At 37.2% G+C, this 265,703-nt stretch overlaps 4 protein-coding genes and 2 long non-coding RNA genes across 7 annotated transcripts; 3 read left to right on the top strand and 3 right to left on the bottom strand.

Annotated features, from left to right (window-relative positions):
* Positions 1 to 27,035: 27,035 nt before the first annotated feature.
* LOC102808777 (threonylcarbamoyl-AMP synthase-like) lies at positions 27,036 to 92,717 on the top strand. Of its 2 annotated transcripts, none has more exons than XM_085505539.1 (5): positions 27,036 to 27,246; positions 31,291 to 31,486; positions 45,738 to 45,972; positions 46,733 to 46,869; positions 92,561 to 92,717. In XM_085505539.1, the coding sequence occupies exons 1-5, from the start codon at positions 27,177 to 27,179 to the stop codon at positions 92,616 to 92,618; spliced, it is 696 nt and encodes a 231-aa protein (XP_085361665.1). In that variant the 5' UTR covers positions 27,036 to 27,176; the 3' UTR covers positions 92,619 to 92,717. The 2 variants fall into 2 exon arrangements, with proteins under 2 accessions (XP_085361665.1, XP_085361666.1); XM_085505540.1 differs by lacking the exon at positions 27,036 to 27,246 and adding an exon at positions 27,990 to 28,067.
* A 1,278-nt stretch (positions 92,718 to 93,995) lies between these two features.
* On the bottom strand, positions 93,996 to 158,167 carry LOC102801767 (uncharacterized). The gene is made up of 7 exons (XM_085505359.1): positions 157,931 to 158,167; positions 149,646 to 149,947; positions 149,329 to 149,384; positions 149,065 to 149,233; positions 146,696 to 146,823; positions 95,751 to 96,166; positions 93,996 to 94,976 (listed from the first exon to the last, which is right to left on the bottom strand). The coding sequence occupies exons 1-7, from the start codon at positions 158,165 to 158,167 to the stop codon at positions 93,996 to 93,998; spliced, it is 2,289 nt and encodes a 762-aa protein (XP_085361485.1).
* Positions 158,168 to 169,539: 11,372 nt separating this feature from the next.
* Positions 169,540 to 205,758, top strand: LOC102802957 (dual specificity protein kinase TTK-like). Its single transcript, XM_085505155.1, has 17 exons — positions 169,540 to 169,668; positions 169,948 to 170,113; positions 176,026 to 176,251; positions 177,286 to 177,392; positions 177,629 to 177,772; positions 180,993 to 181,152; positions 181,512 to 181,608; positions 182,439 to 182,554; positions 182,673 to 183,188; positions 183,676 to 183,799; positions 189,098 to 189,196; positions 189,601 to 189,758; positions 195,163 to 195,323; positions 195,411 to 195,631; positions 195,991 to 196,167; positions 203,594 to 203,857; positions 204,362 to 205,758. The coding sequence occupies exons 2-17, from the start codon at positions 169,987 to 169,989 to the stop codon at positions 204,662 to 204,664; spliced, it is 3,000 nt and encodes a 999-aa protein (XP_085361281.1). The 5' UTR covers positions 169,540 to 169,668; positions 169,948 to 169,986; the 3' UTR covers positions 204,665 to 205,758.
* A 22,668-nt stretch (positions 205,759 to 228,426) lies between these two features.
* LOC146737180 (uncharacterized) lies at positions 228,427 to 238,873 on the bottom strand. Its single transcript, XR_014930983.1, has 4 exons — positions 238,727 to 238,873; positions 238,520 to 238,643; positions 237,455 to 237,569; positions 228,427 to 228,950 (listed from the first exon to the last, which is right to left on the bottom strand). It is a non-coding gene; the product is annotated as an uncharacterized LOC146737180 (long non-coding RNA).
* Positions 238,874 to 240,574: 1,701 nt separating this feature from the next.
* Positions 240,575 to 249,629, top strand: LOC146737179 (uncharacterized). The gene is made up of 11 exons (XM_085505358.1): positions 240,575 to 240,770; positions 241,253 to 241,530; positions 244,443 to 244,762; positions 245,136 to 245,280; positions 245,390 to 245,509; positions 246,032 to 246,315; positions 246,557 to 246,749; positions 247,562 to 247,813; positions 248,260 to 248,656; positions 248,757 to 248,758; positions 249,423 to 249,629. Exons 1-11 carry the CDS (start codon positions 240,575 to 240,577, stop codon positions 249,627 to 249,629), a joined length of 2,394 nt encoding a protein of 797 aa, XP_085361484.1.
* A 1,178-nt stretch (positions 249,630 to 250,807) lies between these two features.
* On the bottom strand, positions 250,808 to 252,611 carry LOC146737178 (uncharacterized). Its single transcript, XR_014930982.1, has 2 exons — positions 252,553 to 252,611; positions 250,808 to 251,569 (listed from the first exon to the last, which is right to left on the bottom strand). It is a non-coding gene; the product is annotated as an uncharacterized LOC146737178 (long non-coding RNA).
* Positions 252,612 to 265,703: the final 13,092 nt, after the last annotated feature.

Genomic DNA, 265,703 nt, shown 5'->3' with positions numbered 1-265,703 from the left:
GTAATCATGGTCCTTCGCTCATATTTATAATATAATTGTGGTCCTTCGCTTGTATTTATCATGTAATCGTGTCCTTCGCTCATATTTATAATATAAACGTGGTCCTTCGCTCATATGTATAATATAAACGTGGTCCTTCGCTTATATTTATAATATAAACGTGGTCCTTCGCTCATATTTATAATATAAACGTGGTCCTTCGCTCATATTTGTCACGTAATCATGGTCCTTCGCTCATATTTGTCACGTAATCACGGTCCTTCGCTCTTATTTATAATATAATCGTGGTCCTTCGCTCATTTTTATAATATAAACGTCGCCCTTCGCTCATTTTTATCACGTAATCATGGTCCTTCGCTCATATTTATAATATAATCGTGGTCCTTCGCTCATATTAATCACGTAATCGTGGTCCTTCGCTCATATTTATAATATAAACGTGGTCCTTCGCTCATATTTATAATATAATCGTGGTCCTTCGCTCATTTTTATAATATAAACGTCGTCCTTCGCTCATATTTATAATATAATCGTGGTCCTTCGCTCATATTCATAATATAAATGTAGTCCTTCGCTCATATTTATAATATAAACGTGGTCCTTCGCTCATATTTATAATATAAACGTGGTCCTTCGCTCATATTTATAATACAAACGTGGTCCTTCGCTCATATGTATAATATAAACGTGGTCCTTCGCTTATATTTATAATATAAACGTGGTCCTTCGCTCATATTTATAATATAAACGTGGTCCTTCGCTCATATTTATAATACAAACGTGGTCCTTCGCTCATATGTATGATATAAACGTGGTCCTTCGCTTATATTTATAATATAAACGTGGTCCTTCGCTCATATTTATAATATAAACGTGGTCCTTCGCTCATATTTGTCACGTAATCATGGTCCTTCGCTCATATTTGTCACGTAATCACGGTCCTTCGCTCTTATTTATAATATAATCGTGGTCCTTCGCTCATTTTTATAATATAAACGTCGCCCTTCGCTCATTTTTATCACGTAATCATGGTCCTTCGCTCATATTTATAATATAATCGTGGTCCTTCGCTCATATTAATCACGTAATCGTGGTCCTTCGCTCATATTTATAATATAAACGTGGTCCTTCGCTCATATTTATAATATAATCGTGGTCCTTCGCTCATTTTTATAATATAAACGTCGTCCTTCGCTCATTTTTATCACGTAATCATGGTCATTCGCTCATATTTATAATATAATCGTGGTCCTTCGCTCATTTTTATAATATAAACGTCGACGTTCGCTCATTTTTATCACGTAATCATGGCCATTCGCTCATATTTACAATAAAAACGTGGTCCTTCGCTCATATTTATAATATAATCGTGGTCCTTCGCTCATTTTTATAATATAAACGTCGTCCTTCGCTCATTTTTATCACGTAATCATGGTCCTTCGCTCATATTTATAATATAATCGTGGTCCTTCGCTCATATTTATCACGTAATCGTGGTCCTTCGCTCTTGTTTATAATATAAACGTGGTCCATCGCTCATATTCATAATATAAACGTGGTCCTTCGCTCATATTTATAATATAACGTGGTCCTTCGCTCATATGTATAATATAAACTTGGTCCTTCGCTCATATTTGTCACGTAATCATGGTCCTTCGCTCATATTTGTCACGTAATCACGGTCCTTCGCTCTTATTTATAATATAATCGTGGTCCTTCGCTCATTTTTATAATATAATCGTGGTCCTTCGCTCATATTTATAATATAATCGTGGTCTTTCGCTCATTTTTATAATATAAACGTCGTCCTTCGCTCATTTTTATCACGTAATCATGGCCATTCGCTCATATTTACAATAGAAACGAGGTCCCTCGCTCATATTTATAATATAATTGTGGTCCTTCGCTTTTTTATTATTTTTGTAAATTTTATCGCTACTGCATAATTTGTGAACAAATGCAACGTATAACAACGTAATTCGTATCAACGTTTTATAGTCATTACACCCGTTTAAGGTAGCGGGACTATTATTTGCATATATGTTTTCATCTTCTAATTGTGACTAAATGACTACAAATAGACCCGGGAAAGTATATATTTTTAGAATCGCCATATTTCAAGCTTTTCACAAGTGTATTTTGCATGCCGGTATCTGCATTCTACGACGCGTTACTCAATCAAAGGTGAAAAATTACTTTTTCTGTAAAAAAAATAATTACGCATTTATGCTGGCGATAAGAAGTATTTTTTTCACTTTTCCTAGTTGTTCAATAGTCTGGTAAATTGAATGTGTCTGGTCAGTTTTATTCAAGCAACGCGTTTTAAAAAATAGTGTGCTGAATTTCAATTACTGTTTTAGTCGCATTGCCCCCAACTCAAACCACAACTCGTTGGTAAATAATCGATGAAATAGTTTGTCTGGACACATTCAAGTTCCTCTCACTGTCACCTTAAAGCTGTGAAAATTTGGTGTTAATCCGACTACAATAAGTATACGTTATATTTTGTTAAAGACCTTGTATTTTGAAAAACATAAACTCCTAGAAAACGTCCATGAAGTAACAGCAAAGATTTTCAAGCTTGTTTATCGGCACAATCAATTTGTTTTCCCATCAAGGTCTGTTTTAACATGTGTAAGGACATCCAAATGTGTAAGGCTATTGGAAACCAAAAAAATAAAGGAATGGGATAGCGATAATTGGATAAATTCGGCAGATGAAAACACCAAAATCAATGATTTTTTTTCAGTGGCTGTATGACCTTGTGTCTGACATATTCATATGCAAATGACTAATCTGTGAAACAAACAGGGGCGGAGACAAACCACTCAAATGTTTGGAAACACTCATTGTGTGTCAGATAGCTACTGATAACACATCCTAACATTGCTTTGTCTTGAGTTTATCTTTGAAACTTATAGGCACACAGATTAAACCTGTGTTGTTGATTTTGGAAAACACTACTGAGGCTGCCTTGCTTCCCTTCAGAAAATCTACATTTTAACCAACTTACATGACATTCTATGTTATATTGACTTTATCACATGACGTTTATGTCACGGCATGGAAACAGCCAAAACATGTTGCTTGTTTTTTGAGCGGAGCAAATCGCCAACCAGCCTACCGGCTTGTACTATTTGGTACTCGGTTCCCCACTCAAACACCGTCATGGATTCTGCTATAAAAAATGAGGTGGATGCACAAACCACAATACACGGAATGCGCACAATATTTTGATCAAATTGCGGCAATTTAGTTTTGCTTTAGCAAGCGTAATCCATGACGATGTTGAGCAGGCAGCCAACGTCGGGGGGGGGGGGGCTACTTGCATAGAAGTGCAATACGGGTATGTGCCGCCAAACTGGGGTGTCATTTCACGTTGGATGTTTTTATTGTTGCTGAAAACACTTGTGTTTAGAAGTGGGTATATAAATAGAAAAAATGGATTAGAAGTGAGTATGGTTTACGAGAGGTGGGCTGCACACCCTTGCCCACTTAATGTGGAAGCACCCCCACCCCGAGCCAACGACCGCTTATAAATAACGCCCATTCAAACAACGCTGTGTACCCAAAGCTATTACATATGTATAACAAGTACCGTTAGGGGCAGTATAACAGTAACGGCAAGTATAATGCACGCAGTGAGCGGCACAATACTAATGGTCCTATTCCATAGTATGAAAGCTTCGTGAAATTCTTTGTTATTTTAATGTCGATTGTTGGCTCGCCAATGTCAATCCATATCATCACTTCTAACAATGTATTCCTCATTATAGCGATTGTGTGTTGCGATAAAATATTCTGTTTTTATCGACTTTTATTTGCGATACCTGCTGGTGTCACAAGTTTACGAGAGAAAGCATAGCTCTTCTTCTGTGTCGATAAAAATCCTATATCAAAAAATAACAAATTTAATGACACCAAATGTATCAAAAATGACTAAAATATCACCACGAAGACTAAAGACTGGCATAAGAAGAGATATGAACCCACAGCTATACCATTCCAACTGTTAGGTTGGAAGTGACATTTCGGTTATACATTGAATATTACTATAGAATCCCCATTCATGAAAGTGCACTAGGGGTAATTTTGAACATTTCAAATAATTTTCGGTCAGAGCTGATTGGTTGAAATAATTGCATTTACCTATGCGTTAGTCAAAATGATTTATCTTTCTTTTTATTCATACTAATTACGATCTTTATTACACTGAAATAATCACTTTTATTTGTATTATGTATTTTAAAATTGTCATGAAAAAGTTTCTAATATCCATGGAAACCAATCACGCCTCTATGCATACGACTATTGCATCATTATCTGACGTATATTATGCAATATGACAACTTATGGGAGAGAAGTGCTGTATATTGGACTTTGAATACTATAAGTTATAAAATAGCTTCTTCGTAAATATATACACAAATGAACAGTCAGTTAATAACAACATTATGCTAGCTGTATACGAAGAGTGAAATCAGTAGTTACGTACACGTTGTTAATCATATGCTAGCTGTATACGAAGAGTGAAATCAGTAGTTACGGACATGTTGTTAATCATATGCTAGCTGTATACGAAGAGTGAAATCAGTAGTTACGTACATGTTGTTAATCATATGCAAGCTGTATACGAAGAGTGAAATCAGTAGTTACGTACATGTTGTTAATCATATGCTAGCTGTATACGAAGAGTGAAATCAGTAGTTACGTACATGTTGTTAATCGTATGCTAGCTGTATACGAAGAGTGAAATCAGTAGTTATGTACATGTTGTTAATCGTATGCTAGCTGTATACGAAGAGTGAAATCAGTAGTTACGCACATGTTGTTAATCATATGCTAGCTGTATACGAAGAGTGAAATCAGTAGTTACGTACATGTTGTTAATCGTATGCTAGCTGTATACGAAGAGTGAAATCAGAAGTTACGTATATGTTGTTAATCGTATGCTACCTGTATACGAAGAGTGAAATCAGTAGTTACGTACATGTTGTTAATCGTATGCTAGCTGTATACGAAGAGTGAAATCAGTAGTTACGTACATGTTGTTAATCGTATGCTAGCTGCATACGAAGTGTGAAATCAGTAGTTACGTACTTGTTGTTAATCATATGCTAGCTGCATACGAAGAGTGAAATCAGTAGTTACGTACATGTTGTTAATCGTATGCTAGCTGTATACGAAGAGTGAAATCAGTAGTTACGTACAAGTTGTTAATCATATGCTAGCTGTATACAAAGAGTGAAATCAGTAGTTACGTACACGTTGTTAATCGTATGCTAGCTGTATACGAAGAGTGAAATCAGTAGTTACGTACACGTTGTTAATCGTATGCTAGCTGTATACGAAGAGTGAAATCAGTAGTTACGTACATGTTGTTAATCATATGCTAGCTGTATACGAAGAGTGAAATCAGTAGTTACGTACATGTTGTTAATCATATGCTAGCTGTATACGAAGAGTGAAATCAGTAGTTACGTACACGTTGTTAATCATATGCTAGCTGTATACGAAGAGTGAAATCAGTAGTTACGTACATGATGTTAATCGTATGCTAGCTGCATACGAAGAGTAAAATCAGTAGTTACGTACATGTTGTTAATCGTACGCTAGCTGTATACGAAGAGTGAAATCAGTAGTTACGTACATGTTGTTAATCGTATGCTAGCTGTATACGAAGAGTGAAATCAGTAGTTACGTACACGTTGTTAATCGTATGCTAGCTGTATACGAAGAGTGAAATCAGTAGTTACGTACACGTTGTTAATCGTATGCTAGCTGTATACGAAGAGTGAAATCAGTAGTTGCGTACATGTTGTTAATCATATGCTAGCTGTATACGAAGAGTGAAATCAGTAGTTACGTACACGTTGTTAATCATATGCTAGCTGTATACGAAGAGTGAAATCAGTAGTTACGTACACGTTGTTAATCGTATGCTAGCTGTATACGAAGAGTGAAATCAGTAGTTACGTACACGTTGTTAATCATATGCTAGCTGTATACGAAGAGTGAAATCAGTAGTTACGTACACGTTGTTAATCATATGCTAGCTGTATACGAAGAGTGAAATCAGTAGTTACGTACATGTTGTTAATCGTATGCTAGCTGCATACGAAGAGTAAAATCAGTAGTTACGTACATGTTGTTAATCGTACGCTAGCTGTATACGAAGAGTGAAATCAGTAGTTACGTACATGTTGTTAATCATATGCTAGCTGTATACGAAGAGTGAAATCAGTAGTTACGTACACGTTGTTAATCATATGCTAGCTGTATACGAAGAGTGAAATCAGTAGTTACGTACATGTTGTTAATCGTACGCTAGCTGTATACGAAGAGTGAAATCAGTAGTTACGTACATGTTGTTAATCATATGCTAGCTGTATACGAAGAGTGAAATCAGTAGTTACGTACACGTTGTTAATCATATGCTAGCTGTATACGAAGAGTGAAATCAGTAGTTACGTACACGTTGTTAATCATATGCTAGCTGTATACGAAGAGTGAAATCAGTAGTTACGTACATGTTGTTAATCATATGCTAGCTGTATACGAAGAGTGAAATCAGTAGTTACGTACATGTTGTTAATCATATGCTAGCTGTATACGAAGAGTGAAATCAGTAGTTACGTACATGTTGTTAATCGTATGCTAGCTGTATACGAAGAGTGAAATCAGTAGTTACGTACATGTTGTTAATCGTATGCTAGCTGTATACGAAGAGTGAAATCAGTAGTTACGTACATGTTGTTAATCATATGCTAGCTGTATACGAAGAGTGAAATCAGTAGTTACGTACACGTTGTTAATCATATGCTAGCTGTATACGAAGAGTGAAATCAGTAGTTACGTACACGTTGTTAATCATATGCTAGCTGTATACGAAGAGTGAAATCAGTAGTTACGTACATGTTGTTAATCATATGCTAGCTGTATACGAAGAGTGAAATCAGTAGTTACGTACATGTTGTTAATCGTACGCTAGCTGCATACGAAGAGTGAAATCAGTAGTTACGTACATGTAGTTAATCATATGCTAGCTGTATACGAAGAGTGAAATCAGTAGTTACGTACACGTTGTTAATCATATGCTAGCTGTATACGAAGAGTGAAATCAGTAGTTACGTACACGTTGTTAATCATATGCTAGCTGTATACGAAGAGTGAAATCAGTAGTTACGTACATGTTGTTAATCATATGCTAGCTGTATACGAAGAGTGAAATCAGTAGTTACGTACATGTTGTTAATCGTATGCTAGCTGTATACGAAGAGTGAAATCAGTAGTTACGTACACGTTTTTAATCATATGCTAGCTGTATACGAAGAGTTAAATCAGTAGTTACGTACACGTTGTTAATCGTATGCTAGCTGTATACGAAGAGTGAAATCAGTAGTTACGTACATGTTGTTAATCGTATGCTAGCTGCATACGAAGAGTAAAATCAGTAGTTACGTACATGTTGTTAATCGTACGCTAGCTGCATACGAAGAGTGAAATCAGTAGTTACGTACATGTAGTTAATCATATGCTAGCTGTATACGAAGAGTGAAATCAGTAGTTACGTACACGTTGTTAATCATATGCTAGCTGTATACGAAGAGTGAAATCAGTAGTTACGTACATGTTGTTAATCATATGCTAGCTGTATACGAAGAGTGAAATCAGTAGTTACGTGCACGTTGTTAATCATATGCTAGCTGTATACGAAGAGTGAAATCAGTAGTTACGTACACGTTGTTAATCATATGCTAGCTGTATACGAAGAGTGAAATCAGTAGTTACGTACATGTTGTTAATCATATGCTAGCTGTATACGAAGAGTGAAATCAGTAGTTACGTACATGTTGTTAATCGTATGCTAGCTGTATACGAAGAGTGAAATCAGTAGTTACGTACACGTTGTTAATCATATGCTAGCTGTATACGAAGAGTGAAATCAGTAGTTACGTACTTGTTGTTAATCATATGCTAGCTGTATACGAAGAGTGAAATCAGTAGTTACATACACGTTGTTAATCATATGCTAGCTGTATACGAAGAGTAAATTAGTAGTTACGTACTTGTTGTTAATCATATGCTAGCTGCATACGAAGAGTGAAATCAGTAGTTACGTACACGTTGTTAATCATATGCTAGCTGTATACGAAGAGTGAAATCAGTAGTTACGTACATGTTGTTAATCGTATGCTAGCTGCATACGAAGAGTGAAATCAGTAGTTACGTACGTGTTGTTAATCGTATGCTAGCTGTATATGAAGAGTGAAATCAGTAGTTACGTACAAGTTGTTAATCATATGCTAGCTGTATACGAAGAGTGAAATCAGTAGTTACGTACACGTTGTTAATCGTATGCTAGCTGTATACGAAGAGTGAAATCAGTAGTTACGTAAACGTTGTTAATCGTATGCTAGCTGTATACGAAGAGTGAAATCAGTAGTTACGTACACGTTGTTAATCGTATGCTAGCTGTATACGAAGAGTGAAATCAGTAGTTACGTACATGTTGTTAATCATATGCTAGCTGTATACGAAGAGTGAAATCAGTAGTTACGTACATGTTGTTAATCATATGCTAGCTGTATACGAAGAGTGAAATCAGTAGTTACGTACATGTTGTTAATCATATGCTAGCTGTATACGAAGAGTGAAATCAGTAGTTACGTACACGTTGTTAATCGTATGCTAGCTGTATACGAAGAGTGAAATCAGTAGTTACGTACATGTTGTTAATCATATGCTAGCTGTATACGAAGAGTGAAATCAGTAGTTACGTACATGTTGTTAATCATATGCTAGCTGTATACGAAGAGTGAAATCAGTAGTTACGTACATGTTGTTAATCGTATGCTAGCTGTATACGAAGAGTGAAATCAGTAGTTACGTACATGTTGTTAATCGTATGCTAGCTGTATACGAAGAGTGAAATCAGTAGTTACGTACATGTTGTTAATTATATGCTTGCTGTATACGAAGAGTGAAATCAGTAGTTACGTACATGTTGTTAATCATATGCTAGCTGTATACGAAGAGTGAAATCAGTAGTTACGTACATGTTGTTAATCATATGCTAGCTGTATACGAAGAGTGAAATCAGTAGTTACGTACATGTTGTTAATCGTATGCTAGCTGTATACGAAGAGTGAAATCAGTAGTTACGTACATGTTGTTAATCGTATGCTAGCTGTATACGAAGAGTGAAATCAGTAGTTACGTACATGTTGTTAATCATATGCTCGTTGTATACGAAGAGTGAAATCAGTAGTTACGTACATGTTGTTAATCATATGCTAGCTCTATACGAAGAGTGAAATCAGTAGTTACGTACATGTTGTTAATCATATGCTAGCTGTATACGAAGAGTGAAATCAGTAGTTACGTACATGTTGTTAATCATATGCTAGCTCTATACGAAGAGTGAAATCAATAGTTACGTACATGTTGTTAATCGTATGCTAGCTGTATACGAAGAGTGAAATCAGTAGTTACGTACACGTTGTTAATCATATGCTAGCTGTATACGAAGAGTGAAATCAGTAGTTACGTACAAGTTGTTAATCATATGCTAGCTGTATACGAAGAGTGAAATCAGTAGTTACGTACATGTTGTTAATCGTATGCTAGCTGTATACGAAGAGTGAAATCAGTAGTTACGTACACGTTGTTAATCGTATGCTAGCTGTATACGAAGAGTGAAATCAGTAGTTACGTACACGTTGTTAATCGTATGCTAGCTGTATACGAAGAGTGAAATCAGTAGTTACGTACACGTTGTTAATCGTATGCTAGCTGTATACGAAGAGTGAAATCAGTAGTTACGTACACATTGTTAATCGTATGCTAGCTGTATACGAAGAGTGAAATCAGTAGTTACGTACATGTTGTTAATCGTATGCTAGCTGTATACGAAGAGTGAAATCAGTAGTTACGTACATGTTGTTAATCTTATGCTAGCTGTATACGAAGAGTGAAATCAGTAGTTACGTACACGTTGTTAATCATATGCTAGCTGTATACGAAGAGTGAAATCAGTAGTTACGTACACGTTGTTAATCATATGCTAGCTGTATACGAAGAGTGAAATCAGTAGTTACGTACATGTTGTTAATCGTACGCTAGCTGCATACGAAGAGTGAAATCAGTAGTTACGTACATGTAGTTAATCATATGCTAGCTGTATACGAAGAGTGAAATCAGTAGTTACGTACACGTTGTTAATCATATGCTAGCTGTATACGAAGAGTGAAATCAGTAGTTACGTACACGTTGTTAATCATATGCTAGCTGTATACGAAGAGTGAAATCAGTAGTTACGTACACGTTGTTAATCATATGCTAGCTGTATACGAAGAGTGAAATCAGTAGTTACGTACATGTTGTTAATCATATGCTAGCTGTATACGAAGAGTGAATTCAGTAGTTACGTACATGTTGTTAATCATATGCTAGCTGTATACGAAGAGTGAAATCAGTAGTTACGTACACGTTGTTAATCATATGCTAGCTGTATACGAAGAGTGAAATCAGTAGTTACGTACATGTTGTTAATCGTATGCTAGCTGTATACGAAGAGTAAAATCAGTAGTTACGTACATGTTGTTAATCGTACGCTAGCTGCATACGAAGAGTGAAATCAGTAGATACGTACATGTAGTTAATCATATGCTAGCTGTATACGAAGAGTGAAATCAGTAGTTACGTACACGTTGTTAATCATATGCTAGCTGTATACGAAGAGTGAAATCAGTAGTTACGTACACGTTGTTAATCATATGCTAGCTGTATACGAAGAGTGAAATCAGTAGTTACGTACACGTTGTTAATCATATGCTAGCTGTATACGAAGAGTGAAATCAGTAGTTACGTACATGTTGTTAATCATATGCTAGCTGTATACGAAGAGTGAATTCAGTAGTTACGTACATGATGTTAATCATATGCTAGCTGTATACGAAGAGTGAAATCAGTAGTTACGTACACGTTGTTAATCATATGCTAGCTGTATACGAAGAGTGAAATCAGTAGTTACGTACATGTTGTTAATCATATGCTAGCTGTATACGAAGAGTGAAATCAGTAGTTACGTACATGTTGTTAATCGTATGCTAGCTGTATACGAAGAGTGAAATCAGTAGTTACGTACATGTTGTTAATCATATGCTAGCTGTATACGAAGAGTGAAATCAGTAGTTACGTACATGTTGTTAATCGTATGCTAGCTGTATACGAAGAGTGAAATCAGTAGTTACGTACACGTTTTTAATCATATGCTAGCTGTATACGAAGAGTTAAATCAGTAGTTACGTACACGTTGTTAATCGTATGCTAGCTGTATACGAAGAGTGAAATCAGTAGTTACGTACATGTTGTTAATCGTATGCTAGCTGCATACGAAGAGTAAAATCAGTAGTTACGTACATGTTGTTAATCGTACGCTAGCTGCATACGAAGAGTGAAATCAGTAGTTACGTACATGTAGTTAATCATATGCTAGCTGTATACGAAGAGTGAAATCAGTAGTTACGTACACGTTGTTAATCATATGCTAGCTGTATACGAAGAGTGAAATCAGTAGTTACGTACATGTTGTTAATCATACGCTAGCTGTATACGAAGAGTGAAATCAGTAGTTACGTGCACGTTGTTAATCATATGCTAGCTGTATACGAAGAGTGAAATCAGTAGTTACGTACACGTTGTTAATCGTATGCTAGCTGTATACGAAGAGTGAAATCAGTAGTTACGTACACGTTGTTAATCGTATGCTAGCTGTATACGAAGAGTGAAATCAGTAGTTACGTACACGTTGTTAATCGTATGCTAGCTGTATACGAAGAGTGAAATCAGTAGTTACGTACACATTGTTAATCGTATGCTAGCTGTATACGAAGAGTGAAATCAGTAGTTACGTACATGTTGTTAATCGTATGCTAGCTGTATACGAAGAGTGAAATCAGTAGTTACGTACATGTTGTTAATCTTATGCTAGCTGTATACGAAGAGTGAAATCAGTAGTTACGTACACGTTGTTAATCATATGCTAGCTGTATACGAAGAGTGAAATCAGTAGTTACGTACACGTTGTTAATCATATGCTAGCTGTATACGAAGAGTGAAATCAGTAGTTACGTACATGTTGTTAATCATATGCTAGCTGTATACGAAGAGTGAAATCAGTAGTTACGTACATGTTGTTAATCGTACGCTAGCTGCATACGAAGAGTGAAATCAGTAGTTACGTACATGTAGTTAATCATATGCTAGCTGTATACGAAGAGTGAAATCAGTAGTTACGTACACGTTGTTAATCATATGCTAGCTGTATACGAAGAGTGAAATCAGTAGTTACGTACACGTTGTTAATCATATGCTAGCTGTATACGAAGAGTGAAATCAGTAGTTACGTACACGTTGTTAATCATATGCTAGCTGTATACGAAGAGTGAAATCAGTAGTTACGTACATGTTGTTAATCATATGCTAGCTGTATACGAAGAGTGAATTCAGTAGTTACGTACATGTTGTTAATCATATGCTAGCTGTATACGAAGAGTGAAATCAGTAGTTACGTACACGTTGTTAATCATATGCTAGCTGTATACGAAGAGTGAAATCAGTAGTTACGTACATGTTGTTAATCGTATGCTAGCTGTATACGAAGAGTAAAATCAGTAGTTACGTACATGTTGTTAATCGTACGCTAGCTGCATACGAAGAGTGAAATCAGTAGATACGTACATGTAGTTAATCATATGCTAGCTGTATACGAAGAGTGAAATCAGTAGTTACGTACACGTTGTTAATCATATGCTAGCTGTATACGAAGAGTGAAATCAGTAGTTACGTACACGTTGTTAATCATATGCTAGCTGTATACGAAGAGTGAAATCAGTAGTTACGTACACGTTGTTAATCATATGCTAGCTGTATACGAAGAGTGAAATCAGTAGTTACGTACATGTTGTTAATCATATGCTAGCTGTATACGAAGAGTGAATTCAGTAGTTACGTACATGATGTTAATCATATGCTAGCTGTATACGAAGAGTGAAATCAGTAGTTACGTACACGTTGTTAATCATATGCTAGCTGTATACGAAGAGTGAAATCAGTAGTTACGTACATGTTGTTAATCATATGCTAGCTGTATACGAAGAGTGAAATCAGTAGTTACGTACATGTTGTTAATCGTATGCTAGCTGTATACGAAGAGTGAAATCAGTAGTTACGTACATGTTGTTAATCATATGCTAGCTGTATACGAAGAGTGAAATCAGTAGTTACGTACATGTTGTTAATCGTATGCTAGCTGTATACGAAGAGTGAAATCAGTAGTTACGTACATGTAGTTAATCATATGCTAGCTGTATACGAAGAGTGAAATCAGTAGTTACGTACACGTTGTTAATCATATGCTAGCTGTATACGAAGAGTGAAATCAGTAGTTACGTACATGTTGTTAATCATACGCTAGCTGTATACGAAGAGTGAAATCAGTAGTTACGTGCACGTTGTTAATCATATGCTAGCTGTATACGAAGAGTGAAATCAGTAGTTACGTACACGTTGTTAATCATATGCTAGCTGTATACGAAGAGTGAAATCAGTAGTTACGAACATGTAGTTAATCATATGCTAGCTGTATACGAAGAGTGAAATCAGTAGTTACGTACACGTTGTTAATCATATGCTAGCTGTATACGAAGAGTGAAATCAGTAGTTACGTACACATTGTTAATCATATGCTAGCTGTATACGAAGAGTGAAATCAGTAGTTACGTACATGTTGTTAATCGTATGCTAGCTGTATATGAAGAGTGAAATCAGTAGTTACGTACATGTTGTTAATCGTATGCTAGCTGTATACGAAGAGTGAAATCAGTAGTTACGTACACGTTGTTAATCATACGCTAGCTGTATACGAAGAGTGAAATCAGTAGTTACGTACACGTTGTCAATCATATGCTAGCTGTATACGAAGAGTGAAATCAGTAGTTACGTACACGTTGTTAATCATATGCTAGCTGTATACGAAGAGTGAAATCAGTAGTTACGTACACGTTGTTAATCATATGCTAGCTGTATACGAAGAGTAAAATCAGTAGTTACGTACATGTTGTTAATCGTACGCTAGCTGTATACGAAGAGTGAAATCAGTAGTTACGTACATGTTGTTAATCCTATGCTAGCTGTATATGAAGAGTGAAATCAGTAGTTACGTACACGTTGTTAATCATATGCTAGCTGTATACGAAGAGTGAAATCAGTAGTTACGTACACGTTGTTAATCATATGCTAGCTGTATACGAAGAGTGAAATCAGTAGTTACGTACATGTTGTTAATCATATGCTAGCTGTATACGAAGAGTGAAATCAGTAGTTACGTACATGTTGTTAATCATATGCTAGCTGTATACGAAGAGTGAAATCAGTAGTTACGTACATGTTGTTAATCGTATGCTAGCTGTATACGAAGAGTGAAATCAGTAGTTACGTACAAGTTGTTAATCATATGCTAGCTGTATACGAAGAGTGAAATCAGTAGTTACGTACACGTTGTTAATCGTATGCTAGCTGTATACGAAGAGTGAAATCAGTAGTTACGTACATGTTGTTAATCGTATGCTAGCTGTATACGAAGAGTGAAATCAGTAGTTACGTACATGTTGTTAATCGTATGCTAGCTGTATACGAAGAGTGAAATCAGTAGTTACGTACATGTTGTTAATCATATGCTAGCTGTATACGAAGAGTTAAATCAGTAGTTACGTACACGTTGTTAATCGTATGCTAGCTGTATACGAAGAGTGAAATCAGTAGTTACGTACATGTTGTTAATCGTATGCTAGCTGTATACGAAGAGTAAAATCAGTAGTTACGTACATGTTGTTAATCGTACGCTAGCTGCATACGAAGAGTGAAATCAGTAGTTACGTACATGTAGTTAATCATATGCTAGCTGTATACGAAGAGTGAAATCAGTAGTTACGTACACGTTGTTAATCATATGCTAGCTGTATACGAAGAGTGAAATCAGTAGTTACGTACACATTGTTAATCATATGCTAGCTGTATACGAAGAGTGAAATCAGTAGTTACGTACATGTTGTTAATCGTATGCTAGCTGTATACGAAGAGTGAAATCAGTAGTTACGTACATGTTGTTAATCGTATGCTAGCTGTATACGAAGAGTGAAATCAGTAGTTACGTACACGTTGTTAATCATATGCTAGCTGTATACGAATAGTGAAATCAGTAGTTACGTACACGTTGTTAATCATATGCTAGCTGTATACGAAGAGTGAAATCAGTAGTTACGTACACGTTGTTAATCATATGCTAGCTGTATACGAAGAGTGAAATCAGTAGTTACGTACACGTTGTTAATCGTACGCTAGCTGTATACGAAGAGTGAAATCAGTAGTTACGTACATGTTGTTAATCATATGCTAGCTGTATACGAAGAGTGAAATCAGTAGTTACGTACACGTTGTTAATCATATGCTAGCTGTATACGAAGAGTGAAATCAGTAGTTACGTACACGTTGTTAATCATATGCTAGCTGTATACGAAGAGTGAAATCAGTAGTTACGTACATGTTGTTAATCATATGCTAGCTGTATACGAAGAGTGAAATCAGTAGTTACGTACATGTTGTTAATCATATGCTAGCTGTATACGAAGAGTGAAATCAGTAGTTACGTACATGTTGTTAATCGTATGCTAGCTGTATACGAAGAGTGAAATCAGTAGTTACGTACACGTTGTTAATCATATGCTAGCTGTATACGAAGAGTGAAATCAGTAGTTACGTACATGTTGTTAATCGTATGCTAGCTGTATACGAAGAGTGAAATCAGTAGTTACGTACACGTTGTTAATCGTATGCTAGCTGTATACGAAGAGTGAAATCAGTAGTTACGTACACATTGTTAATCGTATGCTAGCTGTATACGAAGAGTGAAATCAGTAGTTACGTACACGTTGTTAATCGTATGCTAGCTGTATACGAAGAGTGAAATCAGTAGTTACGTACACATTGTTAATCGTATGCTAGCTGTATACGAAGAGTGAAATCAGTAGTTACGTACATGTTGTTAATCGTATGCTAGCTGTATACGAAGAGTGAAATCAGTAGTTACGTACATGTTGTTAATCTTATGCTAGCTGTATACGAAGAGTGAAATCAGTAGTTACGTACACGTTGTTAATCATATGCTAGCTGTATACGAAGAGTGAAATCAGTAGTTACGTACACGTTGTTAATCATATGCTAGCTGTATACGAAGAGTGAAATCAGTAGTTACGTACATGTTGTTAATCATATGCTAGCTGTATACGAAGAGTGAAATCAGTAGTTACGTACATGTTGTTAATCGTACGCTAGCTGCATACGAAGAGTGAAATCAGTAGTTACGTACATGTAGTTAATCATATGCTAGCTGTATACGAAGAGTGAAATCAGTAGTTACGTACACGTTGTTAATCATATGCTAGCTGTATACGAAGAGTGAAATCAGTAGTTACGTACACGTTGTTAATCATATGCTAGCTGTATACGAAGAGTGAAATCAGTAGTTACGTACACGTTGTTAATCATATGCTAGCTGTATACGAAGAGTGAAATCAGTAGTTACGTACATGTTGTTAATCATATGCTAGCTGTATACGAAGAGTGAATTCAGTAGTTACGTACATGTTGTTAATCATATGCTAGCTGTATACGAAGAGTGAAATCAGTAGTTACGTACACGTTGTTAATCATATGCTAGCTGTATACGAAGAGTGAAATCAGTAGTTACGTACATGTTGTTAATCGTACGCTAGCTGTATACGAAGAGTAAAATCAGTAGTTACGTACATGTTGTTAATCGTACGCTAGCTGCATACGAAGAGTGAAATCAGTAGATACGTACATGTAGTTAATCATATGCTAGCTGTATACGAAGAGTGAAATCAGTAGTTACGTACACGTTGTTAATCATATGCTAGCTGTATACGAAGAGTGAAATCAGTAGTTACGTACACGTTGTTAATCATATGCTAGCTGTATACGAAGAGTGAAATCAGTAGTTACGTACACGTTGTTAATCATATGCTAGCTGTATACGAAGAGTGAAATCAGTAGTTACGTACATGTTGTTCATCATATGCTAGCTGTATACGAAGAGTGAATTCAGTAGTTACGTACATGATGTTAATCATATGCTAGCTGTATACGAAGAGTGAAATCAGTAGTTACGTACACGTTGTTAATCATATGCTAGCTGTATACGAAGAGTGAAATCAGTAGTTACGTACATGTTGTTAATCATATGCTAGCTGTATACGAAGAGTGAAATCAGTAGTTACGTACATGTTGTTAATCGTATGCTAGCTGTATACGAAGAGTGAAATCAGTAGTTACGTACATGTTGTTAATCATATGCTAGCTGTATACGAAGAGTGAAATCAGTAGTTACGTACATGTTGTTAATCGTATGCTAGCTGTATACGAAGAGTGAAATCAGTAGTTACGTACACGTTTTTAATCATATGCTAGCTGTATACGAAGAGTTAAATCAGTAGTTACGTACACGTTGTTAATCGTATGCTAGCTGTATACGAAGAGTGAAATCAGTAGTTACGTACATGTTGTTAATCGTATGCTAGCTGCATACGAAGAGTAAAATCAGTAGTTACGTACATGTTGTTAATCGTACGCTAGCTGCATACGAAGAGTGAAATCAGTAGTTACGTACATGTAGTTAATCATATGCTAGCTGTATACGAAGAGTGAAATCAGTAGTTACGTACACGTTGTTAATCATATGCTAGCTGTATACGAAGAGTGAAATCAGTAGTTACGTACATGTTGTTAATCATACGCTAGCTGTATACGAAGAGTGAAATCAGTAGTTACGTGCACGTTGTTAATCATATGCTAGCTGTATACGAAGAGTGAAATCAGTAGTTACGTACACGTTGTTAATCATATGCTAGCTGTATACGAAGAGTGAAATCAGTAGTTACGAACATGTAGTTAATCATATGCTAGCTGTATACGAAGAGTGAAATCAGTAGTTACGTACACGTTGTTAATCATATGCTAGCTGTATACGAAGAGTGAAATCAGTAGTTACGTACACATTGTTAATCATATGCTAGCTGTATACGAAGAGTGAAATCAGTAGTTACGTACATGTTGTTAATCGTATGCTAGCTGTATATGAAGAGTGAAATCAGTAGTTACGTACATGTTGTTAATCGTATGCTAGCTGTATACGAAGAGTGAAATCAGTAGTTACGTACACGTTGTTAATCATACGCTAGCTGTATACGAAGAGTGAAATCAGTAGTTACGTACACGTTGTCAATCATATGCTAGCTGTATACGAAGAGTGAAATCAGTAGTTACGTACATGTTGTTAATCGTATGCTAGCTGCATACGAAGAGTAAAATCAGTAGTTACGTACACGTTGTTAATCATATGCTAGCTGTATACGAAGAGTGAAATCAGTAGTTACGTACATGTTGTTAATCATATGCTAGCTGTATACGAAGAGTGAATTCAGTAGTTACGTACATGTTGTTAATCATATGCTAGCTGTATACGAAGAGTGAAATCAGTAGTTACGTACACGTTGTTAATCATATGCTAGCTGTATACGAAGAGTGAAATCAGTAGTTACGTACATGTTGTTAATCGTACGCTAGCTGTATACGAAGAGTAAAATCAGTAGTTACGTACATGTTGTTAATCGTACGCTAGCTGCATACGAAGAGTGAAATCAGTAGATACGTACATGTAGTTAATCATATGCTAGCTGTATACGAAGAGTGAAATCAGTAGTTACGTACACGTTGTTAATCATATGCTAGCTGTATACGAAGAGTGAAATCAGTAGTTACGTACACGTTGTTAATCATATGCTAGCTGTATACGAAGAGTGAAATCAGTAGTTACGTACACGTTGTTAATCATATGCTAGCTGTATACGAAGAGTGAAATCAGTAGTTACGTACATGTTGTTCATCATATGCTAGCTGTATACGAAGAGTGAATTCAGTAGTTACGTACATGATGTTAATCATATGCTAGCTGTATACGAAGAGTGAAATCAGTAGTTACGTACACGTTGTTAATCATATGCTAGCTGTATACGAAGAGTGAAATCAGTAGTTACGTACATGTTGTTAATCATATGCTAGCTGTATACGAAGAGTGAAATCAGTAGTTACGTACATGTTGTTAATCGTATGCTAGCTGTATACGAAGAGTGAAATCAGTAGTTACGTACATGTTGTTAATCATATGCTAGCTGTATACGAAGAGTGAAATCAGTAGTTACGTACATGTTGTTAATCGTATGCTAGCTGTATACGAAGAGTGAAATCAGTAGTTACGTACACGTTTTTAATCATATGCTAGCTGTATACGAAGAGTTAAATCAGTAGTTACGTACACGTTGTTAATCGTATGCTAGCTGTATACGAAGAGTGAAATCAGTAGTTACGTACATGTTGTTAATCGTATGCTAGCTGCATACGAAGAGTAAAATCAGTAGTTACGTACATGTTGTTAATCGTACGCTAGCTGCATACGAAGAGTGAAATCAGTAGTTACGTACATGTAGTTAATCATATGCTAGCTGTATACGAAGAGTGAAATCAGTAGTTACGTACACGTTGTTAATCATATGCTAGCTGTATACGAAGAGTGAAATCAGTAGTTACGTACATGTTGTTAATCATACGCTAGCTGTATACGAAGAGTGAAATCAGTAGTTACGTGCACGTTGTTAATCATATGCTAGCTGTATACGAAGAGTGAAATCAGTAGTTACGTACACGTTGTTAATCATATGCTAGCTGTATACGAAGAGTGAAATCAGTAGTTACGAACATGTAGTTAATCATATGCTAGCTGTATACGAAGAGTGAAATCAGTAGTTACGTACACGTTGTTAATCATATGCTAGCTGTATACGAAGAGTGAAATCAGTAGTTACGTACACATTGTTAATCATATGCTAGCTGTATACGAAGAGTGAAATCAGTAGTTACGTACATGTTGTTAATCGTATGCTAGCTGTATATGAAGAGTGAAATCAGTAGTTACGTACATGTTGTTAATCGTATGCTAGCTGTATACGAAGAGTGAAATCAGTAGTTACGTACACGTTGTTAATCATACGCTAGCTGTATACGAAGAGTGAAATCAGTAGTTACGTACACGTTGTCAATCATATGCTAGCTGTATACGAAGAGTGAAATCAGTAGTTACGTACACGTTGTTAATCATATGCTAGCTGTATACGAAGAGTGAAATCAGTAGTTACGTACACGTTGTTAATCATATGCTAGCTGTATACGAAGAGTAAAATCAGTAGTTACGTACATGTTGTTAATCGTACGCTAGCTGTATACGAAGAGTGAAATCAGTAGTTACGTACATGTTGTTAATCCTATGCTAGCTGTATATGAAGAGTGAAATCAGTAGTTACGTACACGTTGTTAATCATATGCTAGCTGTATACGAAGAGTGAAATCAGTAGTTACGTACACGTTGTTAATCATATGCTAGCTGTATACGAAGAGTGAAATCAGTAGTTACGTACATGTTGTTAATCATATGCTAGCTGTATACGAAGAGTGAAATCAGTAGTTACGTACATGTTGTTAATCATATGCTAGCTGTATACGAAGAGTGAAATCAGTAGTTACGTACATGTTGTTAATCGTATGCTAGCTGTATACGAAGAGTGAAATCAGTAGTTACGTACAAGTTGTTAATCATATGCTAGCTGTATACGAAGAGTGAAATCAGTAGTTACGTACACGTTGTTAATCATATGCTAGCTGTATACGAAGAGTGAAATCAGTAGTTACGTACACATTGTTAATCATATGCTAGCTGTATACGAAGAGTGAAATCAGTAGTTACGTACATGTTGTTAATCGTATGCTAGCTGTATACGAAGAGTGAAATCAGTAGTTACGTACATGTTGTTAATCGTATGCTAGCTGTATACGAAGAGTGAAATCAGTAGTTACGTACACGTTGTTAATCATATGCTAGCTGTATACGAAGAGTGAAATCAGTAGTTACGTACACGTTGTTAATCATATGCTAGCTGTATACGAAAAGTGAAATCAGTAGTTACGTACACGTTGTTAATCATATGCTAGCTGTATACGAAGAGTGAAATCAGTAGTTACGTACACGTTGTTAATCGTACGCTAGCTGTATACGAAGAGTGAAATCAGTAGTTACGTACATGTTGTTAATCATATGCTAGCTGTATACGAAGAGTGAAATCAGTAGTTACGTACACGTTGTTAATCATATGCTAGCTGTATACGAAGAGTGAAATCAGTAGTTACGTACACGTTGTTAATCATATGCTAGCTGTATACGAAGAGTGAAATCAGTAGTTACGTACATGTTGTTAATCATATGCTAGCTGTATACGAAGAGTGAAATCAGTAGTTACGTACATGTTGTTAATCATATGCTAGCTGTATACGAAGAGTGAAATTAGTAGTTACGTACATGTTGTTAATCATATGCTAGCTGTATACGAAGAGTGAAATCAGTAGTTACGTACATGTTGTTAATCGTATGCTAGCTGTATACGAAGAGTGAAATCAGTAGTTACGTACACGTTGTTAATCATATGCTAGCTGTATACGAAGAGTTAAATCAGTAGTTACGTACACGTTGTTAATCGTATGCTAGCTGTATACGAAGAGTGAAATCAGTAGTTACGTACATGTTGTTAATCGTATGCTAGCTGTATACGAAGAGTAAAATCAGTAGTTACGTACATGTTGTTAATCGTACGCTAGCTGCATACGAAGAGTGAAATCAGTAGTTACGTACATGTAGTTAATCATATGCTAGCTGTATACGAAGAGTGAAATCAGTAGTTACGTACACGTTGTTAATCATATGCTAGCTGTATACGAAGAGTGAAATCAGTAGTTACGTACACGTTGTTAATCATATGCTAGCTGTATACGAAGAGTGAAATCAGTAGTTACGTACACGTTGTTAATCATATGCTAGCTGTATACGAAGAGTGAAATCAGTAGTTACGTACATGTTGTTAATCATATGCTAGCTGTATACGAAGAGTGAATTCAGTAGTTACGTACATGTTGTTAATCATATGCTAGCTGTATACGAAGAGTGAAATCAGTAGTTACGTACACGTTGTTAATCATATGCTAGCTGTATACGAAGAGTGAAATCAGTAGTTACGTACATGTTGTTAATCATATGCTAGCTGTATACGAAGAGTGAAATCAGTAGTTACGTACATGTTGTTAATCGTATGCTAGCTGTATACGAAGAGTGAAATCAGTAGTTACGTACATGTTGTTAATCATATGCTAGCTGTATACGAAGAGTGAAATCAGTAGTTACGTACATGTTGTTAATCGTATGCTAGCTGTATACGAAGAGTGAAATCAGTAGTTACGTACACGTTTTTAATCATATGCTAGCTGTATACGAAGAGTTAAATCAGTAGTTACGTACACGTTGTTAATCGTATGCTAGCTGTATACGAAGAGTGAAATCAGTAGTTACGTACATGTTGTTAATCGTATGCTAGCTGCATACGAAGAGTAAAATCAGTAGTTACGTACATGTTGTTAATCGTACGCTAGCTGCATACGAAGAGTGAAATCAGTAGTTACGTACATGTAGTTAATCATATGCTAGCTGTATACGAAGAGTGAAATCAGTAGTTACGTACACGTTGTTAATCATATGCTAGCTGTATACGAAGAGTGAAATCAGTAGTTACGTACATGTTGTTAATCATATGCTAGCTGTATACGAAGAGTGAAATCAGTAGTTACGTGCACGTTGTTAATCATATGCTAGCTGTATACGAAGAGTGAAATCAGTAGTTACGTACACGTTGTTAATCATATGCTAGCTGTATACGAAGAGTGAAATCAGTAGTTACGTACATGTTGTTAATCATATGCTAGCTGTATACGAAGAGTGAAATCAGTAGTTACGTACATGTTGTTAATCGTATGCTAGCTGTATACGAAGAGTGAAATCAGTAGTTACGTACACGTTGTTAATCATATGCTAGCTGTATACGAAGAGTGAAATCAGTAGTTACGTACTTGTTGTTAATCATATGCTAGCTGTATACGAAGAGTGAAATCAGTAGTTACATACACGTTGTTAATCATATGCTAGCTGTATACGAAGAGTAAATTAGTAGTTACGTACTTGTTGTTAATCATATGCTAGCTGCATACGAAGAGTGAAATCAGTAGTTACGTACACGTTGTTAATCATATGCTAGCTGTATACGAAGAGTGAAATCAGTAGTTACGTACATGTTGTTAATCGTATGCTAGCTGCATACGAAGAGTGAAATCAGTAGTTACGTACGTGTTGTTAATCGTATGCTAGCTGTATATGAAGAGTGAAATCAGTAGTTACGTACAAGTTGTTAATCATATGCTAGCTGTATACGAAGAGTGAAATCAGTAGTTACGTACACGTTGTTAATCGTATGCTAGCTGTATACGAAGAGTGAAATCAGTAGTTACGTAAACGTTGTTAATCGTATGCTAGCTGTATACGAAGAGTGAAATCAGTAGTTACGTACACGTTGTTAATCGTATGCTAGCTGTATACGAAGAGTGAAATCAGTAGTTACGTACATGTTGTTAATCATATGCTAGCTGTATACGAAGAGTGAAATCAGTAGTTACGTACATGTTGTTAATCATATGCTAGCTGTATACGAAGAGTGAAATCAGTAGTTACGTACATGTTGTTAATTATATGCTAGCTGTATACGAAGAGTGAAATCAGTAGTTACGTACACGTTCAATCATCGTATGCTAGCTGTATACGAAGAGTGAAATCAGTAGTTACGTACATGTTGTTAATCATATGCTAGCTGTATACGAAGAGTGAAATCAGTAGTTACGTACATGTTGTTAATCATATGCTAGCTGTATACGAAGAGTGAAATCAGTAGTTACGTACATGTTGTTAATCGTATGCTAGCTGTATACGAAGAGTGAAATCAGTAGTTACGTACATGTTGTTAATCGTATGCTAGCTGTATACGAAGAGTGAAATCAGTAGTTACGTACATGTTGTTAATTATATGCTTGCTGTATACGAAGAGTGAAATCAGTAGTTACGTACATGTTGTTAATCATATGCTAGCTGTATACGAAGAGTGAAATCAGTAGTTACGTACATGTTGTTAATCATATGCTAGCTGTATACGAAGAGTGAAATCAGTAGTTACGTACATGTTGTTAATCGTATGCTAGCTGTATACGAAGAGTGAAATCAGTAGTTACGTACATGTTGTTAATCGTATGCTAGCTGTATACGAAGAGTGAAATCAGTAGTTACGTACATGTTGTTAATCATATGCTCGTTGTATACGAAGAGTGAAATCAGTAGTTACGTACATGTTGTTAATCATATTCTAGCTCTATACAAAGAGTGAAATCAGTAGTTACGTACATGTTGTTAATCATATGCTAGCTGTATACGAAGAGTGAAATCAGTAGTTACGTACATGTTGTTAATCATATGCTAGCTCTATACGAAGAGTGAAATCAATAGTTACGTACATGTTGTTAATCGTATGCTAGCTGTATACGAAGAGTGAAATCAGTAGTTACGTACACGTTGTTAATCATATGCTAGCTGTATACGAAGAGTGAAATCAGTAGTTACGTACAAGTTGTTAATCATATGCTAGCTGTATACGAAGAGTGAAATCAGTAGTTACGTACATGTTGTTAATCGTATGCTAGCTGTATACGAAGAGTGAAATCAGTAGTTACGTACACGTTGTTAATCGTATGCTAGCTGTATACGAAGAGTGAAATCAGTAGTTACGTACACGTTGTTAATCGTATGCTAGCTGTATACGAAGAGTGAAATCAGTAGTTACGTACACGTTGTTAATCGTATGCTAGCTGTATACGAAGAGTGAAATCAGTAGTTACGTACACATTGTTAATCGTATGCTAGCTGTATACGAAGAGTGAAATCAGTAGTTACGTACATGTTGTTAATTATATGCTAGCTGTATACGAAGAGTGAAATTAGTAGTTACGTACATATTGTTAATCATATGCTAGCTGTATACGAAGAGTGAAATCAGTAGTTACGTACATGTTGTTAATCATATGCTAGCTGTATACGAAGAGTGAAATCAGTAGTTACGTACATGTTGTTAATCGTATGCTAGCTGTATACGAAGAGTGAAATCAGTAGTTACGTACATGTTGTTAATCGTATGCTAGCTGTATACGAAGAGTGAAATCAGTAGTTACGTACACGTTGTTAATCCTATGCTAGCTGTATACGAAGAGTGAAATCAGTAGTTATATGATAGGTATTTTTGATGGTTAAAAACCTTTCACTTAGGTAACCGGGATTCGGTCGTTTCCACGCTAGGCTGACAAAAACGCACACGAGCTCCATTCATGTTCCCCAAACGATTCTCTGCCAAGTCCCTGGTTTTCACCCGAGACAGCATTAAATCACTCTTTATGTCTTGTCACTCCTTAACCAATTACAATCAGTATAAGAGACTCCAAGGCCTTGCCTTCCAACAAACAACCAATCACATGAAAGTTTTACACATCATAATCAATTAATTACTCGTCAAGCTGTCTAGAAAAACACTACTATATATTGTCAACACTAACTAATATTGATGGGGTAATAGTCTCGCACTAACATTCCACAAAGATACCACCTTTGTTAAAATCGCAAACAAAATTGGTTTAGGATTACAGCTACTGTATTGTATCTTAAAAACTGCAGAGTCATAAGATGTTTTTGGTTGATTTCGACCAGCTCGCCATCTGGTCTTGTCATTAACCTTTATCAGTATATGTCATGGCAACCACTGTCAAACTGACTGAAATATAAAACATGATAGTTACGTACATGTTGTTAATCATATGCTAGCTCTATACGAAGAGTGAAATCAGTAGTTACGTACATGTTGTTAATCGTATGCTAGCTGTATACGAAGAGTGAAATCAGTAGTTACGTAACATGTTGTTAATCATATGCTAGCTGTATACGAAGAGTGAAATCAGTAGTTACGTACATGTTGTTAATCGTATGCTAGCTGTATACGAAGAGTGAAATCAGTAGTTACGTACATGTTGTTAATCATATGCTAGCTGTATACGAAGAGTGAAATCAGTAGTTACGTACATGTTGTTAATCATATGCTAGCTGTATACGAAGAGTGAAATCAGTAGTTACGTACATGTTGTTAATCATATGCTAGCTGTATACGAAGAGTGAAATCAGTAGTTACGTACACGTTGTTAATCATATGCTAGCTGTATACGAAGAGTGAAATCAGTAGTTACGTACACGTTGTTAATCATATACTAGCTGTATACGAAGAGTGAAATCAGTAGTTACGTACATGTTGTTAATCGTATGCTAGCTGTATACGAAGAGTGAAATCAGTAGTTACGTACATGTTGTTAATCTTATGCTAGCTGTATACGAAGAGTGAAATCAGTAGTTACGTACATGTTGTTAATCATATGCTAGCTGTATACGAAGAGTGAAATCAGTAGTTACGTACATGTTGTTAATTATATTAATCATACATTTCTGCTGACAATTATATCATGACATTTCAAGATGAATGTAAACACGTTACCTGTATTAAATCTTTTGACGAAATGGTCTTTCGACGAAACAATAAAAGAGTGAAAATCGAAAACAAATGAGCTAGTTTTCTTTTTTTTCTAGGCCTAGCTCACCCATACTAAACAATAATTACAATTTATTATGCATGTAAAAAACAAAACAACTTAACAAATCCTACATGTTGTATCTTTGTACCAATGCATTAATGCAACATTTACAGATTTCCTGTTTGTCTGAGTGAGTTGTGTATTGTTAGATGCAGTATTTGGACAATGCTCAGACCACCAATAAATTACATTTTTGTATTAGTTGTCTGAGGGCAAAGGTAACATTTTCCCTTTTTGTTAACTAGCGCGCCCTCTTGGGGTGACATGTGTATGTTCAAGATGGCGTTCTCGAGGCTGATGTAACGTGCTGGCAATCACATTTCTGTAGCTCGACTTTATTCAAAATATAAATGAAATAATTAAGAATTGTTAGATGACGTGTGATGCTGACTAAATTTGTCCGACAGATAGTACGCAACAACATGGCACGTATCGTCGATCTGAATACGACAGGTGAGTTCGTCAAGCTACTTGTGTACTCGGTGGGTTTCTTGGATAATAAAAATAACCTAAAGTAGGGTGAGTATACTTAGTCAGACGTATGATACCGAGCCTAATTTATGTTCTATTTATCATCCAAGAAACCTACCGAGTGCCTGTGGTGTTTATCGCTGTCTAGTGCGTGAGTCTATTACGCGTTGTTTGAACTCTGCTGGTATTCTTTACGCATGTGTACGGGCAGACAGAAGAAGCATGGAACATATACGGACCCAAAACGCCACGAAACCACAAGACACTTCGCGATGGGTCTTAAGCGTCAGTGATATTCACGAAAATATTTTCAATTAATACAATATTAGAGACATTTTATAACAAAATCCAAGTAAAAATGTACTATGGAGAGAAATGTTGATACTGCGCAACAATTATTTTAATAATACATATACACTCAAAAGATAAGAGAATTTATTATATAACCTAGGCAGAAGAAATTATTACTTTTCCCTGCCATATATAATTATACATTTCCCATCCCTGTAACTTCATGCAGAAATCCTAATAAATATGATTTAAAGTGGGAGGGTCGTCACCTACGCACGCATGGGAATTGAGTCCCAAGCAACGATAACAACACATGCTAAAACGCAAAGGCTTATGGGTAGATGCTTGTTTGTAAACAATGACATGCTATGGCTAACTGACGCATGCACAGGTGACGACTCCCCCACTTTAAAGTTCTCAACTGACTGATTTTCAATATTATAGGTCGCCCATGGGGAAAGCATGATTTTTGTGCAAATAATGTTCTTGTTACCAGTGCTTGATTGGGACAGGTGTGTCACATTAAATTGTATTGTGTCTTTGTTAAATGAATTTCATATGTGGATGTGTGAATTGACTTTTACATCTTTAACAATAACAAACCATTAACTATTAATTACAGTAGATCACTTAATTTTAATTAATACAATAAATGTATGAATGACATCAATGTATACTGCTATACACTGTAGATATTAAAAGTTGATCAACATTCAAGATCACCACAACTTTACAACAAAACAAACTTTTGACGCAATTAAAATGAAGGTCACCTGCACATGCGTGTGAATTGAGTCCCAAGCGATGATAACAACACATGCGTGTGAATTGAGTCCCAAGCGATGATAACAACACATGCATATGAATTGAGTCCCAAGCGATGATAACAACACATGCATGTGAATTGAGTTCCAAGCAATGATAACACATGCATGTGAATTGAGTCCCAAGCGATGATAACAACACGTGCATGTGAATTGAGTCCCAAGCGATGATAACAACACATGCATGTGAATTAAGTCCCAAGCAATGATAACAACACACGCATGTGAATTGAGTCCCAAGCGATGATAACAACACACGCATGTGAATTGGGTCCCAATCGATGATAACAACACACGCATGTGAATTGAGTCACAAGCGATGATAACAACACACGCATGTGAATTGAGTCCCAAGCGATGATAACAACACATGCATGTGAATTGAGTCCCAAGCGATGATAACAACACATGCATGTGAATTGAGTCCCAAGCCATGATAACAACACATGCATGTGAATATGAGTCCCAAGCGATAACAACACATTCATGTGAATTGAGTCCCAAGCGATGATAACAACACATGCATGTGAATTGAGTCCCAAGTGATGATAACAACACATGCATGTGAATTGAGTCCCAAGCGATGATAACAACACATGCATGTGAATTGAGTCCCAAGCGATGATAACAACACATGCTTGTGAATTGAGTCCCAAGCGATGATAACAACACATGCATGTGAATTGAGTCCCAAGCGATGATAACAACACATGCATGTGAATTGAGTCCCAAGTGATGATAACAACACATGCATGTGAATTGAGTCCCAAGCGATGATAACAACACATGCTTGTGAATTGAGTCCCAAGCGATGATAACAACACATGCATGTGAATTGAGTCCCAAGTGATGATAACAACACATGAATGTGAATTGAGTTCCAAGCGATGATAACAACACATGCATGTGAATTGAGTCCCAAACGATGATAACAACACATGCATGTGAATTGAGTCCCAAGCGATAATAACAACACATGCATGTGAATTGAGTCCCAAGCGATGATAACAAGCGATGATAACAACACATGCATGTGAATTGAGTCCCAAGCGATGATAGCAACACATGCATGTGAAATGAGTTCCAAGCGATGATAACAACACATGCATGTGAATTGAGTTCCAAGCGATGATAACAACACATGCATGTAAATTGAGTCCCAAGCGATGATAACAACACATGCATGTGAATTGAGTCTCAAGCGATGATAACAACACATGCATGTGAATTGAGTCCCAAGCGATGATAACAACACATGCATGTGAATTGAGTCCCAAGCGATGATAACAACACATGCATGTGAATTGAGTCCCAAGCGATGATAACAACACATGCATGTGAATTGAGTCCCAAGCGATAACAACACATGCATGTGAATTGAGTCCCAAGCGATGATAACATCACATGCATGTGAATTGAGTCCCAAGCGATGATAACAACACATGCGTGTGAATTGAGTCCCAAGCGATGATAACAACACATGCATGTGAATTGAGTCCCAAGCGATGATAACAACACATGTGTGTGAATTGAGTCCCAAGCGATAACAGCACATGCGTGTGAATTGAGTCCCAAGCGATGATTACAACACATGCATGTGAATTGAGTCCCAAGCGATGATAACAACACATGTGTGTGAATTGAGTCCCAAGCGATGATAACAACACATGCATGTGAATTGAGTCCCAAGCGATGATAACAACACATGTGTGTGAATTGAGTCCCAAGCGATGATAACAACACATGCATGTGAATTGAGTCCCAAGCGATGATAACAACACATGTGTGTGAATTGAGTCCCAAGCGATAACAGCACATGCGTGTGAATTGAGTCCCAAGCGATGATAACAACACATGCATGTGAATTGAGTCCCAAGCGATGATAACAACGCATGTGTGTGAATTGAGTCCCAAGCGATGATAACAACACATGTGTGTGAATTGAGTCCCAAGTGATGATAACAACACATGCATGTGAATTGAGTCCCAAGCGATGATAACAACACATGTGTGTGAATCGAGTCCCAAGCGATAACAGCACATGCGTGTGAATTGAGTCCCAAGCGATGATTACAACACATGCATGTGAATTGAGTCCCAAGTGATGATAACAACACATGTGTGTGAATTGAGTCCCAAGCGATGATAACAACACATGCATGTGAATTGAGTCCCAAGCGATGATAACAACACATGTGTGTGAATTGAGTCCCAAGCGATGATAACAACACATGTGTGTGAATTGAGTCCCAAGCGATGATAACAACACATGCATGTGAATTGAGTCCCAAGCGATGATAACAACACACGCTAAAAACACAAAAGCCTAATGAGTATACGCTTGTTTGTAAACAATGATAAGTAATGGCCATCTGACACATGCGTACATTAGGTGATAACAACCTGTTAAAAAACTGACTTTGTTGAGATACAAACCAAAGGTGCGTTTGTTGGACAAGTTGAATTGTTTAATTAGAATGTTTGCTATGTTGGTGTACATATGATAATAATAATTTGGTTGAAAATATGCAAATCTTGGTTGTGCAGTCTCAACACTTTTTCCCAATTAAGACAACCATAGCTGTAAGACCTTTATGTGTTTTATGGCAACTTCATGTGATTTTTCGGTACCTTTTACTGCAATTTATAGGAAATGATGCCTTAAATATGTCTTGATTCCAAATTTCCACCTTGTCTTCTGGAAATGCTGCCAACAAAACATAGCTTCCTACATCAAGGTCAGTTTTATAGCTTCACAAAACTGATGGGTGGGGAATTTGACACTTTCTTTTTTCTAAAGTTTATATCGACAGTCTCTATGAAACTAAAACAGTCTTAAGGGAACTGTGACACACATTAAAGTCATTAAATAAAATTACCATTATTTTCTTTCTACTCCAATGTTTTTCAGGTTTTCAAGATGCTATTACCATGGCAATAGAAAGTTTAAAGTTGGGGAATGTCATTGCCTTGCCAACAGACACAGTGTATGGAGTTGCTGCATTGGCTCAGTCAACAGAAGCTGTAAACAAGTTATACAATATAAAAGAAAGAAATGCACATAAACCTATTGCTATCTGTGTCGGTGAACTACAGGATGTAGCAAGGTATGGTACATTGCATTGCATTCCATTCCATCCCATCTCATCTCATCTCATCTCATCTCATCTCATCGCATCGCATCGCATCGCATCGCACCCCATTGCATCGCATCCCACCCCATTGCACCCCATTGCATCGCATCCCACCCCATTGCATCCCATCGCATCGCATCCCACCCCATCGCATTGCATCGCATCGCATCGCATCCCACCCCATCGCATTGCATCGCATCGCATCCCACCCCATCGCATTGCATCGCATCTCATCACATCGTATCGCATCGCAACGCATCGCATCGCATCGCATCGCATCCCACCCCATTGCATCGCATCCCACCCCATTGTATCCCATCGCATCGCATCCCACCCCATCGCATCGCATCGCATCCCACCCCATTGCATTGCATCGCATCACATCCCACCCCATTGCATTGCATTGCATTGCATTGCATCCCATCCCATTGCATTGCATTGCATTGCATCGCATCCCATCTCATTGCATTGCATTGCATCGCATCCCACCCCATTGCATTGCATTGCATTGCATCGCATCCCACCCCATTGCATTGCATCCCATCCCATCCCATCTCATTGCATTGCATTGCATTGCATCCCATCCCATCCCATCTCATTGCATTGCATTGCATTGCATCACATCCCACCCCATTGCATTGCATTACATTGCATTGCATCTCATCCCATCCAATTCACCACGTTCAATTACCCACCATAGACTCCGATCAGTCAAAATGACTATTTTAAACTGTAGGCATTAATCAGCGATTCTGCTGGTGACGGAGAAATAGAATCCAGGTCAGGGGAAGCCCCATGACCTCAAGATTCTTTTACTCCTTACGTCATGAACCCACGTGACCGAGGCCACCTGGCAGCGCCACAGGTAGTTGTCCATCACTCTTATTTTCTCTCCGCCTTAACTGGAGATGAAATTTAGCGAGCTCTGCTGGATCGCCTGCCTTTTTTTCCCTGTCCGGATTTATAGCTTGGGTTGTTGCCGCTGCACGGCAAATGTAATTCGTTTCCCTCATGCATGTCGTCTTTTATTTTCAATGTATTTAGCAATATATAGATGTAATGACAGCACCAGGGCTCGCTGCCGTTTTCTTTCCGGTCTCCTCCTGTTTCGAGTCGACTGTCCAGTGGTTATATTCAGAATTTACCAGCATAGAACCCGCATCCGAGATACTTTGTCGTAGCTACGTGTGGGTTTCGGGGTTTTTGCGTGAAAGCATGTTTTTTTCACTGGAGTTCTGAGGCCTGAGATTTTCTTACAGAGCCATCAAAATCGCTGAGACTGACCGCGTCACAGCAAGGTCGCGTGTCCAGTAAACAAATCGGTTAAAGTGAGTTGCGTGTTTTGCATGAGTGGAAAGTCCTCACGCTCGGCTACCGGTACTTCATGTACCGGGACGGCGGAGGTACCGATATTTTTCTCGGTCTCCCCCGCTGATCGGAGGGCATCCTCACAGTCTGTTTTTCATGCGATGTTTTACCCGATTTTACCGGCTGCAGTGAGGCTGTGCCCCTGGAGGCTTTCCTCCTATGGGGCCCGTTGCGGGTCTCTTTGTGGACCCTTCCTCGCACGGCGCCGGGTTTGCCTCCGAGTTGAGGGCTTTGATCGAAGGACTGTCGGGGCAATTGCGTCCCTGGCAGGCCGGGTAGATCAGACGCAGTCGGAGCGAGCTGTCTCCACTGGGTCCCCTCGGTGGGCAAGCAGGAAAAGACACGAAAGCATGTTTGCATTCAAACACGTCTCTTCCGGGGAACCCCTGTTCCCAGGCACGGCTCTCCCACTATTTTGGGTGGTGGCCGAGGCTCAGGCTAATTGCACCGGTCCTTCTCTGGATCCTCGGGCACTGAATGCCAACGGGGTGCTGGCAGCCAAGTCTCCGATCTCGGGGCAGGGCTTTCAGGGCAGGGCACACGTTGACCCCTCCTACTTTCAGCCAGCTAGGGTTCGTCACGCGGTAACGGTAACGAATTTTTCTTTGTGTCCGGTCCCCGCTGTGGGTTTTGACTCCTTTCTTACCGACCCACGGGTGTCCCCAGAGGGAACCGACCCTGTCATGAGACGCACAGTCGAACACGCTCCCTCTCACATGTTTAAAGTGAAAGGAGATGCAGTTCGCTTGCGTCGGATACAGCCGGTACTCCGGGCGGTCCCTAAGAGTCTTCCATCTGTATGACTCTGTGAGCCAGACTTTTGGGGCAGCTGGCAGCTGGCGATTCAACCACTTTCACTGGCCAAAATCGTTGGTATACGACGAGTACATTAGCGTATTCGCACGCGTATATTCCCGATAATCGTAGATATACGTTGGTCCGCGCACACGTACATTCAACGTATGTACGGGGAATACGCAACGTATATTCACACATTCGGAACATACTGATACGTAAATATACACAGCAGTATATTTACGCAGACCGGAAGTATACAGTGCGCACATTAACGTACACCTAATGCAGAACAATGCTGTCTAACGTATTCCTATGTATACGTAGTTTATACAGACACGTGATAAACCACTGCACAGAATTAATACTGACGCAGATCGACGTATACGTAGCGTATACGGTCACGCAATAAACCAGTGCACACAATTAACATCGGCGTAGATCTACGTATATTTTGCGTATACTCGGCATATTTAAAGCGCTTGCTATTGGCTGATTTTTCAGGAACATTTGCATACAGGTCACATATTTTAGGTCATGCTTCATTTCCAGTTAATCATTCACGTAGTAATTTGGTTCTTGGGCGCCGCACGTGCCTGTAATTTTTCTAGGTACTAGTATTTGATTTAGTATTTATTTGTAATAACAATACACACACTTACAAGTACACAAATCTTCCTCGACATACATAAATAAATCATATGGGGTTTTAATTCCAATTTAATTGAAGGTGAAAAATAAGTTCATTTCAAGTGGTTTAAATTTAGTGGACTTCTTTAACAGAAATAACGAAATTCAACAATTAATGCATTTAAAGTCAAGTAATTTATAAATTCAATGAAACAAAAGAAATAAAATTCCAGTTATAAGCTAAAAATATTGAAAAGGTTTAGGTTTGGGGAGGAATCAGAAAAAAAAATCATGCTGGTCATCAAAGCTTAGGGCAATCACGTGAAGTTTGACAGGTACATGGTGGTCCTACTTATTTCGGTTGCCTCCTTGCCCCTCGGTTGTCTTAATCCAAAATCAAGTCGTTCAGTGCCATGACCTGAATGTCGAAGACCTCACAATGAACATTCATTTCCGATCTTCTTCGCCGTCTTCCTCATCTGACATCATAAGGTCCACAACTTTCGTCACCATCTCCCACATCTCTTGTTCTTCCTCTTTAACCTCTTTTCCCGACATTCCGTCAGCTGCAATGATAGAAATGTTATTTATAACTAACACTATATTTATTATTACTGCTATTTTAACAAGCTTGAATAAAACGAATTCAAATTATAAAAACTATAAATTAACACTTACTCATCTTCTCCTTGGTTCTTTATTTGTTTTTTCCAAGCTGTATAAAAACACTCTCGTCTTTCTCTGTCATTTTCTGGTAACAGTACCTAAAATAGAATATGTAACAGTTTAATTGAGATTTGTCAAGCAAATTTGAATAGTAAAAGGTGTTGTATTATAATGTTTGGTGACCTGGACAGTTTTTACTCAATATATTACTGACTCAACAGTGGGCAATGAGATTCAAACCTACCTCCCGCTCGAAATCAAAACGTGCTAATCATTGTAGTAATAACTTATGTATTTTATATTTAAAATTATAGGGGTGAAACATTTGTTAAGAAAACGCAAGCCAATCACCAAGAATAAAAAATGCATGCGATCTGTAGCTGGAACAAACGTTGACACAAAAAAAATATAAATAAGACAGCGTGAAAAAAATTAATTGCAATGGTCATATCAAATGTTTGTCTCAAATATTATGCCACATAAAACTGTTGTTAAAATGCAAGTTGGTATGAAGTATTAGTGCTATATGACTACATCCACCCACACTTGCTTACAGGAAGTCAGTAGAAGACAAAGATTTTTTCGTTAGTGTGGGGAAACGTTGGTCAGCGTGGGGGGAAAACAGAGGTGTTAATCCGAAAATTCATTGTCTGTTCTTGTTTGTGATTGGTTCAGGCAACGTTTCGAGGATCGCGTCGTAGCTCCTTCGTTGGTAGTGGGAGCGTGTAAATGGCGAGAGCCAGGTTACCACAAAAGTTGAGTTACCGCTATCGCCATTTATACACTACCATATTTTATTTAATAAAAAAATAAAACAAGAGACTGTATGCAAGTCTAACACCCACTTTACACTAGCCTGTATCGGTTAATTGCTGAACAGCCTGAGCCCTTTGTCAATTTGAGTAGAGCTCTTTGAAAACAATGAAGGATCAGACAAAAGCATGGAACAACGGACATCATATGGTATAACCAGGCAAACATGAATTACTAGTAATTTGGGTGAAGAGGTCAATTAATTAGATCGGACATCAATTTTCGACTTTCGCATACTTACGTTTTTTCTGACACATAAAATAAAATTGCGTATATAGCGATTTACAGGCTGTAATCAAAATCGATCCACTGAATACAAGTTATAATAGTTACAATGAAATGGTATGAACTACATGTGAAAAATTGAACAGTGACTTTTCTATGCGTGTTTGAAATGACACAGCTAGACACGCTACATCGACTGAAAGTTAAACACAACTTACACGAATACTGCAGGGTCAATCCGTACACGCTGATTTTCAGAACTTCTAAAAGTGTCGGTTTTTAAAACAGCACGCTTTTTTCTGTCTGTTTTGATGTAGCCATGACTTCCTTGCGCAAACGATTGACTGTTGTAACTAAAGATCGCATAATGTTGGTGATCCAAGATGCTTGAAGACTGTGGGCGAGATCTATCAAAACTTCCGAATAAACTTTGACTTGGTGAAGATGAGATGGGGATTGAGATTAGCCTGAACGCTGAACGTCAGACAGTCGACAACTACGATGGAAATGGAACATCTTGTTCCTGGATTAATGCAACAATTACATAACTGATTTCAAAAAGGCTCATCACTTCAGTCACGTTAGCGTATAGCATTTTGTTAGTAGGTGTGTGCGATTGCGAAATTCGACATTTCACAGTTTCATCATGTTCGATTATTATTTTATTTCCACCAGTAATATAGATATTTGTTATTTTACTATTCTGTACGTACTAAAAACGTAGTGTTTGATTTGTTAGTGACGACGGTTCCAACTCAGCCCATAATGATAACGTCCAACCAGTGTATTGCGCCCTCATTATTTTGGACAGTGTTCTATGGACGCCTGTTCGCGCAAAGAGTTGTGGGACACTCTACCACAAAGATGAAATGAATATATATATATACCCGAACGAGAGACTACACCATTGGAGTATCTCTCACGTATACCATTGACTATGGAAAACAGAAAATTTCTAGTAAAATGTATTCAGGAATTGAAATGATAGTAAGAGACAAACATTTATTTAAATTTATAAATGAAACCTGATAACAAAATACAAGTTTACAGACAGATTCGGAAAAGGATCGTCGTGATCCAAGTATAAATAGGCTTCTAAACAATATGAATTATTTCTTTGCAATTCTCGTTGCAGTAAACAGTAGATGTATGTGGCTATGAATATCACTGCAGTTATTCAATGTTGTGTTTATGACAATAATTAAAGTTAAAATTAAGATTTTGTTGAATAAAAGTACAAAAAAACATGAACCGGTAAACCATTGCGCTGCTAAGCATGAATAATTAAGTGATGTCACGTGATGTGAATGCACTAAAACATGAATCGTCAGTCTAGTTTTCACAAACATTTACTCAGTTCCTAATGCGTTGCCAAGTACCACACAGCAGGTTCAACCATAGACTGTCTATGGTTCAATGAAGACAATGAGAATTGTGTTCGCAAATCTAAAACGTCACTGCAAAGAGTACTAGCCAGAAATATCCATAGTTGTTTGAAATGAAAACGCGATGTTTAGCGTTGTTCACTGTATGTGTTCCGAGTGTATGTGGTGATATTACAGTCACTCTACTAGTAGAGTGACTGTGGTGATATAGATCATATTCTGAAAATAACGCAGCGTACGATGGTAAATGGAATAGAAATGAAACTCCGTAATCAAACGATCCCTAGAAATGGTGATGACAGCAAATTCGACCAATTTTGTTACATGTGTCTCAGTGAGAATTATTTCACTTTCTTGGTATGGACTTTGTGGCTATTCTTACCAAAATGCCGACCGGCCAACATTCACGTGTATGAGACCACAAGCATGCCCCGAGAAACACACACACGACCCGAATGGAAAGTATTTTAACACTCGCCAAAATATTCACACCTGTATTGTTCGCATTCATTCAGGCTTGCGATTGATATTGCAATTAATCAACGTATACTCTATTGTGCAATTTCCTGTCTTGTGTTCGAATTCACCAGTGTATAGTGGGACAAATGAAGACGTCACGTTAATATCAAAGCGATGGTACACTTCAGTCAGGAAATGTTTTTTTTTTTTTTTTTTAGAAATTAGTAACAACCGTTTCTAAATTGTACCTGTACACAGCCATTTCTCAATTACATGTACTCGGCAAAACAGGAGACGTTTTTAGATCGATTCAAGACGCCATGCGAGTCGACAGTTCCGGTAATTATTTATTATAAGTACTGGCGGCCGCGATCCCAAATAAAACCGGACAATTCCACGCGCACAGTATTCTCCACGTACGCGTAAATATACAGACTTCGTTAAACAGCATTAATTGTACTACGAGAATGCATGTAAAATATGTACGTATACGCTGCGTGCCACCCAAGGCGGGCATGTGTGAAAGAAACCATAAAAATACGTAGCGCATATATACGTATATTCCACGATTTGTATACGTAATCATATCTGCGTATACTAAACGTATACCGTGAATATACACATGTATATCTTACGATTTACGTTTGCCTCCTGGTTTGCCCCCTAGTTTGCCCCTGCAGTCCTTCAAACAGCTTTCTTCTGTAATCGCATGTTCATTGACAGAGGAGACAGTCTCCGACTTGCGTTTGTTCTTATTCTTTTTACGCCTTTTCTTGAGTGGACTATTATCACTGGTGTCCGTGGTACGTTCGGATGGTAACTCACCGACATCAAATGTTTCCTTTGCTTTGGATTTCTTTCTTTTTCCACGCTTTGCTGGTGAAAAATCTGTCGTGTCAATATCAAAATTATCACTCCCCGTGCCACTGCACGATTGACGCGTTTTCTTCAGTTTCCTTCTTGCCTTTATAAAATACTTCCTATCTGTATAGGACGGCATATTAACGTACGTGTCGGAAAGGAGGCACACAGCGATAAATCTCACTTTCTTCGGCCATATTTATACTGAACGACCAGATGTCCACAAGACTGCATCTCCCCACAATTTGAATATTTATTGTTATGTAAATAAATATGTTATTTTTTCGAACACGGATCGGTTACAATTTGCATACACATAAAATTGCATATGCTAGCTCAGACGGTGAAATCACGTGGACTTGAATATTTCCCACCAGCTGTAACGGTAATTTTACTTTAGTGATTGTCGACATTCCAAGCTCAGTCTTTGGAATCCGTCATGCTATTCATTCTAAGTGCCGGGACTATTTGCCAAGCTGCAGTTTACAATGTGATCAAGGCGTTTTTTTTACGTCGTCGCAAACGTCGCATTGTGACGGTAAAATGAGCAGATAAGTATATAGAATTACATTCTTTATTACTTGGTTAATTTATTTGACTTGACGGAATCGAAAACAAATTCTCTCCCTCCATAATTTCGCAAGTGTAAAATATCAGGTTCCGTACAACGTATTATAAACGCTTGACCATCTGAGCAACCTAAATAGCAGGCCGTTTTTCAACGACTTAACCAGTTAGCTAGCTGGAGTGGTAAATTCTAGCATACCCATATTGACGGCGGCTTTTCACCAACTTGACCGGAAAAGGGTTAAAGACAACCCATCGAGCCCTGAAGGCAGAGTTGCTTGAGCAGAACTACCAGCCTCCTAGACCAGGCGACATTTTTGCAGTTAGTGTGTCTGTATGTGTGTATGTGTGTATGTGTGTGTGTGTGTATGTGTGTCCGACTGTTCCACTGCTATCTCAAGAACCATACATCGGTTTTTGATGAAACTTGGTGCATAGATGCTCTGGGCCAATGCGCAGATTTGATTAGGTTTTGGTAAAAATCCATGCTCGTTAATTACCTAATTTGCATGATAATTAGCTAATTTTTAGCTGTTCTATGACTGTTCCACTGATATCTAAAGAACCACTCATTGGATTTTGATGAAACTTGGTACATAGATGCTCTGAACATATGCGCAGATTTGATTAATTTTTGGTAAAAATCCTGCATATTAATTACCTAATTTACATGATAATTAGCTATTTTTTAGTGTTCCATGACTGTTCCACTGATATCTAAACAACCACTCATTGGATTTTGATGAAACTTGGTACATAGATGCTCTGAACTAATGCTAGGTTTTGATTAGTTTTTGGTAATAATCCGTGGATACTAATTACCTAATTTGCATAATGATTAGTCAATTTTCGGTTTTTCCACTGATATCTCAAGTACTAATCATCACATTTCAAATGAAACTTGGTACATAGATGTCATACGACACTGCACAGACCTGATAGTTTTTATGGTAATATCAGTACATATTAATTACCTAATTTGCATAATTAATTAATTTTCAGCATTTGATATAAGTAGTTAGCATTACATTTCAATGAAACTTGGTACTTACATACTCAAGGACTATGCAGAGATTGATTGTTTTCGATAAATATTTGTGCATATTAATCACCTAATTTGCATAATTAGTTAATTTTCAGCTTTTCCATGGGTATCTCAAGTACTAATCATCGCATTTCAATGAAACTTGGTACATAGATCCTTTAGGACTATGCAGAGACCTGATTAGTTTTAGAGTAAATAATTGTGCATATTAATTACCTAATTTGCATAATTAATTTTCAGCTTTTCTACTGATATCTAAAGTACTAATCATTTACATTTCAATGAATCTAGAATTATGCAGACCCAATTAGTTTCCGGTAAATATTTGTGCATATTAATCACCTAATTTGCATAATTAACCAACTTTCACACTGATATCTCAGGTACTATACATCACATATCAATGAATGTACATGGATGCTGTAGGACAATAGACAGACCTGAATAATTGTGGGTTACAATCTGTACATATTAATTACCTAATTTGCATAATTAACCAATTTTAAGCTTTCACACTGATATCTAAAGTACCGTAAAAACTCCAAAATTTCGACCGGTTTTAAATAATTGGCGTTAGAAATGTGACATGTTTTTAGAGTCATGGCCGAGTTGTAACTCAAAATCTAAACAAAGTCATCAATCAGTGAGTATTATGACAAGCAAAACAAAACATCAAGACGCGCAGAAGAGGTCAGCACAAAACTAATAGGTCAAAAGACAAAGCTGTCTCGCACTACCTAGGAAAACTTGCGAATGTTCGAAGTACAGGTACCCATTGGACAAAAGATACATGGAAGTTTAGCAAACTATCTCCCCGACCCAGTGCAATGTATCCGGTTAGAATCAAAGCTCACGTGTCCCTTGTTTGAGGGACCAAATTCTGCCGTAAATTCGCCCTTGGATTAAAAAATAAAATGGGATTTAAGAAAATAAAATGGGACTTTTAAGGTGTATTTTGGCGTCATTTTTCGGACATTTCAATCAATCCTGCCGGCTAAAATAGAGTCTAAGTTTTACCGTAGTCATTGACGTCTGTCTATTCAAGAGTACACGTGTATGATTTTTATCGTGACTAGCGTGAGCGGGTAAGCTTCCTTTCGAGAATGAGCTGTTATCACTGTGAACAATGTTAAATTATTCTTCAGATGACCAGTTTATTTTTTAAAAACAACTAATTTTTTTATTTAAAAAAAAATCATGCCGTTTTCGCATCAAAATCCAAGCCAAAATATCGTACTACAACATCAATCTCTTCGCATTGCGTTCAATAACATTAACATATTTAAATAAGCTATGGTAATTTGAACATGTTGGCATCATCCAGCTTTTTGATTGGTTAATTAGCGATTTGACCTATTTGACCTAAGAGAACATGGCGGATATCCTACAGCATCAAACGTTTATACGAGACCGGAATCATTCGCTTACGATGAAACTTAGTTGACTTTTATTTGTATTTCATAACCATTCAACAAATTTATTTTGTGTACATTATTATAATCACTACTGAGTACAGTAATAATCAACAATTCAGAAACGCAGCATGCCGAGATTTTTGTGTTCGTTTTTATTTGAAACTTCGTTTATTTAGAATATATTTTCGTTACCAATAAAATAAAAATCTCTCAGTCAATCAGAAACCCGGATTCATGCCTTCGAGGAAGGTCCCGTTTGAACGCTCACATCGGGTTTTTTTTTCGTTTGGGGGAAAACTAAAACTGGTCGCAATTTTCGAATAAGAATGAGTCGGCAATTTTTAGTGGAGTCGAAAATTTGGAGGTAAATAAAACACCGAAACCCGGCAAATAAATAGCCAATCGAATTTTTAGAGGGGTCGAAATTTTGGAGTTTTCACGGTACTAATTATTCCATTTCAATGAAACTTAGTACAAAGATGCTCTAGGACAATGTACAAACCTAATTAGTTTGGGGTAAAAATCTGTTCATATTAATTCCCTAATAAGCATAATAATTCATAATTTTTTGGTTCTAATCACATTTCAATTAAACTTGGAGACATAGATTTTCTGTTACATTGCGCAGACCTCATTAGTTTTACACTCAAATCTGGTCATATTAATTTTCTAATTTGCATAATTAGTTTTCAGCTAAGTAATTTCGAATTATATTTAATGTGTCTCCAATACTCTCGGCACATGGGAGTTCTTTCTAAGCTTTCTTTGATTACTGGTGGGCCACCGCACATCTACATGCGACACCCCCTAGTGTCGCTTGGCTCTCTTTGCCAGGGCCACTACCGTGCTACGAGACGCGGCATTAGACGCACATGTTTTCGCCGACAAGCTGAGCCGGGGTACGTTCCCACCTCAGTGACGCAGACTGGACATCCTCCACCATCTTTGTTCAGGGAATGGTGGGTACAGTCTTGGAGTTTCGGAGTGCAATGAACCAGAGGGTTCAGATCGAATCCGCTAGCCAGTTGGTCCTGCCATGAGCAAACGGAGGGCACCCCATGCACAGAAAACACAACGTCGTCCGCTAGCCAGAGTCAGCCAGGAGGCAAGCGCTTATACCCTTCCATGGGAGGGGGAGGGTAGTGGCGCACCCCCAGGGAAGTAAGAGCCAGGTGGTGGCTCCTCACCCTCCCTGGGCGGACGTCTACCCGGCAGCAGGGGAGGCATGTTTGACGCTCACCTCTGCAACCGGGGAGGGGGGGGGGGGGGTCAGGCACATGTTCGGTGAATTTCCAGGTCACAACTTAGTGACTACTTCAGGTCTTGGGGAACTCACCTCATGGGGGAAGGGAGCACCCCTCCTCGCAATTGCTGAACACATGGCCACGTATCCCTGTCGTACACAAATTGCGCCAGTGTAGTCCGGTTTGGAGACGGCGGGTGACCAATCCCTGGACCTTTCCAGGTGGTGACATCCGTTTACGGGATACCGCTGAAATCTCCATTTCCCCCCGTCAGTGTCTCCCCTGTTGGGCACTGCCAAGGAACTCCAAGGAAGCAATCAGACAGGAAGTAGCAGTTTGCTGGGGAAAGACGCCATACACAGGGTACATCAGGCGGAACTAAGGCCAGGCTTCTTCCCAAATGTGTTCGTAGTACCAAATCTACAAGTGGCAGGCGTCCAGTTTTGGACCTAGGGAGACTGAATCAGTACGTGCTCCTCGATCGGTTCCACATGGAGACACCATTCAGGGTTCTTTTCTCCATCCACCGTTTTGACTGGCTAGCCCCGCTAGACTTAAGCGGGGCCTACCTGCACGTACCGATGCACCCAGCGAGTTGCAATCTCCCTCGAATCCCCCAGCTGGGCCAAGTATTCAAATTTCGGGTGCCCCCCCATTCGGGTTAGGCACAGCGCCCTACGTGTTCACCAGAGTGATGTAACAGGTAGTGCTGCTGCTTCACCAGATGTCGGTACACCTCAATCCGTACCCAGACTTCCGGTTACCAACAACCCGGGCAAGGGGTAATAGCCAAACGCGTCAGGCTAACACGGGATTTACTTCACCAGTTGGGCTCGTTAGTAAATCGACAAGTCCCACCTCGACCCAACGCGCAGTTGGTGTCCCTGGGCATGGAGTTTTGACACAGAGGTAAGCTTGGCTTAGCTATTTCAAGCGTATTGCTTAGCGCTAAGCAGCCTAGCTGAATGCCTAGTCAGCGTTCCCTCGGTGTCCCTCCGTGAACTAATGTGGATCATCGAAGGGTCGTTCCCGAGGCCACACTACGCAGCCGCCCGGTATAACGCTTGTTATAACGCCGAGCTCTCCTATGGGAACTAGATAGGCGGGTTTCGATCTCGGACCAAGTGAAGGAAGCCCTGCCCTGGTGGTTGTCACTGGCCAACCTCGGACAGGGGAGCCCCTTGGGCCCGCTCGCCGCAGGTATGACTCTGGTAACAGATACCTCCCCCCAGGGTTGGGGAGCGCATCTATTGGGCCAACAAGCCCAAGGATATGGCCCCCGCATTAGTTTCAGGACTACCATATCAACCGGCTCGAACTGAGAGCAGTGTACTTAGCACTACCACACTTTCTACCCGTAGTTCGAGACCACAGAGTCCTGCTCCACACAGGCAACGCAGCGGTGGTCTCCTTCAAGAAGGGGGGGACGCATTCCCCATCCCCATCGTTGTCAGTCCTAGCGGAGCAAAATCCTCCTTTGGTGCCTGGAATACAATGTGGAGCTAACTGCACACCACCTTCCAGGGATGAGGAACAGTCTGGCGACGCCCTTTCAGGGCGGCTCCGTCTCCAGAACACGGAGTGGCTGATACCCCAGTGGGTAGCCTCCAGGCTGTTTCGGCCGTGGGACGGTCCAAGGTTGGACCGTTTTGCCACACCCTGGAACGCCAAGCTCCTGACGTACGTAACATTCTTGCTGACTCCAGGAGCCTGGGCCAGGGTCGCTTTGCTAGCCCCGTGGATCCATTTAGTTGTGTATGCCTTTCCTCCCTTCCCGCTAGTTCACCGGGCACCAGAGAAAACTTCGACAGATGCGCACCCGCATATTATCATGGGTTGCACTCAATTGGCCAAGCAAGACCTAGTTTCCACTTCTGTTGGAAATGCTAGTCGAAGCGCCAGCAGTGCTTCCGGACTTACTGGACCTGCCGTCCCAACCAGACAGCGCACTACCAACGAGCCCAGCAGGTATCACTTACACGCATAGAGGCTCTCAGTAGACCCGCACATACGAAAGCCTTATCTGAGCGGGCTGTCAACGTCCTGGCCAGGGCGAACAGGGATTTCCACCTACGCAGCCTACATTTCTAGGCTGCAAGCATACACTGATTGGTGTAGCGGAAGGGAGATTGATCCATACCATCCCTCTATTGGCCAGGTAGCAGGCTCCTTCATCCACCTGTTTGACGAAGTGGGTTTGTCCTACGCAGCGAGCATTGGCTACAGGTCGGTCTTGTCCCCCACCACTCAGAACATACGGGAACAAGACTAACCGATTGTCCTATTATTAGGAGACTATTTACTGCTTTCCAGACGCCAAGACCCCATACAAGGGAGCCGCCAAACTGTGACTCGTTGGCTGGGCGGTCTGCTCTAAGCAGACCGCCCTTTGAGTCTCTCCAATCAGCACCACTCAAATTTTTGACGTGGAAAATATTCTTCCTACTGGCCCTCGCCTCAGGTAGGCGCCGGTCAGAGCTAGGCGTACTGTCCATTGCATTGCATCGCATCCCACCCCATTGCATTGCATTGCATCGCATCCCACCCCATTGCATTGCATTGCATCGCATCCCATCCCATCCCATCCCATCCCATCCCACCCCATTCCATCCCACCCCATTCCATCCCACCCCATTCCATCCCATCCCATTTCATTCCATCCCATTTCATCCCATTCCATTCCACCCCATTCCATTGCATTTCATTCCATATACTATTTTTTTCTATGATCTGACATTGTTTCATCTGTAGATGGGGTATTAATACAGTGAGCAATGAACTACTTCATAATCTCATACCTGGACCAGTTACAGTGGTATTACAAAGAACAAAGTTACTGAACTCTCAACTCAATCCCAATACAGATCTTGTTGGAATTCGCATACCAGATCATGATTTTATACGTCAAGTGGTTTCCAAACTTGGAGAACCACTGGCATTGACAAGTGCTAATATAAGCATATCTCAAAGTACACTTTGTATTCAGGTAATTATAATAGTTGAAACTAGAACATCAAAAAAACAAGTATGGGCTAAGAAACAGCTAGTATGAGTTAAATCTGACTGCTGGGACAACAAAATACATGTACCATCAAATTTATTGTTCATTCAAGATAACCTATTATCATATATTCATTTTGATATGTCATTTTTTTAAGTGACAAGCAGCGTCCTGGGACATTGTTCTCAATAAAAATGTACTAAAGTTCTTTCCCATTCGTGAACACAACTCAGTCTAGCTGATATGCAAACATATGAGATTAGCTTTAATCTTAACTCATAGTAGAGTGCAACTGAACACAACTAATAACATAACATAACATGACAGTATAGTTTATTATGTACTAAAGAATCCTTTGATATGAGATTCAAAGCAACACATATAAGGTAATTATAATACTGTCTCCACCACCCTTGTTTTCCATTACATAGCGTCCTATTTTGATTAATTGATGAACCTGCAAAATGTCAACACCGTCAAATATCTTAGGAAAAAAAATCGATTGAACTATTATTTGAACATAAACATTTTTTGAGGACTAATAAACCTTCTAAAAAATATGATTATAGAGATCTTGGATTTAACACCATATAACAATCTAACATGTTGTCTTAATGACTAGGCTTGGTATTTCAGCTACTTAACTCACATGGTGCAAACATTTATTCATGTCTACTCAACACACTTTATCTCAACAGTGACCCAAAATAACATTATTAAATAATAATATTTTTGTTTTTAATAGGAATTTCAAGTATTGTGGCCAAAATTAGATTTAATATTTGATGGTGGTGTATTAAGCAACTGTGAAGAATCCAGACTTGGATCAACTGTAGTAGACTTGTCAAAATCTGAATTTTATAAAATAATACGTACTGGAAGGTGAGTGCACAGTGTTGGACAATTCTTCATATTCCAAGCTTTGAAGGACAGGGGTCCCGACTTGTGGATAATACATACACTTACTAGGACAGGGAACCAGACTTACAGATAATACATACACTTACTAGAACAGGGAACCAGACTTACAGATAATACATACACTTACTAGAACAGGGAACCAGACTTATTGATAATACATACACTTACTAGGACAGGGAACCAGACATATTGATAATACATTCACTTACTAGGACAGGGAACCAGACTTATTGATAATACATACACTTACTAGGACAGGGAACCAGACATATTGATAATATATACACTTACTAGAACAGGGAACCAGACATATTGATAATACATACACTTACTAGAACAGGGAACCAGACATATTGATAATACATACACTTACTAGAACAGGGAACCAGACATATTGATAATACATACACTTACTAGGACAGGGAACCAGACTTATTGATAATACATACACTTACTAGGACAGGGAACCAGACATATTGATAATACATACACTTACTAGAACAGGGAACCAGACATATTGATAATACATACACTTACTAGGACAGTGAACCAGACTTAGTGATAATACATTCACTTACTAGGACAGGGAACCAGACATATTGATAATACATACACGTAGTAGAACAGGGAACCAGACTTATTGATAATACATACACTTACTAGAACAGGGAACCAGACTTATTGATAATACATACACTTACTAGGACAGAGAACCAGACTTATTGATAATACATACACTTACTAGGACAGGGAACCAGACATATTGATAATACATACACTTACTAGGACAGAGAACCAGACTTATTGATAATACATACACTTACTAGGACAGGGAACCAGACATATTGATAATACATACACTTACTAGGACAGAGAACCAGACTTATTGATAATACATACACTTACTAGAACAGGGAACCAGACATATTGATAATACATACACTTACTAGAACAGGGAACCAGACTTATTGATAATACATACACTTACTAGGACAGGGAACCAGACATATTGATAATACATACACTTACTAGAACAGGGAACCAGACATATTGATAATACATACACTTACTAGAACAGGGAACCAGACTTATTGATAATACATACACTTACTAGAACAGGGAACCAGACTTATTGATAATACATACACTTACTAGGACAGAGAACCAGACATATTGATAATACATATACTTATTAGAACAGGGAACCAGACTTACAGATAATACATACACTTACTAGGACAGGGAACCAGACTTACAGATAATACATACACTTACTAGAACAGGGAACCAGACTTACAGATAATACATACACTTACTAGAACAGGGAACCAGACTTATTGATAATACATACACTTACTAGGACAGGGAACCAGACATATTGATAATACATTCACTTACTAGGACAGGGAACCAGACATATTGATAATACATTCACTTACTAGGACAGGGAACCAGACTTATTGATAATACATACACTTACTAGGACAGGGAACCAGACATATTGATAATATATACACTTACTAGAACAGGGAACCAGACATATTGATAATACATACACTTACTAGAACAGGGAACCAGAAATATTGATAATACATACACTTACTAGAACAGGGAACCAGACATATTGATAATACATACACTTACTAGGACAGGGAACCAGACTTATTGATAATACATACACTTACTAGGACAGGGAACCAGACATATTGATAATACATACACTTACTAGAACAGGGAACCAGACATATTGATAATACATACACTTACTAGGACAGGGAACCAGACTTAGTGATAATACATTCACTTACTAGGACAGGGAACCAGACATATTGATAATACATACACGTAGTAGAACAGGGAACCAGACTTATTGATAATACATACACTTACTAGAACAGGGAACCAGACTTATTGATAATACATACACTTACTAGGACAGAGAACCAGACTTATTGATAATACATACACTTACTAGGACAGGGAACCAGACATATTGATAATACATACACTTACTAGGACAGAGAACCAGACTTATTGATAATACATACACTTACTAGGACAGGGAACCAGACATATTGATAATACATACACTTACTAGGACAGAGAACCAGACTTATTGATAATACATACACTTACTAGAACAGGGAACCAGACATATTGATAATACATACACTTACTAGAACAGGGAACCAGACTTATTGATAATACATACACTTACTAGGACAGGGAACCAGACATATTGATAATACATACACTTACTAGAACAGGGAACCAGACATATTGATAATACATACACTTACTATAACAGGGAACCAGACTTATTGATAATACATACACTTACTAGAACAGGGAACCAGACTTATTGATAATACATACACTTACTAGGACAGAGAACCAGACATATTGATAATACATATACTTACTAGGACAGGGAACCAGACTTATTGATAATACATTCACTTACTAGGACAGAGAACCAGACATATTGATAATACATACACTTACTAGGACAAGGAACCAGACTTATTGATAATACATACACTTACTAGGACAGGAAACCAGACTTATTGATAATACATACACTTACTAGGACAGGGAACCAGACATATTGATAATACATATACTTACTAGGACAGGGAACCAGACTTATTGATAATACATTCACTTACTAGGACAGGGAACCAGACATATTGATAATACATACACTTACTAGAACAGGGAACAAGACATATTGATAATACATACACTTACTAGAACAGGGAACCAGACATATTGATAATACATACACTTACTAGAACAGGGAACCAGACTTATTGATAATACATACACTTACTAGGACAGGAAACCAGACTTATTGATAATACATACACTTACTAGGACAGGGAACCAGACATATTGATAATACATACACTTACTAGGACAGGGAACCAGACATATTGATAATACATACACGTAGTAGAACAGGGAACCAGACTTATTGATAATACATTCACTTATTAGGACAGGAAACCAGACTTATTGATAATACATACACTTACTAGGACAGGGAACCAGACATATTGATAATACATACACTTACTAGGACAGGGAACCAGACTTATTGATAATACATTCACTTACTAGGACAGAGAACCAGACATATTGATAATACATACACTTACTAGGACAAGGAACCAGACATATTGATAATACATTCACTTACTAGGACAGGGAACCAGACATATTGATAATACATACACTTACTAGAACAGGGAACCATACATATTGATAATACATACACTTATTAGGACAGGAAACCAGACATATTGATAATACATACTTACTAGAACAGGGAACCAGACTTATTGATAATACATACACTTATTAGAACAGTGAACCAGACTTACATATAATACATACACTTACTAGGACAGGGAACCATACATATTGATAATACATACACTTATTAGGACAGGAAACCAGACATATTGATAATACATACACTTACTAGAACAGGGAACCAGACTTATTGATAATACATACACTTATTAGAACAGTGAACCAGACTTACATATAATACATTCACTTACTAGGACAGGAAACCAGACATTTTGATAATACATACACTTACTAGAACAGGGAACAAGACATATTGATAATACATACACTTACTAGAACAGGGAACCAGACATATTGATAATACATACACTTACTAGAACAGGGAACCAGACTTATTGATAATACATACACTTACTAGGACAGGAAACCAGACTTATTGATAATACATACACTTACTAGGACAGGGAACCAGACATATTGATAATACATGCACTTACTAGGACAGGGAACCAGACATATTGATAATACATACACGTAGTAGAACAGGGAACCAGACTTATTGATAATACATTCACTTATTAGGACAGGAAACCAGACTTATTGATAATACATACACTTACTAGGACAGGGAACCAGACATATTGATAATACATACACTTACTAGGACAGGGAACCAGACTTATTGATAATACATTCACTTACTAGGACAGAGAACCAGACATATTGATAATACATACACTTACTAGGACAAGGAACCAGACATATTGATAATACATTCACTTACTAGGACAGGGAACCAGACTTATTGATAATACATTCATTTACTAGGACAAGGAACCAGACATATTGATAATACATTCACTTACTAGGACAGGGAACCAGACTTATTGATAATACATTCACTTACTAGGACAGAGAACCAGACATATTGATAATACATACACTTACTACGACAAGGAACCAGACATATTGATAATACATATACTTACTAGGACAGGGAACCAGACTTATTGATAATACATTCACTTACTAGGACAGAGAACCAGACATATTGATAATACATACACTTACTAGGACAAGGAACCAGACATATTGATAATACATTCACTTACTAGGACAGGGAACCAGACTTATTGATAATACATACACGTAGTAGAACAGGGAACCAGACTTATTGATAATACATTCACTTATTAGGACAGGGAACCAGACATATTGATAATACATACACTGACTAGGACAGGGAACCAGACATATTGATAATACATACACTTACTAGAACAGGGAACCAGACTTATTGATAATACATACACTTATTAGGACAGGAAACCAGACATATTGATAATACATATACTTACTAGGACAAGGAACCAGACATATTGATAATACATTCACTTACTAGGACAGGGAACCAGACTTATTGATAATACATACACGTAGTAGAACAGGGAACCAGACTTATTGATAATACATTCACTTATTAGGACAGGGAACCAGACATATTGATAATACATACACTGACTAGGACAGGAAACCAGACATATTGATAATACATACACTTACTAGAACAGGGAACCAGACTTATTGATAATACATACACTTATTAGGACAGGAAACCAGACATATTGATAATACATTCACTTACTAGGACAGGGAACCAGACATATTGATAATACATTCACTTACTAGAACAGGGAACCAGACATATTGATAATACATTCACTTACTAGAACAGGGAACCAGACATATTGATAATACATTCACTTACTAGGACAGGGAACCAGACATATTGATAATACATACACTTACTAGAACAGGGAACCAGACTTATTGATAATACATTCACTTACTAGGACAGGAAACCAGACTTATTGATAATATATTCACTTACTAGGACAGGAAACCAGACTTATTGATAATACATTCACTTACTAGGACAGGGAACCAGACATATTGATAATACATTCACTTACTAGAACAGGGAACCAGACTTACAGATAATACATACACTTACTAGGACAGGGAACCAGACATATTGATAATACATTCACTTACTAGAACAGGGAACCAGACATTTTGATAATACATTCACTTACTAGGACAGGGAACCAGACATATTGATAATACATACACTTATTAGAACAGGGAACCAGACTTACAGATAATACATACACGTACTAGGACAGGGAACCAGACTTATTGATAATACATACACTTACTAGGACAGGGAACCAGACTTATTGATAATACATTCACTTACTAGGACAGGGAACCAGACATATTGATAATACATTCACTTACTAGAACAGGGAACCAGACATATTGATAATACATTCACTTACTAGGACAGGGAACCAGACTTATTGATAATACATTCACTTACTAGGACAGGGAACCAGACATATTGATAATACATTCACTTAGTAGAACAGGGAACCAGACATATTGATAATACATTCACTTACTAGGACAGGGAACCAGACATATTGTTAATACATACACTTATTAGAACAGGGAACCAGACTTACAGATAATACATACACTTACTAGGACAGGGAACCAGACATATTGATAATACATACACTTACTAGAACAGGGAACCAGACTTATTGATAATACATACACTTACTAGGACAGGGAACCAGACATATTGATAATACATACACTTACTAGAACAGGGAACCAGACATATTGATAATACATACACTTACTAGAACAGGGAACCAGACTTATTGATAATACATTCACTTACTAGGACAGGGAACCAGACATATTGATAATACATACACTTACTAGAACAGGGAACCAGACTTATTGATAATACATACACTTACTAGAACAGGGAACCAGACTTATTGATAATACATTCACTTACTAGGACAGGAAACCAGACATATTGATAATACATACACTTACTAGAACAGGGAACCATACATATTGATAATACATACACTTATTAGGACAGGAAACCAGACATATTGATAATACATACACTTACTAGAACAGGGAACCAGACTTATTGATAATACATACACTTATTAGAACAGGGAACCAGACTTACATATAATACATACACTTACTAGGACAGGGAACCAGACATATTGATAATACATACACTTACTAGGACAGGGAACCAGACTTATTGATAATACATACACTTATTAGAACAGGGAAGCAGACTTACAGATAATACATACACTTACTAGGACAGGGAACCAGACTTATTGATAATACATACACTTACTAGGACAGGGAACCAGACATATTGATAATACATACACTTACTAGGACAGGGAACCAGACATATTGATAATACATACACTTACTAGAACAGGGAACCAGACTTATTGATAATACATACACTTACTAGGACAGGGAACCAGACATATTGATAATACATACACTTACTAGGACAGGGAACCAGACATATTGATAATACATACACTTATTAGAACAGGGAACCAGACTTACAGATAATACATACACTTACTAGGTCAGGGAACCAGACTTATTGATAATACATACACGTAGTAGAACAGGGAACCAGACTTATTGATAATACATACACTTACTAGGACAGGGAACCAGACATATTGATAATACATTCACTTACTAGGACAGAGAACCAGACATATTGATAATACATACACTTACTAGGACAAGGAACCAGACTTATTGATAATACATATACTTACTAGGACAGGGAACCAGACATATTGATAATACATTCACTTACTAGGACAGGGAACCAGACTTATTGATAATACATTCATTTACTAGGACAAGGAACCAGACATATTGATAATACATTCACTTACTAGGACAGGGAACCAGACTTATTGATAATACATTCACTTACTAGGACAGAGAACCAGACATATTGATAATACATACACTTACTACGACAAGGAACCAGACATATTGATAATACATATACTTACTAGGACAGGGAACCAGACTTATTGATAATACATTCACTTACTAGGACAGAGAACCAGACATATTGATAATACATACACTTACTAGGACAAGGAACCAGACATATTGATAATACATTCACTTACTAGGACAGGGAACCAGACTTATTGATAATACATACACGTAGTAGAACAGGGAACCAGACTTATTGATAATACATTCACTTATTAGGACAGGGAACCAGACATATTGATAATACATACACTGACTAGGACAGGGAACCAGACATATTGATAATACATACACTTACTAGAACAGGGAACCAGACTTATTGATAATACATACACTTATTAGGACAGGAAACCAGACATATTGATAATACATTCACTTACTAGGACAGGGAACCAGACATATTGATAATACATTCACTTACTAGAACAGGGAACCAGACATATTGATAATACATTCACTTACTAGGACAGGGAACCAGACATATTGATAATACATACACTTACTAGAACAGGGAACCAGACTTATTGATAATACATTCACTTACTAGGACAGGAAACCAGACTTATTGATAATATATTCACTTACTAGGACAGGAAACCAGACTTATTGATAATACATTCACTTACTAGGACAGGGAACCAGACATATTGATAATACATTCACTTACTAGAACAGGGAACCAGACTTACAGATAATACATACACTTACTAGGACAGGGAACCAGACATATTGATAATACATTCACTTACTAGAACAGGGAACCAGACATTTTGATAATACATTCACTTACTAGGACAGGGAACCAGACATATTGATAATACATACACTTATTAGAACAGGGAACCAAACTTACAGATAATACATACACGTACTAGGACAGGGAACCAGACTTATTGATAATACATACACTTACTAGGACAGGGAACCAGACTTATTGATAATACATTCACTTACTAGGACAGGGAACCAGACATATTGATAATACATTCACTTACTAGAACAGGGAACCAGACATATTGATAATACATTCACTTACTAGGACAGGGAACCAGACTTATTGATAATACATTCACTTACTAGGACAGGGAACCAGACATATTGATAATACATTCACTTAGTAGAACAGGGAACCGGACATATTGATAATACATTCACTTACTAGGACAGGGAACCAGACATATTGTTAATACATACACTTATTAGAACAGGGAACCAGACTTACAGATAATACATACACTTACTAGGACAGGGAACCAGACATATTGATAATACATACACTTACTAGAACAGGGAACCAGACTTATTGATAATACATACACTTACTAGGACAGGGAACCAGACATATTGATAATACATACACTTACTAGAACAGGGAACCAGACATATTGATAATACATACACTTACTAGAACAGGGAACCAGACTTATTGATAATACATTCACTTACTAGGACAGGGAACCAGACATATTGATAATACATACACTTACTAGAACAGGGAACCAGACTTATTGATAATACATACACTTACTAGAACAGGGAACCAGACTTATTGATAATACATTCACTTACTAGGACAGGAAACCAGACATATTGATAATACATACACTTACTAGAACAGGGAACCATACATATTGATAATACATACACTTATTAGGACAGGAAACCAGACATATTGATAATACATACACTTACTAGAACAGGGAACCAGACTTATTGATAATACATACACTTATTAGAACAGTGAACCAGACTTACATATAATACATACACTTACTAGGACAGGGAACCAGACATATTGATAATACATACACTTACTAGGACAGGGAACCAGACTTATTGATAATACGTACACTTATTAGAACAGGGAAGCAGACTTACAGATAATACATACACTTACTAGGACAGGGAACCAGACTTATTGATAATACATACACTTACTAGGACAGGGAACCAGACATATTGATAATACATACACTTACTAGGACAGGGAACCAGACATATTGATAATACATACACTTACTAGAACAGGGAACCAGACTTATTGATAATACATACACTTACTAGGACAGGGAACCAGACATATTGATAATACATACACTTACTAGGACAGGGAACCAGACATATTGATAATACATACACTTATTAGAACAGGGAACCAGACTTACAGATAATACATACACTTACTAGGTCAGGGAACCAGACTTATTGATAATACATACACATAGTAGAACAGGGAACCAGACTTATTGATAATACATACACTTACTAGGACAGGGAACCAGACATATTGATAATACATTCACTTACTAGGACAGAGAACCAGACATATTGATAATACATACACTTACTAGGACAAGGAACCAGACTTATTGATAATACATATACTTACTAGGACAGGGAACCAGACATATTGATAATACATTCACTTACTAGGACAGGGAACCAGACTTATTGATAATACATTCATTTACTAGGACAGGAAACCAGACTTATTGATAATACATACACTTACTAGGACAGGGAACCAGACATATTGATAATACATACACTTACTAGAACAGGGAACAAGACATATTGATAATACATACACTTACTAGGACAGGGAACCAGACTTTTTGATAATACATACACTTACCAGGACAGGGAACCAGACATATTGATAATACATATACTTACTAGAACAGGGAACCAGACATATTGATAATACATTCACTTACTAGGACAGGGAACCAGACTTATTGATAATACATTCATTTACTAGGACAGGAAACCAGACTTATTGATAATACATACACTTACTAGGACAGGGAACCAGACATATTGATAATACATACACTTACTAGAACAGGGAACAAGACATATTGATAATACATACACTTACTAGGACAGGGAACCAGACTTATTGATAATACATACACTTACTAGGACAGGGAACCAGACATATTGATAATACATACACTTACTAGGACAGGGAACCAGACATATTGATAATACATACACTTATTAGAACAGGGAACCAGACTTACAGATAATACATACACTTACTAGAACAGGGAACCAGACTTATTGATAATACATTCACTTACTAGGACAGGGAACCAGACATATTGATAATACATACACTTACTAGAACAGGGAACCAGACTTATTGATAATACATACACTTACTAGAACAGGGAACCAGACTTATTGATAATACATTCACTTACTAGGACAGGAAACCAGACATATTGATAATACATACACTTACTAGAACAGGGAACCAGACATATTGATAATACATACACTTATTAGGACAGGAAACCAGACATATTGATAATACATACACTTACTAGAACAGGGAACCAGACTTATTGATAATACATACACTTATTAGAACAGGGAACCAGACTTACAGATAATACATACACTTACTAGGACAGGGAACCAGACATATTGATAATACATACACTTACTAGGACAGGGAACCAGACTTATTGATAATACATACACTTATTAGAACAGGGAACCAGACTTACAGATAATACATACACTTACTAGGACAGGGAACCAGACTTATTGATAATACATACACTTACTAGGACAGGGAACCAGACATATTGATAATACATACACTTACTAGGACAGGGAACCAGACATATTGATAATACATACACTTATTAGAACAGGGAACCAGACTTACAGATAATACATACACTTACTAGAACAGGGAACCAGACTTATTGATAATACATACACTTACTAGGACAGGGAACCAGACATATTGATAATACATACACTTACTAGGACAGGGAACCAGACATATTGATAATACATACACTTATTAGAACAGGGAACCAGACTTACAGATAATACATACACTTACTAGGTCAGGGAACCAGACTTATTGATAATACATACACGTAGTAGAACAAGGAACCAGACTTATTGATAATACATACACTTACTAGGACAGGGAACCAGACATATTGATAATACATATACTTACTAGGACAGGGAACCAGACTTATTGATAATACATTCACTTACTAGGACAGAGAACCAGACATATTGATAATACATACACTTACTAGGACAAGGAACCAGACATATTGATAATACATTCACTTACTAGGACAGGGAACCAGACTTATTGATAATACATTCATTTACTAGGACAGGAAACCAGACTTATTGATAATACATACACTTACTAGGACAGGGAACCAGACATATTGATAATACATACACTTATTAGAACAGGGAACCAGACTTACAGATAATACATACACTTACTAGGACAGGGAACCAAACTTATTGATAATACATACACTTACTAGGACAGGGAACCAGACATATTGATAATACATACACTTACTAGAACAGGGAACCAGACTTATTGATAATACATACACTTACTAGAACAGGGAACCATACATATTGATAATACATTCACTTACTAGGACAGGGAACCAGACATATTGATAATACATACACTTACTAGGACAGGGAACCAGACATATTGATAATACATACACTTACTAGGACAGGGAACCAGACATATTGATAATACATACACTTACTAGAACAGGGAACCAGACATATTGATAATACATTCACTTACTAGGACAGGGAACCAGACATATTGATAATACATACACTTACTAGGACAGGGAACCAGACATATTGATAATACATACACTTACTAGAACAGGGAACCAGACTTATTGATAATACATACACTTACTAGAACAGGGAACCAGACATATTGATAATACATTCACTTACTAGGACAGGGAACCAGACATATTGATAATACATACACTTACTAGGACAGGGAACCAGACATATTGATAATACATACACTTACTAGGACAGGGAACCAGACTTATTGATAATACATACACTTACTAGGACAGGGAACCAGACATATTGATAATACATACACTTACTAGGACAGGGAACCAGACATATTGATAATACATACACGTAGTAGAACAGGGAACCAGACTTACAGATAATACATACACTTACTAGGACAGGGAACCAGACTTATTGATAATACATACACTTACTAGGACAGGGAACCAGACATATTGATAATACATACACTTACTAGGACAGGGAACCAGACTTATTGATAATACATACACTTACTAGGACAGGGAACCAGACATATTGATAATACATACACTTACTAGGACAGGGAACCAGACATATTGATAATACATACACGTAGTAGAACAGGGAACCAGACTTACAGATAATACATACACTTACTAGGACAGGGAACCAGACATATTGATAATACATACACTTACTAGGACAGGGAACCAGACTTATTGATAATACATACACGTAGTAGAACTGGGAACCAGACTTATTGATAATACATTCACTTACTAGAACAGGGAACCAGACTTATTGATAATACATTCACTTACTAGAACAGGGAACCAGACATATTGATAATACATACACTTACTAGGACAGGGAACCAGACATATTGATAATACATACACTTATTAGAACAGGGAACCAGACTTACAGATAATACATACACTTACTAGGTCAGGGAACCAGACTTATTGATAATACATACACATAGTAGAACAGGGAACCAGACTTATTGATAATACATACACTTACTAGGACAGGGAACCAGACATATTGATAATACATTCACTTACTAGGACAGAGAACCAGACATATTGATAATACATACACTTACTAGGACAAGGAACCAGACTTATTGATAATACATATACTTACTAGGACAGGGAACCAGACATATTGATAATACATTCACTTACTAGGACAGGGAACCAGACTTATTGATAATACATTCATTTACTAGGACAGGAAACCAGACTTATTGATAATACATACACTTACTAGGACAGGGAACCAGACATATTGATAATACATACACTTACTAGAACAGGGAACAAGACATATTGATAATACATACACTTACTAGGACAGGGAACCAGACTTTTTGATAATACATACACTTACCAGGACAGGGAACCAGACATATTGATAATACATATACTTACTAGAACAGGGAACCAGACATATTGATAATACATTCACTTACTAGGACAGGGAACCAGACTTATTGATAATACATTCATTTACTAGGACAGGAAACCAGACTTATTGATAATACATACACTTACTAGGACAGGGAACCAGACATATTGATAATACATACACTTACTAGAACAGGGAACAAGACATATTGATAATACATACACTTACTAGGACAGGGAACCAGACTTATTGATAATACATACACTTACTAGGACAGGGAACCAGACATATTGATAATACATACACTTACTAGGACAGGGAACCAGACATATTGATAATACATACACTTATTAGAACAGGGAACCAGACTTACAGATAATACATACACTTACTAGAACAGGGAACCAGACTTATTGATAATACATTCACTTACTAGGACAGGGAACCAGACATATTGATAATACATACACTTACTAGAACAGGGAACCAGACTTATTGATAATACATACACTTACTAGAACAGGGAACCAGACTTATTGATAATACATTCACTTACTAGGACAGGAAACCAGACATATTGATAATACATACACTTACTAGAACAGGGAACCAGACATATTGATAATACATACACTTATTAGGACAGGAAACCAGACATATTGATAATACATACACTTACTAGAACAGGGAACCAGACTTATTGATAATACATACACTTATTAGAACAGGGAACCAGACTTACAGATAATACATACACTTACTAGGACAGGGAACCAGACATATTGATAATACATACACTTACTAGGACAGGGAACCAGACTTATTGATAATACATACACTTATTAGAACAGGGAACCAGACTTACAGATAATACATACACTTACTAGGACAGGGAACCAGACTTATTGATAATACATACACTTACTAGGACAGGGAACCAGACATATTGATAATACATACACTTACTAGGACAGGGAACCAGACATATTGATAATACATACACTTATTAGAACAGGGAACCAGACTTACAGATAATACATACACTTACTAGAACAGGGAACCAGACTTATTGATAATACATACACTTACTAGGACAGGGAACCAGACATATTGATAATACATACACTTACTAGGACAGGGAACCAGACATATTGATAATACATACACTTATTAGAACAGGGAACCAGACTTACAGATAATACATACACTTACTAGGTCAGGGAACCAGACTTATTGATAATACATACACGTAGTAGAACAAGGAACCAGACTTATTGATAATACATACACTTACTAGGACAGGGAACCAGACATATTGATAATACATATACTTACTAGGACAGGGAACCAGACTTATTGATAATACATTCACTTACTAGGACAGAGAACCAGACATATTGATAATACATACACTTACTAGGACAAGGAACCAGACATATTGATAATACATTCACTTACTAGGACAGGGAACCAGACTTATTGATAATACATTCATTTACTAGGACAGGAAACCAGACTTATTGATAATACATACACTTACTAGGACAGGGAACCAGACATATTGATAATACATACACTTATTAGAACAGGGAACCAGACTTACAGATAATACATACACTTACTAGGACAGGGAACCAAACTTATTGATAATACATACACTTACTAGGACAGGGAACCAGACATATTGATAATACATACACTTACTAGAACAGGGAACCAGACTTATTGATAATACATACACTTACTAGAACAGGGAACCATACATATTGATAATACATTCACTTACTAGGACAGGGAACCAGACATATTGATAATACATACACTTACTAGGACAGGGAACCAGACATATTGATAATACATACACTTACTAGGACAGGGAACCAGACATATTGATAATACATACACTTACTAGAACAGGGAACCAGACATATTGATAATACATTCACTTACTAGGACAGGGAACCAGACATATTGATAATACATACACTTACTAGGACAGGGAACCAGACATATTGATAATACATACACTTACTAGAACAGGGAACCAGACTTATTGATAATACATACACTTACTAGAACAGGGAACCAGACATATTGATAATACATTCACTTACTAGGACAGGGAACCAGACATATTGATAATACATACACTTACTAGGACAGGGAACCAGACATATTGATAATACATACACTTACTAGGACAGGGAACCAGACTTATTGATAATACATACACTTACTAGGACAGGGAACCAGACATATTGATAATACATACACTTACTAGGACAGGGAACCAGACATATTGATAATACATACACGTAGTAGAACAGGGAACCAGACTTACAGATAATACATACACTTACTAGGACAGGGAACCAGACTTATTGATAATACATACACTTACTAGGACAGGGAACCAGACATATTGATAATACATACACTTACTAGGACAGGGAACCAGACTTATTGATAATACATACACTTACTAGGACAGGGAACCAGACATATTGATAATACATACACTTACTAGGACAGGGAACCAGACATATTGATAATACATACACGTAGTAGAACAGGGAACCAGACTTACAGATAATACATACACTTACTAGGACAGGGAACCAGACATATTGATAATACATACACTTACTAGGACAGGGAACCAGACTTATTGATAATACATACACGTAGTAGAACTGGGAACCAGACTTATTGATAATACATTCACTTACTAGAACAGGGAACCAGACTTATTGATAATACATTCACTTACTAGAACAGGGAACCAGACATATTGATAATACATACACTTACTAGGACAGGGAACCAGACTTATTGATAATACATACACGTAGTAGAACAGGGAACCAGACTTATTGATAATACATTCACTTACTAGAACAGGGAACCAGACTTATTGATAATACATTCACTTACTAGAACAGGGAACCAGACATATTGATAATACATTCACTTACTAGGACAGGGACCCAGACTTATTGATAATACATACACTTACTAGAACAGAGAACCAGACTTATTGATAATACATACACTTACTAGGACAGGGAACCAGACTTTTTGATAATACATACACTTACCAGGACAGGGAACCAGACATATTGATAATACATATACTTACTAGGACAGGGAACCAGACATATTGATAATACATTCACTTACTAGGACAGGGAACCAGACTTATTGATAATACATTCATTTACTAGGACAGGAAACCAGACTTATTGATAATACATACACTTACTAGGACAGGGAACCAGACATATTGATAATACATACACTTACTAGAACAGGGAACAAGACATATTGATAATACATACACTTACTAGGACAGGGAACCAGACTTATTGATAATACATACACTTACTAGGACAGGGAACCAGACATATTGATAATACATACACTTACTAGGACAGGGAACCAGACATATTGATAATACATACACTTATTAGAACAGGGAACCAGACTTACAGATAATACATACACTTACTAGAACAGGGAACCAGACTTATTGATAATACATTCACTTACTAGGACAGGGAACCAGACATATTGATAATACATACACTTACTAGAACAGGGAACCAGACTTATTGATAATACATACACTTACTAGAACAGGGAACCAGACTTATTGATAATACATTCACTTACTAGGACAGGAAACCAGACATATTGATAATACATACACTTACTAGAACAGGGAACCAGACATATTGATAATACATACACTTATTAGGACAGGAAACCAGACATATTGATAATACATACACTTACTAGAACAGGGAACCAGACTTATTGATAATACATACACTTATTAGAACAGGGAACCAGACTTACAGATAATACATACACTTACTAGGACAGGGAACCAGACATATTGATAATACATACACTTACTAGGACAGGGAACCAGACTTATTGATAATACATACACTTATTAGAACAGGGAACCAGACTTACAGATAATACATACACTTACTAGGACAGGGAACCAGACTTATTGATAATACATACACTTACTAGGACAGGGAACCAGACATATTGATAATACATACACTTACTAGGACAGGGAACCAGACATATTGATAATACATACACTTATTAGAACAGGGAACCAGACTTACAGATAATACATACACTTACTAGAACAGGGAACCAGACTTATTGATAATACATACACTTACTAGGACAGGGAACCAGACATATTGATAATACATACACTTACTAGGACAGGGAACCAGACATATTGATAATACATACACTTATTAGAACAGGGAACCAGACTTACAGATAATACATACACTTACTAGGTCAGGGAACCAGACTTATTGATAATACATACACGTAGTAGAACAGGGAACCAGACTTATTGATAATACATACACTTACTAGGACAGGGAACCAGACATATTGATAATACATATACTTACTAGGACAGGGAACCAGACTTATTGATAATACATTCACTTACTAGGACAGAGAACCAGACATATTGATAATACATACACTTACTAGGACAAGGAACCAGACATATTGATAATACATTCACTTACTAGAACAGGGAACCAGACTTATTGATAATACATACACTTACTAGAACAGGGAACCATACATATTGATAATACATTCACTTACTAGGACAGGGAACCAGACATATTGATAATACATACACTTACTAGGACAGGGAACCAGACATATTGATAATACATACACTTACTAGGACAGGGAACCAGACATATTGATAATACATACACTTACTAGAACAGGGAACCAGACATATTGATAATACATTCACTTACTAGGACAGGGAACCAGACATATTGATAATACATACACTTACTAGGACAGGGAACCAGACATATTGATAATACATACACTTACTAGAACAGGGAACCAGACTTATTGATAATACATACACTTACTAGAACAGGGAACCAGACATATTGATAATACATTCACTTACTAGGACAGGGAACCAGACATATTGATAATACATACACTTACTAGGACAGGGAACCAGACATATTGATAATACATACACTTACTAGGACAGGGAACCAGACTTATTGATAATACATACACTTACTAGGACAGGGAACCAGACATATTGATAATACATACACTTACTAGGACAGGGAACCAGACATATTGATAATACATACACGTAGTAGAACAGGGAACCAGACTTACAGATAATACATACACTTACTAGGACAGGGAACCAGACTTATTGATAATACATACACTTACTAGGACAGGGAACCAGACATATTGATAATACATACACTTACTAGGACAGGGAACCAGACTTATTGATAATACATACACTTACTAGGACAGGGAACCAGACATATTGATAATACATACACTTACTAGGACAGGGAACCAGACATATTGATAATACATACACGTAGTAGAACAGGGAACCAGACATATTGATAATACATTCACTTACTAGGACAGGGACCCAGACTTATTGATAATACATACACTTACTAGAACAGAGAACCAGACTTATTGATAATACATACACTTACTAGGACAGGGAACCAGACTTTTTGATAATACATACACTTACCAGGACAGGGAACCAGACATATTGATAATACATATACTTACTAGAACAGGGAACCAGACATATTGATAATACATTCACTTACTAGGACAGGGAACCAGACTTATTGATAATACATTCATTTACTAGGACAGGAAACCAGACTTATTGATAATACATACACTTACTAGGACAGGGAACCAGACATATTGATAATACATACACTTACTAGAACAGGGAACAAGACATATTGATAATACATACACTTACTAGGACAGGGATCCAGACTTATTGATAATACATACACTTACTAGGACAGGGAACCAGACATATTGATAATACATACACTTACTAGGACAGGGAACCAGACATATTGATAATACATACACTTATTAGAACAGGGAACCAGACTTACAGATAATACATACACTTACTAGAACAGGGAACCAGACTTATTGATAATACATTCACTTACTAGGACAGGGAACCAGACATATTGATAATACATACACTTACTAGAACAGGGAACCAGACTTATTGATAATACATACACTTACTAGAACAGGGAACAAGACTTATTGATAATACATTCACTTACTAGGACAGGAAACCAGACATATTGATAATACATACACTTACTAGAACAGGGAACCAGACATATTGATAATACATACACTTATTAGGACAGGAAACCAGACATATTGATAATACATACACTTACTAGAACAGGGAACCAGACTTATTGATAATACATACACTTATTAGAACAGGGAACCAGACTTACAGATAATACATACACTTACTAGGACAGGGAACCAGACATATTGATAATACATACACTTACTAGGACAGGGAACCAGACTTATTGATAATACATACACTTATTAGAACAGGGAACCAGACTTACAGATAATACATACACTTACTAGGACAGGGAACCAGACTTATTGATAATACATACACTTACTAGGACAGGGAACCAGACATATTGATAATACATACACTTACTAGGACAGGGAACCAGACATATTGATAATACATACACTTATTAGAACAGGGAACCAGACTTACAGATAATACATACACTTACTAGAACAGGGAACCAGACTTATTGATAATACATACACTTACTAGGACAGGGAACCAGACATATTGATAATACATACACTTACTAGGACAGGGAACCAGACATATTGATAATACATACACTTATTAGAACAGGGAACCAGACTTACAGATAATACATACACTTACTAGGTCAGGGAACCAGACTTATTGATAATACATACACGTAGTAGAACAGGGAACCAGACTTATTGATAATACATACACTTACTAGGACAGGGAACCAGACATATTGATAATACATATACTTACTAGGACAGGGAACCAGACTTATTGATAATACATTCACTTACTAGGACAGAGAACCAGACATATTGATAATACATACACTTACTAGGACAAGGAACCAGACATATTGATAATACATTCACTTACTAGGACAGGGAACCAGACTTATTGATAATACATTCATTTACTAGGACAGAAAACCAGACTTATTGATAATACATACACTTACTAGGACAGGGAACCAGACATATTGATAATACATACACTTATTAGAACAGGGAACCAGACTTACAGATAATACATACACTTACTAGGACAGGGAACCAAACTTATTGATAATACATACACTTACTAGGACAGGGAACCAGACATATTGATAATACATACACTTACTAGAACAGGGAACCAGACTTATTGATAATACATACACTTACTAGAACAGGGAACCATACATATTGATAATACATTCACTTACTAGGACAGGGAACCAGACATATTGATAATACATACACTTACTAGGACAGGGAACCAGACATATTGATAATACATACACTTACTAGGACAGGGAACCAGACATATTGATAATACATACACTTACTAGAACAGGGAACCAGACATATTGATAATACATTCACTTACTAGGACAGGGAACCAGACATATTGATAATACATACACTTACTAGGACAGGGAACCAGACATATTGATAATACATACACTTACTAGAACAGGGAACCAGACTTATTGATAATACATACACTTACTAGGACAGGGAACCAGACATATTGATAATACATTCACTTACTAGGACAGGGAACCAGACATATTGATAATACATACACTTACTAGGACAGGGAACCAGACATATTGATAATACATACACTTACTAGGACAGGGAACCAGACTTATTGATAATACATACACTTACTAGGACAGGGAACCAGACATATTGATAATACATACACTTACTAGGACAGGGAACCAGACATATTGATAATACATACACGTAGTAGAACAGGGAACCAGACATATTGATAATACATTCACTTACTAGGACAGGGACCCAGACTTATTGATAATACATACACTTACTAGAACAGAGAACCAGACTTATTGATAATACATACACTTACTAGGACAGGGAACCAGACTTTTTGATAATACATACACTTACCAGGACAGGGAACCAGACATATTGATAATACATATACTTACTAGAACAGGGAACCAGACATATTGATAATACATTCACTTACTAGGACAGGGAACCAGACTTATTGATAATACATTCATTTACTAGGACAGGAAACCAGACTTATTGATAATACATACACTTACTAGGACAGGGAACCAGACATATTGATAATACATACACTTACTAGAACAGGGAACAAGACATATTGATAATACATACACTTACTAGGACAGGGATCCAGACTTATTGATAATACATACACTTACTAGGACAGGGAACCAGACATATTGATAATACATACACTTACTAGGACAGGGAACCAGACATATTGATAATACATACACTTATTAGAACAGGGAACCAGACTTACAGATAATACATACACTTACTAGAACAGGGAACCAGACTTATTGATAATACATTCACTTACTAGGACAGGGAACCAGACATATTGATAATACATACACTTACTAGAACAGGGAACCAGACTTATTGATAATACATACACTTACTAGAACAGGGAACCAGACTTATTGATAATACATTCACTTACTAGGACAGGAAACCAGACATATTGATAATACATACACTTACTAGAACAGGGAACCAGACATATTGATAATACATACACTTATTAGGACAGGAAACCAGACATATTGATAATACATACACTTACTAGAACAGGGAACCAGACTTATTGATAATACATACACTTATTAGAACAGGGAACCAGACTTACAGATAATACATACACTTACTAGGACAGGGAACCAGACATATTGATAATACATACACTTACTAGGACAGGGAACCAGACTTATTGATAATACATACACTTATTAGAACAGGGAACCAGACTTACAGATAATACATACACTTACTAGGACAGGGAACCAGACTTATTGATAATACATACACTTACTAGGACAGGGAACCAGACATATTGATAATACATACACTTACTAGGACAGGGAACCAGACATATTGATAATACATACACTTATTAGAACAGGGAACCAGACTTACAGATAATACATACACTTACTAGAACAGGGAACCAGACTTATTGATAATACATACACTTACTAGGACAGGGAACCAGACATATTGATAATACATACACTTACTAGGACAGGGAACCAGACATATTGATAATACATACACTTATTAGAACAGGGAACCAGACTTACAGATAATACATACACTTACTAGGTCAGGGAACCAGACTTATTGATAATACATACGCGTAGTAGAACAGGGAACCAGACTTATTGATAATACATACACTTACTAGGACAGGGAACCAGACATATTGATAATACATATACTTACTAGGACAGGGAACCAGACTTATTGATAATACATTCACTTACTAGGACAGAGAACCAGACATATTGATAATACATACACTTACTAGGACAAGGAACCAGACATATTGATAATACATTCACTTACTAGGACAGGGAACCAGACTTATTGATAATACATTCATTTACTAGGACAGGAAACCAGACTTATTGATAATACATACACTTACTAGGACAGGGAACCAGACATATTGATAATACATACACTTATTAGAACAGGGAACCAGACTTACAGATAATACATACACTTACTAGGACAGGGAACCAAACTTATTGATAATACATACACTTACTAGGACAGGGAACCAGACATATTGATAATACATACACTTACTAGAACAGGGAACCAGACTTATTGATAATACATACACTTACTAGAACAGGAACCATACATATTGATAATACATTCACTTACTAGGACAGGGAACCAGACATATTGATAATACATACACTTACTAGGACAGGGAACCAGACATATTGATAATACATACACTTACTAGGACAGGGAACCAGACATATTGATAATACATACACTTACTAGAACAGGGAACCAGACATATTGATAATACATTCACTTACTAGGACAGGGAACCAGACATATTGATAATACATACACTTACTAGGACAGGGAACCAGACATATTGATAATACATACACTTACTAGAACAGGGAACCAGACTTATTGATAATACATACACTTACTAGAACAGGGAACCAGACATATTGATAATACATTCACTTACTAGGACAGGGAACCAGACATATTGATAATACATACACTTACTAGGACAGGGACCCAGACTTATTGATAATACATACACTTACTAGAACAGAGAACCAGACTTATTGATAATACATACACTTACTAGGACAGGGAACCAGACTTTTTGATAATACATACACTTACCAGGACAGGGAACCAGACATATTGATAATACATATACTTACTAGAACAGGGAACCAGACATATTGATAATACATTCACTTACTAGGACAGGGAACCAGACTTATTGATAATACATTCATTTACTAGGACAGGAAACCAGACTTATTGATAATACATACACTTACTAGGACAGGGAACCAGACATATTGATAATACATACACTTACTAGAACAGGGAACAAGACATATTGATAATACATACACTTACTAGGACAGGGATCCAGACTTATTGATAATACATACACTTACTAGGACAGGGAACCAGACATATTGATAATACATACACTTACTAGGACAGGGAACCAGACATATTGATAATACATACACTTATTAGAACAGGGAACCAGACTTACAGATAATACATACACTTACTAGAACAGGGAACCAGACTTATTGATAATACATTCACTTACTAGGACAGGGAACCAGACATATTGATAATACATACACTTACTAGAACAGGGAACCAGACTTATTGATAATACATACACTTACTAGAACAGGGAACCAGACTTATTGATAATACATTCACTTACTAGGACAGGAAACCAGACATATTGATAATACATACACTTACTAGAACAGGGAACCAGACATATTGATAATACATACACTTATTAGGACAGGAAACCAGACATATTGATAATACATACACTTACTAGAACAGGGAACCAGACTTATTGATAATACATACACTTATTAGAACAGGGAACCAGACTTACAGATAATACATACACTTACTAGGACAGGGAACCAGACATATTGATAATACATACACTTACTAGGACAGGGAACCAGACTTATTGATAATACATACACTTATTAGAACAGGGAACCAGACTTACAGATAATACATACACTTACTAGGACAGGGAACCAGACTTATTGATAATACATACACTTACTAGGACAGGGAACCAGACATATTGATAATACATACACTTACTAGGACAGGGAACCAGACATATTGATAATACATACACTTATTAGAACAGGGAACCAGACTTACAGATAATACATACACTTACTAGAACAGGGAACCAGACTTATTGATAATACATACACTTACTAGGACAGGGAACCAGACATATTGATAATACATACACTTACTAGGACAGGGAACCAGACATATTGATAATACATACACTTATTAGAACAGGGAACCAGACTTACAGATAATACATACACTTACTAGGTCAGGGAACCAGACTTATTGATAATACATACACGTAGTAGAACAGGGAACCAGACTTATTGATAATACATACACTTACTAGGACAGGGAACCAGACATATTGATAATACATATACTTACTAGGACAGGGAACCAGACTTATTGATAATACATTCACTTACTAGGACAGAGAACCAGACATATTGATAATACATACACTTACTAGGACAAGGAACCAGACATATTGATAATACATTCACTTACTAGGACAGGGAACCAGACTTATTGATAATACATTCATTTACTAGGACAGGAAACCAGACTTATTGATAATACATACACTTACTAGGACAGGGAACCAGACATATTGATAATACATACACTTATTAGAACAGGGAACCAGACTTACAGATAATACATACACTTACTAGGACAGGGAACCAAACTTATTGATAATACATACACTTACTAGGACAGGGAACCAGACATATTGATAATACATACACTTACTAGAACAGGAACCATACATATTGATAATACATTCACTTACTAGGACAGGGAACCAGACATATTGATAATACATACACTTACTAGGACAGGGAACCAGACATATTGATAATACATACACTTACTAGGACAGGGAACCAGACATATTGATAATACATACACTTACTAGAACAGGGAACCAGACATATTGATAATACATTCACTTACTAGGACAGGGAACCAGACATATTGATAATACATACACTTACTAGGACAGGGAACCAGACATATTGATAATACATACACTTACTAGAACAGGGAACCAGACTTATTGATAATACATACACTTACTAGAACAGGGAACCAGACATATTGATAATACATTCACTTACTAGGACAGGTAACCAGACATATTGATAATACATACACTTACTAGGACAGGGAACCAGACATATTGATAATACATACACTTACTAGGACAGGGAACCAGACTTATTGATAATACATACACTTACTAGGACAGGGAACCAGACATATTGATAATACATACACTTACTAGGACAGGGAACCAGACATATTGATAATACATACACGTAGTAGAACAGGGAACCAGACTTACAGATAATACATACACTTACTAGGACAGGGAACCAGACTTATTGATAATACATACACTTACTAGGACAGGGAACCAGACATATTGATAATACATACACTTACTAGGACAGGGAACCAGACTTATTGATAATACATACACTTACTAGGACAGGGAACCAGACATATTGATAATACATACACTTACTAGGACAGGGAACCAGACATATTGATAATACATACACGTAGTAGAACAGGGAACCAGACTTACAGATAATACATACACTTACTAGGACAGGGAACCAGACATATTGATAATACATACACTTACTAGGACAGGGAACCAGACTTATTGATAATACATACACGTAGTAGAACAGGGAACCAGACTTATTGATAATACATTCACTTACTAGAACAGGGAACCAGACTTATTGATAATACATTCACTTACTAGAACAGGGAACCAGACATATTGATAATACATACACTTACTAGGACAGGGAACCAGACTTATTGATAATACATACACGTAGTAGAACAGGGAACCAGACTTATTGATAATACATTCACTTACTAGAACAGGGAACCAGACTTATTGATAATACATTCACTTACTAGAACAGGGAACCAGACATATTGATAATACATTCACTTACTAGGACAGGGACCCAGACTTATTGATAATACATACACTTACTAGAACAGAGAACCAGACTTATTGATAATACATTCACTTACTAGGACAGGGAACCAGACTTATTGATAATACATACACTTATTAGAACAGGGAACCAGACTTATTGATAATACATTCACTTACTAGGACAAGGAACCAGACATATTGATAATACATACACTTATTAGAACAGGGAACCAGACATATTGATAATACATTCACTTACTAGAACAGGGAACCAGACTTATTGATAATACATACACTTACTAGAACAGGGAACCAGACATATTGATAATACATTCACTTACTAGGACAGGGAACCAGACATATTGATAATACATACACTTACTAGAACAGGGAACCAGACATATTGATAATACATACACTTACTAGAACAGGGAACCAGACTTATTGATAATACATACACTTACTAGGACAGGGAACCAGACATATTGATAATACATACACTTACTAGGACAGGGAACCAGACATATTGATAATACATACACTTACTAGAACAGGGAACCAGACTTATTGATAATACATACACTTACTAGAACAGGGAACCAGACATATTGATAATACATTCACTTACTAGGACAGGGAACCAGACATATTGATAATACATACACTTACTAGGACAGGGAACCAGACATATTGATAATACATACACTTACTAGGACAGGGAACCAGACATATTGATAATACATACACTTACTAGGACAGGGAACCAGACTTATTGATAATACATACACTTACTAGGACAGGGAACCAGACATATTGATAATACATACACTTACTAGGACAGGGAACCAGACATATTGATAATACATACACTTATTAGAACAGGGAACCAGACTTACAGATAATACATACACTTACTAGGTTAGGGAACCAGACTTATTGATAATACATACACGTAGTAGAACAGGGAACCAGACTTATTGATAATACATACACTTACTAGGACAGGGAACCAGACATATTGATAATACATATACTTACTAGGACAGGGAACCAGACTTATTGATAATACATTCACTTACTAGGACAGAGAACCAGACATATTGATAATACATACACTTACTAGGACAAGGAACCAGACATATTGATAATACATTCACTTACTAGGACAGGGAACCAGACTTATTGATAATACATTCATTTACTAGGACAGGAAACCAGACTTATTGATAATACATACACTTACTAGGATAGGGAACCAGACATATTGATAATACATACACTTACTAGAACAGGGAACAAGAGATATTGATAATACATACACTTACTAGGACAGGGAACCAGACATATTGATAATACATACACTTACTAGGACAGGGAACCAGACATATTGATAATACATAATCTTATTAGAACAGGGAACCAGACTTACAGATAATACATACACTTACTAGGACTGGGAACCAGACTTATTGATAATACATACACTTACTAGGACAGGGAACCAGACATATTGATAATACATACACTTACTAGAACAGGGAACCAGACTTATTGATAATACATACACTTACTAGAACAGGGAACCAGACATATTGATAATACATTCACTTACTAGGACAGGGAACCAGACATATTGATAATACATACACTTACTAGGACAGGGAACCAGACATATTGATAATACATACACTTACTAGGACAGGGAACCAGACATATTGATAATACATACACTTACTAGAACAGGGAACCAGACATATTGATAATACATTCACTTACTAGGACAGGGAACCAGACATATTGATAATACATACACTTACTAGGACAGGGAACCAGACATATTGATAATACATACACTTACTAGAACAGGGAACCAGACTTATTGATAATACATACACTTACTAGAACAGGGAACCAGACATATTGATAATACATTCACTTACTAGGACAGGGAACCAGACATATTGATAATACATACACTTACTAGGATAGGGAACCAGACATATTGATAATACATACACTTACTAGGACAGGGAACCAGACTTATTGATAATACATACACTTACTAGGACAGGGAACCAGACATATTGATAATACATACACTTACTAGGACAGGGAACCAGACATATTGATAATACATACACGTAGTAGAACAGGGAACCAGACTTACAGATAATACATACACTTACTAGGACAGGGAACCAGACTTATTGATAATACATACACTTACTAGGACAGGGAACCAGACATATTGATAATACATACACTTACTAGGACAGGGAACCAGACTTATTGATAATACATACACTTACTAGGACAGGGAACCAGACATATTGATAATACATACACTTACTAGGACAGGGAACCAGACATATTGATAATACATACACGTAGTAGAACAGGGAACCAGACTTACAGATAATACATACACTTACTAGGACAGGGAACCAGACATATTGATAATACATACACTTACTAGGACAGGGAACCAGACTTATTGATAATACATACACGTAGTAGAACAGGGAACCAGACTTATTGATAATACATTCACTTACTAGAACAGGGAACCAGACTTATTGATAATACATTCACTTACTAGAACAGGGAACCAGACATATTGATAATACATACACTTACTAGGACAGGGAACCAGACTTATTGATAATACATACACGTAGTAGAACAGGGAACCAGACTTATTGATAATACATTCACTTACTAGAACAGGGAACCAGACTTATTGATAATACATTCACTTACTAGAACAGGGAACCAGACATATTGATAATACATTCACTTACTAGGACAGGGACCCAGACTTATTGATAATACATACACTTATTAGAACAGGGAACCAGACTTATTGATAATACATTCACTTACTAGGACAAGGAACCAGACATATTGATAATACATACACTTATTAGAACAGGGAACCAGACATATTGATAATACATTCACTTACTAGAACAGGGAACCAGACTTATTGATAATACATACACTTACTAGAACAGGGAACCAGACATATTGATAATACATTCACTTACTAGAACAGGGAACCAGACTTATTGATAATACATACACTTACTAGAACAGGGAACCAGACATATTGATAATACATTCACTTACTAGGACAGGGAACCAGACATATTGATAATACATACACTTACTAGGACAGGGAACCAGACATATTGATAATACATACACTTACTAGGACAGGGAACCAGACATATTGATAATACATACACTTACTAGAACAGGGAACCAGACATATTGATAATACATTCACTTACTAGGACAGGGAACCAGACATATTGATAATACATACACTTACTAGGACAGGGAACCAGACATATTGATAATACATACACTTACTAGAACAGGGAACCAGACTTATTGATAATACATACACTTACTAGAACAGGGAACCAGACATATTGATAATACATTCACTTACTAGGACAGGGAACCAGACATATTGATAATACATACACTTACTAGGATAGGGAACCAGACATATTGATAATACATACACTTACTAGGACAGGGAACCAGACTTATTGATAATACATACACTTACTAGGACAGGGAACCAGACATATTGATAATACATACACTTACTAGGACAGGGAACCAGACATATTGATAATACATACACGTAGTAGAACAGGGAACCAGACTTACAGATAATACATACACTTACTAGGACAGGGAACCAGACTTATTGATAATACATACACTTACTAGGACAGGGAACCAGACATATTGATAATACATACACTTACTAGGACAGGGAACCAGACTTATTGATAATACATACACTTACTAGGACAGGGAACCAGACATATTGATAATACATACACTTACTAGGACAGGGAACCAGACATTTTGATAATACATACACGTAGTAGAACAGGGAACCAGACTTACAGATAATACATACACTTACTAGGACAGGGAACCAGACATATTGATAATACATACACTTACTAGGACAGGGAACCAGACTTATTGATAATACATACACGTAGTAGAACAGGGAACCAGACTTATAGATAATACATTCACTTACTAGAACAGGGAACCAGACTTATTGATAATACATTCACTTACTAGAACAGGGAACCAGACATATTGATAATACATACACTTACTAGGACAGGGAACCAGACTTATTGATAATACATACACGTAGTAGAACAGGGAACCAGACTTATTGATAATACATTCACTTACTAGAACAGGGAACCAGACTTATTGATAATACATTCACTTACTAGAACAGGGAACCAGACTTATTGATAATACATACACTTACTAGAACAGGGAACCAGACATATTGATAATACATTCACTTACTAGAACAGGGAACCAGACTTATTGATAATACATACACTTACTAGAACAGGGAACCAGACATATTGATAATACATTCACTTACTAGGACAGGGAACCAGACATATTGATAATACATACACTTACTAGGACAGGGAACCAGACATATTGATAATACATACACTTACTAGGACAGGGAACCAGACATATTGATAATACATACACTTACTAGAACAGGGAACCAGACATATTGATAATACATTCACTTACTAGGACAGGGAACCAGACATATTGATAATACATACACTTACTAGGACAGGGAACCAGACATATTGATAATACATACACTTACTAGAACAGGGAACCAGACTTATTGATAATACATACACTTACTAGAACAGGGAACCAGACATATTGATAATACATTCACTTACTAGGACAGGGAACCAGACATATTGATAATACATACACTTACTAGGATAGGGAACCAGACATATTGATAATACATACACTTACTAGGACAGGGAACCAGACTTATTGATAATACATACACTTACTAGGACAGGGAACCAGACATATTGATAATACATACACTTACTAGGACAGGGAACCAGACATATTGATAATACATACACGTAGTAGAACAGGGAACCAGACTTACAGATAATACATACACTTACTAGGACAGGGAATCAGACTTATTGATAATACATACACTTACTAGGACAGGGAACCAGACATATTGATAATACATACACTTACTAGGACAGGGAACCAGACTTATTGATAATACATACACTTACTAGGACAGGGAACCAGACATATTGATAATACATACACTTACTAGGACAGGGAACCAGACATTTTGATAATACATACACGTAGTAGAACAGGGAACCAGACTTACAGATAATACATACACTTACTAGGACAGGGAACCAGACATATTGATAATACATACACTTACTAGGACAGGGAACCAGACTTATTGATAATACATACACGTAGTAGAACAGGGAACCAGACTTATAGATAATACATTCACTTACTAGAACAGGGAACCAGACTTATTGATAATACATTCACTTACTAGAACAGGGAACCAGACATATTGATAATACATACACTTACTAGGACAGGGAACCAGACTTATTGATAATACATACACGTAGTAGAACAGGGAACCAGACTTATTGATAATACATTCACTTACTAGAACAGGGAACCAGACTTATTGATAATACATTCACTTACTAGAACAGGGAACCAGACATATTGATAATACATTCACTTACTAGGACAGGGACCCAGACTTATTGATAATACATACACTTACTAGAACAGAGAACCAGACTTATTGATAATACATTCACTTACTAGGACAGGGAACCAGACTTATTGATAATACATACACTTATTAGAACAGGGAACCAGACTTATTGATAATACATTCACTTACTAGGACAAGGAACCAGACATATTGATAATACATACACTTATTAGAACAGGGAACCAGACATATTGATAATACATTCACTTACTAGAACAGGGAACCAGACTTATTGATAATACATACACTTACTAGAACAGGGAACCAGACATATTGATAATACATACACTTACTAGGACAGGGAACCAGACATATTGATAATACATACACTTACTAGGACAGGGAACCAGACATATTGATAATACATACACGTAGTAGAACAGGGAACCAGACTTACAGATAATACATACACTTACTAGGACAGGGAACCAGACTTATTGATAATACATACACTTACTAGGACAGGGAACCAGACATATTGATAATACATACACTTACTAGGACAGGGAACCAGACTTACAGATAATACATACACTTACTAGGACAGGGAACCAGACATATTGATAATACATACACTTACTAGGACAGGGAACCAGACATATTGATAATACATACACGTAGTAGAACAGGGAACCAGACTTACAGATAATACATACACTTACTAGGACAGGGAACCAGACATATTGATAATACATACACTTACTAGGACAGGGAACCAGACTTATTGATAATACATACACGTAGTAGAACAGGGAACCAGACTTATTGATAATACATTCACTTACTAGAACAGGGAACCAGACTTATTGATAATACATTCACTTACTAGAACAGGGAACCAGACATATTGATAATACATACACTTACTAGGACAGGGAACCAGACTTATTGATAATACATACACGTAGTAGAACAGGGAACCAGACTTATTGATAATACATTCACTTACTAGAACAGGGAACCAGACTTATTGATAATACATTCACTTACTAGGACAGGGACCCAGACTTATTGATAATACATACACTTACTAGAACAGAGAACCAGACTTATTGATAATACATTCACTTACTAGGACAGGGAACCAGACTTATTGATAATACATACATTTATTAGAACAGGGAACCAGACTTATTGATAATACATTCACTTACTAGGACAAGGAACCAGACATATTGATAATACATACACTTATTAGAACAGGGAACCAGACATATTGATAATACATTCACTTACTAGAACAGGGAACCAGACTTATTGATAATACATACACTTACTAGAACAGGGAACCAGACATATTGATAATACATTCACTTACTAGGACAGGGAACCAGACATATTGATAATACATACACTTACTAGAACAGGGAACCAGACATATTGATAATACATTCACTTACTAGGACAGGGAACCAGACATATTGATAATACATACACTTACTAGGACAGGGAACCAGACATATTGATAATACATACACTTACTAGAACAGGGAACCAGACTTATTGATAATACATACACTTACTAGAACAGGGAACCAGACATATTGATAATACATTCACTTACTAGGACAGGGAACCAGACATATTGATAATACATACACTTACTAGGACAGGGAACCAGACATATTGATAATACATACACTTACTAGGACAGGGAACCAGACTTATTGATAATACATACACTTACTAGGACAGGGAACCAGACATATTGATAATACATACACTTACTAGGACAGGGAACCAGACATATTGATAATACATACACGTAGTAGAACAGGGAACCAGACTTACAGATAATACATACACTTACTAGGACAGGGAACCAGACTTATTGATAATACATACACTTACTAGGACAGGGAAGCAGACATATTGATAATACATACACTTACTAGGACAGGGAACCAGACTTACAGATAATACATACACTTACTAGGACAGGGAAGCAGACATATTGATAATACATACACTTACTAGGACAGGGAACCAGACTTATTGATAATACATACACGTAGTAGAACAGGGAACCAGACTTATTGATAATACATTCACTTACTAGAACAGGGAACCAGACTTATTGATAATACATTCACTTACTAGAACAGGGAACCAGACATATTGATAATACATACACTTACTAGGACAGGGAACCAGACTTATTGATAATACATACACTTACTAGGACAGGGAACCAGACTTATTGATAATACATACACTTATTAGAACAGGGAACCAGACTTATTGATAATACATTCACTTACTAGGACAAGGAACCAGACATATTGATAATACATACACTTATTAGAACAGGGAACCAGACATATTGATAATACATTCACTTACTAGAACAGGGAACCAGACTTAGTGATAATACATTCACTTACTAGGACAGGGAACCAGACATATTGATAATACATACACTTACTAGAACAGGGAACCAGACTTATTGATAATACATACACTTACTAGAACAGGGAACCAGACTTATTGATAATACATTCACTTACTAGAACAGGGAACCAGACATATTGATAATACATACACTTACTAGGACAGGGAACCAGACTTATTGATAATACATACACGTAGTAGAACAGGGAACCAGACTTATTGATAATACATACACTTACTAGGACAGGGAACCAGACATATTGATAATACATTCACTTACTAGGACAGAGAACCAGACATATTGATAATACATACACTTACTAGGACAGGGAAGCAGACATATTGATAATACATACACTTACTAGGACAGGGAACCAGACTTACAGATAATACATACACTTACTAGGACAGGGAAGCAGACATATTGATAATACATACACTTACTAGGACAGGGAACCAGACTTATTGATAATACATACACGTAGTAGAACAGGGAACCAGACTTATTGATAATACATTCACTTACTAGAACAGGGAACCAGACTTATTGATAATACATTCACTTACTAGAACAGGGAACCAGACATATTGATAATACATACACTTACTAGGACAGGGAACCAGACTTATTGATAATACATACACTTACTAGGACAGGGAACCAGACTTATTGATAATACATACACTTATTAGAACAGGGAACCAGACTTATTGATAATACATTCACTTACTAGGACAAGGAACCAGACATATTGATAATACATACACTTATTAGAACAGGGAACCAGACATATTGATAATACATTCACTTACTAGAACAGGGAACCAGACTTAGTGATAATACATTCACTTACTAGGACAGGGAACCAGACATATTGATAATACATACACTTACTAGAACAGGGAACCAGACTTATTGATAATACATACACTTACTAGAACAGGGAACCAGACTTATTGATAATACATTCACTTACTAGAACAGGGAACCAGACATATTGATAATACATACACTTACTAGGACAGGGAACCAGACTTATTGATAATACATACACGTAGTAGAACAGGGAACCAGACTTATTGATAATACATTCACTTACTAGAACAGGGAACCAGACTTATTGATAATACATTCACTTACTAGAACAGGGAACCAGACATATTGATAATACATTCACTTACTAGGACAGGGAACCAGACTTATTGATAATACATTCACTTACTAGGACAAGGAACCAGACATATTGATAATACATACACTTATTAGAACAGGGAACCAGACATATTGATAATACATTCACTTACTAGAACAGGGAACCAGACTTAGTGATAATACATTCACTTACTAGGACAGGGAACCAGACATATTGATAATACATACACTTATTAGAACAGGGAACCAGACTTATTGATAATACATACACTTACTAGAACAGGGAACCAGACTTATTGATAATACATTCACTTACTAGAACAGGGAACCAGACATATTGATAATACATACACTTACTAGGACAGGGAACCAGACTTATTGATAATACATACACGTAGTAGAACAGGGAACCAGACTTATTGATAATACATTCACTTACTAGAACAGGGAACCAGACTTATTGATAATACATTCACTTACTAGAACAGGGAACCAGACATATTGATAATACATTCACTTACTAGGACAGGGAACCAGACTTATTGATAATACATACACTTACTAGAACAGAGAACCAGACTTATTGATAATACATTCACTTACTAGGACAGGGAACCAGACTTATTGATAATACATACACTTTTTAGAACAGGGAACCAGACTTATTGATAATACATTCACTTACTAGGACAAGGAACCAGACATATTGATAATACATACACTTATTAGAACAGGGAACCAGACATATTGATAATACATTCACTTACTAGGACAGGGAACCAGACTTAGTGATAATACTTTCACTTACTAGGACAGGGAACCAGACATATTGATAATACATACACTTATTAGAACAGGGAACCAGACATATTGATAATACATTCACTTACTAGAACAGGGAACCAGACTTAGTGATAATACATACACTTACTAGAACAGGGAACCAGACATATTGATAATACATACACTTACTAGAACAGGGAACCAGTCTTATTGATAATACATACACTTACTAGGACAGAGAACCAGACATATTGATAATACATACACTTACTAGAACAGGGAACCAGACTTATTGATAATACATTCACTTACTAGGACAAGGAACCAGACATATTGATAATACATACACTTATTAGAACAGGGAACCAGACATATTGATAATACATTCACTTACTAGGACAGGGAACCAGACTTAGTGATAATACTTTCACTTACTAGGACAGGGAACCAGACATATTGATAATACATACACTTATTAGAACAGGGAACCAGACATATTGATAATACATTCACTTACTAGGACAGGGAACCAGACATATTGATAATACATACACTTACTAGGACAGGGAACCAGACATATTGATAATACATACACTTACTAGAACAGGGAACCAGACTTATTGATAATACATACACTTACTAGAACAGGGAACCAGACATATTGATAATACATTCACTTACTAGGACAGGGAACCAGACATATTGATAATACATACACTTACTAGGACAGGGAACCAGACATATTGATAATACATACACTTACTAGGACAGGGAACCAGACTTATTGATAATACATACACTTACTAGGACAGGGAACCAGACATATTGATAATACATACACTTACTAGGACAGGGAACCAGACATATTGATAATACATACACGTAGTAGAACAGGGAACCAGACTTACAGATAATACATACACTTACTAGGACAGGGAACCAGACTTATTGATAATACATACACTTACTAGGACAGGGAAGCAGACATATTGATAATACATACACTTACTAGGACAGGTAACCAGACTTACAGATAATACATACACTTACTAGGACAGGGAACCAGACATATTGATAATACATACACGTAGTAGAACAGGGAACCAGACTTACAGATAATACATACACTTACTAGGACAGGGAACCAGACATATTGATAATACATACACTTACTAGGACAGGGAACCAGACATATTGATAATACATACACGTAGTAGAACAGGGAACCAGACTTACAGATAATACATACACTTACTAGGACAGGGAACCAGACATATTGATAATACATACACTTACTAGGACAGGGAACCAGACTTATTGATAATACATACACGTAGTAGAACAGGAAACCAGACTTATTGATAATACATTCACTTACTAGAACAGGGAACCAGACTTATTGATAATACATTCACTTACTAGAACAGGGAACCAGACATATTGATAATACATACACTTACTAGAACAGGGAACCAGACTTATTGATAATACATACACGTAGTAGAACAGGGAACCAGACTTATTGATAATACATTCACTTACTAGAACAGGGAACCAGACTTATTGATAATACATTCACTTACTAGAACTGGGAACCAGACATATTGATAATACATACACTTACTAGGACAGGGAACCAGACTTATTGATAATACATACACTTACTAGGACAGGGAACCAGACTTATTGATAATACATACACTTATTAGAACAGGGAACCAGACTTATTGATAATACATTCACTTACTAGGACAAGGAACCAGACATATTGATAATACATACACTTATTAGAACAGGGAACCAGACATATTGATAATACATTCACTTACTAGAACAGGGAACCAGACTTAGTGATAATACATTCACTTACTAGGACAGGGAACCAGACATATTGATAATACATACACTTATTAGAACAGGGAACCAGACTTATTGATAATACATACACTTACTAGAACAGGGAACCAGACTTATTGATAATACATTCACTTACTAGAACAGGGAACCAGACATATTGATAATACATACACTTACTAGGACAGGGAACCAGACTTATTGATAATACATACACGTAGTAGAACAGGGAACCAGACTTATTGATAATACATTCACTTACTAGAACAGGGAACCAGACTTATTGATAATACATTCACTTACTAGAACAGGGAACCAGACATATTGATAATACATTCACTTACTAGGACAGGGAACCAGACTTATTGATAATACATACACTTACTAGAACAGAGAACCAGACTTATTGATAATACATTCACTTACTAGGACAGGGAACCAGACTTATTGATAATACATACACTTTTTAGAACAGGGAACCAGACTTATTGATAATACATTCACTTACTAGGACAAGGAACCAGACATATTGATAATACATACACTTATTAGAACAGGGAACCAGACATATTGATAATACATTCACTTACTAGAACAGGGAACCAGACTTATTGATAATACATACACTTACTAGAACAAGGAACCAGACATATTGATAATACATACACTTATTAGAACAGGGAACCAGACATATTGATAATACATTCACTTACTAGGACAGGGAACCAGACTTAGTGATAATACTTTCACTTACTAGGACAGGGAACCAGACATATTGATAATACATACACTTATTAGAACAGGGAACCAGACATATTGATAATACATTCACTTACTAGAACAGGGAACCAGACTTAGTGATAATACATACACTTACTAGAACAGGGAACCAGACATATTGATAATACATACACTTACTAGAACAGGGAACCAGACTTATTGATAATACATACACTTACTAGGACAGAGAACCAGACATATTGATAATACATACACTTACTAGAACAGGGAACCAGACTTATTGATAATACATTCACTTACTAGGACAAGGAACCAGACATATTGATAATACATACACTTATTAGAACAGGGAACCAGACATATTGATAATACATTCACTTACTAGGACAGGGAACCAGACTTAGTGATAATACTTTCACTTACTAGGACAGGGAACCAGACATATTGATAATACATACACTTATTAGAACAGGGAACCAGACATATTGATAATACATTCACTTACTAGAACAGGGAACCAGACTTATTGATAATACATTCACTTACTAGAACAGGGAACCAGACATATTGATAATACATACACTTACTAGGACAGGGAACCAGACTTATTGATAATACATACACTTACTAGGACAGGGAACCAGACTTATTGATAATACATACACTTATTAGAACAGGGAACCAGACTTATTGATAATACATTCACTTACTAGGACAAGGAACCAGACATATTGATAATACATACACTTATTAGAACAGGGAACCAGACATATTGATAATACATTCACTTACTAGAACAGGGAACCAGACTTAGTGATAATACATTCACTTACTAGGACAGGGAACCAGACATATTGATAATACATACACTTATTAGAACAGGGAACCAGACTTATTGATAATACATACACTTACTAGAACAGGGAACCAGACTTATTGATAATACATTCACTTACTAGAACAGGGAACCAGACATATTGATAATACATACACTTACTAGGACAGGGAACCAGACTTATTGATAATACATACACGTAGTAGAACAGGGAACCAGACTTATTGATAATACATTCACTTACTAGAACAGGGAACCAGACTTATTGATAATACATTCACTTACTAGAACAGGGAACCAGACATATTGATAATACATTCACTTACTAGGACAGGGAACCAGACTTATTGATAATACATACACTTACTAGAACAGAGAACCAGACTTATTGATAATACATTCACTTACTAGGACAGGGAACCAGACTTATTGATAATACATACACTTTTTAGAACAGGGAACCAGACTTATTGATAATACATTCACTTACTAGGACAAGGAACCAGACATATTGATAATACATACACTTATTAGAACAGGGAACCAGACATATTGATAATACATTCACTTACTAGAACAGGGAACCAGACTTAGTGATAATACATTCACTTACTAGGACAGGGAACCAGACATATTGATAATACATACACTTATTAGAACAGGGAACCAGACTTATTGATAATACATTCACTTACTAGGACAAGGAACCAGACATATTGATAATACATACACTTATTAGAACAGGGAACCAGACATATTGATAATACATTCACTTACTAGGACAGGGAACCAGACTTAGTGATAATACTTTCACTTACTAGGACAGGGAACCAGACATATTGATAATACATACACTTATTAGAACAGGGAACCAGACATATTGATAATACATTCACTTACTAGAACAGGGAACCAGACTTAGTGATAATACATACACTTACTAGAACAGGGAACCAGACATATTGATAATACATACACTTACTAGAACAGGGAACCAGACTTATTGATAATACATACACTTACTAGGACAGAGAACCAGACATATTGATAATACATACACTTACTAGAACAGGGAACCAGACTTATTGATAATACATTCACTTATTAGAACAGGGAACCAGACATATTGATAATACATTCACTTACTAGGACAGGGAACCAGACTTAGTGATAATACTTTCACTTACTAGGACAGGGAACCAGACATATTGATAATACATTCACTTACTAGGACAGGGAACCAGACATATTGATAATACATACACTTACTAGGACAGGGAACCAGACATATTGATAATACATACACTTACTAGAACAGGGAACCAGACTTATTGATAATACATACACTTACTAGAACAGGGAACCAGACATATTGATAATACATTCACTTACTAGGACAGGGAACCAGACATATTGATAATACATACACTTACTAGGACAGGGAACCAGACATATTGATAATACATACACTTACTAGGACAGGAAACCAGACTTATTGATAATACATACACTTACTAGGACAGGGAACCAGACATATTGATAATACATACACTTACTAGGACAGGGAACCAGACATATTGATAATACATACACGTAGTAGAACAGGGAACCAGACTTACAGATAATACATACACTTACTAGGACAGGGAACCAGACTTATTGATAATACATACACTTACTAGGACAGGGAAGCAGACATATTGATAATACATACACTTACTAGGACAGGGAACCAGACTTATTGATAATACATACACTTATTAGAACAGGGAACCAGACTTATTGATAATACATTCACTTACTAGGACAAGGAACCAGACATATTGATAATACATACACTTATTAGAACAGGGAACCAGACATATTGATAATACATTCACTTACTAGAACAGGGAACCAGACTTAGTGATAATACATTCACTTACTAGGACAGGGAACCAGACATATTGATAATACATACACTTACTAGAACAGGGAACCAGACTTATTGATAATACATACACTTACTAGAACAGGGAACCAGACTTATTGATAATACATTCACTTACTAGAACAGGGAACCAGACATATTGATAATACATACACTTACTAGGACAGGGAACCAGACTTATTGATAATACATACACGTAGTAGAACAGGGAACCAGACTTATTGATAATACATTCACTTACTAGAACAGGGAACCAGACTTATTGATAATACATTCACTTACTAGAACAGGGAACCAGACATATTGATAATACATTCACTTACTAGGACAGGGAACCAGACTTATTGATAATACATTCACTTACTAGGACAAGGAACCAGACATATTGATAATACATACACTTATTAGAACAGGGAACCAGACATATTGATAATACATTCACTTACTAGAACAGGGAACCAGACTTAGTGATAATACATTCACTTACTAGGACAGGGAACCAGACATATTGATAATACATACACTTATTAGAACAGGGAACCAGACTTATTGATAATACATTCACTTACTAGAACAGGGAACCAGACATATTGATAATACATACACTTACTAGGACAGGGAACCAGACTTATTGATAATACATACACGTAGTAGAACAGGGAACCAGACTTATTGATAATACATTCACTTACTAGAACAGGGAACCAGACTTATTGATAATACATTCACTTACTAGAACAGGGAACCAGACATATTGATAATACATTCACTTACTAGGACAGGGAACCAGACTTATTGATAATACATACACTTACTAGAACAGAGAACCAGACTTATTGATAATACATTCACTTACTAGGACAGGGAACCAGACTTATTGATAATACATACACTTTTTAGAACAGGGAACCAGACTTATTGATAATACATTCACTTACTAGGACAAGGAACCAGACATATTGATAATACATACACTTATTAGAACAGGGAACCAGACATATTGATAATACATTCACTTACTAGAACAGGGAACCAGACTTAGTGATAATACATTCACTTACTAGGACAGGGAACCAGACATATTGATAATACATACACTTATTAGAACAGGGAACCAGACTTATTGATAATACATTCACTTACTAGGACAAGGAACCAGACATATTGATAATACATACACTTATTAGAACAGGGAACCAGACATATTGATAATACATTCACTTACTAGGACAGGGAACCAGACTTAGTGATAATACTTTCACTTACTAGGACAGGGAACCAGACATATTGATAATACATACACTTATTAGAACAGGGAACCAGACATATTGATAATACATTCACTTACTAGAACAGGGAACCAGACTTAGTGATAATACATACACTTACTAGAACAGGGAACCAGACATATTGATAATACATACACTTACTAGAACAGGGAACCAGACTTATTGATAATACATACACTTACTAGGACAGAGAACCAGACATATTGATAATACATACACTTACTAGAACAGGGAACCAGACTTATTGATAATACATTCACTTACTAGGACAAGGAACCAGACATATTGATAATACATACACTTATTAGAACAGGGAACCAGACATATTGATAATACATTCACTTACTAGGACAGGGAACCAGACTTAGTGATAATACTTTCACTTACTAGGACAGGGAACCAGACATATTGATAATACATACACTTATTAGAACAGGGAACCAGACATATTGATAATACATTCACTTACTAGGACAGGGAACCAGACATATTGATAATACATACACTTACTAGGACAGGGAACCAGACATATTGATAATACATACACTTACTAGAACAGGGAACCAGACTTATTGATAATACATACACTTACTAGAACAGGGAACCAGACATATTGATAATACATTCACTTACTAGGACAGGGAACCAGACATATTGATAATACATACACTTACTAGGACAGGGAACCAGACATATTGATAATACATACACTTACTAGGACAGGGAACCAGACTTATTGATAATACATACACTTACTAGGACAGGGAACCAGACATATTGATAATACATACACTTACTAGGACAGGGAACCAGACATATTGATAATACATACACGTAGTAGAACAGGGAACCAGACTTACAGATAATACATACACTTACTAGGACAGGGAACCAGACTTATTGATAATACATACACTTACTAGGACAGGGAAGCAGACATATTGATAATACATACACTTACTAGGACAGGGAACCAGACTTACAGATAATACATACACTTACTAGGACAGGGAACCAGACATATTGATAATACATACACGTAGTAGAACAGGGAACCAGACTTACAGATAATACATACACTTACTAGGACAGGGAACCAGACATATTGATAATACATACACTTACTAGGACAGGGAACCAGACATATTGATAATACATACACGTAGTAGAACAGGGAACCAGACTTACAGATAATACATACACTTACTAGGACAGGGAACCAGACATATTGATAATACATACACTTACTAGGACAGGGAACCAGACTTATTGATAATACATACACGTAGTAGAACAGGGAACCAGACTTATTGATAATACATTCACTTACTAGAACAGGGAACCAGACTTATTGATAATACATTCACTTACTAGAACAGGGAACCAGACATATTGATAATACATACACTTACTAGGACAGGGAACCAGACTTATTGATAATACATACACGTAGTAGAACAGGGAACCAGACTTATTGATAATACATTCACTTACTAGAACAGGGAACCAGACTTATTGATAATACATTCACTTACTAGAACAGGGAACCAGACATATTGATAATACATACACTTACTAGGACAGGGAACCAGACTTATTGATAATACATACACTTACTAGGACAGGGAACCAGACTTATTGATAATACATACACTTATTAGAACAGGGAACCAGACTTATTGATAATACATTCACTTACTAGGACAAGGAACCAGACATATTGATAATACATACACTTATTAGAACAGGGAACCAGACATATTGATAATACATTCACTTACTAGAACAGGGAACCAGACTTAGTGATAATACATTCACTTACTAGGACAGGGAACCAGACATATTGATAATACATACACTTATTAGAACAGGGAACCAGACTTATTGATAATACATACACTTACTAGAACAGGGAACCAGACTTATTGATAATACATTCACTTACTAGAACAGGGAACCAGACATATTGATAATACATACACTTACTAGGACAGGGAACCAGACTTATTGATAATACATACACGTAGTAGAACAGGGAACCAGACTTATTGATAATACATTCACTTACTAGAACAGGGAACCAGACTTATTGATAATACATTCACTTACTAGAACAGGGAACCAGACATATTGATAATACATTCACTTACTAGGACAGGGAACCAGACTTATTGATAATACATACACTTACTAGAACAGAGAATCAGACTTATTGATAATACATTCACTTACTAGGACAGGGAACCAGACTTATTGATAATACATACACTTTTTAGAACAGGGAACCAGACTTATTGATAATACATTCACTTACTAGGACAAGGAACCAGACATATTGATAATACATACACTTACTAGGACAGGGAACCAGACTTATTGATAACACCAACATATAATAATGTCTGTTTTTTTCAGTGCACACAGACCAACAGTAGACATTTTAAACCGATATGGATTGAAAGAACTCAGGTGACCACCATTCAGGACATTCTACTCTTTACTTTATTTGACTTTCATTTCAATATGTATTTTACTTTTTATTTGATCTATTAAAATATTATTTATAAATTAATATGCAGTATATGTTTTATTTGGAATGCATTGCTTAGCACTGGCTCTATCAACCGTGGTTAGCCATTATGATATAATTATCACATGTAGCATAAAGTGTGTATCTCCATAGTGTCACATAAAACAATCAAAATAATTTTCATTGTACACGCTGCTGAAAGCTAGTCTGGAGAGTCAGGTTCATATGGGTTATAACTACAAATCTTGGTAAAAATGGTTCATAAGTGTCTTTTGAATTATTATTCAATCCCTTTAAAAAAATGGATGAAATTAAAATAAATTGTAGCGAAATTGGAGCAAAAATCATGAAATAAAGAACACTGGTATTAACAAAATTGGTGTACTATGTGCACACATAGGATATTTAGGTGTCCACAGCAACCTGTACATTATCATTATGATTTTTTTATTTTTCCTATTCCTATTCTTCTGTGATTTTGTGCAAGAGAACTTCTGAATGCTATCATTTTTTTCCATGATGACGGAATATTATGAACTGACTTTTAAAATTATGATTTGTCATATGGTTTGGTGGCCATGCTGGATTTAAGAAAACCCAGAAGTGCTCTCTTTAACATGCTTCTTGGTTTTTCAGTGATTTTTGTAGTGACATCATTGATGTGTGTTTTATCACAAATAACAAGTCTAGCAGATGACTAATTTTATCCCAAAAATACTTAAATGATGTTAAATCTCCTTCAAAACCATTAATCCTAATAGTTTGCAATTTAGTATGTACCGGTAGTGTGTTTATAAAGAGAACTTTACAGTTCGAAAATTTGGTGGTGATTGGTCGCAGGGTTTGGCGTCAATGCCAGTTTTGAGACAAGTACTGTATTTATCAGGTATCATGTGTGTTACAGTTTTAACTTGAATCTAATGACAAGATCATCCAATAAAAGTAATTTATTTACTAATGATATATCAATTATGGATATATTTAGATTGATTAATTAAATCAATTTATTTTATTAAAAAATCACTTATTTATAGTTATACAATATCATTTTATCCCAAATATATGGGTAATTACATTGGGACTTAAGAAACGTTCCTATCTTTTAGAAACAATGTGTTAGGAACTACATTTAAAAAAATTTAAATGGGAGATCACAGTTCCATTAGTTTATTCATGTCACTTTTAAGTTTCCCATATGCAAATACAATGGCAACATAATCTGTGCTTGTGAGAAGACTGTCCACTTCAAACCAACCTTTGATCATTACTGTATTGAACAACATTCATTGAATAAATAAATATACTGCCATTCTGCTTGGACTATACACTCATGTTGTTTAGAGCAGCAACAATTGCATTCGTTGTTTTGGAATCTACCAGTGGTACGTCCAACTCCGGAAGACGTAGTGTTGTCTTCATTTGCGGTGATGGAATCCTTGTCTTAGCTTGAGGTTTCATCACAATAGGTGGTATAACGATAGTCTTAGTCTCAGCTTTCTCTTTAGTATCACTCTTATACTTGGTTTTTGGACGACCTGCTACTTTTGCTTTGACACGATGTGTGACTGGATCAAAGAACAAAGATATTGGTGAAGATGTCTTCTCTCGTGTCAGTGATGGTATATTGGTGCTAGTTACACTACTGTATTGTTTATTGTTACTTATACTGATCACGATGTGGGATCTTGCAATTACAAATGATGATGTTTTTGATATCTTTGAGTTTCTGGTCTTATTTACTTTTCGTGGCAAGCCAAGAGATTTCTTAATTTCTAACAAATGTCCTCCATTTTTCTCCCTGTTAAATTGATACATCTGTCTGAATGACAATGGGTATGTAACTGTTGCTATGGATGCTGCCTTCACTGATTCTGCCTTTTCATCACAAATGGTTACTCGTTTCTTGTTTGCTGTGGTGATAACTTTGTTTTCTTTCTTTAGGGCTGGTTTTAAATGTAGACTTTCTTTAGTGCTGCTTAATGCTCCAGGAATATTGTCAAAATCCTCTGGTGTGTTCTGTCTAGCAGTATATCCATCCCTTTCCCATGGTTCATGAGAAAAACATTTTTCTATGGCAGTGACATTACATTCTTCATCCTTTTCATCACTATTGTTTTGCTGTTCATCAAAAGTAGAATGAATAACTTGCTGTATCTTTTCCTCCCTTATTTCTTGTTTCGATGGCTTGTTTTCAACGTGCTGTGTTAGATTTGTCCTATCAATATATGATATTTTCTTTGTGGATATGATTTCACCATATTGTGCAGTTTCACCATTAGGTATTTTAACAGCGACCCACTCCTGCAATATGACAGACATTTCACATTTGAATTAGATTATGTGGAAACTATATTCATGTGTACACCACTCATGAAATAATGATGTTTCCTTGAGACAAAAACAATTTGTTTTTATCATGACATGGCCATTGCTGACTAATTTACATCTAAGCCTTGCTTTCAGGCCCACTGCAACGATACAATATGTATCATTGTCACACCTATGTCATGTTAATGTGAAAGTGAAGCTGGGAACTTTCAGCCATTGATTCAGCTATTAATGTGACATGATAAAAGTATATAGCTTTGCAACTTGGATTTGACAGTGTTGTGTTAACAAGCACATTTTGAAAACATGGTGTCCCAATAAACAAAGCAAAGCATGGTTTTATCAACATTACGTGTAACTACCCACAACTTGATCTTAAAAAAACTTGATTTATAAACAAAACAAAAAATGTATTTTTTTGACTGATGCCACAGTGGTCCTATTTCTTTAAAATTTGCCATGTTGACTCCCTCTAAAAGTTTGATCACTTGTTTTTCATGAGTACTCCAACCGATCAATGTCTTGACTGGTTTGTTGAAAGTTGGTACAAATTCATTGTTTTGCTCTTAGCATACAAGACCTGATTATAGTATAAATAAATGTACATACAGTCAGAGTTTTATGAATGTTACAATCAGTCTTCAATATAGCCACAGCATTTCTGAGAAACATGATGGCTTGCGCTCCAGTCCATATAAAACTTGTGGAACTCTATATCATCTTATCAAAGGCACTTTTTTAACTCACCGCATATTCTCCCTTTCTAAGATTTTTTATTTTTCCAATTCCCTGATTTGACACAATAGAATTTATGGTTGGCATACTCCCTTGTAACTTGGTGACTTTGTCTGTCTTTTTCTTCTTTTGTTTCATAGCATTATATTTATATAAACGTTGCAATAACAGATAGTACACAGCTGATGCATTGATAGATTTATTAGTCACTATGGCTTTAATAACATCACTCATTCGGTATTGCATTCTTTTACTCATATGTGCTAGTATTTGTTGGTTCAAGTTCCTGTGTGTTAGATAGTTTGGTACCTCTACAGGTTCCAGTTGTATACAGCTTTTATTTAGCCATGGATGGCTCATGACAGACTCCAGGGTTGGCCTTTTCATTGGATCCGGGTCTAATAGTTTTAACATCAAATGTCTACAATCTATGAAATGATAAAACCAGATAAATTGATTTTTCCATCGTATTCACAATGATACAGATCCATTAAGTAATAGATATATTGGAATTACATTCACATACCGAACTGAAATTGAAATTGAAATTACGAGACAGGTATGGGTTGTATTTACTTTGTGTCAGGTATGGGTTGTTGTATTAAATTACTTTGTGTCAGGTATGGGTTGTATTCACTTTGTGTCAGGTATGGGTTGTATTCATTTACTTTGTGTCAGGTATGGGTTGTATTCACTTTGTGTTAGGTATGGATTGTATTCACCTACTGTGTGTCTGGTATGGGTTGCTGTATTCACTTACTTTGTGTCAGGTATGTTTTTTTGTATTCACTTTGTGTTAGGTATGGGTTGTTGTATTCACTTACTTTGTGTCAGGTATGGGTTGTATTCACCTTGTGTTAGGTATGGGTTGTATTCACTTTGTGTCAGGTATGGGTTGTTGTATTCACTTACTTTGTGTCAAGTATGGGTTGTATTCACTTACTTTGTGTCAGGTATGGGTTGTTTTATTCACTTACTTTGTGTCAGGTATGGGTTGTATTGACTTTGTGTTAGGCATGGGTTGTTGTATTCACTTACTGTGTGTCAGGTATGGGTTGTATTGACTTTGTGTTAGGTATGGGTTGTATTCACTTATTTTGTGTCAGGTATGGGTTGTATTCACTTACTTTGTGTCAGGTGTGGGTTGTTGTATTCACTTACTTTGTGTCAGGTATGGGTTGTATTCACTTAATTTGTGTCACGTATGGGTTGTATTCACTTTGTGTTAGGTATGGGTCGTATTCACTTACTGTGTGTCAGGTATGGGTTGCTGTATTCACTTTGTGTCAGGTATGGGTTGTTTTATTCACTTTGTGTCAGGTATGGGTTGTTGTATTCACTTACTTTGTGTCAGGTATGGGTTGTTGTATTCACTTACTTTGTGTCAGGTATGGGTTATATTCAGCTACTGTGTGTCAGGTATGGGTTGTTGCATTCACCTACTTTGTGTCAGGTATGGGTTGTTGTATTCACTTACTTTGTGTCAGGTATGGGTTGTATTCATTTTGTGTTAGGTATGGGTTGTATTCACTTCCTTTGTGTCAGGTATGGGTTGTTGTATTCACTTACTTTGTGCCAGGTATGGGTTGTATTCACTTTGTGTCAGGTATGGGTTATTGTATCAACTTACTTGGTGTCAGGTATGGGTTGTATTCACTTAATTTGTGTCACGTATGGGTTGTATTCACTTTGTGTTAGGTATGGGTTGTTGTATTCATTTTGTGTTAGGTATGGGTTGTATTCACTTCCTTTGTGTCAGGTATGGGTTGTTGTATTCATTTACTTTGTGTCAGGTATGGGTTGTATTCACTTTGTGTCAGGTATGGGTTATTGTATCAACTTACTTGGTGTCAGGTATGGGTTGTTGTATTCACTTACTTGGTGTCAGGTATGGGTTGTATTCACTTAATTTGTGTCACGTATGGGTTGTATTCACTTTGTGTTAGGTATGGGTCGTATTCACTTACTGTGTGTCAGGTATGGGTTGCTGTATTCACTTTGTGTCAGGTATGGGTTGTTTTATTCACTTTGTGTCAGGTATGGGTTGTTGTATTCACTTACTTTGTGTCAGGTATGGGTTGTTGTATTCACTTACTTTGTGTCAGGTATGGGTTATATTCAGCTACTGTGTGTCAGGTATGGGTTGTTGCATTCACCTACTTTGTGTCAGGTATGGGTTGTTGTATTCACTTACTTTGTGTCAGGTATGGGTTGTATTCATTTTGTGTTAGGTATGGGTTGTATTCACTTCCTTTGTGTCAGGTATGGGTTGTTGTATTCACTTACTTTGTGCCAGGTATGGGTTGTATTCACTTTGTGTCAGGTATGGGTTATTGTATCAACTTACTTGGTGTCAGGTATGGGTTGTATTCACTTAATTTGTGTCACGTATGGGTTGTATTCACTTTGTGTTAGGTATGGGTTGTTGTATTCATTTTGTGTTAGGTATGGGTTGTATTCACTTCCTTTGTGTCAGGTATGGGTTGTTGTATTCATTTACTTTGTGTCAGGTATGGGTTGTATTCACTTTGTGTCAGGTATGGGTTATTGTATCAACTTACTTGGTGTCAGGTATGGGTTGTTGTATTCACTTACTTGGTGTCAGGTATGGGTTGTATTCACTTAATTTGTGTCACGTATGGGTTGTATTCACTTTGTGTTAGGTATGGGTTGTTGTATTCATTTTGTGTTAGGTATGGGTTGTATTCACTTCCTTTGTGTCAGGTATGGGTTGTTGTATTCATTTACTTTGTGTCAGGTATGGGTTGTATTCACTTTGTGTCAGGTATGGGTTATTGTATCAACTTACTTGGTGTCAGGTATGGGTTGTTGTATTCACTTACTTTGTGTCAGGTATGGGTTGTTGTATTCACTTACTTTGTGTCAGGTATGGGTTGTTGTATTCACTTACTTTGTGTCAGGTATGGGTTATATTCAGCTACTGTGTGTCAGGTATGGGTTGTTGCATTCACCTACTTTGTGTCAGGTATGGGTTGTTGTATTCACTTACTTTGTGTCAGGTATGGGTTGTTGTATTCACTTACTTTGTGTCAGGTATGGGTTGTTGTATTCACTTACTTTGTGTCAGGTATGGGTTATATTCAGCTACTGTGTGTCAGGTATGGGTTGTTGTATTCACTTACTTTGTGTCAGGTATGGGTCGTATTCACTTACTGTGTGTCAGGTATGGGTTGCTGTATTCACTTTGTGTCAGGTATGGATTGTTTTATTCACTTTGTGTCAGGTATGGGTTGTTGTATTCACTTACTTTGTGTCAGGTATGGGTTGTTGTATTCACTTACTTTGTGTCAGGTATGGGTTGTTGTATTCACTTACTTTGTGTCAGGTATGGGTTATATTCAGCTACTGTGTGTCAGGTATGGGTTCGTTGCATTCACCTACTTTGTGTCAGGTATGGGTTGTTGTATTCACTTACTTTGTGTCAGGTATGGGTTGTATTCATTTTGTGTTAGGTATGGGTTGTATTCACTTCCTTTGTGTCAGGTATGGGTTGTTGTATTCACTTACTTTGTGCCAGGTATGGGTTGTATTCACTTTGTGTCAGGTATGGGTTATTGTATCAACTTACTTGGTGTCAGGTATGGGTTGTATTCACTTAATTTGTGTCACGTATGGGTTGTATTCATTTTGTGTTAGGTATGGGTTGTATTCACTTCCTTTGTGTCAGGTATGGGTTGTTGTATTCATTTACTTTGTGTCAGGTATGGGTTGTATTCACTTTGTGTCAGGTATGGGTTATTGTATCAACTTACTTGGTGTCAGGTATGGGTTGTATTCAATTAATTTGTGTCACGTATGGGTTGTATTCACTTTGTGTTAGGTATGGGTCGTATTCACTTACTGTGTGTCAGGTATGGGTTGCTGTATTCACTTACTTTGTGTCAGGTATGGGTTATTGTATCAACTTACTTTGTGTCAGGTATGGGTTGTATTCACTTAATTTGTGTCACGTATGGGTTGTATTCACTTTGTGTTAGGTATGGGTCGTATTCACTTACTGTGTGTCAGGTATGGTTGCTGTATTCACTTTGTGTCAGGTATGGGTTGTTTTATTCACTTTGTGTCAGGTATGGGTTGTTGTATTTACTTACTTTGTGTCAGGTATGGGTTGTTGTATTCACTTACTTTGTGTCAGGTATGGGTTATATTCAGCTACTGTGTGTCAGGTATGGGTTGTTGCATTCACCTACTTTGTGTCAGGTATGGGTTGTATTCACTTACTTTGTGTCAGGTATGGGTTGTATTCATTTTGTGTTAGGTATGGGTTGTATTCACTTCCTTTGTGTCTGGCATGGGTTGTTGTATTCACTTACTTTGTGTCAGGTATGGGTTGTATTCACTTTGTGTCAGGTATGGGTTATTGTATCAACTTACTTGGTGTCAGGTATGGGTTGTATTCACTTAATTTGTGTCACGTATGGGTTGTATTCACTTTGTGTTAGGTATGGGTTGTTGTATTCACTTACTTTGTGTCAGGTATGGGTTGTTGTATTCATTTACTTTGTGTCAGGTATGGGTTGTATTCACTTTGTGTCAGGTATGGGTTATTGTATCAACTTACTTGGTGTCAGGTATGGGTTGTATTCACTTAATTTGTGCCAGGTATGGGTTGTATTCACTTTGTGTCAGGTATGGGTTATTGTATCAACTTACTTGGTGTCAGGTATGGGTTGTATTCACTTAATTTGTGTCACGTATGGGTTGTATTCACTTTGTGTTAGGTATGGGTTGTTGTATTCACTTACTTTGTGTCAGGTATGGGTTGTTGTATTCACTTACTTTGTGTCAGGTATGGGTTGTATTCATTTTGTGTTAGGTATGGGTTGTATTCACTTCCTTTGTGTCAGGTATGGGTTGTTGTATTCATTTACTTTGTGTCAGGTATGGGTTGTATTCACTTTGTGTCAGGTATGGGTTATTGTATCAACTTACTTGGTGTCAGGTATGGGTTGTATTCACTTAATTTGTGTTACATATGGGTTGTATTCACTTTGTGTTAGGTATGGGTCTTATTCACTTACTGTGTGTCAGGTATGGGTTGCTGTATTCACTTTGTGTCAGGTATGGATTGTTTTATTCACTTTGTGTCAGGTATGGGTTGTTGTATTCACTTACTTTGTGTCAGGTATGGGTTGTTGTATTCACTTACTTTGTGTCAGGTATGGGTTGTTGTATTCACTTACTTTGTGTCAGGTATGGGTTATATTCAGCTACTGTGTGTCAGGTATGGGTTGTTGCATTCACCTACTTTGTGTCAGGTATGGGTTGTTGTATTCACTTACTTTGTGTCAGGTATGGGTTGTATTCATTTTGTGTTAGGTATGGGTTGTATTCACTTACTTTGTGCCAGGTATGGGTTGTATTCACTTTGTGTCAGGTATGGGTTATTGTATCAACTTACTTGGTGTCAGGTATGGGTTGTATTCACTTAATTTGTGTCACGTATGGGTTGTATTCACTTTGTGTTAGGTATGGGTTGTTGTATTCACTTACTTTGTGTCAGGTATGGGTTGTTGTATTCACTTACTTTGTGCCAGGTATGGGTTGTATTCATTTTGTGTTAGGTATGGGTTGTATTCACTTCCTTTGTGTCAGGTATGGGTTGTTGTATTCATTTACTTTGTGTCAGGTATGGGTTGTATTCACTTTGTGTCAGGTATGGGTTATTGTATCAACTTACTTGGTGTCAGGTATGGGTTGTATTCAATTAATTTGTGTCACGTATGGGTTGTATTCACTTTGTGTTAGGTATGGGTCGTATTCACTTACTGTGTGTCAGGTATGGGTTGCTGTATTCACTTACTTTGTGTCAGGTATGGGTTATTGTATCAACTTACTTTGTGTCAGGTATGGGTTGTATTCACTTAATTTGTGTCACGTATGGGTTGTATTCACTTTGTGTTAGGTATGGGTCGTATTCACTTACTGTGTGTCAGGTATGGGTTGCTGTATTCACTTTGTGTCAGGTATGGGTTGTTTTATTCACTTTGTGTCAGGTATGGGTTGTTGTATTTACTTACTTTGTGTCAGGTATGGGTTGTTGTATTCACTTACTTTGTGTCAGGTATGGGTTATATTCAGCTACTGTGTGTCAGGTATGGGTTGTTGCATTCACCTACTTTGTGTCAGGTATGGGTTGTATTCACTTACTTTGTGTCAGGTATGGGTTGTATTCATTTTGTGTTAGGTATGGGTTGTATTCACTTCCTTTGTGTCTGGTATGGGTTGTTGTATTCACTTACTTTGTGTCAGGTATGGGTTGTATTCACTTTGTGTCAGGTATGGGTTATTGTATCAACTTACTTGGTGTCAGGTATGGGTTGTATTCACTTAATTTGTGTCACGTATGGGTTGTATTCACTTTGTGTTAGGTATGGGTTGTTGTATTCACTTACTTTGTGTCAGGTATGGGTTGTTGTATTCATTTACTTTGTGTCAGGTATGGGTTGTATTCACTTTGTGTCAGGTATGGGTTATTGTATCAACTTACTTGGTGTCAGGTATGGGTTGTATTCACTTAATTTGTGTCACGTATGGGTTGTATTCACTTTGTGTTAGGTATGGGTCGTATTCACTTACTGTGTGTCAGGTATGGGTTGCTGTATTCACTTACTTTGTGTCAGGTATGGGTTGTATTCACTTACTTTGAGTCAGGTATGGGCTGTACTCACTTTGTGTCAGGTATGGGTTGTTGTATTAACTTACTTTGTGTCAGGTATGGGTTTGTTGTATTCACTTACTTTGTGTCAGGTATGGGTTCTTGTATTCATTTACTTTGTGTCAGGTATGGGTTGTATTGACTTTGTGTCAGGTATGGGTTGTATTCATTTACTTTGTGCCAGGTATAGGTTGTATTCACTTACTTTGTGTCAGGTATGGGTTGTTTTATTCACTTTGTGTCAGGTATGGGTTGTTGTATTCACTTACTTTGTGTCAGGTATGGGTTGTATTCACTTTGTGTCAGGTATGGGTTATTGTATCAACTTACTTTGTGTCAGGTATGGGTTGTATTCACTTTGTGTCAGGTATGGGTTGTATTCATTTACTTTGTGTCACGTATGGGTTGTATTCACTTTGTCAGGTATGGGTTGTATTCACTTTGTGTTAGGTATGGGTCATATTCACTTACTGTGTGTCAGGTATGGGTTGCTGTATTCACTTACTTTGTGTCAGGTATGGGTTGTTGTATTCACTTACTTTGAGTCAGGTATGGGCTGTACTCACTTTGTGTCAGGTATGGGTTTGTTGTATTCACTTACTTTGTGTCACGTATGGGTTGTATTCACTTTGTGTTAGGTATGGATTGTATTCACTTACTGTGTGTCAGGTATGGGTTTCTGTATTCACTTACTTTGTGTCAGGTATGGGTTCTTTTATTCATTTGCTTTGTGTCAGGTATGAATTGTATTCACTTAATTTGTGTCAGGTATGGGTTGTATTCACTTTGTGTCAGGTATGGGTTGTATTCATTTACTTTGTGCCAGGTATGGGTTGCTGTATTCACTTACTTTGTGTCAGGTATGGGTTGTATTGACTTACTTTGTGTCAGGTATGGATTGTTGTATTCACTTACTTTGTGTCAGGTATGGGTTGCTGTATTCACTTACTTTGTGTCAGGTATGGGTTGTATTGACTTACTTTGTGTCAGGTATGGATTGTTGTATTCACTTACTTTGTGTCAGGTATGGGTTGCTGTATTCACTTACTTTGTGTAAGGTGTGGGTTGTTGTATTCACTTACTTTGTGTCAGGTATGGGTTGCTGTATTCACTTACTTTGTGTCAGGTATGGGTTGTATTGACTTACTTTGTGTCAGGTATGGATTGTTGTATTCACTTACTTTGTGTCAGGTATGGGTTACTGTATTCACTTACTTTGTGTCAGCTATGGGTTGTTGTATTCACTTACTTTGTGTCAGCTATAGGTTGCTGTATTCACTTACTTTGTGTCAGGTATGGGTTGTTGTATTTACTTACTTAGTGTCAGGTATGGGTTGTATTCACTTTGTGTTAGGTATGGATTGTATTCACTTACTTTGTGTCAGGTATGGGTTGTTGTATTCACTTACTTTGTGTCAGGTATGGGTTGTTGTATTCACTTACTTTGTGTCAGGTATGGGTTGTATTCACTTTGTGTTAGGTATGGGATGTATTCAGTTACTGTGTGTTAGGTATGGGTTGTTGTATTCACTTACTTTGTGTCAGGTATGGGTTGTTGTATTCACTTTGTGTTAGGTATGGGTTGTATTCACTTTGTGTCAGGTATGGTTTGTTGTATGAACTTACTTTGTGTCAGGTATGGGTTGTAGTCACCTAATTTGTGTCAGGTGTGGGTTGTATTCACTTACTTTGAGTCAGTTATGGGCTGTACTCACTTTGTGTCAGGTATGGGTTGTTGTATTAACTTACTTTGTGTCAGGTATGGGTTTGTTGTATTCACTTTGTGTCAGGTATGGGTTGTATTCACTTTGTGTTAGGTATGAATTGTATTCACTTACTGTGTGTCAGGTATGGGTTGCTGTATTCACTTACTTTGTGTCAGGTATGGGTTGTTGTATTCACTTACTTTGTGTCAGGTACGGGTTGTATTCACTTTGTGTCAGGTATGGGTTGTTGTATTAACTTTCTTTGTGTCAGGTATGGGTTGTTTTCATTTTGTGTTAGGTATGGGTCGTATTCACCTACAGTGTGTCAGGTATGGGTTGTTGTATTAACTTACGTTGTGTCAGGTATGGGTTGTTTTCATTTTGTGTTAGGTATGGGTCGTATTCACTTACAGTGTGTCAGGTATGGGTTGCTGTATTCACTTACTTTGTGTCAGGTATGGGTTGTATTGACTTACTTTGTGTCAGGTATGGATTGTTGTATTTACTTAGTGTCTGGTATGGGTTGTATTCACTTTGTGTTAGGTATGGATTGTATTCACTTACTGTGTGTCAGGTATGGGTTGCTGTATTCACTTACTTTGTGTCAGGTATGGGTTCTTGTATTCATTTACTTTGTGTCAGGTATGAATGGTATTCACTTAATTTGTGTCAGGTATGGGTTGTATTCACTTTGTGTCAGGTATGGGTTGTATTCATTTACTTTGTGTTAGGTATGGGTCGTATTCACTTACTGTGTGTCAAATACGGGTTGCTGTTTTCACTTACTTTGTGTCAGGTATGGGTTGTATTCGCTTTGTGTCAGGTATGGGTTGTTGTATTAACTTACGTTGTGTCAGGTATGGGTTGTTTTCATTTTGTGTTAGGTATGGGTCGTATTCACTTACAGTGTGTCAGGTATGGGTTGCTGTATTCACTTACTTTGTGTCAGGTGTGGGTTGTATTCACTTTGTGTTAGGTATGGATTGTATTCACTTACTGTGTGCCAGGTATGGGTTGCTGTATTCACATACTTTGTGTCAGATATGGGTTGTTGTATTCACTTACTTTGTGTCAGGTATGGGTTGTATTCACTTTGTGTCAGGTATGGTTGCTGTATTCACTTACTTTGTGTCAGGTATGGGTTGTATTCACTTTGTGTCAAGTATGGGTTGTTGTATTAAATTACTTTGTGTCAGGTATGGGTTGTATTCACTTTGTGTCAGGTATGGGTTGTATTCATTTACTTTGTGTCAGGTATGGGTTGTATTCATTTTGTGTTAGGTATGGGTCGTATTCACTTACTGTGTGTCAAATATGGGTTGCTGTATTCACTTACTTTGTGTCAGGTGTGGGTTGTTGTATTCACTTACTTTGTGTCAGCTATGGGTTGCTGTATTCACTTACTTTGTGTCAGGTATGGGTTGTCGTATTTACTTACTTAGTGTCAGGTATGGGTTGTATTCACTTTGTGTTAGGTATGGATTGTATTCACTTACTGTGTGTCAGGTATGGGTTGTTGTATTCACTTACTTTGTGTCAGGTATGAGTTGTTGTATTCACTTACTTTGTGTCAGGTATGGGTTGTTGTATTCACTTTGTGTTAGGTATGGGATGTATTCAGTTACTGTGTGTTAGGTATGGGTTGTTGTATTCACTTACTTTGTGTCAGGTATGGGTTGTTGTATTCACTTTGTGTTAGGTATGGGTTGTATTCACTTTGTGTCAGGTATGGTTTGTTGTATGAACTTACTTTGTGTCAGGTATGGGTTGTAGTCACTTAATTTGTGTCAGGTATGGGTTGTAGTCACTTTGTCAGGTATGGGTTGTATTCACTTTGTGTTAGGTATGAGTCGTATTCACTTACTGTGTGTCAGGTATGGGTTGCTGTATTCACTTACTTTGTGTCAGGTGTGGGTTGTTGTATTCACTTACTTTGAGTCAGGTATGGGCTGTACTCACTTTGTGTCAGGTATGGGTTGTTTTCATTTTGTGTTAGGTATGGGTCGTATTCACTTACAGTGTGTCAGGTATGGGTTGTTGTATTCACTTACTTTGTGTCAGGTATGGGTTGTATTCGCTTTGTGTCAGGTATGGGTTGTTGTATTAACTTACTTTGTGTCAGGTATGGGTTTGTTGTATTCACTTACTTTGTGTCAGGTATGGGTTGTATTCACCTACAGTGTGTCAGGTATGGGTTGTTGTATTAACTTACGTTGTGTCAGGTATGGGTTGTTTTCATTTTGTGTTAGGTATGGGTCGTATTCACTTACAGTGTGTCAGGTATGGGTTGTTGTATTCACTTACTTTGTGTCAGGTATGGGTTGTATTCGCTTTGTGTCAGGTATGGGTTGTTGTATTAACTTACGTTGTGTCAGGTGTGGGTTGTATTCACTTTGTGTTAGGTATGGATTGTATTCACTTACTGTGTGCCAGGTATGGGTTACTGTATTCACTTACTTTGTGTCAGATATGGGTTGTTGTATTCACTTACTTTGTGTCAGGTATGGGTTGTATTCACTTTGTGTCAGGTATGGTTGCTGTATTCACTTACTTTGTGTCAGGTATGGGTTGTATTCACTTTGTGTCAAGTATGGGTTGTTGTATTAAATTACTTTGTGTCAGGTATGGGTTGTATTCACTTTGTGTCAGGTATGGGTTGTATTCACTTACTGTGTGTCAAATATGGGTTGCTGTATTCACTTACTTTGTGTCAGGTGTGGGTTGTTGTATTCACTTACTTTGTGTCAAATATGGGTTGCTGTATTCACTTACTTTGTGTCAGGTGTGGGTTGTTGTATTCACTTACTTTGTGGCAGGTATGGGTTGTATTCACTTTGTGTCAGGTATGGGTTATTGTATCAACTTACTTTGTGTCAGGTATGGGTTGTATTCACTTTGTGTTAGGTATGGGTCGTATTCACTTACTGTGTGTCAGGTATGGGTTGCTGTATTCACTTACATTGTGTCAAGTATGGGTTGTTGTATTCACTTACTTTGAGTCAGGTATGGGCTGTACTCACTTTGTGTCAGGTCTGGGTTTGTTGTATTCACTTACTTTGTGTCACGTATGGGTTGTATTCACTTTGTGTTAGGTATGGATTGTATTCACTTACTGTGTGTCAGGTATGGGTTGCTTATTCACTTACTTTGTGTCAGGTATGGGATCTTTTATTCATTTACTTTGTGTCAGGTATGAATTGTATTCACTTAATTTGTGTCAGGTATGGGTTGTATTCACTTTTTTAGGTATGGGTTGTATTCATTTACTTTGTGTCAGGTATGGGTTGCTGTATTCACTTACTTTGTGTCAGGTATGGGTTCTTGTATTCATTTACTTTGTGTCAGGTATGAATGGTATTCACTTAATTTGTGTCAGGTATGGGTTGTATTCACTTTGTGTCAGGTATGGGTTGTATTCATTTATTGTGTGTCACATATGGGTTGCTGTTTTCACTTACTTTGTGTAAGGTGTGGGTTGTTGTATTCACTTACTTTGTGTCAGGTATGGGTTGCTGTATTCACTTACTTTGTGTCAGGTATGGGTTGTATTGACTTACTTTGTGTCAGGTATGGTTTGTTGTATTTACTTAGTGTCAGGTATGGGTTGTATTCACTTTGTGTTAGGTATGGATTGTATTCACTTACTGTGTGTCAGGTATGGGTTTCTGTATTCACTTACTTTGTGTCAGGTATGGGTTCTTGTATTCATTTACTTTGTGTCAGGTATGAATGGTATTCACTTAATTTGTGTCAGGTATGGGTTGTATTCACTTTGTGTCAGGTATGGGTTGTATTCATTTACTTTGTGTTAGGTATGGGTCGTATTCACTTACTGTGTGTCAAATACGGGTTGCTGTTTTCACTTACTTTGTGTAAGTGTGGGTTGTTGTATTCACTTACTTTGTGTCAGGTATGGGTTGCTGTATTCACTTACTTTGTGTCAGCTATGGGTTGTTGTATTCACTTACTTTGTGTCAGCTATGGGTTGCTGTAGTCACTTACTTTGTGTCAGGTGTGGGTTGTTGTATTTACTTACTTAGTGTCAGGTATGGGTTGTATTCACTTTGTGTTAGGTATGGATTGTATTCACTTACTGTGTGTCAGGTATGGGTTGTTGTATTCACTTACTTTGTGTCAGGTATGGGTTGTTGTATTCACTTACTTTGTGTCAGGTATGGATTGTTGTATTCACTTTGTGTCAGGTATGGGTTGTTGTATTCACTTACTTTGTGTCAGGTATGGGTTGTATTCACCTTGTGTTAGGTATGGGTTGTATTCACTTTGTGTCAGGTATGGGTTGTTGTATTCACTTACTTTGTGTCAAGTATGGGTTGTATTCACTTACTTTGTGTCAGGTATGGGTTGTTGTATTCATTTACTTTGTTTCAGGTATGGGTTGTATTGACTTTGTGTTAGGTATGGGTTGTTGTATTCACTTTGTGTCAGGTATGGGTTGTTTTATTCACTTTGTGTCAGGTATGGGTTGTTGTATTCATTTACTTTGTGTCAGGTATGGGTTGTATTGACTTTGTGTTAGGTATGGGTTGTATTCACTTACTTTGTGTCAGGTATGGGTTGTTGTATTCACTTAATTTGTGTCAGGTATGGGTTGTATTCATTTACTTTGTGCCAGGTATGGGTTGTATTCACTTATTGTGTGTCACATATGGGTTGCTGTTTTCACTTACTTTGTGTCAGGTATGGGTTGCTGTATTCACTTACTTTGTGTCAGGTATGGGTTGTATTGACTTACTTTGTGTCAGGTATGGATTGTTGTATTTACTTAGTGTCAGGTATGGGTTGTATTCACTTTGTGTGAGGTATGGGTCGTATTCACTTACTGTGTGTCAGGTATGGGTTGCTGTATTCACTTTGTGTCAGGTATGGGTTGTTTTATTCACTTTGTGTCAGGTATGGGTTGTATTCACTTACTTTGTGTCAGGTATGGGTTGTTGTATTCACTTACTCTGTGTTAGGTATGGATTGTATTCACTTACTGTGTGTCAGGTATGGGTTGTTGTATTCACTTACTTTGTGTCAGGTATGGGTTGTTGTATTCACTTACTTTGTGTCAGGTATGGGTTGTATTCACTTTGTGTTAGGTATGGGATGTATTCAGTTACTGTGTGTTAGGTATGGGTTGTTGTATTCACTTACTTTGTGTCAGGTATGGGTTGTTGTATTCACTTTGTGTTAGGTATGGGTTGTATTCACTTTGTGTCAGGTATGGTTTGTTGTATGAACTTACTTTGTGTCAGGTATGGGTTGTAGTCACTTAATTTGTGTCAGGTATGGGTTGTATTCACTTTGTCAGGTATGGGTTGTATTCACTTTGTGTTAGGTATGAGTCGTATTCACTTACTGTGTGTCAGGTATGGGTTGCTGTATTCACTTACTTTGTGTCAGGTGTGGGTTGTTGTATTCACCTACTTTGAGTCAGGTATGGGCTGTACTCACTTTGTGTCAGGTATGGGTTGTTGTATTAACTTACTTTGTGTCAGGTATGGGTTTGTTGTATTCACTTTGTGTCAGGTATGGGTTGTATTCACTTTGTGTTAGGTATGAATTGTATTCACTTACTGTGTGTCAGGTATGGGTTGCTGTATTCACTTACTTTGTGTCAGGTATGGGTTGTTGTATTCACTTACTTTGTGTCAGTTATGGGTTGTATTCACTTTGTGTCAGGTATGGGTTGTTGTATTAACTTACTTTGTGTCAGGTATGGGTTGTTTTTATTTTGTGTTAGGTATGGGTCGTATTCACCTACAGTGTGTCAGGTATGGGTTGTTGTATTAACTTGCGTTGTGTCAGGTATGGGTTGTTTTCATTTTGTGTTAGGTATGGGTCGTATTCGCTTACATGGTGTCAGGTATGGGTTGTTGTATTCACTTACTTTGTGTCAGGTATGGGTTGTATTCGCTTTGTGTCAGGTATGGGTTGTTGTATTAACTTACGTTGTGTCAGGTATGGGTTGTTTTCATTTTGTGTTAGGTATGGGTCGTATTCACTGACAGTGTGTCAGGTATGGGTTGCTGTATTCACTTACTTTGTGTCAGGTGTGGGTTGTATTCACTTTGTGTTAGGTATGGATTGTATTCACTTACTGTGTGCCAGGTATGGGTTGCTGTATTCACTTACTTTGTGTCAGATATGGGTTGTTGTATTCACTTACTTTGTGTCAGGTATGGGTTGTATTCACTTTGTGTCAGGTATGGTTGCTGTATTCACTTACTTTGTGTCAGGTATGGGTTGTATTCACTTTGTGTCAAGTATGGGTTGTTGTATTAAATTACTTTGTGTCAGGTATGGGTTGTATTCACTTTGTGTCAGGTATGGGTTGTATTCATTTACTTTGTGTCAGGTATGGGTTGTATTCATTTTGTGTTAGGTATGGGTCGTATTCACTTTGTGTTAGGTATGGGTCGTATTCACTTACTGTGTGTTAGGTATGGGTTGCTGTATTCACTTACTTTGTGTCAGGTATGGGTTGTTGTATTCACTTACTTTGAGTCAGGTATGGGCTGTACTCACTTTGTGTCAGGTATGGGTTTGTTGTATTCACTTACTTTGTGTCACGTATGGGTTGTATTCACTTATTGTGTGTCACATATGGGTTGCTGTTTTCACTTACTTTGTGTAAGGTGTGGGTTGTTGTATTCACTTACTTTGTGTCAGGTATGGGTTGCTGTATTCACTTACTTTGTGTCAGGTATGGGTTGTATTGACTTACTTTGTGTCAGGTATGGATTGTTGTATTTACTTAGTGTCAGGTATGGGTTGTATTCACTTTGTGTTAGGTATGGATTGTATTCACTTACTGTGTGTCAGGTATGGGTTGCTGTATTCACTTACTTTGTGTCAGGTATGGGTTCTTGTATTCATTTACTTTGTGTCAGGTATGAATGGTATTCACTTAATTTGTGTCAGGTATGGGTTGTATTCACTTTGTGTCAGGTATGGGTTGTATTCATTTACTTTGTGTTAGGTATGGGTCGTATTCACTTACTGTGTGTCAAATACGGGTTGCTGTTTTCACTTTGTGTAAGTGTGGGTTGTTGTATTCACTTACTTTGTGTCAGGTTTGGGTTGCTGTATTCACTTACTTTGTGTCAGCTATGGGTTGTTGTATTCACTTAATTTGTGTCAACTATGGGTTGCTGTATTCACTTACTTTGTGTCAGGTGTGGGTTGTTGTATTTACTTACTTAGTGTCAGGTATGGGTTGTATTAACTTTGTGTTAGGTATGGATTGTATTCACTTACTGTGTGTCAGGTATGGGTTGTTGTATTCACTTACTTTGTGTCAGGTATGGGTTGTTGTATTCACTTACTTTGTGTCAGGTATGGATTGTTGTATTCACTTTGTGTCAGGTATGGGTTGTTGTATTCACTTACTTTGTGTCAGGTATGGGTTGTATTCACCTTGTGTTAGGTATGGGTTGTATTCACTTTGTGTCAGGTATGGGTTGTTGTATTCACTTACTTTGTGTCAAGTATGGGTTGTATTCACTTACTTTGTGTCAGGTGTGGGTCGTATTCACTTACTGTGTGTCAAATACGGGTTGCTGTTTTCACTTACTTTGTGTAAGTGTGGGTTGTTGTATTCACTTACTTTGTGTCAGGTTTGGGTTGCTGTATTCACTTACTTTGTGTCAGCTATGGGTTGTTGTATTCACTTACTTTGTGTCAGCTATGGGTTGCTGTATTCACTTACTTTGTGTCAGGTGTGGGTTGTTGTATTTACTTACTTAGTGTCAGGTATGGGTTGTATTCACTTTGTGTTAGGTATGGATTGTATTCACTTACTGTGTGTCAGGTATGGGTTGTTGTATTCACTTACTTTGTGTCAGGTATGGGTTGTTGTATTCACTTACTTTGTGTCAGGTATGGATTGTTGTATTCACTTTGTGTCAGGTATGGGTTGTTGTATTCACTTACTTTGTGTCAGGTATGGGTTGTATTCACCTTGTGTTAGGTATGGGTTGTATTCACTTTGTGTCAGGTATGGGTTGTTGTATTCACTTTGTGTCAGGTATGGGTTGTTATATTCACTTTGTGTCAGGTATGGGTTGTTGTATTCATTTACTTTGTGTCAGGTATGGGTTGTATTGACTTTGTGTTAGGTATGGGTTGTTATATTCACTTTGTGTCAGGTATGGGTTGTTGTATTCATTTACTTTGTGTCAGGTATGGGTTGTATTGACTTTGTGTTAGGTATCGGTTGTATTCATTTACTTTGTGTCAGGTATGGGTTGTTGTATTCATTTACTTTGTGTCAGGTATGGGTTGTATTGACTTTGTGTTAGGTATGGGTTGTTATATTCACTTTGTGTCAGGTATGGGTTGTTGTATTCATTTACTTTGTGTCAGGTATGGGTTGTATTGACTTTGTGTTAGGTATGGGTTGTTATATTCACTTTGTGTCAGGTATGGGTTGTTGTATTCATTTACTTTGTGTCAGGTATGGGTTGTATTGACTTTGTGTTAGGTATCGGTTGTATTCATTTACTTTGTGTCAGGTATGGGTTGTTGTATTCATTTACTTTGTGTCAGGTATGGGTTGTATTGACTTTGTGTTAGGTATCGGTTGTATTCATTCACTTTGTGTCAGGTATGGGTTGTTGTATTCATTTACTTTGTGTCAGGTATGGGTTGTATTGACTTTGTGTTAGGTATGGGTTGTTATATTCACTTTGTGTCAGGTATGGGTTGTTGTATTCATTTACTTTGTGTCAGGTATGGGTTGTATTGACTTTGTGTTAGGTATCGGTTGTATTCATTTACTTTGTGTCAGGTATGGGTTGTTGTATTCATTTACTTTGTGTCAGGTATGGGTTGTATTGACTTTGTGTTAGGTATCGGTTGTATTCATTCACTTTGTGTCAGGTATGGGTTGTTGTATTCATTTACTTTGTGTCAGGTATGGGTTGTATTGACTTTGTGTTAGGTATGGGTTGTTATATTCACTTTGTGTCAGGTATGGGTTGTTGTATTCACTTACTTTGTGTCAGGTGTGGGTTGTTGTATTCACTTACTTTGTGTCAGGTGTGGGTCGTATTCACTTACTGTGTGTCAAATACGGGTTGCTGTTTTCACTTACTTTGTGTCAGGTATGGGTTGTATTGACTTTGTGTTAGGTATGGGTTGTTGTATTCACTTTGTGTCAGGTATGGGTTGTTATATTCACTTTGTGTCAGGTATGGGTTGTTGTATTCATTTACTTTGTGTCAGGTATGGGTTGTATTGACTTTGTGTTAGGTATGGGTTGTATTCACTTACTTTGTGTCAGGTATGGGTTGTTGTATTCACTTACTTTGTGTCAGGTATGGGTTGTTGTATTCACTTACTTTGTGTCAGGTGTGGGTCGTATTCACTTACTGTGTGTCAAATACGGGTTGCTGTTTTCACTTACTTTGTGTAAGTGTGGGTTGTTGTATTCACTTACTTTGTGTCAGGTTTGGGTTGCTGTATTCACTTACTTTGTGTCAGCTATGGGTTGCTGTATTCACTTACTTTGTGTCAGGTGTGGGTTGTTGTATTTACTTACTTAGTGTCAGGTATGGGTTGTATTCACTTTGTGTTAGGTATGGATTGTATTCACTTACTGTGTGTCAGGTATGGGTTGTTGTATTCACTTACTTTGTGTCAGGTATGGGTTGTTGTATTCACTTACTTTGTGTCAGGTATGGATTGTTGTATTCACTTTGTGTCAGGTATGGGTTGTTGTATTCACTTACTTTGTGTCAGGTATGGGTTGTATTCACCTTGTGTTAAGTATGGGTTGTATTCACTTTGTGTCAGGTATGGGTTGTTGTATTCACTTACTTTGTGTCAAGTATGGGTTGTATTCACTTACTTTGTGTCAGGTATGGGTTGTTGTATTCATTTACTTTGTGTCAGGTATGGGTTGTATTGACTTTGTGTTAGGTATGGGTTGTTGTATTCACTTTGTGTCAGGCATGGGTTGTTATATTCACTTTGTGTCAGGTATGGGTTGTTGTATTCATTTACTTTGTGTCAGGTATGGGTTGTATTGACTTTGTGTTAGGTATGGGTTGTATTCACTTACTTTGTGTCAGGTATGGGTTGTTGTTTTCACTTACTTTGTGTCAGGTGTGGGTTGTTGTATTCACTTACTTTGTGTCTGGTATGGGTTGTATTCACTTAATTTGTGTCACTTATGGGTTGTATTCACTTTGTGTGAGGTATGGGTCGTATTCACTTACTGTGTGTCAGATATGGGTTGCTGTATTCACTTTGTGTCAGGTATGGGTTGTTTTATTCACTTTGTGTCAGGTATGGGTTGTATTCACTTACTTTGTGTCAGGTATGGGTTGTTGTATTCACTTACTTTGTGTCAGGTATGGGTTATATTCAGCTACTGTGTGTCAGGTATGGGTTGTTGCATTCACCTACTTTGTGTCAGGTATGGGTTGTTGTATTCACTTACTTTGTGTCAGGTATGGTTTGTATTCATTTTGTGTTAGGTATGGGTTGTATTCACTTCCTTTGTGTCAGGTATGGGTTGTTGTATTCACTTACTTTGTGTCAGGTATGGGTTGTATTCACTTTGTGTCAGGTATGGGTTATTGTATCAACTTACTTGGTGTCAGGTATGGGTTGTATTCACTTAATTTGTGTCACGTATGGGTTGTATTCACTTTGTGTCACGTATGGGTTGTATTCACTTTGTGTCAGGTATGGGTTGTTGTATTCACTTACTTTGTGTCAGGTATGGGTTGTTGTATTCATTTACTTTGTGTCAGGTATGGGTTGTATTCACTTTGTGTCAGGTATGGGTTATTGTATCAACTTACTTGGTGACAGGTATGGGTTGTATTCACTTATTTTGTGTCACGTATGGGTTGTATTCACTTTGTGTTAGGTATGGGTCGTATTCACTTACTGTGTGTCAGGTATGGGTTGCTGTATTCACTTACTTTGTGTCAGATATGGGTTGTTGTATCAACTTACTTTGTGTCAGGTATGGGTTGTATTCACTTAATTTGTGTCACGTATGGGTTGTATTCACTTTGTGTTAGGTATGGGTTGTTTTATTCACTTTGTGTCAGGTATGGGTTGTTGTATTCACTTACTTTGTGTCAGGTATGGGTTGTTGTATTCACTTACTTTGTGTCAGGTATAGGTTATATTCAGCTACTGTGTGTCAGGTATGGGTTGTTGCATTCACCTACTTTGTGTCAGGTATGGGTTGTTGTATTCACTTTGCGTCAGGTATGGGTTGTTTTATTCACTTTGTGTCAGGTATGGGTTGTTGTATTCACTTACTTTGTGTCAGGTATGGGTTGTTGTATTCACTTACTTTGTGTCAGGTATGGGTTGTATTCATTTTGTGTTAGGTATGGGTTGTATTCACTTCCTTTGTGTCAGGTATGGGTTGTTGTATTCACTTACTTTGTGTCAGGTATGGGTTGTATTCACTTTGTGTCAGGTATGGGTTATTGTATCAACATACTTGGTGTCAGGTATGGGTTGTATTCACTTAATTTGTGTCACGTATGGGTTGTATTCACTTTGTGTCAGGTATGGGTTGTATTCATTTACTTTGTGCCAGGTATAGGTTGTACCCGGTATTCACTTATTGTGTGTCACATATGGGTTGCTGTTTTCACTTACTTTGTGTCATGTGTGGGTTGTTGTATTCACTTACTTTGTGTCAGGTATGGGTTGCTGTATTCACTTACTTTGTGTCAGGTATGGGTTGTATTCACTTTGTGTTAGGTATGGATTGTATTCACTTACTGTGTGTCAGGTATGGGTTGCTGTATTCACTTACTTTGTGTCAGGTATGGGTTCTTGTATTCATTTACTTTGTGTCAGGTATGAATGGTATTCACTTACTGTGTGTCAAATACGGGTTGTATTCACTTTGTGTCAGGTATGGGTTGTATTCATTTACTTTGTGTTAGGTATGGGTTGTATTCACTTACTTTGTGTCAGGTGTGGGTTGTTGTATTCACTTACTTTGTGTCAGGTATGGGTTGTTGTATTCACTTACTTTGTGTCAGCTATGGGTTGTTGTATTTACTTACTTGATGTCAGGTATGGGTTGTATTCACTTTGTGTTAGGTATGGATTGTATTCACTTACTGTCTGTCAGGTATGGGTTGTTGCAATCACTTATTTTGTGTCATGTATGGGTTGTTGTATTCATTTACTTTGTGTCAGGTATGAGTTGTATTGGCTTTGTGTCAGGTATGGGTTGTTTTATTCACTTTGTGTCAGGTATGGGTTATTGTATTCATTTACTTTGTGTCAGGTATGGGTTGCTGTATTCACTTACTTTGTGTCAGGTATGGGTTGTTGTATTCACTTACTTTGTGTCAGGTATGGGTTATATTCAGCTACTGTGTGTCAGGTATGGGTTGTTGCATTCACCTACTTTGTGTCAGGTATGGGTTGTTGTATTCACTTACTTTGTATCAGGTATGGGTTGTATTCATTTTGTGTTAGGTATGGGTTGTATTCACTTTCTTTGTGTCAGGTATTGGTATTCACTTTGTGTCAGGATGGGTTGTTGTATTCACTTACTTTGTGTCAGGTATGAGTTGTATTCACTTTGTGTCAGGTATGGGTTATTGTATCAACTTACTTTGTGTCACGTATGGGTTGTATTCACTTTGTGTTAGGTATGGGTCGTATTCACTTACTGTGTGTCAGGTATGGGTTGTTGTATTCACTTACTTTGTGTCAGGTATGGGTTGTTGTATTCACTTACTTTGTGTCAGGTATGGATTGTTGTATTCACTTTGTGTCAGGTATGGGTTGTTGTATTCACTTACTTTGTGTCAGGTATGGGTTGTATTCACCTTGTGTTAGGTATGGGTTGTATTCACTTTGTGTCAGGTATGGGTTGTTGTATTCACTTACTTTGTGTCAGGTATGGGTTGTTATATTCACTTTGTGTCAGGTATGGGTTGTTGTATTCATTTACTTTGTGTCAGGTATGGGTTGTATTGACTTTGTGTTAGGTATGGGTTGTATTCACTTACTTTGTGTCAGGTATGGGTTGTTGTATTCACTTACTTTGTGTCAGGTGTGGGTTGTTGTATTCACTTACTTTGTGTCAGGTGTGGGTTGTTGTATTCACTTACTTTGTGTCTGGTATGGGTTGTATTCACTTAATTTGTGTCACTTATGGGTTGTATTCACTTTGTGTGAGGTATGGGTCGTATTCACTTACTGTGTGTCAGGTATGGGTTGCTGTATTCACTTTGTGTCAGGTATGGGTTGTTTTATTCACTTTGTGTCAGGTATGGGTTGTATTCACTTACTTTGTGTCAGGTATGGGTTGTTGTATTCACTTACTTTGTGTCAGGTATGGGTTATATTCAGCTACTGTGTGTCAGGTATGGGTTGTTGCATTCACCTACTTTGTGTCAGGTATGGGTTGTTGTATTCACTTACTTTGTGTCAGGTATGGTTTGTATTCATTTTGTGTTAGGTATGGGTTGTATTCACTTCCTTTGTGTCAGGTATGGGTTGTTGTATTCACTTACTTTGTGTCAGATATGGGTTGTATTCACTTTGTGTCAGGTATGGGTTATTGTATCAACTTACTTGGTGTCAGGTATGGGTTGTATTCACTTAATTTGTGTCACGTATGGGTTGTATTCACTTTGTGTTAGGTATGGGTTGTTGTATTCACTTACTTTGTGTCAGGTATGGGTTGTTGTATTCATTTACTTTGTGTCAGGTATGGGTTGTATTCACTTTGTGTCAGGTATGGGTTATTGTATTAACTTACTTGGTGACAGGTATGGGTTGTATTCACTTATTTTGTGTCACGTATGGGTTGTATTCACTTTGTGTTAGGTACGGGTCGTATTCACTTACTGTGTGTCAGGTATGGGTTGCTGTATTCACTTACTTTGTGTCAGGTATGGGTTATTGTATCAACTTACTTTGTGTCAGGTATGGGTTGTATTCACTTAATTTGTGTCACGTATGGGTTGTATTCACTTTGTGTTAGGTATGGGTTGTTTTATTCACTTTGTGTCAGGTATGGGTTGTTGTATTCACTTACTTTGTGTCAGGTATGGGTTGTTGTATTCACTTACTTTGTGTCAGGTATGGGTTATATTCAGCTACTGTGTGTCAGGTATGGGTTGTTGCATTCACCTACTTTGTGTCAGGTATGGGTTGTTGTGTTCACTTTGTGTCAGGTATGGGTTGTTTTATTCACTTTGTGTCAGGTATGGGTTGTTGTATTCACTTACTTTGTGTCAGGTATGGGTTGTTGTATTCACTTACTTTGTGTCAGGTATGGGTTGTATTCATTTTGTGTTAGGTATGGGTTGTATTCACTTCCTTTGTGTCAGGTATGGGTTGTTGTATTCACTTACTTTGTGTCAGGTATGGGTTGTATTCACTTTGTGTCAGGTATGGGTTGTTGTATTCACTTACTTTGTGTCAGGTATGAGTTGTTGTATTCACTTACTTTGTGTCAGGTATGGGTTGTTGTATTCACTTTGTGTTAGGTATGGGATGTATTCAGTTACTGTGTGTTAGGTATGGGTTGTTGTATTCACTTACTTTGTGTCAGGTATGGGTTGTTGTATTCACTTTGTGTTAGGTATGGGTTGTATTCACTTTGTGTCAGGTATGGTTTGTTGTATGAACTTACTTTGTGTCAGGTATGGGTTGTAGTCACTTAATTTGTGTCAGGTATGGGTTGTAGTCACTTTGTCAGGTATGGGTTGTATTCACTTTGTGTTAGGTATGAGTCGTATTCACTTACTGTGTGTCAGGTATGGGTTGCTGTATTCACTTACTTTGTGTCAGGTGTGGGTTGTTGTATTCACTTACTTTGAGTCAGGTATGGGCTGTACTCACTTTGTGTCAGGTATGGGTTGTTTTCATTTTGTGTTAGGTATGGGTCGTATTCACTTACAGTGTGTCAGGTATGGGTTGTTGTATTCACTTACTTTGTGTCAGGTATGGGTTGTATTCGCTTTGTGTCAGGTATGGGTTGTTGTATTAACTTACTTTGTGTCAGGTATGGGTTTGTTGTATTCACTTACTTTGTGTCAGGTATGGATTGTATTCACTTACTGTGTGTCAGGTATGGGTTGCTTATTCACTTACTTTGTGTCAGGTATGGGATCTTTTATTCATTTACTTTGTGTCAGGTATGAATTGTATTCACTTAATTTGTGTCAGGTATGGGTTGTATTCACTTTTTTAGGTATGGGTTGTATTCATTTACTTTGTGTCAGGTATGGGTTGCTGTATTCACTTACTTTGTGTCAGGTATGGGTTCTTGTATTCATTTACTTTGTGTCAGGTATGAATGGTATTCACTTAATTTGTGTCAGGTATGGGTTGTATTCACTTTGTGTCAGGTATGGGTTGTATTCATTTATTGTGTGTCACATATGGGTTGCTGTTTTCACTTACTTTGTGTAAGGTGTGGGTTGTTGTATTCACTTACTTTGTGTCAGGTATGGGTTGCTGTATTCACTTACTTTGTGTCAGGTATGGGTTGTATTGACTTACTTTGTGTCAGGTATGGTTTGTTGTATTTACTTAGTGTCAGGTATGGGTTGTATTCACTTTGTGTTAGGTATGGATTGTATTCACTTACTGTGTGTCAGGTATGGGTTGCTGTATTCACTTACTTTGTGTCAGGTATGGGTTCTTGTATTCATTTACTTTGTGTCAGGTATGAATGGTATTCACTTAATTTGTGTCAGGTATGGGTTGTATTCACTTTGTGTCAGGTATGGGTTGTATTCATTTACTTTGTGTTAGGTATGGGTCGTATTCACTTACTGTGTGTCAAATACGGGTTGCTGTTTTCACTTACTTTGTGTAAGTGTGGGTTGTTGTATTCACTTACTTTGTGTCAGGTATGGGTTGCTGTATTCACTTACTTTGTGTCAGCTATGGGTTGTTGTATTCACTTACTTTGTGTCAGCTATGGGTTGCTGTAGTCACTTACTTTGTGTCAGGTGTGGGTTGTTGTATTTACTTACTTAGTGTCAGGTATGGGTTGTATTCACTTTGTGTTAGGTATGGATTGTATTCACTTACTGTGTGTCAGGTATGGGTTGTTGTATTCACTTACTTTGTGTCAGGTATGGGTTGTTGTATTCACTTACTTTGTGTCAGGTATGGATTGTTGTATTCACTTTGTGTCAGGTATGGGTTGTTGTATTCACTTACTTTGTGTCAGGTATGGGTTGTATTCACCTTGTGTTAGGTATGGGTTGTATTCACTTTGTGTCAGGTATGGGTTGTTGTATTCACTTACTTTGTGTCAAGTATGGGTTGTATTCACTTACTTTGTGTCAGGTATGGGTTGTTGTATTCATTTACTTTGTTTCAGGTATGGGTTGTATTGACTTTGTGTTAGGTATGGGTTGTTGTATTCACTTTGTGTCAGGTATGGGTTGTTTTATTCACTTTGTGTCAGGTATGGGTTGTTGTATTCATTTACTTTGTGTCAGGTATGGGTTGTATTGACTTTGTGTTAGGTATGGGTTGTATTCACTTACTTTGTGTCAGGTATGGGTTGTTGTATTCACTTAATTTGTGTCAGGTATGGGTTGTATTCATTTACTTTGTGCCAGGTATGGGTTGTATTCACTTATTGTGTGTCACATATGGGTTGCTGTTTTCACTTACTTTGTGTCAGGTATGGGTTGCTGTATTCACTTACTTTGTGTCAGGTATGGGTTGTATTGACTTACTTTGTGTCAGGTATGGATTGTTGTATTTACTTAGTGTCAGGTATGGGTTGTATTCACTTTGTGTGAGGTATGGGTCGTATTCACTTACTGTGTGTCAGGTATGGGTTGCTGTATTCACTTTGTGTCAGGTATGGGTTGTTTTATTCACTTTGTGTCAGGTATGGGTTGTATTCACTTACTTTGTGTCAGGTATGGGTTGTTGTATTCACTTACTCTGTGTTAGGTATGGATTGTATTCACTTACTGTGTGTCAGGTATGGGTTGTTGTATTCACTTACTTTGTGTCAGGTATGGGTTGTTGTATTCACTTACTTTGTGTCAGGTATGGGTTGTATTCACTTTGTGTTAGGTATGGGATGTATTCAGTTACTGTGTGTTAGGTATGGGTTGTTGTATTCACTTACTTTGTGTCAGGTATGGGTTGTTGTATTCACTTTGTGTTAGGTATGGGTTGTATTCACTTTGTGTCAGGTATGGTTTGTTGTATGAACTTACTTTGTGTCAGGTATGGGTTGTAGTCACTTAATTTGTGTCAGGTATGGGTTGTATTCACTTTGTCAGGTATGGGTTGTATTCACTTTGTGTTAGGTATGAGTCGTATTCACTTACTGTGTGTCAGGTATGGGTTGCTGTATTCACTTACTTTGTGTCAGGTGTGGGTTGTTGTATTCACCTACTTTGAGTCAGGTATGGGCTGTACTCACTTTGTGTCAGGTATGGGTTGTTGTATTAACTTACTTTGTGTCAGGTATGGGTTTGTTGTATTCACTTTGTGTCAGGTATGGGTTGTATTCACTTTGTGTTAGGTATGAATTGTATTCACTTACTGTGTGTCAGGTATGGATTGCTGTATTCACTTACTTTGTGTCAGGTATGGGTTGTTGTATTCACTTACTTTGTGTCAGTTATGGGTTGTATTCACTTTGTGTCAGGTATGGGTTGTTGTATTAACTTACTTTGTGTCAGGTATGGGTTGTTTTTATTTTGTGTTAGGTATGGGTCGTATTCACCTACAGTGTGTCAGGTATGGGTTGTTGTATTAACTTACGTTGTGTCAGGTATGGGTTGTTTTCATTTTGTGTTAGGTATGGGTCGTATTCGCTTACATGGTGTCAGGTATGGGTTGTTGTATTCACTTACTTTGTGTCAGGTATGGGTTGTATTCGCTTTGTGTCAGGTATGGGTTGTTGTATTAACTTACGTTGTGTCAGGTATGGGTTGTTTTCATTTTGTGTTAGGTATGGGTCGTATTCACTGACAGTGTGTCAGGTATGGGTTGCTGTATTCACTTACTTTGTGTCAGGTGTGGGTTGTATTCACTTTGTGTTAGGTATGGATTGTATTCACTTACTGTGTGCCAGGTATGGGTTGCTGTATTCACTTACTTTGTGTCAGATATGGGTTGTTGTATTCACTTACTTTGTGTCAGGTATGGGTTGTATTCACTTTGTGTCAGGTATGGTTGCTGTATTCACTTACTTTGTGTCAGGTATGGGTTGTATTCACTTTGTGTCAAGTATGGGTTGTTGTATTAAATTACTTTGTGTCAGGTATGGGTTGTATTCACTTTGTGTCAGGTATGGGTTGTATTCATTTACTTTGTGTCAGGTATGGGTTGTATTCATTTTGTGTTAGGTATGGGTCGTATTCACTTTGTGTTAGGTATGGGTCGTATTCACTTACTGTGTGTTAGGTATGGGTTGCTGTATTCACTTACTTTGTGTCAGGTATGGGTTGTTGTATTCACTTACTTTGAGTCAGGTATGGGCTGTACTCACTTTGTGTCAGGTATGGGTTTGTTGTATTCACTTACTTTGTGTCACGTATGGGTTGTATTCACTTATTGTGTGTCATATATGGGTTGCTGTTTTCACTTACTTTGTGTAAGGTGTGGGTTGTTGTATTCACTTACTTTGTGTCAGGTATGGGTTGCTGTATTCACTTACTTTGTGTCAGGTATGGGTTGTATTGACTTACTTTGTGTCAGGTATGGATTGTTGTATTTACTTAGTGTCAGGTATGGGTTGTATTCACTTTGTGTTAGGTATGGATTGTATTCACTTACTGTGTGTCAGGTATGGGTTGCTGTATTCACTTACTTTGTGTCAGGTATGGGTTCTTGTATTCATTTACTTTGTGTCAGGTATGAATGGTATTCACTTAATTTGTGTCAGGTATGGGTTGTATTCACTTTGTGTCAGGTATGGGTTGTATTCATTTACTTTGTGTTAGGTATGGGTCGTATTCACTTACTGTGTGTCAAATACGGGTTGCTGTTTTCACTTTGTGTAAGTGTGGGTTGTTGTATTCACTTACTTTGTGTCAGGTTTGGGTTGCTGTATTCACTTACTTTGTGTCAGCTATGGGTTGTTGTATTCACTTAATTTGTGTCAACTATGGGTTGCTGTATTCACTTACTTTGTGTCAGGTGTGGGTTGTTGTATTTACTTACTTAGTGTCAGGTATGGGTTGTATTAACTTTGTGTTAGGTATGGATTGTATTCACTTACTGTGTGTCAGGTATGGGTTGTTGTATTCACTTACTTTGTGTCAGGTATGGGTTGTTGTATTCACTTACTTTGTGTCAGGTATGGATTGTTGTATTCACTTTGTGTCAGGTATGGGTTGTTGTATTCACTTACTTTGTGTCAGGTATGGGTTGTATTCACATTGTGTTAGGTATGGGTTGTATTCACTTTGTGTCAGGTATGGGTTGTTGTATTCACTTACTTTGTGTCAAGTATGGGTTGTATTCACTTACTTTGTGTCAGGTGTGGGTCGTATTCACTTACTGTGTGTCAAATACGGGTTGCTGTTTTCACTTACTTTGTGTAAGTGTGGGTTGTTGTATTCACTTACTTTGTGTCAGGTTTGGGTTGCTGTATTCACTTACTTTGTGTCAGCTATGGGTTGTTGTATTCACTTACTTTGTGTCAGCTATGGGTTGCTGTATTCACTTACTTTGTGTCAGGTGTGGGTTGTTGTATTTACTTACTTAGTGTCAGGTATGGGTTGTATTCACTTTGTGTTAGGTATGGATTGTATTCACTTACTGTGTGTCAGGTATGGGTTGTTGTATTCACTTACTTTGTGTCAGGTATGGGTTGTTGTATTCACTTACTTTGTGTCAGGTATGGATTGTTGTATTCACTTTGTGTCAGGTATGGGTTGTTGTATTCACTTACTTTGTGTCAGGTATGGGTTGTATTCACCTTGTGTTAGGTATGGGTTGTATTCACTTTGTGTCAGGTATGGGTTGTTGTATTCACTTTGTGTCAGGTATGGGTTGTTATATTCACTTTGTGTCAGGTATGGGTTGTTGTATTCATTTACTTTGTGTCAGGTATGGGTTGTATTGACTTTGTGTTAGGTATGGGTTGTTATATTCACTTTGTGTCAGGTATGGGTTGTTGTATTCATTTACTTTGTGTCAGGTATGGGTTGTATTGACTTTGTGTTAGGTATCGGTTGTATTCATTTACTTTGTGTCAGGTATGGGTTGTTGTATTCATTTACTTTGTGTCAGGTATGGGTTGTATTGACTTTGTGTTAGGTATGGGTTGTTATATTCACTTTGTGTCAGGTATGGGTTGTTGTATTCATTTACTTTGTGTCAGGTATGGGTTGTATTGACTTTGTGTTAGGTATGGGTTGTTATATTCACTTTGTGTCAGGTATGGGTTGTTGTATTCATTTACTTTGTGTCAGGTATGGGTTGTATTGACTTTGTGTTAGGTATCGGTTGTATTCATTTACTTTGTGTCAGGTATGGGTTGTTGTATTCATTTACTTTGTGTCAGGTATGGGTTGTATTGACTTTGTGTTAGGTATCGGTTGTATTCATTCACTTTGTGTCAGGTATGGGTTGTTGTATTCATTTACTTTGTGTCAGGTATGGGTTGTATTGACTTTGTGTTAGGTATGGGTTGTTATATTCACTTTGTGTCAGGTATGGGTTGTTGTATTCATTTACTTTGTGTCAGGTATGGGTTGTATTGACTTTGTGTTAGGTATCGGTTGTATTCATTTACTTTGTGTCAGGTATGGGTTGTTGTATTCATTTACTTTGTGTCAGGTATGGGTTGTATTGACTTTGTGTTAGGTATCGGTTGTATTCATTCACTTTGTGTCAGGTATGGGTTGTTGTATTCATTTACTTTGTGTCAGGTATGGGTTGTATTGACTTTGTGTTAGGTATGGGTTGTTATATTCACTTTGTGTCAGGTATGGGTTGTTGTATTCACTTACTTTGTGTCAGGTGTGGGTTGTATTCACTTTGTGTTAGGTATGGGATGTATTCAGTTACTGTGTGTTAGGTATGGGTTGTTGTATTCACTTACTTTGTGTCAGGTATGGGTTGTTGTATTCACTTTGTGTTAGGTATGGGTTGTATTCACTTTGTGTCAGGTATGGTTTGTTGTATGAACTTACTTTGTGTCAGGTATGGGTTGTAGTCACTTAATTTGTGTCAGGTATGGGTTGTATTCACTTTGTCAGGTATGGGTTGTATTCACTTTGTGTTAGGTATGAGTCGTATTCACTTACTGTGTGTCAGGTATGGGTTGCTGTATTCACTTACTTTGTGTCAGGTGTGGGTTGTTGTATTCACCTACTTTGAGTCAGGTATGGGCTGTACTCACTTTGTGTCAGGTATGGGTTGTTGTATTAACTTACTTTGTGTCAGGTATGGGTTTGTTGTATTCACTTTGTGTCAGGTATGGGTTGTATTCACTTTGTGTTAGGTATGAATTGTATTCACTTACTGTGTGTCAGGTATGGGTTGCTGTATTCACTTACTTTGTGTCAGGTATGGGTTGTTGTATTCACTTACTTTGTGTCAGTTATGGGTTGTATTCACTTTGTGTCAGGTATGGGTTGTTGTATTAACTTACTTTGTGTCAGGTATGGGTTGTTTTTATTTTGTGTTAGGTATGGGTCGTATTCACCTACAGTGTGTCAGGTATGGGTTGTTGTATTAACTTGCGTTGTGTCAGGTATGGGTTGTTTTCATTTTGTGTTAGGTATGGGTCGTATTCGCTTACATGGTGTCAGGTATGGGTTGTTGTATTCACTTACTTTGTGTCAGGTATGGGTTGTATTCGCTTTGTGTCAGGTATGGGTTGTTGTATTAACTTACGTTGTGTCAGGTATGGGTTGTTTTCATTTTGTGTTAGGTATGGGTCGTATTCACTGACAGTGTGTCAGGTATGGGTTGCTGTATTCACTTACTTTGTGTCAGGTGTGGGTTGTATTCACTTTGTGTTAGGTATGGATTGTATTCACTTACTGTGTGCCAGGTATGGGTTGCTGTATTCACTTACTTTGTGTCAGATATGGGTTGTTGTATTCACTTACTTTGTGTCAGGTATGGGTTGTATTCACTTTGTGTCAGGTATGGTTGCTGTATTCACTTACTTTGTGTCAGGTATGGGTTGTATTCACTTTGTGTCAAGTATGGGTTGTTGTATTAAATTACTTTGTGTCAGGTATGGGTTGTATTCACTTTGTGTCAGGTATGGGTTGTATTCATTTACTTTGTGTCAGGTATGGGTTGTATTCATTTTGTGTTAGGTATGGGTCGTATTCACTTTGTGTTAGGTATGGGTCGTATTCACTTACTGTGTGTTAGGTATGGGTTGCTGTATTCACTTACTTTGTGTCAGGTATGGGTTGTTGTATTCACTTACTTTGAGTCAGGTATGGGCTGTACTCACTTTGTGTCAGGTATGGGTTTGTTGTATTCACTTACTTTGTGTCACGTATGGGTTGTATTCACTTATTGTGTGTCATATATGGGTTGCTGTTTTCACTTACTTTGTGTAAGGTGTGGGTTGTTGTATTCACTTACTTTGTGTCAGGTATGGGTTGCTGTATTCACTTACTTTGTGTCAGGTATGGGTTGTATTGACTTACTTTGTGTCAGGTATGGATTGTTGTATTTACTTAGTGTCAGGTATGGGTTGTATTCACTTTGTGTTAGGTATGGATTGTATTCACTTACTGTGTGTCAGGTATGGGTTGCTGTATTCACTTACTTTGTGTCAGGTATGGGTTCTTGTATTCATTTACTTTGTGTCAGGTATGAATGGTATTCACTTAATTTGTGTCAGGTATGGGTTGTATTCACTTTGTGTCAGGTATGGGTTGTATTCATTTACTTTGTGTTAGGTATGGGTCGTATTCACTTACTGTGTGTCAAATACGGGTTGCTGTTTTCACTTTGTGTAAGTGTGGGTTGTTGTATTCACTTACTTTGTGTCAGGTTTGGGTTGCTGTATTCACTTACTTTGTGTCAGCTATGGGTTGTTGTATTCACTTAATTTGTGTCAACTATGGGTTGCTGTATTCACTTACTTTGTGTCAGGTGTGGGTTGTTGTATTTACTTACTTAGTGTCAGGTATGGGTTGTATTAACTTTGTGTTAGGTATGGATTGTATTCACTTACTGTGTGTCAGGTATGGGTTGTTGTATTCACTTACTTTGTGTCAGGTATGGGTTGTTGTATTCACTTACTTTGTGTCAGGTATGGATTGTTGTATTCACTTTGTGTCAGGTATGGGTTGTTGTATTCACTTACTTTGTGTCAGGTATGGGTTGTATTCACATTGTGTTAGGTATGGGTTGTATTCACTTTGTGTCAGGTATGGGTTGTTGTATTCACTTACTTTGTGTCAAGTATGGGTTGTATTCACTTACTTTGTGTCAGGTGTGGGTCGTATTCACTTACTGTGTGTCAAATACGGGTTGCTGTTTTCACTTACTTTGTGTAAGTGTGGGTTGTTGTATTCACTTACTTTGTGTCAGGTTTGGGTTGCTGTATTCACTTACTTTGTGTCAGCTATGGGTTGTTGTATTCACTTACTTTGTGTCAGCTATGGGTTGCTGTATTCACTTACTTTGTGTCAGGTGTGGGTTGTTGTATTTACTTACTTAGTGTCAGGTATGGGTTGTATTCACTTTGTGTTAGGTATGGATTGTATTCACTTACTGTGTGTCAGGTATGGGTTGTTGTATTCACTTACTTTGTGTCAGGTATGGGTTGTTGTATTCACTTACTTTGTGTCAGGTATGGATTGTTGTATTCACTTTGTGTCAGGTATGGGTTGTTGTATTCACTTACTTTGTGTCAGGTATGGGTTGTATTCACCTTGTGTTAGGTATGGGTTGTATTCACTTTGTGTCAGGTATGGGTTGTTGTATTCACTTTGTGTCAGGTATGGGTTGTTATATTCACTTTGTGTCAGGTATGGGTTGTTGTATTCATTTACTTTGTGTCAGGTATGGGTTGTATTGACTTTGTGTTAGGTATGGGTTGTTATATTCACTTTGTGTCAGGTATGGGTTGTTGTATTCATTTACTTTGTGTCAGGTATGGGTTGTATTGACTTTGTGTTAGGTATCGGTTGTATTCATTTACTTTGTGTCAGGTATGGGTTGTTGTATTCATTTACTTTGTGTCAGGTATGGGTTGTATTGACTTTGTGTTAGGTATGGGTTGTTATATTCACTTTGTGTCAGGTATGGGTTGTTGTATTCATTTACTTTGTGTCAGGTATGGGTTGTATTGACTTTGTGTTAGGTATGGGTTGTTATATTCACTTTGTGTCAGGTATGGGTTGTTGTATTCATTTACTTTGTGTCAGGTATGGGTTGTATTGACTTTGTGTTAGGTATCGGTTGTATTCATTTACTTTGTGTCAGGTATGGGTTGTTGTATTCATTTACTTTGTGTCAGGTATGGGTTGTATTGACTTTGTGTTAGGTATCGGTTGTATTCATTCACTTTGTGTCAGGTATGGGTTGTTGTATTCATTTACTTTGTGTCAGGTATGGGTTGTATTGACTTTGTGTTAGGTATGGGTTGTTATATTCACTTTGTGTCAGGTATGGGTTGTTGTATTCATTTACTTTGTGTCAGGTATGGGTTGTATTGACTTTGTGTTAGGTATCGGTTGTATTCATTTACTTTGTGTCAGGTATGGGTTGTTGTATTCATTTACTTTGTGTCAGGTATGGGTTGTATTGACTTTGTGTTAGGTATCGGTTGTATTCATTCACTTTGTGTCAGGTATGGGTTGTTGTATTCATTTACTTTGTGTCAGGTATGGGTTGTATTGACTTTGTGTTAGGTATGGGTTGTTATATTCACTTTGTGTCAGGTATGGGTTGTTGTATTCACTTACTTTGTGTCAGGTGTGGGTTGTTGTATTCACTTACTTTGTGTCAGGTGTGGGTCGTATTCACTTACTGTGTGTCAAATACGGGTTGCTGTTTTCACTTACTTTGTGTCAGGTATGGGTTGTATTGACTTTGTGTTAGGTATGGGTTGTTGTATTCACTTTGTGTCAGGTATGGGTTGTTATATTCACTTTGTGTCAGGTATGGGTTGTTGTATTCATTTACTTTGTGTCAGGTATGGGTTGTATTGACTTTGTGTTAGGTATGGGTTGTATTCACTTACTTTGTGTCAGGTATGGGTTGTTGTATTCACTTACTTTGTGTCAGGTATGGGTTGTTGTATTCACTTACTTTGTGTCAGGTGTGGGTCGTATTCACTTACTGTGTGTCAAATACGGGTTGCTGTTTTCACTTACTTTGTGTAAGTGTGGGTTGTTGTATTCACTTACTTTGTGTCAGGTTTGGGTTGCTGTATTCACTTACTTTGTGTCAGCTATGGGTTGTTGTACTCACTTACTTTGTGTCAGCTATGGGTTGCTGTATTCACTTACTTTGTGTCAGGTGTGGGTTGTTGTATTTACTTACTTAGTGTCAGGTATGGGTTGTATTCACTTTGTGTTAGGTATGGATTGTATTCACTTACTGTGTGTCAGGTATGGGTTGTTGTATTCACTTACTTTGTGTCAGGTATGGGTTGTTGTATTCACTTACTTTGTGTCAGGTATGGATTGTTGTATTCACTTTGTGTCAGGTATGGGTTGTTGTATTCACTTACTTTGTGTCAGGTATGGGTTGTATTCACCTTGTGTTAGGTATGGGTTGTATTCACTTTGTGTCAGGTATGGGTTGTTGTATTCACTTACTTTGTGTCAAGTATGGGTTGTATTCACTTACTTTGTGTCAGGTATGGGTTGTTGTATTCATTTACTTTGTGTCAGGTATGGGTTGTATTGACTTTGTGTTAGGTATGGGTTGTTGTATTCACTTTGTGTCAGGCATGGGTTGTTATATTCACTTTGTGTCAGGTATGGGTTGTTGTATTCATTTACTTTGTGTCAGGTATGGGTTGTATTGACTTTGTGTTAGGTATGGGTTGTATTCACTTACTTTGTGTCAGGTATGGGTTGTTGTTTTCACTTACTTTGTGTCAGGTGTGGGTTGTTGTATTCACTTACTTTGTGTCTGGTATGGGTTGTATTCACTTAATTTGTGTCACTTATGGGTTGTATTCACTTTGTGTGAGGTATGGGTCGTATTCACTTACTGTGTGTCAGATATGGGTTGCTGTATTCACTTTGTGTCAGGTATGGGTTGTTTTATTCACTTTGTGTCAGGTATGGGTTGTATTCACTTACTTTGTGTCAGGTATGGGTTGTTGTATTCACTTACTTTGTGTCAGGTATGGGTTATATTCAGCTACTGTGTGTCAGGTATGGGTTGTTGCATTCACCTACTTTGTGTCAGGTATGGGTTGTTGTATTCACTTACTTTGTGTCAGGTATGGTTTGTATTCATTTTGTGTTAGGTATGGGTTGTATTCACTTCCTTTGTGTCAGGTATGGGTTGTTGTATTCACTTACTTTGTGTCAGGTATGGGTTGTATTCACTTTGTGTCAGGTATGGGTTATTGTATCAACTTACTTGGTGTCAGGTATGGGTTGTATTCACTTAATTTGTGTCACGTATGGGTTGTATTCACTTTGTGTCACGTATGGGTTGTATTCACTTTGTGTCAGGTATGGGTTGTTGTATTCACTTACTTTGTGTCAGGTATGGGTTGTTGTATTCATTTACTTTGTGTCAGGTATGGGTTGTATTCACTTTGTGTCAGGTATGGGTTATTGTATCAACTTACTTGGTGACAGGTATGGGTTGTATTCACTTATTTTGTGTCACGTATGGGTTGTATTCACTTTGTGTTAGGTATGGGTCGTATTCACTTACTGTGTGTCAGGTATGGGTTGCTGTATTCACTTACTTTGTGTCAGATATGGGTTGTTGTATCAACTTACTTTGTGTCAGGTATGGGTTGTATTCACTTAATTTGTGTCACGTATGGGTTGTATTCACTTTGTGTTAGGTATGGGTTGTTTTATTCACTTTGTGTCAGGTATGGGTTGTTGTATTCACTTACTTTGTGTCAGGTATGGGTTGTTGTATTCACTTACTTTGTGTCAGGTATAGGTTATATTCAGCTACTGTGTGTCAGGTATGGGTTGTTGCATTCACCTACTTTGTGTCAGGTATGGGTTGTTGTATTCACTTTGCGTCAGGTATGGGTTGTTTTATTCACTTTGCGTCAGGTATGGGTTGTTTTATTCACTTTGTGTCAGGTATGGGTTGTTGTATTCACTTACTTTGTGTCAGGTATGGGTTGTTGTATTCACTTACTTTGTGTCAGGTATGGGTTGTATTCATTTTGTGTTAGGTATGGGTTGTATTCACTTCCTTTGTGTCAGGTATGGGTTGTTGTATTCACTTACTTTGTGTCAGGTATGGGTTGTATTCACTTTGTGTCAGGTATGGGTTATTGTATCAACATACTTGGTGTCAGGTATGGGTTGTATTCACTTAATTTGTGTCACGTATGGGTTGTATTCACTTTGTGTCAGGTATGGGTTGTATTCATTTACTTTGTGCCAGGTATAGGTTGTACCCGGTATTCACTTATTGTGTGTCACATATGGGTTGCTGTTTTCACTTACTTTGTGTCATGTGTGGGTTGTTGTATTCACTTACTTTGTGTCAGGTATGGGTTGCTGTATTCACTTACTTTGTGTCAGGTATGGGTTGTATTCACTTTGTGTTAGGTATGGATTGTATTCACTTACTGTGTGTCAGGTATGGGTTGCTGTATTCACTTACTTTGTGTCAGGTATGGGTTCTTGTATTCATTTACTTTGTGTCAGGTATGAATGGTATTCACTTACTGTGTGTCAAATACGGGTTGTATTCACTTTGTGTCAGGTATGGGTTGTATTCATTTACTTTGTGTTAGGTATGGGTTGTATTCACTTACTTTGTGTCAGGTGTGGGTTGTTGTATTCACTTACTTTGTGTCAGGTATGGGTTGTTGTATTCACTTACTTTGTGTCAGCTATGGGTTGTTGTATTTACTTACTTGATGTCAGGTATGGGTTGTATTCACTTTGTGTTAGGTATGGATTGTATTCACTTACTGTCTGTCAGGTATGGGTTGTTGCAATCACTTATTTTGTGTCATGTATGGGTTGTTGTATTCATTTACTTTGTGTCAGGTATGAGTTGTATTGGCTTTGTGTCAGGTATGGGTTGTTTTATTCACTTTGTGTCAGGTCTGGGTTATTGTATTCATTTACTTTGTGTCAGGTATGGGTTGCTGTATTCACTTACTTTGTGTCAGGTATGGGTTGTTGTATTCACTTACTTTGTGTCAGGTATGGGTTATATTCAGCTACTGTGTGTCAGGTATGGGTTGTTGCATTCACCTACTTTGTGTCAGGTATGGGTTGTTGTATTCACTTACTTTGTATCAGGTATGGGTTGTATTCATTTTGTGTTAGGTATGGGTTGTATTCACTTTCTTTGTGTCAGGTATTGGTATTCACTTTGTGTCAGGATGGGTTGTTGTATTCACTTACTTTGTGTCAGGTATGAGTTGTATTCACTTTGTGTCAGGTATGGGTTATTGTATCAACTTACTTTGTGTCACGTATGGGTTGTATTCACTTTGTGTTAGGTATGGGTCGTATTCACTTACTGTGTGTCAGGTATGGGTTGTTGTATTCACTTACTTTGTGTCAGGTATGGGTTGTTGTATTCACTTACTTTGTGTCAGGTATGGATTGTTGTATTCACTTTGTGTCAGGTATGGGTTGTTGTATTCACTTACTTTGTGTCAGGTATGGGTTGTATTCACCTTGTGTTAGGTATGGGTTGTATTCACTTTGTGTCAGGTATGGGTTGTTGTATTCACTTACTTTGTGTCAGGTATGGGTTGTTATATTCACTTTGTGTCAGGTATGGGTTGTTGTATTCATTTACTTTGTGTCAGGTATGGGTTGTATTGACTTTGTGTTAGGTATGGGTTGTATTCACTTACTTTGTGTCAGGTATGGGTTGTTGTATTCACTTACTTTGTGTCAGGTGTGGGTTGTTGTATTCACTTACTTTGTGTCAGGTGTGGGTTGTTGTATTCACTTACTTTGTGTCTGGTATGGGTTGTATTCACTTAATTTGTGTCACTTATGGGTTGTATTCACTTTGTGTGAGGTATGGGTCGTATTCACTTACTGTGTGTCAGGTATGGGTTGCTGTATTCACTTTGTGTCAGGTATGGGTTGTTTTATTCACTTTGTGTCAGGTATGGGTTGTATTCACTTACTTTGTGTCAGGTATGGGTTGTTGTATTCACTTACTTTGTGTCAGGTATGGGTTATATTCAGCTACTGTGTGTCAGGTATGGGTTGTTGCATTCACCTACTTTGTGTCAGGTATGGGTTGTTGTATTCACTTACTTTGTGTCAGGTATGGTTTGTATTCATTTTGTGTTAGGTATGGGTTGTATTCACTTCCTTTGTGTCAGGTATGGGTTGTTGTATTCACTTACTTTGTGTCAGATATGGGTTGTATTCACTTTGTGTCAGGTATGGGTTATTGTATCAACTTACTTGGTGTCAGGTATGGGTTGTATTCACTTAATTTGTGTCACGTATGGGTTGTATTCACTTTGTGTTAGGTATGGGTTGTTGTATTCACTTACTTTGTGTCAGGTATGGGTTGTTGTATTCATTTACTTTGTGTCAGGTATGGGTTGTATTCACTTTGTGTCAGGTATGGGTTATTGTATTAACTTACTTGGTGACAGGTATGGGTTGTATTCACTTATTTTGTGTCACGTATGGGTTGTATTCACTTTGTGTTAGGTACGGGTCGTATTCACTTACTGTGTGTCAGGTATGGGTTGCTGTATTCACTTACTTTGTGTCAGGTATGGGTTATTGTATCAACTTACTTTGTGTCAGGTATGGGTTGTATTCACTTAATTTGTGTCACGTATGGGTTGTATTCACTTTGTGTTAGGTATGGGTTGTTTTATTCACTTTGTGTCAGGTATGGGTTGTTGTATTCACTTACTTTGTGTCAGGTATGGGTTGTTGTATTCACTTACTTTGTGTCAGGTATGGGTTATATTCAGCTACTGTGTGTCAGGTATGGGTTGTTGCATTCACCTACTTTGTGTCAGGTATGGGTTGTTGTGTTCACTTTGTGTCAGGTATGGGTTGTTTTATTCACTTTGTGTCAGGTATGGGTTGTTGTATTCACTTACTTTGTGTCAGGTATGGGTTGTTGTATTCACTTACTTTGTGTCAGGTATGGGTTGTATTCATTTTGTGTTAGGTATGGGTTGTATTCACTTCCTTTGTGTCAGGTATGGGTTGTTGTATTCACTTACTTTGTGTCAGGTATGGGTTGTATTCACTTTGTGTCAGGTATGGGTTATTGTATCAACTTACTTGGTGTCAGGTATGGGTTGTATTCACTTAATTTGTGTCACGTATGGGTTGTATTCACTTTGTGTCAGGTATGGGTTGTATTCATTTACTTTGTGTCAGGTATGGGTTGCTGTATTCACTTACTTTGTGTCAGGTATGGGTTGTATTCACTTTGTGTTAGGTATGGATTGTATTCACTTACTGTGTGTCAGGTATGGGTTGCTGTATTCACTTACTTTGTGTCAGGTATGGGTTCTTGTATTCATTTACTTTGTGTCAGGTATGAATGGTATTCACTTACTGTGTGTCAAATACGGGTTGTATTCACTTTGTGTCAGGTATGGGTTGTATTCATTTACTTTGTGTTAGGTATGGGTTGTATTCACTTACTTTGTGTCAGGTGTGGGTTGTTGTATTCACATACTTTGTGTCAGGTATGGGTTGTTGTATTCACTTACTTTGTGTCAGCTATGGGTTGTTGTATTTACTTACTTGATGTCAGGTATGGGTTGTATTCACTTTGTGTTAGGTATGGATTGTATTCACTTACTGTCTGTCAGGTATGGGTTGTTGCAATCACTTATTTTGTGTCATGTATGGGTTGTTGTATTCATTTACTTTGTGTCAGGTATGAGTTGTATTGACTTTGTGTCAGGTATGGGTTGTTTTATTCACTTTGTGTCAGGTATGGGTTATTGTATTCATTTACTTTGTGTCAGGTATGGGTTGTATTGATTTTGTGTTAGGTATGGGTTGTATTCACTTACTGTGTGTCAGGTATGGGTTGCTGTATTCACTTACTTTGTGTCAGGTATGGGTTGTTGTATTCACTTACTTTGTGTCAGGTATGGGTTATATTCAGCTACTGTGTGTCAGGTATGGGTTGTTGCATTCACCTACTTTGTGTCAGGTATGGGTTGTTGTATTCACTTACTTTGTATCAGGTATGGGTTGTATTCATTTTGTGTTAGGTATGGGTTGTATTCACTTTCTTTGTGTCAGGTATTGGTATTCACTTTGTGTCAGGATGGGTTGTTGTATTCACTTACTTTGTGTCAGGTATGGGTTGTATTCACTTTGTGTCAGGTATGGGTTATTGTATCAACTTACTTTGTGTCACGTATGGGTTGTATTCACTTTGTGTTAGGTATGGGTCGTATTCACTTACTGTGTGTCAGGTATGGGTTGCTGTATTCACTTACTTTGTGTCAGGTATGGGTTGTTGTATTCACTTACTTTGAGTCAGGAATGGGCTGTACTCACTTTGTGTCAGGTCTGGGTTTGTTGTATTCACTTTGTGTTAGGTATGGATTGTATTCACTTACTGTGTGTCAGGTATGGGTTGCTTATTCACTTACTTTGTGTCAGGTATGGGTTCTTTTATTCATTTACTTTGTGTCAGGTATGAATTGTATTCACTTACTTTGTGTCAGGTATGGGTTGTTGTATTCACTTACTTTGTGTCAGGTATGGGTTATATTCAGCTACTGTGTGTCAGGTATGGGTTGTTGCATTCACCTACTTTGTGTCAGGTATGGGTTGTTGTATTCACTTTGTGTCAGGTATGGGTTGTTTTATTCACTTTGTGTCAGGTATGGGTTGTTGTATTCACTTACTTTGTGTCAGGTATGGGTTGTTGTATTCACTTACTTTGTGTCAGGTATGGGTTGTATTCATGTTGTGTTAGGTATGGGTTGTATTCACTTCCTTTGTGTCAGGTATGGGTTGTTGTATTCACTTACTTTGTGTCAGGTATGGGTTGTATTCACTTTGTGTCAGGTATGGGTTATTGTATCAACTTACTTGGTGTCAGGTATGGGTTGTATTCACTTAATTTGTGTCACGTATGGGTTGTATTCACTTTGTGTCAGGTATGGGTTGTATTCATTTACTTTGTGCCAGGTATAGGTTGTACCCGGTATTCACTTATTGTGTGTCACATATGGGTTGCTGTTTTCACTTACTTTGTGTCATGTGTGGGTTGTTGTATTCACTTACTTTGTGTCAGGTATGGGTTGCTGTATTCACTTACTTTGTGTCAGGTATGGGTTGTATTCACTTTGTGTTAGGTATGGATTGTATTCACTTACTGTGTGTCAGGTATGGGTTGCTGTATTCACTTACTTTGTGTCAGGTATGGGTTCTTGTATTCATTTACTTTGTGTCAGGTATGAATGGTATTCACTTACTGTGTGTCAAATACGGGTTGTATTCACTTTGTGTCAGGTATGGGTTGTATTCATTTACTTTGTGTTAGGTATGGGTTGTATTCACTTACTTTGTGTCAGGTGTGGGTTGTTGTATTCACTTACTTTGTGTCAGGTATGGGTTGTTGTATTCACTTACTTTGTGTCAGCTATGGGTTGTTGTATTTGCTTACTTGATGTCAGGTATGGGTTGTATTCACTTTGTGTTAGGTATGGATTGTATTCACTTACTGTCTGTCAGGTATGGGTTGTTGTAATCACTTACTTTGTGTCATGTATGGGTTGTTGTATTCATTTACTTTGTGTCAGGTATGGGTTGTATTGACTTTGTGTCAGGTATGGGTTGTTTTATTCACTTTGTGTCAGGTATGGGTTATTGTATTCATTTACTTTGTGTCAGGTATGGGTTGTATTGATTTTGTGTTAGGTATGGGTTGTATTCACTTACTGTGTGTCAGGTATGGGTTGCTGTATTCACTTACTTTGTGTCAGGTATGGGTTGTTGTATTCACTTACTTTGTGTCAGGTATGGGTTATATTCAGCTACTGTGTGTCAGGTATGGGTTGTTGCATTCACCTACTTTGTGTCAGGTATGGGTTGTTGTATTCACTTACTTTGTATCAGGTATGGGTTGTATTCATTTTGTGTTAGGTATGGGTTGTATTCACTTCCTTTGTGTCAGGTATTGGTATTCACTTTGTGTCAGGATGGGTTGTTGTATTCACTTACTTTGTGTCAGGTATGGGTTGTATTCACTTTGTGTCAGGTATGGGTTATTGTATCAACTTACTTTGTGTCACGTATGGGTTGTATTCACTTTGTCAGGTATGGGTTGTATTCACTTTGTGTTAGGTATGGGTCGTATTCACTTACTGTGTGTCAGGTATGGGTTGCTGTATTCACTTACTTTGTGTCAGGTATGGGTTGTTGTATTCACTTACTTTGTGTCAGGTATGGGTTGTTGTATTCATTTACTTTGTGTCAGGATGGGTTGTATTGACTTTGTGTTAGGTATGGGTTGTTGTATTCACTTTGTATCAGGTATGGGTTGTTGTATTCACTTACTTTGTGTCAGGTATGGGTTGTTTTATTCACTTTGTGTCAGGTATGGGTTGTTGTATTCACTTACTTTGTGTCAGGTATGGGTTGTATTCACTTTGTGTCAGGTATGGGTTATTGTATCAACATACTTTGTGTCAGGTATGGGTTGTATTCACTTAATTTGTGTCACGTATGGGTTTTATTCACTTTGTGTCAGGTATGGGTTGTATTCACTTTGTGTTAGGTATGGGTCGTATTCACTTACTGTGTGTCAGGTATGGGTTGCTGTATTCACTTACTTTGTGTCAGGTATGGGTTGTTGTATTCACTTACTTTGAGTCAGGTATGGGCTGTACTCACTTTGTGTCAGGTATGGGTTTGTTGTATTCACTTACTTTGTGTTACGTATGGGTTGTATTCACTTTGTGTTAGGTATGGATTGTATTCACTTACTGTGTGTCAGGTATGGGTTGCTGTATTCACTTACTTTGTGTCAGGTATGGGTTCTTTTATTCATTTACTTTGTGTCAGGTATGAATTGTATTCACTTAATTTGTGTCAGGTGTGGGTTGTATTCACTTTGTGTCAGGTATGGGTTGTATTGACTTACTTTGTGTAAGGTATGGGTTGCTGTATTCACTTACTTTGTGTCAGGTATGGGTTGTATTGACTTACTTTGTGTAAGGTATGGGTTGCTGTATTCACTTACTTTGTGTCAGGTATGGGTTGTATTGACTTACTTTGTGTCAGGTATGGATTGTTGTATTCACTTACTTTGTGTCAGGTATGGGTTGTATTCACTTTGTGTTAGGTATGGATTGTATTCACTTACTGTGTTTCAGGTATGGGTTGCTGTATTCACTTACTTTGTGTCAGGTATGGGTTCTTGTATTAATTTACTTTGTGTCAGGTATGAATGGTATTCACTTAATTTGTGTCAGGTATGGGTTGTATTCACTTTGTGTCAGGTATGGGTTGTATTCATTTACTTTGTGTTAGGTATGGGTCGTATTCACTTACTGTGTGTCAAATACGGGTTGCTGTTTTCACTTACTTTGTGTAAGTGTGGGTTGTTGTATTCACTTACTTTGTGTCAGGTATGGGTTGCTGTATTCACTTACTTTGTGTCAGCTATGGGTTGTTGTATTCACTTACTTTGTGTCAGCTATGGGTTGCTGTATTCACTTACTTTGTGTCAGGTATGGGTTGTTGTATTTACTTACTTAGTGTCAGGTATGGGTTGTATTCACTTTGTGTTAGGTATGGATTGTATTCACTTACTGTGTGTCAGGTATGGGTTGTTGTATTCACTTACTTTGTGTCAGGCATGGGTTGTATTCACTTTGTGTTAGGTATGGGATGTATTCAGTTACTGTGTGTTAGGTATGGGTTGTTGTATTCACTTACTTTGTGTCAGGTATGGGTTGTTGTATTCACTTTGTGTTAGGTATGGGTTGTATTCACTTTGTGTCAGGAATGGTTTGTTGTATCAACTTACTTTGTGACAGGTATGGGTTGTAGTCACTTAATTTGTGTCAGGTATGGGTTGTATTAACTTTGTCAGGTATGGGTTGTATTCACTTTGTGTTAGGTATGAGTCGTATTCACTTACTTTGTGTCAGGTATGGGTTGCTGTATTCACTTACATTGTGTCAGGTGTGGGTTGTTGTATTCACTTACTTTGAGTCCGGTATGGGCTGCACTCACTTTGTGTCAGGTATGGGTTGTTGTATTAACTTACTTTGTGTCAGGTATGGGTTTGTTGTATTCACTTACTTTGTGTCAGGTATGGGTTGTATTCACTTTGTGTGAGGTATGAATTGTATTCACTTACTGTGTGTCAGGTATGGGTTGCTGTATTCACTTACTTTGTGTCAGGTATGGGTTGTTGAATTCACTTACTTTGTGTCAGGTATGGGTTGTATTCACTTTGTGTCAGGTATGGGTTGTTGTATTAACTTACTTTGTGTCAGCTATGGGTTGTTTTCATTTTGTGTTAGGTATGGGTCGTATTCACCTACAGTGTGTCAGGTATGTGTTGTTGTATTAACTTACGTTGTGTCAAGTATGGGTTGTTTTCATTTTGTGTTAGGTATGGGTCGTATTAACTTACAGTGTGTCAGGTATGGGTTGTTGTATTCACTTACTTTGTGTCAGGTATGGGTTGTATTCGCTCTGTGTCAGGTATGGGTTGTTGTATTAACTTACGTTGTGTCAGGTATGGGTTGTTTTCATTTTGTGTTAGGTATGGGTCGTATTCACTTACAGCGTGTCAGGTATGGGTTGCTGTATTCACTTACTTTGTGTCAGGTGTGGGTTGTTGTATTCACTTACTTTGTGTCAGGTATGGGTTGTTGTATTTACTTAGTCTGTGTCAGATGTGGGTTGTATTCACTTTGTGTTAGGTATGGATTGTATTCACTTACTGTGTGCCAGGTATGGGTTGCTGTATTCACTTACTTTGTGTCAGATATGGGTTGTTGTATTCACTTACTTTGTGTCAGGTATGGGTTGTATTCACTTTGTGTCAGGTATGGTTGCTGTATTCACTTACTTTGTGTCAGGTATGGGTTGTATTCACTTTGTGTCAAGTATGGGTTGTTGTATTAAATTACTTTGTGTCAGGTATGGGTTGTATTCACTTTGTGTTAGGTATGGGTCGTATTCACTTACTGTGTGTCAAATATGGGTTGCTGTATTCACTTACTTTGTGTCAGGTGTGGGTTGTTTTATTCACTTACTTTGTGTCAAATATGGGTTGCTGTTTTCACTTACTTTGTGTCAGGTGTGGGTTGTTGCATTCACTTACTTTGTGTCAGGTATGGGTTGTATTCACTTTGTGTCAGGTATGGGTTATTGTATCAACTTACTTTGTGTCAGGTATGGGTTGTATTCACTTAATTTGTGTCACGTATGGGTTGTATTCACTTTGTCAGGTATGGGTTGTATTCATTTACTTTGTGTCAGGTATTGGTTGTATTCATTTTGTGTTAGGTATGGGTCGTATTCACTTACTGTGTGTCAAATATGGGTTGCTGTATTCACTTACTTTGTGTCAGGTGTGGGTTGTTTTATTCACTTACTTTGTGTCAAATATGGGTTGCTGTATTCACTTACTTTGTGTCAGGTATGGGTTGTTGTATTCACTTACTTTGAGTCAGGTATGGGCTGTACTCACTTTGTGTCAGGTCTGGGTTTGTTGTATTCACTTACTTTGTGTCACGTATGGGTTGTATTCACTTTGTGTTAGGTATGGATTGTATTCACTTACTGTGTGTCAGGTATGGGTTGCTGTATTCACTTACTTTGTGTCAGGTATGAGTTCTTTTATTCATTTATTTTATGTCAGGTATGAATTGTATTCACTTAATTTGTGTCAGGTATGGGTTGTATTCACTTTGTGTCAGGTATGGGTTGTATTCATTTACTTTGTGTTAGGTATGGGTCGTATTCACTTACTGTGTGTCAAATACGGGTTGCTGTTTTCACTTACTTTGTGTAAGTGTGGGTTGTTGTATTCACTTACTTTGTGTCAGGTATGGGTTGCTGTATTCACTTACTTTGTGTCAGCTATGGGTTGTTGTATTCACTTACTTTGTGTCAGCTATGGGTTGCTGTATTCACTTACTTTGTGTCAGGTATGGGTTGTTGTATTTACTTACTTAGTGTCAGGTATGGGTTGTATTCACTTTGTGTTAGGTATGGATTGTATTCACTTACTGTGTGTCAGGTATGGGTTGTTGTATTCACTTACTTTGTGTCAGGCATGGGTTGTATTCACTTTGTGTTAGGTATGGGATGTATTCAGTTACTGTGTGTTAGGTATGGGTTGTTGTATTCACTTACTTTGTGTCAGGTATGGGTTGTTGTATTCACTTTGTGTTAGGTATGGGTTGTATTCACTTTGTGTCAGGAATGGTTTGTTGTATCAACTTACTTTGTGACAGGTATGGGTTGTAGTCACTTAATTTGTGTCAGGTATGGGTTGTATTAACTTTGTCAGGTATGGGTTGTATTCACTTTGTGTTAGGTATGAGTCGTATTCACTTACTTTGTGTCAGGTATGGGTTGCTGTATTCACTTACATTGTGTCAGGTGTGGGTTGTTGTATTCACTTACTTTGAGTCCGGTATGGGCTGCACTCACTTTGTGTCAGGTATGGGTTGTTGTATTAACTTACTTTGTGTCAGGTATGGGTTTGTTGTATTCACTTACTTTGTGTCAGGTATGGGTTGTATTCACTTTGTGTGAGGTATGAATTGTATTCACTTACTGTGTGTCAGGTATGGGTTGCTGTATTCACTTACTTTGTGTCAGGTATGGGTTGTTGAATTCACTTACTTTGTGTCAGGTATGGGTTGTATTCACTTTGTGTCAGGTATGGGTTGTTGTATTAACTTACTTTGTGTCAGCTATGGGTTGTTTTCATTTTGTGTTAGGTATGGGTCGTATTCACCTACAGTGTGTCAGGTATGTGTTGTTGTATTAACTTACGTTGTGTCAAGTATGGGTTGTTTTCATTTTGTGTTAGGTATGGGTCGTATTAACTTACAGTGTGTCAGGTATGGGTTGTTGTATTCACTTACTTTGTGTCAGGTATGGGTTGTATTCGCTCTGTGTCAGGTATGGGTTGTTGTATTAACTTACGTTGTGTCAGGTATGGGTTGTTTTCATTTTGTGTTAGGTATGGGTCGTATTCACTTACAGCGTGTCAGGTATGGGTTGCTGTATTCACTTACTTTGTGTCAGGTGTGGGTTGTTGTATTCACTTACTTTGTGTCAGGTATGGGTTGTTGTATTTACTTAGTCTGTGTCAGATGTGGGTTGTATTCACTTTGTGTTAGGTATGGATTGTATTCACTTACTGTGTGCCAGGTATGGGTTGCTGTATTCACTTACTTTGTGTCAGATATGGGTTGTTGTATTCACTTACTTTGTGTCAGGTATGGGTTGTATTCACTTTGTGTCAGGTATGGTTGCTGTATTCACTTACTTTGTGTCAGGTATGGGTTGTATTCACTTTGTGTCAAGTATGGGTTGTTGTATTAAATTACTTTGTGTCAGGTATGGGTTGTATTCACTTTGTGTTAGGTATGGGTCGTATTCACTTACTGTGTGTCAAATATGGGTTGCTGTATTCACTTACTTTGTGTCAGGTGTGGGTTGTTTTATTCACTTACTTTGTGTCAAATATGGGTTGCTGTTTTCACTTACTTTGTGTCAGGTGTGGGTTGTTGCATTCACTTACTTTGTGTCAGGTATGGGTTGTATTCACTTTGTGTCAGGTATGGGTTATTGTATCAACTTACTTTGTGTCAGGTATGGGTTGTATTCACTTAATTTGTGTCACGTATGGGTTGTATTCACTTTGTCAGGTATGGGTTGTATTCATTTACTTTGTGTCAGGTATTGGTTGTATTCATTTTGTGTTAGGTATGGGTCGTATTCACTTACTGTGTGTCAAATATGGGTTGCTGTATTCACTTACTTTGTGTCAGGTGTGGGTTGTTTTATTCACTTACTTTGTGTCAAATATGGGTTGCTGTATTCACTTACTTTGTGTCAGGTATGGGTTGTTGTATTCACTTACTTTGAGTCAGGTATGGGCTGTACTCACTTTGTGTCAGGTCTGGGTTTGTTGTATTCACTTACTTTGTGTCACGTATGGGTTGTATTCACTTTGTGTTAGGTATGGATTGTATTCACTTACTGTGTGTCAGGTATGGGTTGCTGTATTCACTTACTTTGTGTCAGGTATGAGTTCTTTTATTCATTTATTTTATGTCAGGTATGAATTGTATTCACTTAATTTGTGTCAGGTATGGGTTGTATTCACTTTGTGTCAGGTATGGGTTGTATTCATTTACTTTGTGCCAGGTATGGGTTGTATTCACTTATTGTGTGTCACATATGGGTTGCTGTTTTCACTTACTTTGTGTCAGGTATGGATTGTTGTATTTACTTAGTGTCAGGTATGGGTTGTATTCACTTTGTGTTAGGTATGGATTGTATTCACTTACTGTGTGTCAGGTATGGGTTGCTGTATTCACTTACTTTGTGTCAGGTATGGGTTCTTGTATTCATTTACTTTGTGTCAGGTATGAATGGTATTCACTTAATTTGTGTCAGGTATGGGTTGTATTCACTTTGTGTCAGGTATGGGTTGTATTCATTTACTTTGTGTTAGGTATGGGTCGTATTCACTTACTGTGTGTCAAATACGGGTTGCTGTTTTCACTTACTTTGTGTAAGTGTGGGTTGTTGTATTCACTTACTTTGTGTCAGGTATGGGTTGCTGTATTTACTTAGTGTCAGGTATGGGTTGTATTCACTTTGTGTTAGGTATGGATTGTATTCACTTACTGTGTGTCAGGTATGGGTTGCTGTATTCACTTACTTTGTGTCAGGTATGGGTTCTTGTATTCATTTACTTTGTGTCAGGTATGAATGGTATTCACTTAATTAGTGTCAGGTATGGGTTGTATTCACTTTGTGTCAGGTATGGGTTGTATTCATTTACTTTGTGTTAGGTATGGGTCGTATTCACTTACTGTGTGTCAAATACGGGTTGCTGTTTTCACTTACTTTGTGTAAGTGTGGGTTGTTGTATTCACTTACTTTGTGTCAGGTATGGGTTGCTGTATTCACTTACTTTGTGTCAGCTATGGGTTGTTGTATTCACTTACTTTGTGTCAGCTATGGGTTGCTGTATTCACTTACTTTGTGTCAGGTGTGGGTTGTTGTATTTACTTACTTAGTGTCAGGTATGGGTTGTATTCACTTTGTGTTAGGTATGGATTGTATTCACTTACTGTATGTCAGGTATGGGTTGTATTCACTTTGTGTTAGGTATGGGATGTATTCAGTTACTGTGTGTTAGGTATGGGTTGTTGTATTCACTTACTTTGTGTCAGGTATGGGTTGTTGTATTCACTTTGTGTCAGGTATGGTTTGTTGTATCAACTTACTTTGTGTCAGGTATGGGTTGTAGTCACTTAATTTGTGTCAGGTATGGGTTGTATTCACTTTGTCAGGTATGGGTTGTATTCACTTTGTGTTAGGTATGAGTCGTATTCACTTACTGTGTGTCAGGTATGGGTTGCTGTATTCACTTACTTTGTGTCAGGTGTGGGTTATTGTATTCACTTACTTTGAGTCAGGTATGGGCTGTACTCACTTTGTGTCAGGTATGGGTTGTTGTATTAACTTACTTTGTGTCAGGTATGGGTTTGTTGTATTCACTTACTTTGTGTCAGGTATGGGTTGTATTCACTTTGTGTTATGTATGAATTGTATTCACTTACTGTGTGTCAGGTATGGGTTGCTGTATTCACTTACTTTGTGTCAGGTATGGGTTGTTGTATTCACTTACTTTGTGTCAGGTATGGGTTGTATTCACTTTGTGTCAGGTATGGGTTGTTGTATTAACTTTCTTTGTGTCAGGTATGGGTTGTTTTCATTTTGTGTTAGGTATGGGTCGTATTCACCTACAGTGTGTCAGGTATGGGTTGTTGTATTAACTTACGTTGTGTCAGGTATGGGTTGTTTTCATTTTGTGTTAGGTATGGGTCGTATTCACTTACAGTGTGTCAGTTATGGGTTGTTGTATTCACTTACTTTGTGTCAGGTATGGGTTGTATTCGCTTTGTGTCAGGTATGGGTTGTTGTATTAACTTACGTTGTGTCAGGTATGGGTTGTTTTCATTTTGTGTTAGGTATGGGTCGTATTCACTTACAGTGTGTCAGGTATGGGTTGTTGTATTTACTTAGTTTGTGTCAGGTGTGGGTTGTATTCACTTTGTGTTAGGTATGGATTGTATTCACTTACTGTGTGCCAGGTATGGGTTGCTGTATTCACTTATTTTGTGTCAGATATGGGTTGTTGTATTCACTTACTTTGTGTCAGGTATGGGTTGTATTCACTTTGTGTCAGGTATGGTTGCTGTATTCACTTACTTTGTGTCAGGTATGGGTTGTATTCACTTTGTGTCAAGTATGGGTTGTTGTATTAAATTACTTTGTGTCAGGTATGGGCTGTATTCACTTTGTGTCAGGTATGGGTTGTACTCATTTTGTGTTAGGTATGGGTTGTATTCACTTACTGTGTGTCAAATATGGGTTGCTGTATTCACTTACTTTGTGTCAGGTGTGGGTTGTTGTATTCACTTACTTTGTGTCAAATATGGGTTGCTGTATTCACTTACTTTGTGTCAGGTATGGGTTGCTGTATTCACTTACTTTGTGTCAGGTATGGGTTGCTGTATTCACTTACTTTGTGTCAGGTATGGGTTGCTGTATTCACTTACTTTGTGTCAAATATGGGTTGCTGTATTCACTTACTTTGTGTCAGGTATGGGTTGTTGTATTCACTTACTGTGTGTCAAATATGGGTTGCTGTATTCACTTACTTTGTGTCAGGTGTGGGTTGTTGTATTCACTTACTTTGTGTCAAATATGGGTTGCTGTATTCACTTACTTTGTGTCAGGTATGGGTTGCTGTATTCACTTACTTTGTGTCAGGTATGGGTTGCTGTATTCACTTACTTTGTGTCAAATATGGGTTGCTGTATTCACTTACTTTGTGTTAGGTATGGGTTGCTGTATTCACTTACTTTGTGTCAGGTATGGGTTGCTGTATTCACTTACTTAGTGTCAAGTATGGATTGTATACACTTACTGTGTGTCAGGTATGGGTTGTTGTATTCACTTACTTTGTGTCAGGTATGGGTTGTTGTATTCACTACTTTGTGTGAGGTATAGATGTTGTATTCACTTTGTGTCAGGTATGGGTTGTATTCACTTTGTGTTAGGTATGGTTTGTTGTATTCACTTTGTGTCAGGTATGGGTTGTATTCACTTACTGTGTGTCAGGTATGGTTGTATTCACTTTGTGTCAGGTATGGGTTGTTGTATTCACTTTTTATGTCACAGATATGGGTTATTAAATTATCTTACCCTGTGACAGGAAGGGTGGAATTGAATTCATATCACGGTGAATCATTTTACTGAACAATTTTTTCAGATTATATGGTTCGACGGTGAATGGTAAGCGTCCAGTTAATAATACAAACATATTTACACCACTGAAATGAAGCATAACAAGAATACATATTAACTACACATCAACATAGGTACATAATTGCAATAACATGTAAACACTCAAAATACGTAATGGTACTGATGAAACTTTCACAGTACACACTTCTTATGTATGTAATAGTAATAATACTTGTATACTCCACACATTGGTTTGAATACGTAATGTTACTGATGAAACTTTCAAGGTACACACTTCTTATGTATGTAATAGTAATACTACTTGCATACTCCATACATCAGTCTAAATATGTAATAGTAATGATGAAAATTTCACAGTACACACTTCTTTTGTATGTAATAGTAATAATACTAGCATACTCCATACATCAGCCAAAATACGTAATGGTACTGTTGAAACTTTCACAGTACACACTTCGTATGTATGTAATAGTAATAATACTTGTACACTCCATACATTAGTCTAAATACGTAATAGTAATAACACTTACACACTCCACACATGAGTCTAAATACGTAATAGTAATAACACTTACACATTCCATACATTAGTCTAAATACGTAATAGTAATAACACTTACACGTTCAATACATTAGTACGTAATAGTAATAACACTTACACATTCCATACATTAGTCTAAATACGTAATAGTAATAACACTTACACATTCCATACATTAGTCTAAATACGTAATAGTAATAACACTTACACACTCCACACATGAGTCTAAATACGTAATAGTAATAACACTTACACATTCCATACATTAGTCTAAATACGTAATAGTAATAACACTTACACGTTCAATACATTAGTACGTAATAGTAATAACACTTACACATTCCATACATTAGTCTAAATACGTAATAGTAATAACACTTACACGTTCAATACATTAGTACGTAATAGTAATAACACTTACACATTCCATACATTAGTCTAAATACGTAATAGTAATAACACTTACACATTCCATACATTAGTCTAAATACGTAATAGTAATAACACTTACACGTTCCATACATTAGTCTAAATACGTTATAGTAATAACACTTACACATTCCATACATTAGTCTAAATACGTTATAGTAATAACCCTTACACATTCCATACATTAGTCTAAATACGTAATAGTAATAACACTTACACACTCCACACATGAGTCTAAATACGTAATAGTAATAACACTTACACATTCCATACATTAGTCTAAATACGTAATAGTAATAACACTTACACATTCCATACATTAGTCTAAATACGTAATAGTAATAACACTTACACGTTCCATACATTAGTCTAAATACGTTATAGTAATAACCCTTACACATTCCATACATTAGTCTAAATACGTAATAGTAATAACACTTACACGTTCCATACATTAGTCTAAATACGTAATAGTAATAACACTTACACGTTCCATACATTAGTCTAAATACGTAATAGTAATAACACTTACACATTCCATACATTAGTCTAAATACGTAATAGTAATAACACTTACACGTTCCATACATTAGTCTAAATACGTAATAGTAATAACACTTACACGTTCCATACATTAGTCTAAATACGTAATAGTAATAACACTTACACATTCCATACATTAGTCTAAATACGTAATAATAATAACATTTACACATTCCATACATTATTTTAAATACGTAATAGTAATAACACTTACACGTTCAATACATTAGTACGTAATAGTAATAACACTTACACATTCCATACATTAGTCTAAATACGTAATAGTAATAACACTTACACATTTCATACATTAGTCTAAATACGTAATAGTAATAACACTTACACATTCCATACATTGGTCTAAATACGTAATAGTAATAACACTTACACATTTCATACATTAGTCTAAATACGTAATAGTAATAACACTTACACATTTCATACATTAGTCTAAATACATAATAGTAATAACACTTACACATTTCATACATTAGTCTAAATACATAATAGTAATAACACTTACACATTTCATACATTGGTCTAAATACATAATAGTAATAACACTTACACATTCCATACATTGGTCTAAATACATAATAGTAATAACACTTACACATTTCATACATTGGTCTAAATACATAATAGTAATAACACTTACACATTCCATACATTGGTCTAAATACATAATAGTAATAACACTTACACATTCCATACATTGGTCTAAATACATAATAGTAATAACACTTACACATTCCATACATTGGTCTAAATACATAATAGTAATAACACTTACACACTCCATACATCAACCTTTGTACTGTATGTTTTTCTTGACAATAACTCTGGTGCAGCATAGGCGGGACTGCCACATTGTGTATGGAACAGTGTACGTGGTGTTGTAACAGGATCATTAACTGAACCTGACTTTTGGAGGCACTTCATGCAATTACTCAAACCAAAATCTGCAGAAAATGAATTGAAACATGTGTTGGTAGTTCAGATATTTATAGCACAATTAAAATAAAAGCTGTAAATATATATATCAGAAGATACTTGCCTATTAATCTTATATTGTCGTCATTATCGAGTAGTAGATTCTCAATTTTCAGATCTCTGTAAAATATGAAATGATTAGTGGTCCTGGGGGGTTTAGAAATGGAATGCGTCATGTAACTATAGTGAACAATTCGTGAATACATTTCTTGCATTATTTAAGGACTAAACCAGCGATGTCTGTTTTAGATCTAGCAGAAGAAGAATAGACAGAACAATGAATTGTTGTTAAGATATTAAAATGCATTGCTGTCATCCATTAACATGTGGTCTTTCACCCCAGTTCTAGTAAAAACCCAATGAATGTAAAGGGCCACTAACCTGTGCACGATACCAGCTCTATGTAAATAATCCACTGCTGATATCAGTTGTCGTAGATATTTTCTCACTTCTGCTTCAGACATACCAGTGCAATTTGATGCTGTTGTCACTTTACTCATGACATTGCCATTTCTACAGAACTCCATAATGAGATAGTAATGATTATCTGTTTCCATGGTTTCTAATAATTTGATGATGTTTGGATGTCGTACCATTTGTAGTATTTTACCTTCTCGTCGCATATTTCGGCGGATGTAGGGGTCTTGTCGTGCTTTCATTTTGTCAATTATTTTAACTGCCACCTGTCAATTTGGAAATGGGTGATGTAAGGTAACCATGTGTGCCATAGTCATACAAATACTCAGGCTAACCAAGGTGCACGTAGATGGACCAATCTTAAAAGCACCAATGGACACACCAGGGTGTACAATACCTAAGGTTTCTATCTAAAGCTTGTTTGTAAGTTGTGCCAACAGCATGTATATGCAAATCCCTAAAACCTAACACGGGTAAGACAGGCACTTATGACTAGTACAAATATTGATACACTAAGGAAATATAACAATAGGTTCATTATACCATGAACGTGTCAATATCTCAACAATCCATTATAATATGACAATTCAATATGGCAATCTATTTCAATGTCTCACTAAAGAACAATACATTGTAATACTTCAAAAACAATCCACGCCAATGTCCCAAAAATTCATATCAATATCAGAACAATCCATTTCAACAAATCACAATAATTGATTGCATATCTCAACGTTTAAATATCCAAACAATTTATTTCATTCTCTCAACAACCCAGTTTTGTAAGTATCAAGGAACATGCACCACTGCTCTAAGCGTTCATTTATTACTTGTGGCACATATTGTTTGTATGCAAATTGGTAAACCTTTACTGTCACGTTGATATTTATATTAGTAAACCTTACAGTGTCATGAATAGACTTAATTAATATATGACTAATTAATTTGCATACGAAATTAGATAAACACATCATATGCAAACTATACATATTGTTTCGTGCAAATCGCACTTGTTTTAATTTGTACAATTACATTTTTCAAGTTTTATCAAAGAATGGAAATTTTTTACAACGCGATTATGGCATTGATTTCAGCTCGGCTTTCCTGTGTCTTTGGACGGCTGATCTTCGTTTACAGGGTATTACGTATTATGTTGTGTGGAGAGTGATTGTCCTCGTACAGCCTGCATCGGTCCATTACCAGTGCTATTTCTTTCTTTGTTCAGACCCATACACAATGGTAGCTGAAATAACCTGAACAAATTAATAGGATTACTAGAATGTTTGTATACAATAATTAATGGCACAAAAACGTGTGGAAATCATGAGTAAGCATACCACGCCGATTTAGTATCATATGGACTGACCATAACCAACGAGATCATTCTCGTTTAATAATTCATACGATCAGCACAGGGTTATACGTAGGGCTACCAACTCGGCAACGAATTGTGCAACAAAACAGATTCACGAAACTGAAAAAGAGTGGCCGTTTATTATACACTCACCTTGCAATTGCTGGTTTGAGTTGCCCCGAGTATTACGAATAGAACGTTGTGTTCAGAGAACTTTGACTCACAGAGATACAGGTCCGATGCATATGAATATACATTGGTTCGATACAGATAGAAAACTTTAAACATGTACGGTGTTGATCATAAATAATATTGCATCGTCGTGCGAACGAAATGTGCATACATGATAATAATTATGGTAACAAAAGCATGGTCCGTACACATGATATTAATAATTCCTATGTTGCTATTTCATGACACAAACTCCGAAGAATTACATATCTCATTGCGGAAGAAGTTCTATAAGTTTGTCCCCGCCATAACCTGAACCCCTAACCTAACCACCCATGTAATTCAATATGCCTCTCAAAATAACCAAACGTGTCCCGAGGGGGGGGGGCACATGCAAATAAAATGGGGGATGGGGCAGGGTTATGATTTATGGATGATGTGCCCTAAGAAATAGTATTCCCACATGTGCAAAACACGTTCAATCTCAAGGATATAATCCAATTCAAAAAAATCTGAATAAAGGTCCATGTTTGTAGGCAGAACCGACAAAACATGTACATGCATCTAGCAGCACGTGGAAAGTAGATGCACTTGTCATTGTGCAAAGTCACCGTATTAACTAATAGACATAGCATAGTTAACACGCGCGGATTTAGGTGAAGGCCAGGCGCCCCTGTCCTTTTAGCCCGCAACAAAATTAAAACCAATTGGCAAACCCAGGCCACCGAAGGTCTACTTCGGCCAAGTCAATTGGAGCACCACCCCCCTTACCGAATTTCTAGATCCGCCTGTGGTTAAAACACAGATGCTATAATTATTAGTTCCCATTCAGACGCAGTTTTGTTTTGACCTCCGTGCGTCCATGTGTGCGTGCGTGCGTGCGTCCGCGCGTGCGTCCGTGCGTGCGTTCGTGCGTGCGTCCGGGCCTGTATCTTAGAAATTCAAGATGGCCGAATGGCGGCCATTTTTGTGCTAAAAATCAAGCATTTCTCGGCTGTTTACAGATGGATTTTGTTCGAACTTGGTATATGCATTAGACATTATGGGACCTTAATGCAAATAATTGTGTTTTTCAGATTACATTCAAAATGGCCGACTGGCGGCCATTTTGTTTTAATGAATGGGCTTCTAGACCCATATCTCCGACTAGTTTTGACTGATTATGTTCAAATTTTAAATATTCATTATACATTATGTCATAGATGGACAGATATATTGGTTAGAATGGTGGTCATTTTTGTGCTAAAAAATCATCAAATATCAAGCATTTATGGATGAATTTCGTTCAAACTTGGTACATACATTAGACATTACAGGTTCCTGATGAACGTCATTTTATTTTTCAGATTGGATTCAAAATGGCTGACTGGCGGCCATTTTGTTTTAATGATTGGGCTTCTAGAGCCATATCTCTTAAATGCTTTGGCTGATTATATTCAAATTTTATACATTTGTTATATATCATGTTATATATATATACATGTATTCAAAATGGCTGATTTTGAATGCTGTTCCAGAGCAATATCTCTCAATATGGACAAGTACTTGTTTGACGATCAGATACAAATGTCAATCATTTTAATGTTAAAAAAATCATATTCCTGACATGGTTATATTCCAGCTATATTACTATAAACAAAACTATTTCTTAAATTTGATAACTAACGGGGACTGTGCCATGCATGGCTTGTTGATTAGAATAGAATAGAATAGAATAGAATAGAATAGAATAGAATAGAATAGAATAGAATAGAATAGAATAGAATAGAATAGAATAGAATAGAATAGAATAGAATAGAATAGAATAGAATAGAATAGAATAGAATAGAATAGAATGACTTCCACGTTACTGTTTTTAATTGAGCCAAACCATGCTTTCTGGAATTTAAAACCTTATCTGTAAACAGTTAGTCACTACAATTACCTCGCAGTGAATATAATTTATAGTTTACAGTGGACTTTTCTGCCCTGCGGATATTTAATGATATTTTCCTTGTGACCTTCGGTGATGTTCAATATATGTAACATTATTTACAGTTTGATAAACTATTGTAAAAAATGTGGAAATTGAAAAAAAGGCACAATAGAAATGTTCTTTCAATTGTTTAGGTCAATAGACTAGATAACAAAAGATTGCTGCATTTAATCAACTTTTTTATGGAGACGATCTGAATTTGTAATTATGACGAATGATACACGCATTATTTATCACTTCACGACCCCGTTCCAATTGCAACATGTTTATTTACCAATCCGTATGAATTAATTTTCATTTGAATTCAGATTGTCTGGACTACAATTCATATTGTTCAAATGTGTTTAATATTACAAAATATCTAAACCAACAAGTGACCAACTTGTGTATGTTAAGGCTAGTATGGGTATATGTTGATGTTTATTTATTTTTGTAAATTGACTAACAGGGAAAAACTTGTTACGACTAAAATAAGACTAAAGTTAATAAAACCTGTTAATATCTAAAAAAAAAATATCTATCGAATCGTGTTTAAATCTATAATAATATGGAAAGAAAGAACACCCAGTCTCATATACAAGAAGGGAATTGTAGATAAAATAATATACAAACATTTGCACGCGGAATTTGCAGACATAACCTGTAATGAAGAAGGCAAACTTCACTACATAATGGTGAATAGTAACGCGACGATTATGGAGCATCTTTTTTCGGTCATAATAATGTTATGAACTGCTTGTTGTCGACACGATATCGTTGTGTTGTCAACTGATTAACATTAATGACTACTGCTCACTAAAGATATACTTAGGTCAACTTAGAACCATCAGCAAACATCTAAATATCTAAAACATCTATTTTATATAGTGTGGTAAGTCATTAACGTGCAGCAATGGACACAGAACTGCTAACTCCATGTCAGTCTTATAGTGTACTGTCAAAGTCAAAAATAGAGTGACCACCCTCCCTCATGACCCCTCCCCATACTGTTGTAACTGACTGGTTCACTTAAAGTAAAGAACGTATGTATTCATAGTTTATGTGGACCACATACAATACAATGGATGACGTGAAAAACACGTGATGTTTAAAAAGTTAAGGAGAATACTTATATAGGATTAACATTACATATAATGTTGTGTACTGTGGAAGGCTGACTAGTCTAGACGCATTGTAAATTGTATAGCTGTACATTACAGATACATGAGTATGTCTATGTACTGTGAATTGCATACAGTCTCTTGTTTCGCGGTAACCAGGCCTTCGTGATAGCCCGGCTTACGCCATTTATGCACTCACATAATATTTTATCGAAAAACAAACAAACAATAGACTGTATGCAAGTCTAAATTGCTAGCAGCCGTTGAATCATATGCATAAACCTCATACAAAGTATATGCTGTGAGGGATACTTTGTTATTGTATGGCACAGCGATTTATATATATATGCAGGCTATTCAAATAATATATGGTCTATCTAATTTTGAAATACAGAAATGGCTACAAGCTAAACTTAACATACGTTGTTCCTTATCTTTATGCCCATCGCTCTACCGTCACTCGTGTGACTTGCTGTACAATAATGTGGTGCGAACATTCAATGACCACGAAATCTCGTGAATATCTGCGATACATGTAACAGAAAATTATATGGTTCAACGACTATATTGAATAATACATATTCCGCTGTCGCCTATGGAAGATCAATGCGTGTACGCTATTCATTTGGAGTGGTGGTTTTTGACATGGCAAAATACCGCCAGGTTATAAGACTATCTTGATTACGTTAATATTTGGTATTGAATCGGACATAGCAATAAGTGGCCATTCAGAGTATGTTTACAATTACAAGATTAAAACATGAATACCATATTGAAGTTTGAACAAGGCTGGGTAGCCATTCCGAGATTATAAGCGCAGCATATTCTCCATATGCCGCTTTACTGAGAATATTATTTGTTGGTTTAATCGGTATTCCCACGTATGAAGTCACTGTATTCACGTTTTTCATTCTGTGTAACTTTCTCAGATTTTCGGTCAACAAAATGTCTGTGTTAGTTACACGTCGGAAATGTAATGTTGATACGGCGAATCGCTGTACGGACTACTAGCCATGGTTTCGCGGCGTTTTTGGGTCCGGGTAGGTATTTTGCTTCGTCTGTCAATTATATATACATCGTCGACATTGTGTATATAATTGACAGACGAAGCAAAATACCAACCTGGACCCAAAACGCCGCGAAACCACGGCTAGGACTACCTGACTTAGATACGGCGAATCACTGTACGGACTACCCGACTTAGATACAGTGAATCATTGTACGCACTACCTGACTTAGATACAGTGAATCACTGTACGGACTACCCGACTTGGATATAGTGAATCACTATACGGACTACCTGACTTAGATACAGTGAATCATTGTACGGACTACCTGACTTAGATACAGTGAATCACTGTACGGACTACCTGACTTAGATACAGTGAATCACTGTACGGACTACCTGACTTAGATACAGTGAATCACTGTACGGACTAGCTGACTTAGATACAGTGAATCACTATACAGACTACCTGACTTAGATACAGTGAATCACTGTACGGACTACCTGACTTAGATACAGTGAATCACTGTACGGACTACCTGACTTAGATACAGTGAATCACTGTACGGACTACCTGACTTAGATACAGTGAATCACTGTACGGACTACCTGACTTAGATACAGTGAATCACTGTACGGACTACCTGACTTAGATACAGTGAATCACTGTACGGACTACCTGACTTAGATATAGTGAATCACTATACGGACTACCTGACTTAGATACAGTGAATCACTGTACGGACTACCTGACTTAGATACAGTGAATCACTGTACGGACTACCTGACTTAGATATAGTGAATCACTATACGGACTACCTGACTTAGATACAGTGAATCACTGTACGGACTACCTGACTTAGATACAGTGAATCACTATACGGACTACCTGACTTAGATACAGTGAATCACTGTACGGACTACCTGACTTAGATATAGTGAATCACTGTACGGACTACCTGACTTAGATACAGTGAATCACTGTACGGACTACCTGACTTAGATACAGTGAATCACTGTACGGACTACCTGACTTAGATATAGTGAATCACTATACGGACTAGCTGACTTAGATACAGTGAATCACTGTACGGACTACCTGACTTAGATACAGTGAATCACTGTACGGACTACCTGACTTAGATATAGTGAATCACTATACGGACTACCTGACTTAGATACAGTGAATCACTGTACGGACTACCTGACTTAGATACAGTGAATCACTGTACGGACTACCTGACTTAGATACAGTGAATCACTGTACGGACTACCTGACTTAGATACAGTGAATCACTGTACGGACTACCTGACTTAGATACAGTGAATCACTGTACGGACTACCTGACTTAGATATAGTGAATCACTGTACGGACTACCTGACTTAGATACAGTGAATCACTGTACGGACTACCTGACTTAGATATAGTGAATCACTATACGGACTAGCTGACTTAGATACAGTGAATCACTGTACGGACTACCTGACTTAGATACAGTGAATCACTGTACGGACTACCTGACTTAGATACAGTGAATCACTGTACGGACTACCTGACTTAGATACAGTGAATCACTGTACGGACTACCTGACTTAGATACAGTGAATCACTGTACGGACTACCTGACTTAGATATAGTGAATCACTATACGGACTAGCTGACTTAGATACAGTGAATCACTGTACGGACTACCTGACTTAGATACAGTGAATCACTGTACGGACTACCTGACTTAGATATAGTGAATCACTATACGGACTACCTGACTTAGATACAGTGAATCACTGTACGGACTACCTGACTTAGATACAGTGAATCACTGTACGGACTACCTGACTTAGATACAGTGAATCACTGTACGGACTACCTGACTTAGATACAGTGAATCACTGTACGGACTACCTGACTTAGATATAGTGAATCACTATACGGACTAGCTGACTTAGATACAGTGAATCACTGTACGGACTACCTGACTTAGATACAGTGAATCACTGTACGGACTACCTGACTTAGATACAGTGAATCACTGTACGGACTACCTGACTTAGATACAGTGAATCACTGTACGGACTACCTGACTTAGATACAGTGAATCACTGTACGGACTACCTGACTCAAACACGGTGGGGTACGGTGCCTAGCATACCTCGGACTCATTGCCAACTATTGGCGCCATATAAGAACAAAAAATGGCCCTAAAACGAGTGATTTATGAAGAATAGTTGCATTTAGTTCACAATATAGTAGTTTAAACTGATAACAGCGATTAATGTGGTCAAGTGTCGAATATGTTTTTCTTACCTAGTAACAGTCACCGATCTACCAATTATGTACTACTTTACGTATAAAACCGATTTACTACTATGTCGAGTGTGGCCATTTATGTTAAGACAAGTATGTAATATTGTAATCATGTAATATAATTGTATTAGCGTTTTACACCAACACAGCTAGAAAAACTCCGTAAAACATTTCAATGTTACAGTAGAAACAGTTGGGTCTGCCATGATTTAGCAGAAACTTAAATTAACGGTATTTTTTGCCAATAATTGTTAAGATATGCAAGTTAACTTAATTACTAAAATTAGCTTAATTAACTAACATTACAATGTTACAGTATCTAAGTATAGATGCTTACCGTCTCGCCAGTGATGACATGTAGACCTTCTTTCACTTTAGCAAAACTTCCTTCACCAAGTGTTTTACCAAGGAGATATTGACCCACCTTCTTAGTGTGTGAAAACTTTGCTATTTCATGGTGCGGTACAGATATGACGGGTTGAGGCAGTGTACTATTCACCACATGCAAAGCATCCTGAGTATGTTTCTTAGCTTGGTATGCCGCAGTCATCGCCGCTGTATCTGCGTTTGGCATTGTCGTCTATTACCACCTATCAAAGTAAAATGATTCGTTTTGCACAGAACTGAACGTTTTATTTCAATTTTGAAATTAATCACGTTCACACAGGTCGCGTAAATAGAATTACCATGGTGACACAAACTTGTGTTCAGTTGACTTGTCCGCCTTAACAGGTTAAATAAACCTATCGCGATGTTTACTGCAGCGTGTATCAGTTAACTGTGTTTATATGACGTCACACCGGTCAACCATTCTAGTGAGAATTCAGAATAAGTCAGTATTCCTTGTAAAAGAAGTGTAGACTTTGCCGTACAATATAGATAGGAAACCTCGCATAATACTGCTGTACTGATGATATACGTTTGTAAAGTAATTTATGATGATGTCATCTATATACGATAAAGACATTAACCATGCACAATGATAAGTGTTGTGGTCCTGATTACATTACAATGACCACTCACCAATGTCCAACGTCCCAACGGGCGGCTCTACGAATACATACATACTTATCGAATGACCTGCAGTATTATACGGCTTTACCTGCTCGACATTCGGTCACATAGTGCAGGTATTTTTTTAGAAGGTCACCTAGATGGATGACAATGTGAATTACCCATTAATATATAATACACAATAAATCAGATGAACCTTAATAAATACAAGATTGTTGCGACGGACACAATAGTTTAGATACAGGAATTTAAGCCATAGGTTTTGTATTCTCATGTTTACCATTCCCAGTATTCTAATATGAATCAAGTTGGTCTGCCTAATGTGATATGGCTACGGTGTATACGCCAAATTCGGTTGACATGGCAGTGGTATTACCATGGCATAGTTCTCAATTAAATTCCTCATAGACAATAATGTAAACACTTGAACCACATGGCTATTGTCATATAGAAAAAAATGATTTGAAAACTCCAATTTAAAAATAAGTATTGGGAAGCCTTAGATTTTCTTGAAAATACGGGGTTGAACAGATAGTGTGATATCAGTTCATAATAACAAATGATGTCACCAACCAAATTGTTACGTTACAGTTGTTCTAAACTCCATCGTATAATATACTGCAATATCTCATATGATACTCATAGTTTAATTATTTTAATTAATTTACAAAATTAGAATTGAATCAAATTTCATATACTTGATAGTCATTCTCAATATTACAGCTGAAATAATAGTCATCAAAGTAAAGATAGTAGAGCCATTCAGCGATCACTGTTGGAATTAATGAAATGTCAAATGCACGAAAGACCATGGTTATTGTGGCAACATTGTATGATATTGAATTTCATTAATGGTACAATGTTATGTTATTTGCCATGTAGTCGATTCAAAAGTTGAAAAGTTTACGCGGCCTACTGCTCACTCTAAATGTATCAGTCCGCCATTTCAAAACTTTGTAAAATTTCAATAACAAAGCATGCTTATTCTGGTATTAAATAAAACAGTATGATCTTGCAACTAGTTGTTTTCAAAATAGAGAGAATTACATTACATAATGGTGGTGTGAAAATTGTACACATCCATTGTGGATTGATGGGAGTGTTATTCTCACGGCATATACTTACATACAGCTATACGTGATATGCTGCCCAAATTTTCTGATTTCAGATTTCGAAAAACTATAGAAATTGTGCTTATTGAGAACAAATTTTGACAATATTTCTTGAAGTGAGTTCTGTTAACTCAAAACTCGGGTGTGATATGTAAGTGGGTCAATCTTTCGATACGAAATCAGTCGGTCAGTTCTAAAGTTGGGTTGTCGGAAACATCGATATTCATGTCATTTACAAAACATTGATATTTATTTTTCAAATTGACGTACCATTTATGTACATCCGTGCATTTATCGATGTTCATTTCAAATTGACGTACCATATATGTACATGCGCGCATTTATCGATGTTCATTTCAAATTGACGTACCATATATGTACATGCGTGCATTTATCGATGTTCATTTCAAATCAGCCGCTGTTTATAGGAAAGTCAATTAATGGATTAATTATTGACAAAATATTATTTGCCAAACTCTAGTTTTGAATTTTGGTTTTGGGTGTGTATTGATTGCTTAGTGACATGTACAATATAAGGCCCACTTCACCTACTACGCCGGGAGATGAGGCTGCCGTAAAAGGTGTGAGGGAAGAATTTAGGGCAGGGGTCATGTGATAAATGTGGGAGCGGTAATGAACAAAATGTATCCTGGGGGGGGGATTATATTTTATTTACCGGGTAACTATTGTTAGGATGCATGGCAATTGGACATAACAAAGAGGGTTATTAAGAATAATTTCAATTTTTAAAAAAATTATATAAACTGGGCTTATTGTGTTCGGCGTGGAAATTGTTGTTTTATACATATACAATATTTTCTATGTACTATCAGGGGGAAATTCTTCTACTCTCAGGTTCTCCACACGTGTCCGGGGGGGATCTCGTCTCGTCTCTATATCTCGTTCCCTTGAGGTACGGGATCGGGGAAGTCACTTCAGCTTTACAGTCAAATAAGACACACACAACGAAATACGTTTCAGCTCTCGTCTTAGTCGGTCAATCGAGCACTTTATAAGACACAGCGTCCTGGGGAAAAAAATCCCCAAGACTATCGCAAGGCTGACCCAAAACTCTCTTAGACTGCATCAACACTCGCCCCAAGGCTCTCCAGGACTGCGTCTGTTCTGCTGTACTCCCCAAGACCAACTAAAACAATGTTATTCATTTTCAAAACTCTAACCAATTACAAAGCAGAAGAAAGACTCCAAGGCGTAACCTTCAATCATACAGCCAATCACACTAAGTACTGAATACGTCATATCTTTTGATTAATCGTTCACTACATTAATAACTACGAATACCAACTGTCAGAATTAATAGTCAGAATAGCGACGGTTATCTCGTAATTAGTTCCAAATCACTAAGCCAAGTTCAGTCCAAAACTTCAAATAGGCCTAAACGATGACAGACATAACACAGCCATTCGCTAATAATCAACTAATTAAGTCGGCCAACAGATACGCGCAAACAAATTCATGACAGTACTTTGCTAACATAATATTGAGACATGTTATATCTGAATACATGATTGCGGAGAATTTGTAATTACTTTTGCTGCGCTGTCAAAAAGTTAATTTCTTTGCTGTTCGTATTTTTACATAACATTACAGTGTGTATTATATTCAATTTCAATAGTACAGTGTAGTACATTCTTTTGTTAGTTGGAGTTTAGGTTATGTATGTCTGCCCATTTCGATTTTGAGACAGTGATTGCCTTTGTTCTCAGTTTATTTTTCGTTGATGTTATTCTTACTGTAACCATTGATATCGTTTTTTCAAAATAATTCAAAAGATCTTTTAATTTGTCCAATATTTTTGATTGGGTTTTGTTATTATTGTTTCAGAGCGTTAATAAATCCTGATTGATTGATTTTAGCAAGTTTGGTTTCCACTTATTTGTACCATTGTAATACTCTTTTCGAGGGGTTCAGTCGGGGGAAGGGTGGATATGATTGATCTGCGGCCAGGGGATCTGAAGTCACCGGGGTTGAGGATGAAGGGGAATCACTCACTCGACTTGGCTGCTTGAGTACCGGGGTCATGGCGCATGTGTCGTGAGGTCAGTACGCATATATACACATTCACACAAGGCTTCGATACGAGACACGTTGTTGCTGGTTTCGCACTTGGTCTATTGCAACTGGAATACTTATACAATACTGAGATCTACTGACTACCTAAGTTATGGAAGCGGGTTGACTCTCTGGTAGTTGGTTGTTGTTGCGCCTACCGACGTGGACTTAATGTAGATAAGATTCGTTCCTTATGAACGTGATTGTCACTCCTTATAAAGGGAATCCTTATGTAAATTAAGTTGAGAGTGTCAAGTGCTTGTTTCTTTTGTTTTTGGAGAATGTATTGTATGACAGTAGCGTGTCTGGTGATAAACTCACAATTATTTGATATGTCACTAATATGTTAAAAGGTTTTGGGGAATTCGTATTAATTTAATTTATTTGTTGTGTCGTGGGAAAACCACGCTAGCCAAATGTCAATTGTAAAAGTATTGTTTTGGTACACGCAGCACGTGTACATAAAGGTGAATGCCGACAGCATTATTCTGATTGAAACATGTGACATCAATCTTAATTGATATGTGAATTTAACCCCAGCTCGTATTTGGGCTATGACATGTCATATCGCTCGTACTGACACCCGTCATAGACTTGGTCAGGATTCCCACGGGTGGCGCTTGTATTGAAACAATATCAAGCGTATCTTCACATTGCTATCTACAAGCGTGGTTTCTAAAATAATATCCGTGTCGCTTTTAGCAAATATGTGTTATATGGGCAGCTGACAGTGTATGACACCACTTGTAACAATATAATTCGTAAAACATTATCACCTGCGACAAATTTACCCACGATGTGGAGGTGCTAAATCAGTTTTGTAATTTGTATTCAATGTATTTTATTCAATGTATTTCGGGAAACTTATGCGGGTGCATTGAATCACTTTCCTATCATAAAGGGTGTTCAATTTGGATCACGTGATTTCGCTTATAAAAAGACATGTTACTTGAGACTTAGGAAGACACAGATATAGACCCAGGGAGACACACCGGAGGGGGACGGTCGATTCGTCCCAAATCACATTCGTCCCAAGTCGATTCGTCCCACAAGTCGATTCGTCTCAAGTCGATTCGTCCCACAAGTTAATTCGTCCCAAAGTCGATTCGTCCCACAAGTCGATTCGTCCCACAAGTTGATCGATTCGTCAGATTTAAGGTTAGCCCACTACTAACTCGCCAAATAAACACAAAAAATCCAAACAACGAACTGTTCACGTACACATCATGCACTGGCATGCGTAATTGTTCATTATGCCATTTTGTTTTTGCCGACGTTATAAACAAATACACCGTACACGCAACGTAGAGTTATTAGTTAATAAATACAAATACACCGTACATGCAACGTACAAGTTATTAGTTAATAAATAAATACAAACACACCTTACATGCAACGTAGAGTTATTAGTTAATAAATACAAATACATCGTACATGCAACGTACAAGTTATTAGTTAATAAATACAAATACATCGTACATGCAACGTACAAGTTATTAGTTAATAAATACAAATACACCGCACACACAACGTAGAGTTATTAGTTAATAAATACAAATACACCATACACGCAACGTGGAGTTATTAGTTAGCGTGTCAGTAACAGTTGGCATAGAAATTGACCCTGCTCAAGATCGTAACGCTGACCAAAAATTAAAAAAAATGGACGAATGTGAATTGGGACGAATCGACTTGTGGGACGAATGTGAATTGGGACGAATCGACTTGTGGGACGAATGTGAATTGGGACGAATCGACTTGTGGGACGAATGTGTTGGGACGAATGTGAATTGGGACGAATTGACTGTGAATCCACACCGGACCTAGTCCGCTTGTTTGCTCTCTGGGCTTGGCCGTTGGGCCAACGCCCAGATGCAACATTTGTACTTATCTGATGTCAAGACTCCGAATAAAGATCTCCGGTTCACACCATCCCCGTTTACAGTCTCAATCCTTCCCTGACACCATTTACTGTTAATTTTCTTGTTTAAATCTGCAGCTTTCTTTAAAATTAGTATTATTTGTATTCATTATACGATTGCAATATTTGATCATTTGTCTCTTGATGACTTTATCTAATGGGTATCTGTCGAGTTCTCCGTAAATGCCCATTTCGGGAGTATTTTTTGAGACGCCAAGTAAAAACCGACAGTAGCTTAGGTGTACATTCTCGATAGCAGATTTGTAGTTACTTTCATCTTCCCCAGATATCACTGCCATGAACGAATATTGGTCGGATCAGTTTATCGAATGGTTATTTTTACCTTTTGTTTATAACTTAAGCGTTCTTTAATTTAATTTCGTTTTAAGTTAATATTTTTTTCGTTGGGGCTCAGTACAATCCCAAGGTAATTGAAAATTTTAGTTTGTGTGATTAATTTCTGTTCCTTCAAAACAGTCAATTTTCAGATATTGGTGTATTCTGATAGTTTATCAAGATACGTCTGCAAACCTTCTTTTATTTCAGAGAGAATCACGATATCGTCGGAAAGTGGTGCAAAATGTGAATCTAAGGCGAAAAGTAGTGGGAAAGTGGTGCAAAGTGTGAAACTAGAGTGCGAAGAAGAGGGTAAGTGATGCAAAGTGTTAAACTAGAGTGCAAAGTAGTAGGAAAGTGTCGCAAAGCGTTTTCGAGTTCCTCAAATTTGTTTTTGACTTGTGTCACCTATAATCTGTAATGAAATAATACAAACGGTGTCATTATCCAATTTTCGAACTGCATTTATTTTCGCCGTAACTTTACATTTACGAAACATTTATTCGTGTCCCCTAAGAAAGTTTCCCAATTTTCTGCCTAGACATGTTTTCAACGAAAGCATTATATAGATAGGTAAAAATACAAACAATTTCACTAGCAGGAGTTTTATAAAAACCTACGAACTGAACTAATTGTGGTTTCTGATTTACAGGTGTTTGAACTGAGTCAGGTGTGAAATGGAGCCAGTTGAGTCTCGAGCAGTGATCCGGTTTTTGTATTTGAAAGGACGCACACCAAAGGAGACTTTGGATGAAATGAAAGCAACTGGTGATGATTCCCCATCATATGACCTTGTAAAAAGCTGGCATTATGAATTCAAACATGACCGGAAGTCTGTGAAAACAGCTCCCAGACCGAGTTGTCTCTCTTCTGCCATTGATGAGGCATCTGTCCGTCAAGTTGAGGCAGCCATTTTGGAAGATCGACGCACTACTGCTCGCCAAACAGCCCAAGAGGTCAAGATTAGTACAGGGGCTGTGGAAATATCATTCATGACCATTTGCATATGCATAAGGTGTCTGCCAGATGGATTCCCAGGTTGCTCAACCTTTCCAGAAGCAAGAACGCGTTGAGTGCTCGAGGATGGATTTGGAGATGTGCCAAGAAAATGTGTCAAAGTTTTTCAAAAGACTGATTACACAGGATGAAACTTGGGTTTCAATGCAGTGGAAGCACTTGGACTCACCACCTCCGAAAAAGGCAAAAAGCCAGCTCTCCCCTGGCAAGGTCATGCTCACAGTCTTCTGGGACTAGGACGGAGTAGTGATGGCAGATTTCCTGACAAAGTGTACCACAATCACGAGAGCCTATTACGCTTCAGTTTTGATGAAATTAAGAGAAGCTATCAAAATCAAGAGGCGGTCCTCCTGCAGGACAACGCCCAGGTCCACAACTCACATGTCGCCAGATCAGAAGCACGGGCGTGTGGCTATGAAATCCTCCCCCATCCCCCTTACTCTCCTGACCTTGCACCCTCTGACTTTCATCACTTCCTAGCCATGAAGTTGTTTTTGAAAGGAAAGCGTTTCCCAGATGATACAGCCTTGATTTCTGAAGTTACGACGTGGTTGGAGAACCAACCTGGGGTGTTCTACAAAAAACGGTGTCTAGAGCTGCATCAAACGATGGGAGAAATGCATAACTTTGGGTGGTTCCTATGTAGAGAAAGACTACTAACTGTGTCAAGTTTTATTAATCTCCTGTTATGGGAAATGGGTCAGGAGCATTACTTATTGAACGCCCCTCTTATGGGCCCGAAAACTAGCAAAGATAGGAAATAAAATGTTGCATTATTGTCGCCATGTTTATTTATCCTTGACTATTCTCTCACCAGAGAGAATTACATCACGAACGTTTGTTCCCCTGGAGTCTGTAAGAAACTGAATTTATGTCCTTCATTAAAATTCATAAATGTTTGTGTCGTGTTGGTCCTCATTGGTCACTACATTTCCTGCTATCGACAGGGTCGCAGTTATTGTAGCTATCGCCGAGGTAAAAAGTGAGAACTCTTTGATTATTATCACCGATTTTTTGTCGCCGGAGTTTTCCACGCCCCAAATTTTGTTTTCTCGGGCGCCTCTAAATTAAGATAACCTATCTAACCGCTGGAAAGATTGGGCGTTGTTTGACCTCGACCTTTATCGCTAGGGCAATAAGACTCGATTTTCAGTGATGCAGGTCGCTTGGATCTGACTTCTTTTGTTCGAGCTCGTTGTATGCCTGGAAATATAGCAACGTTTTTGTTTTGGTGAATATAGAACATGTTCTATTCCAATAAAGTATTTTTATATGATAATCGAACAATATTAACAATTTAATATTGGGACGACTCCTGTACGCCTGCCCTTTAATTTGACTAACACAAAATCTCAATTCTATGTGTAGCGCTGGTGTGCATGGCGACGGCTGACAGATTTGAAAGAGCAACTGACTTTTAGCTTGATTTTCTATTCTGACGTTTTCTTAGTCACATTTCGTATATACCAGTCAGACACTGAAAAGCAAGTATTAAGTATGTAAATGGTTCGGAGCGTAGTCAACATGGGAATAACAGGTAGGACCTGAAGGTGACGTCATCTTTAATTCATTAAACGAAATTCGCTTTACAATTTTATGTTTCCGAATAATCCAATATTTATGCTAGAGAACACAGTATACAAGTACTGGAAACTGTCAAGTAAACAGTGTAGTCAAATCAGTAAGCAGCACATACTATGAACCTATGGTATACATGAAAATGTAACTACAAAATAAATGTCAGTGAATAAAATATTCATACGATTTCCGTTACACGTTATCATTATGACAAGGAAAAGTAGTGATTTCGTCTCTTGTCCAGGTTATATAATATATTTCCTAAATAAAATGCCATGGGTATTTTTGTAAAGTGTACCTGTATGTATTAAAATATGTACACCTGGTCCATTAAAATAATAAAAACGTGAATACAAGCAAAAACAGTGTTTTCTAGCAACATGGAATTATTATGACCATGAATATTTCACTTCACCGGCAGAAAATGCAATAATAATCAAAACAGCAGAATTTGACCAAAATTACCAACATTTTTAAAATCACTAAATATCTCGTATCTCTGTTACTGCGACCACTCGGGGATAACATAATCTCCTTCGTTCTTTGGACAACATGGATAATATTATCCCTCTTAATGTTGGGGCCACTAAGGGATAATATTATCTTTCCTTTTTTTGGAACAAGTTAGAGATAATATTATCTCCTTCGTTCAACTCAGAGATAATATCATCTCCCTTGTCGTTGGGACCTCTCATTGTTGCTGGGTCCACTCGGGGATAATATTATCCCTTCATTTCGTGGCACCACACGAGGATAATATTGTCTCCTTCGTTCTTGGGACAACTCGGGGATAATTATCTCCATTGTTGTTTGGACCACTTAGGTACAATATATTGGCCAAGTATAATATTACTAGTGAGGAGCGATCCGTGGGGTAATAGCATTTCTATAGGATTGTGCATTACAAGTGGGTTACGCAACAAACTACGTGCTCATGCTCTTAAAAAAGGATGTGAAGCTGAACTGAAATGTAACATGTCGCACTTCTGGTTACTGATAATTAAATACTAATTGGCTAATAGTAATCCCAAACGCCCTTGACGAAAAGAGTAATCTTCATTGGTGAGTAAAATAATAATAGTATCTGTCGAAAAGGCGGGAGAGCTCCACGTTGGTTTAAATGCGTATAGGCGTATCCCACTAAAATACCCACAATGCAGCTTGAGATAATATCTGAGCTGAACAACCAATAAACATTGCAGCAAGTGTTTATTTTTTTCCCAAGCCGGCAGCCTTTGAATACAACCTGAAATGGCTTAATTTTACAAAAGTATGCACATATGAGTTTACTAATATATATCAAGTGGGAGTATATTCATGGACGTATCAACGTGATAAAAACAAATGCTTTTACAAGTGACTGCTTATGATGATGTCCATTAAAATGATAAAAACGTGAAATAAAACCATAGTATACACACAACGTAAACTTAATTATCGAGAGCCTGAGTGATTTTGAATTTAAAAAATCGCCAAAACGCTGTGATATTATATCTAATTGGTGGTGGGAATTTTAAAGCAGTTTATAAAATTGTCTACAAATATTTTCGCAAATAACACTGACCGCGAAAAACTCCCATCATTATCGCTGATGGAATATTTTATATTACAATTTGTTGTATTGCAACACATTACTTACAGTATGTCACTAAGCAGTATGACAATGTGTGATGAAAAGACCCTTCTCCCGGGGGGGGGGGTTCTCTCAATAAAATATGGTACGCAACTTAAAGTAGAAAAACGCGTAAAAAGGTTGTTATTTAGTTATTTGACGCATAACAAGGTTGTGATTTAGTTATTTGACGCGTAAAAAGGTTGTTATTTAGTTATTTGACGCGTAAAAAGGCTGTGATTTAGATATTTGACGCGTAAAAAGGTTGTTATTTAGTTATTTGACGCGTAAAAAGGTTGTTATTTAGTTATTTGACGCGTAAAAAGGTTGTTATTTAGTTATTTGACGCGTAAAAAGGTTGTTATTTAGTTATTTGACGCGTAAACGTAATGTACCGTAATTAGGGTCGAATAACTTAGAATATAGGAATAAAGTGTGAAAAAGGGAATCTCACGAATTCATGTTACCTCACTTTGGAAACAGTATGATTTCAGTATGTATATAGGGTATCTATTTTGTGTAGTTTCTGAACTGTAATTTCATAAAATAAGTACGTGTTTAGAGTTTTTTTTGAAAAGCTATACTTCAGTATGGTTACCAGGTCTGACTTGGAGAACCACTCCCCCGGGACCCTTCTATAAATGGTCAAATATTTCATAGTCGATGTAAGAAACTAGGGGCAATATCAGCGCATCCACAAATCATAAGAACAAAATAACAGCTCCTAACGATGGTATTCTCAGACTAACACCAGTTGTTAATGGCACAATAAAAATCAAGTTAATTCTCAAGTCTGCTGAAAGTTACTACGACAAAGCCCCACTCACTGCGAAAGCTACCGGGGAAAGCTACTAACAACGAAAGCCACTCATCGCGATCCTACTAGTCTGAATGTTATTTGCTCTCTTCAAAACGTGTAATTGGTTGGGACAGACTTGCATACGATCTCCTGATTATTTGTTTGTGTGTGTGTGTGTGTGTTTTTTCAGAACTGTAGTAGAATGAATTGCACGATGCAAAGGATTTTTTCACACAAAACGGCGAATACGAATGTTGCCCAAACGGTTCGTTTAGCTGTGAAAGTTTGCTATTTTCTCCTTAATTGTAATTACCATGGTTTTCGCCATTTATACATCCCCATAACATTTTATTTTATTAAAAAAACAACAAAAAATAGAGAGACTCTATGCAACATATGAAGTCTAGAATTGTAGTAAAATACCGAACTTTGCAGCTTTGCAGCACGCCACCAAGTGGCAAAACTTAGTAAAACCTTCAGTCAGTATCGCACCAATCCCTGCGCGTCGAAAGTGTCACGTGGTTCCATGCCGCTAGATTCAAAATAAAATGGCCGATGCTGAGCTGCACTTTTCATCGTAAAGGAATGAGATGTAAATATCGTTTTCTTTCAGGTAAGATATTATTTACATTCACACGTAATAGTTTCTATTCTGAATTGTATCAATTTAATAAAAGAGATTCTGTTTTTAAATTTAAGTTTTGACCGAAACGTCGAATTGTTATTCTCGGTTTTGCCGACGAGGAAATTGTATATTGTTGTTTTTGTTTGTGGTGTCAATAAGCATGAAACAACGATTCCCGTCATTGTTTCATGCTTATTGACCCACTAGTCACGTTTCTTGCATACTTTCATTGCACGTAACTAAATTGTATATGTCGTTGTTTAACAGCGTGATCAGCTTGTTAGGTATTCACTTCACTGACTATCGATGATGTCAACCTCAAGTTTGCAATCTCTTCGAGCGAGGCTGAAAAATATAGATACCAGAGCTCAGAGAAATAAGCAAGATGATTCATCGCATGGAAATACGGGGACACTGACGTCTGAAGTAACAGGTACGCAGCAAACATTAACATTATTTTTTGCATGTTTTTGGTGCAACAATCTCCAGAGGGAGAGTAATAGTTATACCAGCTGTTATGATCATATCAACCATATTCTCTCTGTTGTATTGTACCATTTCAATAGAAGCCACATCGATCCGTGGTACATCGTGGCCATTTCACAATGTAATCTCATCCTTACAATTAATTAAATAACAATTTGGTATATTAGTCTTATTTTTAACTCTCTGTTAACATAACCAGTGTTCTCCACAATCCAAAATAGTTGGTGGTTAGTTGGTAGTTGTTGGTTAAATTTGCTTATTAATTTGCTTATCATTTACATACAACATTCTAGCATTTATGTCATGAACTGCAACACTCTCCCTTGCAGAGTCTTCTTGACCTAGGGAGCCACAGAGAGCTGCAACTAGACTCTGCCACAGGCGACATTTTACACCAAAATTGTTGGTATTCCGCGTTTTTTTTTAATTCATTTGTTTCTGATATCCTAAGCTTCTGTTGAAAAAAATGTGTGTTATTTAAAATAAATATGTCAAATATTTTTACATTCAGTGCTAAAATCTTTTCAAAATGTTAAAATTATGAAAAAGTAGATCGTGTGATAGGAGACGTAGATGTGAATCGTCAGTTCAAATCGTCTGTGCGTTCGCGTCGTTGCCTCGGGGTGACGCGGGCGCCTCCCCAGTTTTCGTTGCCTGCTATATGACGTCACAACTGGGCGATGTTAGAAAAAAGATAGCTAGGAAATCGATAAGTACAAACGTGTTTAGGTAATTTTCTCAAACATAAAATGCCAGTGGGCGTGATTTCAAAATAAATTTTATACATTTTATACGATTTTCGCTTGCATAGCAACGGACCAATATATCTACTTTCTGCCACGTCGTTTGGGGCACCCTCACGGAGCGACGCGAACACACTCATGGCAAAGCAAAATGTAGGTCCGGTCATTAATATTTAAATTAGCCTGTGAACAGTGGGACGTTCCCTGGCGACTACCTAGCTTAGTGATAAAAGGCCCATAGTGTGAATTGCAGTTCCATTCTCCGTCGCAGAGACATTTACTATTCTTTTTTTAATTTATTTAATGAAACATGTTACAATCTTTTGAAATACGAACAGATTGGTTAATATCAATATTTACGAAATGCAAGGTTTGAAATCGGTGATTTATACGTTATCAAGTTAATCTGCGTTCATGAAATGCAATGCGATAGAGTAACGAAGAGCAAGTACAAAACATAATTGAGTTATAATGTAGAAGATATACAAAGTGATTTGTCACCAAAGCCAAAACGGATGATTTGTCAAATGTTATGGATCAAAATAAAACCCATAACATTTTTATTTGTGGCATCAGTACTCACCCGTGCCGACAGACAGTATGATACATTTAGACATGTATGGTCAGCTACGACACGTTGCGTTTTCACACAGAGTTGTTTTGGAATTCAAAAAAAATGCTAGCAATCAGCAAAATAAAAGAATCGGCTATGTTCTCGAAAAATTCGACATAACAAGCCATGCATGGCACAGTCCCTGTTAGTTATCAAATTTAAGATATAAAGTTTTGTTTATAGTAATATAGCTGGAATATAAACATGTCAGGAATATGATGATTGTTTAACATTTAAATGATTGACATTTGTATCTGATTGTCAAATGAGTAAGTATTGAGAGATATTGCTCTGGAACAGCATTAATTAAAACAAAATCAGCCATTATGAATATATGTATAATGAATATATGAAATTTGAACATAGTCAGTCAAAGCATGTCAGAGATATGGCTCTAGAAGCCCATTCATTAAAACAAAATGGCCACTAGTCGGCCATTCAGAATTCGATTTAAAAAATAAAACAAGTTTTTTAGCACAAAAATAGCCACCATTAGGCCACTTTGAAAAGGATCGTCAAACCAATATATCCGTATATCTGTGACATGATGTATAAATGAATATTAAAAATTTGAACATAATCAGTCAAAAGAAGTCAGACATATGGGTCTGGAAACCCATTTATTAAAACAAAATGACCACCGAACAGCCATTTTGAGTCTGATCTGAAAAATAAAATGACGTGCATCAGGAACCTGTAATGTCTAATGTATGTACCAAGTTTGAACGAAATCCATCCATAAATGCCAGAAATGGTTGATATTTGATGATTTTTTAGCACAAAAATGACAACCATTCTGCCATTTTGAATAGGATTGTCAAACCAATATATCTGTATCTATGACATGATGTATAATGAATATTTAAAATTTGAACATAATCAGTCAAAACAAGTTGGAAATATGGGTCTAGAAGCCCATTCATTAAAACAAAATGGTCGCCAGTCGGCCATTTTGAATGTTATCTGAAAAACAAAATTATTTGCATCAAGGTCCCATAATGTCTAATGTATATATCAAGTTTGAACAAAATCCATCTGTAAACAGCCGAGAAATGCTTGATTTTTATGATTTTTTAGCACAAAAATGGACGCCATTCGGCCATCTTGAATCAGATCGTAAAACAAAATGACGTGCATATGTATGATATCATGTATGATGTATGTGTGAAGTTTGATTGTGATTGGTCCAGGCATTTCTAAGATACAGGTCTGGACGCACACACAGACGCACACACGCACGCACACGCACAGACACACGGAGGTCAAAACATAAGTCCCCGTTTTCGGACTTCGTCTGAACGGGGACTAAAAAATCGATAAATTGAAAAAAGTACATGGAAAAGATAACTAAAATATGTATTCAATTACAAATACTCGCGGTAAACTAATCTGGCAGTCATGTTTAATGTTTTTTACCGCTTTCCGAGTTCAGTACACGAACTCCCAGAATGCGCTGTTCCCCTATGCAACTTAGATACTAAATCGTTATAGCGCCAACAGCGGTGGGTGGCCAATGGTCGCTGAATGGGGTAGGCCTAAAGGTCATCACTTTGCTTTCTCCAAGCTGTTTTCACGATGAAAATCGAGCGAACATTGTAAATACAGCTAGAATTTTAATTTTTGTTTGAGTTTACATACAATCTGCTAATATATTTGTTTATTTTCTGCGCATATACATTTTGTTTGTATTTACTTCCTTCTTTTGTGATGGAAGATGATTATTAAAAATACAGCTGTAAATTGAAACCACTGTAGTTGCGTATTGTGAGCAATAAGTGGCAACAATGTCGGGCGACAATGAATTCAGGCGATTGACACATTGCCATGAATACACTTGATAACTGCTTGCAGACTTCCAGTGGTCATTGTTTATGTCCGAACTTTTGAAACATTAGCAAAATAAAAGGTTGGGCAACTACTCTTTTGTTTAGGCTTGAGAAGAACAATGCAAGCTTTTTACAAATAATTTCAACTGGATGTACGTTGGTGGGCGGTTGTTGAGAGTAACTAGGCGGCCGTAAAACATAATGGGTGGGCCACCTAAAACCCCTTGTGGAGAACACTGATAACTCTGTACTATGGTATTGGTGATATATGAATTGGGTGCCATAGGATGGTACTTGATGGCCAACCAACCTAATCAAGTATGTATTTTGCATTGTACGAGTGCAAAATAAGTTATTAGGAAATTAGAAAATTAGGATATTAGTACCAGCTGTTTTATACGCATGCGCATTGGCTGATCCTGTCAAATCTCGTCATCTGTTTTGGGGCGTGTCTGGTCGATGTGAAATTGCTTAAGCCATTGGGTAACGGAATTAACTGGTGTCTGTGTGAAAACTGCTGTAAAGTGGCGGTAAAATGAATTTGCACGTTTTTTGCGCTGCCATTTTCTGAATGATTTGGAGCAGCAATGGAAGCCACCCATTAAATTGATAAAAATCTTGTCCAGAATATAATTTTAAATGGCCGAACTTATAGAGAAATCAGTCTCGTATTGGAAAAGCATGTTTTCGGGGAGGAGGGGTATCGAGGTGGCGTGGCGTGGTGAGTAGATTTCCTCCCCAGGACGCCGAGTTGGGCGTCAGTTCCGAGACGTAGGCGGTGAATATGGTGTCGAGCGACCAACATAGTAAACCAAACTTAGAACTCGCGATACTGGTGCAGACGACTATTGTCAAACAACCATGAAAAATAAATGGCGGGACTTTGGTGTTGCACATTTAGCACAGAAATAAAAGACACGCCCACAGTTGGACAACCAATCATTTTATTATTGGTCTGGATGTACCATGGATCATCTCACATACACGATGTGCCGCCCTCCAATGGCGGGATGAGCGGCTTCCTTTGTGCACAATCAGCGTCAACTTCATGAGAGAAACACAACACACTTGCTAAAGCCAGACCGTTTGGTGGCGTCCTACTATTTCATCAATAACCAAATATACTATTATCCTGTTCCCGAATTGGACATCTGTTTATTTGGAGTAATTTCCAATTCTACGCCAGGTCCTTAGTAATTAATGATTCCATGTATTTATTTGGCCGTTATTTGACAGACGTAAAATGCCATAATGTTAATTCACGGAAATTTAAACACTGATACTGATAATGAAATTTGCCAAAAAATAATAAATTTGCTATCCCATGGAAATAATTGAAATCAAAATATTTTGTAATACTAGTATATTAAGTTTTGCGTCGCATGCACACGATTGAAATATCATATAAAATGGGCCTAATATACTAATGTTGTATTTATTTAATTGTAAGAACGAGTTTACATTCTGGAATGACCATGATGTACTGTGGAATACTTTATTTTCGCTGGAATTAATTTTTGCTGAAAAGGCTTTTTGGGCGTTTTGTATTGAATTTATTTTCACTGATTTTTGATGAGTTCAATGTGAAATATAAGAAAAAAGGTGTATTTGGTGGATTTTATTTTCACGGAATCATCCCTTCAGTGAAAATAGCAAAAATAAATTTGAAGTGAAAATAAAGTATTCTACAGTACCACGGATCCACATCTTCTAATACAGGTTTTACAGTATTCTGGTATTTGTGTTTGGATGCAGCACCCCTGAAGGACTTGGTAACTTAGTGCAGACTTGCTAACAACAGTGGATTAGTTTTTGTATTTAATTGAAAACAAAATTTAGTCTTGTACATCAATACCAAATTAGAAATTAAAGAAGAAACAGATGCAATAAATTTTCATTCATTTATTCCTGGTTTTGTAACTTATAGTGATATCATTGTTGGTAATAATAATTTATTACACTTTGTTATCTTTAGGCCACACTTTTATTATCCCTTGTTTCGCGAACCCGCCAAATGAACAGGAGCCGAAAATTAAATAAAAAATAAAATTTTATTTCAGTGTAATTTCTCGCGCCCACCTACTTTTAAGTGCTAAACATTGCTAAAAAAAACTTGTGTTTATTTTTATTTATTTTTTTTTCGCCCGCCGCATAACAAACTGAAGTTGCATTTCCGTGGGAGTATGATGATCAACATACCAAAGTCTCGCGCAGATGAAAAAACAAGGTTATGCATGGAATAAAATTTTATTTCATTTCTTCTCTCTGATCAATGATCTCACTTACAATTCTTTGAGAATTACACAAATCTAATGGAAAAAAAGAATGAATTTTATTTTTGTCCCCGCCCTCCTCAAAAAAGTTGCCTTATAAAAACTTGAGAAACAAGGAATAAAAAAAGTCTGGCCTTACATGGATATGATATTCTAGGAAAAAAAATCAATAATGCTATCATTGAAACTTAAATTGTTATGGCATGGCTTAAAGAGTTGGTGGCTGGTACTAACACAACTTGTTGCCCTTGCTAGAAGCTGACACAATTTTGTATTTGTAGACAGAGAAGCAGATTTGTCTTACATTTTCTTACCATCTACAGATTTGTTGGTTCTTTTTACCTACTTTCTATAGAAGTTTGTTTATTGTCATTGATTGTTATTATTCATTTGTTGACTTTTAGATCACACTTCATGGTTACATAGGATCATAGAGTCTGGTAGCAAACCTGATGATTGGTTGACATATATCAGTTATGCAGAACAGAGACCACATTATTCAGATCAACACAGTAGATATCGATACTTGTTTAATATGTATAATGCAGCTTTACAGCATATATCATTGGATGAAAATAAAAAAAATATCACATATGCAAAATTACATATTAAGTTTGCTCTTCTACAAGGGTAAGTTAAACTAGGTTTTACAATTTGTTTCACTGCAAACCTTCAAGTATACTACCGGTACCGGTAGCACCTCACTAACTTTACATCAGTTGATGCCATGCGTAAGAATTTTCCTATTTGCTGTGTCACAGCATACCTGTATCAGACTTTGATGGAGAATAATATAGAATTGTATGGTAGTTGTAGGTAGATCTGTCACTTATTTTGTTTCATAACCTAGTGCAACATGCTACTATTCCACATTCAAGGCTGACCTGACAACCAACATTTCTTAGTGCTTTATTGTGACTAGTGTGAATGGGTAAACTCAACAATGAGCTGTTGAATGCTTCTTCAATGCCTAGTTCATCATTCAACATTAATAAATTTATCTCTTCTGTGTTGCATAGCCACTGACGATATCCAGAAATGGCCAAATTCGTTTGACTGGCACAATTGGCTTTTCGACTGATTTATAACAAACTTGGCCTAGCTGGTCAAAGGACATAGTTAAGGGTCGGGTCTTGCATGAAAAAAAACATGGCGGATATTGTTTTGCATCAAGTGTTTGTGTGCAGTTGATGACATTTCCTTTCAATAATACTAAGCTGACTTTTGCTTGCATTACATAACAAACCAACAAATCAATTACCGGGGGGGTAGATGTAGTTTATTATAATCATGATCTAGTAATAATCAATCAATTTTTGTAACATCTTGAAAACAAGTAAGGTAGTCAGTTGCCTGTAAAATAGCTTTGCCAGATTACACTTCTAAGCAATGTGTTTGTAATTATTTTTTTTATTCAAAAATTGATCTATACCAAGAAAATTAATGTCAATGCAAATTACATTTAAAATCACTGCGTATTTTTTGCTATCAAATGAAATTCTGACCATATATTTTTTGGACTGTATTTCAATTGTTCGGTATGCCTTTTTTAGAATCAAATCAAGGCCTTTCACTCTTGTTTAATGTCTAAATTAAAATACTCATGGTTAGGTACTTTAAAAAATGGAATCACATAATTATTATATTTATTGTATTTATTTCAGTGATGAAGATGTTGAAGATGGTCGGATGCAATTCCAGTTTGCCAGGGCTAACCTAAGAACCATTGCATTAATACACATTGCTGCAGCTCAATATGAATTAGACCATGGTCAGTAAACAATAGCTGTTTTAAACATGCTTGCTAAGTGTCTTGAAGAGTCGCTGATAACTTGTGCTATTTTGGAGTACTATAACTATTCTAAACATAATATGTGTATATTATATAGAAGAGAATATGATGGTCAAACAACACTGTATTATGATTCTGATTCTCAGTATGTACAATGTACCTCATTGCTGTGTGTAGACTGGTATATATGATGGATTAATTATTTTTGCTTCAAGGTAACCTTGCTAAAAGCAGAAGTATTTTAAGAAAGGCAAAAGAAGTAGAAGCTGAACCTAGGGATCTGTTGAATAAAGCAATGCAGAAATTGCTCACTGGTGACAAAGAGCTTTATAGTCTTGAACAGTGTGGCATCAAACAAGGTATGTTAATTGTGATTTGTAGACAATTCCATCTTGTGGTTTTTTTAATTGTTAATAAATATAAATGAATAATTCAGTTATAACTCAACCTGAGGTATCAAAGGAGTCAGTATGGAAATATGAATAAATAATTCAGTTATAACTCAACTTGAGGTATCTAAGGAGTCAGTATGGAAATATGAATGAATAATTCAGTTATAACTCTACCTAAGGTATCTAAGGAGTCAGTATGGAAATATGAATGAATAATTCAGTTTAACTCTACCTGAGGTATCAAAGGAGTCAGTATGGAAATATGAATAAATAATTCAGTTATAACTCAACCTGAGGTATCAAAGGAGTCAGTATGGAAATATGAATAAATAATTCAGTTATAACTCAACTTGAGGTATCTAAGGAGTCAGTATGGAAATATGAATGAATAATTCAGTTATAACTCTACCTAAGGTATCTAAGGAGTAAGTATGGAAATATGAATGAATAATTCAGTTTAACTCTACCTGAGGTATCTAAGGAGTCAGTATGGAAATATGAATGCATAATTCAGTTATATCCCTACCTGAGGTACCAAAGGAGTCAGTATGGAAATATGAATGCATAATTCAGTTATATCCCTACCTGAGGTACCAAAGGAGTCAGTATGGAAATATGAATGCATAATTCAGTTATAACTCTACCTGAGGTATCTAAGGAGTCAGTATGGAAATATGAATGCATAATTCAGTTATATCCCTACCTGAGGTACCAAAGGAGTCAGTATGGAAATATGAATGCATAATTCAGTTATAACTCTACCTGAGGTATCTAAGGAGTCAGTATGGAAATATGAATGCATAATTCAGTTATATCCCTACCTGAGGTACCTAAGGAGTCAGTATGGGAATATGAATGAATAATTCAGTTATAACTCTACCTAAGGTATCTAAGGAGTCAGTATGGAAATATGAATGAATAATTCAGTTTAACTCTACTTGAGGTATCTAAGGAGTCAGTCTGGAAATCCCAATGCATAATTTAGTTATATCCCTACCTAAGGTATCTAGGGAGTCAGTATGGAAATATGAATGAATCATTGAGTTATAACTCTACCTGAGGTACATGTATCTAAAGAGTCAGTATGGAAATATGAATAAATAATTCAGTTTAACCCTACTTGAGGTATCTAGGGAGTCAGTATGGAAATATGAATAAATCATTGAGTTATAACTCTACCTAAGGTATCTAAAGAGTCAGTCTGGAAATATGAATGAATAATTCAGTTATAACTCAACCTGAGGTATCAAAGGAGTCAGTATGGAAATATGAATGAATCATTGAGTTACAACTCTACCTAAGGTATCTAAGGAGTCAGTATGGAAATATGAATGCATAATTCAGTTATAACTCTACCTGAGGTATCTAAGGAGTCAGTATGGAAATATGAATAAATAATTCAGTTTAACCCTACTTGAGGTATCTAAGGAGTCAGTATGGAAATATGAATGCATAATTCAGTTATATCCCTACCTGAGGTACCTAAGGAGTCAGTATGGAAATATGAATGAATAATTCAGTTATAACTCTACCTAAGGTATCTAAGGAGTCAGTATGGAATAATGAATAAATAAATCAGTTTAACTCTACTTGAGGTATCTAAGGAGTCAGTCTGGAAATATGAATGAATAATTCAGTTATAACTCTACCTAAGGTATCTAAGGAGTCAGTCTGGAAATCCCAATGCATAATTTAGTTATATCCCTACCTGAGGTATCTAGGGAGTCAGTATGGAAATATGAATGAATAATTCAGTTATAACTCTACCTAAGGTATCTAAGGAGTCAGTCTGGAAATCCCAATGCATAATTTAGTTATATCCCTACCTGAGGTATCTAGGGAGTCAGTATGGAAATATGAATGTATAATTCAGGTATAACTCTACCTGAGGTATCAAAGGAGTCAGTATGGAAATATGAATGGATAATTCAGGTATAACTCTACCTGAGGTATCTATAGAGTCAGTATGGAATTATGAATAAATAATTCAGTTATAACCCTATCTGAGGTATCTAAGGAGTCAGTATGGAAATATGATTGAATCATTGGGTTATAACTCTACCTGAGGTATCTAAGGAGTCAGTATGGAATAATGAATAAATAATTCAGTTTAACTCTACTTGAGGTATCTAAGGAGTCAGTCTGGAAATCCCAATGCATAATTTAGTTATATCCCTACCTGAGGTATCTAGGGAGTCAGTATGGAAATATGAATGAATAATTCAGTTATAACTCTACCTGAGGTATCTAAGGAGTCAGTCTGGAATAATGAATAAATAATTCAGTTTAACTCTACTTGAGGTATCTAAGGAGTCAGTCTGGAAATCCCAATGCATAATTTAGTTATATCCCTACCTGAGGTATCTAGGGAGTCAGTATGGAAATATGAATGAATAATTCAGTTATAACTCTACCTGAGGTATCTAAGGAGTCAGTATGGAATAATGAATAAATAATTCAGTTTAACTCTACTTGAGGTATCTAAGGAGTCAGTCTGGAAATCCCAATGCATAATTTAGTTATATCCCTACCTGAGGTATCTAGGGAGTCAGTATGGAAATATGAATAAATCATTGAGTTATAACTCTACCTAAGGTATCTAAGGAGTCAGTATGGAATAATGAATAAATAATTCAGTTTAACTCTACTTGAGGTATCTAAGGAGTCAGTCTGGAAATATGAAGGAATAATTCAGTTATAACTCTACCTAAGGTATCTAAGGAGTCAGTATGGAAATATGAATGAATAATTCAGTTATAACTCTACCTGAGGTATCTAAAGAGTCAGTATGGAAATATGAATGAATAATTCAGTTATAACTCTACCTGAGGTATCTAAGGAGTCAGTATGGAAATATGAATGAATCATTGAGTTATAACTCTATGGCACAAAGTGTGAAATTTTGTGCTGATAAATTTCATCAAATTACAAAAAATCCCAAAAGTGAAAGCAAATTACAGTATACTGTAAAATTCTTTATTTTCACTTGGAATTAATTTTCGCTGAAGGAATGATTCAGTGAAAATAAAATCCAGTGAATATACCGGTACCTTTTTTCCTATATTTTACATTCAACTCTTTAAAAATGAATTTCATATCCAAAAAGTTTTTTCAGCAAAAATTAAATTCCAGCTAAAATAAAATATTTTACAGTACATGATTAACTGTGACTTTTCATACATTACAGACAGAGTTACTGGTATCTCCCTTGCTGCAAAGATGAGTGAAGAAGGTTTATCCAGACGTGGTTCATGGCTTGCAAATAATAGTGGTAGTGGTAGTAGTAGTAGTAGTAGTGGAAGCAAGGAATCGCCCTGTGAGGAGTTAAATACAGTTTCATCACTTAGGTATGTTTGACACATTGTCCACTACTGTCTTCATGTGTATTGACATTTTGTTTTCCTCTCACTCTCAGTTTGACATCTCCATAGTCTTATCTGGGTTTGTCAAGCCTTGTCTTTTGCAAATGACTACAGATAGAAAAATACCTCTTCTAAAAGCACTGAGGCAATTTATGGGAGTGATTTAAATGTGTTGCGAAATTATTTGCATGTGTTAATTTAGAAAGAAAAGTGAGGTAAGTTTTTTTTTTAGCTCTCCAAAAGGGCATTTGACTATTTAGGGATTTGGCTATGTAAAGCGATAACCGATGTAAGCTGTCTGCAGTAGTTTGATTATGTTCCAACTCTTTGTTGTCTTTTAATAGATCTTCAGCAATATTGCCAGTGAATGATGAGAAAGATGATACTATACCTTTACAGTTACCTACCACAGCCCAAAAGAACACCGCAGTGAGAGAGCATGTAAGTTATGTCAGCAAGCTGCATCCAGTTTTGATAATACTTTTACATCATATTATCCTTATCATACTAGCCTTGAACTTACTGGTCATGTGACAATATACTCAAACTGGTTATTTGATAGCACACACTCAAATATTGTGCTCTAGTCATATGGTATTCACTGCATCATTGGAAATGTTCAACATATGAAGCAACTGATTGAGGTTTCTTTGTGACTCACAATCAAGTAGGAGCTAATGACATTACTGGTGTTTTCAAGTTTAATATATTTGTCAACTAATATTGCAGCAATTTTGAAATTATGTTTGAGTAACGTGTAAATTTAAGTTTTAAGTAGATTGTTTCACTGTGTAGAATTTTGTTATATACAACACCAAATGTGCTGACCTTTCTCCATAAAACCACATTGTCATTTCCAATTCAAACAAACATGCTGTATTCCAGATGTTGAAACAATGTTGCATTGATTTGTAAGGCATACCAACATTGATGTGTTCAAGAATATTGACGTTTAAATTGAACACTTTTGTTTGTTTAAATTGAACGCAAAATAATAGCACTTGTTGGAAATTTGTACAACACAAAACATTTTTTGTTGCCATTTCAGACTATAATCTTTCATTAAATTATTACTACAACCAGAAAAACATGTATAATAATAAGGTTATTGCGAGAATACAGAAATATGCACTTCAGCAGTGTGGAGTATCATTGACCTCTGTTACATGTCAGTTGATATGATCGTCATACTGCTTTGTACGTAGTTTTTGGTGTTCTAATGATAATATCAGTATATTAGTACCGGGTAACTCATTGTCTTTGTTGTGTAGTTTCAACACATCAGTCAGAGTGCAAGTAAAAGTATCCGAGGTTCTGTGTTTACACCTGATGCTAAACCATCACTAAATTTAGCAGCAACAGTTGGACCATCAAGGGCATCTAGAGGGTGAGTACTATCACTTAGTTTAACAGCCAAGCTATTAGTGACTCCCAAAAGTAAATGAAAACTTCATGTGTAGCTCTTGTACTAAGCATTTCTTAGTTTGATGTCTTTTATATTTCAGTTCATCAATGTTTGGAGGGGCTATTCGTCTGAAAAGAACAAGTCTACCTAAAGTTTGTGAAAACCCAGGCTATGATGATGATGACAATGATGATTATGATATGCTACATGGAATAAAACCTCTTGATAATGATAATCAAATTACACCTGGTAATGACAGTTTATTGAGAAGTGAACTTACACCTGATCATGAAGCAGCTGGTAAAGGCAGTGGCATTTCTTTCCCTTCAATGGTAGACCATTTGCATAGCAAGTCACGGGTCAGTGGAAATCTAGTACATGTGCAAGGTAGACAAGGAACCCTTTCTAGTATATCAGAGAGTCCAGTGTGTGCGACATCAATAAACACTCCAGAAGTTCCTAAATTGTTGTCTGTTATGAACAGTGAAAATAGAGCACTACTGCAATCCCAGAAAGCATGTGCTGATGATGTGGAGATGTGTGATATTGCTGATAGATCAGTAGAACGCTGTGCTTTGCGCCAACGCCAGCCAATTCCATTTCCACAGTTGCACAGGTGAGTCCGAAATGTACACGTAGCATATTGTACTGTCCAAGGGCATACTTTGTATACATCGTCCTCAGTGATACTCCTGCTGTTGTATCTTTGTGCATACTTTTATACTCATATAAGCTTTAATACAATCTTACTTTAGGGTTGAGATCCATGTATATTAATGCAGATTTAAACTTGGTGCATACATTAATGTAGGTGCTTTGGATAAACTACAGCTGTACCATCATATTTATTTTATTTTAACATTTCTATAGCTGTCTAAAAGTATAATACTGTGGATTACACATTATGCATCTCAAAAAGCAGACTTATTTGAACTGTAAAGATTCCTGTTTTATATTTCATGTGCCCTCAGCACAAGTTTGATTTCTTCAGATTTCTCAATAGCTGCTTGTCACAAAGCTTGTTAGTTACCTACACCCAGAAATGAATAGATGAGTCCAGGTGACTGCTGAATCAATGTTCATATGTGTTTTCTATTTCTTAGTGACAGCAAACCGGTACATGAATGTAAGAACATTGAACAGGTAGTACCATTACAACAACTTGTATTCACTCCCCAGTATGCTAACCCAGCTGCTGTACATGCAAGCAATCATGTTATAATGCAGGTATGTATTTTCAGTGTGTATTTTATATTGTTTCTTATCCTTACATCTATCCCTAATCGAACACTTGTTTTAGTTTTGTAAATTGTTTTACTTTAGTATGAACATAATAATGAACATGCCACTGAAATGTTTTACAGCGTGTGCAAGATATTTACTTACACCTAACTCCTGCACTCAGTAGGCAATTGTCAAGGAGCTTTGCAACATTCCCAGACACTTTCATAGACACTACAGTGACCATTGTAGATGCAATGAAGTTACATACCGTATTTGTCTTCAGTTGAGCGCCACCTTCAATTAGCCACCAGTGTCACGAAAACATCGTATTTTACACCCCAATTAAATGCCAGAGTTGAAATTTTGGCATGTAATGATCATGAATTGGGTGCTGGCGAATCAACTACTGGTTACCGGTTTCAATTTCAATTTTCAATTTGTTTATTTAAAGTCAGTTTGAAATACCTAGCCAATGGCTAATATCACTGACTACTAAAAATTACATCAAATAAAAGCAAAAATTACAAACATCAAATACAGAGAAAAACAACAGTAAGACTTCACAAATAATTAATTGTTTAAGTAATTAAATATCCTAAAATGATGGTGACCACAATGACACCATTTGCTTAAAAGAATACTGCACTCCTTTATTCGGTTAGGAGTTCCAAATTTTAGCACCATAATAAGACAATGACTCGTCCATAGCGTTTTGTCCTTGGTCGCTTTAACTGTAATTGATGAGAATTTTTCTCCTTGTATAAATCCCACATAAAAGATGGGGAGAGTTTGTTCACACTTTTATAAACTTCAACAAGTATGTCACAATTCCTGGACATCTCTAGTGTTTGTAGTCCAGCACGTTCTAATAAAGTTTGATAGCTGGACTGAAAATCATTGTACACATCTTAGCAATGTTTACTTTACCACAAAAATTCCAAACTAAAGAACAATAAGTAAAATGTGATAAAATAAAACATCTAAATATACATAGTCTTGAGGCTTGATCTAAATAGCCCGACATTCTTTGCAAAACTTTCAATTGGGCACCTGCCCGTTTACACAGAACACTAACATGATGATGAAAATTTAAATTCTGATCAATATTAATCTCAGTTTCAAGAGCAACACCTCCAATACTAAAAGTGGTATTGTCAGATTGGTCATTTAATATAATTGCTTGAAATTTATTTATATTGGCTTCCATCATGTTATCTTTGAACCATTTGACAGCTATTTCTGACTATTGAGTTAAGTTGTTTATCAGCTCATTTTTATTTACACCAGTAGCTGATATAGTATTGTCATCAGCATAATTATAAAGTGATATATTTCTAGATATTGCAAAAAGGTCATTTACAAAAGTATTAAAAAGTACTGGCCCTAAAACAGACCCCTGTGGGACCCCCTTACATAAACTGAGCCAGAGTGGTTAGTAGCGATAGACGCTATTGCGGAAGTCCCTCACTACATGGACGTACTAACATGTCCATGCTCACTGCTACTGTACAATGGGCTTTAATGCAAAAAAAATTGGTTTTGTTTCTAACAAATTTTGAGAAATCCATCTATATTCTCTTGAAACATGTGTCCTTTGTCTACTGTAGAAGTAGAAAATATTCGTGTAGTTTTTAATTTAGCGAATTTCCTGGTAAGTCCATAAATCAAAATAAAAACTACGCGAAATGTTAAATTATTCTTCAAATGCTCAGTTTAACTTTCGAAAATAACTAATTTCTTGATTTGAAAAAAAAAACATCATGCCGTTTTCCCATCAAAACCAAAGCCAGAAGATCGCAAACATCGGCAAATCTCTTCCGTGTTGCCTTCATACATTATTCGAATGATTTTGATTGGTTAATTAACTCCTACACAGGAGGCATGGCGAATATCGTATCTCATCAAGCGTTTACATGCGACCGGAATCATTCACTTACGATCTAATTAAATTGAATTTTACTTGCTCTTTATTTTTTGTACGTTATTATAATTACTACTGAGTAATAATCATAACTGTGAAACGCATGACCGGATTTTGCTACCGTGATCCTTTGCTACTAAGCAATGCTTTTGTGTTTCTTTTTTTTTTTCATTGATCGTAGGCAAACTGTGAATGTTTTCTAAAGGATGATACTTTTTATATAACTTTCTAGACTGTCCGAAAACAGGTCATTTATTTAGTATTTAAAATAAAGGCTACAGTGACTAAGTGTCAGACTGTAATGTAAAATATTGCCAATAAATTGATGTATCACCAGAATGGAGCAAGAACAATGGCTTGAAACACAGTTACAAGAACTTGAAGTGCTTGAAATAAGTGCCATTTGAAACAAAGTTGCCTAAATTTAAGCACAAATAAACGCTACCATAAAATGAAAGTGTAACAAAGTGGCTTCTAATTGAAGAAAAATACAGTACCCACCTATATGACAGTTAATCAAAACAATGGACCAGGGTTTCAGATGGGTTCAACTATTACAACTTGTAAGTGTCCAGTAAAACATTTATTAAACAATCATGTTTTACTCATTGTTGATATCGGTCACTTTATTATTTCATGCATATATATGCCTGTTCATTTAAAGGGGAGCAGGGGTCTGGCTTTTGGCACTCTGTACATGAAATTTGAGATCTATGAATGAATTCTGTCGATAAAAACAACTTGTATGTGCTGCGAAATGCCCAAACGCCCGCTTGGCCTGGTGTCATTTTGCCTCTAGAGGGCCAGTCAAATGATGTCATCGGTGAACAGTGATAATTGAACCCAATCATTCTAGTACGTCAATCCCATAAAAATGCTACTATGAAAAACCTTGTTTACTGACTACTTAAAAGTTGAAACATGGCGAGGTGTTGTGCGTATGAATGCCATAACGATTCATGTTAAGTTTCTCAAAATCCCAAATAAAAAATCATGTTGTTGGTTGCGAGAAATCGGCAGAAGAACTAACCTGAAAGTGAAGACACGTACAGCACTCTATCTATACTAAACAGTGAGTAAATAAATATTGTACGAGTTAAAACTAAATTAGAAATACGCTAATGTCACTTGAACTACAGTACTCATTTCGCCCAACTTCCCACCTTTAACTGATCGCTTATCGCTTAATTTTCGATCGCAGTGTATTTTTCGACTGGAAAACGACCGCATTTTTATTGTATTTTTTCTCTTGCTGGCTCATTGAAAACACCGACCGGTCGCCCAAACACTGGTCACTGGCACATTAGTGATCAAAATGGTGGTTTTAGTGATATAGTTTGGGGATACAAAGGGTTCTAACTATTATTAAATTCTACTCTTCAAATCTATACCACATTGTATCGTTTGCGGAGGAAACTTCATCTGTGTTCAATATTAAATAACTGGGTTGAATTGTTGTTGAATTGTTAGAGCCGGTACAACATTGTAAACAAATTTGCGTAATTAGAAAAGCAGCACACTAAGTAAACGATCTTAAAATATACAAAATTGCGTAATTACAGCAGCGTCAGAACTAATAACACTTTTACAAGATTGACGCGCGGAGCATGAAAGAAAAAGATTGCTAAGGTAACACGCCTGTTCAGTGCGTGATTTGTGGGTCAAACTTTGGTCAACACACACTAGATGTCAGCATTGCCGCGCAGTAAGTTCCGCAATGAAGTTCTTAAAGTTCAATTGCGTCCCAAAATGATGTTGTTGATCACTCAGTCTTCAGCAAACTATTATACACTAGTTTCGGTGCAGCCACATTTATTTATTTTTTTGGAATTTTGTGGCAATATAATTCTTTTAATTTCCCAGTCCTTTGTATTCATTCATGGTCTTGACAATAAGTGTGAATTGCTTGCAAGCCTCTACCGTAGTACCCGACCGCGGTCAGACTGCGTCATGAAATCAAAATCTATCCTTAAAAGGGGCGACATGTCGCTGTTTGATTTCCTACTCTCCCCTAAAGCTAGCGATAGGTGAGAATGGTTATTAATATATTACCTGATGTACTTTATAAATCAGACACTCATACCGCAATTGCAATGAAACATTTTGGGGGCAGTAAGTAACATCAGAATATTGTTTAAAATAAAATATTCCATCCAATCAAATCTAGGTCAAGGGGTCAAATTGCGTGCATAAAATTATAGATAGCTATAAACTAAATATATTTGAATTTTTGACGGCTATTCAACGTTTGTGCAAACCAGAATAAAAAAGGGAGTGTATAAAATAGTGATATGACTGAGATATCATAGCATTTGTTTACAATATTGTACCAGCTCTAATATCTGTCAGACACAGATAAAGTTGCGTTCATGAACGATACAAAGTAGTATAGATTTATAATAGTTAACACTCGTTGTATTCCCAAACTGTATCTTAAAAACCACCATTTCGACCACTCTTGAGCCAGTGACCAGTGTTTGGGCGAGCGGTCGCTATTTTCAATAAGCGAGGGAAAAAAACGATAAAAATGCGGCAGTTTTCCGGTCGGAAAATACAGTGCGGTTGGAAATTAAGCGATTGATTAAAAAGTGAGAAGTTAGGCGTAATGAGTACGGTAGTTCAAGTGATTTCAGCGTATTTTTAATTTAGTTTTAACTCGTACAATATTTATTCACTCATTGTTTACTATAGCCAGAACGCTGTAGTGTCTTCACTTTCAGGTTAGTTCTTCTGCCGATTTCTCGCAACCAGCAACGTGATTTTTTTATTTGGGATTTCTAGAAACTTAACATGAATCGTTATGGCATTCATACGCACAACACCTCTCCATGTTTCAACTTTAAGGTAGTCAGTAAACAAGGTCTGTCATAGTAGCATTTCTAAGGGATTGACGTACGAGAATGAATGGCGAAATGACGCCAGGCCAAGCAGATGTTTGTCGTCTGCTTCACAGCCTGTTTTATACCCGATATTTAGGGCATTTCGCTGCACATACAAGTTGTTTTTATCGACAGAATTCATTCATAGATCTCAAATTTCATGTACAGAGTGTCAAAAGCCAGACCTCTGCTCCCCTTTAATAAATTCTATTTTGAACATTTCGCAAAAACAAGTATATGTGAATATCTTGCATCCACTGTAAGATCACTCAGCAATCATTGGAATAGCTTGCTGACTGCAGTCCTGTAATGGCCATGTTGACATATTTTGGTGTATATTAGATCTGATTTGGACTGTAATTACTATCTACCTGGTTTTTCTTGTATTGCTATATATTCAACTTTTAAGTGACTCTTGAAAGTTTTCCAAAATTTCACATTGTGCTACTTATCGGCTAATAACTAATAACTTCATTCAGTTTGTGTTTTTAATTCTTGCAGCCAATGCAAATGACATCCACTATTAAAAAGGATATTCTTGTTGTCAATGGGAGACCTTATAATGTTCTGAGAGTCATTGGGAAAGGTGGATCAAGTAAAGTAAGTTGATTATGCCTAATATCTAAAATCTGGGTTTTATAAAGTTTTGGAAATACAATTTTAGTTGTGCTTGATGGAATTGTTCTAAAAATAGTTTTTTTTAAATACTGGGACAAGTTTCTCAAATTACGTAACTGTAACACACAGAAGAATGCTATTTTATGGTGCCATGGGACATTAGCTTCATGATTTTACATAAACCAATGAACATTGTCATGCGATTTATGACGGACTTTTTCAAAAATGATGAGTAGGCTCCTCCCTTAAGATGTGATACCAATGCTTGAATTCTACAAAATACTAACGATACTAAATGTATTGATTGTACTTCACTATTGTTGTATTTATATGAAGATAATTGGCTGAATTAGTGCTCTATGTTGATTAACCATTGAATGTTTTAGGTATATCAAGTATTTGATGAACAAAAGAAGAAATTGTATGCAATCAAAGATGTAAACTTAGAGTTTGCTGATGAGGTGATAGTACAAGGATATCTGAATGAAATCAGCCTACTTGGTAAATTACAGAACAGTGACAGAATTATACACCTATATGATCAGTAAGTCAGGTCACATCATCTAACCCAGCTCTTATAGTCTATGTAATACTGTTGATATCATCTGAATATATAGACACTACAGGTTACGTCATCTAACCCAGCTCTTATAGTCTATGTAATACTGTTGATATCATCTGAATATATAGACACTACAGGTTACGTCATCTAACCCAGCTCTTATAGTCTATGTAATACTGTTGATATCATCTGAATATACAGACACTACAGGTTACGTCATCTAACCCAGCTCTTATAGTCTATGTAATACTGTTGATATCATCTGAATATATAGACACTACAGGTTACGTCATCTAACCCAGCTCTTATAGTCTATGTAATACTGTTGATATCATCTGAATATATAGACACTACAGGTTACGTCATCTAACCCAGCTCTTATAGTCTATGTAATACTGTTGATATCATCTGAATCTACAGACACTACAGGTTACGTCATCTAACCCAGCTCTTATAGTCTATGTAATACTGTTGATATCATCTGAATATACAGACACTACAGGTTACGTCATCTAACCCAGCTCTTATAGTCTATGTAATACTGTTGATATCATCTGAATATACAGACACTACAGGTTACGTCATCTAACCCAGCTCTTATAGTCTATGTAATACTGTTGATATCATCTGAATATACAGACACTACAGGTTACGTCATCTAACCCAGCTCTTATAGTCTATGTAATACTGTTGATATCATCTGAATATACAGACACTACAGGTTACGTCATCTAACCCAGCTCTTATAGTCTATGTAATACTGTTGATATCATCTGAATATACAGACACTACAGGTTACGTCATCTAACCCAGCTCTTATAGTCTATGTAATACTGTTGATATCATCTGAATCTACAGACACTACAGGTTACGTCATCTAACCCAGCTCTTATAGTCTATGTAATACTGTTGATATCATCTGAATCTACAGACACTACAGGTTACGTCATCTAACCCAGCTCTTATAGTCTATGTAATACTGTTGATATCATCTGAATATATAGACACTACAGGTTACGTCATCTAACCCAGCTCTTATAGTCTATGTAATACTGTTGATATCATCTGAATATATAGACACTACAGGTTACGTCATCTAACCCAGCTCTTATAGTCTATGTAATACTGTTGATATCATCTGAATATACAGACACTACAGGTTACGTCATCTAACCCAGCCCTCATAATCTATGTAATACTTTTGATATTATCTGCATATATAAACACCAGTATAGGAAATTTGTCCAGATCACATACCAGACATCAGGGCTGGTAACTTTCAAAAGTTACAAGCCATGCTAAAATGTTACCAGTCCCGCACATTTTTTCAATTGTTTTCTATCAGCAGGAAGTTGTTTTGATGGTGGAGCATTCTTTGCATTGAATATCGATTTGGCTTGTTTATGACCAAATGACATTTCATGGCATGTGAGGGCATCATGTCTTAAGTTGGTACACCCGGTTCCAAACGATCCCTTTCCGTACTTACGGAGTTTGTCTGGTATTTTGCGGTTTGATAACGGCCCGTAAATAACCCGGCAGATACGGCAATACACCGTATGATTACCAGTGTCATCGGTGACCAGCCATTCTTTGAAATCCGTCTTCCAGCTTGGAACGATTTTGCGGATACGTTTTGACTGGTCATACTCCTTATTTGTCGCAATTCTATCGATGCTCAACTTCTGTTTCTTTGTTACATGTTGTATGCGAAATGAAAACTTTGTAACAAACTACGCAACAATAGAACTGGTCAGGGGTCACCAAAAGTCTCACTGCACCATGGGAGATAGGTTCCGACCCGAGGTCACATACCTATTATTATGTTAATAAGTCAATGGATTCCGTGTTGTGGGTTGAGAATGCGTGTCAGCCAGTCGCGATGTGCGATGGCAATGCAATATTTTCATAGTTTTGGCTGATCACGTTTCTGTTTAAAATGTTTAGAGCACAAATAAAGAATGGTAGCTTGTTTTTATTTTAATTTCGGCGGAAGAATGTGGTAACATGTTACCCGACCACCGGACAGGGAAGTTTGAAATTCAACCAGTCCGATACGAAAGTTACCCGTCTCGGGCGTGCGGACAGGCAGGAATTTCCTACACTGTAAACACTACAGGTTACATCATCTAACCCAGCTCTTATAGTCTATGTAATACTTTTGATATCATCTGAATATACAGACACTACAGGTTACGTCATCTAACCCAGCTCTTATAGTCTATGTAATACTGTTGATATCATCTGAATATACAGACACTACAGGTTACGTCATCTAACCCAGCTCTTATAGTCTATGTAATACTGTTGATATCATCTGAATATACAGACACTACAGGTTACGTCATCTAACCCAGCTCTTATAGTCTATGTAATACTGTTGATATCATCTGAATCTACAGACACTACAGGTTACGTCATCTAACCCAGCTCTTATAGTCTATGTAATACTGTTGATATCATCTGAATATATAGACACTACAGGTTACGTCATCTAACCCAGCTCTTATAGTCTATGTAATACTGTTGATATCATCTGAATATACAGACACTACAGGTTACGTCATCTAACCCAGCTCTTATAGTCTATGTAATACTGTTGATATCATCTGAATATATAGACACTACAGGTTACGTCATCTAACCCAGCTCTTATAGTCTATGTAATACTGTTGATATCATCTGAATATACAGACACTACAGGTTACGTCATCTAACCCAGCTCTTATAGTCTATGTAATACTGTTGATATCATCTGAATATATAGACACTACAGGTTACGTCATCTAACCCAGCTCTTATAGTCTATGTAATACTGTTGATATCATCTGAATATATAGACACTACAGGTTACGTCATCTAACCCAGCTCTTATAGTCTATGTAATACTGTTGATATCATCTGAATATACAGACACTACAGGTTACGTCATCTAACCCAGCTCTTATAGTCTATGTAATACTGTTGATATCATCTGAATCTACAGACACTACAGGTTACGTCATCTAACCCAGCTCTTATAGTCTATGTAATACTGTTGATATCATCTGAATATATAGACACTACAGGTTACGTCATCTAACCCAGCTCTTATAGTCTATGTAATACTGTTGATATCATCTGAATATACAGACACTACAGGTTACGTCATCTAACCCAGCTCTTATAGTCTATGTAATACTGTTGATATCATCTGAATATACAGACACTACAGGTTACGTCATCTAACCCAGCTCTTATAGTCTATGTAATACTGTTGATATCATCTGAATATACAGACACTACAGGTTACGTCATCTAACCCAGCTCTTATAGTCTATGTAATACTGTTGATATCATCTGAATCTACAGACACTACAGGTTACGTCATCTAACCCAGCTCTTATAGTCTATGTAATACTGTTGATATCATCTGAATATATAGACACTACAGGTTACGTCATCTAACCCAGCTCTTATAGTCTATGTAATACTGTTGATATCATCTGAATATACAGACACTACAGGTTACGTCATCTAACCCAGCTCTTATAGTCTATGTAATACTGTTGATATCATCTGAATATATAGACACTACAGGTTACGTCATCTAACCCAGCTCTTATAGTCTATGTAATACTGTTGATATCATCTGAATCTACAGACACTACAGGTTACGTCATCTAACCCAGCTCTTATAGTCTATGTAATACTGTTGATATCATCTGAATCTACAGACACTACAGGTTACGTCATCTAACCCAGCTCTTATAGTCTATGTAATACTGTTGATATCATCTGAATATACAGACACTACAGGTTACGTCATCTAACCCAGCTCTTATAGTCTATGTAATACTGTTGATATCATCTGAATCTACAGACACTACAGGTTACGTCATCTAACCCAGCTCTTATAGTCTATGTAATACTGTTGATATCATCTGAATATATAGACACTACAGGTTACGTCATCTAACCCAGCTCTTATAGTCTATGTAATACTGTTGATATCATCTGAATATACAGACACTACAGGTTACGTCATCTAACCCAGCTCTTATAGTCTATGTAATACTGTTGATATCATCTGAATCTACAGACACTACAGGTTACGTCATCTAACCCAGCTCTTATAGTCTATGTAATACTGTTGATATCATCTGAATATACAGACACTACAGGTTACGTCATCTAACCCAGCTCTTATAGTCTATGTAATACTGTTGATATCATCTGAATCTACAGACACTACAGGTTACGTCATCTAACCCAGCTCTTATAGTCTATGTAATACTGTTGATATCATCTGAATATATAGACACTACAGGTTACGTCATCTAACCCAGCTCTTATAGTCTATGTAATACTGTTGATATCATCTGAATATACAGACACTACAGGTTACGTCATCTAACCCAGCTCTTATAGTCTATGTAATACTGTTGATATCATCTGAATATATAGACACTACAGGTTACGTCATCTAACCCAGCTCTTATAGTCTATGTAATACTGTTGATATCATCTGAATCTACAGACACTACAGGTTACGTCATCTAACCCAGCTCTTATAGTCTATGTAATACTGTTGATATCATCTGAATATACAGACACTACAGGTTACGTCATCTAACCCAGCTCTTATAGTCTATGTAATACTGTTGATATCATCTGAATCTACAGACACTACAGGTTACGTCATCTAACCCAGCTCTTATAGTCTATGTAATACTGTTGATATCATCTGAATCTACAGACACTACAGGTTACGTCATCTAACCCAGCTCTTATAGTCTATGTAATACTGTTGATATCATCTGAATATATAGACACTACAGGTTACGTCATCTAACCCAGCTCTTATAGTCTATGTAATACTGTTGATATCATCTGAATATACAGACACTACAGGTTACGTCATCTAACCCAGCTCTTATAGTCTATGTAATACTGTTGATATCATCTGAATCTACAGACACTACAGGTTACGTCATCTAACCCAGCTCTTATAGTCTATGTAATACTGTTGATATCATCTGAATATATAGACACTACAGGTTACGTCATCTAACCCAGCTCTTATAGTCTATGTAATACTGTTGATATCATCTGAATATATAGACACTACAGGTTACGTCATCTAACCCAGCTCTCATAATCTATGTAATACTGTTGATATCATCTGAATATATAGACACTACAGGTTACGTCATCTAACCCAGCTCTCATAATCTATGTAATACTGTTGATATCATCTGAATATATAGACACTACAGGTTACGTCATCTAACCCAGCTCTCATAATCTATGTAATACTGTTGATATCATCTGAATATACAGACAAATCATTACATCATTCAACCTAGACAAATCAACTGATTTCTATCATCATTTTATTTATTAGTGAAATCACAGACGTCCATATGTATATGGTAATGGAGTGTGGTAGTATTGATCTTGCTAGTTTTTTGAGAAAGGAAAGTAAAAATAGAGCAATGAAAGAAGAAGATATTAAGTCATATTGGCGACAGATGCTGGAAGCTGTGGACTGTATTCATAAACAAGGTATTTCCTTTATTTGAGATGTGCACCACTTTCTTGTCCTCATCAACTTAGCTTACCCTAACCTGGCATTTATTTCGTTGTTATTAGGTATAATCCATAGTGATCTGAAGCCAGCTAATTTTCTATTTGTTGATGCCAAGTTAAAACTGATTGACTTTGGCATAGCTAATGCTATACAACAAGACCATACAAGTGTTATAAGAGAATCCCAGGTTGGTACATTAAATTATATGTCACCAGAAGCTATACAAGATACTTCACCAACTCCACACTTTGATGCCAGAGGACTTAGGAAACCAAGACTTAAGGTATGTTGTGTTTTGTTTCCCTCTCATTATTACCCATAATATAATTCTTTTTCTTGCAAGCAACACAATTCAAGTGAGGGGCTCTGCATAAAGCCTCAATCACACCATTGAGTTTGAGTCATCATACAAGTATCTGCGGAATAATTGTTATCGAGTCTCATAATTTTAGGGATAAAATGGTTTCATGGCATAATTTGGTTTTATCTATGTACTAAGCACACATTGACTGATAACGTTTAAAATGGATATCACCGTATTTAGTGTGAGATATCAGCTAGATGACGCTTTTTTGAATGATATGCACCATAGTCATATGATATGTTATAAACTATATACATGTACATACTTTTGCTTTTCAGATTAATTGTAAAAGTGATGTCTGGTCTCTTGGATGTATCCTGTATTACATAGTTTATGGTAAAACACCATTCCAGCATATCACTAATCATTTTGCTAAATTACAAGCAATCTGTGACCCCATGCATCAAATACAGTTTCCAGACACTCAACATAAAATGCTGATTGATATTCTCAAGGTATGTTATCTTATTTTGTAGTCATTCTATTAAGGAGGCAGTTTTTCTGTATGCAATGTAGAAATTTCATAACTAACAATTCACTTTTCCTAGTCAAAGTGTTTTGTATGGCAACTCAGGTGATGTTCATGGCATGGTAATATTCAAAGTTTACTACATCACCTACCAGAAAGTCTGTGGAAATAAAAAAATTCATTTATTACTCATTAGGCTTAATTACAGATTACAGCCCCGAACGAAAACAATTAGGGAATATACTCGGGTCCACAAAAAACACCCAAGGGTAGCATTCCCTATAGAAAAAAGGCCTCTCCTGAGGGATCACCCTTAAGGTGCTCATGCACGCGAGGCCTGATCTGTTCATTCTCTTTTGTTTCCGCTACCAACGGGTACAGATATTTTTCAGCTCCGCTGTTACGCACGACAGGAGAACAGGTTGCAGTTTTTTATGACTGAGATTATCTAGGAATCTAGTGTTGGTGATCGACTCCATTACAGTAAAGGCTTTCTATTATTAGGGGCCCCATTTTTACCTGTTTTAGTTGAATCACCGGCTCAGTTTATATTCACCCGGATTCCAAATTCTGGCGCAGTGAATTTTTTTGTTTTTTAGCTCCGCTATCGACTTTGTCTAGCGAAGCTTATCATACGAGTGATTGTCCGTCGGCGTTCGTCGTCCATCGTCGTCGTCCGTGTCAATGTTTTACTTTTTCGACTTCTTCTTGAAAACTACAAGCCTGAATGCTTTGATACTTGGTGTATATATACCTTGGGTAGACCTCTCTCAGATTTGTTCATTTCATGATGATATCTTCAATTCTCTAATTTTGGTGAATATTTTTGTCATTTTTGGTAAAAAGTGATATTGTCGACTTCTTGTTAAAAACCGCAAGTCTAATTGCTTTTATATTACATATATAGGTACTACATGTGGACCTCTCTCAGATTTGTTCATTTTGTGATGATATCTTTAATTCCATAATTTTGGTGAATATTTTTGTCATTTTTGGTAAAAAGTGATATTTTCGACTTATTGTAAAAAACCGCAAGTCCAATTGCTTTGATATTACATATATAGGTACTACATGTGGACCTCTTTCAGATTTGTTTATTTTGTGATAATATCTTTAATTTTTTAATTTTAGTGAATATTTTTGTCATGTTTGGTAAAAAGTGATATTGTTGACTTCTTGTTAAAAACCGCAAGTCTAATTGCTTTGATATTACATATATAGGTACTACATGTGGACCTCTTTCAGATTTGTTTATTTTGTGATGATATCTTTAATTTTTTAACTTTGGTGAATATTTTTGTCATTTTTGATAAAAAGTGATATTTTTGACTTCTTGTTGAAAACCGCAAGTTCGATTGCTTTTATAATACATATATAGGTACTACATGTGGACTTCTTTCAGATTTGTCCCGTTGCTTTTTATATATATATTGTTCATTTTCTAATGATATCTTCAGTTCTTTAATTGTAATGTGCATTGCTAACAGCGAAGCTATCTCGGCCGAGAGGCTGCTTGTTTCATGATCTCATCTCGAATTTTTTTTCAGACTGCATAATGCCTAAGTCGCAAAACAAAGACGAAGAATGTCCCGAAGCAACAGTCGGGAAGTAAGACATGCTCATCCTGCCTTAAGCAAATGCCTGTTTGGGACCCGCACATGTGTTGCCATTCATGTCTCGGTTGTATCAGGGACTCTGGGTATTGCCTAGAGGGTCTGTGATCAATGGGATCCTAAAACGTGGTTGCATTGCGAGGTGGGGTGGGGGTGGGGGGACATTGTCGTCTCTCATCCCCACTTTGTCGGGACAGTCACAGGATACCCAACCAACTGGAACCCAGCTGACCCCTACTAATTATGCAGTTAAGGTCGCAGCTTGTGAACCAGATCCCCCCTCCCATGCATGGGGAGTCGCCTTTGGACCCGTTCACATCGGCGGTATCCTCTCCCACTGCCGGCGTGGAGACCATGCCCGCTGGCCAACTCCCCTGGGCACCTTGTGTGGCCCAAGCTATGGAGGGGGCTCAGAGAGCAATGGAGTGGGGCTATTGGTACCCTTCGGGAGAAAAGGACAAACAGCTTGAACCTGGTTTTGGAGTGGTCATGTCCCATGCTTTCCGTTGGGTGAATCGATACCCCATTGGAGCTACACGAACTGTTGAGGGGTCTCTGGTGTGGGATTCTCACGCGGTTCCACAGCCTGCTCAACGGGTTCCCCAGCCCGTGCCCGGTACCATACCTTCGTTAAGGCGAGTAGTGCGGATCAAGAAGGCCACGTTGCGTGGACATTTGCCGGCACCAGTGCCTACAAGTGCATTAGGCTTTACGAGCTGAACTTAGAGTCATCAATTTTATAGAATGGGTTTCTTTGGCGTTAAAGCGTCAGCTCACCTTGCTAAGTTCTGACTGTCTGAGTGCTCAGCAACAAACCTCGATCCACGGGCAGATGGGCCAGTTCCTGACTGCGCAGAGAGTCACTATGTGCGATATCTTTCAAGTCCATACTGCTCTCTTGGCAGGAGCAGTTTTAGCTGAGCGAGAGGCAGTTCTGAGTCTGTGCGCCTATCCAACTCCAGCGGGAGACTAGTTTGATCGCCTGTGGAGTAGGCCTTGGGGGCGTGACCGGCTATTTGGTGGCCGGTTAGCAGATGCGGTGAACGATTTGGCGCTTGCTGAGGATCAGCGTATCCAATTGAAGCAATCGTCCCTGTTAGCCAAGGTAGCTAGTCCTTCTGGTCAACAGTTCAAATCAAAACAGCAAGGTGGCTCAGGCAGTAAGTCCTTCGCTCGGGCCACAACCAGCGAGGATCAAAGCGCACATGGTCTCCTTCGAAGGGGCAGAAGAAGACTAGTAGTGGGAAGCGTCAGAAAAAGCCCATGAAACATGGTTTTGGTGGTAGGCGTTCTGACACTTCTGGGGACCAGGGGGCCACGAAGTCTCTTTGAAGATTTCGCCGGCTGCCTGGACATGGATGGTGATACGACTTAGGGTCTCTCTCCTCGTCGTTCTCAGGCTCAGTCTCCCCGTCGTTCTCAGGCTCAGTCTCCCCGTCTTCGTCCTCTCATACTGAAGACTTGAGTTCGGGAAGCACTAGCTACGAACCACTGTTCGCTACTTCCCGTGGGATCGCGCCTTATGCCGCACATACCAGCTTGGCGTAGGAGAATTTCAGATCCCTGGATGCTTGCAGTAGTGTCGCGTGGGTATCAGATTCTTCTTCGGTCTCCTCCTCCTCTGACTCCTCGTCCTCAGGTCCTTTGCCGAGGGACGAGGTCAAGGTTGAGACGATCCGACAGAAAGTAGCCAGCCTTCTGGAGAAAAGGGCGATACGCCTACTAGTAGTGGATAACCCCCATTTATTCCCAGGGTTCTATTCCCACATCTTTCTCATTCCCAAGAGTTCGGGGGATGGCGTCCAGTCCTAGACCACAGTCGGCTGAACTCAAGTGCTTCCGGATGGGAACACCAGCTTCGGTACTTCTGTCAGTGCACTCGGGCGATTGGCTAGCGTCGCTCGACTTTAGCGACGCTTACTTCCACATTCCCATTCACCACTCATGCAGCCGGTATCCCGTTTCGGTTTGTGCACGACACCGTACGTCTACACCAGAGTGCTAAGACAGGTGACCCAGCTGCTACACCGGTCGTTGGTCTATCTGAACCCATATCTTGACGACTAGTTATTACACAACCGAGACAGGGAGGTGTTGGTGGAGCACGTGTGACTGATGCAAATGCTCCTCCACAGGCTTTTTAATAAATATAGCCAAGTCCAACCCAATACTGTCCCACAGCCTGGTTTTTCTGGGTATGCAGTTCGACATGGAGCAGGGGCTTGTTCGTCCCTCTCAGGAATGATGTGACTCCCTTGCAGAGCTCGCTAGCCAACTCCGGTCGACGGGATCGGCGTCGATGCGCTAAATGATGCGGCTTATTGGCAAAATGACTTCAGTTGTCCAAGTTCCTTGCTTCAGCACAGTCGGATGGCATCAGATGTCTGTACAAATCCAGATGGAGACTTTACATTGATTGGTGTAACGGAAGGGAGATTGATCATCTCAGTCCCTCTGTTAGCGAGTTAGCCGATTTTTTCTTATATTTATTTGATCAAGGAAAATCTATATCAACAATTCTTGGATATTGGTCAGTTTTATTCCCAGTTTTATCAGAATCTGTTGGACTGAAACTGGCTTCAAGTTCTATCATGATACAACTGTTTAAGACTTTCCGCTCAAAGAGGCCACGCGCCAAGGGGGGCTAGCGAATCTTCTTGACTGGGATTGGTCGTTGGTTCTAAAGGCGTTACGACACCCCCCCCCCCCCCCATGGAGAAGGCAGACATGAAGTATGTCACGATGAAAACAGTTTTTCTTTTGGCTCTGGCGTCAGGTAGGCGGCGCTCAGATAGGGGCACTGTCCTTTTGTGACGGATGTGCCTCCTTTATGAACTCACAAGTTATTTTGAAGACCTTGTTGGGCTTTCTTGCCAAGAATCAAATCAAAGGGCATGACCCTGAGCCGATCGTCATCCCACGCCTTATAACTTAGTGGGAAAGGAGGACCGCCAGAAACGGATTCTATGTCCTGTCCCAGATCTGAGCTGATACTGCAACCACACCAAGGTGTCTAGGGGCAGTGAGAAGCGCATGTTTGTCTCTTATGGGTGGGGCAAACAGAGCCACCCTGCTTTGAATATTACCATTTCACGGTGGATTGTCGATACGGTCATGGAAGCGTATAACTTAACTTCTTCTTTATTGGCTCGTTTGGAACGGCACCAGGTGAAGGCACACAAAGTACGCTGGGTAGCCAACTCATTGGCTTTGATGTCTGGGACCTCGCTCGAGCAGATGCTCCGAGCAGAGTTCTGGAGATCTCAGAATGTCTTCATTAACTATTACCTGAGAAAAACTCCAAGCGCTGGAGGAGGGTCTCTACAGGTTGGATACAGTGGTGACGGGTCAGACAGTATTTGTTGATCCAGCCCGCACCACCAAGGGGGCCTATGCGCAAAAGCGTTAGCACGATAGTGTCTTCAGCCGAAAACAGCCTTCTTTGCTTGACGCTGCTGGTTTCGATTGGTGCTATTGCACCCCAGCAATACACTGTTTTTGATGTATTAGAATTGTTGGAGCCCCATTTTATTGTTTACACGGCCGGCTTTAGTAAGCCTCCCGAAATGGGGGGGGGTCTACTCTCGAGGCACCCGGTCCCTGAAGAGTCACCCGAGTGGTTGTATCCTAGGACAAGACTTCTTGTTAGTGAGTAGTTTTAGATTTCTCTCAGTTATTCAACCTTTCTTCTTTGTGTCGAAAAATATCGTCAGAGCTTCCCCACCTCCGGTGAAAGTGCTACTGTGCCTAACGAGTAATAAATGAAATTTATTATTTCCACGGACTTTCTGGTAGGTGATGTAGTAAACTATGAGGGTTGTACAAACCCGTTTGTTTACCTAATCATACCTACCAGAAAGTCTGTGGAAACTTGCCCACTTCCCCCACAAACCTTCGGCGGCCCATTGGTGCAGCGGACACATTTGTGAGAATGAACTGATCAGGCCTCGCACACGTGAGCACCCTGAGGGTGACTCTCAGGAGAGGCCTTTTTACCTTGCCCGTACCATCAAAGATGGAAGGGAAAGGTATATTAAGGGAAAAATTTTGTCCGGCGTTGTCGTTGTCGTCGTCGGCGTTAATAATTGTTATTGTGTGCATAATAACTTTACTATTTCTCTTCCAAACTTTATCAAACTTGGTCACCTTATTCATCAGTATAAAGTCTTCCCTGAGTTTGAACAACAGATGTCCTGTATGAAAATATCATGCAAAAATTGAGAAAATCTGATAAAATATTTTGACTGTTTCTACTTGACTTATCACTGGTGATACACATCAAAGGTCACTGATCTCAGTGGAAATATGCATTGTTGTATGTGTTCAATGAAGCAAATGATTTATCTTGTAATAATATCCTTGGTAATGTATCTCAGAATCTCATACTGGGTTTCAAAACACCAACTCATGGAGAGATTGCACAGTCTGATACACATTTGCAAACCTACCAATAACATCTTTACAGAAAACAAGATGTCAGAAAATCAATATAAGCACTCCTATGAACTGGGTGCCTAACTTTGATCAAGATCTGAAGCTAATAGAAAATCTGTTTAGTTCAAAGTTATCAAATCAAAAACAATACATAAAAAATACATTAAAAGCAAAACATTTCATCCACATTTTAAAAAGAAAATTATTCTAAAATATATGTATTCTGTATTTGACAAATAGTTCATTCGACAAATGAAAACTCACAGGAATATGTTTCAGCTATTAGAACAGAATGATAGAGTTTTTATAATACTAGTTTAAAAACGCACTTCAGAGATTGCAGTGTTTGAAGTTGTAGTTTCTCAGGAGGCAACAGTACTGTTGACTTCTCCCTCCACTGGACACCAACTATTTAAGTTGATTTGCATACAAAGCAGAGCTTGCAACATGATAGCTATTCATAAAGGGTGTTTTTTTTACTTTTCTTATAATACAGTAGTCACACAATGAGGCAGTTCATATTTGTCTCAGTGAATCATTCATTTTTGACAGACACCTGTACAAAATACTTGAACTAAAGCCAGCTAAATTTTTCTGTTATCTTGCATGTTTTATGAATCTATTCACATCTAAATGCAGCACTTTTTTTTTGCAATGAGACATTTGTTTTTATTCTAAAATATCTCAATTACTTTCAATAAAGCTGGAAATTATGTTCCTTAAAATAATTAAACAAATAAGGCACCAATGTTTTTGTAAGATATTTACATCTTTTAAGGACATTCGGTAGACTGATTCCCCACTGTTGGTTCAACCCCAAAACTTGTTTGTATTCAAAATTAATTATGACAATGCATATTTATATTGAAACAAACTATGATAAAGGGAATTATATTATATAACAAAGGGCAAGGTCACCAGAGTTCAACTATGTTTTCTATAGGGAATGCTACCCTAGGGTGTTCTTTGTGGACCTGGGTATATTCTCTAATTGTTTTCGTTCGGGCTGTAATCTGTAATTAAGCCTAACGAGTAATAAATGAAATTTATTATTTTCACAGACTTTCTGGTAGGTATGATTAGGTAAACAAACGGATTTGTACAATCCTAATAATTTGAACACTTTTAAATATGTATGTAGAAAACCTGACTTGTAACTATAAGTTATGCATGGTTATGGTTAAATTTTGTACCATGTCAAAGCATAAAGACTTCCTATTTGATGTCCAAATTTTATATTGTGTAAATATGTACATTGTATGAGCACTTTTGGTTGGGGGCAACATGGCTGTATTTGAAGTTTTTATATTATCATATAACATATTACAACTGTTTGTAGTAATGTAAAAGTCTTTTTTATTTTAGAAATGTATGCTGAGAAATGCCAAAGATAGGCCCTCTATAGAAGAGTTATTATGTCATCCTTATCTACAGTCACAGCCAGAAAAGATGATGTCACAAATGCAGAATATGTATATGTCACGTTTTGAACAACAGTTTAAAAGTATATTGTCTCAGTTAACACCACATTCACCAAATTCCATTAATTGTATGACACAAAGTCTGATGGCACAGATGAACGACAGCAATGATGTAGCGCCTGTCTTACCGATTGCTGCATCACAAATGGCGAGTTATTTTATATTTTCAAAGTATTGTCAATTTCACAAAGTTCAATACATCCTATTTCATTGGTATAACCACATGCATTGTCGAAAGGGTGGCCTTTATCAGGAAAAAAATATTTCAATGATCCATTATAGAATAAGCAGCCTGTTGGCCAATAATTGGTACCGGGTACGTTGAAAATTGGTTAATTATGCAATTTATGTAATTATTATGCATGTATTTCAACCCAAAATTAATCAGGTATGTGCATTGATCAATTCTTTAAAAAATTTGTTAACAGTTGTGAGGTAAATTAATTCATGGATTTCAACTCAAAACTAATTAGATCATCATATTTATGAACCAAGAAATAAGATGATTAGTACTTGAGATATTGATGGATTGACGTTATTAATATGCACTGATTTTAAAGCAAAACCAATCAGGTCTGTACATTGTCCCGATTTGTTTACTAATTATCTATTTTTTTTTGAAGATTGCTGTTTTAATTGCCATATATTGCAGGTTACAAGTAGCACAGCACCAGCCAGCCAACCACAAGAGATGAATGGGCAAGCACTCCAGGGAAAACCAGTGACTGTTAAACACTTTGAGACACAGCAAAAACAATCAATGGAAGTAGGGCCATCCAGTTTTTCATTTCCCCAAATGAGTATGCCTCCACCAAATGTGCCTACACATCCACAGCGTAAACCTTTAGGTATGGTGAATCAACAAAAAATAGCAGAAGATTCCAGTCATCAAAAAACGTCATTAGAGTCTAAATATCTGAACTCTGGTGCAGAAAATGGAATATTGCTGGAATAGAACTAGTCTGACATGTTTCATATATATTAGATAATTTCATTCCAAGTTACTTGGAGTATTGATGGAATAAACTATTTTTTGGTTTCTAGAAGTCTAAAGTTTAAGTTTTATTCACATGGTTTTGTCAACAATAGTTTGTTTGTTCAGCTTTTTGATATGGTAATCATGCTGCAAAGTGTATGCTGTTGCAAAATTAATTTGTCGTATTAAACAGAGCTACTGTGTTTGTGTAGAAATCATTGATATTATGTCACTGGCCATGAAGACAAGAGCAATCATTGTATTATGTTACAGGTTGAAGAGGCAAAAAAGAATCTCCAATGAGTGGCCATGTGATATCAGATTTATTAAATGAATAATTTTCGGTAATGTTCAAAACCTTTGGTGAGAAACATAAGAAAATTAATACGCAAGTTTAATAAATTTTAATCTTGCACGGTCACGAATCAGAGATCCTATATTCTATCAAAATTGTAAATGCTGCATTCATGCGAAGATTCTTAGCGCATTTTGTATCATTTGTATATTAAATCACATTTCTTGAAAACAATTTATAGCCAACAACTGCTAAACAATTTTGCTGATTTAGGGTGAAATGAATAAACATGGATTTACAGTTTTCGATATATATTGGTAACATTATACAAACTTTGGAGGTGATTTTATCGGTGAATTTGTCTGAAACTATCGGTATGTTGCGCAAACCATATTGCTAACACTTAGATATAAAACAAATTTCGCCCCAATTTTATATTTAGTACATCAACCTATCAGATTGACAAATGGCCCATTGGATATGAGGGTACAAAGTTATGTATATGGTTTTGATACTGTTGACACAAATCTGTTACTTGCTCAATTTTATCTGAATTTTTTGTTGAAATGAACCTTTGAGTCTTTCATTTTGATTTCCTGGTGTTGTGATTTATGCACGACAGTTATGAGCTCAGCGCTGGTATCTGTATTACTGGATGTAATGCATTGTTATTAGATAAAAGCACGCCTATCTTTAAGCAATTTTTCAATATCGCCAAGTCCATGATATTTGTATTATTGCTAATCTAACTATTATTAAAATTATAATCTGTACCATATTATTCCCAGTGTTATCAGTTTTGTGAAGTAAGCAAGTAATACAAATGATATAGCCCTTGTGCTGTACTTTGTGAAGTAAACAAGTAATACAAATGATATAGCCCTTGTGCTGTACTTTGTGAAGTAAACAAGTAATACAAATGATATAGCCCTTGTGCTGTACTTTGTGAAGTAAACAAGTAATACAAATGATATAGCCCTTGTGCTGTACTTTGTGAAGTAAACAATACAAATGATATAGCCCTTGTGCTGTACTTTGTGAAGTAAGCAAGTAATACAAATGATATAGCCCTTGTGCTGTACTTTGTGAAGTAAACAAGTAATACAAATGATATAGCCCTTGTGCTGTACTTTGTGAAGTAAACAAGTAATGTGAATGATATAGCCCTTGTGCTGTACTTTGTGAAGTAAACAATACAAATGATATAGCCCTTGTGCTGTACTTTGTGAAGTAAACAAGTAATACAAATGATATAGCCCTTGTGCTGTACTTTGTGAAGTAAACAAGTAATACAAATGATATAGCCCTTGTGCTGTACTTTGTGAAGTAAACAAGTAATGTGAATGATATAGCCCTTGTGCTGTACTTTGTGAAGTAAACAATACAAATGATATAGCCCTTGTGCTGTACTTTGTGAAGTAAACAAGTAATACAAATGATATAGCCCTTGTGCTGTACTTTGTGAAGTAAACAAGTAATGTGAATGATATAGCCCTTGTGCTGTACTTTGTGAAGTAAACAAGTAATACAAATGATATAGCCCTTGTGCTGTACTTTGTGAAGTAAACAAGTAATACAAATGATATAGCTCTTGTGCTGTACTTTGTGAAGTAAACAAGGAATACAAATAATATAGCCCTTGTGCTGTACTTTGTGAAGTAAACAAGGAATACAAATGATATAGCTCTTGTGCTGTACTTTGTGAAGTAAACAAGTAATACAAATGACATAGCCCTTGTGCTGTACTTTGTGAAGTAAACAAGGAATACAAATAATATAGCCCTTGTGCTGTACTTTGTGAAGTAAACAAGGAATACAAATGATATAGCTCTTGTGCTGTACTTTGTGAAGTAAACAAGTAATACAAATGATATAGCCCTTGTGCTGTACTTTGTGAAGTAAACAAGGAATACAAATAATATAGCCCTTGTGCTGTACTTTGTGAAGTAAACAAGGAATACAAATGATATAGCCCTTGTGCTGTACTTTGTGAAGTAAACAAGTAATACAAATGATATAGCCCTTGTGCTGTACTTTGTGAAGTAAACAAGGAATACAAATAATATAGCCCTTGTGCTGTACTTTGTGAAGTAAACAAGGAATACAAATAATATAGCCCTTGTGCTGTACTTTGTGAAGTAAACAATACAAATGATATAGCCCTTGTGCTGCACTTTGTGAAGTAAACAAGTAATACAAATGATATAGCCCTTGTGCTGTACTTTGTGAAGTAAACAAGTAATACAAATGATATAGTCCTTGTGCTGCATTTTGTGAAGTAAACATGTGAATGATATAGCCCTTGTGCTGCACTTTATGAAGTAAACAAGTAATACAAATGATATAGCCCTTGTGCTGTACTTTGTGAAGTAAACAAGTAATACAAATGATATAGCCCTTGTGCTGTACTTTGTGAAGTCAACAAGGAATACAAATGATATAGCCCTTGTGCTGTACTTTGTGAAGTAAACAAGGAATACAAATAATATTATCTCTTATGCTGTACTTTGTGAAGTAAACATGTGAATGATATAGCCCTTGTGCTGCACTTTGTGAAGTAAACATGTGAATGATATAGCTCTTGTGCTGCACTTTGTGAACTAAACATGTGAATGATATAGCCCTTGTGCTGTACTTTGTGAAGTAAACAAGTAATGTGAATGATATAGCCCTTGTGCTGTACTTTGTGTATTAAACAAGTAATACAAATGATATAGCCCTTGTGCTGTACTTTGTGAAGTAAACGAGTAATGTGAATGATATAGCCCTTGTGCTGTACTTTGTGAAGTAAACAAGTAATGTGAATGATATAGCCCTTGTGCTGTACTTTGTGAAGTAAACAAGTAATGTGAATGATATAGCCCTTGTTCTGTACTTTTCAGCTTTTGTGAAATGATCACTAAAATTAAGACGTGCTAAAAATCATGTTTTTAGTCCCTGCGGGACTTATTTATAGATGTCTGTCTGTCCATGAATACATACATACATACATTACATCGGACATGCGCACAAGTTTCAAGACAACCAAATGACAGCCTATTTTAAAGCCAAAAATGAATGAACGTCTCACATTTTCATCTCTTCACTACTGACTCTCAGTCATGCAAGGACAGACTTGTAGGTTAGACACAATGAGACACCATTGATTTGATTTGAAATTGCAATTTTGTTTTAAAGAACAAGGACATATTCCATCTCTATCTACAATAGTCACTTCATACAGGCTTTCAGCACACACACCAACAAATGTGTTGATCCTTTAGCTCGCAGGATTATAGTTGTCACGCAAGACCACAAGTCACTTGGATGGAGTTGAAATTGGACATTCTGTTGACCCTTTGATAATCATTCTGATGTTTCATTTTTCTTTCAATAGAAACATGTGTTAGTCATTTGAAATAACATGCAGAAATCCATTTCACATGATACTTAAATCAAAGTCGATAATTCAGGTGCTTTACTCTATAAAGAATCAGTAATAATGAGACAAACTTAGACGAGCGTTCTCCGAACCTGCTTATTCACATAGTTCATACCCACCATAGACTCCGGTCAGTCAAAATGACTATTTTGAACTGTAGGCATTAATCAGCGATTCTGCCAGTGACGGAGAGATAGAATCTAGGTCAGGGGAAGCCCCATGACCCCAACATTCTCTTCCCTTACGTCATGAACCACGTGACCGAGGCCATATGGCAGCGCCATTAATGGCTGGACAATCACTCTGGCTCCTTTCTCTCTGCCTCAAGAGTGGGGTGGTTGGGGGGCCCTTAGTCTATGGTGGGTATGAACTATGTGAATACGCGGGTTCGGAGAACCTTCGCCTAAATTCACTACGTTCAATTACCCACCATAGATTCCAGTCAGTCAAAATGACTATTTTGAACTGTAGGCAGAGTCAGACGCCGATAAGTGGCGGGTTTTCCGAGCAAACAGAAAATGATGAAAGTCTTTTCCTAGTCCGGGATGAAACATTCTACAGTAATCACTCAACACCTTAGTTAAGACCCAAAAAGGGTTGTGTCTTACCTTGCCTGTGCTGTCCCCTGAGCAAGAAGCCAAAATGCTGCTATGATGACAGGGTTCGGTGTGCCTGAGAAAGCTAGACCCCAACCCAATTCTGGGGGTAGTAAGCTTTCAAAGTAAAGACCGAAACAGTTCTGCATGAGGGCATAGGCCACAAAGCGGGACCTGGAAGCTTCCAGGGGAGTGCTGATGGTAGAGAAATCTGTCTGCAAAAAATGCAGAGACTGGCTTATTGCCTATGCATAGGGACCCTTGTGGTCGTTCGGGCTGGGTCAGCAAACCAAGACTGACCCGCTACGACGGGACCCAACCTAAAGAGACGCTCCTCAATGGATTCGGTGTCTCTTAGGTGGTAGTTGACAAAGACGTTCTGCGTTCTCCAGAAGCCTGCCCTCCGTGTGTGCTCGAGGGGGGGGGGGCGCCTGACGCTAGCACTAGTTCGTACTTGGTGTTTCTGCAAGCTCTGTGTCGAGACAGTTAAAGTATTATAGACTTCTAATACAGTCGCAGTAAACCACCTAGTTATGAAAGTTGGGGAGGCCAGCATATCCTGCCTGGGTCGTAACACAAAGACATGTGCCTGGCACCCATTCTGAACCCCTAGTACAGTTTGGTAGCAACTCTGTGTTCGAACCGAGCAGAGAAGCAATTCCTCCTGACCCTCCAGGCAGACAAAATTTGACAGCCGGGGGATGATGATCGGGTGAGGATCGTGTCCTGGGATTTGGTTCTAGGCGAGAAACCTGATTCGTGTCTTTAGCACAACTTGATTGTTCATAATGGCGGTAGATCATTATTTTTATACGAGAAGGACAATGCCCCCAGCTTTGGCCGACGCCTACCTGAGACGAGGGCCAGTAGGAAGACTATTTTCCACGTCAAAAATTTGAGTTTTGCTGATCTGGGGGGCTCAAAGGGCGGTCTGCTTAGAGTGGACAACACAGCCGACAAGTCCCAGTTGGGTGGTTTCCTTGTATAGGGTCTCGGCGTCTGGAAAGCAGTAAATAGTCTCCTAATAATAGGACAATCGGCTAGACTTGTTCCCGTACGTTCTCAATAGTGGGGGACAAGGCCGACCTGTAGCCAACAATCGCTGCGTAGGACAAACCCACCTCGTCAAACAGGTGGATGAAGGAGCCTGTTACCTGGCCAATAGAGGGATGGTATGGATCAATCTCCCTTCCGCTACACCAATCAGTGTATGCTCGCAGCCTAGAAATGTAGGCCACATTGGTGGAATCCCTGTTTGCCCTGGCCAGGACGTTGGCAGCCCGCTCAGATAAAGCTTTCGTATGTGTGGGTCTACTGAGAGCCTCTATGCGTATAAGTGATACCCGCTGGGCTCGTTGGTAGTGCGCCGTCTGGTTGGGATGGCAGGTCCGGTAAGTCCGGAAGCACGGCTGGTGTTTCAACTAGCATTTCCGACTGAAGTAGAAACTAGGCCTTGCTTGGCCGATTGGGTGCAACCAATGATAATATGCAGGTGTGCACCTGTCATTGTTTTTTCCAGTGCCCGGTGAACTAGCGGGAAGAGGGGAAGGCGAACACAACTAAGTGGGTCCACGGGGTTAGCAAAGCGACCGTGGCCCAGACTCCTTGAATCAGCAGAAGTGTTACGTACATCGGGAGCTTGGCGTCCCGGGGTGTCGAAACAACCTGGAGGCTACCCCCTGGGGTATCAGCCATTGTGTTCTGGAGACGAAGCAGCCCTGAAAAGGCATCTGCCAGACTGTTTCTCACCCCTGGAAGGTGGTGTGCGGTTAGCTCCACATTGTATTCCAGGCACTAAAGGAGGATTTGCTCCAGCAGGACTGACAACGATGGGGAACGCGTCTCCCACTCCTTCTTGAAGGAGACCACCGCTGCATTGCCTGTGTGGAGCAGGACTCTGTGGTCTTGAAATACGGGTAGAAAGCGTGGTAGTGCTAAGTACACTGCTTTCAGTTCGAGCCAGTTGATATGCGGGGCCATATCCTTGGGCTTGTTCGTCCAATAGATGCGCTCCCCAAACTTGGGAGGAGGCATCTGTTACCAGAGTCATACCAGTGGTGAGTGGGTCCAACGGGGCCCCTGTCCGAGGTTGGCCACTGACGAACACCAGGGCAGGGCTTCCTTTACTTGGTTCGAGATCAACACCCGCCTATCCAGTTCCCGTAGGAGAGCTTGGCGTTATTACAAGTGTTATACCGGGCAGCTGCGTAGTGCGGCCTGGGGAACGACCCTTCAAACCGAGGTCATCATTCCGATGATCCGCATTAGTTCTCAGAGGGACACTGAAGGAATGCTGACTAGGTGTTCGGCTAGGCTGCTTAGTGCAAATCAACACGCTTGAAATAGCTATACCAAGCTTACCTCTGTGTCAAAACTCCATGGCCAGGGACACCAACTGTGCGTTGGGCCGAGATTGACTTGTCGATTTACTAACAAGCCCAATTGGTGAAGTAAATCCTGTGTTAGCCTAACATGTTTGGCGATTAACCCCTTGTCTGGGTTGTGTAGTAACCAGTCGTCTAGGTACGGATTGAGGTGTACCGACATTTGGTGAAGCAGCAGCACTACCTGTTTCATCACTCTGGTGAATATGTAGGGCGCTGTGCAAAACCCAAACGGGGGGGCATCCGAAATGCAAATACTTGGCCCAGCTGGGCGATTCGTAGGAGATGGCAAATCGCTGGGTGCATCAGTATGTGCAGATAGGCCCCGCTTAAGTCTAGTGGGGCTAGCCAGTCGAAACGGTGGATGGAGAGAAGAACGCTGAATGGAGTCTCCATGTGGAACCGATCGGGGAGCACGTACTGATTCAGTCTGCCAAGGTCCAGAACTGGACGCCCGCCACTTGTAGATTTGGTACTACAAACACATTTGGGTAGAAACCTAGACTTAGTTCCGGCTGATCTATTCTGTGTATGGCGCCTTTTCCCAACAAACTGCTACTTCTTGCCTGATTGCTTCCGCCTTGCGGGAGTCCCCTGGCAGTGTCCAATAGGGCAGACACTGACGGGTGGAGATAGAGATTTCAGCGGTGTCCTGTAACAGCATGTCACCACCTGGAAAGGTCCGGGAATCAGTCACCCGCTGTCTCCAAACCGGACTACACCGGCGCAATCTGTGTACGACAGGGATATGTGGCCATGGATTCTGCAGTTGCGAGGGGGGGGTGCTCTCCCATGAGGTGAGTTCCCCAAGGCCTGAAGTTGTGACCTCGTCACTCGCCGAACATATGCCTGTCCCCCTGGTTGCAGAGGTAAGCATCCAAACACTCTTCCCCCGCTACCGGGGTAGACGACCGCCCGAGGAGGGTGAGGAGCCACTACTCTTTCCTCCCGTGGAAAGGCACTTGCCTCCTGGCTGACTCTGGCTAGTGGAAAACGCCCTAGGGCGTTGTGTTTTCTGTGCTTGGGGTGCCCTCCGCTTACCCCTGGCAGAGCCAACTGGCTAGCGGATTTGATCTGAACCCTCTGGTTCATTGCACTTTGAAGCTCCTTGACTGTACCCAACATTCCCAGAACAAAAAGGATGGAAGATGTCCAGTCTGCGTTACTGAGGTGGAGACGTACCCCCTGACTCAGCTTGCCGGCGAAAACGCACACGTCTAAGGCCACGTCTTGTTGCGCAGTAGTGGCCCCAGCCAAGAGAGCCAGGTGACACTAGGGGATGTCGCACGTAGATGTGCAATGGCCCACCAGTAAATGTGTCGCCTGGTCTAGGAGGCGGGTGCGTTCTGCCTCTGAGGTCTCAGAGTCCTGGGCGTGCACAATAATGCGCTCAAGCAACTCTGCCCTTAGGGCGTGATGGATTGTCTCAGATTGATCTGGCGAGAACGTCCATGGAATGCGGCTGTCTCCTTTTACCCGGTCTGCCCAATGGAAATTCGTGGTACCAGGGTCTGGGGAAGGAGCCTTGGGACCCGGTTGGGGGTATTTTGGTCTCATCCTACACTTTGGGGACTGATCCCAAAACCACACCGACCGGGTAGCGTTTGGTCCAGCGGAAAGTGTTGCATAAGATTTTACCCCACCCAGGGGCCTCCTCCGCGGTTGACCAACGTACTCGGACGGACAGGGAGAGACGTGCCAATGGGGTTGCTTTGGATCCCGATGCCCGTGATCCCATAAGCAACTGAAAGTGGTCGCCTTAGAATCAGGGGTGGGGGTTTTTACATCGTATCACTAAGATCGATGAAACTCGAATCACCCCAAAAGCGTGGCTCACCGAGTCGTTACGGATGGATCCGACGCGAGCAAACTGTGTCTCCTTTTCACTTTAAATATGTGAGAGAGAGAGCGTGTTCGACTGTGTGTCTAATGACAGGGTCGGTTCCCTCTGGGGACGCCTGTGGGTCGGTAAGAAGGGAGTCAAAACCCACAGCGGAGACCGGACACAAGGGTAAATTCGTAAATTCGACGCAGCTCGCAGTGGACAGCTCGCTCCGACTGCGTCTGATCTACCCGGCCTGCCAGGGACGCAATTTGCCCCGACAGTCCTTCGACCAAAGCCCTCAACTCGCAGGCAAACCCGGAGCTGAGTGTGAGGACTTTCACTCATGCCAAACACGCAACTCAATTTAACCGGTTTTTACTGGACGCGCGACCTTGCCGTGAAAAAATGAGCGATGCAATCAGTCTCAGCGATTTTGAGGGCTCTGAAAAAAAACACCTCAGGCCTCAGAACTCCAGTGAAAAAGGCACGTCTTCAAGGCAAAGGCCCTGAACCTCGCACGCAGCCAGGGCAAAAAAGCATATCAGATGCAGGTTCTATGCTGGTCAATTCTGAATATAACCACTGCACAGTCGACTCGAAAACGAGGAGACTTAAAAACCGCAGCGAGTCATGGAGCTGTCATTACATCTATTCATTTCTAAATACGTAGATCAAGCATAAAATGAAGACGACATGCATGAGGGAAGCAAATTACAGGTAGTAAAAAGTGACATAACGCAATCGACAGGTAATTAAGTTACGACGCCCAGGTTTTATTTCTTTGTTTTGAAAAATTCTACACACAAAGAGGGAAAACGACACGAGGGTAAAAATGACAAGAAAAACTCCTACCAGCTACAATGTTGCGTGCCGCCCAGCGGCAACAACCCAAGCTAGAAACCCGGACAGGAAAAAAAGCAAGCAATCCAGGCAGAGCTCGCTAGATATCATCTCCATTCGAGGCGGAGAAAAATCAGAGTGATTGACCAGTCGTTAAGAGGGAGGTGTGGCTGCAGACAGGCCACGAAAGATAGGGTCTACGACAGCGTGGTCCACGAGAGAGCGATTGATGGCGTGATCATCACGTGGTTATCACCTGACTTAACATGACGTTGCTGTAGTGCTGAATTCAATCTACTAGTGTTTTTGTTACACTGAGTTTGTAACTACGTTTTAAAAACTGAATTACGAATAATATAATGAACTTTTCCATAACCAGTAAATTTTACCGGGTCGTTCTTTACTGAAAAATCGACACAGCAGGACTAACGTGAGCAGTCGAGCTAGAAGTACGACCAGGGCTAGACTGTCACAGTCGGGGCGATTAATTTGTTTTTGTAGTTTAACTAAAATAACAAAAATCGCGAAATGGAGGTGTTAGCGTGAAATCCCCCGTAACTGCGATTTCGCGCTAACACCTTCATTTCGCGATTTATTTTATTTCATTCAAACTACAAAAACAAAGTAATCTAGATCAGGGCGTGCAATTGCTTGAAACTACCGGTACAACCGGGAGCTAGCAATGATAAAGGCCTCCATTTTTTTTTTTTTTTTTTTTTATATTAATGATGAAACGTTACAAGATACATGATCGTTATTTAACAATAAATAAATAATTCTACCACATTCATTTTCTAAACTTTGATTTGGATCCACAAAACAAACAAAAAGAGCTTGTAAATTGTATCTTTGCCAATTCTTAACCGATTCACGCAATTTTTTCAACACTTCATGTTTGAAGCAATGTCCTGTACTGTACATCCGTTGCCATAGAAATATATTAATAATTTGCCTTAATTAAAACTATTTCAAGGTAATAAAGGTAATGTATTGTATACACATTGATCAACATAAACCACTATTTAATCCAAATATATAGGTGCCAGCTGAACTAAATGTAATTTATCTGAAGCTAAACACATCTATTCAGACTAAATATATTTCTAAGTTTATATTATTTATTGACAAATATTGTTAGCTCAGTTATATCATTTGTCGATATTTAGCTCCTAATTAGCCTCAAAACTCATACTAAACTGTGTCGTGATTTAAAATGATCTAATATGCAAATCTTTCAAAGCAGTTTTTAACGATGTGTCTGCTATTTAGTGCTTTCAAATGGATTCTCATCTTAGAAACTGTTCAGATTGACATACCAGGAGTGAATTGTCCAATTCCTTTAAACGATATATATTCAATTGTGAAAGTAATGCACAGATATCATACCAAGAATTTAATGCTTTTAATATATAACAATTCATACATGTGAGGATACACTAATATATGCTGATGAAATACCTTTCCTGCAAGTGCCATGTACTCTATTTGGACTCTAAGAAATATACATTCAATGTTTTATTGTGAAAGTAAAGGGCTACAGTCAATGCAAGTGTTTACAAGTGATTTTGTTTTTAAATTGTTTTACCCAATTACAAAGTTTAGAAGATTATAAAGCCTTCTTTTCAGATGCACAATACCAACAGATACTGTGCAGTTTATCAACAAATGTAGGACGGTTACTATGCATGGAATTAATTCTGAAGAAATTCTGACTATGGATTAGCCAAGACCACAAACGCAAGAAGTTTTGTGATACCTGATGAATAAAGCCGATGAGACTATACATGTATAAGATAATTCTTTATTACAACCCGATAGAATGAATTACATATCTATTTTGGTTTATAAAATGTAATAAAGGTGTTAAAATAAACATCAAGTTAGATATCTAAAATCTACAATATAGTTACATGTAATATATATTGAATACAAATTTAGGCGAGATGCAAATGACCATGCAACTCGTGATAAAATTAAAGAGAAAACAATGACCAAAAATTATATTACATGAACAATTTATTAATAAAATTAAAAAATATGCACAATTCTCAATTAATGCTACATGTATATTATCAATCTCAACGTTCCTAATACAATAGAATAACACAATAAATAAACAGTAATTATTAAATAACAGTATACTGGAGCTAAAAATAGTATCAAATGTTCTGTCAAGAAAAGTACACTACTTTTACATTTTGCTGTCAAAAAATGATTCATACTACACAATGAATACAATGGTTAACACTATCTTAATTAAAATATCTTTTGAGTGCCTTTAACTAACATCAGCAGTATAAACTCTTCATTCTGTACATGTATTGCTGTGTCCAACAAGTTCATTTGGCCAAATTGTAATAAATTTGTAAACTCACTTCATTTTCAAAACAAAATTAAACTTTGTTGACATATTTCAGTGATAAAGATTTCCAAAATGGTTTGAGTTATTTTAACTACAATTAGCATTTTCACTAATACAGCATCCATTTTTTTGAAAACAATCAGTTGAAAATTCTTATTGTTAACCAAAGAAACAGAAGAATGAAAATGATGAGACAGACATACTGTAACCTCAATATAATGAACACCGTTATAATGAACTTCCTGATATAATGAACACGTAGCAGGTCTCCCGCTCACAACAAACCCAATGTGCTTCATTATAGTGAAGATTTCACTATAACAAACTAATTGTATGTCCCCCAAAGAGTTTGTTATAACGAGGCTACAGTGTATTTATAATATATTTAATACAAGCAATCCTGTGGTTAGTAGAGCTTTGCTGTAATTGACACATGCTGAAGGGCAGTGGCATTTACTAGGTAGATAGGAATCTATGACAGTTTAGTAGTTGTGGCAATTGTCCCATAAGAGGATACATGTTTGTATTTGTGTATATAGTGCATGGATATGTATATAATTGATGGTGTGTGTGTACAGGAAATTGAAGCTGAAACATGAGTTGTCACAATTACCAGAATATATACATGTGACTGAATTGAGAATGACAGTTAGACAATATGACAAAGTCGCATGTCATCTTGAGATGACCTTGAACTTTCTTTGAAAGAGAGGTGACCTCCTGACACTCAACACACATGCAATCAACATGTGAACATTGAGATGATCCTGACCCGAGGCCTTGTGATGACCCTGACCCTGGCCTTTTGGGAAGATGTTTTAGTCCCTTCCACCCTCACCGTTCAGTATCACCCATATAAAAGCTGCAAACACATAAACCTTGAAAAGTCCTTGACCTGAACATTTCTGGAAAGCATAGTCTTGGAAAATTAACTGGATGGGCCAATGTGTATTAAGAAAGCTCACCTTCCAACTGATACAGTTGTCTACTGGAGTCCATGCATTATATATAGCCAATATATAATGTACGAGGAAAGTGAGAAAACAAAATTAATAACAAAACAAGCAGCTTGTCGGCTGAGATAGCTCCGCTGTTAGCAATGCACATAACAGAAGATATTAGAACATGAACAATATGTATAGTATCAAAGCAACAGGACTTGCTGTTTTCAACAAGAATTCAAAAATATCACTTTTCACCAAAAATGACAAAAATACTCACCAAAATTTGATAATTGAAGATATCATCACGAAATGAACAAATCTAAAAGAGGTCCACATGTAGTACCTATATATGTAATATCAAATATTACTTTTTACCAAAAATGACGAAATATTAGAGTTGTACAAACCCGTTTGTTTACCTAATCATACCTACCAGAAAGTCCGTGGAAAAAATTAAATTCCATTTATTACTCATAGGCTTAACTAGAGATTACAGCCCCAATCGGAAACTATTAGGGAATATACCCTGTTCACAAAGAACACCTTAGGGTAGCATTCCCTATAGAAAAAAAAATACCTCTCCTGAGGGAGGGGGGGGGGCATGCATGCGCGGGGTGATCCGACATTCCCACAAACGTTTCCGCTGCCACAACGGGCCCGCGAAAGCTTGTGGAGAGGTGGGCGGGTTCCATGGACTTTCTGGTAGGTATGATTAGGTAAACAAACTGGTTTGTACAACCCTAATAGTTTACTACATCACCTACCATAAAGTCCGTGGAATTAATAAATTCCATTTATTACTCGTAGGCAGAGTAGCACGCTCACCGGAGATGGGAAGCTTCGGCGGCTGAAATGTATATTTTTCGACCCCAAAAAGGAAGGTCCAAAAACAAAACTGAGAAATCTAATGCTACTCACCGACAAGGAGTCTAGTCCCAGAATAAAACTAATTAGGTGACTTTTCAGGGACCTGGTGCCCGAAGGTAGACCCCCCCAATTCAGGGAGGCTACTAAAGCTGGTCCACTGAACAATAAATAGGGCCCCCAACAATTTTAATGCATTGAAACAGTATATTGATAGGGTTCGATAGCACTGAACGAAAACCGGTAGCGTCAAGCAAAGGAGGCTGGTTTTGACTGAAGGCACTATTGCGCTAATGCTTTCGCGCATAGGGCCTTGGTGGTGCGGGCTGGGTCAGCGAACACAGTCTGACCCGTCACAACCAACCTGTAGAGGCCCTCCTGCAGTGCTTGGAGGCCTCTCAGGTAATAGTTAATGAAGACATTCTGAGATCTCCAGAACCCTGCTCAAAGCACCTGCTCGAGCGAGGCCCCAGACATCAAAGCCAATGAGTTAGCTACCCCGTGCACCTTCACCTGGTGGCATTCCAAATGGACCGATGAAGAAGCAGTTAACTTATACGCTTCCACGACCATATCAACAATCCACCGCGAAATGGTGATATTCGAAGCAGGGTGGCTCTGTTTGCCCCGCCCATAACAGACAAACATGCACTTCTCACTGCCCCTAGACACCTTGGTGCGGCCGCAGTACCAGCTCAGAGCTCGGACTGGGCATAGAATCTGTCCCAGACGGTCCTCCTTGCCCACTATGTAAGTGCGGCTTGGGATGACGGTCGGCTCAGGGTCACGCCCTGGGATTCCAGCCAAGTCTTCAAAATAACTAGTGAGTTCATAAAGGAGGCACATCCGCCACTAAAGGACAGAGCCCCTATCTCTGAGCGCTGCCTACATGACGCTAGAGCCAAAAGAAATCAAAGAAAGCTTAGAAAGAACTCCCATGTGCTGAGAGTATTGGAGACACATTAAATATAATTCGAAATTACTTAGCTGAAAAGTAATTATGCAAATCAGAAAATTAATATGACCAGATTTGAGTGTAAAACTAATGAGGTCTGCGCAATGTAACAGCAAATCTATGTCTCCAAGTTTAATTGAAATGTGATTAGAACCAAAAAATTATGAATTATTATGCTTATTAGGGAATTAATATGAACAGATTTTTACCCCAAACTAATTAGGTTTGTACATTGTCCTAGAGCATCTTTGTACTAAGTTTCATTGAAATGGAATAATTAGTACCGTGAAAACTCCAAAATTTCGACCCCCCTAAAAATTCGAACGCCTATTTATTTGCCGGGTTTCGGTATTTTATTTACCTCCAAATTTTCGACTCCACTAAAAATTGCCGACTCATTCTTATTCGAAAATTTCGACCAGTTTTAGTTTTCCCACAAACGAAAAAAACCCGATGTGAGCGTTCAAACGGGACCTTCCCCGAAGGCATGAATCCGGGTTTCTGATTGACTGAGAGATTTTTATTTTATTGGTAACGAAAATATAATCTAAATAAACAAAGTTTCAAATAAAAACAAACACAAAAATCTCGGCATGCTGCGTTTCTGAATTGTTGATTATTACTGTACTCAGTAGTGATTATAATAATGTACACAAAATAAATTTGTTGAATGGTTATGAAATACAAATAAAAGTCAACTTAGTTTCATCGTAAGCGAATGATTCCGGTCTCGTATAAACGTTTGATGCTGTAGGATATCCGCCATGTTCTCTTAGGTCAAATAGGTCAAATCGCTAATTAACCAATCAAAAAGCTGGATGATGCCAACGTGTTCAAATTACCATAGCTTATTTAAATATGTTAATGTTATTGAACGCAATGCGGAAGAGATTGATGTTGTAGTACGATATTTTGGCTTGGATTTTGATGCGAAAACGGCATGATTTTTTTTAAATAAAAAAATTAGTTGTTTTTAAAAAATAAACTGGTCATCTGAAGAATAATTTAACATTGTTCACAGTGATAACAGCTCATTCTCGAAAGGAAGCTTACCCGCTCACGCCACAGGCGCTCGGAACGTTTCTTGGCTAATAAATAACTTAAAGTGGGATCGGCATAGTTAGTCAGTCGCCGGTACATTCCCCTACTACTCATATAATAACACAAGGTAGGAAAGCGTTGACACCATGACATCGAAACTTCCCGAAAATAACACGATTTTCCAAATTATATTTCGATCCGCTTCACACAACTCAAGCATATCGGTAGAAACTATCGATCGACTTACATTTCCTTTATTCGAACTAAAACGGGTTAAATCCTGTGAAAATCGAAACACCAGAGCAATATGAATCAACCCGTCTACGCGGATATTTTGAAGCAGAGGCCCGAGCATGCGTAAATGTTTGAAACTGCACATGTTTGGAGCTGCGCATGCACGAGCCTCTGCTTCAAAATATCCGCGCAGACGGACTACTATCAAATGCTGAAAATTAATTAATTATGCAAATTAGGTAATTAATATGTACTGATATTACCATAAAAACTATCAGGTCTGTGCAGTGTCGTATGACATCTATGTACCAAGTTTCATTGAAATGTGATGATTAGTACTTGAGATATCAGTGTAAAAACCGAAAATTGACTAATCATTATGCAAATTAGGTAATTAATATCCACGGATTATTACCAAAAACTAATCAAAACCTAGCATTAGTTCAGAGCATCTATGTACCAAGTTTCATCAAAATCCAATGAGTGGTTGTTTAGATATCAGTGGAACAGTCATGGAACCACTAAAAAATAGCTAATTATCATGCAAATTAGGTAATTAATATGCACGGATTTTTACCAAAAATTAATCAAATCTGCGCATATGTTCAGAGCATCTATGCACCAAGTTTCATCAAAAACCGATGTATGGTTCTTGAGATAGCAGTGGAACAGTCGGACACACATACACACACACATACACACATACAGACACACTAACTGCAAAGACTCCCATTTTGTGCTTCGCACATGGGAGTCAAAAACTGTTTACATAGTGACAATTCAGCGTCTGCCTTATCCAAAGGCTCGAAAGGGGATGTCGTAATGCCGTTAGACCAACGACAAGTCCCAGTCAGAAGGATTAGCTAGCCCCTTGGCGCGTGGCCCCTTCGAGCGGAAAGACTAAACAGTTGTAACATAATAGAACTCGAAACAAGTTTCAGTCCAGCAGATTCTATAAAACTGGGAATAAAACTGACCGATATCCAAGAATTGTCGATATAGATTTTCCTTGATCAAAGATATAGGAAACAATCGGCTACCTCGCTAATTGAGGGACCGAGATGATCAATCTCCCTTCCGTCACACAAATCAATGTACGGTCTCCACCTGGAATCCAACCAAGGCACCAAAGGAGAATCTCCTCCGCTAGCTTTGACATTGTGGGGGAACGCGTGCCTCCCCTCCTTGATGTATGACACTACTGAGGTGGTGGTGTGCGAATTCCTGAAGAACATTTCAGACAGTAGGACGATCTGCAACTCCAACCAATAGATGTGGCGATCCAAATATGCGGACGGCCATGTCACCTGAAGGTCCCTCAGATGACCGCCCCCTCCCTGGGGCAACACATCTGTAATGAGAGTTAGCGAGGGAGTTGTCGGACCTAGGGGTGTTCCCGTTTCCAAGCACTATGCGTCCTTCTGCCAAAAAAGGGCTATTATCGCTTGGTCTAACGATTGAACCCTGAACATCAGGTTCCGCATGTGGATCCTGTAGTCCAGTGAGCACCTCTGAATCGGATGAGACCGGAGAGCTGCTAACGGAACCAGACGACGAACTGAAGTCATTTGCCATTTGCATCAGTTCGCGCATCAACACCGATCCAGTCGACCGGAGTTGGCTAGCGAACTCTACAAGAGAGCATCGTTCCTGAGAAGACTAACAAGCCCTTGCTCTGTGCTGAACTGCATACCCAGAAAAACCAGGCTGTGGGACAGTATTGGGTTGGACTTGGCAATATTTATTAAAAAGTCCAACTCGTGGAGGAGAATCTGCGTCAACCACACATGCTCCACTAAAACCTCCCTGACTCGTTTGTGTAATAACCAGTCGTCAAGATATTGGTTCAGATAGACCGAAGACCGGTGTAGCAGTTGGGTCACCTGTCTTAGAACACTGGTGAAGACGTACGGTGCTGTGCACAGACCGAAAATGAGGGCGGTAAACTCGTAAACTTCGCTCTCTATGGGAATCTGAGATACCGGCTGCATGAGTGGTGAATGGGAATGTGGAGGTAAGCGTCGCTCAAATTCAGTGATGCCAGCCAATTGCCCGAGTGCACTGACAGAAGTACCGAAGCTGGCGTTTCCATCTGGAAGCGCTTGATCCACAAACCCGTTCAGCCGACTGAGGTCTAGGACTGGACGCCACCCCCCCGCACTCTTGGGAACAAGAAAGATGTGGGAAAGAACCCTAGCACTAAATGGGGGTTCCCTGCTAGGCGTATCACCCTTTTCTCCAGAAGGCTTGCTACTTCCTGTCGTCTCCGTCTTGAGGAGGAGGAGACTGAAGAGGAATCTAATACCCATGCGACACTACTTCGAGTCCAGGGATCAGAAACTCTTGTGTGCCAAGCTGGAATGTGCTGCATAAGGCGCGATCCCACTGGAAGGAGTGGACTGGCGTTTGGCGCTTGTGCTTCCCGAACTCTAGCCACCAGTATGAGAGGATGAAGAGGGGGAGACTGAGCCCGAGGACTCTGGGGAAGGAGATCCAGAGTCGTACCACCATCCATGTCCAGGCAGCCGGCGAAACCTTCAAAAAGACTTCGCGGCCCCCTGGTCCCCAGAATTGTCAGAACGCCCACCACCAACGCCACATTGCTTGGGCTTTCTCTGACGTTTCCCGCTAGTCTTCTTCTGCCCCTTCGAAGGAGACCATGAGCGCTTTGATCCTCAATTGGTTCTATTGGATACGCTGATCTTCTGCAACCACCAAACCGTTCACCGCATCCACTAACCGGCCACCACATAGCCGTACAAACTCGTCCCACGCTGAAGTAGGAAAGACACACAGACCCAGAACTGCCTCACGCTCAGCCGAAACTGTTCCTGCCAAGAGGGCAGTATGGACTTGCGAGATATCGTATATAGCGAGTCCCTGCGCCGCCAGGAACTGGCCCATCTGCCTGAGGTTTGTTGCTGAGCACTCAGACAGTCAGAACTAAGCAAGGTGAGCTGACGCTCTAATGCTAAAGAAAACCATTATATATAATTGATTGATTGATGGTTCCACCCATAAAGTCCTATGCACTATAGGCTCTGGTGCTGGTCAAATGACCAGGGAACGTGGCTTTCCTGATCCGCACTGCCCGCCTTAACAAAAGTATGGGTACCGGGAACAGAACGGGCAACCTGTGGAGAAGGCTGTGGTACCGCGCGAGTGTCCCACACCAGGGACTCATCGATTGTTCGTGTAGCCCCAATGAGGTATGGATTCACCCAACAGAAGGCATTGGACGTGACCATTCCAAAACCATGTTCAAGCTGTTTGCCCCCCCCCCCCAAGGATACCAATCGCCCTCTGAGCCCCCTCCATAGCCTTGGTCACACGAGGTGCCCAGGGGAGTTGGTTAGCGGGCGTGATCTCCATGCCGGCAGTGGGCGAGGAGAGCGCCGATGAAAACGGGTCCGACTCCCTCATCAGGAGGGTGGGGGAGGGAATACCACCGGCCCGTGCGAAACAAGAGTCCCGCGGCCGTCACTGCCCGGTTCACAAGCTGCGACCTTGACTGCATATTTGTAAGGGACAGCTGAGCTCCGGTTGGTTGGGTATCCTGTGACTGCCCCGACATAGTGGGGACGAGGAGCGACAAAGCACTCGCCCCCTCCTGTTGGAGACTTGGATTCCGGGGAGAGGGCCCCTTCTATAAAAAAGTGGACGCTCCCTTTCCCACCCTCTGAAGGAGAGATCACTGGAAGAATGGGACACACCTGACCCTAGCCCTGGTAGTGGAGGTACAGGCAATATCTCAGCCCCCCTCCACTGATTTACCCCCCAGGTCCTCCTGCGTTCTACCCTGCAGAAGGGAGTTGACCTTTGAAGCCAGACTAACTATCCAAGCCATCTCTTCACCCTGGGAGAGCTTTTTTGGTTTGCCACCTTGACTAATGAAGGTAAAGGCAGGCAGCGGAGCCTGTCCCTGTGATTGCGCAATCCACTCAGGCTGCGTCGGTACCGATAAAGTTCCGGTGGATTGAACCGGTTCAGTCTCTAAAGGCCGTGACAATTCTGTGTCAATGTCCCAGAGGAAACACGCAGTTTATCAACAACAGTCAGTGGTAACTGGAAACTCCGATCTCCCAGCAAAAGCGGTTAGCCGATGTTTGCTAGTCTCGGTAATATCTGGTGGGGAAGGTAACTCCACGCTGGGAGAATTTAGATCCACCACCGGTGTTCCTGCGCCATCGACCGACATCACACATATGTGGTCCCAATCGGGCATCTGCTTGGAGCAGGATGAGCATATCTTATGTCCCGTCTGTGGCGGGACGTACTGTGTCTTTTTTTGTGACTAAGGCATAATAGCGTCTGCAAAAATTACGAAAGTGAGATCATGAAAAAAAATAGTAAATTCACTGCGACAGAAATCGGAATCCGGTGATAATAAACTGAGCCGGCGATTCAACTAACACAGGTAAAAAAAATGGGGCCCTTAATAATGGAAAGCCTTTACCGTAATGAAGTCGATCACCAATACTAGATTCCTAGATTCTCAGTCATAAAACTGTAACGTGCACTTTTGCACAAAGCTGAAAAATATCTGTACTCGGTCGCAGAAACAAAAGAGAATATCGGATTAGGCCCCTTATGCGTGATCCCTCAGGAGAGGCCTTTTTTCTATAGGGAATGCTACCCTAAGGTGTTCTTTGTGAACAGGGTATATTCCCTAATAGATTCTGATCTGGGCTATAATCTGTAGTTAAGCCTACAAGTAAACATAGTTGAATTCTGGTGACCTTGCCTTTTGTTATATAATACAATTCCCTTTAACATATTTGTTTCAATATAAATATACATTGTCATAATTAATTTTGAATACAAACAAGTTTTGGGGTTGAACTAACAGTGGGGAATCAGTCTACCAAATGTCCTTTAAAGATGTAAATATCTTACAAAAACATTTGTGCCTTATTTGATTAATTATTTTAAGGGACATAATTTCCAGCTTTATTCAAAGTAATTCAGATATTTTAGTATAAAAACAAATGCCTCATTGCAAAAAAAAAAAGTGCTGCATTTAGACGTGAATAGATTCATAAAACATGCAAGATAACAGAAAATCTTAGCTGGCTTTTGTCCAAGTATTTTGTACAGGTGTCTGTCAAAAATGAATGATTCACTGAGACAATTATGAACTGCCTCATTGTGTGACTACTGTATTATATGAAAAGTAAAAAAAAAACCCTTTATGAATAGCTATCATGTTGCAAGCTCTGCTTTGTATGCAAATCAAATAGTTGGTGTCCAGTGGAGGGAGAAGTCAACAGTACTGTTGCCTCCTGAGAATCTACATCTTCAAACACTGCAATCTTTGAAGTGCGTTTTTAAACCAGTATTATAAAAACTCTATCATTCTGTTCTAATAGCTGAAACATATTCCTGTGAGTTTTCATTTGTCGAATGAACTGTTTGTCAAATACAGAATACATATATTTTAGAACAATTTTCTTTTTAAAATGTGGATGAAATGTTTTGCTTTTTATGTATTGTTTTTGATTTGATAACTTTGAACTAAACAGATTTTCTATTAGCTTCAGATCTTGATCAAAGTTTGGCACCCAGTTCATAGGAGTGCTTATATTGATTTTCTGACATCTTGTTTTCTGTTAAGATTTTATTGGTAGATTTGCAAATGTGTATCAGACTGTGCAACAACTCTCTCCATGAGTTTGCATTGAAATCCAGTCTAGCATATATATACATTACCAAGGATATTATTACAAGATAAATGATTTGCTTCATTGAACACATACAGCAATGAACATTCACACTGGGATCAGTGACCTTTGAATGTGTATCAGGAGTGATCAGTCAAGTAGAAAATATTTTATCAGATTTTCTCAATTTTTGCCTGATATTTTCATACAGGACATCTGTTCTTCATACCCAGGGAAGACTTTATACTCATGAATAAGGTGACCAAGTTTGATAAAGTTTGGAATAGAATTAGTAAAGTTATTGTGCACACAATAACATTATTAACGACGACGATGACGACAACGCCGGACAGAAATTTTTCCCTTAATATACCTTTCCCTTCCATCTTTGATGGTACGGGCAAGGTAAAAATGGAATTTATTATTTCCACAGACTTTCTGGTAGGTGATGTAGTAAACAAAATGGTCGCCAGTCGGCCATATTTGTTCGAATCACGGAAAAAATATGACGTGCACCTATAACCCAATATGTATGATCACCATACCAATTTTGATCCAAATTGGCCTAGTCTGATGACTGAGAAACAGCTCCGGACATGTAAAAAATTATGATTTAGCACTTTTACATGAAATTTGGGCGTCAGTCAGCCATATTGAATCAAATCACAAAAATAATGATGGTGTAGTTGTATCTCTTGGTATACTATCTTTGTACAAAATTTAAACAGAAACGTTCATAGCATTCAAGAGAAAGTAGTATGGGTACAATGAAAAACTAGATGGTCGCTAGTCGGCCATATTTGTTCGAATCATGAAAAAGAAATTATGTGCACCTACAACCCAATATGTATGATCATCATACCAACTTTCATCCAAATCGGCCCAGTCATCTTTGAGAAACTGCTGTGGACACGTTTAGGTATCAGAAATAGCTCCGGACGGACGTACGTACAGAACGAACCCAAATTAACAGTCCTCGTTTTCAGACTTCATCCGAACGGGGACTAAAACTAGAGATTTACGTGTGATGTCATGAAATTAACAAATCTGACAGAGAAGCATTCAAGGTAGAATTGGTATGAATAGCAAAGCTGACAGTTTTGGAGAAGAAGTCGTTTGAAGGAAAAAAGTTGACGAACTAAGTACGACACACATAATTTTCCCACAGTTCCAGTTACGTGACTGATTTCAACACAAGTCATTGAAAATGACACAGTCCTCGTTAAATTTTTCAAAGTTCTCTTTGTGCTCGACATTAAAGCAGAGGGGTTGTCGTGAATGCGTCCTTGAAATTGGAGTCCCAAGTGGCAAATACAACAGATTGTATATTTACATCAAATTCGAACAGCTGTTGCGTGACAACCCCTCCGGTTTAAGACATAGCAAAGAAAACATAGATCACAAATGAAAGTAAAAAATAAAAACGGCTGCTATTCAGCCATCTTTGATCTGATTATGAAACAAACTGACATGCATGATGTATGTGCCAAATACGAATGAAAATGGTACATAAATCTTGGAAATATAGTAGTAAGGCCATCCTTGATCCGATTTTTAAACAAATTGTCATGAACATGTATCCTAACATGTATAAAGTATGTGCCAAATTTGAAAACTGACAAAGCATGTCCAAGATACCACATTTTAAAAAACAAACAAGATGCCTGCCAGTCGACCATCTTTGATCCAATTGCGAAAGAAATTGTCTTTGACATGTATCCTAACATGTATAATCTATGTACCAAGTTTGAATGACAACTGACAAAGCATGTCCAAATTTTCAAAAAAAACAAGATGGATGCCAGTCAGCCATTTTGAATCAAATCGCTAAACCCACTGTATGTGCACATGTCCCATATAAAGCACTAGACATATGCAGAGAATAAACGGAATCGGCCCGAAGGATTCTGAAATACGACTCCGGACGGACGAACGAATTATAAGTCCCTGTTTTCAGACTTCATTCGAATGGGAACTAAAAAATGGTGACTCGACCCTTAGTATTCGCATTCCATTTTATGTGACATTGGCTCCGTGTTGGGTCCCCCTTCATGATATTTTGTCTACAACAAGGCTTGGTTGGCCACCTTTATCTGATTATATTACATGTTGACATTTAAATAACCCAGGTCACATATGACCTAAGTTTCATTTAAATCTGTTATATATGAACTCAGAAATTTGTGATTTTAACGCCAAACTAATCAGGTCTGAGAATCATCACAACACAACATTTCATCTGAATTTATTGAGAAGGGGGAATCTTGGTATGAATCCCATGAACAAAGATGTTTTTGCACAACAAATATAAAAAAAGATATTACCATTGTTAATTATATAATTTTTTATACTAATTGGAATGCATATAATAATATTCATAAGAGTAAAAGTCATTCAGTACACAACATGCTCATGCAAAAACTGTGCTGACAGACAAAATGGCCTCCAATGGGCACAATTTGCATACATGATTAGTTATTACTGCATAGGGCTTAATTATTTGGTGGGTTTTATTTTCCCCAACAGCTAAATGTGCTAAATTAAAGCCCAGTAAACTTTCACAATCCAGTGAATTCAAAACCTAGTGAATATCCTTGCAACATAAAATATGCTGAAATTAAAACCCAGTGAATACTTCCTCTACAGTAACTTGAATCACCATAGATTTCATTCAATGTAGTAGTAGCAAGTTTCATTGAAAATTACTACACCATAGATGTCAATTTGACTTCACTATTGGCACACATTAGATCCGCCTCTTTGATGGTTATGTTTTTCTTCAAAGATACCAGTAAAGCTATCGACTCTTTCAATAATACATCCATGACAAATCTTGTCGCAAACCTGAAATTAAGTTGGAAGAACTCGTGTAAGTGACTTAATAATATTGAAAATAAAACAGTGCATGCTATAGTTCTATTATCAGGTCAATGAACAAGCAGCCTGTCGGTTGAGATAGCTCCGCTGTTAGCAATGACATTTCAATTAATGAACTGAATATATCATTAGATAATGAACAATATGTATAGTATCAAAGCAATCGAGAGGTTTTCAACAAGTCGAAAATATCACTTTACAAAAAATGACAAAAATATTTATCAAAACAAGTCATTGAAAATATCACAGTTCCTGTTAAATTTTTGAAATTTCTCTTTGTGCTCGTCATATTAAAGTGGAGGGCATGTCACGAGCGTGTCCTTGAAAATTGAGCTCCAAGTGGCATATACAACGAATTGTTTATTTACATCAAAACACGTGTTTTGTGTAGTAGTAATATGGCCAAAAATAAAAACAGCTGTTATTCGGCCATCTTTGATCTGATTATGAAACACACTGATATGCATGATGTATGTGCCAAATATGAATGAAAATGGTACATAAATTGTGGAAATATAGTAGTAAGGCCAAAAAGTCACATGGCTGTCAATCAGCCATCCTTGACCACATTTTGAAACAAATTGTCATGGACATGCATCCTAACATGTATAAAGTACATGTATGTGCCAAATTTGAATGAAAACTGACAGAGCACGTCCAAGATACCGCATAAAAAAACAAAACAAGATGCTTGCCAGTCGACCATCTTTGATCCAATTGCGAAATAAATCGTCATGGACATGTATCCTAACATGTTTAATCTATGTACCAAGTTTGAATGACAACTGACAAAGCATGTCCAAAATACAACATTTTCAAAAAACAAGATGGCTGCCAGTCGGTCATTTTGAATCAAATCACTAAACCACTGCATGTGCATATGTACTGCATAAGGTACTAGGTACATGCAAAGAATGAACAGAATCGGTTCACAAGGATTCTGAAATATGACGACAGATTGACGCAAGGACGGACGGACGGACGGACAGACTTGGGAACTCACGAACGGTCGGGGACATGTATTCTAACAGGTATGATCTATGTACTAAATTTGAATGAAAACTGACAAAGCATGTTCAAAATACAACATTTTCAAAAAACAAGATGGCTGCCAGTCGGCCATCTTTGATCCAATCGTGAAATAAATCGTTATGGACATGTATAATCTATGTACTAAGTTTGAATGAAAACTGAAAAAGCATGTCCAAAATACAACATTTTCAAAAAACAAGATGGCTGCCAATCGGCCATTTTGAATTGAGTCGCTAAACCACTGCATGTGCACATGTTCCACATAAAGTACGAGGAACATGCAAAGAATGAACGGAATCGGTCCAAGGGATTCTGAGATACGACTCCGGACGGAGGCACGGACGCACGAACGGAGACCGAATTATAAGTCCCCGTTTTCGGACTTCGTCCGAACGGGGACTAATTAGAGAATTGAATATATCCTCACGAAATGAACAAATCTGAGAGCGGCCCACATGTAGTTACCTATATATATATATAAAATATCAAAGCCATCAGACTTGTGGTTTTCAACAAGAAGTTGAAAATATCACTTTTACCAAAAATGACAATATTTATCAAAATTTGAGAATTACAGATATCATCACGAAATGAACAAAAACTAAAAGAGGTCCACATGTAGTACCTATATATGTAGTATCAAAGCAATTGGACTTGCGTTTTTTAACAAGAAGTCGAAAATATCACTTTTTACCAAAAATGACAAAAATATTCACCAAAATTAGAGAATTAAAGATATCATTACAAAATGAACAAATCTGAGAGAGATCCACATGTAGTACCTATATAAGTAATATCAAAGCAATTATACTTGCAGTTTTTAACAAGAAGTCGAAAATATCACTTTTTACCAAAAATGACAAAAATATTCACCAAAATCAGAGAATTAAAGATATCATTACAAAATGAACAAATCTGAAAGAGGTCCACATGTAGTACCTATATATGTAGTATCAAAGCAATTGGACTTGCGTTTTTTAACAAGAAGTCGAAAATATCACTTTTTACCAAAAATGACAAAAATATTCACCAAAATTAGAGAATTAAAGATATCATTACAAAATGAACAAATCTGTGAGAGATCCACATGTAGTACCTATATACGTAATATCAAAGCAATTATACTTGCAGTTTTTAACAAGAAGTCGAAAATATCACTTTTTACCAAAAATGACAAAAATATTCACCAAAATTAGAGAATTAAAGATATCATTACAAAATGAACAAATCTGAGAGAGATCCACATGTAGTACCTATATAAGTAATATCAAAGCAATTATACTTGCAGTTTTTAACAAGAAGTCGAAAATATCACTTTTTACCAAAAATGACAAAAATATTCACCAAAATCAGAGAATTAAAGATATCATTACAAAATGAACAAATCTGAAAGAGGTCCACATGTAGTACCTATATATGTAGTATCAAAGCAATTGGACTTGCGTTTTTTAACAAGAAGTCGAAAATATCACTTTTTACCAAAAATGACAAAAATATTCACCAAAATTAGAGAATTAAAGATATCATTACAAAATGAACAAATCTGAGAGAGATCCACATGTAGTACCTATATAAGTAATATCAAAGCAATTATACTTGCAGTTTTTAACAAGAAGTCGAAAATATCACTTTTTACCAAAAATGACAAAAATATTCACCAAAATCAGAGAATTTAAGATATCATCATGAAATGAACAAATCTAAGAGAGGTCTACCCAGGGTACATATACAAGTATCAAAGCATTCAGGCTTATACTTTTCAAGAAGAAGTCGAAAAGGTAAAACATTGACATGGACGACGACGGAGACGGACAATCACTCATATGATAAGCTCCGCTCGAGAAAGTCAACAGCGGAACTAAAAAAATGGCTTCCAGTTGGCTATTTTGTACACTCGATATACATCCTATACAAGCTTCATAATACGGCAAGCATGAAAAAAAATCAGCTTAAGTGCATGTGCACCACTATTCCCATTATAATGAAGGCCTATCATCACTACATGTCTACAAAGTAATTACTACACCTACCTGCATATAATAGACCTGTAATAATTTCATAACCACTAGTATAATGTGTTCGCAGACAATAATCACGCTCTCCTGGACCTAGTCTGCAGACATACTAATGGTACCACTATTGCCATTATAATGAAGGCCTACCACCACTACATGTCTACAAAGTAATTACTACACCTACCTGGATGTGATAGACCTGTAATAATTTCATAACCACTGGTATCAGTGTTCTCCCCACATAGAACAAAGCATGGCGGTATCGCCATGCTTGGCGACCTGGCCGCCACGCTTGGGCTCGGACCGCCATGCTTACAACTTCACCGCCATGTTAATGGGATGCATTGTTTACATCCTTTTGACCCGCTCACACGTAGCACTGCATAAATTATCACCGTCTACGCCACGGCGGTTTGAACTTGCCGGGACAAATTAAACAGTCCCATTGTTAAACACGTGTGAAGTACATACGCTGTCAATGGGGAACAAATTGTCACTGAAGTTGCAAACACCGAGATCTATACGACTAAACATGTAAAGGAAAAATAGGTGATGCCGCCCGGCTAAAACGTACAATCACTGCTAGCACAGCACAGAAACGGAAGCGTGTAGAAACACGGAAACGGCGTGAGGCTGGTTTTGATGAGTCGTGGAAAAAGACATTTCCCTGGTTAAGGTCAATTGTTCAGGTAAGATTTCGTCATTTTAGAAATAAAATGCCAGTGTGTGTATGTTTTGCCGATCGTAAGAACACCGAACATGGTAGGCCTACACCGATTTCAATCAACATCTTAGACACGAGGCTGGTATAGACACGACATGAAAAAAAAAACATCACTAGTTACTGTCAACTTTTTTTAGATTATTTATGGATATCTTCATAGATTAATGGGTACGCGTATGTTATAATTTGTCCAAGCAAAAAAAAAAAAATCGAATTTTGTAATCTTCCAGTCACATGTTGACCTGTGTAGGTATTTCCAAGATGGCGGTCTGTCAACGTCTTGCGAACGACAGCTGCTATCATCACGCGCTATGATCGATGGAATCCTGATTTGTATACATAATTCTATCGTTACGTTTTAATTTTAATTGAATAGTGACCTCATGTTTTTTTTCCTCGAAATTCCCGAGTTTCCTTGTCGTTGACCTGACAAAACCAACATGTAAACAACATGTTTTTCAGACGAAATGCTATCCATACGGCACTGGGTTCCCGATCGTGGCACAATTCAATCGTTATGTTTACATTTATTTGAACCTCAATCCTCATTGTTTTTTTTTTTTATTATTTTTCATTTTTTCCCACTAGGAATGTTGTGCAGTTAATGCTCAAAGCACGTCTATGACGAGTTTAACTACAGTAAGGCAGCCAATTTTTGGAGCACAACAAAGTCAGAAGGATTAGTTTAGACTAAGTTTTATGGAACAGTTCACATTAAATGACGATCTTGTCAAATTATGGTATATTATGTAAAGTATTATGTAATTTACATAAAGTCTCTCATACATTTTAATACTGTCTTGTATGTTTGTTTTTGTGAGAGTGAATCCTGAAAAATATGCAAATTAGACCGCCATGCTTGCCTCTGAGCCTGGGGAGAACACTGAACTTATAATGTGTTTGCAGACAATAATCACGCTCTCGTGGACCTAGTCTGCAGACATAGTAATGGCACTACTATTGCCATTATAATGAAGGCCTACCACCACTACATGTCTACAAAGTAATTACTACACCTACCTGGATGTGATAGACCTGTAATAATTTCATAACCACTAGTATAATGTGTTCGCAGACAATAATCACGCTCTCGTGGACCTAGTCTGCAGACATAGTTATGGTGCCACTATTACCATTATAATGAAGGCCTACCACCACTACATGTCTACAAAGTAATTACTACACCTACCTGGATGTGATAGACCTGTAATAATTTCATAACCACTAGTATAATGTGTTTGCAGACAATAATCACGCTCTCGTGGACCTAGTCTGCAGACATAGTAATGGTACCACTATTCCTATTATAATGAAGGCCTATCATCACTACATGTCTACAAAGTAATTACTACACCTACCTGCATATGATAGACCTGTAATAATTTCATAACCACTAGTATAATGTGTTTGCAGACAATAATCACGCTCTCGTGGACCTAGTCTGCAGACATAGTAATGGCACTACTATTGCCATTATAATGAAGGCCTACCACCACTACATGTCTACAAAGTAATTACTACACCTACCTGGATGTGATAGACCTGTAATAATTTCATAATCACTAGTATAATGTGTTCGCAGACAATAATCACGCTCTCGTGGACCTAGTCTGCAGACATAGTAATGGTACCACTATTCCTATTATAATGAAGGCCTACCACCACTACATGTCTACAAAGTAATTACTACACCTACCTGGATGTGATAGACCTGTAATAATTTCATAACCACTAGTATAATGTGTTCGCAGACAATCACGCTCTCCTGGACCTAGTCTGCAGACTTAGTAATGGTACCACTATTGCCATTATAATGAAGGCATATCACCACTACATGTCTACAAAGTAATTACTACACCTACAGTACAGTTCTCGCGGAAGCTTTGGCTTCACTTCAGCTTCACCTTCGCTTCAGCATCGCATCATTATGGCATTGTTATGGCTTCAGCATCGCTTCAATGTCGCGACATTAAAAAGTTAGGCGGTTATCGCTTCGCTTCATTGTGGCCTCATTATGGCGACAATGTGGCATCAGCATCGCTTCATCAAACAAAGAAGTACAGAACTCATTTCGCCCAACCTCTTGCCCGCTTCCGCTTTCGTTTCAATCGCTCGTTTTTGCAACCGCTTGTTGAATTTCCGCTGTATTTTCGACTGTGCAAAAATTCGGACTACTAACAATTTTCTGGTTTTCATATATCACGGTTACTAGTTTAGTAACCGTGCATAGATGTTAAACAACCGTCAAAAGTTCAAATACTTTTTGTTTTAACTAACTATCTATAATTATATGCACGCAATCTGACCCTTTGACCTAGATTTGGTTGGGACTGACTATTTTATTTTAAACAATATTCTGACGTGACGCACTGCTACAAAATGTATTTCAACAGAAGTACGACATGGTTGTCCGGGTTTCTTTTCCTGACTGTGTTGAGTTTACGATTTGTATAATTATTGTTATTTCCCCCAAAAAGAACACAAGCCGAAGGACCATGAAGCTAAATAGAAGTCCCACGCATGGACTGAGTGAAAGAAAATATTTCTAAGGCTAAAATAAAACTTAATATCTCTTTGTGTATTTGTCAATTTTGCATATATTTGTTGTGACAGTATGTTCGTAAATAATTGGAAAAATCTCGTCTTTCGTTAATAATTTCATTTGTTTGAAATGTCTACCGACCGTGTCCCAATAATTTGTTTAGAATATCGATCCCCGTTGGTTTCTCCAAACGGTCCCGACGTCCATTATTCAACACAATCAGCATTTATTTATCGTAATTCATGGGGATCATGTCCCGTAATTTGCGGGCTGTAAAATCAAATAATTAAACATGTACTATTTATTATATTTTTTTTTTTACCTCGTGAAACTACAACACAGCGTTGAGTTGTCGCGGTGAAACAGTCGCCTTGAAATCGATGGAACTTCAATTATCCATTTCTCGCCTTGAAATAAAATTAAAACAAATTCGAAGAGCATCGGGGGATATATTATTAACCAGTCTTACCAATCGCTAGCTTTATTTTATTCAAATCCATAAAATTCATGAGTTTTTCGACATTTGTTGGCATCTTCCGCGCTAAAAATGGTTGAAAATGTGGGTGTGGTTCTCTCGCAAAGTCCCGTTGATAATACGGACAAATATGGTTATGTGACCCAGGTCGTGCTCCGATCAGGTGACTTTCAGCAAATCAATGATGTTGTAACAAAGCATATTTGACGCTAGTTGAAGGGTTGTCTTACTGTCCAATCTCCGGCGTCGATTCACTGTGCTGTGACAGGCTTCACAATCATTCACTGAAAAACATCGGTATATTTTGACAAACGGCTGGGATTTGACCTCAGTTCAAAAAAAGAAAAAAGAAAAACTGGGCGGAGATACAAATCAGTTTTGCAAGTTGGGAAATAAGGTAAACCAGATTGGGGTCGATGATATTCAGTATCGAAGTACTTCCGTGTGTATAATGAGTTTCAAATTGTTCATCACCAGGCCTGTGGCTCGTTTTTATTCGAAAATATTTTTTTGTGAGAATACTTTTAAAGTACGTATAGATCGAGCTCAGGTCACTGATCGTGACTTAATTTTGAAAATTGGATGTAAAATTTTACCAGACCGACGCCACCACAACCATCCAATCATAGTTGGAAATGTACGGACTTGTTTTGGAACTTTGTATCAAGATGGCAGGCGACAACGCCAGGCGGCGTTCGCGTGTTTGGCATGTATTAGTAGTCCGGGCATGGGATCGGACTCGGCTAAAACTAAACGAAACACGGAAAAATACCACCAAAATGAGGGATCTGAATCTGTTCTCTTACCAGCAAATAAAATGAACGAAAATAAGGTAATTTTATAACAAGAACAGTTTCATTTCGTATAGCAAATTGTGTTGTTTCCGAACGACGATTGCATCGTGCGATTTAAATTTATCACGATTTTTCTTGCAGTCAATATGACGCTCGTCACCTTGCAGATTGCAATGTACTTTACATAGTTTTTGGTACCCAATACTCGCAACATTAAATAATTAAACAAGATATCTTTTTAAAATGTCATTTTACTCTTGGTCATATTATTTTATTCCCCTTACCGCTTTGAATTTCAAATCGGTTACATATCGAACTTCTGTACATGTGTTTTTTTCTCTACTGCCTTTCCATGTGAAAATAATGAGGTCATACGCATGTCACAATACTTTGAAGCTGATGCCATGTTGATGCCATGAGACTGCGAAGCTGAGGCCACGATGATGCCACAAAATAAGAGAGGCGAACACAGCTTCAATTTTCAATGACGCGAAGCTGATGCCACAACGATGCGATGCTGAGGCGACAATGAAGCCATGCGTATGCGACAATGATGCCACAAAAGCCAAAGCTTCCGCGAGAACTGTACTGTACCTGGATGTGATAGACCTGTAATAATTTCATAACCACTAGTATAATGTGTTCGCAGACAATAATCACGCTCTCCTGGACCTAGTCTGCAGACATAGTAATGGTACCACTATTGCCATTATAATGAAGGCCTATCACCACTACATGTCTACAAAGTAATGTGGCCCACTCAAAAGGCTAAAAATACCTTTAGCTTTATCAACTGTGAAGACAGTAAAGGTTGGAAGAGCTAACATGTTGTCTTTGGAATGTTTCCTGGTAATGTGTGTGTTCAAGTTCTTTCTCAATATTACCATACCTTAAGTGGGACATTCAGTCTGTGGAGGTGACAACATCTTTGATACTTTATTTTTTCTGATGGCTTCATCACTTTTTGCAATGGGCAACTTTCTTTTTCGAGTTTCTAATAGAACCTGCAAAAAAAGAATAAGGTTGCCTCATAGTTTATTTTGTTTAATTTAATAAATAATACAAATTACGTGACAGACATACTGAACATTCAATAATAGGAACATCCCGACCCCGCCTCATTATTGCCACCCATTACAAAATTATTTGCAGCAACATTTACATTTTTCAGAATACTGTAGTTTTCAAATATCCTAAACATTCTGTAAATAATAGCTATCATGTTAACCTTCTTTACATTTGTTATCATTGAAGTTATGAATATGATCTCTATGATTTTGTCAATAATTAAGAATTTTTATAAAATAGATCAAAATTGACAACTCTAGATTTTAAAAGTGAATATAATATTCTACACTCAATACGGCTAAAAATATTCAGAGATTTAATTACAACAGAAAGGATTAAGAATCAAGGATGACTGTCGGAAATAGATATGGATAGAATTATTGTTTACTATTATTACTGATATTGTGTATCGTTTATACTGCTTTATACATCGTTTGTGTAACGCTGGGATATAGGACACATAGACAACATATAGAGTCCAATCACATATCCGGTTCTTTTTATTTCCTAAATCTGTGTGTATATAACAAAGATATACTACAGAAACCTGCATACAGAAGTATAGAAAACACTGTTAAAAATAAATATCAGTTGGCCTTAAAATGATGATATCATGCGTAGGATACAAAATACATTTCTATGAATAACTGAAACATTTCGAGTTAACAGTCAAATACACTCAAGCAACCTAAACTGCACATTATTATTGTCAAAATATACAAAATCAATACAATGTCATATCAGAGAGATAAAATACTGAAATAATGCATAAACGAGGTGTTTATATACACTACAGTATGAAGAAACATTTGCAAAGATTTGTTGAATTATATAATAAATCAGGCAATTTAAACAGGCTCATGTACTATAAATGTATATCACTCACCCCGACAGGTAGCTGTGGAATCATAGCCCCCTGAGGGCCGTTTTTGGTCGTCGGTATCTGGCTGGCCCGCAGTGGGCTATGGAGCCGACGTATCTGAAATGTGGTTAAAATCCACGGTCCAAATCTGGTATAAGTATAAAATAAGTTCTAAGTCATTCTTTCAACATTGATGTATTTGATAGTTATTCCGAAGACATTTCAACCTACCTAAGCATTGATATTGCAATCAGAATTTACGTAAATAACTTTAAAAGTTGATGTAGCTGTTCGCCTGGAAAAAAACACTGGAAGCAGCCATTTTTCTGCCCCACAATGCACTGCGATTCACGCGAGATCCTGTGATTAAGCGTCACGTGACCCATAGTCAAGTTTACGACTTTTTCCCAGTGAATTAATGGTTTTAAAATATGATTTGCGTTTGTATATTTTTTTTTATATTACTAAATAAATATTTTATGAATACATAAATATAAATGTACATAATTTATTCTCATAAAAGAATGGGAAATCACATAGTGTGAATTAACATGTACATAAGGGGTCCATCATTACTTTTCTCCAATCATGGCTCTGCTAAAGCATTTCAACACAATTAAAAGCAAACTTAATTTACCATACAATCTTAAAGATAAACAGAAAGAAATTATCAATGCAATATTGGAAGGGAGAAATTCCTTTGGCATTTTGTCAACAGGGTATGGTAAAAGTTTATGTTTTGTAATCCCTCCATTGATTTTGGATGAGGAGTCACCTGGGACACAACATATTTCTTTAGTGGTTACACCACTGAAGAGCTTAATGGTGAGCCAGTGCAATGCTCTGAATAATATTGGTGTGCAGTCTGTATGTTTGATGATGAAGTCAGAAATGACCGAACAAATGTTAAGTGGTAAGTTATAATTTATCTTCTTTATTATTTTTATTATTTTTATTATTATTATTATTATTATTATTATTAAATTTAAGATGTGAAGAATGGAGTTTTTAGTGTTGTTTTTCTCTGTCCTGAGAGCATTGACTCATGGAGTGATGTACTGAGATCTCCAATATATAGAAAGAATGTCTGCCTTGTGGCTATAGATGAGGCACATATTCTTGATACATGGTAAGTAGTTACTAGTATCCTCAAAAAAGGGTCATATGCATCACCAAGAATTATTTATCAAAATTAAAATCAATATTTGAATATATTTTTATTGCTTTATTTCACAGGGGCCAAACATTTAGACCCCATTATAAGAAATTGGTGGATTTCCGAAGTATGTATGGTGGCAGACCATTTCTTATACTCACGGCAACAGCAACAAATGATATTGTTAATAGGATTTTAGTGCATTTGCACTTTAAAAGATCAGCCATGGAGGTTGTCGCAGTTGTGCCTGATAGGAAATAAATTAAAAACATGTCCAATTATCATTTTCATCATCATATTATTACTATCATCATTTTATTACTATTGTAGACCAAACATATTTTTGGAGTATGTCAATGGTGGAAAAGAAATAGAAATTGAAATGAACCATTACATAAAACAACTAAAAGATAAAAGAGTCAAGGCTGACAAAACAATAATTTATGTCAGGTAAATATAAATAAATAAATAAATAAATAAATAAATAAATAAATAAATAAATAAATAAATAAATAAATAAATAAATAAACAAATAAATAAACAAATAAATAAATAAATATTGTGTGTATATATATGTCTATATAATTGTATAATAATAATTTTTCTCCACAGGTCCATTGCCCAATGTGGTGCAGTGTATGCTGCTTTGTGTAATGTAGTCGGGAGCGATAACTTTGTGCAGGGAAAGAGATTAATTGAAATGTTTCATGCAGGATTAGTTGATGAAGACAAAGAGAGAATCGTGAAAGAATTTGTGAAGGTTGATAGTGTCATAAGATGTGTGATAGCAACTGTGGCATTTGGTATGGGTGTGGATGTTAGTGATGTGAGATGTGTGATTCATTGGGGTGTGTGTACGAGTGTGTTAGAGTATTGGCAAGAGGTTGGGAGAGCTGGGAGAGATGGAGTTTTCTAGAGGGGTGATGTATAACAGTGGTCGTAGTTTGCTGTATAAATGTGAGGATGATATGAAAGAATTGTGTAAAAATGTGTGTGGAGAGAATGCACTGTGTATAAGGGTAGCAGTTTTGAATACATTGTTTGTGGATGGGATGGATACAAGTTATTTGGCAGCTTTGAAGAGTAGGGAGACGTGTATGTGTGAGCTTGGAAGTGAGTGTAAGTGTGTAATGTGTGTGTGTTGTTTTGTGTGCAAGGGTAGGTGTGCATGTAGGATAGGCAGTAGATAAGCATTCATTATTTTTTCATTCATTCTCATTATTTTTTCACTCACTCATTCACTCATTCGTTTTTCATTCATTCATTCATTCTGTTTTCAATTATTCTCTCATTATTTGTTCATTCATTCATTCACTCACTCATTTTTCTTTCATTCATTCATTATTTTTTTTCATTCATTCATTCATTCATTCACTCACTCACCTGCTCACTCACTCACTCACTCACTCATTCATCATTCATTCATTCATTCTGTTAAGTAATACATTTGTATTGGATTTGTAAATTTAATTTATTAAGTAACTTAGGGGGTCCTTTAATTTCTCTTTTATGTTGTGTCATCATGGCATGCATAAATTGTGGTTTGGCTCTGAAAAAAAATGAAAAATTCAGTATAAAACGTCAACTAAAACATTCCAAAGGTTCTGTTGTTGAGGCACTTGAAAAACTGATCAAATGTGAACTGACTCCATCCAAGCCATCTTTGGAGGAAGACAGGTATATGTGTGGTAAATGTTATGTGAGTCTGAGTAAGTCCTACCGACAATCACTGGAAAGTCATGCATCAACACAATTATTTGAGAAGAGAAAGAAAGAGGGTACATACATTTCAAAGAAGAGGAAAAGAATAACATTATCCTCACCAATTAAAAGAACAACAACTAAAAGCCCTAGTCTAAAGAGGGTTAAGGCACAGAGGGTGAGTGGATTCTGCCATTTCATTATAATGTTTATAAATTATGAATATTTTTAATAAGGGGTCGTCCATTAAAAAAATGTTTTTTTCCAGTGTTGATTTTTTTCTGTGTAGGATTTATTTTTTATTTCAAATGGTGAACTCTTCTTATTTACAACATTGTGTTGTGGAATACTTTTTTAGTTGCATATTAAAGGGGAATGTTTTTAATTGGATTTACCTTGAAGTAAATATGGCCAAGAGACAACATTTACAATAGAAAACAAAAGACCGCCACTCACAGGCAAATAATCATCAAAGGCAATCAATTTGTATTTAAAAATGATTGTATTTTATAATTGTTCAGTTTATTTTGGAAAAAATTGGAATTGTTTGTTGTATACAAGTATACATAAAAATTTGTGAGAAATTAGGTAGATTTTATACAAATCTATTTCGTGAAAAGTGACAAAAGTTGACAATGGCAGTGAAAGGTTAACCTTTATGTAAATATATACTTAACTACAGTAATTAAAGATTCTTCGTGATATGAATGGCGAGAACCCCAGTAATAATAATGGGAATGTTCAACCTGGTGATTGGTTGGTTTACTTTAAGAACCTACAATGTACTTAATACTGATAGCAGTACATCAAACTCTGAGATTGCGAATGAACTGGAGAATAGTGAAAAGAGTGCAAGTAGCAACCCCTATTTAGACAGACCAATCTTAAAAAATGAAATAACTAAAGCCATTAGACTTCTTAAAAGTAACAAGGCTTCGGCAGAAGATAGAATTTGCAATGAATTGTTAAAATACGGTGAACATCACTTATTAGATGCAATACATAAACTCTTTAATATTGTTTATAGTTCAAATAACTATCCACATTCTTGGAGCACTGGCCTGTTGGTACCAATCCACAAATCTGGGTCGAAAAATAACCCGGCCAACTACAGGGGAATTGCCATCTCTAGCTGTCTTGGCAAGTTATTCAATAGTATTCTAAATATTAGGCTGACATCATTTTTAGACTCTAATAACATTCTTTCCGGTCGACAGTTCGGATTCAGGCATGATTGTCGAACTACAGACAATCTTTTCATACTAAAAACCCTGGTAAATAAATATCTCTACAGTGGTAAGTCAGAGTGCGCCAATAAACAAAATAACACAAATATTAAAAAATCAAAAAAATTATATGCCTGCTTTATTGACCTTAGAAAGGCCTTTGACAGTGTCTGGCATGATGGTCTATTCAAAAAATTAATCAAATATGGTATAACTGGAAAAATGTATAAAACTATCAAAAACATGTACAGTAAAGTAAAATATAAAGTTAAATGTAAAGAAGGCTTAACAAAACAATTTCAGTCCAATATTGGTGTTAAACAGGGATGTAATCTTAGTCCAACTCTCTTCAATCTTTTTTTAAATGACCTGCCCACTATTTTCAATCCTAATACCTGTGATCCTCCTTATTTAGAAAACTCGCATGTCAGCTGTCTACTCTATGCCGATGATATTGTGATACTTTCTAAAACCAAACAGGGATTTCAGACATGTCTTGATAGTTTGGCATTGTATGCTAAAACGTGGAAGCTCTCTGTCAACACTGACAAAACCAAAATTTAAATTTTCAATAAATCAAACAGACGTTTGAATAATGATACATTTTTTCTTGGAGGTATCGAACTTGATACAGTTAAATCTTATAACTATCTGGGACTAGTCATTAGTGCCAATGGTAAATTTAAGGATGGCCTAAAAAACCTTAAACGTAAGGCTCAAAAAGCTCTGTTTTCAATGAAAGCAAAGCTTGGCTCAATACAAAACATAAGTATAAAAGTTTCAATTTCCCTTTTTGACAAACTCATCAGACCTATCCTCATTTATGGTTGTGATGTTTGGGGTGATGAGTTCTCCACTAAATCACCTATTGAAGACGTTCAATTAAGTTATTGTCGGTATCTACTGGGGGTGTCACAACACACACCAATTATGGCCATGTATAGCGAGTTAGGCAGATACCCCCTAGACGTATTTATAAAAAAACAAATAATTAAATATTACAGTCGGGCCATGAATTCTAATAATGCGTTACTCAAGGAAGCTTTTGTGGTTAACCAAAGCATTAAAAGTAAATGGTATCTAGAAGTGACATCATTATTAAACAATATCCAACTATATCATTCAGTTAACAACTGTGATAAATTAACCTCGGCACAAATGAAACAAATTGATTTAGGCATCAAGGATTTATTTCTAACAAGATGGAAAGGTGAGGTCTATAATGATAACCGCACCAAAGCAAATGAGAAAAACAAACTAAGAACATATCGGCTAATCAAATCAGATTTAAAACTTGAGCCATATTTAGTCAAGCTAAAAAACTTTGAACTGTGTAGTGTGCTTACCAAATTCCGTCTTAGTGACCATAGTCTCAAAATTGAAATGGGTCGTCAGGGTTTGTGACATGTGTAACAAAGGTCTAATTGAGGATGAAATGCATTTTCTGCTGGAATGCAACAAATATAATGAGTTGCGTGCCAAACTGTTCAATAAAGCTAAGGATATGATCCCAGCATTTGAAAATAAACCTGCAGAGAAATAATTCATGGAATTGTTACAGAATGAAAACATTATTATACCAGTAGCACAGTTCATAAGTAAAAGCTTTGAAGTCAGGAAGCAGGGTCTTACTTGACATCTTAATGCCTGCTGTCAATTTTGTAATTTTATATTAGATTGTATTTTAGAGATTTTGTATTATTTAGTAATTTAGTGATTGTATTTGTTATTTAGTATATTGTGTTTTTGTTTTTGTTTTTTTATATATATATTTCTCCTTGTACTTTGTGACCATTTTCTTTCCCTCCGGGGATTGTGTAAGAGTCAATAAGTAAATAAATAAAAAATGTAAATTTATTTGCAGGTTCCTGTGCATGATGGCTTTATCTCCATGGCTATAAAAGCATTAGCAAATTACAAATATGGTACCACATTCAGAATTCTTGTTCAGCATAGCCAGAATGCTAAAAAGGAGTTTTTAGCAGTTGTTATCTCTGAATGTAGAAAACAGATGGCATCCTATTTGAAGAAATCCACCAAATCATCACCGGCAATATCATGTGAAAGTATTAGTGCCTTTAAATGGGGATCTATACTAGATGAGACCAAAGAAAACCTTCCAATGCTGCATACAGTGTTGGAATCCAGTTTAACAAGCTCAAGAACAACTGACAAATTAGCAATGTAAATACCCATACTTTAAATTTTGTTTTCTTAAGGGATTCAGTAATTCTATATAAAATATTTCATAGTACATGTATTAATTTGTGCTACTGTAAGTCAATTTCTCATTGATATTTTCCTATTGCATCTCTGTTAATATGATACAGTATAATAAATTATTCCATATTTCCTCTATTAGAAGTGCATGTGATTATATGTAATTTGAAAAAAAGTGTTTGTAACAGAAATAAATATTATTTTGGGGTTACATGTGCTTTTATTGGAGGTGTGCTTCTAATAGAGGAAATAAAATTGGTAATAGTATGTAAAAGTGCAACAATGATTCAAAAAGTACTGTATCTGTAATGCTTTAACTTTTTTATCAATATGGCAGTGAAAAGGATGGCAAACTTGGACCTTTAACTTCTGGACTGGGATACATCATGGGAAATATCTTGCATTTGCGCAAAAGAAGTCGCTTCAAATATCTGCAAAGTATAAACTCAATACAGATGTATAGAAGTGGGTGTAGCCAGAAGGTAAATTATTTAGCAGGATACATTCTGTGCCACTTTATTGAGTCATGGTTTTAAAATTAAGCAAACAAAGCAGTGACAACTAATATGTTATATTTGGTTTACATTTCAGTTGCTTACTTGGTATAATAAAGTTGGTATATGTTTAGGTGTGAAGGGAACAAGAATGGTCATAGACAAGCTGAGAAAAGAATTTGACACTAAGATTATTGATTGGAAACATAAAGTAGAGGTAATAAACATTTGTTTATCTTAACAAGTGTATCTTGCTGGCAGGGTATGTTAATAGCCATTCTGGATACCTCATGGTGCCACCACTTATACGTAAGTGGTTCAAGATGCTCCAAACATGTAGTGTTGGTGAATTATTCAGACCTGGTGACTTAAATATGTTTGTCTGGTGCAAAGCTACCCAATGGATTTGTTGTGATTTATGGTATACTATTGTTTATTTTTATAAGTTGAAAGGTTAAACCATAATCTTCTGTGCAATATTTGGATGTCCTTTAGTGCAAGGTTATTTAGCCATATGGATAGATATATATAAGAACAGACAATGGAAGTGTGGGTGGATTGGTGGCAGGCTTCTTGTTTTCTGTGATTGGCACAAAGCAATATATGCATGTATGAGTGCTTAGAGCTCAAGGGAATGGTCATAATTAAAGCATGTTTGTCATCCCTAAACCTATACTTACAATTTAAATGTGTAGTATATTGGGCTTTGACCAGCATTATTGTTACTAACATACAATAGGATGGTTATACTTCTGGAACTGCTGTCGAACCTCTTAGAGATGTGGCTTCTCCAAACACTGATATATTTTCCAGTGACTCTGATGATTCACCATCAGATCTAGATCAGAGTACAAGTGATGATTCTATTGAGACCAGTGATGAAATTGAAAGAACTGACTCTGACAGTAGCAGTGTCATTTCTGGTGTTAGGGAACTAAACCCTGAAATGTTACATTATACGGATGATGATATTGGTGATAATGGAGATGATATTGATGCATCCATTCAAGAGAGCAAGCGCAAGTTTTCTTATAATACCGTGCTTATAATAATTGTAATCCATGCTTTAATTAAAATCGCCTGTGTAAAATACCTTTTCTGTTTCGTTATCTTAAATGGAAAAAATTATAAATCTTCTAGTCCAGTGAGGTTTTCAAAATGTAACTATTAAATTAATACAAATATTTCATGACATCTTTGGAGACTACAGTTAACTCAAACACAAAACTTTAATTATATTAATCTCATTTGTATGATTATAAAGGTGTGGATATATTGATCATTGTATTCCCACAAATCCTGGGTTTTCATTGTGTTGGGATAACGTGCAAAAGCTCAGTGAAGTGAGGCATCACTCTCAGTCAAAAGCTAATAAGATGATGATATGGGCCCTGGCTTATGGTGTGGAAAACAGAATTAATTTTCGAGATTTAGATGATGACGATACTGTTAAAGATGCAAAGGATATATCTGCCAAATGACAATGATTGGGAATTTTTGAAAAACAGAATGAAATCCATGGTGGAGAGAATTATAGTTAAGCACTTACAATGTCTCCATGATTTCAGTGATGTTGTCAGTCAACACATTTCCCACAGATATAGTGATGCTTCCAAGATGAAAAGCAATATTGTGAGTATACATAATATTAGCAAATGTAAGTGCTAAAGCACATACACATGCAGTTCAGATTTAAAAGTGGAACCTATTTTTTGCTGCTCTGTTGCTAAATATTTTAGATCTTAAAGTCATTTGTTAGATTTGGTTGAGGTGCATGGATGTGATCAGTGATTTTTGTGGAAACCTTTTTTTCTTTCCGGAAATTATTTGTTACTGACACTTTTGGATAATTTTCAATAAGTAAAAAATTTTAAATTCTGTTTGTCTTGTACTCCAGCCATTGTGCTTTCATTAGTATATTTTTTTTAATTAGGACCAGTACTACTACATTAATAAAGTTACTCATTCATTGTGAGAACCCATTGTTCTAATAAAGTAAACAATCTATTTTATGGCAGGGTATATCTATTGGATCAATAAAGTTTTCATGGTCATTTAAAATAAATATAAAGGCAGGTGAGGCCATCAGGGGGTAGTATAATGACTTAATAATTTTTGGCAATTGTGACCGGAGACAACAAGTGGATTGAAGTTCAACATTTGTTGCATACTATTGTGGTGATTGGGGTACTATTGCTGCTTCTCTTATCTCTTAAATCCACCAATGCTGGAACATATTCTCGTTTAATTGTGAAAGTTATTTTTATAGGTTAATTTGGGTGTTATTCCAGAAAATCCTGCATCAGGGAGAGGTGTGATTGAAATAATGAAGAAGCTGTCTGTATATGTTCCTGTAGTAATTAACAAGCCACATGTAACACTAGTGCACGGAGATCAACTATCTGTAGAGCGAATGGTTGAATGTAAGGTTGCAATGTCGACAAGTAGTGATGTGACAAACAGATTCACAGGTCAAGAACCACGAGCACAAGAGTTTCACAAGCGGTGTATTTTACTGCAAGTAAGTATACAACTATTTTATTTTGAAACATGATAAATGGGATCATGCATTCATGTATCCCATGTAAAATCACCTCCTGACCATCCTTGGGGGAAGGGTTGGCTGGAAGATTACCTTGCTGTACCATTTTTTTGTTTTTTAGAAGTGCTTATTGTGCCAGCACCACCCCCCACCCTACCCATGATTTCAAATTGTCACCTTCTTTACTCCCAAGAACCCAAATTTACATTAATATCCATCTACACTAGCATGCATCTGACCATGCATCTTTCATCATCATCATTCATTCTTCTTTCCACTGACTGAGTACAGATTCTACTATTGATCTGACCTATATCCATCCCATCCCAAATCTACCTTTACATAACATCCAACTGCAGCTCAACAGTTATACACATTTATCAATTAATTAATTGCCTGATTTTGTCTGATTGCTACACATACAGGATACTATGAGTGACTACTTTTATGCACCAAATATAGATGAAAGGGGAACTTTATTTAATGTGAAGAGCCTGTTTGGTCATCGACAGGTAAAGAAGAATGTCATGGATTGTGTAAACCACGTAACTGATTTCCTTGACTTTTATACAGAGGGGATGGTATGTTTGTTGGCTTTGAAATTTCTAAATATAAAGTCACTGGATGAAATTCCTAATGATCATCCTAAGGACCCCAACAGAGAGATGAAGAAAACATACATAGATAAAATAGCATCAGATGTTGTCCTTCATATATGGCCACATGTGAGCAAAGATGACATATCAGAGGTGATAGGTGATGGTGATGATGTGACAGTAGAAGATGAGGATGAAGAAGATTATTGTATTTGTAATGGAGAAGGTGAGTACATTATGTAATTGTACACTCAACAGCAGAATGTTAAGTTTGGTGGCCAAACTCATCAACTTAATTTATTAACAGTATATTCACTCATATTTAGAAGTTAGAAGTGTCATATGATGTTATGTGATACAGCATATACCAGTATAAACAATTCCAGCCAGGTAGTCCTTAATTTGTACAGTTTTTCTGCAGGTACCTTGCAATATTCCATGTTTAAACACATAGCTTTTATTTATTGCAAATTATTTATGCATTGTCCTGGATAAAAGTTATGATCAAAACAAGTTAAATAAATGATTTGTCTTTTTAAGGAGGGCTGAATGGTAACTGGATAGAATGTTCAGCAGGTACAAATTGTAGTGGCAAACACTGGTATCACTTTGAATGCATGGGAGTGGATGAGCAGGATGCCAAACAAGATTGGTGGTGTGATGATAATTGTAAGCAGTGGTCAATATTCTGCTGTAAAAGAAATGTAGAAGATACGTGGATTGGTTGTGAGAATGGAGCCATGTGTCAAAATGGAGAATGGTTCCATCTACAATGTAGAGGTTTAACTGAACTGCCAGGTAATAATTACAACAAACTTTTAGGGAAAAATATTAACCCAGTTTTCAATATTAGCCTTCAATTTGTTAACATGTTTGAGGAATTACATCTATTTACAACATATTCTACCAAAATAGAATAGGACTAGGCAATTGACAATAGCTAGTTGTTCATTACAGATGAAGCCTGGTATTGCTGCGCTGAATGTGAACAGGTCCATGATCCAAATGTTGATTCAATAAATGAATACAGTAGTGCTGTCACGTGGCGTGGTTTATACCACATGGTCAACAAAGATTGTGAAAGGGAAAATGATGGTGATGGAATGCTTAGTAACTGGAAAATCAACATGTTAGATTTTTGGAAACAAAACCACAACAAGTACTTGATACTTGGTCACAGATTGATATCTTGTAAGTAGATGGGTGGGTGGTGCGAGTACCTCAGCAGGTATTTTTTTTGCTCGGGTTGTTTCATGCAGAAATTATATTTCAAAAAATTTCTTTGCATCAGTTGTTTTCTCTATTCTCCTGCCAAAGACCCCCCCCCTGAGTATGTAATGATCTACCCCTAAATTGCTTTTTGCAGTGGTCATATTTACTGGGAAATTATGGACCAATGAATTATAACCTCATACCAGTTTTAACTTTTGACCATTGCTAGCTGATAAAACTTAAAACTTTAAGAATGTAAACTAATATTTTACAGGTGCTTCAGGGTTTGTAACCAAACGTGTAGCTGCAGATATGATCTGGAACAGCACGGCAAATATGGTGGGAGGGAAAGGGCACAACCTTGCACTGGACCTCATCAACGAATTCTTAAATAATGAATTCAAAAGTAAGCAAAAGTAATCTTGCATTGTATATCATTCATTACAATTTATTTGAATTACAACTGCATGGATGTTCATACAGATACTCTGTAGATCTGCTCAAAAAGTTTCCAATGGTCTACCCTAATGCAGTCAAACCTACATTTGTGTACCTTGAGTATTACTCATGGGTGTTCCACTCAAGTTGTTTTGCATGATACCTAAAACTGTATCTATAATCCTTTATATTGTCATACATGAGAATATAATATTTATTGCTACAATAAAGAAAAATGTTATCTTATTACAAAATATTAATGGAAACCTAGCTGATATGGAATAGAAAAGTTTCTTAAATTAAAAATATTTGGCAAAATGTAAAATATTAATTTCTCCATGTTTCCTTTTGCCTAATCCCATGTTCTCAAACCTCAGGCTAGCATGATAATACAATAACCAAACTAATTTATTTCATCTTCTTTCATACAATTTAGAGAATCTTAAAAACAGCCATGGGCAGTACACAGATCTACAAATTGCTAGATGCAGCCAAATTGTTGGAAATGTTGGAAAGGACCTTGATAAGATCTTTGCTGCAGATATTATTGACAAGTTTGCAAATACATCAAAAGGATCCTATAAGAAGGACATAGACAAATTTGTTAAGGAATACAAGGCAGATCATTTATTTGATAAAGTTGGGCAAGATATCATACTGGATTCAAAGGATTAAGGCATGAGATCCTAATAAAAAAACAACCAAATTAAAGGCTCGACTGCAAAAGTACTCCCATATATTGGACACACACAGGCGTATATGTGAAACACAGCCATAAGTCGAACATCCCCATACTTGGCAAGTTTGAATCCTCTATTATTGTGAATATTTTTGTGATTCTTGGTCGAAAATTTATTATTTTTTTATGAACTATATGTTTCATTGCTTTGAAAATTGGCAAAATTGTTAATCCAATGACATCATATGCAAGGGTCTATTTTTAGTGAATTTTTTGGTGTATTTTACTCATTTTTACATATTTTTAATTCTTCTATGAAACCTTCAGCCAGATTGCTTTGAGATTCAGACACATGATATGAAAAGGTCCTCTCTCTCAAAGATATCTTTTTGTGCAAGTTATTTTTTTTGACTTATTTATTTTCCCATACATTATAGAACATTGTACGTACCTTTTGAATGTACATTGTCTTGAAAACTTAACTGCATGGGCCTATATGTTTTCCAAAAATGTTCAAGTTCGAGTCGAGATTTACAAAGACCCCCCCCCCCCACATACAAATCTTCAAGGTCATTTCATGGTCACATCTTTATTGCTTAGAAAGAGACATTGTCACAATTGTTAGGTGTTTGATGGCTTTACCACCTTATGGTCCCACTCTGGACAAAAGCTCCAAATTTATGTAATGTTCTTATTTAGATCTATCTCTTTCACTTTCTTCCCTGTCTGATCAATTGGTGCATTCTGGGTATTATGCATATTAGTATCATATGAATCACTGTTTTCTTTCATAAAATGAGAATGTTGAATCTGAAAAGAAAAGAATATTGTATTACGTAATGTTGAGGAACATAGCACCTGTTAACAAATAGATTATGGTACATTGAATTTTGTCAAAGAATTTGTATGGAAGTGTTTTGTGGTTATGTTGTATCAAATTAAAGTTTTCATTCTGTGCTACAAGACAAATAACATTAGTTCTCTAACAGAATCCCTGTTGTCAAGGTATTTAGAAAGGAGATTTTTTACATGTAAACTACCCACAATGCACTTTGGAGCCAGACAAAAATTAAAGGCAAGAGTCTCAGAAGGAAATACACATGTATATGCTTTTGTTCAAAGTGTAACAATCTTTAAATTAAGTGACCTCACTGCCAGTGTATTAATGAAATGAAGGTATATGTTAAATAAAGATACACTTAGGTAATTTATTTTAAAAAATCAGCAATAACACATCCCTGTATCAGCAGAGTACCGGTACAATGTTGATAACTGTAAGAACTTGTGTATTACTATTATATTCTCCAGTGCTAATATTAAAATTTATTAAACAACATGACTACATTGTATACTGTAGTGAACAGTCTTGGTAAGAAACATTTTTCTGTAACTTGTACTTTTTTTGCATTTTAGACTGATTTGAATTGCCCACATTGTTAAATACATCTGTTGATTGATTGTCAATACACGTATTTATTTAACTCTGAAATAGAAAAAATAATTTTCAGAAAATTAGTTGCATTCTTATTTTTGTTGATCTATATCCCACTTTGAAATACGTGTACCAGTATATGTACTGTGTTTCCTATATTAGAAGCACATCCATGGATGTTCCAAACTTTTACAATAAAACAGTATATTTTGTCATTACAATACAAATAAATGGTTTAATTGGTTTACATGTTTTTCTTTTTGAAGGTGTGCTTCTAATAGAGGAAATGTGGTGGAAAATCATATGCTAATTTAAAGCTTGGTACATTCAATCTAATATGCATAATATAAATGTTACATACTATTGCTTAGTTTGAACACTCCGCTCATGTACTGAGGCCATGAAGATATGTATACTACAGCATTGCTATTTTATCTTCACCTAGTTACAAGTTCTATACTGATATGGTTAACAAATAGCCACTAAAATTTAAAAATGAATCGGTCAAATTTCAGGATGAATTTCTGTATTATAAAATATATAGAATTGAAAAAAAATATATATAAATGACAAAACATTATTTAGAACAATTAATAAAGTGAGCCAGCAAGTGAATGAGTTAGTCGGTAAAGAAATGATATGTGAATTAAGAAATATTTCTGTGAGGTTTTAAAACATGTAAAAGTCTTAAATAAATTCCAAGGGAAATAACCATCATTATTTTTTAATAAATAATTAAAGAAATATATTAATTCCATAATAAAAATAGTTACTATACAATTTTGTTTAATTTATTATCTTTCTTTAACGATTAAAAAAATTCACGGCGATATTCTTTTTAGTCAAAGTTGATCACGTGATCCCCAAACGAGATTTAGTTCTATTGGCGTAAAGCATTCTGGGATATCAATGGCGGCGAAGAAGGTCGAGAAAACGACGTTTTTGTCACAAAACGACTGAATTCTTCGATACAAATGGTTATTACAACATGAAACTTGACTCGTTGTGTTTTCTAATTATTATACAAAAGACCAAACGACAATAAAGGTGAGCTATGTCACCATTCTCGACAATAACAGCGATTGTTTGGATATGGTGCTTCACGAACACACAGTTTCCCGAGTTCGGATGGGACAGATCCCGTAGCTCTATATTCGACTTACAATACAAAATTTGAAAAGAAGACGTCCAAGTAATAAAGAAAAAGGTAAAACAGTTGTCAGTCGCAAGATAGAGCTACGGATCCGCAGCTACCCGACAGGATGCAACAAAGACAATTTCTGTCCTCAATTCACAATTTCTAGCTTCAAAATATCAGAACATATCAGATCTTAACACCTGTTTAGTAATAAAGCAGTAGTGTAAGAATTTTAGTGAATTACAAACTTAAGTGCAGATAAGTATGACTTTTACAGATAAACAGTGCATAAAATGAAATAAGTGAAAATACCTCTTTACAATTTGCAAAATGTCACGAAAATATCACACACAGAATCACTATGACAGGGTGTCATTTCATGAGCAATCGACTCAATTTTTTTGTAAGCAGTAACGCACAAAATACCGAACAAAGAAATTTGTGATCATAAATACAGTCGTCTGCTCAATACACGAAATACAAAAATGTATACAAAAGTTAAAACATCTTCAAAAACACTAACAAAATGGCAAATAAACTTAATATACAAAAGAATCAAATCTTACCAGATACAAATTCAACAATAATACGGCTGGATGGCAAAGATGACAATCAGATTGCAGCGGATATAATCTTGCAATAAAGTTGGTAAAGGGCTCATACCACTAATTGAAACTCCATAGACGACAATGTTAACATATGACGAGATTACTATATGAAAATAATAAACAAAGTTGAAAACATAGCTCTAAAATGGGAAATCAACATGCCTGTAATCAACCACATGAAAAAAACACACATGTTGGCCAGCTCAAACTCTTGCAAAACTCAGGTAAACAAGACACACCTACTGTATTTGGACTGCACCTAGAGAAATCACTGGGAAAACACCAAGATTAGAACATCCAAATACACACGGAATAATCCCACAGGTACACAGCCGCTAAGTAGTAAACAAAAGACCACATGTTAGTCTCACCTCTGACCCAGGTGATCGCGCCCTCAAACAGGGAACACCTGAGAAAAATAATATTAAAAAAATTTTATTGGTTCCTGCTAGGCATTTAAATTGATTAGTGGCATGAGACCTAAAATCTTTTGGTAAACAAATATGGCGGAAAACGAAAGAAGTGCGCATGCGCGGAAACTAATGGTTATAACACAGAATTGCGCCCTCACATTTATACCGCCTAAACTTGAATGTCACAAAACGGGATACGACCTTGAACACTGTGCTATGAGCGAACGTGAGAGGCAACACCACAATATTTGTATTGACCAATCACAGTATTGTATATTTGTATCTAAGTTTCCCCGCTCAAATTCAGAATCCCCACGAGGGTATATAAGCATCCATTGTAATTGTTTCAGGGCGCTTCTATGTTATGTTCACGAATAAACAACTTGTGATCTACTCTTGAAAGTACTTGTCTTGTCTGACTGCTGGACTGCTGGTATTATAAAGAATATTACGTCCAAAAATACGACTTCCCACAATGACATAGAATTACCCATGTCACATACAAATTCTACTTTATGAGCATCACATATCTGTGGACACAGTGGGGTGCCAGAACAGATGGCCTACCTACAAGGTCTTTGCAACAATGACTCATTCCATTGCTGTTTAAATAGATGTATTAACTTTATACAAAATAGTACTATTTAGACAACAGATATTTTATGTGTACACACTATTTTGAACATCAGTAAAAATATGTATTGTTAATTATTAATTGAGTGAAGTAAAATATAAAAATCAACAAAATGGATAAGGCACAAATTCATTCTTGAAAGTGACAGACAATCTCCTATTGCATAGTCAAGGCATACCACTGGTGAAGAAATAGAAGATCATTTTAATTACCGTCAGCATCATCTGATGTTCTCACTTTCTTTCCAATTTGAAATCTTTCAATTTCACTGCTCTGTACATTTAAATCACCACAACTACAACCAGCAAGATGTACACTCAACTTGGAACATTATGAAAATGTTTGTCAGCACAATGGACACCCTTACCAAAATGGATAGCTATCATTAAGTTATCGGCAAGCTCTCAAAGTAAGTCTTCGAAAACTAAGGGACAAGGTCTATGACAACTAAAACAGTTTTGATAACTAGTGGATTTTCTGAGTGTTAATATTGAGAAAAACTAGTCGTCAAAACCTTCTTAGTCTTTAGTTAGCTTTTGCCGAGTTCTCGTATAGGGCGAAAAATTTAAATGAGCTTAACACTCGACGACTAATTGGTAGCCTTTTTGACAGCTAGTGGGAAAAAAGTATGAATAGTAATACTAGTCTTTGAACACTAGCACGATGACTAGTAAGCTCACAAATGGAAAGCTAGTATTAGTAATCGAAGACTAGTATATAGGTCACTCTTGACAGCTGGTGTGGGATGCTAAATAAATTTACAACAACCTTGTTGTTTTCTATCATTCTAAGACACAGTCAACAAGGTTGAATTGCAATATCACACATTAGAAAACCAAATCAACATGGTTCTAATACCCAGTCACTTATCCACCTTCATTGTATAAATACAATAATACACAAAGAGGATTACGGTACCTTACCTTTATTTATTCATATTAATGAATATAAATGAATACAATAGTGATAAACTTTCTAAAAATATTAGATTAACACTTTGCTGCTAAAGATAAAGACATAAAGATGTCCTATTAAAGTTAAAGGAAAAGTAAGCCAAACAACATAATGACCCATCAAAAAAAGCTCCACAAATGTAGGAGAATGCTATTTACAGTTTTTTTATAACACTTTTTATTCTCTAGATATTCAACTTTTCATCAGTATTATGTAGTCTACCATCTTGATTCTCAGGCAAAGGAATATGGGTAAAGCATAGTTCAAATTTTCGTTGTGCATATTACTCTTGTATATAATTAGAATGTTACAAATATACATAAAGTGAAGATATTGCCAAAAACATTAAAAATCGTTATTTTAGTCGTGAAATATAGAATGACACTTTTTTGTCCCCTTTTTGTGGTCAACAGGTAATATATCATCTATATAACCTACTCACATGGGTAAATTGTATTCAATATAAGGAAATTTGGGCATTTGGTAGGAAAATATAAAAATAAATATTTTCAGTTCTGTTCCCATGACAACTATTTTATATGTATAATACCATGTTCTATGCTTTCAGTCAATTTAAAGTTCAACTTTTGAAGTTATAGATAAAATCATTTTCTCAATTTCTGACAACAGATTCTATGGTGTCACACTTTACCCATAATCAAGATGGCGGACTACATAAATTGATGAAAAGTTGAATATCTTGAGAATAAAGCGATATACAAAAACTGTAAATTGCATGTTCTTAAATTTGCCAACCTCTTTTATCTGGAAATATTATGTTGTTAGCCTTGACTTTTCCTTTAATAGTTAATTTCTGGAGCCACTCTTGGAATACATTTTCTCAAGTTTGTACTTCTCATCTCGTCTTGCATTCCCACGTTTGGCTGTGAACTTTCCATTGAATACTTTGGTGGTTATGTCTGGTAAGCCTTGCTCTTTTGCCTTTGCAGCCAGGTAAACTGAAAAATATAATATATAAACAAATCCTGTAAGTGTATATTTACATTTTGTTATTCCTGATGGCTGCAACTAAAGATTATCCAAATCTTCTAAGGAATGCTATTGTAATGGCATATTCATATAACTCACTTCGATATCACCATAGCAGCCCTGAAAACTCGGGCATATATGTTAGTGTACAATTTTAGGTCAAGATAAACTACTGCATTTGCAACTATATTATGTACACAAAGTTAACAATTTGATAATAATATACAGAGGAGATGTTTTAAATTATGTTTACCTCTGATTGCATCCACGCGGTGCGAATCAAGGTAAACTAGGTCAGTTGTATCTCCTTCTTTGCGTCTCAAGCCAAGACCTGCAGATGTGTGTAATTCTTGCTTGGAGAAAACAATGTCAATCACATCATTCAGGAGTGTTGCTATAAAAAAAGTATATAATACAAGTTATTCAAAAGTTACAACATCTCAATGCATGGGTGTATAATACTATGTAACCCAACAGTTGTAAGTTGTATACTGGGTCATTCAAATATATAACTTATTTTTACCATAACATCTGTCATTTAGTTCAGTGTGTACACTATTAATAGAACATGGTTACAAATTCTATTCTAATACACTCATTAAAATTTTGATTTGTAAAAAAACACAAAAAAAAAAGTTTCCATGAATATTAGCTGGGATTTAAAAAGAGGGCATGCGACTGGTTTCAGTGTCAAAATCAGATGTTATATAGTTACCATTAATACAAACAATTTTGACCAGATTATGCAGCAGGCATAATAATCTTTGCCTCACAAAATACATAATGTTCTAAGGGTTCTAAAGGGCACAAGTTTTCCAGAAAGATTATTGCATTGAATAAGTTAATTAGATTGGGGGGGGGGGGGGTAGTCATAATAGTAACATTTACCTAGGTAATCTTTTGGGTCTTTTCTCAAAGCATTTTTCTCTGCTTTGTACAAACCAAGTGAATCCACTTTCACATCTGCATATTTAAGGTAGAGATGCAGTTTATTTGGCTTGCTTTTTAATTGAGTAATTAGACAATGAAGATGGTATTATATATCCAACATGTTATATAATTTCTGAAAGCTTATTATACAAACTTTGTAAAACTTGTCTTTATTTTAAATATCCAGAATGCGTTTTTGATTTTGGGTCAAAAATATGCTTTTTTGGACAAAAGTGGTTTAAAAAAATTAGCTTAAAAACTTCAAGTCCGTTTGTGGGTAAAATTACATCACTGGATACCTTGGTATACTACTAATTCAAATGCGTCCACTCATCTCTCTAACGGCTTTCAAAGTCGCACAGCATGACCTCAAAGTTCACTCTTTTCTATTTTTGCATAATTAATATATCCATGTTAATTGCAGACTTGTTATTTTTGTTCCACTCGTCGTAATAAACTGTCCGGACGCATTTTGAAGGGGGAACACCTTGTCAATAAAGTGTGAAAATTTCGAGGCAAATGGCCAACGCGTCTATCAGCTATTTTAATTTAAAACCCAAGAATTCACCAAAAATAGAAGACGAGAAAAAGGCTAATTTGCATATTTGCGCGTTAAACCGGGAATTACTTTTTTGTCATACTTTGTCATACTTTCTAGATTATTGAAATTGAAAGTTAACGTATAGACATAGACATTTTATGTAAAATCGTTGGACCAGAACAACTGCTCTTGAATATATAAATCAGAAACATGTCATTCATACCAGTGTTTTGATGGGGTCGGTAAAAACACGTGGCAATGCCCAGTAAATATGACGTCATCTCATGAATTATTAAACAGGGGGCGGTCCGAGGAAGGTGACCTTTTATCACGATCAAAACATCATGGCTTCTCTTCGATGTATTTTCAATAAAAAATCTACGCATATTTCACAGCCTATGGTTTACCGTGAAGAGTACAAAGTGGGATATTAAATTATTTATCCTTGATGATTTTTATGTAGTATTGAGAACCAACTCCAGGAAGCGAACGCACAATAATCCTAGAATCGAAACGCGAGGCACGGAAGTTTTGTTCATCGTTTCCAATCCAATTTTTCCCATTGCAACATATTTGTTAAAAGAAATATTTGAATTCTGTTCGTTTTTTAAGGAGGCATTTTTTTTATTTTTTCCGATTTTGGCAACGCCTTATTCAGGGATTTTCTAAGACAGCCGCAGACAATCAGCGCACGGATGTACGTTCAAAACATGCTGTTGTACTACTGGCGACGGTCGCCTGCAAGAAGAGAGCTCCAGCTCCTAACGTAAAAGTTTTAAAATTTCGACCGGTTTTAAATAATTAGTGTTGGAAATCTGACATGTTTTAAGAGTGCAAAATTAAGCTGCATTCTCGAGCGGTCGAATTTTTCTGAATAGACATCGGCAAATGAAAAAATAGGAGTGCTAAACAGTGTGCGTCGTTAGTTTAAAAAAATGGAATGTCCATCAAATTGACGTAAACTTCCCCATTTTTCACGGAAAAAGCAAAGGTCGTGGCCGAGTTGAAGGCTAAAAAACTCAAAAATCAAAACAAAATCATCAATCAGTAAGTATTATGACAAGGAAAACAAAACACCAGACGCCGAAAAGCGGTCAGCGCGTCAAAAGAGTTGTTACCGTAATGTATCAAGTTACCTCTCTCTGTGATTTATTTTTCATTGAAATTATTTGGTTGTTTTCAATTAATTTTAGCGTACCTCTGCAATTTATTTTAGCATTGTCAGTTGTTTGCTTCATTGAATTAAACTGAGTTCGTCCGGTTGCAAACAAAGCTGTCTCGCACCACCTAGCAAAACTTGCGAATGATCGAAGTCCAGGTACCCATTGGACAAAAGATACACAAAAGTTTGTATCTCCCCGACCCAGTGCAATATATCCGGTTAGAATCAAAGCTACCCCAGACCATTCGTCCCGGTGTTATCGCTATCGCCACACGAGACTCCAGCTTGTCTCCTATACAATTTGACTGCGCACATCCAGAAAGTAGATGTAGCTGTGATTGGTGGAATACTAATGAGTTGAGTGTCAATCAAACGCCCACGCTATCTTTAGTAAACAAAGTCACGTGACACGCGCCATTTTAGTTTTGATTAGTTCGTCGGATCGGAGTGTCGGTGCTCGCCATCCATAAATCAAATCAAAATGATTTCTAATTGGAAATGGCATATTTTCATCAAACTCCTTTTCAACATCATGGTTGTTAATGTCCGTCACGTCGCTAAGTACATTTGAACTGCGGTCATCATTGCAAATTGAATGTGAGAAAGTTATGGAACGTCGTTTTGAACTTGAACGTGGTCGGGCAGGCGATTTCAAGGCAGCACGCTTAACCCTTTCGTTCACAGGTTGGGAGATATTAGAATGACTGACAATTTCACGCCACTGTTTTACATTATTGGCGGATTTTTCTGCGCTATCAATCTTTCTCTTACAAACTAGACATAGATGAGACGACAGAGTCGCTCCTTTCACAACGTCGCACTGGATCAAATTGGAAAGACGATTTCCATAAGTTATCCCTCCTGCTTTTCCTGGCTTGAATAAATTCACACACGACTTTAACTGTCCACAAACTCGAAGACTACACGAACACAGTCTACAATAGTCGTCCGCAACAATATGTATGTATTTCTTCGGTGTACTGATGCACGAATGCACCGTGACACGGTGTTTCTCGGGTGTCGCCATCGCTGAGAATGCCGCCGGCGCAATTTTTCACCCAACTCGCGATTTTGTTTTGCAACATTTTATCAATATTCCCTTTGACAAAATCGCCGACAAAAGCACCGCTTTGCTGATCTTTTGTTCTATAATTCTTAATGCAAACACCGACCCTAGTAGTAATTAGTAACGTCGCCTAGTACATATGAACGGTCGTCATTGCAAATCGAACATCCTTTTGAAATTTGGACGTCGGGCAGGCGATTTCAAGGCACCGCACTTAAATATTAGCAACATATTTTTCTGAGCGGTTGTTTATTCTCTTTCAAACGAGACATAAATGTGACGACATAGTCGATCCCTTATCCACCGCTAAGAATGCCGCAATGTTTCGTTCGTTTTGCAACATGCCACAAATCGTCGAAAAAAACACCACTTCGACGGAAGCTTGCGTAATAAGGGGGTTAAAACAAGAAAACAAATGCCATGTTTAATACATATCGACCTGTTTTACTTGCGAAAGATAACGGAACATGAACTCGTTTCGTGCGACTTCGGAACCCGAAGGAACACACCAACAACGTTGAATTTACCCGCTATCTTCCAAATATGGTATATTAATTTATTCAGTTGTTTATTTAGAGTGACGTCCGCGGTCGAATGCGATTGGCTATCGATGTCAGTGCAAAGGTCATATGAATATTAAAATTAAGTGGGCGGAAGGAAAATTGTATAGGAGACAAGCTGGAGTCTCGTGTGGCGATAGCGATAACACCGGGACGAATGGTCTGGGGTAAATCAAAGCTCACGTGTCCCTTATTTGAGGGACCAGACTCTGCCGTAAATTCGGGATGGGATTTAGAAAAAAAATAAAATGGGACTTGTAAGGTGTATTTTGGCGTCATTTTCGGACATTTCAATCATTCCTGATGCCTAAAATAGAGTCTAAGTTTTACCGTAGTCATTGACACCTATTCAAGAGTATGATATTTATTGTGACTAGCGTGAATGGGTAATCTTCATTTCGACTATGAGCAGTTATCACTGTAAACAATGTTAAATTATTCTTCACATGCTCAGTTTATTTTTTGAGAACAATTATTTAAAAATAAAATCTCTCAGTCAATCAGAAACTCGGATTCATGCCTTCAGGGAAAGTCATGTTTGGACGCTCACATCGATTTTGTTTTTCGTTCGGTGGGCTGATGCCTTCAGTGTAGCTTTTGCCTCTTCCGACATAGAAATCATCTGAATCTTCTTTCTACCTCTCTTTCTTTTCACATCACGCATAATGTAATGATAACAATTAGTAAAAAACGCTGAGGAAATATAATGTTTGGTTTGCTAGCGAGCGAGACCTGATTTGAGAATAATTGCATATGCGCGTGAATTGAATGAACTATGACCCGTACAATCTCGATTTGCATATTGTCAATCAAAGGTCCTGTTATTTGGTTACTCATGCAAATTAGGCAATTGGACATAAACATTGCCATGTGCGAGTGTTTTTTATTTTTAACCAGGAAATAAACAGCAATTTTAACGGTGTTCCAATAAGAATTCATTGGTCAAATTTTCACAGAATGTTCTTTAGATACAAATCTATATAAAAAACGAAAAAAACTATTTTTGATTGAAATTCACAAATAAACTGCATCTCTACCTTAAGTGGATCATTCTTTGTCTCAACTAAAACTCTTACACTACCCTGAAAGAATAAAACAATATGTTAAAATCAGCAGATTATTTAAAAAAAAGCACCATTCATGTACATATGCTCCAAGATTGACCATTTACATATCTGATGGGGTGGGGTGGGAAACAAACCTGTAGAGACAAATTTGAGAAACTATTAATTCTAAAAATGATAGGAAACAAATGCATAAAAGTTTATCCACCATAACCCCTCCAATTTTTAGTGGACAACCAATTTAAATTAAAAATTTAATATTCTATAAAGGGTACATGCGAAGGCAATAACTACAAAGCTGATTTAAGCACTGCACTTTCATAGCCATGATTATAATCACCATGACCATATATATCTCATGCCAAATACTAGGAGTGTACCTCGAGTATTATTTTTATATCCTGTATTTAAATGTCCAGATTGAAATCGATGTGTATATGCAACTCTTAAAAATCCATGCATTAAAGGAATTTGGTAAACATTTTTGTGCAAAATACAAGTACTGTGGAATACTTTATTTTCGCTTGGAATTAATTTTCGCTATTTTCGCTAAAGGAATGATTCAGTGAAAATAAAATCCAGCGAATATACCTGTTTTCCTATCTTTTACATTCAACTCGCCAAAAATCAGTGAAAATAAATTCCATATAACACACCTAAAAAGTCTTTTCAGCGAAAATAAATTCCAGTGAAAATAAAGTATTTTACAGTAACTATGTACTACCATCACCATATTAGTAATTGTACTATACCTGCATGAAATAGATTCATGGATAACAAAAATAATCAAGATCGACACACATACAGATAAATTCAGAGTGGATTCGAGTTAGCTTGATCCATGGCGTGATTGTCATAATTATAACATCGTATTAAAACTTTATTTGATGAAAACACATTGACCAAGCCTGGATTCTTATTTCATAAATTATTACGCAGATCAAGCTGCAAGCATGGAGGTAAAAAAGAGCAGAGGTGTGAATTCGACATTCAACACCAATCACCAAACAATTCAGAAACTTTTAGCCTTCGAAATTGAAAACAATTAGCAGTGTGTAAAGGGCTGTGTAATTTCCTGTTTGTCCGACACTTCGTTTTCGTGTCACTGTCAAAATTATTGCTACTCTTTACTTAAAGGGGAGCGGAGGTGTGGCTTTTGACACTCTGTACATGGAATTTGAGATCTATGAAAGAATTCTGTCGATAAAAACAACTTATATGTGCTGCGAAATGCCCTAAATATCGGGTATAAAACGGGCTGTGAAGCAGACGACAAACGCCCGCTTTGCCTGGCGTCATTTTGCCTCTAGAGGGCCAGTCAGATGATGTCATCAGTGAACACTGATAATTGAACCCATTCATGCTAGTACGTTAATCCCATAGAAATGCTACTATGAAAGACCTTGTTAACTGACAACTTAAAAGTTGAAACATGGAGAGGTGTTGTGTTATGAATGCCATAACGATTCATAATATGTTTCTCGAAATCCCAGATAAAAAATCACGTTGTTGGTTGCGAGAAATCGGCAGAAGAACTAACCTGCAAATGAAGACTCGTACAGCGCTCTAGCTATAGTAAACCTCAGACTAGTAATATTGTATTACTAGTCTGAGAGTAAACATAGCTGCGGTTCCGTAGCTCTTTGGTGCGACCTACAATCAAATTTCGCCCTAACAATTTCACTTGGACGTCTTCTTTTTAATTTTGTTGTTGTACGTCGAACCATGGAACTATAAACCCCAGGAAGAACAACGAAACTAAGAGGATTAAAAAAACCTTTGTCTTAGTTTATCTTACAGTGCTTTCGCTTTTGTTTCCACAACATTAGTCATACTCCATGTTAGTTGCCGCCGATACGCCCGTATCAACCGCTTTGCTGGAAATGAAAAACTTGAAAAAAAAATTTCATATCTGCGAATGCCACCACGTCTTTACACTGTCATAAAATCAAAGTACATGTATAAGAATAGGACGTCCTGCTAGCCTGTTCGCTTCGAAAATTGGAATTGAGATTTCTCTGCAAGTTTCGTAAAATGGTGGCTGAAACTTTCTAGAAATGAAATTGAACTTGAACTTCACTGATCGCGACATATTACACAGCATAACTTGGTGATTTTGTTTAGAAAACGAGTAAAATACTTACCGTCGCTAACACTGCTTTTGGAGGCAGCCATGTTGTGTACGCCCTCAACATCAAAATATGTTCAAAGCTTGAGTTCCTGCAGCTAAGCTTTTCCTGACCAAGCTATGCTGCACGGTGTCAAAGCTGTGATTTTCATTAAAAAGCCACACTTTCATTGGTACCCCTGAATCGGATCATGAAAAAAATGCATGTGCATATGTCCCATATAATGTGTGATGTATGAGTGAAGTTTGAACTTAATCGGTCCATGCATGTTCGAGATACAGGTGATCACGGATGCACGGACGCACATAGGGCAAAACATAAGTCCCCGTTTTCGGACTACGTACTATGCTAATTAGAGAATTAATATGAACTAATTTTAACCCAAAATTAATCAGGCCTGTCTATTGTCCTAGAGCATTTACGTACCAAATTTTATTCAAATGTGATGATCAGTAATTGAGATATCAGTGTTAATTAATTATATTAATTAGGTGATTAATAAGCATAAATATTTACCAAAAACTAATTGGGTTTCTGCATAGTTCTCTTTAAAAGTTTCATTAAAATCCAATTTGTGGTCCTTTATATATCAGTGGATTATGCAAATTAGGTAATTAATATCCAATTAAAACTCATCAGGTCTCTGCATAATCCTAGAAGATCTATGTAGCAAGTCTCATTGAAATGATTACTACTTGAAATATCAAAAGCTGAAAATTAATTAATTATGCTAATTAGGTAATTAATATGTACTCGCATTACCCTAAAAACTATCAGGTCTGTGCAGTGTCCTATGACATCTATGTACCAAGTGTCATTGAAATGTGATGATTACTACTTGAAATATCAAAAGCTGAAATTTAATTAATTATGCAAATTAGGTAATTAATATGTACTCATATTACCCTAAAAACTACCAGGTCTGTGCAGTGTCCTATGACATCTATGTACCAAATTTCATTGAAATGTGATGATTAGTACCTGAGATATCAGTGGAAAAGCTGAAAATTGATTAATCATTATGCAAATTAGGTAATTAATATTGGACAGATTTTCACCCAAAACTATCTCTGTGCCAAGTTTCATCAAAATCCAATGAGTGGTTCTTCAGATATCAGTGGAACAGTCATGGAACAGCTAAAAATCAGCTAATTATCATGCAAATTAGGTAATTAATATGCATGGATTTTTACCAAAACCTAATCAAATCTGTGCATTGGCCCAGAGCATCTATGCACCAAGTTTCATCAAAAACTGATGTATGGTTCTTGAGATATCAGTGGAACAGGCGGACACATACACACACACACATATACAGACACA

This window comes from Saccoglossus kowalevskii, chromosome 11, assembly GCF_978046115.1.
Source record: "Saccoglossus kowalevskii chromosome 11, keSacKowa6.1, whole genome shotgun sequence".
Classification (NCBI taxonomy): Eukaryota; Metazoa; Hemichordata; class Enteropneusta; family Harrimaniidae; genus Saccoglossus; species Saccoglossus kowalevskii.
This window is presented reverse-complemented; position numbering and strand designations above follow the sequence as displayed.

Excerpts from the sequence above, each read along its gene's own strand:
- LOC102808777 (XM_085505539.1), top strand. The coding sequence starts at position 27,177 with ATGCTGACTAAATTTGTCCGACAGATAGTACGCAACAACATGGCACGT. Across the intron at positions 31,487-45,737 it reads GAACTACAGGATGTAGCAAG|ATGGGGTATTAATACAGTGA; the intron begins GTATGGTACATT and ends TTTCATCTGTAG. Across the intron at positions 46,870-92,560 it reads AAAATAATACGTACTGGAAG|TGCACACAGACCAACAGTAG; the intron begins GTGAGTGCACAG and ends TGTTTTTTTCAG.
- LOC102801767 (XM_085505359.1), bottom strand. The coding sequence starts at position 158,167 with ATGCCAAACGCAGATACAGCGGCGATGACTGCGGCATACCAAGCTAAG. Across the intron at positions 146,824-149,064 it reads AAGGTTGATGTATGGAGTGT|TGGTGTAAATATGTTTGTAT; the intron begins GTAAGTGTTATT and ends GCTTCATTTCAG. Across the intron at positions 96,167-146,695 it reads TCCACCCTTCCTGTCACAGG|ATTGTAGACATTTGATGTTA; the intron begins GTAAGATAATTT and ends ATCATTTCATAG.
- LOC102802957 (XM_085505155.1), top strand. The coding sequence starts at position 169,987 with ATGATGTCAACCTCAAGTTTGCAATCTCTTCGAGCGAGGCTGAAAAAT. Across the intron at positions 177,393-177,628 it reads TCAATATGAATTAGACCATG|GTAACCTTGCTAAAAGCAGA; the intron begins GTCAGTAAACAA and ends TTTTGCTTCAAG. Across the intron at positions 181,153-181,511 it reads AATACAGTTTCATCACTTAG|ATCTTCAGCAATATTGCCAG; the intron begins GTATGTTTGACA and ends GTCTTTTAATAG.
- LOC146737179 (XM_085505358.1), top strand. The coding sequence starts at position 240,575 with ATGTATAACAGTGGTCGTAGTTTGCTGTATAAATGTGAGGATGATATG. Across the intron at positions 241,531-244,442 it reads AGAGGGTTAAGGCACAGAGG|GTTCCTGTGCATGATGGCTT; the intron begins GTGAGTGGATTC and ends ATTTATTTGCAG. Across the intron at positions 246,316-246,556 it reads ATTCAAGAGAGCAAGCGCAA|GTGTGGATATATTGATCATT; the intron begins GTTTTCTTATAA and ends ATGATTATAAAG.